The 231546-nt window shown below is 40.3% G+C and overlaps 15 protein-coding genes and 1 long non-coding RNA gene across 26 annotated transcripts; 10 read left to right on the top strand and 6 right to left on the bottom strand.

The window, feature by feature from the left end:
* Window positions 1-19672: 19672 nt before the first annotated feature.
* On the bottom strand, window positions 19673-23393 carry LOC112574300. The gene is made up of 3 exons (XR_003101402.1): window positions 23057-23393; window positions 21556-21668; window positions 19673-21460 (listed from the first exon to the last, which is right to left on the bottom strand). It is a non-coding gene; the product is annotated as an uncharacterized LOC112574300 (long non-coding RNA).
* Window positions 23394-24372: 979 nt separating this feature from the next.
* On the top strand, window positions 24373-40923 carry LOC112573793. Its single transcript, XM_025254392.1, has 4 exons — window positions 24373-24901; window positions 34087-34833; window positions 35041-35110; window positions 35373-40923. The coding sequence occupies exons 1-4, from the start codon at window positions 24447-24449 to the stop codon at window positions 35991-35993; spliced, it is 1893 nt and encodes a 630-aa protein (XP_025110177.1). The 5' UTR covers window positions 24373-24446; the 3' UTR covers window positions 35994-40923.
* A 28268-nt stretch (window positions 40924-69191) lies between these two features.
* On the top strand, window positions 69192-75073 carry LOC112574467. Its single transcript, XM_025255561.1, has 3 exons — window positions 69192-69555; window positions 70143-71163; window positions 72456-75073. The coding sequence occupies exons 2-3, from the start codon at window positions 70191-70193 to the stop codon at window positions 72866-72868; spliced, it is 1386 nt and encodes a 461-aa protein (XP_025111346.1). The 5' UTR covers window positions 69192-69555; window positions 70143-70190; the 3' UTR covers window positions 72869-75073.
* A 1110-nt stretch (window positions 75074-76183) lies between these two features.
* On the bottom strand, window positions 76184-87149 carry LOC112574386 (N-glycosidase YbiA-like). The gene is made up of 5 exons (XM_025255431.1): window positions 87138-87149; window positions 86687-86746; window positions 78187-78349; window positions 77587-77774; window positions 76184-77099 (listed from the first exon to the last, which is right to left on the bottom strand). Exons 2-5 carry the CDS (start codon window positions 86735-86737, stop codon window positions 76875-76877), a joined length of 627 nt encoding a protein of 208 aa, XP_025111216.1. The 5' UTR covers window positions 86738-86746; window positions 87138-87149; the 3' UTR covers window positions 76184-76874.
* A 78-nt stretch (window positions 87150-87227) lies between these two features.
* On the top strand, window positions 87228-88885 carry LOC112574387 (N-glycosidase Npun_R5314-like). Its single transcript, XM_025255432.1, has 4 exons — window positions 87228-87310; window positions 87438-87696; window positions 87886-88037; window positions 88342-88885. Exons 2-4 carry the CDS (start codon window positions 87510-87512, stop codon window positions 88555-88557), a joined length of 555 nt encoding a protein of 184 aa, XP_025111217.1. The 5' UTR covers window positions 87228-87310; window positions 87438-87509; the 3' UTR covers window positions 88558-88885.
* Window positions 88886-90486: 1601 nt separating this feature from the next.
* Window positions 90487-93644, top strand: LOC112574493 (alpha-ketoglutarate-dependent taurine dioxygenase-like). Of its 2 annotated transcripts, XM_025255619.1 has the most exons (4): window positions 90493-91316; window positions 92719-92855; window positions 93008-93163; window positions 93410-93644. In XM_025255619.1, exons 1-4 carry the CDS (start codon window positions 90947-90949, stop codon window positions 93569-93571), a joined length of 825 nt encoding a protein of 274 aa, XP_025111404.1. In that variant the 5' UTR covers window positions 90493-90946; the 3' UTR covers window positions 93572-93644. The 2 variants fall into 2 exon arrangements, with proteins under 2 accessions (XP_025111405.1, XP_025111404.1); XM_025255620.1 differs by lacking the exon at window positions 93008-93163 and having other exon boundaries at window positions 90487-91316.
* A 114-nt stretch (window positions 93645-93758) lies between these two features.
* Window positions 93759-104005, bottom strand: LOC112574491 (serine/threonine-protein kinase Nek8-like). The gene is given in 18 exon segments (XM_025255617.1): window positions 93759-94682; window positions 94875-95033; window positions 95438-95596; window positions 96572-96729; window positions 96899-97049; window positions 97770-97887; window positions 98079-98155; window positions 98550-98694; window positions 99153-99325; window positions 99588-99664; window positions 100220-100428; window positions 100920-101001; window positions 102061-102110; window positions 102377-102454; window positions 102456-102554; window positions 102813-102868; window positions 103165-103370; window positions 103848-104005. Coding segments are annotated over 18 exon segments (2076 nt in total). The 5' UTR covers window positions 103895-104005; the 3' UTR covers window positions 93759-94650.
* Window positions 104006-104091: 86 nt separating this feature from the next.
* Window positions 104092-114337, top strand: LOC112574494 (lipoamide acyltransferase component of branched-chain alpha-keto acid dehydrogenase complex, mitochondrial-like). The gene is given in 11 exon segments (XM_025255621.1): window positions 104092-104297; window positions 104972-105098; window positions 105959-106034; window positions 106482-106663; window positions 108295-108422; window positions 108818-108914; window positions 109594-109931; window positions 110410-110487; window positions 110682-110873; window positions 111629-111700; window positions 112381-114337. Coding segments are annotated over 11 exon segments (1518 nt in total). The 5' UTR covers window positions 104092-104237; the 3' UTR covers window positions 112549-114337.
* Window positions 114254-133696, bottom strand: LOC112574492 (L-threonine ammonia-lyase-like). Its single transcript, XM_025255618.1, has 13 exons — window positions 133553-133696; window positions 128649-128831; window positions 128040-128110; window positions 127408-127453; window positions 126756-126941; window positions 126498-126553; window positions 126033-126195; window positions 125607-125697; window positions 124287-124362; window positions 123711-123836; window positions 123121-123288; window positions 122334-122391; window positions 114254-117964 (listed from the first exon to the last, which is right to left on the bottom strand). The coding sequence occupies exons 1-13, from the start codon at window positions 133571-133573 to the stop codon at window positions 117842-117844; spliced, it is 1368 nt and encodes a 455-aa protein (XP_025111403.1). The 5' UTR covers window positions 133574-133696; the 3' UTR covers window positions 114254-117841.
* A 2-nt stretch (window positions 133697-133698) lies between these two features.
* Window positions 133699-169795, top strand: LOC112574489 (rho GTPase-activating protein 45-like). Of its 10 annotated transcripts, none has more exons than XM_025255610.1 (30): window positions 133699-133944; window positions 136652-136894; window positions 139016-139159; window positions 139582-139669; window positions 140227-140357; window positions 141100-141234; window positions 142000-142109; window positions 142537-142602; window positions 142896-142976; window positions 144327-144473; window positions 144709-144786; window positions 144956-145015; window positions 145422-145478; window positions 146081-146220; window positions 146947-147044; window positions 147247-147456; window positions 148542-148630; window positions 148892-149023; window positions 150378-150515; window positions 150690-150746; window positions 151057-151175; window positions 151978-152058; window positions 152387-152468; window positions 153539-153632; window positions 154130-154175; window positions 154321-154471; window positions 154713-154812; window positions 157448-157594; window positions 160690-160720; window positions 162373-162508. In XM_025255610.1, the coding sequence occupies exons 2-29, from the start codon at window positions 136711-136713 to the stop codon at window positions 160716-160718; spliced, it is 2994 nt and encodes a 997-aa protein (XP_025111395.1). In that variant the 5' UTR covers window positions 133699-133944; window positions 136652-136710; the 3' UTR covers window positions 160719-160720; window positions 162373-162508. The 10 variants fall into 10 exon arrangements, with proteins under 10 accessions (XP_025111395.1, XP_025111396.1, XP_025111394.1 ...); XM_025255611.1 differs by having other exon boundaries at window positions 160690-160733; window positions 162373-162489; XM_025255609.1 differs by having other exon boundaries at window positions 160690-162508.
* Window positions 163319-163777, top strand: LOC112573792 (uncharacterized serine-rich protein C215.13-like). Its single transcript, XM_025254391.1, has one exon. It carries the CDS (start codon window positions 163319-163321, stop codon window positions 163775-163777), a length of 459 nt encoding a protein of 152 aa, XP_025110176.1.
* A 2536-nt stretch (window positions 169796-172331) lies between the features above and the next one.
* Window positions 172332-173753, top strand: LOC112573348 (complement C1q-like protein 2). Its single transcript, XM_025253629.1, has 2 exons — window positions 172332-172650; window positions 172892-173753. Exons 1-2 carry the CDS (start codon window positions 172428-172430, stop codon window positions 173293-173295), a joined length of 627 nt encoding a protein of 208 aa, XP_025109414.1. The 5' UTR covers window positions 172332-172427; the 3' UTR covers window positions 173296-173753.
* A 1130-nt stretch (window positions 173754-174883) lies between these two features.
* Window positions 174884-214124, bottom strand: LOC112573344 (CAD protein-like). The gene is given in 48 exon segments (XM_025253626.1): window positions 174884-175713; window positions 176141-176235; window positions 176425-176526; window positions 176984-177139; window positions 177283-177408; window positions 177849-177919; window positions 178206-178347; window positions 178651-178728; window positions 179570-179784; window positions 181167-181205; window positions 182502-182531; window positions 183005-183263; window positions 183454-183669; window positions 184006-184025; window positions 184028-184120; window positions 184300-184501; window positions 184948-185079; window positions 185307-185471; window positions 197184-197350; window positions 197712-197793; window positions 198125-198367; window positions 199034-199138; window positions 199327-199509; window positions 199736-199903; window positions 200148-200366; window positions 200949-201131; window positions 201382-201504; window positions 202355-202456; window positions 202780-202878; window positions 203047-203293; window positions 203453-203535; window positions 203664-203831; window positions 204099-204236; window positions 204532-204765; window positions 204941-205129; window positions 205640-205861; window positions 206316-206549; window positions 207167-207298; window positions 207526-207679; window positions 207891-207992; window positions 208309-208494; window positions 208747-208918; window positions 209488-209629; window positions 209941-210024; window positions 210495-210553; window positions 210983-211252; window positions 211639-211741; window positions 213909-214124. Coding segments are annotated over 47 exon segments (6831 nt in total). The 5' UTR covers window positions 211736-211741; window positions 213909-214124; the 3' UTR covers window positions 174884-175610.
* Window positions 185919-188025, top strand: LOC112573345 (complement C1q-like protein 4). The gene is made up of 2 exons (XM_025253627.1): window positions 185919-186205; window positions 186928-188025. The coding sequence occupies exons 1-2, from the start codon at window positions 185956-185958 to the stop codon at window positions 187326-187328; spliced, it is 651 nt and encodes a 216-aa protein (XP_025109412.1). The 5' UTR covers window positions 185919-185955; the 3' UTR covers window positions 187329-188025.
* LOC112573346 (complement C1q-like protein 3) lies at window positions 188319-190324 on the top strand. Its single transcript, XM_025253628.1, has 2 exons — window positions 188319-188600; window positions 188833-190324. The coding sequence occupies exons 1-2, from the start codon at window positions 188369-188371 to the stop codon at window positions 189231-189233; spliced, it is 633 nt and encodes a 210-aa protein (XP_025109413.1). The 5' UTR covers window positions 188319-188368; the 3' UTR covers window positions 189234-190324.
* Window positions 214125-225264: 11140 nt separating the features above from the next.
* Window positions 225265-228432, bottom strand: LOC112573562. The gene is given in 4 exon segments (XM_025254042.1): window positions 225265-226050; window positions 226813-226878; window positions 226880-227050; window positions 228364-228432. Coding segments are annotated over 3 exon segments (546 nt in total). The 5' UTR covers window positions 226925-227050; window positions 228364-228432; the 3' UTR covers window positions 225265-225615.
* Window positions 228433-231546: the final 3114 nt, after the last annotated feature.

Below are 231546 nucleotides of genomic sequence, written 5' to 3'. Positions count from 1 at the left end.
CGCTTCATCTCGAATGGAGCCCCAGCCAGCTGGCAGTGTCACGACCTGTTGTGTCTTTCTAAAAAAAGAATAAGAATTTATTTTCCGTTGTGTTCATGTCAGTTCCGGTTCCTATCCACCATTTTCTCCTACAATAATCTTACACGATGACGACATCACACGTGCCTTCAGCTATTTATTATTATTTATTACGACGCTCTGAGCAACAAATATTCCATAATGGGACTTTTTTTTTTTAAGTTAAGGCCGTTTTTCCGGACGATCCTATTTGTAGCAAACTGTGAATAGCGGGAGTCAAGTGGGGAGAAAAATTCCAGCAGTGTGTGGAAGTGTGTCTAGGTCACAATCACAAGTAGTCATTGTGGTTTACTTTATAAACGGTTTACCAAATCGGACTGTGGTTGGTGCAGTTGTGCAACGCTTTGTTTTTCACATACGTGCCCACACAGGGGCCTAGAGAGGGAGAGAGAGACTATTCCATTACAAAACTTCTGTATTGTGAAGAACCTTGTCAGAGTTCAGAGGTCAAAGATAATATGTCACTAGACCATGGCTGTCGCGCACTGAGTCATGACTTTGTTGTTGTTTTGTTGTTGATCTCGTTCCCAGCCAACTAACTACGCCCTCAACTGAAAAAAAAAACAACCCTGCTGCATGACAGTTCCCGATGTTTTTAAAATACATTGTTACCAAAACATTAGACACAAATCATTCTAGTGACATCATATGATTCGTCACTATTTCTCCTCCTGCAACATCACGTGGCGAGTCGGTTCCTGTAGTGCCCTCGCCGCTCTCATCTCGAAGGTCGGGGAGCACAGATATGAGTTTCTTATCATTTTGTTGTCTGAAGGTTTATGACTGTGTTTGTCCCCGTTTTAAAGCTTAGTGAGACAAAGTTTGAATACGATAAGAGTTAACGTCCCTCGTTGATGAAGAGATAGAGGGGGTGGGATCGATTTCCGGCCGGGACCGTTGTCTGTTTACTTGTCTTCAACGGGTCTACGTGGGTTTTCTCCCATTTCCCCCACATGTGTGGGCCTTTATTTAAATGTTTGGTCACGTGTATGTGGGAAGTATGCCGTATGAACTTAATTTTTATTTGAGTGTCTATCAATGTAGTAACATTATCTATACCACGCAGTTTCCAAGAAAATGGTATGACATTATGTGAATACTTACTGTACTTAAAGAGTTCCGGTTACAGATCATAGCAGCTTATAGACTAGGTCATAGGTCTTCATCTTGTGCTGGTTTCCTATTATGAGAGGCGAGGAAAGGGGGGTGCAGGGGTATCAAAGAGGGTTACCCAGAGAAAAGGTTCGACTGCCTACCTGTATGAATAAGGTTTGCATTTATTCGTTCTCTCATTTATTGTCTACAAATGACGAGACAAACTCAACCAACATGAGTGCCCGCATCTTCACATTATCTAAAAGCTTCCTGAGTGTAAAAATGTCAAGATGCTGGAACACTTGAAGTGTAAACACTTGAGAAAATTTGTTGATAAGGACAGCGATACCACCGAGCACTCTTCCGTCAGGAAAAAAAGTTTCATTTCAGGTGTAGAAATATTAGCATGGCTGCGGAAGGTGGACTTCAAGACCTCTTCTTCAAGTGTTCTTGTCATCAGATAACATCGCCATGAGATTCTTGCATCAGGAAGAAACCGTTCACCAGTTTAATGGGAAAGTTCTGATGAAACACGAGACAAGAGAGATATAAATCATAAGTAATATCGTCTGGGTTTTTGTCTGACTGTTATTTCCAGTACGCCAGCACTTACAGCTCCATCTTCCGTTTCTTTAAATTTTAGATGGTTCTGGTTTGTTTGTTTGTTTGTTTGTTTGTTTGTTTGTTTGTTTTTGTTTTGGTTTTTTTGGTGTTGTTTTGGTTTTTGTTTTGTTTTTTGTTTGGTTTTTGTTGTTGTTGTTGGTTTTTTTTGCTGTCCTAATTGTTAAATGTAAATTTTTTTTAACTGTAAGCAGTTAAAAAATTTAAATTAATAAATTAAGTCCCACGATATCTATATTTCACCCACGATATCGTTAGATATTGTTCACTTACAAAAGGTTTTCTCATTCTATCTGGAACTCTTCATACCAAGGCTTGTTGACCCATTCGTTCGCATAATGGTTCACATGTAATAGTTTGACTAATATATATATAGAGCTCACAGTAGTATGTGTTAACGAGTATATCGATGACAACTGATTTAGAGAGGAGGAAAGGAAATAATTGGACAGATGGGTGGTGGTTGATGTTTGTCGAGGGAGGTGTGGGTGGGGCGCAGAAGTAAACTGTCCGGGCTCACCACGAGAAGATGCACTGACTGGTCCAAAGGGTGTTATTACGCCACAAATTAGCTCCAAGAAAAATAACTTCCATCCACCCATCCCCTTCTCCCCTCCACCCTTCCTACTGTGACCTGCCCCTTGTTACGTGTAGCCGGGTGCAGTCACAACGGCGTAAAATTACGATGTGGGGTGGCAGGGGCTGAGGTGGAGGTAGCAGGGTGGGATGTTGTTGAAGAGTCTGCGCGTGCGGGCAAAACATCAGCGGATTGCGCGCGCGTGTGGGCCACGCATGCAGTGTCGCAGATGGCCACGCTTGTTTATTTTTCCTGATTTGGCTCATCCTTCAGGTGCAAAAAGGACTTCTTGCGAGCCTCGCCTTGCCCTGACCTTACAGGTAATGACTAGATTCGGCGTAACATCGGGACCTTCACCTTGGCGCCCCTTCCCTCCAGCGACTCCTCCATCCCCTCCAACATGCGGAGGAGAGAGGGGAGGGGTCGTCTTTTGCGCGAGCTTTGATCGCGTGCTTAACCCCGACGATCGACTTAGAAATAAGAAAAAAATCATTCAGGTGAGACAACACGCAAACTGTGCCTATGAAAAATAAAATATCCATTACATCGAATTTTTTTTATTTATTTGTGTGTGTAAGGGATAAAAGTAAATAAACGAAGTCGATTAGTTTGTTTTGAAATGTTTTGTTAAACTTTCGTCTCCCGATCCTGTTTGATGAGACTTGTGTACAAACGCAGGCCCGGAGCTGAAAAAAACATTCCACGAATCTGGTGAGCGCGTGCGTCGCCATCACGTGCATCTCTATGATTATTGTGTTGTTATGTTGGCGTCCAACAATATGTTTACAACATTGCTCCTATCGCCCGGGTCAAGGCCGGTGTCAGAGGTCGTTCTTACAGCACACGATCATCTGCGTCGTAACGTGTCGGCGAGGGCTGGATGTGGTCTCTCCTGTCACCTCTCGTCTGTGAGGTCTGGGCAGCCAATCGCAGCAACCGCTGTTCTTCCCGTCCTCCTTAGAGAGCGATTAGTAAACAAATAACGCAGACAATTTATGCACGTGTGGACCGGCCAGCATCTGAATCTTTCCTTGAGTTACACGACTGTTGCTGTTGTTGTTTGACGGATGGTCCAGTTGTTAGCGACTATATTTATCTTCAGTAAGTTTTGCCACGCATGCGCAGACCGTCTTTTGTGTGTTCCTTTGTAGTAAACAATAAAAAGGCAATACACGAATTTCAAATAAATGAAATAGTGACTGATTTGGCTGAAACTGCTATATAGTTTAGTAGATATAGCGATTTTTTTTGTTTGTTTGTTTGGGAGAAGTCGGGGGGTTACTGCGAAGGTTACGCCTTGGATTTTGATTTTTTGTTTCTTCTTTCTTTTTGTGGAGAGCTTGTGTGTGTGTTTTGTTAATTTGACAAGTATGTATCTGAGCGGAGGAAACATTCAGTTGGAGTCAAGGTTTGACAGTCGGGAAACGCATTGGGTTGTTTGTGCATGTGTAGAACAGACCAGTGGCAGAACTTATTGAATTGAAAAAAATATAGTTGCATCCATTACGACTTTGTTTGAGGTTTGTGTTGTTGGTTTTTTTTTTTTGTTTTTTTTTGTTTGTTTTTTTTCGTCTGTGATGGTTTTTCCCACGTGTTTACATTCCTTATCATCTGTTTTCAGAGTGTCTTCTTCAAAATCTGCCTTCCCTCGGGTGTCCCAATAGCGCAGTGGTGCTTTCTTTTTAACGAAGACACTGAAGATCATGGGTTCAGATCTCACTTCCATCATGGATTTTCTCTCTCTCTCTGGACCTGGCATCTGTTTACAGGGCTTGGTATATCTTACCATGTCGTAGCTTCAGTTTCTTGTAAAATACCAAACCTGTCCTTTCTTTTTCCTCAGTAGACGACAATCCCAACCTCCAAAAAGCCTCGTTTTCAATGTGGTTGACCCACTCTTGACACCTACAGTCGTGTAGAATAAGCTCATGTCGTTTGCTTGGGAAACCTTCCTTACCATTTGAAGGACTAGGAATTAATGTCGTTGGTGATGAGGATGAAGTTGCTTGTCAGCTGTGTAGACCATTTCCTGTTATTTTGCATCCAGAACGATCCACGCTGTGCTCGGACATAAAGAAGGATCGTATAAAAATATTGGAGTGATTTATTATCTGCCCTCCTCGATACTGCAGCCATCAACTCAGTGTGTTGTCGCACGCTTTCTGTCGAGACAAAGACGAGGACAGCGAATGGAGCAACAACATAACCGGTATCCCGTGGACCCACGAAGGTGTGGCGAGTGTGAGAACCGCCTTTGAACGCCTTTTCGAGGTTCAGTGACAGGTGTGGTCTTGTTCATGTTCAAAACTTCAGGGAAACCCGTCCAGCCCCTATGAAAAAGAACAATAGAACAACAACAATAAAAGTTGCTTTTCTCTTTTTCTTCCGTCCTTCTCCTCGTTCTCTTTCTATGTGGGTATTTTAGAAAAAAAATTGTTTGCAGTCAAGGTGTTGGAAAGCGGGTTTTCCTGTTTTGCGACATCTGAAATGCCTGCACGTCGTGGCGTCATGCCCTCGCGCCGTAATGAGGTCACCAACGGTTGTTTACTGCGTAACGCTGACCTCTTTAGTGTGATCGGCAATGACCAGAGGTCCGACATGATGGTATTAATGAGCAACCTGCGTGAGGGAACTATAACGAGACAGAGGACACACCTGCCTCACCTTTGAATGGCGGACCGATCAGAGAGAGATTTGTGTTTGTGGTGATGATTGTGAGCCTGAATTTCTCTCACACATTGTGTAAAGCTGGGATAAATAATGTCATGTACACACGCACACTTTCAGTGCAGTAAGGGTAAAAGAATAAAGTACAATATATGCAATCCTGTAAACTTTAGTAAGAAGGTAGAAATGATGGGTAGGAATCTACCCCTAAGATCAGACGATAACATAATTGGCGGCAGCGACTTTAGGCGGAGCGCCGAACATTTTCATGTAGGTTTGTTTTTTTTTTTTGGTTTGTTTTGTTTTGTTTTTTTTTTTGAGAGGGAGAGGTGAGCTCACTTAGGTTGTTTTGGTTCTACATTATTCACACCTAGTGACAAGGAGCAAGCCCTAAAGCTCACTCGGGTGTGTGAGTCAGCCTCAAACAACCTCCCCAAACTGTGATGTTTTTATCAAGAGGCTTTGGCAGCATTCCACAACACTTCAAATAACAGCATATAACAGGGCCACAGGGGTAGGACCTTGTCTGTAATTATTTGAACCTTTTGTAAAACAATTATTTTTCTCAGGGATGAGTGGGATGGGTGGGGGATAATGTAAAATGGCACGTGACCCAGCTTGCTTGCGGCCTCTGAAGTTATTACAGTTATTAATAGAAAGCACTTCCACTTCCACCTGCCATTTACCTAAAAAGAAACAACGATTCGCCCCGAACATATGTCAGCAAGGTGTTAGAAATATGTAACAAAGAAACAAAAAATACATAGCTAAAACGCTGTTGATTTTGATTATGTTATAAGGTGGTTGACAAAACAAACTGGATTGATGCAAAGAAAGGCTTGAGTTAGTAGTGTTGATTGCACCATGCATGGTGGTAGTAATAAAATGCATTTTTGAAAACTGTTGGTTGTCAGATGAAAAGTTTTTTGCATGCTAAAAGGATTTTTTTTTTAAGAGAGAGAAGTCAACATGCCCAATAATAATGATCATATGCTGAGCTTTATATATCTTCTCATACATAAGTGTCCATTTATTACAATGGAAAGAACATGGCCAGTGTGATATAAAGAAAAAAAATGGTGCGAATGTTTTAAGTAAAGCATTGCAGGTCGGAAAACTCTATTCACAATGTGTGTAGCCTGAATGAATGCAGGAACTAGGGCCTGTCAAATGTGTCGCAGCACCAGTGTTGTGGGATCAGGCTGCTAATACCAGAATTTATATAATAAAACCATCCACTTTGGGGAATTCCATAAGCACCCGATCAGATTTCAGTACCTTTGCTCCTCCATGCTGTTTTCGATAATGGCTAAGAGAAGGCTTGATGGAGATTTTTGCAGTGCAATTAATTGTGCAAATGGCCAACAGAAAGAAACATGCAAAGAACTACATGTATCATTTTTCACATCTTTGTTTGACGAGGAAAGATGAGAAATATTTTATTTACATATTTCAACAATACAATAATTCAGTTTAATCGATTCAAATGTGACCATTAATGTGGATGAGATGATGGGGTGAAAACTCTAAAAACTGCCAAGGTGCTTTCTGTTGGTGACTACCACCTGTGTAGCAAACACTTTGAAGCTAGTCAGGTCAATGTCCCAATGTTCCTATTCTTTTTGATGTTACTCATCCACCACCTCTGCAGTTACCATAAAAATAAAGGACAGATCAGGTTCAAAAGTCCAACAAAGAAACTGTGCAGACAAGCTGATGCTGATATAGATACAGATACAGTGTAAAGCTATAGACTTCAGTGACATATACATGAGCTCATCACAGAAAAAAAGATTTTTTTCATTCTGAGCAGTTTCTTCCAGTAATCTTAATATTTATTTATACACAGGTTTTCTTGTGCACTTTTTTTTTTGTCAGTAAGTGGATTATTGAAATAGAGAAATGCAAATTTCAAAGAAATTGTTATTTGTCGAAAAGATAGAGCTGTGTAAAGATATTGAATTTTTGAAGAATGAATATATCATGGAATCTGCATTTTGTGTTCTGTGTTTGTATGTGTAGATAATTATACTCAAGTCCTTCGAGACATCTTTGATCATTTTGTACATGCACGGATTTTTATGTGTAATATTTGTATAATTTCAAACTGCTGGACATTTTTCCTTTTCTGTTTGACTGATACATTCATACCTCAGGAAATTCCTTTTTGTTTTCTGGTTTCCCTCTTATGTGTATGTTCTTACTAAGCTCACAGAACAAATGGAAAAATAAAAAAGGACAAATTTTAAAGTGTCTCAAGTCATTTTATTAAGTAAACCAGTAAAAAATGTGTAGAAATATATCAAAGTACCTGAAGCAACAAATGTACAGTCTCAAACAACAAAACAAATTCCACGATAGTAGAGTGTGAGATATGAAGGCCACTAACAGTAAATGTGCGACTCGAGCATGGACGAGCTAAGGGAAATAACCGCTTGCCAGACTGAATGTTTAATGAAAGAAATCGGCTGAGTGACAGATCCTTAAAATATATCATCTTTGCTTACCCGTCTCGACATCATTCTTACCTCTTCCTGTAGCCGGACCCAACATGGCGCGACAACAGCTGTATGCGTGTTATTATCTCCCCCTGATACTATGTTCCGTGTCAGCGATTCTTGTTGCCCCTGAAAGTTCTAGATGTTTCGATTAGATCATCCGATCATGTCCGGTCGAGGAGGGGCAAAGTGTGTTGGTGGATGGGTGATGGAGAGAAAGGCCACATCCGTCTCCACCCTCCCGATACTGATGTTTGCTGGCGGGTGAGAATGTGATCTTTCGTCGTGACTGGTAGAGTCGTTGTTGCTGCTGTTGTTGTTGTTTGGAGTTAGCTCTTCACCGATATTTCGTCTCCAATCTCTTCAACATCCGGGCTCGGGCGCACGCTCCTCTCATGTGAAGCATCTCGGAGACCGGAAGTGGCGTGTGCGATGTTTGTGATGCGAGAAGGGTCTGCCGGAATGAGCTAATTGGCGAAGGGTGCGGAGACTGCGTGTTGCATCCTGCTGTGTAATACTGCAATGGAAAGGGGCGGACTTCTCAGGAAAAGTGGTTGGGGAGAGGGGTAAGGTGAAGTAAGTGGTGGCGAGTGAAGGCGGGCATTGAACTGCTGCGTTGAACTTACCTCGACTGGAAGAGCAAAGTTCAGTTTCCTTGTTCCGCACTGTGGGCGTGCGTTGGTTTTTTTTCTTTAAAAAGTTGGAAGAATAAGGAGGGATGGGTCAGTGGAGATTAGAAACGGAGATTTCGCTTGGGTTGAAAAGATTGGGTGAACAGGTTGGATATTTGTGGATGACGAGGAGAGGGAGGTGACGACGTGTAACGAGGATAGGATTTCCGCTTACGTCGTCCGAGGGCTTGCGCTCTCTCGCTAGTTCATTCTTTGTGTGTGTGTGCACTAACAAATTCACGTGTGACGTGGCTGTTAGTCCACTTTAGTTTGCGGCTGATTTGCCAGTTTAAAAAAATAATAATTTTGAGCACTAGCGAGGTGGATATTTTTTATACAAGATAAACTATTGCAGACACAGTGTCTGTGATTAATCTGCTCATCTGTGGCCAACAGAACATACCCACGCACCCTGGAACAGGCAAGATCGTTAAACGAGATGAATTCAATATATTTATTCTAGGAGTGGGAGATGTTTTCCTGCTCTTGGTTAGGAACAGTTTGAAGATTGCACAACCCTGGGTGGATCGTAATCTCCTGACGTCACGAGGGCTTAATGGCGGCTGGAGGTGTGGGCTCGGTTCAGACACGAACTTGTATTAATGGAATACTGGCAGACGATTTTTTTCCAGTTAACTACTAAAACGAGGCACGAGACTACAAGCTTCCGGTTTAGTCACATTCTTTGTTTAGGCTCTCCGAGACTAACAGCGGAGAACTTCGCAAGCGTTGGTCTCGGCAGACAGCAATCCACCTACACACATCCATGGTTCAGAACAACAGGTACTCCTCGTTCCTCGCCAAACGATGTTCTCTCATCGCTTTCCCCCAAGGAGATATTTTTTTAAATGCTTTGAATCGTAGTCAGTTTGCGACAAAAGCCTACTATAGTATACTACCTTTAGTGTTTTCTCTCGAGTGTTTCGAGCTGTTTGTTTATGAGGCAGAAAATCTTGGGACCAGACCTGTCATGTTTAGTTTTACCCCCTTTTTTCCACGTGGGTTGTTCTCCTTGAATTCTGTAATACGAATCTGTATTTATCAGAATGCTTGAATCTGGTATTGCAGCCTGGCTTTTGTTGACTAGGATAGTTTACTTCTCTTTATTCTCAGCTTGACAAACGAAAGCCATTCTTTACATGATCTTGTGTTTTATTACAGAAATTGAAGCTGATACATTTCAAACTGCGGTATACAAGGATGATCTTCTACAGTGTTGATATCATTGAGACGGGTTGTCTCCTGTTGTTCTCTTTGTTGTCACGGATGTACATTATTCATGGATGACGAGTGTTCACTTCTCACTTCGGTTTGTTTTGTTGTTCTCCAGGGAAAGCAGTTGCACGCATTTCTTATTTATGAAACTGTTTTTATGTTCTCTCTTCTGTGCGATATTTTGTTTCCACACCATTAAGTTACAAATGGCTAATCGTTTCCCAGGTGTTGTTCCAAAACTGTTGTCGCACACGGATGTAGATGCCATTATCACACTCAACTGCACGAGGGTAAAATGTAAGCAATCTGCGGACCTGTTTTTAAATAAGGTTCGGTTATTTCAGGGGTCTGCAACTGCACATTGGATGAACACCTATGTCAGCAGATAATTAGAAGCCGTGCATCTTACTTAATTTCGTAAAACATATTAGCTGGACAAATATGGACAAACGTTTGCCCAAGTTTAGGCAAAGATTTTAGGGGACGATTGTATGAAAACTTTGCCAAGCTTGGTCAAACATTCGTCCATATTTGACCGGTTAAGAAAAGACTATTAGGGTGTGGCTTTAAAAAAAAATTGGGTAGAACTCAGTGCAAGGTACTTTCCTTCTTCCGTTCCTTGATCGGGGTGAATACCCCTCTTCACTCATGCCAGCAAACGTCACCTTGCATTCCTCTCTTCACTCATGCCAACAGACGCCACCTTGCAGAATTGTGTATTTTCTTTTGCGATGTCCTTGGCCAGGGGAGAGCTGGGAATATTATGCTAATCATTCATCCTGAAGTCGGAGGCCAAGTTTTTTCTGCAGCAAGGTTGACAAGGGCTTTTTTTTTTCCCAACGGTTTTGCACGCCTTACGTCGAGCTACGTTCTGAGCTCTTACGGGCCGTTACCACGCCGCCAGCTGAGGGCCTGCACCCAAGGTCAGCCAGTCATGGCCGGTTATTCACCCCCGACCTCGCGCTCTGGCTCCTCCCTTGGCGTTCTGACGTCATTGATTGCGTTGGTGGTCCTGATAAGGAAGCTGTTTATTATAGTGTGATTTTTCCCTGAAAGTGTGTGCGTGTGTGTGGATGTGTGAAAGGGAGAGAGAGAGCGTTTGCACGTGTATGCATAGTTTTGTAAATGTGAGTGCATGCGCGCGCGTGTGTGTGTGTGGATGTAGGAGCGTTTTTTGTATGTGTCAATGTGTTTATATCTAGGGTCATAGATATGTGGTGTGTATATGGGTTTGCATGCATTTGTATGAGTGCGTGTGTGTGAGAGAGAGAAAGATATCCAAGCAATAACTGGTTACAAACACCTCGTACGACGCTCGAGCAATAGCTGCTGTGGCGAAGTGTCGCAGTGAACGGTCGTCAACGACCTTTAGCAAGCTTTAATCACTCGACCATTCTAGGATGGCATTTTAATCATCACAGCCACTTGTCCTGTCACGTGAGTGCACTGTGTTCATCCCGGCCAACGACTGAGGTCGCCCTACTCCAACACAGGAGTTGAAAAAAGTGAGACGAACTCTCTTTGAGTGTTGTTCTTCGTTTCTCTCTCTCCCCCAGTCAGGTGAACTCTTCATCTAAGTACTACAACGTAGGTGTCTATGAACTAGTGTGAAGAAAGAGTTTCTGTGCCACTCTAGAGCATCATTAATAAGGTGTGACGTGACTCAACGTCACCGGACGTCACACACTTGGCCCACTGTGGCACCAGATAAGGGAGGCCACTGCCTACAACTCACGATACGAGAATGCCTGGCGCACGTGAGATATCTAATGTTTGAGGGAGAATAACAAAAACCTGTAGTTTGGACTTCCATGATTTTTAAGCTGAAAGGTACTGCTGGTAAGAGAAATCGTAAGTTTCTGTAAAAGAAAATAATGTCGAACGATATCAGTGTGAGAAGGGCGCGACCTGGAAAAAGAGAAAGGAGGAGAAAGAAATGAGAGAATGATTACAAATATACCCGACCTTATTTTACAATAACTGAAACCTAGACTACCTTGAGATATTTTTGTCAAACTGAAACCAAAAGACAAAAAAATATGAATAGGGAATAAGGGTACTAGCTAAACATGAAATTTGCCCGAAAGGGGAAAAAATGAGGGTGAAACTGAAACCGTTGGGGGGTGAACACACGTGTACATGACCTATGCTGCGGGGCAAATAAACTCGCACACACGAAGTGAGGGAGATAAAGGGAATGGGGTGTATGGTCAGGTGCCATCCTACCTCCAGTAGACAACAAGCTGATAGCGGCCTGACATGCGAAGACGTACGAAGGGAGAAAAGAATTCCGCGAAGAAGCAGGGGAGGGAATGTCTGAGAGAAGGGAGGGAAGCAGAACTGCCACAACATGTCTGAAAATGCGCGGCAATATGGAGTCGCCCGACAGTTGTTGTTTTGCGCTTGGATCCCTGGAAGCTTCATGTTTTCGAGTCTAGAATCTACTCGCTTGTGACCTCTTTGATCCGTCTGGGACAGCCAACGTCTATGTTCACGTGACACGTGACCCTGTGTTACGCGGTTTCACGTTACGATGGCATGTGACGTCACGTGTGGCGGCCCAGTTCACGTAGTGGAAAAATGTCTATTTGAAGGTGGCGACCAGATTGGATGTAGAACATGGTAATGTTACATTGTGCCTCATCACAAAATTTGAGAGTCACGTGACTTTCTCCTCTGTCCGCGATGTGAAAGTATTCTGCGTCGAGTATAATCAGAAACATCTCACAGAAGATAAAGACACCTGCCGCAAGGTAGGCAAGATGGAGAAGATTCTCAAAAACAATTGGTAGACAAAGAAGACTGTTGTATAAATTGAAACTACTACTACTAATAAAAGATTTTCTAAGATAAACGAAAAAAAAATCATATTTTTGTTAATTTCAAAATAATTCCTCTCTCCTCGCCGAGTTTGCGTACCTGGTAACAGATAACTCACAGCCGTTACCCAGAAGCTGTAAACCTGTCCAAAACTGATCGTGGACTACAAACTGCTAGTCTCCTTGCAGCTTGAAATCAGGGGGGAGGACGCGGGGCTTGGAGAGAGGCGTTCGTCGCTAGATCACCTGTGCTCACCTGTACTCACCTGTGCTCACCTGTTACCTGTCCCATGACTAGTATGGAATCCCTGGAAAATGAGTTTGATAATTTCCTCCCTGTGACAAAGGTCGCAACCCTTTAAAGATTACACGTAGGTTGCCATGCGAGACCTTGGCCTGTCCCCGTCGTGTACTGTGGTGGCGCCAGAGTCGCTGAAATGGTTTGTGACGTCTGCAGCGTAACCTGAGGTGCAGGGTATCGGGTTTCACCTTGATAACAGTCATTACAAACCCAGACCACTTGTGTAGTCTAGCCCTCCATGCTGCTATCAGGTGACTGGTACTTGTGTGGCATGATGGCGGCATTGTCGTGGTGTCAGTTTACGACATAGTCGCTCCGATTATTTCTTTGATTAGACAGCAACGCTTACGTCACACTGGAACCCGGGTTCTAGTACACGGAGTTGACACGTTAAACTTATTTTCTCGCGAGAATAGTCTTATTTGTACCGATATATGTACTCATGTCCCAACACGAACACTACCCTGGGTGACGTGTTGTCACACGTCACGGAAGCTTACAGTCTGGCTGACTCAAAGGGTCAGAGAGGTCAAAAGTATGTTTTCAGACTCGATGGCATGATGCTTGCCTGGGCGTCAAACTGAACAAAAAATGGCGGCTGAATATAGATTGCTCGCCATATTTTATACTCGCTGTGACTTGATATACTCATGTCACAGCTTGACATACGCGTGTGTGGGATGAATACCGCCGATACTTTTCTTCCCTCATTTCGCAATAGAAACAGTTTTGTCTGGGCTCAGACTTTTTTCTTCAGAGAAACTTTTCTCGCGGACATTTTCTCCTCCTCTCTGCGAGCGTGAATGAGCATGTCTCGTGTTTTCCTCAAGAGAAGACGGTTTAGACTCGCCTCACTCCTGTTTTATCAAAAGCTTTTTCAATTGCACCAGTTAGCTTACGACCTACTTTGATATGTTTTGCTCATTTCTCGTGGTCACACAAAGAAAAGAAATATAATGCCTGCTTTGACGGACTCGACACATTTTCGTTCACCTTTGCAAACAAGCAAACAGAAATACGTTTCTGTTTTGTTTGTCCCTCAGACCAACATAGTACCTTCATTCGGGTTGATTCACCTCAGAAACGGCGATTTCCTGTTGCATTGTGTGTGGGGTACATGCATCGGAACCAAAGAGGTGGAAGAGGAGGGTACAGTCAGCAGGCAGCTTTCATGCTTGGCGAAATTCATGGTCAAATGAATGGCGAACTTATTGTCTGGGATCCGCAGAGCGTGCCGACGCCACTCGGTCAACGTTCGTTAACGGTGCGTCGAACATGAATACAATGATGCCTTTGTACATGGAAAATGTTTGTGTGAGTGTGTGAGTGTGGAACAGGCAAGAGAGAGAGAGACAGATAAAGTGAGCATCCAAACTGACTTGATTGTTTTAACAGGGATGGATCGGTTTTCCAGGTGAGAAAGGAGTAAACAAGTGAAAACAGTTTTTAAAAAATATGTTAGAGATGACTCGACATTTAGCACACGTGACTATGACAAGGACAATAGACAACACGAGGAATGAGAAAAATGAGGAAATCTCTCAACAGCCGCACACACGTGATGACGTAGATTACGCCTTGGTGACGGCGCAGCTCGCCAGGTCATTGCCCTCCGTGTGCCACGTACGGAGCTGTGAGTTCGCCAGTGAGTCTGCAGCAGAGATGCGAGGGCTGAGTGCTGACGCTCGACGCCCAGCGTTACGGATATGACGCAGCTGCTGTAGCAAGCTGCCTCCACACGCACGTGCGCATGACGTTGACCTCTCGCGCAGTCTCGCTGCACGCTCTCGTACTGTCAATGCCTGTTTGGTGTTTGGTGTTCGCTTTTGTTTGTTTTAAATACTTTGTCTTTTTCGACACGAGCGCTCAACCAAATCACCTGCAAGATCGACTAGCAGACGAAAGGTTCCCATGGCACGGTGATGACCCCTGGCACTAGTGTACTTTTGTTTTTTGTTTGTTGTTTTTTTTTTAAATCTCGTCCTGAACGTTGTTCACGATTTGGTTTTGAACCAATCTGCACATCGCAGAATCTTTCTTCTAATCCTTAATCGATTTTGATCGCTAAGCCTCCTCAACCAGCTTCAGACCGGGACAGATCCCCCACCACCCCGTTTCTAATGTCTCGCTACTTCCCTCACTATCCCCAGTCCTGCAAATACCTGCTACCACTCCACTACCTGGAAGGGGGTGAGCTGGGTGGGGGAAGAGAGAATGGGGAAGAACCGAGGCTCATCGAGAATACTGTGCAGCCTAACTGGCGTCCAGGGACCCGAAAACGTCAGACTTGCTGACGACTTTTGTACGCGGACACGCGGTCATTTACCACCACCACTACCACCACCACCCCACACACACTTTCCCCTGGGTTCTACTACCATCCACCTTCTCTACCCTCGCGTGCACATGCTCCACAGCCGGCAACAACCGCGCGGCAACCTCTCCCCCTACCCCAACACCCTCCCAAACTACCTCCGCGGTGTGCCGCCGTTGCGCGCTGGGGCAAGGGTGAGGCAGGTGAGGTCATTCTCCTGCAGTGACCGGGAGAAGCCCTCGGCTCCGAGTTTTTACGCGCTGACCGCTTTGTTGCGTGTCGACAGCGCTGAATACATTTTTTTTTCAAGATTTGCATGCCTCCCTCTCCCTCTCTCCGTTACGGTCTCTGCGCATGCTTGGGAGGGGTTACGGAGGGCATAGAGGCAGGTAAACTTTCTCAGGTACTAATTTGTGAAGAGCGGCGGTGTGTGTGTGTGACGGGGCAGTTGACTGGTCGTGGGATTATTTATGCAAATGAAGTTGACTAAGTCTGTGCTGTGACCCACCGTCTAGCATTTCCAGGTGTGCCTCTGCGGGAGGGAGTTAGTGACTGGGTGGCGGGGAGAGAGGGAACGGAGGTATGGGTAGGAGAGCGGTTTTTTTTTTCACTAACACAATGCGTGCCAAGGACAGAGTAAGGTTTTCGCACGTGCACCATCACCACGCCCCTGCCCCTAAAAAAAAAAAGAGTCACACCTTCTTGCATCCATTCATTGGTGTTGTTTTTGTTGTTACGGTGAATGGCTACTGGCCGCTGTGCTATCATCCATGTCACACCTGGCGTGATGGTGACGGTAGCAGCAGCAGCAGCTGTGACGTGTTTTGCGCGGTTGGTGAAGCACCCAGTGCTGACTGTTCGTGCCAGGGACACAAACCCACGTTTTACGATGGCTGTTGTTCCTTCTTTTGTGTCCATGTTCGACTGCCTGGTACTTAGTCTCATTGCATGATGTGCGCACGACAAAAATGTCACGAGGAACCAGCTGGCATAGTTGATTTATATCTATATTTGCTGTGTTTCTTGCTCTGATTATGTCCTGACACCTCCGATCTCTACCCGGAAGGTAATCAGAGCTCCTACAGTTGAGTCTGCATCACATGACGCACCGAGGCCGTGATGTCACACACACCTGAGGTCTTCAGGTTGGGCATGCAAGTCGAGATTATAAGTCACGCGATGTCTTTTTTTTTTTAAGGTGACACTAGGAAGCACTGAGAGCATTGGCTAGGCACTGGCTAGGTAGTGACGTCACATCTCCTGTAGTCGTGTCTAGATGGCGTGACGTCACTACCTAGCCGCAATTGCGGTCCTCGCGTGTACAAATCTTGCCCTCGGAGGACCTGAGGCGCTGTTGCTGCAGAACTGGGGGGATGGGGAGGACAAGGGTAAGGGTGGTCTGAGAATGGTACAAGCAGTGCTAATCTGTGAGGTCGGTCTCGAGGCTGAAGCGAGAACCGTCCCCGTTCTGGCCTTGGTCACGCGTCACCAGCCCTCCCACCCACACCCGCTCTCACCCACCCGCCGACCCTCCCTTGCCACAGTGCGTGGTCAGTTTGCCCAGACTTGGCGTGGCGGGGATCAATACTGCTAAAACATGCGTCAGACGGGCTGCGGGGTGGTGTGGTGGTGGTGGTGGTGGTGTGTGTGGTGTGGACTGTCTTTCCTGCTGCTGATGCTGCTACCAGCTAGTGACCAGTCAATCTTGCGGCCAGCGAGATGGAAGAAAATCAATGGCATCGGCAGAAGACCCAAGGTCAGATGCGAGTGCCGAGCCAGTCCAACCCCCCAAAACTCTCCTCTTCTCTGATTTCAAATCTTTCCTACCTACATCATTTCTTCCTTCAGCTCGATCAGTCTGTTGGTTCTTTTATTCTTAACAATTTGTGTGACTTGACCTCAGGGCTTCGTGCACGACGAGGACTAAGCTTGCACGAGAGAATTAATGTGAGCTGCGTTACTGAATGAACTCTAGCTTCGGCAGCAGCGTAGTTAACGGGGATGGAGATGGTGTCCACTGGGTGAAACATCCAGGTGCTACTTTCAACCTTTCTGTTGCCTTTAGTTCATCTGATTCCTCCTCTTAAATTTTTGGAATTTAATCCACGAACTCTTAACCCCTTCCAACACACGTACACGTGTACACACCCCGTCTGGTATTCAAAGAACAGATTCACCAAAGTATTCTGCATGCAATATCAGGACCTGACTTAACACCTGTAGTTGGTTCTGATCGGACAGGTGCGGTTAGTCTACGAGGACAATATAATCGTCAACCCGGATGTTCATGAATCTTTCTCCACTGCCTTATTATGTGGGCTACATACTCTTAATTCACTCTAGTCTTAAAGCTAGGACATTTGGGGATTTACATGGGTGTTTTTTCCCCCTGTCGTGTTTTTGAAGCTTGACAATGAAAGACTTATTCTGTCTTTGTGATTTGTCATTGTGGTCTGCACCAAGAAGAGACAAGACAAAGAGAAGTGTTGTCGGTAAGAATTGAAACAATACTGTGTTGGAGGTTGCTGGTGTTAATGATGGTGGCGACAATTCTGCTGCTGCTGTCATTAGACCTCCCAGTCTATTCTGCTCTACATCATTCGATCTATTCCTGACTCCCAGGATGCAGTTACCGTCCTTGACTGGGGTAACGCTGCTGCGTGGGAAGACATCGAAACGGGTGTCACGTGCACTTTTTTTTTCATCTGTTGGAGTAGAATTTCTGTTGACTGGGCTCCACAATTACCAGAATACCTCCACAGGTGTTTCGCTGCCCCATTTTCACCATTGGCACCTCAGAGCGATATGTGGAGCATGTCGGTGTAGTTTTACCTGCACATCGCAAACTCGGTCAGTCCTCGTGGCGGAATAGCTTTCCCTTCTCCCTCCCTTATCCTCCCACTTCCTCTGAGACCAGCTGTGTGCCGGGTGTGTTGATGCGTGAAATCGGGACACGTGGATCTTTTTTTTTTTTCGCTGGGGTATGGGGGAAGGTATTATTTTTTTGTTTTCTCCACAGCCCTCATTATTGATAAAGCAAATTCTATCCTACAGCTGTCGCTCCATCCTCTAAAGTTTTAGAATACGAGACTGTAGAGCAGTACGCTTCAGTGCAGCTGTTCTACGGACAAAAAGGAAAAAAAGCAGCAACTGGAGTAAAATAATAATGAAGGTTGCATGATCGAACATTATTCACTATCTGGATAACAAATTTTTATAGGGGCATTTATTCCTAAAGTTCTCTTGTCCTTTCTTTTTTAGTGGTTTCGATTTTTTTTTTTTTCGCAGAAGTGGATAAAGCTTAACAAAATATTTGCACTGTTCACATAACATTTCAATCGATAATCAAGGATAGAATGGTAAAATCGATAAAGAAGCCAATATTACACAGAAGTCCTCAACTGGATTTGCAATACCTGAAAGTTTACGGGAAAGTCCACAACTAAATTTGAAACTAACGGTTAGTTTTGAAATCTGAACAGGACTGGAAGCAGTTATTGGGTACATAAACTACATCACACTGAAATGTTTAGTTAAGGGAGTGCCACATCAGCAAGGTGATTCTTGACCAGCAGTGATTTTCAGGGGGAATGAAGATGTGGACATGCGTGTTGAGCTGTTAAAGGAGCCGCGAATCATATCCGCCATTTTGTTTGTCTGTGCAAAGATTTCCTCTACCATCTCCTCTGTCTAGTGTATATTTTATATTCAGTCACAGAGTTACATTTCGAGCAGTCACCGACCACACCCTGCGACTATTTCGAGGCTTGAACCTGCGGTTAGTCTGCGGTCCGTTCCAGCATACCCGACTGAGAACCGTAGCAACGTTGATTTGCACGTGGTCCGTACGTGGCACAGCGCCGCCTTGTGGTAAGAGCTGGGTGTCGTCCCAAGCTGTTGCCCAGATCTCCCTACCACTAGGTGATTGTTGAAACAAGCATTCTTTGTCATCTGTGTACATTGTCCCCACTTTCAATAGCTCCTCAACCATCTCGGGTGCCCACCACACCCGACCCCGCCCTCCATCGTGGATAACGTGAACACAAAGTGCGACAGTTGGTCACAGTGCTAACTTTAGTATCAGCATTCAATTGTATTACTCGGGTAAACCATTTATGGCAAGGCGGATATTGAATTTATTTTTAAAGTTTGAAGAAACTCCACCCAAAACGAAAAACAAACAAATCTTGTTATTGATCCCAGAAATATATTTTCCATGCAGGTGGGTGGGTATGGTGAGAGTGTGTGGGTCGGTGCATGTTTGCCAGCAATCACGTGATTGTCAATGTAGATGAATGCAGGGTAACAAACACATTTGCATGCGGGTGTGTTCAAGATGGAGTTGTGGGAAAGCCAGACCGGGGTACAGACTACAAACATGTGACCACCAGAGGGAACCGGTATTTACTAAACGTGAACCCTGTGCCCTACACTGGAGGACTTCGTGTTGTAGACATAATCTAACCTGACCCCATTTATCTTTCGTTGGTGGGGGAGGGAAGGGGAAAACAGGTCACGACAGGTCGCTGACCTCCGCCAAGTGGCGTCATCAAGAAGTTGGTTGAGTGAAATGGATGTGTTCGCCAGAAAGTGTTTCTTGCTCAGCAGGACTGCTTGTGGTAGCTGTTTTTAGCTCTATATATGTCAAAATTCTTTCTTCTGTCACCCTCTGATGGGTATTAAAAATATATCCATAAATATTTACACACATTCCAATTTCTACAAATATCTCTCATTCACATACACACACTGGTCGGTTATGACAGCTAAAATAAATAAAGAAAAAAAAACAATTTTTTTGTATCATCCACTCACGGCATTTAGTTTATTTTATTTATTTATTTTAGTTTATAACGGCATTTGGTTTATTTCAGATAGAGAGTTCAGGTAGTTCTTGCGAAAGAATGATTCTTAAGCATTTCGCTCTAACTGCATAATCTACAGATGACACTTTTTTTCGGAGAGATTCGATACTCGCACTGTCACATGTTTCCGGGTGACCACATATCTAGCAGGCAAGTCATGCAGTGCCAAGTACCCCTGAGCTTACCCGTATCTCTAGAAGTGAATGTCCTGTTGTGCACATCACTCAGCTGCCCTCGTCAGCACGCACCTGATGGCCGCGTCGTCATCAAACATGTTTTCCAGTGTCATTTGTTCTTCACGCCCACCACCACCATCCACCATCCACCCCGCGGTATCTGCTTAGAAAGTAAGTCAGGGACGCTGACGTCCACCCACCAGCTGTACTCGCAGGTCGTGCGGTACACTCATTTCCCACCCTCATTCCATCCCCCACACCGACTGTGTGCGTGGGTGTGAGAGACAGACCGCCGGACATTGACCCCAGCTTATGCTCACGATAAGCGGATCTTACGTCACGTGTTCAGAACGAGGCTGATGTAGCGGAAGGAACGGGATGCTTTCCTTTGGTATCTGTTGCTTTAAGGGGGAGGGGAGAGGATAGTCGAGTACTTAGAGCGCTGAACTGAGAGACGCACCTGTTCGATACCCGATTAGCGCAACTTCTTCCAATCGACCCAGCGGGCAGGGATGGGTACCTGACTCCGAAGAGGGTTGAGGAAGGGAGGCAGCGAGGAAAGGAGATGAACACTACCCTCAAATAAAACTGGCCCCGAGAACAGTGAGGTCTCCGACACCTCACTCCCTAACGACCTCAAAAAGGTCATGGGACGACCTTTACCTTTACTATATTTAGACTTCTTATTGTATGCCTGGTAGTCATGCACCACGGAGCCTTATTCAATCGGGTAACGCGCCCCGGAGAGAAAAAAATATATACAAGAAAGACTACGAGAATATAATCACCGATAAACGATTGATAACGAAATATTTTGTTGTCCTGCACCGACTGCTCTCTGAAAATAACCGATTTCCGCTCACCTCCTCACCTTGAACCTCTTACTTTCCCAATCCTTCAAGAACCCTTTCCTTTCATCGTTCGCGTTGGCGGACAAAAAAGAAGTGGGGCAAACAAAAAATAAGTGGGGCAAACAAAAGAAGCCTCCCACTGCAGTTTAAGGGTGACTATTCTCTAAATACCGAGCAACACGAGGGTTTGCAATATGGCAGCCGCGGGTTTTGCTACTCGGCACGCCCCAGTTTTATGCGCCGGGGCACAGTTTTTAAACACCTTTTTTTCACCTACAAATATTTAACCCCTGGAATGTCTGTTCCGGATTACGTCCCTCCCCTTTTTTTGAAAATGTAGGATTTTCTGGGCTCTTGTGTTTCTCGTATTTCTCCTTGCGCAATCCGAAAAGACTGACACTCTGTGCCTGTGGGCTGGGGCTGCAATTTTATCCCCCTGTCACATTGTCTGAAATTGCTATCCATGCACCCCAACATCCTGAACTCCCCACTCGCCGCCATCTCGACATCCTGAATTACTGCTGTAATAAGGTCATACTCCATGTAGTGACTCACTTTGTCGATCCTTGAATATTGCCCGAAGTCCGAGATCATCGGCATCACCGATTACGAAAGTTGGTTGTCGAGTTTGCTTTCCATCCACCCACCCCGGACTTTGTTGTTAAATGTACTCTATTCTTGTTTAGAAGCTTGTGAGAAGGTAGTGCCTCCACTGTCAAGAAAGGAAAAAAGTTATTGTTTATACTTAGGTGTTATTCTCGCAATATTTAATGATGATATAAAGGTGTGTATATTGTGTATACTTACACACTGGGGAGGCTGGATTTACGTGTACTGACTGGTTTGAAATCCGTGTGACGTCAGGGTTGTACTTCTCCAACTTGACAAGTTGGCCCAGCTGTTGAATCCGTTCCTCAAGCCTTAGAAAATGTGAGAGAGATTTAAAATTGTCATTTCCTTGTTGTGATAAGTAAATGAAGTTTTTAAATTAAATTTTCCCCTTAAAGAGAGAGAGAGCGAGTATGCTTAATTACAAGACTGATGCAATGACAACAAAACATACAGGGGTTGTCAACAGGACTCTAGCCCTTAGTGTACAAACATGACGATGCTTCTGTTTACGTTCACGTGACAGTTACAACCACAACGTAGTAAGACCAGTATGACGTGTCAGGAAATACCAAGACTGTGTGTTATTTCTGTTTGTGTGCCACCATCCCTCTTATCGCTTCATCACAGAAACGGCAAATCTTTGATGACTCAACCTTTCCCCTGAGGGGACCTTGCTGAGCTAAACCGTCATATTCCAAAATAATTGGCGTCTTTCAGTATTTATGTCTCTTCTGACCTGTTGAACACAGGATACTTTCATTTATTTATATTGCTCTTGTTTCCTTTTGCTGATGTTTTGTAAACAAAAGCAAAAAAAAACAGCTAAAAACCGTGTCTTATAGGTAAGTACAGTACACAGTTTAAAGTTAAAGGGAAGTAAATCCACAAATTGTGACACTGGCTTTTAAAAACATATCTCTATAAACATATATATATCGTTACGTTTAAAGGGTCGCCTATCAGATGACAGGTAATGATCGAGTTCTGCTCTCATTTCCACGAAAAAAAACAAACCCAGATAGTGTACAGTTCGACGAAAAGAGATATTACATCATACATCATACACAACTTGTTTCCTCATGTCTGGGCCAAACGGCGGGGAAGTGACTGTTGGCAAAAATAATACCATCAGTTATCATTATTTATCATATATTATCATAATAAAACAATAAAGACAATCGCGTTCATTGTAATAAACCGTCTAATGGAAATTTTTGTATCGGGAGGAACTGGTTGGTGCCCTTAACAGAATAAAGTGGGGAAAACCCCGGAGGTATACGATGACTGGCCTGGAAATGAGGACACGAGATGAGAAACGCGCACGAGGGATGTGATGTGGATACGTGGCGAGTTCACAGAGTAAGATAGGAAGAAATGAGTTATCACAGTTGTAGTCGACCTTGTGGTTACCTCCTTTACGTAACTCGGTGACAATGCACGAGCAGGGCCACTGCGACGTCAGCAGCACATGACACCGCAGCGCGCGAGCGGTTGCAGGTGAATGCGTGCGTGCGCGCGCGCGCCTGGGAACATGCTTGCACAACGTCGAAGCGTGGGGTAGAGTGGTGGGGGTGCAGCAGGACGGGAATGTGTTCTCCATTGGTTTACCCCACTACCACCAACAACAACACCTCACAGACACTTACAACTTGACGATCGAGCGAACAAAAACAAGAGGGTTAAAAGTGCTGCAAACCTTGACTGACGAAGGTCGAACTTGCGTAAGCCCCTTCAGATGGCATGCATTCATTTTTTTTTTTCGCTCTCTCTCCACACGCTCACACATCGCCAGCCGATGCACAGCCGGCGACGGGGCGCGAGGTAAGGCCGCGGGTGTGCGCACACTTGATCTTACGCAACCCGGAGATTGCCGACCGCGTCACCGCTCGGCGTTTAAATCACGCGCAGCCCGCAGTGAGTGCCGACAGAAAGGGACCGACACAACGTCGGTTGGTATGTCTTGACCGCTTGGTGATAGGTTTACTTCTGTGTTTGCTTCCCCACACGACCACGCTGACAGGCATTACTGATGGGGTAAGTAAGCAAGTACGTGTGAGAACTGTTCGGGGTGGAGAGGTGGGTGCGTGGTTTATGAATGAAGGGTGAACTGAGGATAACATTCTTCAGGAATTAACATTTGGTCTTAATGGGTAATGTTTCTCCGTGTGTTCTAAAGTTAGTGAATCTTGTCAGTGTGTCCACACAAGCCCGAAGGTGAGGAGACATGACATCACTTGTCCCTATATACTAAATATATATATACCTGTATAAACAAAGAAATACGTGGCTTTTAATCAGAAACGCATTCTATGGTTCGAACATCCTCACCTGTTCAGGATGTTTGACCTGTCAACGTTTTATTACTGGAATAACACGTCATGTGAAAAACAAACTGGATTCTGGTTGTATTTGATTGTGTAATTTATTATGTAATTACATTCGTGTTTTGTAGGTTTTTAATTCGTTAACATGTGTGTTACGGTGGTAAAGGTTTCAGACGCTCAAACTTATTGGTAGTTACTTTTGCCTGAGCTTTACCTGCTATGAAGTAAGAAGTACATAATAAAGCCTTGAACAGCTGATCACAACATGGTGGTGATATGTTGGTATGTAATATGTTCCACTAATGGTAACAGACTACATTGATTACACTGGTGAACACTGAAATCATTACTGACTTAAAAAGGTCTTAATCTGTAACATCTTGGTGTGCTGAACACGAACATGACCATGAAAATATTTTATTGTCTCTCGCTTTGAGGATATTTGATATCCTCCATTGTGTATGTCTCACTCTGTACATGTATGACTGTGACAACATCCTAAAATAGCCTAGAATGACGTAATATTCCATCACATTGCATAACATCGTCATGCACACGTCATCCAGAGTTGATTGCATCATTTTCTGATCTAATGCAGTACTACTTGCCAGGCGGCTGCTGCAGTAAGCTGACGTCACAGTGTACTAAATATAGCCCAGTGAGGCTGAGCTTTTAAAATATTTTAGATTTCGTGGGATTCAGTGTAAGCGATGTTTCATCAACTGTTATTATTAATCCACAAAGTAACAATGCACAACATTAATGCCTCGAAAGTGCGTTAATACCGCGGACAATTTTCACTATTTTTGTGGGGATGTGACATTTGCCAGCCAGAAGAAAAGGATCACTTCTCAAGTGAAGAAGTCAAATCATCTTTGTTTCGGATACAACAATGGCGACCAGCACCAGCCGTGGGTCCAACATGTATGTTGTGTTACACGTGTAACACAGCTTTCACAGTGGTTGCATGGCGACAGACCATCAATGCCGTTGACAGTCCCCATAGTGTGGAGAAAGTCAAGCAACCACACAAGTGACAGTTACTTCTGCTTGGTTCCTCCTCTTTCCTGCGGGATAACGAAGCAGAAGTGGAGACTAGTCTACCCCAACATTCCGTCTGCATGGAGACCAGCTCCACATGGTGAGGGACTTCCTGTTCCAGAACCTCCAGCAAACCATTCTCTTGCTTTAGCTGATGATGACTTGATTGTTTACAGGTATTAACCATAGGTCAGTTACTAGTTAGCACGCATTTTGTGAAGTACACAATAATTATTGCGCATTACACAAAACTAGAGCCAGTTTTGCGCTTTGATTGTCATATTCGTGTTGAGCACAAAAAATGATAAGAAATGACTAATTTTATTTCATTAATATTACTTTTGTAAAAAAAAATTGTTGACCAGTGTTACACGACTGCTGGTACCGTTACGGTTCAAAACAAACTTTGCCTAGATACCTGGCTTCGCAGCTAAAACTCACCCTACCTGCCCGCGGTATCATTGATGTGTGTCGGCGTGATTGTGTGTGCGTGCGCGCTTCAGTGGGACTTCCATTTTTTATGTATCGGGTTTCGGTAATCCCACGTGTCTGACTGGAAAGTGAGGAACGAAGATGATATACAATGATGACGATTGAATACGGAAATTAACATTATTAATGGTTATTGTCCACGATGATTTAGACCAGGTGATGGGAGTGGGTGACAGGGGTAGGTAGGTACCGGAGTAATTACTGTTGGCACTCATCACTGCACTCCCTTGATCACTCCCAGCGGGAATCCCAGTAAGCCAGGGCCCTACCCGGTGGCGGCCTAGTTACGCAATCTGTTGTGCAATATGCTCGTCGCTATCGGAGACGAGATTTGTCATCGCTGACGAAGGGTAGGGGTGGGGTCGTAGGGAAAAAAGAAAGACAGACAGCTGGTGACAGCATCGAGAAACGCAACATGGCCAAGTGCAACGAGTGGCAAGTCGAAATATCTTCCCACCGGGAAAACAAAACAAAAAAACATATAAAATATATACAGCCGTACAGAGCAGGCCTTGTTTCCCCAGTTCCATCGGGTTTTTTTTTTTTTCTCGGGGTGCATGTTAACGAGGCTATTTTTTCCCCCTTCTCCTCCCACTGTCCCGAGCAACCCTCGGCCGCAGAGTTCACGCTGGCGTGCGTGGTGCCCTGGTGTTGGGGTCACGCACGCCACTCAAAGAACAGAATTGCGTAAGTCCTTGAGGGTGGTGGGGGTGGTTGTGTGTGTGATTACTTAGTGGGGGGTGGTTATGTGTGTGTGTGGGGGGGTGTAACCTTCTCTCCCGCTAGGAGGCGTTGGCTGTCAGTTTGCGCGCTGTGACCCCGATAAACAGGTCAAGACTCGGTTGTGCAATCAAAAAGAAAAATAAACCATTTCTGAAGCCATACACCTTTCGAAGGTCACGTAACCATGAACTACAATCAAAAACATTAATGAAGAGCGTGTCATGGCAGTTTGGATTCCAACGACATCACCTGATAGATGGTAAGCTTGCTTAGTTTTGGTATGTGGTGGTGGTGAGCATAGCACGTGACAGCTTGTCATGTCCGTGAGTAGACGGGTGACCGTTAGCGATGAGTTATTTTTGTTTTTTGGGAAGGGGCCACGTTCTAGAAATTTCTTTCATTGCTTGATCGCTTTTTTCATTTCTTTTATGTTTTTTTTTTTATACCTTTTACGTGTTTCTTTGTTTTCGAGCCTGCGAGTTTCCTCAAACACACAGAGAGAGTGTGTGTGCGCCGAAAATAACGGTGCAGAATTTCAGATGACATCAACAATCAACAAAGATGACCTAGCATCGTCTTCGCTCGAGTACAGCCCTCTCCCCAGTCCTGAGGTTGGGGAGAATGCTTTGCTGCTGTTGCGAGTTGTTGACTGGTAGAGGTGAGACTACAGAGACCGCCATGGGGGTCAGAGGTCAGCAGTCTCATTCACATCTTTGCCAGTGTCATTTCGTGTCATTGTGGTGGCCAAGACATCGAATCTACAGACCGTTGTTATGATGCTGCTGTATCTTACACAAATTCGCCAGTTTGGTTTGTTTTCATAATATCATTGTGTTTACACACACACAAATCATTTTTCTCAAATGAATTTTTTATGACATTTTCATGACCTTTCCATGAATGAATGAATGCGCCGTGCAGGAACTGAGATGTGACAGAAAACAGTTTTCGTCGATTGGTAACGAAAAGCCATCGTGACAAACAGGAGCTATAGTGATGTCATGCGCAGAGTATTGCGCCGCACCTTACAGGTGTGAGGGGAGGAGGCGGTCGTGAGGCTCCCCATCCACTTCCATCTGGCGGTGAGTGAGCGCCTGACTGGACCCGGTTCAATCCTTGATCTCCCTCCGTGTGTGTGTGAGAGAGAGAGACCTCATGATTGCGTCAGTCACAAGACGGGCTGAGCAACAAAGGGGTGGGAGGTTGCGGTAGTTAAGAGAAGGATCTCGCTGCATATAATATGTTTTTTTTTGGAGGGAGGGTAGCGGCAGGTGTGTTTACGTCGATCTATTACGCAGTTATGCAAAACAATTGAAGGACCTGAACTTTTCGAGCATTGTCGTTGCCTAGAGGGATGTTGTGGTGGGGTGTGGTGAGGAGGTGGCGGGGTAGGTAGGGTAAAAGTCAACAGGTCGCGGGGACGTTCCTTCCGTGATCTCTCAAAACTGAGCGGCTAGCAACAAGATAAACACTCTTGATAAACAACTCCAAACATGGAGGAGTGGAAAATCTATACGGGTGGGGAAGGGGGTGGGTAGGTCAGGGGGAGCATGTTTAGTCGAGGCGTGTTGGGCAGGAAAACAATGAAGCTCATTTTACAAGTGCCGTTTGTGAGCGCGCTGATGTGAACGAGATCGTGCTTGCTAATAATAAGTCCACAGGCACCTCAGGACCTGAAGTGTTTCTCTTAATTTGTTGCTCCGCCATCGATGCACGAATTAAAAGTGTAAAGGGGTGAGAGGTGCAAGCAGGGGCCGTGACCAGAGAGAACAACAGGGTAATGATGCTGCAGCACGGTATTAATGAGCGGGTGGAAATGGAATGGGGAGGACAGTAGATGGCTATTGTCTCTCATGTGTTTGTCCTTATTGTGTCTTGAGGGGAAAACAAACGGAGGTAGACAAATGCCTGTTGCTCGTCTAGACCTGTCTAGTGAAGCGATTTGTGTCGTGATAGATTTTGAGGTCAGTAGTCATCTTACTTATGCCCGAGTTGCACCTCCGCTCACAGAACAAGACGACATTTTATCGTATCATCATCAACCAACTTGCTTAATCTGCGAGGGTTTTTTTTGTTTCTTGAGTCACGTGACTTCTCGGCGTTTCAGTCCATAGGTAACGCTGAGTTTAGACGATGGGTAGGATGGACTAGCAGGCAGTTTTTAACCCAAAAATCTCGTAAACTTGAAAAAGGCGGTGTCGCAGGCTTTCCAAAGACAAAAGATATGTATGTCCGTTATTTTCGCTGACGTAATCTGCAGGTATCAGGCCTTTGTACTTCCTACCTGCCTGTTCTTGCTTTCATTGTTGTTCACCGATCACGAGGAGCTTACAAGTTTCTGAGTCAGCGTTTAAATTAACTTTTTTAAAGTGTCATGATTCATTTAGGGCTCGTTGGTTTGAAAGAGAGAGGTGATGAGGTTGGTTGGCGAGGGGAAAAGAAGGAAGGGGTGCTGGGGAAAATCCGACCTCAACAGCTGACGTCATTGCACAGTGTTCGCGTTGTGGATCATAATGAAACGTTTGTCCACAGAAATTATTGTTTTTGAATAAAACAAAAATAATGGACAGGAAACTGTCAATGAAAAGCTAAACCAAACAAAAAAATAAAAACCCCACAAGACCACCTTTCTGCTGCTTATTCAGGTTTATTTTTATGGCTGCGGTTGCTCAACTACTGTCATCATATGTGACGTTGAAAATAAGGATAACAATAATAGTAGCAGTGTTGTTGCCTGTTCTTTCTGGACCCAAGAAAAGGTTTTCACCTTTTTTTTTACACCTGTGAGAAAGATCGTTTAGTTGCACGCGCAGAATCAACAAGCCGAGTCGATTTCAGTGGACCGGAAGGCTCATTAGCGGGAATAAAGATGATCAATAGAGCTCGGCGAGACTGAGATGTGCTCCTGGGTCTGTAAGTCTCCTTCCCTCCCTCCTTTCTCCTCCCACCCACATCCCCCGCTAGGGGTAGACCGACTAACGAAGGAGATGGCAAGTGAGTGCCGACGACTACTCTGTGTGCGTGTGTGTGTTCGTTCGTGCGCATGCGCCTGGGATCGATGATGTGCGCCACGCGTTGCCGTCCTTGACTCCCCGGGCTGCGTGCGCCGAGCCATTGCGTCAACAAACTAACGACATCACGAACTGGCCAGCCGCTGCAACCTCCTCCTCCTCCCTCTTCTGCATTCCGTTGGCCACTCCCATCTCTTGGCGACCATGATGTGACACGTCATCGCGAATTGATGTCGGGATTCGAAAACCTTGTTGATCCCAGTCAGCTGACCTCAGTGGTAGAGGTGGCAAACAATAAATAAATAGACTTAAGAGAAAAATGTGATCACGTTATGTCTTCTGTATCCTGTTCCATCGGTTGCTGAAAAGGAGTAAAAGGGTAGACGATTATATGAGCAAGGATGGAATAGTTGTAGTGTACTTAAGAACCTTGTAGATACACATACATTCCCAGCTAGTGTTTCATATAGATATGTGAGTTTGCAAGCTGCGATCAGTTGCCGTAACTTGAGAAGCGAGTATTTTTTAATTAATTCGAAGAGTAATGATTTGTTTAAATATTAAGCCATCAATGCCGATGGAGTCACCATGGTAATATTGTACGAGTATACTTTGCTATTGGGATCGGTTTTAACAAGACACCTTTCTTCTAGTGTTTTAAAGTTAAAGAATTTTGTGTTTAATAAGAGAAATTACGCTGAACTCTTTCGTCTCTTTCGTCTTCCGATGACGTCAACTCGATGCCAGTGTCAGCTGATGACATGATGTGGTTGGACATTGATCATAGCCATCTTGTTATCACTAATATATATCACTAATCCAACTAACGACACACCACCGATCACTTGAGTTCAAATCCGACACTTCCTGTTCCTCGCTGACGTCACACAGCACGTCACAGCCTCATCACCGTCGTCAAGACCTTTACTACACCTTCAAAAGCTCTTGCTAGTCTGGCATAGCCAGGCCACAAAACATTTGGCACAACTAGACCTAAAGTATCTTGCCAGTCAGCACAGCCAGGCTAGAAAAGACTACTGTCACGTGACCATTTCATACCAGAATGTTTATGTAATGTTAACCTAAGTTTAAACAGCATTTTTTTCGCAATTTCCACTAGCGTCAGTCACTTCAGTGAGCTGATAGAAACCAGTTGTCGAAAACAAGTCTGGTGTTGCAAAGGGTTGGGAGAAATATCCTCGTTCGTCAAGTTTCGGCGAGGAAACCTTTCGTTTTGTACTGCCGTGATGGAATGTCTAGATAACACACCGGTAGCCGTGTTGTTGTTTTTTTTTTCTTTCTTACGACCGAATAATTCTTCAGAAGTCATGACCTGAATATCTATTTCTGGGGCCTCTATATACTTCATTGGTTCCTTTCTTCCCCTCACCCTACCGTCGGCAAATACCTCGAGTGGTTTAATAGAACGGTTTAATAACGCATTCAAAACTCACTAATATTAAACCGTAGTGTATTTTAAATCCAGAAACAAAATGTGGAATAAATGATTGCTAAATAAGTTATGTCATATTAAAAAAATCCCCTTCAGGGACCTTCTCAACAGTAGGCACGTGTGAATATATGAACATATATGTACGTCAGCGCGAGGAATGAGGCCATACCCCAGTAGGTATTACATCACATCCCTACCATAAACAGAGGCTATAATACGCAGTCGTGATGAAAGGAGAGACTAACACCTGGAGTCTGGTGAGGTAAGAGACTGACAGGTGAAGTAGGTCCAGAAATAGAAACCTCACAAAGCGAGGGCGCTATTACTTTTTATTTTTCAGAAGCCAACCGATCCTCATTTCCGGTCGCGTATATGATTTGGTCCTGAAAACACAAAATGGAAGTGTTTTCTAGTTATTTTGGGGTTTTCCCACTCGCCGCTAGAATTTCTGTTTTGCTTCGTTCTTTGAAAACTAGCGGCGACATTGTGTGTGTGACTGTGAGAATGTTCAGGTTACCTCATCAACTACGCAGGTGTTTTCGCCGTGAAGGTATTTCCTCCTGTGTGTGTGTTGGTGTGTGGTTTGTTGGGGGAGGGGGAGCACCACCGTTAAAACACGAGCCTATGACGTCAAACAGGACAGTGAAGCGGCTGGCCAAGTCATTCGCCAAGTTCTTCCGTCTCATCCCTGCGCCCACCTCGCTGAGTCATACTGCGCACGCCTCCCTCTCTCTCTCCCCCGCCATGTTGGCAGTCTGAAAACAGCTTTCTGGGGGAAACCAGTAGTTATTTTATCTTTTATACTCAAAGCCAGGACTTCTGCTGTTACTACTAGAAAAAAAAAAAAAAACCAGCAGATTCTTGCGTGTAGATGTGTGTGGATTGATGTTGATGGTGGGAGGAGATTAGAGAGAGCTTAGTGGGGAGGGGAAACGTTGTCAGGATTTTTAAAAAAATTAACGGAGGAATGTGTGTGCACAGCGGAGGAGGTGTGCTCAGCTGTTCATATAAGCAGACGATCGAATCACACTCACGCACGCAGGGACAACCAAGGCCAAGGAAAACACGCAGCTAACGATTTCCCTCCTCCCCCCACCTCCTCAAATTAGCCGAGGCTGTGACGTCACACGCGTTCTGCCGACCTTTCTTTTTATACCTGTGACGTTTGACCTCAGCTTGGAGGTTGCAGTTTGCTGCAGGGGGAGCATGAAGCAGAAGCCGGCGGGTAGGATCGAACGGTAAATTACGAAACGTGGGGGGATGGGTCCTGCGCGTGGGAGCGGAGGGAGTGGGTGTCGGTAGTAAATGGGAGGTTATTGCTCACGCTGGGTGAATGAGCCGAGAAGCTGTTTCATCTGTCTTGTAACACGTGCGTGGACCTGCGTCACGTGAAGCATAATATTACATGCTATTGCGAAACTGAACCCGAAGGCTGAATCGAAATGCTGTGAGAGTAGTTATGACTTCTGTCTCCCCGTGATGCAGTGAACACACCTGTATTCATAACCGCTCACACAAACGCACTCATACATCGACACAGGTACACAGGACCAACGATGTTTGTACTTGTAATAATCTACGCCAGGGAACTGTTAACCATGAAATAATACCGAGGTTCCTGGCGAGGTTCCTAGAGTGACTTCAGCTTTGTGTGCTATAAATAGCACAAGGTGTTACATAGCTCAGTATAGAGATTATTGTGTTTGTAGATTATGGACGACTATGATATCAGAAGTTAGTGAAGATCCCCTCATCTTCGTTGTCGTTTTTCATCATCCAACCTATGTAAGGGAGGTAATAAACCATTTACAATAATCCTTTATCCACAGGATCATATAAAGATGCAGATTTGTATACTTAACAAAGATTTGTATTTTTAGGCTGGATAAATGGCGGGAGATGATAAAGTATGGCAAGGGAGGAGTAAAACTGTCAGTTCCTTAATCAAAATTGCACCTTGTACCCCTGGGTAGATCTCATGACGTAACTGGACGCCGAGAGCCGTTGCTGCATGTGCGCGTGAAGTCCGCTCTCTGACATATGGTAATCAGTCTTTCTCTCTCTCTTCCCACGTGTAGTGCTTCCATTTCACTTGCTGTCATCGCCAGATGGACGGTTTGTCTTCGTATTTAGCGTGGAGCACAAGGTTCACGTGTAAAGTACGTGCATATAGAGTATGTGTGAGTGAGTGTGTGCGTGCTCACACTTGACTGTCGGAGCGTGCAATTGGAAAATCGTTGAATGTGTTGTTGTAAACCCTGAATGATCCTTTACCATCGCGCCTGCTGTGTTTACTTAGTTGAGGGCGAGGTGGAATCCTAACATAGCATTGCAACAGCACACGCGCACACACACACACTGACTCACTGCTACACTGAAGTTATTTTCTCTGCTCAGTAGTTCACGAAATACATGGAGAACACGAAAAGACGAAGGTACGAATGTTCCAGTAATTCCTGCTAACGGGGGATATAAGTAAAGACGAAACGGAATCATAGGTAGGTAGTAGAAAAAACAGCGGAGGTCAGAAGTGAGCAGGTACCTCGCATACCACTAACCCTCACCTCCATCCACACTCTCACTCTCTCACCTGCCCTGTCCTTGAACTCCTCGGTTGCTTGCCTTACAGCCCTGGCTGCCTTACCCAGGGTTTCCCCCACCTCACCCCACCCCCAAGTGCACTCAGCAGCTGGGGTGGGGGATGGGGATGAGGGAGGTGGTGAAAGGGGATAGAGGGGGAGGATGGGTAATAACTCCGAGCTCCAGGGCAGCAGCAAAACACAAGGTTACAGTAGCTCCGCGGTGGCGCAAAGGTGGCACACGATGCTTTTCCAGAAGAGCGAGGGTGCTGAGAGGTACTGGGAATCTCTCTAGCTGAAGAACTATTCGGCTCTCAAGAGCAGCGGTCTTCTTCTGCTGCTTTCTTGTGCTTAAATGGTTTTTCCTGCCGCACCCTCCCTCTACTTGACTTAGATACAAATCAGTATATCTCAGTGAATGACACGAGTGTCTGCAAGACTATTGCAAGGTCTGCTTTGTTCCCGCCGAGCGAGATTGACTAAAGATCATCTTGCCCTTATCGGAGCGGAGTAGGGGGTTCCTAAAAAAATGGTTGTCGTCACCAATACTTTATATTATTCAGCAGATAAAAAAAGGGTGAAGTATCGGAAATGTCAATAAACTAAGAAAAAGAGAAATGTTAAGTGGAAAACATTTTTTAAAAAGCCAGCTACATGAAACACGGAAAAGTCGTTTAAGGAAACTCCAGTCGATATTGCTTCAAACAATAGCCAGAGGGTTAAAAGAATGGCGGGAAATTTACTCAATCGAACGAGGGTGTATGGTTTTCTTTCGTATAAAAAAAAAACCGTAGAGGTGGGTGTTCTAGTCTCTCGGCGTCGCCTCCTCTTCCAAGGTTAAACTGAAGAACAGTTTTTGAGTGTCGTGTCTGGTCACATGGCTGAACCAGACCACTGTTGCGAGTAATGATTCCTGGTGTTCAACGAGGACGGCGACCGTGCACCCTATAAAGTCATTGGTTTGGCGTTTTTTATTAGACATTCGCAGATTCTAACCCTAACACCTAAGACACCTAGTATGGATGGGTGGGGTGTGTATGACATCCTGCGGACTGACTGACATTCTCTTTGCTGAACTTGACGTGTGTTTTCCTCTGTTGCAGACTGGGCTCTCTGCAAAGCGCGCGGTTCCTGGAACTGGGCTACATGATGTTGACGGAGGGTGAGCCGAATGAGAAGGTGCCGCGACTGTCCAGCACCCCGACTCTCCCTCCAGACGCCTCTGGCCACGAGGGCGCTGGGCACGGCAGCGGCGGCGACTCAACAGGAGGCGACGACCTTCTCCTCCCTGCCGACAACATGCCGGCCTTTCCGGATCGCGGCGGGCCTCCGCCTCTGACCACCCACCACCAACACGGGGGACAAGGAGGCTCGGACGCGGACCTTTGTGAGAGCCCTGATGGCTCCAACCTGAGCGGCGGTGAAGGTAAAGCCTATGGCAGCGACGGAGGAAAGTCTTATGGCGGCAGCTGCTCGCGAAAGCAGCGCGAATTCATTCCAGATAATCGCAAGGACGAGCAGTACTGGGAGAAGCGTCGGAAGAATAACGAGGCAGCGCGGCGTTCGCGCGAGAAGCGGCGACTGCACGACATGGTGCTTGAGAACCGCATCGTGGCCCTCGAGCAGGAGAATGGGCGCCTCCGTGGCGAGCTGGTGATGCTTAAAAAGCGCTTCGGGCTGCCCACGGATCGCCCCTTTACGGACGGCAGCGAGGCGGCCCCTCCTGGACTGGACGGTAGCCTCCCAGAGCGAGCACGCCGCTCTCCTTCTCCTGTCGCACACCACGTGAAGAACAGCAACAACAGCACGGGGGTGGGGTGGGTCCCTACTCCTCACCTCCACCTTTGCTAGCCGTGACCGGCATGTTGCCCATGGTCCTGCATCAAATGAACCTTACAGACGCCTTCCCTCCCCAGCCCTCCTCCGCTCACCGGCCTTACTACATGGGCGGGGCACCGGCAGCCCACGAGGCACTGCGTGATTCTAAGCTGGAGACCGGAAACGGTGGAGTCAAGCTGAACCACCACCAGAAGCCTTTTGACATGATCAAACGGGAGCCAGAGGAAGACACTTTCGGGGGGAACAAAGGAGACGGCTGTTACTCTGAAGAGCCGCTGCGGGACGGGGGTAGGGGAGGTGGAGCCCACAGTTCTATGTACCCACCCTTTGACCACGTCTCGCCGTCCGGAGTGACAGATCTTTCTGCCACGACCGCGCACTTCTCTGGCAGGAACACCTTCCCGCCGCGCCACTACGACTACCCCCCTCAGTCCTGGCACCAGCCGCACCAACAGCAGCAGCAGCATCAGCGCTCTCCCATCAGCAGCCACAGCAGCGACGAAGCGTCGGACGAGCCGCTGCAGCTGACGGTGCACAAACGCTCTAGTGAGGAGACTCCCGCGATGCCGACTCCGGGCGCGAGGGAGAGTACGGCGACCACGCCTACCCCGGGGACCGTAGCTCCGGGGACTCGAACCACGGCCGCTACAGCAACGAGTTGGGAAGTTCCCCGCAAGCATCACTTCCGGTCAAGCTGCGTCACAAACACCCTCTTGACGTGCATGGAGCATTCCCTCCAAACCTGGGAAACCACTCCGCTTCGTCCTACACTCCTCCTTCCCACTCCTTCGTCAGTGGTCTGGCGCAGCTGTCCGAGATTGCACTGGCCCAGGCCTCGCCGCTGTCACTGGTCAAGAAGGAGCCGCTGGATTGGGTGGGCCGTGGGGCGGGCAAGGACGGTCACAACCATGCTGGCGGCACCCGCACCCCAACAGACCTGAAACACCTGGATCCGAAGTACCTGGAGCGGCGGCGGCGCAACAACGAGGCAGCTCGTAAATGCCGAGAGAACCGAAAGAACCTGACGCGCATGCGCGAAGCCAAGTCAGATTACCTGGAGTCGGAGAACAACAAGTTGCGCACGGAACTGGAGTCGCTGCAGGAGGAAATGAAACAGCTGCGGGAGCTTGCTGGACAAGAAGCGACTGGAGCAAGGGCTGAACAAGGGTAGCGCTACGGCCGCACAGCAGGCATTCTCCGAACAGCATCAGAAGCAGTTGGAGCAGCTGAGGCAGCTAGAGGACGAGCACCGGCGCCTGGAGCGTGAGCAACGACACCAGCAGCAACGCCTCCTACAGCAGCAGAGGCAGCTCCAACAGCAGCAAGAGGACGGAGACGAACAGAACGAGTTTCTGGACGAGAACGACTGCGCGGATTGAGTGAGGGTCACCATTGGAGGACGAACTTTTTCTGTAAACTACATCGAGACCAGGAAAGGATGGAGGGGAGAGGAATAAGGATTTGGTGAGGAAGATGTCTCAGCAAGTGAAGACAAGACAGAAAGCAAGAGGAGAATAGGTTGTAAAGGTTTGGACTATTGGAAGACAAAAATGTTGAGGAGTAGAAGATAAAGTCTGTAGAGTTCCAGGTAGAACGAGTGTCTCTCCTAACGGGGACGTGTCAACACAAAATTCCATGGACCTGTTGCAAAGCAGGAGGCTTTTGGATCTCCCGTGTAGGGACTGGCCGCGCCACCTGGTGGGGGTTTGTTGACCGATGTCCTGGGCGCCTTGCAGCTCGCGGCATCGAACTTTGCAGAAGATCTGTTCTGAGAAACCTCGTCTTTGGACATTTTTCCCCTTCTTTTTTTATGAAGAACTCCACACTACCACTGCTAGTGGAGGCGCACGACGAACGAATGACTATTTTTGTACTGTCTGACATTTGATATCCTCATCATCATATCTAGCGTTCAGATACCACTGTTAGCTAGGAGTATGAATTCGAGCCACGTACCTCATGAAACAATCTGCTGCACCGTCAATGGTCCTTGCACTCAAGACTTGTTTTTTCTTCATTTTTTTTTTTTGTAACAAATTTTTCTGGGTTTTCCCGAAATGTGTTTTTTTTCATGCAAAGGAAGCAAACTTTTATTTACACATCCACGTTACCTTGTCCATTCACCTGCAACCTGTACATAATTGGGATGTTGTTGTCGTTGGAGAGAGTGGAAGGGACCTATGACCTCATCGAGTTGCTTGTCAGAATCGCAGAATCTTCTCATATGTTGTTTCCGAAATCCTGTTTTGTGGTCGAGTGTGTGTTAAAAAAAACAACAACCTCGTAACATCATTTTTTTTTTTTAGTCCTTTTCTTCCCAATGGCCGGAGGGCCGGAAGTAAGGGTACCAGATTCTGCTTTGCTTCAAAACACGTGACCTCAGAAATATGTTGGAAATGGTATATCATGTACCTATTTTGTTTTTCTTATTTGTGTTACTGTTGAAACATATTACTATTTACTCGTTTAATGGTATTTTTTGTGTAATTTTTTGACGCACACATATTTCGACATAATTTCATCTACTGCTCTCCCTTCCCATCTCGATGCACAAGCAACAGTCGGGTACATAGTCACATCTCACGCACCTGTAGATACATACATCTTTTGGAATGTTTGTTGAAAAGTTTATTTGATAGGCAAATGTCGTTCCAGGAAGCAGAATGTGTGGGAATCTCTGATGGGGTGACTTTTCCCTCCTCTTACCACCTCACCACCTCCGCAAATGTCACACCGTGCATGCATGCAGTCAGTTTTGCCACATTCGTATCTTCCCTGGACCAGCAGGTCGTGCTCTGATGAGTTCTCTTCTCTTGTGGCGGCCCCGTCAGGTATTTGTCACCGACACATCCTGGATAAAATGTCTTTGGTTCAGATCTCGTTTCGGATATGCTTCTTCTTTACTCCGTGCCCAAACCACTGGTCTCCCTCCTTCTGGTTTTTTAATGTCTTTTTTTTTAGCTTTGTAATTTTCCAACTTCTGTCTTTGACACTTTTCCATAGCTCCGAGGACTGGACGATCCCACCACCTTCTCTGATTAAGATGGACACAGGGGCCTGACTCCTTGTATTTCTCCGTCTGAAGGTTGCACGGTGAAGGGCGAGAAGTTTTCCCTCAATACTGAGTTATTCCACGCCTGACTTGTCTGAACTTTGACACATTTCTTGGCTGATACGACAGTCGAGACTTGCAAAGCAAGGTCTCTTGTAAAGCTACCTCCTCACTTTTTTCTCAACTCTCCTTGTTGTGAGGACGGCCGTGCGGTGTGAATGAACAACGGAACTCGCGGTACTTAGCTAAGTCAGGGCTCGCACTTCTGTGCGCGTGTGGTCAGGCGCTCGGTGATCGACTTTATTTGAATTTTTGCTTTTGGACTATTTATCATTGTGCCTAAAAACTGTGGTAGTGTGTTACTGTGAGATTGCCATAGAGGAAACATGCGATGACATTTTGCGACCTGCATGAAAGTTGTTTTGGCTCCTGTGGTCACGTGGTTGCCGTATGGTTTGGTACCTCCCCCCTTCTTTTATTTTTATCGTCTATTCTTCTATTTTCTGTATGACACTAATGCATTGTTGTTCCATGAAGCAGTCCTTTCTCCCAACTTTTCCCCTACTATTTTTTTTGACGGATGCTAGACTCTGATTCTTAAAAAAAACCCAAAAAACTTGAAAATTCAGTTTTGTGAAAGTAAACCGGATGCTTTTAAAGCTTTTTGATATTAGTTGTTCAATACGTGATGATTCTTTAAAACACTCCAGTCTTAACCATCCATCGCCCTCCAAACTGCCGTGTTCACTTGTAGGTGTTCACACTGTATCGCCATGCACCTCAATCATCGCTTTGGCGGAAGGGGAAATAATCTAACCCTTGGCTAAAGGAGTAAAGGGAGGATAACTTAAGCTGGGCGATAACAGCAGTTAAAGATTTGTTCTTTTTTTTCCTGATGTAGCTCGGGAAGCTGAGTCTTTGGAGGAATGATGATTTTGTGACAATCGTCAGCAACAGCAGCAACTCGTAGCAATGTCGTGGGAGGGGGCGGTGATGTAGGACTCCTAACAGTGTTTGATTTTTTTTTATAAAATAACAGTTTTTCTCTTTTTCTCGCTTGCTGTTAAAAGACACATTTTATCTCCCCACTGCCTCGGAGTGAAGAGTAAAAGCAACAAAACGGGTACTTAATAAATCCTGCACGTTCCTGACAGATGGGTGACGCGTTCCCGCTATACATATATAGATAATTATACGTATATACACATATATTTACAATGTAATTGTACTGTCGGCTCATCTCGCTCGTGTTGCCGTTAAATATGGACGACAGCTGCTGTACATCGCCTTCATACCTAGCGCAGTAGCAGTGTACAGGTGTGAACTGTGGGTGTCTGGTGCGTGTGCAGTGTAACAACACGTGACTTGGTTATTTTCTCCACCACCTACTCTGTTTTTGTTTAGCTTGAATGAGGGAAAGGGGTTGACATTAGAAATTGTGGTGTATGCCTGCTTTTATGACTAGGGGTAGACAGTGTTGCGGTGTGCAGCTGGATATGCTGGGATGTGCAGCTGGATAGCGTTAGGAGCTGTAACAAAATTACCGAAGTTGTAACGAATTTTTCATTGATGTCAGTGTTTGTGGCAAATGGTTCAAGACCAACTGTTTGTAGAGGTTATACCGACTGGGGAGAGGGGATTGTTGTGAGATGAAAACGTTACAACGGTCAGTGTGTATGTGTGTGTGTGAGAGAGAGAGACTACGGTTTATTTCCCTTTTTCTCTCATTCCGTCTGTTTGGAGCAGGGATCATTTGCTGTGTAAGAAGCGCGTGCAGGCATTTATTTATGTTTTGTTCGCCTCCAGTGAATAAGAAAAAAACAAAACAAGGAAAAGACCGAGAAATGCGGATATAAGTGTATGACGGGTACAGAAAACAAAAAGTAAATTTGATAAACAGAAAACGGATCCAGCATATCTCGCATTCAGCTGTTCGTGTGTACATCGTGTTTACAGGACAGCGACTGGGAAACATGGTTGTGTGCTTGTTCAGTACATCCGTCACTCATTTCAGACATGTACCTCGCTGTTCATCAGTCGCAGAGCCATTAGTATGTAGATATACCACCACAATGTATCTTGTTACATATCACGCTGTAGCACGTGCACGTACGTACACCACAGGCAGCACAGGCTGGGATTTGTGGGGTACGGGTGGCAGAAGCTACCCCAAGTGTAGTGGACTCCCTTTTGGGGGAAAGTGGTCCACTAGTGCGCGCAGGCAGGGGTCGCTAAGGTTGCCACGTCACCAACGCACCCAGCCTGTCATGTTTGTTCACGTTTGACCTTTGAACCTCATTCCTCTCACGACAAGGGATGGGTAGGGCTACCTCAGGTTTGTTCCGTCTCATGAACAGATGAAACAATTCAATTCCTCGCGATTAAGCTGTGTCTTCAACACGTAATACCTCCAAACCCTATTTTTCAAATATTTGTTTTTATGAAAATTTTTGTGAAAAAAAAAAACCGGGGGAAAACAGAAAATTTTGTGAATCATGTTGTTTTTTTGTCTTTTACTGGTATTTTTTTGTGGGTCCTCTTGCCATCGATTGTCCATTTCTTTTACTCCCAACCACCACCAACCCCGAGTCCTTTTTCCAAGTATTTCCGCGTCTTTGATATTTTTGTTGTTATGCGAGTCTGTCGTTCAGTCTCGTGATAACAACGACTTGCCATGACTGTGCTGACGAGGGATGATGGGAACATGTATTAACATTCATTACTGCGATGTGTAGCACCAGACTGCATGCATGGACATGTTTTGTTTGTCGTGTTGGCTGTCTGTTCAAGGTCATCCTAACGTTTGTCGGTTAAGGAAACGATGACGTCACGCCAGCCTGGCGTCGTCATCGTCTCACGGGAGTGAGGTCAGAACACTCTCAGGGACTGCGTCACCGATCTACCTCTAGTGTTGTGCAGGTGAAAACGTGTGGGGAGGTGGACACGTTAACGAGTTCAGCAACGTCCTCACTGTTAATAATCTACAGTAATGTTTTTTTCTGTTTTTTTTTCGGGGGGAAAATTAAACTATTTTTGTCTGCTCATAGCAGTTTGGTGTCCTGTTGGATTTTTTCTTACCTTATGGATATACCTGTGTGTGTGTGTGTGTGTGCGAATATAGACAATGAGAGAGTATATGCAGAGATAGAGTTGTGTGGAAATCTATGTGTGTGTGTGTGAACATTAAACTTGATGAAGGGGACAGTGTCTAGACAACGGGACAACATGATTTTATAAAGGCAGGAAGAAAGAAGAAATGAACATCCCCCTCACAGAAATCTGTCCCTAGAAAAGTGACATCTCAAGGGTTGAAAGGTCATGAGATAATTATTATTTATTTACGTAAACTGGAGATGTTAGCACAATGAGTCTACTGATCCGTATTATTATTATTAGCGAAGTTTCATAGTTGTACTTTTCTATAAACCGCCAGTCGCCACGATATTGCATTTGCTGCTTCTGACCGAAAATGTTACCCGCCCCATGGCGGTTCCTTCAGCATCACGTGATTAGATTGTGGCAGCAGACGGAGGGTTTGTCTTGCGGTGCGGAGATCGATTCTCGGCTGACGCTACCGCAAGTCTTTCCGTGCAATGAAAAATAAATCGCTTCCCCAGCAAATCTCTCTCCCTCCTTCACCCATCTTCTGAAAAAAAAAATCTTACATGTGATCGAAATAATCATAAATCATCGATATCGAAATTGACTAGCGTGGGAAGGAAAAGTCGGGGTAGGTTGACTAAAGGGAGTAAAAAGACTAAAACTGCTTGAGAGCGATAGGTATCGTATTAATCTCGCACATTTCAGTACTCATGTTACTAATACTATTAATAATAAATTTATATATCTAGCTTTATAAGCAATCTCATGGCTCATTTCAAGTCATAATCATTATAAAAATAATAATGGTAGAGAGAAACTAAAGAAACCAACCAAAACGACAGGAAAGAAAAGATCAAGCGTGGAGCTGGGACAAAAATGAGCTGCAATCTGATTAACTATTGACTAAACACTACTTTATTATGCAACATATCAAATCAAACTAAATGCTTAAATTATGGTAAAGAAGTCATGAAAACAGAATAAAACAGATGAGCGGAGTTGTCTGTGCATCCTGGTTACACGTTTCCCAGTCCAACATTTAGAGTTAAGACCTGCAACTGTTTATGTCATCGGGGAAGTCATTAACAAAAACAGACCAACAATGGTTAGGATAAGTTTTTCCGTTGGTCAAATCACTTATAGATGATTTCTGTGGGTTCTAGTCATCAAACAGATTTGCCATAGTGAACAAGTTTCTTCTCGCTGACGACGTCCACAAAGAAGAAGCTGGACTGAGCTGAAGATGGCGTCGTCAAAGACATGACTGTTAGCTGAAGCCGTTGAAGTGAAACAAAATGTCACCATAACGAAACAGTATAGCACAGGATCATAACAGATAAAGTAATGAAAAAAGAAGATTAACTTCTCTTTAATTAAACTTATTGAATAAGCTATTGACTTTCAATATTTTAGTTTAAAGAGTGCAAAATGAAAAGTAAATGTATTTTATTTCATCTCTAAATTTGTGCTAGCAAGCATACACCCGCACATCCACTCGTCAATTCAAACATCAGTTGTATTTAAGAGTTTGTAAAGTCTTCCCTAAGTACAACGATTTTAAAAACATAATATATTAACAGTATATGAAGGGATAATCGGGAGCACATGTCAGTATCTGTAATGTTTAACAGACTTAAAGGAAGAGAAGTAGGACATCGTGCTTGATAAGGTTTCACACTGAATGCCAAAGACATCTCGAGCATACTTTTAAGATGTAAAAAAAGTGTCAGGCAGGTGGATAGTCATGGTAGAAAATCAACAAAGACAATCAGGGGAACCAGGAAAAAGGAGCAAGCACGCTGGTAAAACCCACAGTCAGCAGACGAACTGTATTCACCTAGACAATGGCTCACACCACAGGACCACAGACATGGCAATGAAACAAGTCCAGACCTAATCCTAGAATTGTCACTAAAAACTAGTTGTCCTGTCTTTCTCAAAGTGCGAAGCAGAAAAATAGGGATCTGAGAGTGGTGGGTAGGGTAGGGGGCGGGGTTTCACGCATGGAGACTCTGTCAATTATTTTTTTTAAAAAAAAGCAAGTACGGAAACACTGACGAAAACCAATAATGAAACCGGATCTGTTGCGAGGGCCAAAAACAAACAAATGAGTGGTGGACTGTTAGAGGGAGGGGAGGGACCCCCATCGTGACATGCAACAAACATCCGGTTTTACCTGTTCTCTGACGCAACGTCCTTTTGCTTTGGGCCCCAACGATTTTTACCGGAGTGAAGTAAACGGAACAAACTTTTATTTCTGTTGACCTTAAAAAATATTGAATCATGACCTATTTGCGCTTCGCCTGGGAAAACCTCGAGGACACGTTTTCAAGGAAGGAACTCGTTGACTGTAAATAAATCTTTTTTTTAAAAAAAATGGGAAAAGACATAACAAAGAGACATACAAAAACGCAAACAATAAACAAGTGTTCTTGTATTTGAATGCTGTCAACGTATAGGGTATTTTTTTGTTTATTGTATTTTTCTTGCGAAGGTTTGTAAAGCCATCATTTGATGAAGCAAAGCTAAGTGAACATTGAACTAAGAGGGCTTTGGTAAAGTGAACTTTGAAAGACGATAGCCTTCGTTAATGTTTTGTAAAGTGAATTTTGAAAGTTTTGATAAGCATGATTCTCTCTTTTAATTATTCTGAAGTAATCAGCCGCCTTGCTGACAAACATAAATGGTTGTTCAGCATCAACCATTTTTATCGGGAGCTATTTGCAACAAAAATGTTTGAGACAATGTTGTATAGAGAAACAATAAATCCGGAAGCACGTGGCCGGTGAAGACCCCATGGTGAGGACATGCCACTGCATGATGTGTCAAAGTAATTACAAAAACAGTTTACTTTCACACAAATCACATCCTGTTTACCTTGCCATGAGTAAGGGCTTTTCAGCTGTTTCTTTGTATCGTAGTGAAGGAAGTAAATCTTTCCCTAGAGAACTTAATAAAGGCAACCCCACACTCACTTGTACGAGGCATTGGATGTAAACATTATTAACTCTGGTTTAATACACAGCTGCCAGTACTTTGTACACAGCTGACGTCATGTCCCTGACATAGCATTTTCAACCGTGACATAGCTGGAAAAAAGATTTTTTTTGCTGGTCAGGGGTTTGTTTAAAGCAGACTTGTACTTTGTCATGCAGACCCTGTTGCAAGGATCTTTACCTGCTCCCCATCCCTTAGAATAAAGGCCATCACATGACCTCCAGTCCCTAGAGCAGGGACCTTCACCGGATCTCCAACTCCTACAACAAGGACCTCTCTCCCCAGCCTCTACAATAAGGACCTTTATTTGATCTTCCAGTTCCTACAATAAAAATTTAATGACACTCCATCAATCATAAATTAAATAATTACTATTTTCAAGTAGTGATCATGTGGCAGGAAGGTATTCAAGACCTAAGTCCCCATAACCCAACTCCTACCATCCTCCAAGAACATTAAGCAGATGTATAGAAACGAGGTGCAACGACGATTGTTCTTATTTTGATGGCTATGCTTACATAGCCAATGACTAGCTTTCTTCCTGCAGTAATCCTGCTCTCCACCTCATTTCCTCCACCATCATGGTCAATGACGATTGGTCTTACCTTAAACCTCGGGGACAATTATGTCCAATAACCCCTTTTCTGCCCCCTATGACCATTGACAATCTCATTTCATGCATCCTGCACCTTTGACCGATGACGATAGTCTCGTTTTTAGACCAGCATCGACCTGGTGTACGTCCGATGCAAAACTTTCTTGCAGCAGACTTAATGCCGTCCTGTCCTTCTGTTAAACGTCCGCCAACACGAAGCTATTCTTGAACTTTTTCCGGTTGGTCTGAAGTGACTCCAGACATGACCTCCAAGGGTCATCGCAAGGAAAGCGATCGTTGGAACGGCGTCCAAACCGAGGTCAAAAGGAGTTCTGTGCAGAAATCCTTGGTTGGGAAGGGTGCTCGAGAGTCGCTCTCCCATCTGTCCCTCACCCACCCCCTACCTAGAGCTCCAGCCGCAAGACCAATTATGGTAATGGCGACTACGTCTGGCCGCATGACGTAAGCGACCAGCTTGGGATACAACTGTCGGAGGCTTGAGCGATAAATGTGTACTGGAGGGCACTCAGTTCAGCTCGGGAGTTCAGGACAGGCTACAACATTCTACATTGTTCACAAAGAGACCATCGCCAAGACTTTACATCTCTTTTTTTTCCCTTTTCTTCTTATAAAAGCCTTACCCTCTCCTCCCTCTCCTCCCCGGCCGCTCGATGGCTTTTCTCTCCCATTCACCCTAACTCTTCCTTTCTTGAGCAGCGAGTAATAACCTGCGACACAATGCCGGCACCAATAAAGTTTTTGACAAAGAGAACAAGAATAATTTTTTTTACAGGCTACAGGATCTGATTGCGGCGAACCATCGTAACAGAATGCCAGGGAGGACCAGGTGGCTGCCGGGAGGGCAGGAGAGGGCGAGATGTCATCAAGTGCTGACAACTTCTAGGGGCTTATGTTTCCCAGCCGTCTGAGACAACAAAAAGCCAACCGTTTAAAGATTATTAGCGCACACAGACAGACACCATGAAGAATTGCTCCGACATCGGCAGCCAATTGCCTCCTCATCTGTGTGTCAAGGACGGAAGGGAGAAAACATCGACAGATTTTTTTCCCGCGGTCTGATCTGGAGACTGGAACAAAAAAGCTCGACCATCGATGGTACTTCAGATATGTCTTGGCATTCAGCGAGGAGATCTTGTTGGGTTCTGTCTCCTGTTAACCTTGGCTGGTGTAGAAGTGGTCTTCAAGTTTGTCTGGATGTTCACATTGCTGCAAGAAATAAGCTAAAGCTAACAAGGAATGGTCATTCAAGGGTCTTCTTTAATATAGAAAAAGTTGTTGGTTGGTGGTGGTGGTGGTGGAGGAGGAGGAGGAGGAAAGACTCGTGTCCGTCACAGGTTAGGCGCACTGCATCATGGGAGTCTTTGCTTTAGCGCCACTAAGTAGCTTGTGGCCGCCATGATGTATCGCCCCTTTCACAGTTTCTCAGATCACAAACAGAATCAGAGGAAACCCTTGCGTGCAATCGATGGATGGTCAAGATGTGCTACTACACATTAGTGTGTGCGTGTGTGTGTGTGTGCGTGAGAGTGAAGGATCTCTCGCACATTTTTACCCCCGAGAAGGGTGACTGGACACACAACATAACATAACAAATTGCAGCAACTGTTGCAGAGACTGCTGCCTGTCTAGCCTCATTACCAACTCGCGCGCACTGCCACAACTGTTGTCGCAGAGTCTGCTGGGCTGTCTAGCCTCATTACCAGCTCTCGTCCTGCAAGACACGTTAGTCGCCGGTCCACTCCACGGTCAGGGCCCAGCGGCCCAAATTGGTCCTGTGGACGGACGGCAGCCCACCTCCACCTTCCTTGGTCTTCCTCCCTCCTACACCCCCTCTGGGTCGAGACGGGTTCTGCGTGTCTGCGCATGCTCCTTCAATCAGTGGCTGCCACTGTCCACCATCGCCTCCCCCTCCCTCTCCCCCCGATCTCCTGCTGCTGCCCAGCAACTTTCCGTCTCTGAAACGATTGTTGAAACGCGGGCACTCAACTAAATATGTGATTTGAAAGTGTAGTGCTGTAAAAGAGTTCATTTTTCTTATATTTTAATTTATTATTGTTATTTTAATTGCTGTTATTATTGTTGTGTTTTTCCTAGTGTTTTCTGTATATTTTCAAGTCAATAAAAATAATAAAAATTTTTCGTAACTTCACTTAAAACTGAAAAAATTCCAATCTTTAAAGACCATACCGTTTTTTTCCCAGAGATATCAAAAGATTTGGCAAACAGTATCTATTCTGTAGATTACAGCATCTTTCCCGCATCCATTTATCAAATATTCGGCGAAGTACACGCTTTGCAGCTGTTATGTCACCAGCTATTGTCCCTTAGAAAATCTTCATTTTCGTCTTCCATAATATACGTAGTAATAGCTTTTAGTGACAAACAGCAAACCTCTTTTCGAAGTCCTTAAACCACTAAACTATTAATGGAAAAAATATTTTGACATGTATCTTGAGATAGCGAAGCATCTCAAACGGGCAGACGATGCAAACAAAGTCACACCCGCGGATTACCAGAACAATACGGTATTGCATGTCACCAATAGAGTGAGGGTTTGGTGTCCTGGGTTCAGATCTTGTCTCCGACACTCTGTTCTTTCTCTGCTACTTTGCCATGATGTCGCTTCAGTTGCTGGTTCGGCGTGAAACACTTTTCCCTCTCCTCACGGACTACCTCGCGAGTCAAATGATGCAAGAGATGGTGCAGCTGATTAGATGATGAAACAATGCTCAATAGACAAGGAATAAGCATCTATTAATAGACTAGGAATAAGCATCTAATAAAAGACTAGGAATAAGCATCTATTAATAGACTAGGAATAAGCATCTAATAATAGACTAGGAATAAGCATCTATTAATAGACCACTAAGTCAAAAGAAATCGTTTTCCAAGCTGTATTTATGGATTATCAGTTTTACATGTAGTTGTTATTTGACTGTAAAGCAGGATGCAGCATTTATTATAGTGATGATGATGATGATGATGATGATGATGGTACCTGTACATCAATAAAAATGAATGCACTTTAAAGTGATCCTGTCATCTATTTTATTGTCTTCAACTGGCACCAATGATGTTTCCATGGTGTAACAATCTGTCCTACCTGTTGGCCACGACAGAGAAAACACTTCCACCAGAAGCTCTTTGTTGACTTGTTTGTATTTCGGTTATTTATGACCAGCCTTGCATGAGACACGACGACTCTGTTCTTTGTAAGGCTTGACAAGTCTGTTCCTTATACGTTCTGTAATCCTGTGAGAGAATTTAAACAAACTGTAAATAATTATTACCAACTGATCAATTTTCTTCAAAGTTGTGCGAAGATTTCATCTCGCCTTTGTGTTGGACAAAGCACTGATTTGAAATAAACATTTTTTCAATTAATTGTCTATTGACTTTGTGTCAAGAAGATTTGATTTCTTTTGCTACGAAGCAAAATTCACTTAATAAACGGAGGAAGAGATTAAAGCGAGTTCATCATGCACAAAAACTACTAAAATGTCACTTCCTGTCTCTCCTGGAGTATGAAAGGGATGAAGACTATCTAAAGCTTTTAGTACAGAGTGGGAAATCAGTGAAGACATCTGCTCGATGGCAAAAGTGGGGAAAAGAAGAGGACGACGACAATGAAGAGAAGGAATGTAACAAAGATAACAAAACTGTCATCTGGTCGCTTTCTCGCACTGACGATATTTGACGAGATTTGTGTCCTGTTCAAAGTTCTAATGTTGTTCACGACCTATAGTTAGGTTTTCAGCAGAGATTGGAATAGGGGATGGGGAAGCTGTAGGGACAGGAAGAAAGGAATGACTACAGACCGAGAGAAAGGGAGTGAGTTATTGTATAAAAGCGTTGACGACTGTCTTTGAGACGACGAGCAATATGTCTGTCCAGGCTCTTCTTCCTGTTGGATCAGATTAGTTCAGTGTTTTGATCGTCCATTTCCAGCTCCTCGTCACCCCGACTCCCACCCTTATCCACCACTCACTTTCTTCTCCTTTTTGACCATTCCCAAGCACGTGTGCTTTGCCAAACGGAACAAAGCAGAAGTCTCCATCGCCATCGCCATCGCCATCGCCCTCAGACTTGCAGTGACGTCACACGGTCTGGCGGCACTGATTGCTGTTTCCAGACGGTTCGCAACACTTTTCCGTCTGGACCCTTTAGGGAAGAGGGCTTGGGGTGGGATGGGGTGGGGTATAGACGGGGTGGGTGGGTGGTTGGGTGGGGTGGACCTCGGAGACGACAACAGAAGAAGGCGGCACGGACCACAAGACCACGTGACCACAAGGTTATTAGCTGATGGGGTGTGCGGAAGGAGGGTGAAAGGACAGAGGGGGTCAGGACTGAGTGGAGGTGATCGGGGAAGGGGCGGGTGGGTTGAGAGAGCAGACGACGGCCGACTTAGGAATATGGAGGGCGTTAAGGTGTATGGACGTGAATGGAGAAGTTAGGAAATGGAATTGTGTCTGTTAAACAACTAAAAAAGTTGCTTTTTATCGGGTAAACAAATCCCACACACCCAAAGTAAGACCCTCAAAACAAAAAAAAAAACAATCTACGCCGACAATCCACAACAGATTATGATAAGATAGATGAATCATGGACAGTTCATGAAAGACACAGTGGGGTAAGAAATATGAAGCATGAACCCAGCATGAAGGTCAAAATAAAATAACAAAAAGATAAAAACAAGATCAAGCTTTCATTGAGCATTACCAGGTCAAAGGTGAATAAGATACAGGCATTCAGAGCTTGTGTTGCATAGTGAGCAAGTTAAAGCAAGAGAAGCTGTTAAAGTAACTTCATGGCAATTTAGTTGTAACAGTTTGGGTTCGGGTTACTGAGGGTTAGAGTCTGGGTTAGTGCTCGGGTTTGCGCATGCGTCACCCAGATCCGGTGAGAAATCAAAGTCGTCCCCGGGAGTAAGCTGAATCATGTCTTTGCTGCCCTCTTGAGTTGTTCATCTCCTCATCTCGATCATCTACATCGTTATCCGCAGGGCAGCCTCTACATCACCCACCGGATGACATCGTTGGATGAGGAGGAACAGAAACCTGTCCCTTCCCCTTGCATCCCCCCTCCCGGGGGTAAAACGGTCAGTCAACTCCGTGATTGGCCAGTTTAGCCCTGCACAATTCCTGCAGGCGAATTTTTAATTGCCAGTTTGGCGGTCAGCTCGCAGGACAGTCTGATGGAATGCCCACGCATGCCTTTGGCTACGGTCTGCATGGAAGGTCTACCAATCGCCATCCAGCTGGACGGCCGGACAGCACTCGCGGCGTGACAGGAACGAAGGCTTTTTCGAGATCTAAATGTCAATTAAATTTCGGTTCAGTGGAGGGGGAAAAAAACGATTCTGAGGGTGGAAACGATGTACAGGCCGGTCTAACGAGGTTGTCAAAGAACGCAATCTGGGTCGAGCCACACAGGGCTTCTGCGTCCTAGTTAAAGCGGTTAAGCCTTGTTCATGAGGGGAGAGGCCGAACTGCCAATTAACGAGAATTTACGAGAACTCCGTCTCTTCCCCTGGAGTCATGGGCTTTCGAAACTGGGGACCTCTCCTCAGGCTGAGCCATGACACGGAGGCGTATTCTTGCACTGAGGTCCGCGACTACCATCGAGATGGACCATGGTCCTGGCAATGAGGGGCATCTGTGTGTCGGTCTACACAGCACCACTGAGGTCGGTGTGCGACAAAATGACAAAGCGACTGCCGGGCACACACACACACACGCAAGATTATCCATGGAGCATACATTAGAAATGATAGTTTCGAGAAAGGACGAGAAGACAACAAACTAATTCTCCTATGAGTTCCGATGTTTCATATCAAATGTGATTTTTGATTAGGCAGGATGGGAAGGGCGAGGAAACTTTGTTTGTTTGTTTGTTTGTTTGTTTGTTTGTTTGTTTGTTTGTTTGTTTGTTTGTTTGTTTGTTTGTTTACGGCACGAAACATAAGCTGGACACCAACCCCTGAATAGTAAATGTTTGAGCATACTTCAGCTTGTGCTGGATGAAACCTTAACTGTGATGTAACATTTTGTCAGACACTTTCTAAAATCATAATTAATTCTAAATGTGTAACACTCGGCAGACACAATCACTGTTTTTACACCTCCCTCTGCTCATCATCTCCTTACTATCAACGAGACAGTGATTGTGGCTTCAGGCAGTCCAGAGAGATTAGCCAGAGACTGATTGACTGACCAGCAATATTTCACAGCCCTAACATCTCTCTTTCCACTACAAGGATCACTGCACAGCCACCAGAGTAACCATGAGCAACGTCTTCTCAGGATAGCTAGGGACCGGAAGCTTTGCTGGAGCAAACAGAGATTGATGGATGAGCAATGGTCCAGAGATACACTTTCCCACCTGTGTAGGTCCGTATCTATGAACACATTGGGCTGAAGCTGTTAGGTACTATGTAAACCTGAAGTAAACCCTGAAGTACCATTTCACTTATAGTTCATATACACGGTCCCTGGACTGCAAAACCAAAGACGTAGAAGTTCGTTATAATCATCTTTTAATACATATCCGTAATTATGCTACAAAGAACTACGGTGTATAGAAATGACATTTGAAAATAGTTCATGACTCCTGGATTGGAGCCTTTATTATTGTCTTTGAAAAAAGATAAAATGATGTTGAGACCAGGAAAATTAAACATGAAAACTACTGATGTACAATCCGCTGTTCTTCTCTCCTTAAAGTCAGCATTTCCTGGCGATAAAAGAAGGATGAATCCCCTAGATACGTGCTCGATATATTTGTTTAGTTGCTTCTAGTGCTGAAAAAGAATGGTGCAATGTGTATTACATCACTTCCCTCAACTGATGGTTGATGTCCCTTTCACAGACGTCCTCCTTACACTCTACAAAATCAAAAGTCTTTCTCCACATTCACGAATTTTCCCATCTTCTTGTCCTGAAACACAATTTAGAGCTTGATTGGAGGTGTGAGACTCAAGCCACTTGCGACTTGCACCTCCAGCCCCTAATGTTATCATAAAAAAACTGGCTTTTCTCTTCATTCATCTCATTTTTTTTTTTTTTTTTTTTTTTTTTTTTTTTGGTGACAATCTGGAGCGGTAGTTTCATGAATCGAAATGGAGAACTCGAGGACAAACATCTTGTTTCCCAAAATTATAAACTGTTCAGACTCTGTGGATGTTGTTTTATCCGTGGAGGGTAGTTATAAAGCGGTGGGCAAAGATAAAGGGTAAGGAAGCATGAGGTAGTGTCCGCGGGGTCTGGACACCACTTTATAACTTCCCAAACAAGACGCTTCCCCTTGAGTTCCCCATTGCCCTCCGGGGCAACGACTTAATCTCGCTTCATAACCACGGCCCCTGAAATGTCTGGAAACGCGGAGTCACGTGAGTCTCCAGCAAAAAAGCTGTTTATTTTGCAAGCTGAAGGCATGCGACTGGTTTTATCCCTTTACCTATTGAAGGAATAAAAGAAATGACAAAAGAGAAGCATCAAGAAGTCTGCACACAGCAGCGAAGTGAGCAAACCGGAAAATGCTGAAAATGTTATGAAGGTACCTCAATGGTAACCATGGCAGACATCCCAACGGAAAGACTGAAAGGAGACAGGTAATGTCTGGAGGACAAATTTTGCAAGCTCGGGATTGCAGAAGACGAATAAGAAATGCGGCAGAAGAGTGGAGGGAGGGGAAGAAGCACGTGCCAGTAGATGGAGGATGAAGGGACGTGGAGGCCTCGGAGCTGAGAGACGAGGTGAATGTCGAGAGAGTGGGACCGCAAGTGGGACTACAAGTGGGCGAGGCCGAGTCTTGTTAGTCGTCCAGACGCCTTTCGATCGATGAGACCTCGGGTGGTGACTGAAATGTTGCGCAGACGAGCGGTCGGTTGGGGAAAAGGGAGGGAGGACAAGGTGGAGGGTGGGTGAGGGGAGAGGTTAGGAAGGTTGGGAGGAGGAATTGGGAAGAAGATGGAAGAAAATGGCAACTTAAGAAGTGAATGGAAGGTGGAGATCGACGATGACCCAAAATTTGATGATGATGATGATGATGATGATGATGATGATGATGATGATGATGATGATCCCTGGTTAATTAGCTTTGACGAAAGGAAAACAAACATTTAACTTTGAAAAATTCTGATACTCTAAAACAAGTGTCGCATGGCGCCAAGTCACGTGATTCAGAACAGCAACACCTACGGAAGTTGTCTATATTCCTGTGTATCCAGCAAAAAAGTAAATACGTGGCGGTGGGAGCGAGGTTCGAACCGAAGGGTTCAGCACTTGTCCCGCTACAGTCAGGATTGTACTCCCCTGAGTTCACATCTCTCTCGGCGGCTTCTCTGATTTCGTTCTCTTCTGCCCTTAAAAAAATGCCACATCAGCTCTAAGTAAAAATACAAAACAACTTTACTAAAATGTAAAAAAGCTGATGCCGACACTGAAAAAATTACATGCTTCAAAGAATACTCGTCGACCGATATTTTTACTGGACATCAGTTGGAGTTATAGAAACTGTGACATCTCTGACCCTAATCCTACCTCTGTCTGTATCAATAATCTCTAAATTCTAACAATAAACCTTGTCTCATTCATTTTTGTGTCGCCGTCGGAAATGTGTTACTGCGCATGTGCTTTGAGTCATGTGACTTCCGCCAGGCTGCAAACCCTTTCTCCCCTGCAATAAAGTTCGTCCGGAGAAGTATTCTTACCAAACAAAATTTCAAACGAACAAATAAACAAAAATACCAACCACCCCAGCCAGCCACCTTTCAAACTTTAGTGTGTGTGCTTATGTTTGCAAGTGTTTACCTATGTATAAATGTTTGTTTAAAAACCCAAATCTCTTATTGTTTATTTGCGCATGAATCCCGGACTATATTCAGTGGTTGTGTCTGCCGACTATCTCTCTTCATACGAACTTTGCTCTTTGCCCGTTGACCCGCAGCGGTCAGTATTTTTGTAGCGAATACCCCGGGTGCAGACAGCATTATCATCCTTCCAACTACAACTCCAACAGTTAGTCATTAAAAACATAAATAAATAAAATGTATGATACGCCTTCAACAGCAGCTGTACTCTTCTTGAAATTTGCGACACAGAAAACGAATAACACTCAAATCTGTGTTTTCCCAACAGCCGTTAATTTTTGTGCCTTCTTTCCTGCACTCTGTCCTTTCCCGCCTTGTTTATTTTCAACTTGTTTTTGTGTTTGTTGGCTTTCGCACTTTTAGGCGCAGGCTTCATTCCTCTATTTATAGCTGTAATGTTTGTACAGTTACATCGCTGATTGTGAATGGTAATCTGTTTTCGCTCGATTGTTTATTTCGTAGACCCTCTCCCTGTTGGTGTATTCTTATATCATCTCCCTTCCCCCTCTCCACCCAACCTCTCCCCTTGCTTATTTTTCTGACCCAGTTTCGCGAGCTTTTACCGGTCGAACTGTGATTTGTTTTTGTTTTTGTCTGTAGAACATAGTTTGTTTACCTCACATTACTCAACATTTGGAGTGTTCCTTGTTGACTCGTTTTGAAACTATTGATAAAATGTCTGCTTTGAAACTGCTTTAGAGTCTGTAAACACGGAAAACAGATAACGGAGCGATGTTTGTTATCGTCCACTGGGTTTGAAAACAGCATCTCCAATGGCGAGGACTCGTGCTCCACCGACACCCGCCTGCACAGGGGTGGGGATGAGGGGGTCATGGTTCCTCCGTGTGTTTGCATCGTCCTTCATCTGATTACACTTCTGCTCGATGTGTTTACTTTGGTAAAGCTCCCATCTAGCAAAGAAATATTTAGCTTTCTGTGAAACAACGAGGCTGAAATGATGTTATTTTCTAAAAGTTGTCGCACGACATTCCTGAAAAAATTTTGGTGTTATCATGAAATTTTATTCTACACGGATATTAAGCTCAAAACAACTTGTGAATTATTTATTTTGTTTCGAAAATATTTAGAGATTCATCCATAGAAGGAATAAACTAGCATTGAGCATCGATGTTGTTTTTCATCGCTGTTTCTGAAACCAATCGATGTTTCGGGAAAATGCAGAAAACTGAAATATCGATCAGCTGTGTATATCGAACTTCGATTAGACACTTACAGTAAAGATCAGTCAGTACTTACAGTGGATCGTGGGAGTCCTGGGGGGAGCTTTTTATTCGGTTTGTACGGTTTGTCTATCTTGAAGGTTTATTTGCCCTCTTGAGTGCTTCGATCTGACTTGCACTTCACATCCTTTCCTTCTGTTTGCTGGCAGAGACTTTTGTTTGTTTCAGTTTATTTGCTCGAGGTGCTTGGATTACGGGGAATAATGCCTCGTGGCTTTTTGTTCCCCAAATCGTTCTTTACTTATTTTTTTTTAAGTCACTTGTTCTAGATTTTGCGCCGCGTGCACACACGCATTTTCTCGAAATATGAATTAAACATTTTTAAAAAACACAACAAACCAGTTTACATCACAAGCAAGTTTTGTACTTCTCTTTATTTGCGGCTTAACCTCGGCAGCCATTACGAAGCAAGCGATGCGCGGCAAATAAAAGTGTTTCTGTCGGGTATCGAACCAGCAAACCTAGTTTACCTCCCTTCCTGTCAAAGTCTGAAGCTCGTTCAGTCGGTTGTCGTTATGCAGCTCCTGATTAATTCTTCTTCTTTTAACGACCTTTTATCTCCTCTTATTTCCGAGAGCCTCTCCTAGTCGGCGCTGCACTCTGCAGGCAACGGTTCCCGCGCGATGGAGGGTCACGTGACTCGTGGAGTCTGTCTGCGCAGCCGCAGGCCAACGGCTGCCTTTGACCAGCCAGGAGAAAACAAATCGTTCTTCCCTGTGTGCACCTCGAAATGAAAATTGCAGGCTTCGGTCCGGCGACCCCTGCAGGCCAAGCAATTAGTCTCGTACAGCAGACACTTTTTTTAGGGGAGCGAGGGTGTGGACGACTGGATGGTCAGGCTTTGGCGAGCGGCGGTTTGAGTCTTTTTTCGTCGTGTTGATCAATTAAATTATATGGACTGTTGAAGATATATATCTGGTACCTACACCCGTTCAGGCAATGCTTGAGGGTACATAGATCTACATGTATAATATCGAGTTAACCTTTTTCGGGTTTAGACCTACCTTTGCATGTCTACATCTGTTTGGGTATAGACGTGTTTGTGGATATATATAGCATATATCTATCTACTTATAATTAGATAAATGCATACACATATATTCGTGTGTTTAAATCTTTATCTGTTTGCAAATAGATATAAATATCTTTATTTATTTATGTGAGTGTCAGCTTACATTCCTATTAACAGATATTTGAATGTATGCATCTCTTTAGCAACATCTCTCTCTCTCCATCTCTGCGTGTGTGCTGGGGAGGGGTATAAATATTATGTATTTATAAATCTTTCAGTATATAAATATATGTGTGCTCATAGATCTGTATGTACATGTGTTCAGAGCTACATCTGTGAAAATTTCTCTATTTTTATCGTGTCTAATTTTACTTTGTATGTATCTGCTTCTACATCTCATCCACGTTAACCACACACATTTACTGCTGCCTACCGACCACTTCTAAGGCTCACCAGTACCATTCTGAGGTCATGAAGGTCACTTCCTTGATGACTGTCTCACAAACAGGTTCCTGTAACTATTCTCCAGAAAAGCAGTCACATCTCCTGCTGAAGCCTTTGTCGATTTCTCACATAATCTCACCACTCAGAGCTGGGCGGTGCGACTGTTACTCTGTCATCGTTCAGTAGCAGGTTCTTGACCTCCTACACAAGACAAATGTGGACAATATATATGCATGGAGGTCTGCCCTCGGGAGGAAAGCCCAAAGTTCAGACACATGGCCATGGTCTTCTTCCGGTTAAAACATTGCCTTGTGTTCAAGCACGAGTAAGATACCAACTTCTTTTTCCCAAAGACGCTTTGGCAAGGGAATGGTTTTAGGATTCGGAATCTCTCCTGTAAAGACCGTTAGTTGTATATATTTCCGGTCTAGCTCAATATTGGACTTGGTTCTTCCTGTGGTGTGGGACCAGACCGTGTTTTGTGTTTACTCGAGCAGGTAACAGGACTTTGCACGCCAGCAGTTCATCACTATGTCGGCAAGACTATATACTATAAACAGTTTCTGCATCTGGCTTCTGTACAAAGGAGAGAAACTGATATTTTAAAGTGTGATGTTAGACATAAATGTTAAAAGGTTGGGGATGGCTTTGGGGAACATCTGGTGATTTCCAGCAATGGGCTATTTTAGCAACTTATTTATAGTTAGAAAAATAGAACATAAACAAGAGCTCCACATAATTGTTTTCGTTCAGAGACCTTTCTTTCAGGTCCAGCTTGTTGAGGTCAGTCCCCTCCTTTATGGTGGCCAGCCAGTTATTTCTCTGTCCCCCTCGACTTCTACCTCTCATACGGGTGGACTCTCATAGAGGTTGAACCTGGTACAATACCTCCGTCTTACTACTGCCAAAAGGGGTTCTTGGCAAACATCACCATGCTCCGAATATATTTGTTTGTCCATTATTCCAGTAGGAAATTCTGAGCTGAGAAATTCATCACCTTCATTGGCATCAGTTAACTAAGGGTTATGCTGGTCGGCCAGTTCTGTCGAAAGGGGGTCGACCGGGTCGACAGCCTTTTCAAGATCATATTCACTGGTGCATTGTTCTAAGAAGTTTCCTCAGGCATTTATTCATTTATTTATCCCTTGATAGCTCAGGAACGGTCGCGCTAGTCTGATCGTCAGGGGGGAACAACTGTATGGAACTAGAAAGTTCCTCAGACACTTGGTCTCGAATGTGAGAGTCGCGCAAGAATGATACACATGGGCTGCGGCATGTCACAGCTGTGAACAAAGTGTTGGTTGCCGTTAGGACAGCAGGTGGTCACGTGGTGTGCCTGGAGACTCCGTATTCCTGAATTCTGAATGTTAACCTGATTTAGATGCTGCTCGCTGGTGGCGTCCCTTTGTGGCCCGGATGTGTATTCTCAGCTGTCCACACAGACGCTGCGGAGCGTGGAATGAAGATTGATGAAACACGAGCACCAGTCGGGACCTCCCATACAGGCCTGCATTTTCTCTCTATGTTGCCAGAGACAGAAATTCATCCCCACCCCCGCCTCCAACTGACATTTCTCTCTCTCTCTCTTTTCTGTTTTTCTTACCCCCTTATGTCCAAAACTTTCATACGATACTCCTGACATAAGCTGTTACTTAACTATTTCATGACTTTCTATAAATATTTGAGTAAATACTTAACACCTTTCCATTTTTCCAATTTATATATATATAATTATGTTTTTTTTTAATTGTTGCATGTTGGCCTACATTTCCTTCTTTAGGCTAGGGTTAGATGGGTGGGTGGGGAAGAACCTGCACTGTTTTGTTTGTCCTGTCCACCTCCGAAAGATTTGCCGCTGTTGTTCTCTCTCTCTGCATATTTAATGTGTACATGCAGTCTAATGTCACTTATTTTAGCTTAAACCCGCACAGAACATATTTGGAAGCATTTCCATATGACATAAAACATCTTGAAATAATAATAATAACAATAATAATAATCGTCATCATCATCTATTGAGGACAAACTGATGCTAGACTGACGGGTGGTGGACAAATTGGATTAGGTTTGATTTGATTTAATATTGGCTTTGGAATTAAGTGATGGCAGTTTCAACCCCAAACTGAGTGATTTCATATTCAAAGCATGTTAGGGGCAGGATCCTTGCCGATAGATGTCAGATGATGGGTGGTTGTTTGACATGGGGCTACAAATAAGGAGGGAGGGACATGGGGGCGAGGAGGTGAGGGGCGAGAATGGGCTTGACGGCGCCAGAAGAGAAACAGATTATAGCCCATCACAAAGGTCAGATAATCGTTTGAGGCCAGAAATATCCACCCTGTCATAACCCTAGTTATTCTTCCAGAAGCGATGAGGGCCTGTCGTAAAGGACAAGCGGACGATCACGAGAGCGTCTGGCTAAAAATAGCCGCACTTTCAAGTCCAGTCTTCCTCCCAGGCGCCACGAGCTGGCATCCAGTGCCCCCAGATATGGAGGCCGGCACCCGAGCTGAAGTTTAATTGCCGAGGATTAGACATAAAATAATCTTGTGAACTTAGCAGCCTTCAGTGCTTCCTATGTTAGAAAGAGCTCTGAAATTTTTCTGGGACTCGATTCCAATGAATGTTAGACAGAGTCGGTAGCAGTAGACACACTGTGAACAAAGTGATTTTGGTCTGTAGCAGGAAAAACACTGTGAACAAGGTGATTTTGCTTTCATGTTGTCATGTTGCTCAGCGAATCTTTATAGCTAGATGAGAAAAAAATGAGAAACAAGGAATACGTATGCATGTGTCGTGGTGTGTGTGTGTGAAGGCTAGAGGGACCAGTGAGGACTGCAGGACACAAAGCCAGTTAATAAGAGCGAGGTACCAACAGGACCGTCAACGTGTTTCGTGTACTTTAGTGTTGGAGTCCATAACTGGAGCGTTTTCATTGTCGATCTAGAAGGACAGCGTATCACTAACACTGGTTGAAGCGATGGACCCACCCTTTACATTCTTACTACAGTGTAGTATTTTGCTTGAGAGCCGTTTTATTTGTCAGATTTACTCTTAAAGAAGTTTGTATTACATAATTTTCATTATATGTTGAAGATTAACTTTTTGGACCAACTTTACATTAACGTTGCAAGCCCTTAGATATGTTAGTTCTTGGTGAACTGTCTTCCGTCTCACAATTAATGCGTTGAACGAAGAATGAGGACGGGTTGGCATGTATGATTATGGATAAATGACATGAACAAATATGTACGTGCATGACTTTGGAGTTAACCGAGACAGACAGGACAGGGTAACGAAAACGCTTCACGACTGCCGGGCATCCTCAAGACACGGCTGGCACTGTGCAATGGCTTGCAGTAAGAGACGAGGCCGCAAAGGTCACGCCCTCGCAATGTTGCTGCAATAAGCTGGGGAGGCCACTCTATTGCCCACAATCCGGGCAACTCTGACCATCTCCGACCATACCCTCCCCTTCCCTTTCTCTTTCCCGCTCCCAAGATGGCGGGGGGAGGAGAGAGAGGGGGGCTACTTGGATGACCGGTAATAGCCACTGGGCTTGCAGCGTTGACCGGACTGATTCGATTCTCGGACGTGGCCAAGTCTGGCTGGACGATGGACCGGACGAAAGTCATCAAGACGAGGCCTTTATTTTAGGCTAGCAGCAGATGACTGCTAACAGGCCTCAAGGACTGTCCGCTGTGTTGGAAAATAAGAAGTGGGTAATGTGAGTCTGTGATGTTCGGGAGGTGTATGTATGCTGGTTGTGTGTTTGAGATGAAAAAAGGGGAGGGAATGGATTTCTTGTAGGCTTCCTGAGATCCAGTAATACACGTATTGAACAAAATGAACACGGAGAAAGGGAGAGCACTCCATCACGATGGCTATCAGAGAGGAAAATTCGTTGCTGATGTGCACAGATCGATGATGAGGCAGAGAAGGAAGATTTCGATGTAGGTTCGTGCCAATGACTCAAGGGAGGTAAACACAGTAGACAACACAGTAACAACTCATTGAGAAACAGTTCAACGAGTGTGGTAGGTGCTCTGTAAAACTTCGTTCTGCATACTGCTGTATATGCAGTCCAAAGACCTGTAGAGCAATTTTGTTAGTCAACCAGTCACCCAGTTCAACCAGTCAGACACAAACACCCCCTCCTCTGAAAATATCTCTATCACTGGGTAAATTAATGACACAATACATGGTTTCACTCCCATCTGTTCACTCTGCTCAATTGGATGATACCCAATACCTCTGTCTGATCATGTCATTTCCATAACTCAACATTTCTGTAGTGTCATTTACATATCACACAAATCACACGCGCAATGAGCACGCGCAAAAGACATCAGACAACAGCAACAACCAACGGTCTCGTCCCTTCAGGTGAACATAACACATTACAGACCATACTACGAACTCCCTTTTACTGTAGCAGCTTTATCTTCGCCAAGAGCAGACGACTTTCTATTATTCGAAAACAACAACAACAAAACAACAACAGCAAAACAAGTAAACAAAATAATAAAACCCACCACTGGACAGGAAAGATCACGTACCTGCGCAATACAAACTTCACTCATTTCAACATACCCCACCTTCAATACTGTTACCACGGTGTAGGCCGAATGCGCCTTATGCTGCTGCTTTCTGATACCCCTCCTCCCCCACATTATCAATATCAAACTGAACCAACCGAGTTGTAATTCAACCGTTCACTATCGGGAAAAAATGGAAAAACGGTAATGACTTTGTCATACAATATTTTACATGAAATATCTAAATTCTTGTACTTTCTCGACACCATTTTTTTACACTTTCAGACACACTCGGCAAATTTTCTTTACGTGATTCATCGATATTGTGCAGAATATCAGTCCTAGTGTCTCGATGTCTGAAGTGTACACCTTGGTATTCACAGAACCCTGTCAAACTCCGTGACATGGAGCAAACCTGGGCAAGCTGAGTATGTTTGGTGGAAGACTGGACACCACCAATGTTTCCTCCCAAGATCTCGAACATTCGATCATACCTATACTCGACCTCGGCGCCAGACATCTCTTATGATGTTCTCCCGAGATGCTCTCTTACCGAGCTTCGACCAGTCTCGAGGCTGATGTAATGGCGATCATTCTCTGAGCCAAGCCAGCAACTTGCCAATGCTCACAAACCTTTTCATATAATGCTTTGATGTTTTATTTGTTATCATAAATATTTTCCATGTCTGTTTTTCAACAGATGTTTCTCCATCTTTCTTTAAAAACGCTCTGGTGAGGTCCTTTCGTTAGAAGCCTCCATTGGACATCAGTGTGGTAAACAACTCTCCCACTTTCAATCTTGCCTCCTCTCTGTAATATACTGGAGAAAGTCGTTTTGACACAGCTCTGGGATTACTTACAAGACCACCATCCCATCCATCAGGCTCAGTCGGCATACAAACCACTTCACAGTACTGAAACTACTCTCTTCAGAGTAACCTCGGACAAGTTATCTGCGCCTGACGGTGGTGATGCTTGTGTCTTAAGTCTGCTTGACCTGTCTGCCACGTTCGACCACTCTCTGCTCCTTCAAAGACTTCGCATCCTCTACGGAATTTCTGGACCCGCACTAGCATGGTTCAACTCCTACCTAACTGATAGGACCCAGACTGTCAAACATCCCGCCCTGCTTCCCTTTCTTGTGAGGTCCCTCAAGGCTCAGTACTTGGCAAAACCACTTTCATCATGCATATCATTAGGTTTCTCATCAATCATATGCTGATGACACACAGTTGCAATGCTCCACACTGCTATCAATACCACGGAAGCCTGTTTAGTGAAGCTAAAGATTGAAAAACAAACTTAAACTGAACGATGATAAAACGGACGCCCTCTTCCGCTTGAGGCGAAGAAATCCATCATCGTTCATCAGTCCTCGGAAGTATGTCAAGGTGGATGACACCAACATCACCTTCATGTTGTCAGTCGAAATCTCGGATTCATCGTAACTGTAGACATAACCTTAGACAAATTACAGATGTATCAGTCTGTCTGTTTTGAGCTATGCATGATCAGCGCCATCAGTCACATTCTACATGCACTCTTGTCTGTGAGTTTGTTCTATCTCGGTTTGATTGCTGTAACCCTGTCCTGCATTCCTTCTTCGTTAACTCCAAAAAGAACAGAACTCCTAAAAACAATATGCAAATATTGAAATCACATGTTTGTTATTGTTTATTATTATTATTGATTGGAAACGTATTTATCTGTATGCCCTCTCACACCTCTTGCATTGCTAGCGTCTACCCGACTGTGTGGAGTAAGGGAGGTAACTACGTTTGACAGATTGTGCTTGGTATGAGTTGCATCCCTTGCCTTGTCCGATTTGCATGATTACCTCCCTCATCCGTACTAAGAGCTTCAATTCTTTATACTTTGCAGCTGTAAGAGACTACACCGATTGACTCTTAGTACGGAAGCTAAGTTCCATGAAAGAAAAAATAACATTGATGGCGTCGCTTACTGGCTGGTAGGAAATAAACTTTGCTTGAACAATAATAGATTCCCTCCCCCTAACTTCCACATACACACAGTGGGAAATCCGGTGGAAGGACTTTTTTCCTTTCAAACTCAACAAAATCTCATCACTTATTGAATGGACAAACAACTTTTTATTGTTGCATATTCATGTCGGGGTAATTGATTCCTCTATAGAATGTATGATCACCTTAGAAATAATTAAGTAATGGATCAGAAACTTTTGTTACATGCACCAATGATCCGATAATGGTTTGGTATTATTTTACTTATAAGGTTATCGCATCATCAAATATTGATAGCTAAAAGCTGTTTCCTTGATAATCTTCCTTGCTTCATCGAGAATGACTTTGCGTTTATCTCTTTGTTTACTTTATTATTTTATTGGCTTGTTTGTTTGTTGCTTACGTTCCTTAAAGAAATCATTTGCAACAATAGGAATCTGTTAAATGTAGTCTACAAATTAAACATGTAGAGCTAACTCAAAGAGATTTGACTTATGATTTACATAATACTCTTATAAATACGTTCATCAATATGTTCGAGGTTTTTTTTACTCTGTCTGGAGTCTCTATCTTTGAGTATACCACATTCACTTTGTCTCCCACCTGTCCCAAACACCACCCGCTACCATATCACGGATCAGGTTGCTTTCTGTAGGCAGGACTCTCTGTCGATTTGTTTTCGATTTTCGACCGGAGGATGACACGCAACTCGACAAAGATCGAATGCAATGATTGTCTGTGAACCATGAAGGTGAGAAAGGCGTCAACACATGTTTTGTTGTTGGTGTCAACAACTCCCGAGCCTTCCTTCCTTTTTTTACTTTGCCAGAAACTCTTTTGTGGGCAAAGTCTGTCAGACAAAACTGATTTACAGCTTTCTCGGCTGACAAAAGCGTTGTGATCAAGAACAACAAGGGTGTGCGGCAGCATTCAACGGTTGACAACTCGACCCACCGTTGAGTAACTCGAGCTGTCGGGAGACCCTGCCGCTAAGAGTTTCTCGTGTTCTGCTCTCTCTCTCTTATATTTCCTCTGAAAAACCGGCCGAGGAGAATGTGATGATGACTTGGAGATAAGACGACGTGATGCATGGTGTCACTCTAAATTTGTTGTCTTTGATATATAATCGACAGTATGTGATGGACAGAGAATTCTGTTACATTCAGCTGGCATCAGCTTCATCACCTCATCGTCTCAGGATCATCACGGGTGGACCAGGTCAAGTGAGTGTAACCCAATCTCCTGGCTGCTCGGCCATCTTCCCTAGTGCACTTCTACCTGCAGCCACGCCATGTTTAACGGTTATTGTTCAAGCTGTTGACGAACTAAGCTGACAGAAGTCAATGCACAGGGTGGAGAGGTGCAGGGGTTGGGTGGGGAAGACAGCTTGAATGTCGACGGCGCCCATTCTGAGTCGAGTGAGGTGGAGGTCATTACTTTCGCCGCCAATGCAGGTGAATTATACTCAAGAACTTTTTTCTTACCCGGTACATAGGTGTTGGGTACGGTGAGAGGCAACGACAGCAAACTGAAGGGTTATTTTGTTGGGAGGGCGGCCGCACACCTGTAAGATGACGAGTACAGACCTGTTTGCCGCAAGGCCGATTATGATTCATTCCGCCTCCATTCACGCGTAGGCTATCGTTTCGACATTAATGTAACAGTTGATCTGAACGGTTTTAGCGCCGTCAGTTGCGTGTGTCGCCATTGCGATCAGAAGGCTGAGTTGGAACACTCCCGCTTCCACAAAGTCACAAGATGGTTGACTGTCAGCGCGGTTTTCAAGCATCTGGCTGGCCTTTGAGAAAATTTTGTAAAATTTTGTAAAATTTATTAAAATGTTCGCAGATTTCGAAAGTATTTACCACCACCACCACCACCACCACCACCACCACCACCACCACCACCACACCACCGACAGGTAGCCCACCATCCCCTCAGTCGTTTTGTTCTCTTGCGGACCTGTAGCTATAATGGTATAATGAACATAAAAACAAAGCTCGCTTGCCAGATGGTCACAGTAGGTCTGCTTTACCAAGCCAATAGTCTCTTCTACATGAATACCAGTCATGAATGATAAATTACAAAAATAAACACAAATAAAACTCCATGTCCTATTTATGTCGTCAAGAGGAGGCCACTCTCTTTGCTCAAGATATCCATAATGGTTTGCAAACAGCTGAAGGACCAGCGCCTACATCGGCTTCTACCTTCCGTAGACAATGATGATCAGAGAAGGAGTGATGACTGTGTAGTGTGACTGTGTTTAGCAACACTAGAATGTTCGTCGAGTTCCACACGAAACTTGCGGAGGAACAGTCGCAGGTCCCCTAAGCTACTTCGGTATTTCTGTCGCTTTGAGGACCTGTGATTCGACTCTCCCCACAGTGGCTTACATCAAGTGTGGTCGAGGAGTGACAGCTGCTCACCTTCTATTGTGTTTATAATGGTCTTGGCTAAGTCCGCTTGAATGTATTTGTGTCTCTTAAAGTCCCAGATAATCAAGTAAGACAGGGACTTGTTTGTGACCTTCAATACTACCAAGTATGATTATCGAGACACGTGTAATATTTCTTCCAAATCATTCCAAATACGACAATTTTCTGGACAGATGACCAAAGATCTTGGTATTGTAAATAAACAGCAGATGTGACTGTTTCGCTAGTGAACAGGAGCACAGGTGAGTGGCATGTAGACATCAGGGTTCGTAACTTTCATCCTCTTCCATATCTCACTTTTCTCTCGTTCTCTCAGAAAACACACATACATAACTTGAAAGTACTTACATATTAAAAGACATGAATATGTCTACACACGGGTATGTGTATGTGCACATGCGTGCATGTTGTTGTTACTCAGTACGGGATACAAACATCACCCTACCTGTGTTAGCGGCTTATATCTGATCAGGGGCCTTAATTAAGGCATAAAATTAACATCAAAAGAGTGTAGCCGACACGCAAAGTGCAGAGAATGAACAAGGCGTGCAGTGCTCACATCATGAAAGGAGAGAGAGAGAGCAACAGATCGATGTTGTAGATTATTAGACTTATCCGTGTAACAAGCCATCAAGGACAAGGTGAGCTTGTAGAGAAGGGAGTTCGTTTCCAGATGAGGAGGCTGGATCGATGTGTTGCATTAAACATTCTCTCAGTCGCCGTACACTGAACATCGATCCGGCCAGCTATCAGTTTCGGCAGTTAACGAGGATGAGGTGGGTGTCCCCGTACTGCACGTCTGCTAGTGTCCACCTGCCCACCTGCCCACCTGCCCACCTGCCCACCTGATTTGTTTCTCTCCTGCTTTATATTTGTATTTATCCTCATTTACTCAGATGAACATCTCCCTCCCTCTCTCTCTCTCTCTCTCTCTCTCTCACGCACGTATATAATATTATTATGTATGAATTCCTCTGCAGTCTTTGCGGTTGTACAATTGTACTTGTGTCAATAAAATATCAGAAAACCCCCCACAAAAACACCACCAAGGGGAATACAGCCACACAGCTGACTCCCAATGAGAAATGTCCACGGGAGAATGAATATAAACAAGACGGCACAATGCAATTTCCTAGAAGCAGACCTTCAGATGAATCTGATTATGAGCGGGAAAGATCAGTTCAGGCCGATGAGTTCAACCCTAACATCAAACCTGTCTTTTGTTTTGCAGAATCTTCATAGCAGAAGTCCAAGTTCTTTCAGTCCGGTTCAATACGTCCTTTGAAGAATTCATTGAGGACTTTCTGAACCGGAAAATATCGAAGGTTTGATGAAGTTTGACAAAGGTGTGTGTGTGTGGAGGTCACAGGACACAAACAGTTCTGGGGTGAACGTTCGGGACATTGAACAACTTTCTGAGCAAAGTCCAAACGTGTCTTCCAAAACATTTTGTTAATAGAATGGGACTTGGCGCTTCGACACTTTGCTTGATTAAGAACAATCTTTAATGAAGGCATGCTATCGAATATGTGACTATGTGTACACGACAGTCACATACAACTTTGTACACGACAATCACATACAACATTGCCTGTCTTGTTAGGTTCCTCTAGCAAGGAACGTGGAAGGAGGATCTGATCGCTTCTGAGGGCCTGAGCACTCACTCTTTGTGATGTCAGACTGAGTGGAAACATGGACTGAGTTTATTTATTGGAAACCACAGTTCCTGCTCCACCGTACCAAGTGCCCCTCGCGGCTGCACGTGCAGTAAACACTGCATCTGATGAAGGAGATATAATGGTTTGGTCTGTTTGGCTTTGTTTGTTTTTGTTTGGGGTTTTCTAGGTTTATTTACACAAATCTTAGTTCATTCCGTTCTTGTGTGCAACCAGCCATTCTGATGCTATTCAGCTGCTTGCCAGGCTTCCACTCTGCTAAGTCCCTGACCGATGCGAACAACAGAACATTTTTTTATCCACGTTCTCGATCTCTCTCTCCCTCTATTTTCCCTCTCCCCGCCTCACTCCTAATCTTCCTTCTTCATTCATTATTTGTTGCCCGCCTTCCACTTACTTTGTTTCATCAAATTACATTATGTGTCAATAAATCCTTTTCCATCTTCATGGACTGCGCTGAATCCTAATAATTCATTTATTTGTCTCAATCCTTATAAGCATGTTTTCTTTCATGTTTGTGTGGTGTTGGATGGAGATATGCTATATTCTTCATATAAATAAGCTTTGAAAACTTCCTCGATTATCTCTATCTTTAATTCAACGAGCGTTGTCAGGTGTCTTGGCGGCCGGTTCAGTGTCTCCGAGGAAGACATACGTTGTACTGACCTTTCAACTTTGCGTGACACGTAACCCTTTACTAAGTCAGGTTACGGGTAAAAGGGACAGCTCATTTTTCTTTTTCTTTTCTAGTTTACCGCGGGTGCAGTGCTTGGATGACACACTCCGGTCATGAAGGCTAACCTGATTCTGAGAAGAAAAGAAATCAGAAACGAATCAGAACTATTTGAGCTGGCAATAGCAACAGGGTGAGTGGAGATGGGTTGAGAGGGAAAGGGACAAACAAAAATCAAGTCTGCTGGCAAGAAACCAAAACTACATTTTCAAGACAATCCTGAGCGGTCTCTTTCTGTCTACCACTGTTTTAGAAGATAGAATTTGGAACCTGATATCTATTGGTGTAGTCTCTTGCTGAAAGACAAAACAAGACATACTTCCCCACCCCTAACTCCACCCAAAACAAATGAATCCGCATTTTCTGAGAAGGAAACCAGAATCTGAGCTTCAAGGTGTTGCTTACACACGTCCTCGTCACAATAATAATCCCGGGTGCATTATGTGTTTGAGGATGTGAGCAACTGCCATGCACTGTCAATAGTCCTGAGAATTTCAAAAACATTTACTGCACAGGTCGACAGCACGTGCTATGACTGTCGAGGAGGATTGGCACTCAAGCAATCAGGACCGTCAGGGTGGAAGTGGCCTTTAATAAGAAAACGGGTCGCCTGGAGTGTACCACCTTTAATTTGCATCATGAGTGCCTTCAAAGGCGCCGGTTCTTTTCTTCTCAAATCTTTCCCTTCTTTCTTTGCTCTACGTGCTCGGACCTCTGTGTGAAAGCGAGTACGATGTCATTGAAACCAAAACACGGGAAGAAGACTTGGGGCGATTCCGTTTTGAAAAGGAATGCCCTGTTTGCTTTACTGTTTTCATTGGCAGCCCCCCTTTTATGAAATTTATTCCACTTAATTAAATGTATTTATTGCACCATGCTCAGCACACTGTATATGCTGAATCCAAACATGTTTTTGTTAGAATCTAGTTGATCAATGAGTGTTTTGTCAGGAAGCTCGTGTTGGAGAGTTTTTCACGAAGTTGGTTAGGATTGGTAGTGTTGATGAATTATTGGTATTCTGTTTCTGTGCAAATGGACCACTTAAATCTTTTAATGGATGCGCGTCTGATGTTCTCACTGTCCTTCACGCCTGAAATGTTTAATGGAATTTTGTTGGGGGCACGAGGAGGAGAATGGTGCGGAGGAGTGGGAGTGAATTTGGGTGATTTTTATTTTAGTATAGGAGCATGTGGAATATGCGACTGACCAGGTAATGGCAGGTGCGAATGAGAAGCTGTGTCAACTGCCTTTCGATACATCTTCCCCTGTTTGTGAGTTCTTGATCAGATCATGGATGTGTATACGTGGACTGCTGTCTGTCTGCCAAGACCAACGCTTAGCTCTTGCGAAGTTCTCCGCTGTTAGTCTCGGCGAGCCTAAACAATGAATGCGACTAAACCGGAAGTTTTGTAGTCTCGTGCCTCGTTTTAGTAGTTAACTGGAAAAAAAATCCTATGCTAGCAGTCCAGTAATACAAGTTCGTGATCAGATGATTGAGCGAATTGTGCGGCAAGCCTCAGATCCTTTCGCACTTTTCCCCGCCCCCACCCCAAACTGAACTCACCCCTTCCCTGACCCCAGTCAACGTAACTTCTCCCTTTCTCTCTTCCACCCAGTGTTACCCTCCACACTTCCACAGCTCCCACCCACCCATCACCACCACCGCCACCGCACCGACAGCCAGAAATGCGGCGACAACAAAGTGGACCGGCCAGCTGCCGCAGTGCGCATGCGTCTGTCGTCTGCTTCTTGCAGTTACGGACAATCGGATTATTATTATTCGTGCGCTGGCTTCTGGCCTGCTTTCAGAGTTGTTCTAAACAGCAGCGAACTGAGCGTCGTGCCGGGGGAAAATGTAAAAAGAGACAGTGTGCAAAGTCTGATCCTGTCTGCCACGAAATTTTTTTTTTAATTCGACAGACATTCTGCTCTACGTTCAGTGCGACACAGACACACGAGCAGACGACTCTTGGACAATTTGGTCGGCGGAGAACACCACTGGCAAGAAGGAGGTCGAATACTTCAATGTCGAGGTAGCTTCTCTCGTTTCTTCTCTTTCCCTCACACTTTTTATCTCTCTACTTACAGTTTACTCACTTACCTGGTTTGATGCTAATTAGCTATAATAATAATAACCACCAATGAGGGAGTCTTTCATACAATCTTTTCACACCTTTGTGAGAGAAAATCGATCATTAACGGTTGATGCCCGAAATCAATTTCCGTCAGCTTGGACATGAAATATCGTGATTTTCTCACAGAGAATACAAAAGTGCAGCGAGTTTCTTGCTGCCATTAACGGTTTTCTGTTGTTACTGCTTTTCCAAAAAACAGTATTCCTCTGTGACAGTGTTAGGGACAGAAGGGAGTGTTTTCTAATGGTGTATCAATGGCAAGAAATGTTATCAGTTTATCAATAAGAATCCCATGTCCTACAAAATTCTTGTCAGATGAAATGAAAGGAAGAAAGAACAAATAAATGCAAAAATGAATGATAGGAAGAAAATGCTGGCACTTAAGGCTCTCACCACTGGGTGGCATTTTAATATTAGGAATAAGAAAATTTATCGCTGATTTACATTTTAACATGTTTGCATTTTTTTTTTTTATTTTCCGTCAGTCGTCAGCAACAGCGGCACCTTACATAGACTGTAGAACCGGCATCCTTATGGCCAGCACAGAAGTTCGTAACCAACCTGTGGCATCGGCCTTGCAGACTAGCCGTCTGGCACTGTCGAAGAAAAATGTGAAACCTCTTTCTCTCCAACCTGAGCCCTCGTCATCGCAGACGAACCACGTGCCAATGTCGTCCCCGAAGAGCATCTCCAATCCCCAACTCAGCCGAATCATGTCGCGAAAGCTCAGCACAGTGGAGCAGCCATGGCTGATGACAGAGGACGCCACAGAAGGAGAACTAGAGAGTTCTAGAAGGACATGGGCAGACAGAAATGGAAACAGACCTTTCACCAGCAGCGTAGATGAAGGGGTCTGGAGTCGAAAAGGGCAGCAACTCCCAAGACGAGCGCTCTCGATGGTGGAAGACGGGAAAACAGAAATCCCGCAGCACGCGAATGGTGGAGGAAGTGACAATGGAATGAGACCAGGAGTGGACAAGCTCGGCATCTCCTTATCGACGAAAAATTCCGAAGAAGGCGGTTCGCAGACTACTCCGGAGATAACCAGCCAAAGCCCGATTCAGTCGCCTTCATCCACCTCCTCCTTCACCGCGCATGCGTGGGACATGTTCGAGGAGCACGTGCGGGGCATCGCAGGGAAGTCGGAATCCTTTGGCCGACGCCAGTCTGCCTCCTTCTCCGCCAGCGACACCTTCCATCAGACCATGGTGCAGCTGTTCGGGTCCCCGGACTACGGCACCCCACCACCACCACCAACACCCAGTCCTGCCAAGGTGCGGTCCTTGACGACCTCCACCACCAAGTTTCTCAGCCTCCGGAAGCAATCTTCCATGTTGGAGGAGACCCCCAGAGGCAGCAACAGCCACCAAGAGGTCAATCTGCAAACGGTGGGGAATGCCAAGCGGGGTTGGCGCATTCTCAAGCAGCATGTCCTGGAAACATCCGCCAACAAAAGGACCAGCCAGGCGGCGCTGTGCTGGGGCATGCTGCGACAGACGCTCAAAGGTAGACCGAGTTCCTTCTTGTCTACCTGTTTACTTTTTGTTTACTCGTCTTAGTCTCTCTCTGTCATCACTTCAAACTAGAAAGTTCAAGTACGAAATGTATACCTCTCACAAGTGTCACTATTTAATCAGTCCCTCCCTCTTCCCTCACCTTTATATCTCTTTCATTCTCTCTCTTGTCTAGGGCATGCTGTTCTCTTTGTGTGGATCCCACAGAGATTTCATTCACTAATATTTAAAACTTCAGAGTAGACACAAAAGCAAAGCAGGAAGAAAACAATTTCGATGACATTGACTGATACCTGGTGTTGTTATCACTCGATTACGGGTATATTAGGTAACTCTGTGAGTCTATACGATTTCATCGCTGGCACTAAGCTATGTTGACAATAAGTAATCCAGCAGGTAGTCTATGACCGATACAATTTCAGAGCTAGTCTTTGACAAAAGAAAAACAACTAGAAAGGGTAAGCCTTCCAACTGAAAACCTCCAATAGGCGTTGCCACAGGTGATTTGTTTACCAACACGTTCACGCATGTTTGCTGCATGTGCATACCTGAGTGTTCCTATGTGCTTTCGTTCGTGTGTACATTTTTACACGTGGTTGAATGTTTTTAAGAGTACACCATGTGTTCTTTTGTACCTGCCAGTCTCCAACGTGTCAGCTTGTGTTGTCATAATAAACCACACTCATTATCAGTGGCACGGGCGTTTCCACACGCTTCATTAACCGAAACAATCAACCAGCACCCGGATGTAATTTGATCGTAATGCGACTACCACGTGTTTATAGTTCCTCGACCAACTATTTCCCCTCGCCTCGGTACCCTAAGCCCTTGACACGCTTCATGGAGCAGAAAATAAAATATTTCGCTAGAGATTTTCTTGTTCCTTATCCAATAAATCAGCTTCACGCAAATACCTGTTCTTAGAAATGCTGGAGATATATCTAAAAACTTGTTGAAATTATAAACTGATGGTTTCTAATATTTCGTAAAGAGTCAAGCGAAACTGCATTAATGGATAGGTTGGGCGGATTGTGTTAAGAGGTCGCACCCCACCCACCCATCTCTCTCACACACACATATACACGCGCGCGCCCACCCACAAAGAGAGTGAAGAGAAAGATGGGGCAAGGAAGATACTGTATATATACACATCATAGTGTGATTGATTGAGTTGTGTAATATGTAACTGACTGATAAATATATATAGTGTGTGCTAGTTTGCATTGTGTATTATGTACAGCTGTGTACATGCGTTCATGGATGATGTTCCTGTAATCCAATCAGGTATGACGGACCGAGAGCGGACACGGTGGGACCTGTACCGGCGGTATGGTGTGGTGCCGAGCCTTGACGAGGACGGCAAGGTGGTGATGGAGAACACAATGCTCAGCGAGAGAGCGAGAAAAGCCTTAGCCAACGGCTCCCGACACCCACTGCTGGCCCACACCTCCAGCAGCGGCAGCACCACCACCACCACTCAGACTTTATTCGAGGCTCCAGCATCTTCCACGACAACCACTTCGACTCCCAGCAACGGTGCAGGACGATCGGAGCGACAGCGAGCCAAGAGTTCCCCACTGAGACACTACCCTTCGGCCACCAGCAACCGTGGACGAGAACCGCAGTCGAGGACTTCACGGCAAAGAAGAGCTTCTGAAGTTCCCTCCAGGTCCCAATTCCGCACAGAAACCCCCTAAATGGGAGGTACCAGCATCAAGAATGTGGTGGTGTTGCAGAAAAGAGGCGGACTTTTCAGGACTTTGAATTCAGTGGACCTGTGTGGATATATGTCATATATATATATATATATGTATTGTTCATACAACAATAACTCGTGTCAGAAGAAAGAATTCATTTTCCTGCCTGTCGGGTAACAAGATAACAAGTGAAAGTGGAGGACTTCAATCAACAAAGAAATCTTTATCAGAGCTAAGCTCTGGCTGATTTGAAGAGTTCGTTTTGATGCTGCCTGTTTATCACAAACACGTATTTGTTATTTCAGTCAGTGAGAGGTCTCCAACTACAGCTTATCACCGCAAACTGGTCAATCGAGGTGTCTGGTTGTCTTGTTGAAAACTGTGGTCCTCATCTCAGACTTGTCGTCTGTAGTAGTAGAAGATTTGCTGTTGTGTCGGTTCTGTGCAACTGTAGTTCTTTCACTTTGAGCACCTGTGTGGTTGTTTTTGTCGTGAAGGTGGGGAAGAACAGTTCTATTTCCTGTTTGAGTTAGAGAAATAAGATTATTGACTTTATCCGAGAATGAAATACTCTGAAATCAAACGACGACTTTCTCCGGTTCGAAAGTTCAAAGGTTCCAATTCAGCTATCGCATATTCACTTGCGCGAATGTAAAACGCATTTCCTGTTTACAAAATGCGCATGCGTGACTCAATTGTCTCTCTAAAGACGGCATTCCAAGAAATGAAAAATCCATAATACGAAACTGATATTCCAGAAAACATTAAATCTGTGATAGAACAAATACGTATGTGTGTGAGAACCCTGGACTGTGTGTGATTAGATGTACATGATGTGCGTGTAAATATTTCACGAGTAGATAATTTATTTCACCTGTGTAAAGAGGTATTTTTTCACTTTCGGTATAGTATACACAAGTATTCCTAAAATGTCATAAAACCTAAGATTACTAGGCCTCCTTGTTGGCTCAGTCTGCTGTCGGTTTTTCGTGAGATTGGGTGAGCATAGTAAAACTGCAAAACAGAATATTTATTGGAATAACTGAAATAATTTAGGGTTTAATTTTGTATAATACACACAATTTAAAGATGCAAACCCAAAAATAGTTGAAACTGACTGCTGAGCCCGGGGAAGACATTGTAGAATTCGAATATTTTACAACAATTTATTCTTCATCGAAGTTATCAATATTTTTTATGCGCTCGTTAAGACTTTAAATGAAGGAATTTTTTTCGACGTGTCAGCTGTTCCACGAAGATGCTGCTGATGATGAAGAACAAGATGGCGGTGGTGGCTCGGCAAGTCAGCCTGGTGCTAAGAAAGATGAAAAAAGATCATTCTATAAATATTTGAAGAAAACCTTTCCCCTTCGATCTTCAGTCGGTCTTTCGGCCGTTGAGACCTAAGCTGAGATTTTTAAAATGTTAAGAGGTTAGGAAAGGACGATGAAAAGAATGTTTTTTTTTTAATACAAAGCAAGTATTTATAGGATTATGAATAACATTTTAAGAATGATTTTTTTTTCTTGGATCGATTTTGTGTGCGCTGCTATTAGAGAATGTTCTAGAAACGACTGTATTGTTCTCTCGTCAACATCCATGCTATTGTTAGACTAAAACGATAAGAAGGATGCGAAGGGAAGCAGAATAAGGAATAAAACAGTAAAGGGATGTGTATCTGTGTATCTGGATACTGATGTGTATCTGTGTACCTGTGAATCTGTGTGTGTGTTGGTATACGCGTGCGCGCGTGTGTAAGCTTAAAAATTGACAATTACAATTATTATTCTGCGATAACAGAAAACAAGATGTTCGTTTCTATGTTCAACTCATAAAACAAAGGGCATTGTGTTCAACTAAGAGACTTCTTCAATTACCAAATAGACGATTACGAAAAATTGTGCTGACGGGACCAAAAGTTTGGCTTAAACAGTTTATATCTTGTTTAAAACAATTTTTTGTAAGTTCTGAAATTGTTATGCACTGTGCTTCTATAAAACTGATTACCTCAACAGATTCAAGGTTCACAAGTGTTTAAATAACTGAATGATTGAAGAAATGTGCAACTGGCCCCTGATACCTGCACTTGCATGCCTAATGAACTGTTATTTCTTGAAAGGCACGGCTGATTTCACGGATTTCCCACAATGGATTGTTGGCACACACAGAAAGAAAACATCCTGTTTACTCCTAAGCCAGTTCGTCTCGGACTGCATCTTTGTTTCTGAATGCGCTGCTGTCTTAGGTGGGATGGGAGGACGGGAAACAAATTAGAACTAAATTGCATCTCACTTGTATTTTACAGAAATGTAGCTTCAAAGTTTCTTAATGTGATGGCATAAGCATCGTCACTACTGCGAATGTGACAAAACCGGAAGCTTTGTATACACTAGCCTCGTTCTAGTAGTTAAGCCAAAACGTGGCTAAACCGGAAGTTTTGTATACACCAGCCTAAGTTTTAGTAGTTTAACTAGGAACAAAAAATTGTCTGCAAGTAGTCCAGTAGTGCAAGTTCGTGAAGCGATCAACAGCGACTGAGATCAATGTAAGCTGGATTTCAAGAAGAAGAAAAAAAATAATTCTTTTTGCACTTCATGCATTACCAGAACCTTTTCAAATCCCAAGCTGGGCGAGCTGGAAAAAAATGTTACCTTTTGTCTGCTCCTGTACTGAAGATTTTGAAATAATCATTTTCGACGGCTTGTCACAATAACCTCTCGCCGTACCCGGGGTGCATGTAAACCCCGCACAAGAGAACAGCACGAAGGGTGGTAAGGGAGGTACCTCTTTATGAAAGGGTGTCTTTATATAATAGCACCCGAGGAATTATGTCGATCCTATATGCTCTTGTCGTATGCCTCATGTCATGATGTGGCTTTTCACAGAAATGTCACATTGTGCGTGGGTAATGAGAAAGGACTTGGCACTTGAGCTTCCAGAAAGGAGAAATGGTTTTCAACAAAGAATGGCACAAATAGCATTTAGTAGAGAAAGAGAAGTCAGTGGAACTTTATGAGGAGGTGTGATAGAATAGTGGCAGAGAAAATGCAACAGGAAGAATAATAAATGTGGTTGTGTGCGTGAGTGTGTGTGTGTGTGCCTACCTGCACTTGATGGTGAGGGGATACGCAGTCATCACTAGATTGATTGATGTTGTTATTGCCATTTTCTTTTCTCGTGTTTTCTACTTCTATGCAGATCATCTGGTGTGTGTATATATATACAAACGTACATACAGAAACACAATATCTATAATAATATCACAAAGTGTATATAGACACAAAATTAACACAGCATAAATACAAACATGGACCATTTATTTCTATATTGTACACCGATTAAGGTAAACGTAGCGTGTAGCATGGTGACTAGGTCTCATAGAAGAAAAACAAGATGTATCTTTAGACATAGTTTTTCCTCTCTGATTTTATTTAGAAATATGTGTGTGTGTGAGAGAGAGAGAAAGAGACTCTCATGTCAGATCGCTTGTTGTACCAGAAAAAAAAAAGCAGTAAGAGGAATCGATCGGTTTTTCTTGATAGTGAAAATCTTAACTTCCTAAGTAGCCTTGTCGTTTACTGAGGTCATTAATTTAATCTGCATGGATGAGCAACAGGTGACACCTCTCTCACACACACAAACACACAATGCGCGACTGCGCTCATTAAACTAAAAATTAAAAAATGAGAAAAGTTCTGATGTAAAGCTCAAATACATAACCAAAATTGTGATACATTTTATCTTAGTAATATTTTTAGCCCCATCTACTTATTTTTCCTCATACCAGTGTATTGCACCTTGAATTTTTATAAATATATTTTAAATAGTACACAATTTAAAAAAAATAGAAGCTAATTAAAAGTAGGTTTTGTACATGCATGTCCACTAACAAGCAGTTGCTCTTGTCAAAGGAACAAGTATAAACAATATTATAGCACCAGTTACATTTAAAGGGCGATAGCCACAATCCGATTCGTGTGTCGAAGAAAAGGATTAACTTCGTCCCTTAGGTTTTCTCATTGTCTTCCTCTTCTTCCTTCATTAGTTCCTCCCTCACTTCTGTGAGGATGTGGCCCAGCAGGTTTTTGCCTCTCCACTGCCTGCGGTCCTTCGCCTTGGGGTTCGATGCTTCCAGCCTGATGCCCCACAAGCGGTCACGTGGACTCGCCTCAGCCAGAGTGTTGGGACAAGTGCTCAGCAGCTGCTGAAGAAGGTGTTTGTTTTGAGAGAACTGCAACAGACAACAGAGAATACGAGCAATCATTCCTGTTTAGAAAAAAAATCAACAATAGCCCAGAAGTTATATATTGCAAGCATTGCATTTAAAATTAACTTCATCATCTTTATTATTATCAGTAGTAGTACATGAAAATCCCTGAAATACAGAGTAAGTAACAAAAAAAAAAAAAAATGAGAATCACGAGAGAATGGCTTCGTTCGGGACATCCCGCATTTCCCAAGAAGATTTCAAAATTATATGCTAGGGACAGGAGCACAAAAATCATGAACTGTGCTCAGCAGGAAATAACGACCACAACTAAAAAAGAAAAAAAACAAAGTAAGCATATGCTGCCACGGATGTACATTAGAAATGTAAGTCCGTGTACACTGTTGCTGAGGAAAAAAATGACATGCTGCTTCTGATGATGATGTGATGATGATGATGTGGAGGAAGACGATAATGACACATGATGTAGCGGATATATCCCAAGTCACACCTGAAATGTAAAGCTTTTCTGAAGAAGTACACAGACCTTGGCATTGTTGGCTCGCTTGACCACCCCAGGAGCCTTTACAGCCCAGACCTCTTTGTCAAAGTTTCGCACCTTGCGCCCGAACCTCTTCTGTTCCGCTGGATTCTTGGTTCCCATGATTTTCTGGGCCATTTCTCTGTCTCTGAACATTACTGCAACATCCTCGTCTATGTTTAACAAGGTTTCCTTTGAAAAGTAAGCTCAGTTAAGATATAATTAGTTCAGCCACCGCCTAACTATCCTAGCAATACAATACTCAATTTAATAAGCATAATGATAAACTATATAAATAAAATAAAATATTCGTTGAAGTGGGGATAGTGGTGGTGGTGGGTGGTGAGGGGTAGGAGCAGTAGGAGGATGCTTTTTAAAATTATTTTAAACATAAAAACAATCAGCAGATTCGTTTATCCTCGTGCACATTTCAAACATGTTTACAAACTCAAAATAAAATTAAGATAGTTTCAGACTGTCCCTTTTCCCATTTTCCATGATATATGTCGCGTGTCATGCTTTCTTCTAGGCATGACACGCGACAATATAGAAGTCCCGAGTACAGCATACCTGCTTTCTGATGCATCATGTACTGTTCAGCACAGTTGTAAGTGATCCCATCAATTTCAAAATCCACTGCAAAATGCTGGCTGAAGGGAGAGTTCTTACCATAGAAGAAGACAAACTTTTCTTCCTGCGCTTGACTGTCTTGTGAAGTTTCTCCCTGTTTGCCAGCGGCGGCGTTAGGGGGTGGCAAATGGGGCGGCCGCCCCAGGCCCCGCTCTTGAAGGGGCCCCGCGCTTCAGCCCCGAGGCTTTCTTTATGAGTTTGTCAACTTAAAATATATTCTGTGTTAAATGGAAAAATGCTGAGAAGGGCTCTTTAAATTAGATTTCTTTAAAGTCAAATTCGCCTATCTAACTGTATATAAATCAGTACTTCCGGCCAGGCCCGTTCTTAGCCCCCGCGGGGCCCGAGGCAAAGGGCATGTGCGGGGCCCTCACGCCACGATCACACGGTTTTAGTTGGGATCTAAAGTCACTTTTTTCCTCAGGGATATCTCGTCTTTTATCATTGACAGCACGCTGCATACACATTACAACATAAGCCTACGATTAATTTATTTGTAACACTTTCATATGCCTAGTTACCATATCAATCAAAAGCGCGGGGCCCTAGGCAGATGCCTCGTCCGCCTGCCCCTATGCACGGCCCTGATTGTCACTAAATATAAAATATAAAAGTGTATATAAGTAAATAGTAAAACTATGTATAACAAAGTAATCGTGTAAAGACAAATAGGATGCATTCTGTTAGGGTAAGTAGAGTATGGTCGTTTGTTATGTGAGGGTGAGTAGAGCATAGTCACGTGTTCTGTGAACCACAGCACGACAATGTCTTCTGTAAAGCACATCCACAGACGACATCGTGCACGTGTGTAACCCAAACTACAAGTAAACGATTCACTTTACGCCTGGTGAACTGTGATCTTTGTCAAACCCTCGGTAGTCAGTTTGTTCCATGAAAACATGATTTCTCAATTTGCGTTAGTAAGACCTCACCACTACAATGGCGTAGGAAGATGTTCGGCGTTGGGATCACTCACTCAAAAAAGGATCACTCACTCACTCACTCACTCACTCACTCACTCACTAGGCTCACTACTCACTCACTCACTACTCACTCACTCACTCACACTCAACTCACTCAAGCTCACCACTATCAACCACTCCACTCCCACTCCACTTCATCACTCACTCACTCACTCACTTCACTCGACTCACTCACTCACTCACTCACTCCACTCACTCACTCACCTCACTCACTTCACACCACACCTCTCACCGTCACATCACTCACTCACTCACCACTCACTCACTCACTCACTCACTCACTCAACCTCTCACTCATCACTCACTCACTCACTCACTCACTCACTCACTCACTCACTCACTCACTCACTCACTCACTCACTCACTCACTCACTCACTCACTCACTCACTCACTCACTCACTCGTCCCACTCACTCACTCACTCACGTCACTCACTCACTCACTCACTCACTCATACTCACTCCACTCACTCACTCACTCCCACTCACTCCCCCTCACTCACTCACTCCCACTCCACTCACCTCACTCCACTCACACTCACACTCACTCCACATCACTCACTCACTCACTCACTCCCTCCACTCACTCACCACTCACTCACTCACTCACTCACTGCACCTCCTCACTCACTCACTGCACTCCTCACTCACTCGACCCACTCACTCACCACAACTCACTCACTCACTCACTCACTCACTCACTCACTCACCTCACTCACTCACTCAACTCACTCACTCACTCACTCACTCACGTCCACTCACTCACATCACTGTCACCACTCACTCACTCACCACTCACTCACTCACTCACTCCTCACTCCACTCACTCACTCACTCACTCACTCCTCACTCTCACTCACTCACCTCACTCACTCACTCACTCACTCACTCCTCACTCAACACTCCCGGTCACTCACTCACTCACTCACACTCACTCACCTCACTCACTCACTCCACATCTCACTTCCACGTCCACTCCACTCACTCAACTCCTCACATCACTCACTCACTCACCTCACTCACTCACTCACTCATCACTCACTCACTCAACCCACTCACTCACTCACTCACACTCACTCCTCCGCTCCCTCCGTCCCTCCTTCACCCCCTCACTCACTCCACCCCACTCACTCACTCAATCACCTCATCACTCTCACTCACTCACCTCACCCCTCACTCACTCACTCACTCCCTCCACTCACTCACTCACTCACTCACGATCACCCCAACCTCACTCAGCTCACCTCACACTCACTCACTCACTCCACTCACTCACTCACCCCCACTTCACTCAACCTCAGGCTCACCTCACTCACTCACTCACTCACTCACTCACTCCACCCGCTCACTCACTCCTCACTCACTCCCTCACTCACTCACTCACTCACTTCCACTCACTCACTCACTCACCTCACGTCGCTCACTCACTCACTCACTAAACTCACTCACATCTCACTCAGTCCCTCACTCACTCACTCACTCACTCACTCACTCACCACTCACTCACTCACTCCACCTCACTCACTCACTCACTCCACTCACACGTCCCTCCACTCCTCACCTCACACTCACTCCCTCACTCACTCACTCACTCACTCACTCACTCACTCACTCACTCACTCACTCACTCCCTCGACTACTCACTCATCCCTCCACTCACTCTCTCACTCACTCACTCACTCACTCACTCACTCACACTCACTCACTCCCACTCACTCATCCCTCACTCACTCACTCACTCCTCACTCACCTCACTCCACTCACCACTCACTCATCACTCACTCACTACTCACTCACTCACTCACTTCACTCACTCCCCTCCTCACTCACCTCACTCAGCCTCACTCACTCTCATCACTCACTCACTCACCACTCACTACTCACTCATCACTCACTCACTCCTCCCTCCCTCCCTCACTCACTCACTCACTCACTCACTCCTCACTCACTCACACACTTCCCTCACTCACCACCTCCCTCCCTCACTCCTCACTCACTCCCTCACTCACTCACTCATCACTCACTCACTACTCCCTCACTCACTCACCTCACTCACTCACTCCACTCACTTCACTCCCTACTCACTCACTCACTCACTTCACTCACACTCACTCACTCCCTCACTCTCACTCACTCACTCATCCCACCACCAACTCACTCTCACTCACTCCTCCCTCTCTCCCTTCACTCACTCACTCACTCACTCAACTCCCTCACTCACTCACTCACTCACTCACTCACTCACTCACTCACTCACTTCTCACTCAACTCACTACACTCACTCATCCCTCCACTCACCTCACTCACTCCCCACTCCACTCACTCCCCCACTCGACCTCCCACTCACTCCCTCCTCACTCACTCACTCCCACCTCAACTCCAGCTCATCCAGACTCACCTGCCGCACTCACTCCCTCACTCCTCACTCACTCACTCACTCCTCACTCACTCACTCACCTCACACTCACTCACTCACTCACTCACTCACTCACTCACTCCCCACTCACTCACATCACTCGACTCCTCTCAGCTCACTCCCTCACTCACTCAGCTCACTCTCACTCACTCACTCTCACTCACCTCTCTCCTCACTCACTCACTCACTCACTCACTCACTCACGTATCACATCTCACCTCACTCACCTCACTCACTCACTCACTCACTCACTCACTCACTCACTCCTCACTCCCTCACACTCACTCAAACTCACTCACTCACTCACTCACTCACTCACTCTCACTCGCTCACTCCTCCTCACTCACTCACTCACTCACTCGTCACTCCTCACTCACTCACTCCCGCTCACTCACTCACCACTCACTCACTCACCCTCACTCCCTCACTCCCATCACTCCTCTCCATCACTCACACTCATCCCTCACTCACTCCACTCACTCACTCACTCACTCATCACTCACTACTCACTCACTCACTTCCTCACTCCCTCACTACACTCACTCACTCACTCCCTCACCTCACTCACTTCCTCACTCACTCACTCACTCACTCACTCACTCACTCACTCACTCACACTCACTCTCACCTCACTCACTCACTCACTCACTCACACTCACTCACTCACTCACTCACTCCCTCCCTCCTCTCACATCCACTCACTCACTCACTCACTCACTCACTCACTCACTCACTCACTCACTCCCCTCACTCACTCACTCACTCACTCACTCCCTCACTCACTCACCACTCTCACTTCACTCACTCACTCACTCACTCACTCATCCCTCACTCACTCACTCACTCACTCCCTCACTCACTCACTCACTCACTCACTCACTCACTCCCTCACTCACTCACTCACTCACTCCTCAACTCACTCACCTCACTCACTCCCACTCACTCATCACTCACTCACTCCCTCACTCCCTCACTCACTCACTCACTCCCTCACCTCACTCACTCACTCACTCACTCACTCACTCACTCACTCACTCACTCACTCCTCACTCACTCACTCACTCACTCACTCACTCACTCACTCACTCACTCCCTCACTCCCTCACTCACTCACTCACTCACTCACTCCCTCACTCCCTCACTCACTCACTCACTCACTCACTCACTCACTCACTCACTCACTCACTCCTCACTCACTCACTTCACTCCCTCACTCACTCACTCACTCACTCACTCCTCACCACTCACTCCCTCCCTCACTCACTCATCACTCACTCACTCACTCAGTCACTCACTCACTCACTCACTCACTCACTCACTCACTCACTTCCTCACTCACTCACTCACTCACTCACTCATCACTCCCTCACTCACTTCACTCACACTTCACTCACTCACTCACTCACTCACTCACTCACTCACTTCACGTCACTCACTCTCATCACTCACTCACTCACTCACCTCACTCACTCACTCACCTCCCCTCACTCACTCACTCACTCCCTCTCACTCACTCACTCACTCACTCACGCACTCCCTCCCTCACTCACTCTCACTCACTCACTCCCCTCACTCACTTCACTCACTCACTCTCACTCCCACTCCCTCACTCACTCACTCACTCACTCACTCACTCACTCACTCACTCACTCACTCACTACTCACTCCTCACTCACTCACCTCACTCACCGCTCACTCACTCCTCACTCACTCACTCCACTCAACTCACCTCACTCACTCACTCACTCCCTCACTCCCTCACTCACTCACTCACGCTCACTCACTCCACTCACTAGCACTCACTCACCTCACTCACTCCCTCACTCACTCACTCACTCACTCACTCCTCACTCACTCACTCCCTCACTCCCTCCCTCACTCACTCCTCACTCACTCCTCCCTCCCTCACTCACTCACTCACTCACTCACTCCTCTCACTCACTCACTCACTCACTCGACTCACTCCCTCCCTCACTCACTCCCTCCCTCACTACCTCACTCACTCCCTCACTCACTCACTCCCTACTCACTCACTCACTCACTCCCTCACTCACCACTCACTCACTCACTCACTCACTCACTCACTCACTCACTCACTCACCTCACTCACTCACTTCCCTCACTCACTCACTCCTCCCTCCCTCAACTCACTCACTCACTCACTCACTCCACTTCACTCACTCACTCACTCTACTTCACTCACTCACTCCCTCACTCACTCACTCCCTCACTCACTCCTCACTCACTCACTCACTCACTCACTTCACTCACTCACCTCACTCACTCACTCACTCACTCACTCACTCACTCACTCACTCACTCACTCACTCACTCACTCACTCACTCACTCACTCACTCACTCAGCACTCACTCGTTCACTCACTCCCTCACTCACTCACTCACTCACTCCTCTCACTCACTCACTCCCTCACTCACTCACTCACTCACTCACTCACTCACTCACTCACTCCCTCACTCACTCACTCACTCACTCACTCACTCACTCACTCACTTCACTCACTCACTCACTCACTCACTCACTCACTCACTCACTCACTCACTCACTCACTCACTCACTCACTCACTCCACTCACTCACTCACTCACTCACTCACTCACTCACTCACTCACTCTCACTCACTCACTCACTCACTCACTCACTCACTCACTCACTCACTCACTCATCACTCACTCACTCACTCACTCACTCACTCACTCACTCACTCACTCACTTCACTCACTCACTCACTCACTCACTACTCACTCAACTCACTCCACTCACTCACTCACTCACTCACTCACTCACTCACTCACTCACTCACTCACTCACTCACTCACTCACTCACTCACTCACTCACTCACTCACTCACTCACTCACTCACTCACTCACTCACTCACTCACTCACTCACTCACTCACACTCACTCACTCACTCACTCACTCACTCACTCACTCACTCACTCACTCACTCACTCACTCATCACTCACTCACTCACTCACTCACTCACTCACTCACTCACTCACTCACTCACTCACTCACTCACTCACTCACTCACTCACTCACTCACTCACTCACTCACTCACTCACTCAACTCACTCACTCACTCACTCACTCACTCACTCACTTCACTCACTACTCACTCATACTCACTCATCACTCACTCACTCACTCACTCACTCACTCACTCACCACTCACTCACTCACCCTCACTCACTCACTCAGCTCAATCACTCACTCACTCACTCACTCACTTCACTCACTCACTCACTCACTCACTCACTCACTCACTCACTCACTCACTCACCTCAACTCACTCACTCACTCACTCACTCACTCACTCACACTCAACACACGTCACTCACTCACTCACTCAGATCACCTCAGACCTATTCAACCACCCACCACCTCAGTCTCTAGCCACCAGGCTAACAGCCGTTACCAACTAACGTGTCTAAACTTCGTGAAGAAGTCAACTTCGCCGTTTACAACAATGAACAAATCCGCTGAACCGAGACGCACACGCCCCAGAACCGGTGACGTCATCGACAACGAGGCTGCTGTTAACGAAGATGACTAGTGCACGACGGACATCATTGTACGCGTGGTCAGAGTTGCCTGCCCAGTCAATGGAGGACATCGAAAACGGACAACAGTACCCTACAAAGAACACCAACAAGAAATAAGTGACAAGATGGCCGGTCCTCGACAGTTCATGACAATTGCTATCCCATAATGTCGAGGGACTTTGTGTGGACGGCAAGACACAAGGGAGAGAATAAGTTTCACTGACCCAGTGACTACGCGACACTAGGCCGCGACACGAGGTGTCCGTGCTAACGGTCACCAGGACACAGCACGGACTCACCCCGTGAAAATATTTCACATCTTCAACTGCGACATCGAAGGTTTTGCTCGTGAAAACACACTATCCTGGCTTTGTACAAAGCATTAACGTGTTTGTTATTAGTCTTACAGACATTGCTTGACGTCAGCAGTACACTGCAATGTTTCTCTGACTTCCAACGATACTTCAGTCCTGCTTCTAACACTTACATCGCAAGGAAGAGCTGCCGGCCGATATCCTTGTTTTTAGTAAAAAATGTATTTAATAAGTTTTTGCATAGACTGCAGTGTACGGTTGACAATTTGATTTTATTGCAATTTGACACCGAGTTTAACGAGACAAGTTCTGGACTTAAACCCAAGATGAAACGCAGGGTTCGGAGACAGACAAGGAGGAGATCGATCCTCGGCCAGAACCGGATCCGCTGGGGTGGTATGGTTGCGGCACTAGGAGGACAAAGAAGACTAAAAAGATAAGTGGGTTTGTGTGTGTGTGTGTGCTGCTTCCACCATTTTGTAAGTCTATGATCATGTTGAAAGCACAGTTACATCTGGACTTACAGGTCTACCACAGAGACGTTAATATTCGAATACCACTTCTACCTACCGCAGCGTTCTCATGGCAACCTACTATTTCTACCTACGCATCTGGTTTTGTAACATCATTTCTCATCTCCATCTCTTCCCCAGAAGCACATTTTCCCGAGTTCCTCGACCATCTCACCCGAACATGGAGATGAAGCTGAAAATGAGCTTCTACAACAGTTTTTTCAGGGCTGTTCAAATGGTTTTTAAACTTGGGAATCCTCCAACCGTAGACAGGACCATCAAGTGTGTATTTCGGAAGCTGGTGAGATCCCCTCAAGCTGTGTCTATCAACATGGGAATAGTTTGTGTGAGCTGCACACCTTGTCCCAGGGCAGTTTCTTAGCCCCCGCGGGCCGAGGCAAAGGCATGTGCGGGGCCCTCACGCCACGATCACACGGTTTTAGTTGGGATCTAAAGTCACATATCAATCAAAAGCGCGGGGCCCCTTGAAGCGCGGGGCCCTAGGCAGATGCCTCGTCCGCCTGCCCCTAAGCACGGCCCTGCTTCCGGCATCATATCAATATATAGATACACGTACTCCATTACCCCGGCCCCGCGCGGATGGTCGGCCCCAGGCCCCGCGTAGTCCTAACGCCGCTTCTGCTGTTTGCCTTTAATTACTTTCTGGTTAGAAGACTGCAATTTCTCATTACGGGATGCCATCTTCACATGCTGTTGTATACCAAAAATGTTTCTTAACCGTTGAGTCACTAGATTATAATCGTTGCATGTATGTTATTTCACCACCCTCCAGACACTCCATCGTATCTTTAATACACACACGTACACGTATATAATTATATATATGGTCACTCTCAGACTAAAGAGCATATCGGCCAGTTAATATTATCTTCTTTCAGAAAGACGGATAAATACACATGCTTTCTTAATTCAAACATACCCTACCTGCTCTACACAGCTAACACAACACTACAAATGAGATAACAGAATTATGAGCAAGTTCGACAGTTGCTATTTATAGATATATGTATAGTCTCAGTTACTATTTTTAGAATTGGGGTTTCCCTCTCTTCGTAGTTTGCATTTTAATTAAATCACTCACCCATTCCTGCTGGTCAGCACATAATAAATTTACGTGCTTTCTCAAATGAAATTTTTTCTGAATACCTTTTTTTTTTTTTTTTAAGTAGATTGATTAGTTGGCAGAGAAGGTCGTTCGAGCTGTGACAGCGATTACTGCGCCTTGTGTCACTCCATTGCCTGCTGTTGCGAAATGTTGGTCGAGTCCATTTCGTGCTTTACAGATTTTAGTTTATGTCAGAACCACATTGAAGCAGTGATCCAAGGTTCCTAGGGTAGGCTAGTCTTTGATTATACTCTATAATTCTTTAATTAATTTTAGATTCCAAACATTATCTTGCATACCTCCCGCCGGCGGAAGGAGACCGTCTGGATTCCGATCCGAATTTTTAGTATGGCCCAAGCAGACGACGCGTCTTGCCCTGCGGAGAGTAAAGGTTCGAGTCTAGAGCAAGCGAAGAAAAACTTCGAGTTCTTCTGGCGCAAAGATTCTCCTTTCAGTCAGTGGCACAAAGCAAAATTTTCAGTGGACGGGCAGTTGTATAACTGTGCAGAGCAGTTCATGATGCATCAAAAAGCAGGTAGGTGACTGATAAATTTATGACCGGAGAATGTAATGAACGATACTTGAAGTTCTTCACTTTATTACGCCAGGACTTGCATACATGTATGTCCAGCAAGTTGTAATTGTTAATTGAATATATTATGAGAAAGTAGTATGAACTAAAAATTACTAACCATATGATGTAAATTCGTCTGCTCTTTTTCAGTTTTATTCGGGGACCACGCTGTAGCCGAGAAAATACTGACAAGCAAGGATCCAAGAGCTCAAAAATCTTTGGGGCGAAAAGTGAAGAACTTCGACGAAGCAGCTTGGACAGGGGAGTGTTTCAACATCGTGAAAAGAGGAAACAGAGCAAAGGTGATCACTGAAAAAATAAGCGTTAAAACAAAATTAATTCTGGGGGTCTAATAAAAGATATTGTCTTTACCTTCTTCATTCCTCCTTTTCTGTCTTCCTCTCGTCGATCTGTGCTTTCAGTTTAGAAAATAATTCCCTACCCCAGGCTGAAAAAGGCACAAAAAAGAAATCCTGCTTTCATCATCTCGTTCTAATTCCGTTTTCTTGTCATCCTTCTGTCTGCTCTATCGCCATTATGAGCATCATTGAATTAACTGCATGTTATCTAAGATCAGGACGAACACTACACGGCTGTCTTTTGCAGTTCTCACAAAATGACTCCCTGAAGTCCATTTTGTTCGCCACTCACCCACGGACTTTGGTTGAGGCCAGTCCAGTCGACACGATCTGGGGAATAGGTTTGTCGGAGGACAACCCACTTGCATGGGACCGGTCGACATGGCAAGGGAAAAACCTGTTGGGCCTCGCGCTCACCGAGGTGAGAGACGAACTGATGGGAGAGGAACAGCTTCAAGTATGACAGTGAAGATAAATCCGATGCGTTCACTCATAACACGCTCTGGTCTCAAGATGGATGACGATGATGCTGAGGGACGCCGGGAGACTCGAGTGAGGGGTTATCAGAGAAAAGAGACATAATTATAGAAAAGCTCATGAAATTTTTTATATACAAAGTACGTCTTCAAAGGTAATTATTTTGCGAAAGGTTTCAGTAAAGTTCTATAAAATGGCATGATAAATAAAAAAACTGTTGTAAATTGTTTATTTTAATTTATAATTTTTTTATCTTTATTAAGATGCATCCTGAAGAAACGTTTAGCTTACAAATAAATCACACTGGAAAAAGACGCATGCACGAGTTGACTTTTTCTGTTCATTTATTCTTCCTAATCTTTCCGTTTCCATTCTGATGCTTTTATGTTAAATGATGAAGTTATGTTTACACATATGCAATAATATCATTCATCATAATAATTTATATTTTCGATATCGAGTCGGTTATTAGCAATGATTGTGTGAAGGATAACCGTCAATGACAACACTGTTCCCTAGTTATAATTCACACACATACCCACGCGTGCGCACACGGAACAAATAAAAAGACAGAAACGGGAAACAAACTCACGGTTTAAATAGACATGAACAGATTTTGTTTCGCTAATATCTTTATGAGAATCACAGCATTATAATTTTCGCTCAATGGAAAACAAAAGCGAAATCGGGTTGTTTTAAAAGTCCTTTATTTTACAAGACATAAATGAATATTGTATCAAATAAAAATGAGTTCATTGTAAGACATAAACTCACTGTTGTTACATGCTGCCAATAGGTCTATAGTAACTTTTCTACGGCTTCAGCAGACATGTAAGTACATTCACTTCACCTCCTTGGGCTTCCACAAAGTTCGCGTGTTTCAGTCTCACCGCGAGGGTGGCGAGGAGGTCCTCTCAAGGCACCTCCACAACACAACCTGTGAAGGCGACTGACACAAAGAAACCGTCATTTTTATTTTTGTTTAATTTTTTTTTCCAAAGCGCGCTTTTATGTTGTCTGAAATATTGTCATCTGACATCAAAGCACTATAAGACTCTTCCAAGACCTCCAGGCAGACCTGATCAAACCAATTATGATTAAACAAACTTTGTCTATAAGTTTAAGTAAAAAAGAAAAAAAATAATGGAAGAAAATATACTATTTTCCTAACTCTAAGCTATATTTTTATCCAGGTATGAAATGTCACTAAACGATTTGCCGTCATGTACATATTTATTTCACGGGAATTAGACCCAGAAATATTAGAGATAGAGGAAGAAACATCCAATTTTTGAGTTGAGTCAACGCTGTCCCACTGCTCGCTCCTAGAGTTGGCTGTCCCTGTTCTTTATAGTCTCTGGTCCTTGTTATTTGTAGTCTCTGGTCCTTGTTCTTTATAGTCTCTGGTCCTTGTTCATTTATCGTCTCTGGTCCTTGTTCTTTATAGTCTGTGGTCCTTGTTCTTTATCGTCTCTGGTCCTAGTGATACTACCCCCTACCCTACCCAATCCCCTAGAGCAGCGGTTCTCAACCTTTTAGTTGTGACGCCCCTCTGACGAACAAAGGTACGTACGTCCGCGCTACCCCTCTTAGCCAGCAATATAAGCTAATTTCACTAATACCGGTATAAGAAGCTTTTAAAAAATGACTACCTCTGAGAACCGCGCGCGGCCCTAGAGTCACGCGTCTATAAAAAACAAAACAATAATAACGTATCGATCGGAACTCAAATGCGCAAGCAGCAAAGCACACTGATATGTTCAGTACACTTGAACATTGTCGGACAGCTACAGGAAAGTTAGATTATATTTTTTTAATTGTCGTTTTTCCTAATTTTATTTCGGCAGTGACAATTAAAGGCTTCACATTTTCGCAACTGATTCGATTTTTATAATAATTTATTCTCATAAAATCACGTTCCTGAATTGTCTGAAACAAATGCTGTCTGCTCTAGTCGTAACGTTTAATTCCTGTTTGCAAAAGTTGTTTGAAAATTTCAAGCATCAGTACTTTTGAAATATGAACACTGGTGCAATGTAAGAATATTTCAGATAATTATTTTAAACAAACGTATAAATGCATCACTCATTTGTCTTCGGATCTAGAAAACAACGTATAAGAAAATTTCGGCTTGTCTACCTCGAGTTGCGGCTTATGCTTCACACTGTTTTATGATCTAATTTAAATACGCTTTTCATGTTGTTTACGAAATGCTTGCGCGCCATTAATGCATTGAACTTCACTTTTAAAACAAAACATTTTTGGCCTGTGATATTTACATATCAAAGTTTTCAAAACACCAGTCCAAACAGCATAATAGTCCCCCCTGTCGGAAATTTAGTCTTTCAAGCAGAAGTTGGCAGTTTGCAGGCAGTATGCAATACAATCCAGCACCAATTGGAGTCGAAGTCCGAGGGATAGATTTAAAGCAGCATGTTCCTGATCAAATCATTCAGCAGATAAAGAAGGATGTTCACAAACACCGACTACTTATCTTCAAAAATCAAGGTATCATTAGTGCAGACAGGCATGTGGAAATTTCACGGTGGTTTGGGGAGCTGGAGTCGACGTTCTACAAGCACCCCAAATCGCCACACCCAGATGTTTTCCGAGTGTCAAATTGCGAAGAAGAAGGCTGTACGAACGTAGGTCGCACAGGATGGCATATTGATGGAAGCTTCATGGAGAAACCTTTTAGCTATGCTCTCTATCATATGGTTGCAGTTCCAAAGAATGGGAATACAGGTAAAAATAAATAAATAAAAAATTATCTCTGAAACTCACTTAGATATCTTGGACTGGCACTGTATATTCATATTAGTGGCAGACTAGTAAAAACAAGACAGGATTGCAAGATTTTGTTTTTGAAAATATATATTTTCAACACTATTATGAACACCAATGATCATCAACAGCAGGATATCATGGTTATTTTCACTTCTCCTCTAACAGATTCTTCTTTGTGCTACTCTTTCCTTACTCAACTCTCCCAACCCTTCTCGGTTGATAATGTATTTATATCTATATATAGAGAGAGAAACACCTACATGTTAAATTAGTGATTATATAGAACATGAATTATTATGTGTTATTAAATTGTGTGAGCTAGAGCAGTGGTTCTCAAAGTGTGGTCCACGGGCATAAGTCAGGTGGTCAGCAGCTGACAGTCGTCATATGTTAGCAAAGTGATGTTTAAAGTGATGCATTCCTCGCATTAACATTTTAATTACAAAGAACAAGGTACATACCCAGCCTGCAAAACTAGTGGGGTAGTAGTGGGCCCTACTACAGGTTGCCCACCTACAGGTGGGCTGTGGGCTGTCCCATCACTTGCTACACTATGCGCCTACCAGTTTTGCACCATAGTTTTATGTCAACTTATTACTATACTACTGTCACAAAAGGACATTTAGTTTTGAATTGTAATGAAACAAATGCAGCAATTTAAATTTGAAATTCATAGTACAGAGTGATTTTTAGGCCTTGATGGTCCGCCATATTTTTTACTTAAGTAAAGTTGTCCGCAGTCCGAAATACTTTGAGAACCACCGAGCTAGAGCACCTGAAGCTTAATTATCAACAAAAATAGACTAACAATTGACATCGCATCACCTTTCAATTTATATTTCTGTAAAATGAGACAAGAACTTTGGTTGTGGAAAAAAGAAATTTGAATACACTGAGTGTTAAAGTAACTAGTAATATCCATGGATTCTGTAGATCCTAGTGCTAAATGCAAGTCAGTTAAAGGTGAAGGCATCCTCTAACCTTTTGGTCATTTGGTGGCAAAGGTGTTAGAGATCACACTTTTTATGTGGCCAATTTTAATTTCTTAAGGTGGTGCCCATCTCTTGATCTTCCCTTACTGTCCCCTACCCTCTCTGGATTCCGGTACCCAGTTACTGATAGCTGGGTCAACTGGTGGAGGTTTGCTATGCCAAATCGGTACAGCCATGAGTTCGGTTGCCAGTGTTCTAACCACTTGGCTATCTACACTTATACTACATTCTGTCTGCTATTACAGTTACTAGACTTTTTCTAAATGGTGTGGAAATTTTAATCATATATATTTTGGACATAGAGTTATGTAAATTATTTAAGATATTAACACAGCAGCAAGTACTATCATTTTCATTATTGTTTCCAGCATTTGTCCCCTTGAAGGAGCTAGTGGAAAGTTTGTCAGAAGAGACACGTGTTCAATGGGAAAGGTTGTGGCGTACCGATCATCACTATCAAGTGATCCATCCTTTGATTTACCAACATCCTGTCACTGGAGACCCGGTAACAAAGCTTAAGTTTGAATAAATTGCAGTTCTGTTTTTACCTTTAATCATCTATAAAGTCCTGGTGATCTTAAGATGGTAGTAAACAAAATCTTAGTACTGAACAGATAACTTTATATCAATCAGAGGGTCTTTTTTTTTCTTTTTCAGACCCTTTGTTTCCATCTTGGCATGACCGGGTGTTTTATATTGGACTATGACACAAAGAACGCAAAGCGAACGAACAGGAGAGAAACACATCAAATCTTGCAGGAAATGTTTGAGGAAATCACTAAAAACAATAATCGACTTGTTTATTCACACAAGGTAAAATGGATGAGTTGCCACATACTTTCAGAAGTGTTTTCAAAGTTACTATTAGCAGAACAAAATAAGAGAATGAGAGAGAGACGTTTAGGTAAATGGGGTCATGAGAGGTGTGTGTACCTTTGCATGTATTTCAATGCAAGCATAATATGTAGGTCCATATGTACAGGAAACATTCATACATGCCAAAAGTGTAGGATTTCTATACATTTATTGATGCAAAAGGTTCTTTTCCATTCCATATAGTGGGAAGTTGGAGATTTCATCATCTCAGATAACTTAGCCGTCGGCCATGAGGCCACACCCGAAACCCAGCTGTCTGTGGAGGAGGTGGGGTTGAGAGTGCTGCACAGGACGACAGTGGCAGGCAAGTGGACTCCAGTCAAGTCCAGAAAGACAGAACAGTGAATTCTGGGATGTGTGAACTCTATTTCTTGTAGGCAGAAATCAACGCATAGAAAATAAAACAGACCACCTGCTCTTCAGGATTTAGATCATTGTCCATATGAGCTGACACTTGGCCCCTGAGACTGTGTGCCTTCCGATTTTCACAATCTTCATTTGAACAAATAATCTCTTTAGTCACATTAGGACATAAAATGAATGAATACATTTTTGATTGGTCAACATGTGGATAGACTTTCACTTATATAGTTTAACTTGGAAGCATTTCAAAGTCCATGAGTTCTCTCCCTAAAGGCTGCTTGCATCTCCAGTAAAAAAATAAAAATAAAAAATCCCCATAATATAATGATGAAAAAAATGTTCAAATTTACAAGTAAACAACTCAGAACATTTAATACCTTTTTACAACCTGTTCCAGAACACAATACTGCAGTGGTTTCTATGGAGACAGGAGACATTATTTCTCCCTTGTGTCTAATCAAATGAATTTACATAAAAAGCTGTAAAACTCTGCATAAACACATACAAAAAAATCCCCCTTCATAAAACAACCTTCATATATGTTGGACGGAAGTGAGCTGATCAGAAATTCAAATATAACTAATTTTGTTTAGGTGCTCTCCTACATAATAAAAAATACAAATCACTAAAAAGTTTTACAATTGCCTTGGACAAAAAGAGTCCATCAACATCAGTAAATAACAAAATTATAGGACTAGTACATTTGTCAACAAACAGCAGCAGTAATTTCCAAAATGTTTAAGGCTTAAAGCATTAGTGAGTGTATTTAAAATCATGTTTTTAGCATTATGCGTGCATATAAAGCAGAATCACAGAAATGCTGTAAGGACCTCTTTCACATCCAGTGGTATCTGGTTGAAAACAGATGGTATAATCATACCATGAACTCACACTTGACAGCTCATCTTTATGCTATCACTTGAGCTCTCTTCTGTTATATATGGTTTCAACTCCCTTCAAGTTTTAAGTTCATCAAACCTGTCCATTACTTGGACAACTGTGCCATTCAGATGAAGTGACAATTAATGTTAGAAAAGAGTTCTTTTTTTTAAATTAGTAATCTATTCAATAGGGCTGCCAGATCGAAGTATTGCTGAAACATAGGGAAAAAGTAAACTTTACTGATATAAAATGTGGTGTATTAAAAATATTGAAAGCATCCAGAAAAAAATACATTTTTCCTTAAATTAAAACCTCTAAATAATACCTTTGATCAGGAAGCAGAAAGATTTACTATAGAATAAAAGGTTGCAACTGTATCATGATCACCTGCAAATCAACTTACGTCTGATTGCCACTAGTGTGTTACCATGACTGCAAGAAATGGACACAATGCTGAAGGGATCTTCACCATTGATGGCAACTTTTTTAGGGACTCCAGGCTCATCATCTAGACGCCCAAGCCTTCCTCGAGCACTTTTACCCCACGAAAAAATATCCCCAGCTGCAAATGATATTTTCTCCCTTTGAATGAAAATAATCTCCATTTAAAGTATAGCTTACTTCCTAAACCTACACATCTATGACAGTCATTTATTTGAAAGTAGTACAAATATCAAGTAAAAGATTTTAAAAACGTACCTTCCTCTTTATATAAATGAAATTGTAGATAGATGGAAGAAGGGAAAAAATGTTTAACTGTGAGCATGAAAGTACTAACAAGCAAAAGAAATGAGAATAATTGTAAATCATCATGTTAAAAACTGTTTAAGAATTTATAAAGTAAACAAATATTCATAAAAATGCAATTTTTAAAAGGTTCCAAAAAGAGCCTAGCGCCATGATAAACCATGACTATTTGTAAGCCATTTTGTGAATCATAAAACTCAAAATCCCTTGAATGCATACCATCTGTCACAGCCACTGTAAAAGTATCCCCACATGCAACAGTAGTGATACTGTAGGAAGTAAGGGCTCGCAACAGCCCAGGCCTGCGGTCCTGTGGCTCCTTGTCAAAACCCAGCTGTCTGAACTGGTTGGAGCCAAAGGTATAGCACTTGCCTTCTGCTGCAACACCACAATGACACATGCTGAACTAACACCAACAGACAAGAAGCATGCCTAAATCACAAGCAGGTGCACAGCAAGTCCCACATGATTATTGAATAAGTTGCTTTCTTCTCCCATGAATATGCAGTTATAGTAAGAATTTTAGATGCCTTCAAATCCATGCGTAAACTGTCGGATTCTATTGTGTTGAGTGATATGACAATATTTAAAGTTAACACCAGGAAGCATTTAGATAAGTCTCAAAGTTATTATCATAATAATAAATTTGTAAATGTTTCCCAGTATGGGTGTGAGCTCAATGTGCTGCACACAAAAAAACTACAACCAACCAGCAATCAACCATAAAAAAAAAAAACACAAGAGCAAACAAATCAAATCATGGCAAACATGAACTAAGTGCATGAGTGCAAATGAAAAACTAAGGAGTGAGAAGAATATCATATTTGCTTATTCAAGATATTTCATGTATTTTTAGCTGGATTTGAAGGCTTTGAACATAGTAACTTAAAGAAAAAGGGGCAGAGAATTCTAAACAGTGGGTTCTACGAAGGTGAAGGTGCTCTGCTGAATTTCTTCCATCTGATGAGTGACACAGAAAGGAGGGTAGCACAAGCAGACTTAAGAGACTATATCAAAGGTAAGGCATTGGTATCTCAGGCAGGTTTGTTGGGAAAAGGCCATGAAGACAATGGTAGCACAGTGTGGTGATCTTGTAATCAATTATATTGCTCGGCCTGGTTGTTGCTACTTTTTGAATGGTTTACAGTATTCTATACTTAAGTTGTTTTGTTTAATCTTCTTCTTGTCAGAGTATTGTTCAGAATTTTAACTTGCTTTAACATCTTGCATTTAACTTTTGCTTTTTTGCACAATGCATTATTATTATTAAAGATTCTTCAACTGTTCAAATACCATAAAAATCGCATAGGTTTTAAGTAATTATGCCTGTTTACGCAAAATTGTGTATCTCACCATTAACAACAGCAGTGTGGGATGTACCCACAGCTACAACTTGCACCTGCATGTTGCTGATGGGGGCTGAAGCAACAGGAGTCAAGACATGCACCTCCTCCACTAGCCGCTCTAGCACACCTTCTGCAGTAATCTGGTCCAGAGCAAGCTTGTTATTCCTGACAGATATGCACAAAGTCATAATTTAATGAAAACCAGAAGTTTAAAGACAATGAATTGCAAATGTGCAATTAGGTTAATGACTGTTAGGCCTTTGAAGTTTGCTAGAGACACATATTTAACTTCTTTTAACAAGGTATGAAAGAAAGTCATGGATTCGGGACAAACCGATTGCTTCCACAACATAGCAGTGCTCCATCTAGTGTTCTGATGACTGAGCAATCAACTCCACAATGGACAGAGCAAGGGCGCACGTCATCTGGAACTGCCACTGGTTGTGGGGCTGGTGAAGATTCTTCGTTACCAAGTCCAAGACGACCTGCTCAGTCATCCATGAATATGAAGCATTAGTTCAGCCCTCTACCCCTCTAGAAAGTCTCACAAATAAAGGGAATTCTGTTTAACATATTGTATAAAGAAACAGGTAAAAGCTATCATATTTCATCTTTTCCCAAAGGTTTATTCTTTTTTAAACTTCTCAGTATTATAATTAAAGCTGTTCATAGTTTTAAAAATATGTATCAGTCTTAACCATGTTTTGACATGCTTCTCAGTAAGGTGACTAGATATCCCGATTTAGGTGGGACAGTTCCACCTTTGACCACATGTCCCGCTTGCTCATAAAATGTCCCTGCAGGATGCCCAATGTTCCGCTTTCATCTAAAAAGCCGATCAATGTCCCACTTGTATTTAGAAATCTGATTACCATACATTGATTCACATCCATGCCTATGGCTTTTGCCTATTGCCGTTTGATTAATAATTTCAAATTTGTCTCCTAGTTTACCTCCTTTCAGCTTCCTTGTCTGAAGAAATCCCCTCCTACCCCCCACTACCATTTTTCCCTTTTTTCTGAGCTCTTTGTGAAGACACTATGATCAGCATGCATCCTGCTTTCACTCCCGAAATGTCTGGTCACGTTATTCTCAGAGTTTGCAACATTCTGAAGAATGAACAGGAATAGAATATGACTATTTGGCTAATAAATTTAATATTTGGTGGGGGAAAAAAATCCCTGACAGCAGTCAAAATTACTTACCATTATCTCCACGTCCCCAAGCAAATATTTCATGCTCATTTGTGACAGCCAGCACATGAGAGGCTCCACAGGACACTTGTACCACTTCATAGCCAAGGAGTGCTTCTACAATCTTAGCCTGCACATGACATAAAATTTGGCTTACATTTCTAAACTGTTTACTAATTTGCCCATCTCTTTTATTTAAACTTTAAGCATCTATCAACAAATAAAGACGTAATTAAAATTTTTTTTAATGAAAGTAAAATAACTTATGTCACGATAACAAAGCAGCTAATCAAAGAGGAAGGAACCATTGTATCTGAATACCTGTGTCACATCACTGTAATTTCCATGCCCAAGACATCCATGTACCCCACTGCCATAAGTCATTAAGATGCCCCTGTCTAAGAGCAGATTAAAAAAAAAAAAGAAAAAATAAATGTAAGGAGCATTTGGTCTGCTGGTTCTAATGTACAGGAAGAGCAGTTGTCATATAACATGTACTAAATACCTATTGCCTATTGTACAATGTCGTATACAAAGGAACACTGCTGTAGGAAGCCATATTCCAACGGATGACTATGCAAAAGAGTAACATTTGGAAAGAAACATCAACTATTGTTTCAATCAGAGATTGTTGCATATATGGCATCTCCCCTTTTTGAAAAACTCAAACTAAATCCATCTCAAACCTGTGGAAGTGGAAATAATATGAAACACTAAAATTAACCAACTTAGGGAAGTCTTGTGTGGCAGTTACAAAGAATATCTGTTGAGATGAGGTGTTTGAGGTTTTACCTGTCAGGCAAGCAGTGAACAAGTCTCCACACGCCACATGCTGTATGGTGACTGCTGCCTGGCCCTCCAGATACCGTGGAATTAAGGCTGAGTGACCACTGTCCAGAGCTCCAGGCAATGCAATCTCTCCTCCCATGCCAACTGGCTTTTAATATATATCACATTTTTTTCTAATTTGGGTGGAGCATTTTCTCTGGTTTCTCATTTCAATAAAAGTTTAAATTTAAAATCTTAAAATGATGAATGTATTCAACATAATTCAGCAAGAAAAGCTTCTAAAGTTTAAATTAAAAAATCTTAGTATGATACAAGAACGTAGTTCAACAGGAAAAGCTTCTAATATAAAGCAACATCAATAAAATACATGGCAGAAACAGAAATCAGTTTCTTCATGAGTCTTCTGATAAGTCAAGTACTGAGTGACCTTAACATTGCCACAGAAGTTGAGGGGGGAGGGGGAATCTGTCAAGTTTAAGTGATTTTCTGCATTGTGAAAGATTTTTCTTTTTGTAACTAGCCTCAAAAATTATAGCCTCTTGCCTCCTTTCTAATTCATAAGACAATTTGATGAAAATCTTGAGCTGGATTTTACATGCATCTTACCTCCCAAACAAAAAGACGACCATGCTTTGTAACAGCAGCCCTCTGAGTGCGACCTGCTGCAACCTGGACCACTTGCGTGTCAGGAGAAGGTAGAGGCAGACGTGTAGGTTGTGTCAGACCTCCACCCCAGCACAACACAGAACTGAGAGCTCGAGGCTTACCAACCATTCCATCTGTCATAAAATAATATGTAGTGAAACTGGGAAATTTGATGGGTCTCTTTACTAAACCACAAGCGAATGCTGCATATTTTCAGAATGTTAGTTTTAAGCACATTAAGTGAACTAAGTAAAGCTGAAAGTTTTGCAGGCAAGAACTATATTTTTTTCAGATCACCACATTTACATGCAATCACATTTTTTTACTAAGCAACACTAAAAATAGAATACTATTACTTTAACCTTTTCAAAGATCATGACAGAAAAAGACTCTTACCACGAGCCAGGCCTACACCACGCACTGAGGTTCTGCTTCTGCTGCTTCCAGGCAAGTTTGAAAGAGGCCGGTGTACTCTGAAAACATGACATTCTTTTCCTTCCCTGATTTTGTATTTGAAAGTCTCATGAAATTAGTACAGTGGTTTATTATATGCAAGGTTTATCACTGTCTAAAGCCATTAAGATGTGTACATTGTAATCAACCCCAAAGATTTTCACAAAGACAGATTACTAAAAGAAAGAAACAGAAGGAAGAAAGAAGTGCTATGATATTTAATTTCAAATCTCAATTGTGGTGGATTGCTGAAAATGAACAAAACTACAAATTTATTCTGCACACATAAAACTGCACCTCTTTTTTTTGTTGTTTGGGGTTTTAAGTTTTTTTGGGTTTTTTTTTAAGAAATGAAGGAATATCCTGAACTCATTTGAGTATGTAGGACAATGATAAAGGGAACAGTTAAAGGGACAGAGATGAGAGTAATTTACACTGACATGCATTTTCAGATTTACACTTGACTATCATTTCAGAAAGCACACACGACATTATGATATTATGCCCTATGGAAGCCTTTATTTTTATCTCATGATGTAACTACAGATCAGGAATACCAAACTGTAGATCCTCACCTCACACATGCGACCTTGCCTGTGTCTGTGTGAAGATTAATGAGAGCATTGATAATTATAGGACAGGCCATGATCTGGTTGATGTGAGGTCGACGTGCAGGGTCTAAGTGCAGCATGCTTAAGATCAGTGAACGAAGCTCCTCACTGTATTGGTCTGAGATTGGTGAGAATGTCCCACGCATAATCTTTAAAATCAAGGCTGGTAAGTTCTGAAAGCATAGTCTAATACTACTGTTTACAGGAAGGCAACTTGAAAAATGTCCTTATATGATTTGCAACAGCACGGTTAAGAGATTATCTTGAAACTATATCTTATGAAACCAATACACAACAACAATTCAGTCTCAACAAATTTTAAAAATAAGGCTGATATTAATTAATTTTAAAAATGAGAACTTTGTACATCTAAAAAATATATTGGAAGCAATGGAAAGTACAAAATATCCTATTAAATATTTTTATAAAACTTCAAAACATAGTACACATTAATATTTAAAAAATACAAATTAAGTGGACGTGAAAATGTTAACTGAAGAAAACCTTTTCATGGGTTTTCAAAATAAATATTGTTGAACAAAAAGAAGGAAGAAAGCAGGAGAGCAGATAAATAAGTCTAGATGTCACATGTCATTATAAAGAGGTATGGCAGCAGCCAAATGATGAGCAGAATTGAAAATGACAAGGATCCTAAAAAACTCACTGCTGCCTCAAATGCTCTTTTCAGACTGGCCAGCTCATATAAGACACAGCCAAGGGCCCATATGTCACTTTTCTGGTTGTAGCTAATCATAGTTAAGGAAAATATTCTGACTACTTATTAATGATAGTTAAGGAATCCTAACTACTAACATCATCACTGCAGAGTATGCAACACACAAATGTATTTTGTTGAATTCCAAATTTTAAGGCACAAATAAATTGCATATTTGTGAAGATAAATATTTTTTATATAATCCTATTTGCTGTGGGCAGATGGCATGCAATTTGCATGGGAGTTCATGGGTGCTTGTGCATGAGTGTAAATGTCTCTTTGATCTAAAAGTGTCATTGAAAGGCTCCACTAATATAAACTGTGAAGACAAAAGCTGAGGAAAGGAGTGATTTTTGCTGCTGTTTTTAATTCTAGGGTACTCTTCCCATGCCTTAACCACATAGGCCCAACTGACGGGGGATGGCCAAAACCGGGACTGGCAAGGTGTTGTGGCGGCCCTATGCTCCTGAAGAAGTAACAAGGACTAAACTAACTAAACTTCCCATGCCTTGACTGGGTTTGGAAATTTGGTGGTGTTCCTCTGTGAAGCATTGTTAAATCCTGACTTGTTAAAAAAAATTTATTTATTCACTAGAAAATCTGTCCATTTTGTTTTTGAATATTTTTGAGTCTGTAAGTTTTGGTTTGTTTAGGTTTTTTTTTTTTTGACTGAATGCAGATTACTAACTGAGAAATATTTTATTTCTGTCAAGGTTTTTGTGTTGCTTTTAACTAAGCTTTTTCAAGTATTGGTACTCCAGATCTCAGTGGGCTTTGAAAGGAGCAACAACTGGGAACAGATTGTTGTGTTCTTTTCATGCTGGAGCTCAAGCCTGATGGCAGAGGCTTTAGAAAGGACTTACTACAATACAGTACAGTATAGTAGTTATTTTTAAAGGAAAATTATGATTTTAAATGTGTGTTAAGTATGTCTGTAAAATATAGTAATCATTTGTTTGTTGAATATTATGGACATTTATTTTTATTTCTTAAATTCAGATATTTGTTGGTCTTTTCTATCTTGTCCAAAAGTAACTATACAGTTGTTGCATGCCACAGAACAACAAAGCTAGCAATTGCAGAAAGATACGGTTTTCCCTCACAGAGTTCAGGAGAAATATAGCAAGGTGTGCCCACAACCTGTAACACAAAATGTTCAAGCAATTAAAACATAATTTAATACATGAGGTGAAATGCGTGCTCAGAACTACCTGATAAATTAATGCAACCCTTAACATGATTACCATAAAAATAGCCTGGATCTCTTTGGAAGTCAAAGCATTCGCAAAAATATAGTTTCTAGCCACCAAATAAACTCAAAGTAAGGGGAACTAACCATGCATGTACACCACAAAAGAGCAGAAGTCACCACATAGCTGCAGTATTTACTCATCAGGGGAACTAACCGTGTATGCCTTGCTCTTGCTGCTGAGGACCTTTGAAATGCCAAAGTCTCCAATCTTAACAATCTCCTTCTTTTTATCGAAGCAGTATGTTCTGAGTCTTTAGGTCACGATGCAGAATCTGCTTAGAATGTACATGTTGCAAGGATAACAACATCTGTGCAAAGAACTTTAGAATCTCCTGGAAAACAAATGCACCAGAATTTGTATCAATGGGTTTTAAAATACATCATTATAAAACAATTTGTTTAATTTGTTTATTTGAAAAAGACAAAAAGAAATACATCTAGTAATAATTGTGTAACAATATTCAAGAGTTCTAAAATAAATTTTGGGTTTGCTAAATTAATGCCATAATAAGAGCAGACAGATTCAGAAAAAGAATGGAAAATGAATGAAATAAGTTGTAAATAATATTAAGCCCACAAAAAAGACCCACTTCTTCTTCAAGCAAGTTTTCATTTCGACTTTGCAAATACTCCAAGAGTGTGCCACCTAAAATATAAAAAAAACAAACAAAAACACACTTATTTTGTGCAAAACATCTTCAAGAAAGCCAAGCACTTAACATTGTGATCTTAAGTTAAAAATTATCTTTCAGATTAAATGTGAAAACCAACTGTTGATTATATCATACAAACTTCTAATCCTCAACATTACTAGGACAAACGTGCTTACAAATTTACAAATGACACAACTACCTTTATGATTATCATACATCTGAAAAAAAACAGCTCTTCTAAAAATACTGTTACCATGCTTCTCAACTCAATCTACAGCTAATCACATACCTTGTGCATATTCCATTACAATCATGAGGGCCTTGTCTTCCAGAAAATTTTCATAGTATTCTATGATGTTAGGATGGTGCAACATTGATAACACTTTCACTTCATTCAGTGCTGCCTGTCTTTCTTCTTTTGTCATCTGCTCTACTGGAATCTGTTTGATGATTACCAGCTTCCTGTCACTAAGTCTGCAGCACAGGTGAACTGTACTGCAAGGACAGATATACACACAGACAAAAGTTGATGAATGGTCATAAGGTTTATGGATACAATATGTACTACAGATTGAGCCAGGCTATCAAACCCGATGAAACACAACTTGTGGAGAATGTAGATCATATTGTAAATAAAAATGCGGCAGAATATAAATACACATAAAAAGGCATCAGTACATATTGATGTATATGTTTTATTAGCTAGACTACTGGAGATGTGACTTCATAAAATCCTTACTATTTACAGATTTTAACAATTTTTTTCCCACTTTCATCGATTTTGATGTGCAAGTCTTATTATACTTCAATCATCACCACTACTAGTAAAATATATTACTGACACCGGCACAGAGCGTATCTTTTTGCCTTGTATGACTACCACTAAAAGCAGACGACTTCAATTTTTTTTTTCTTTTTACCAAGTCAATAAATTTTGAACAAAGAAATAAATCCAGGAATTAAAGTACTAACCCGTAAGCACCACGCCCAACTACTCTTATTTTTTCGTACTTTTCCATTTCACAAAGACAAACACTTCATCTGAGAACACACAGTCCAATAACTTCATACCACAGAGTAAACTTCTGCCATTCCCAGATGGCTGTGCGCCATACTTGTATAAACTGAAACAAGACAACAGAATTTTCAGGAATTCTTTATTTCAGAAATATTTTTTATTTTATACTTATACAGGTAAACGGCGTTCTTGTCAAAACAATTCTGCCTCAGTAATAATTCTATAAATGTAATTTTTTAAAAAGCTATATCGCACTATTTGCACGATTTCGTGGAGCTAAGCAATGCAATCTCTAAAATGCACATGGTCGTGTAGAGAGGAACAGCAACATCACATCGCGAGCAATGGCTACGTTCTTTACACGTAGGGCTGTGCCAATTTTAGTCAAGCGCATTCGGAGCACGGTACGTGTGGTTTCTTTCATAATTAGTGGTAAAAATTACGTGGAAAGATCACTTTACATTTGATGCGAACCGATTTCATAGAAGTTAGGTGCATTGTTTTCTTACATGATCCTTGTCGTCCTGTCGGAGGTCTATGAGGGCGACAGGGTTTAAATCGCTAGAGCATGTCGTACCTGACACATAAGAAAGAAGTGTCATTTTTATCGACATCGTGAGGGTAATCCTTCACTGCTTGTTCAAAATGAAAATTAGCAGCTTGTAAGAAATCTTCGAATTAGAAGACAACGAAGTGGCAGAAGGAAAAGACCATGGCCTACAAATTTGTGACCAATCCGATTCGCGAATCGTGACACGCCTCCACCTTTTATATAGAGCTAGAGATAATAATGAACAAGAAGTGTCTTTGGGAAAAGTGGGGTGACACATTTAAAAACCAGTGGAATTGAATTAGATTAGAATTACATTTGTAAACCTGATAAACATGCTGAATGGCTCCAAATATGAAAGTACGGGGTGGGGGTGGGGGTATGCCATATCATGTATGCCATGTGCCAAATAGTTCACTTTTTTGTCTTTTTTTTTTTTTTTTTGCAGAAAACTTAGGCAGTAGTATTTTTAAAATAAAGAAATGAGTACAAAGCATAATAATATGAAAATATTTTCTGTTTCTGCAGGTACCCACTTATGGGTGCACAACAAAATATCCAGTTTTGTGCTGCCGTTGCTTGATAACATCACTGAATCAACATTCTTCGAAAGATGTCCCCTGTCAACAGAGGAGAACTTTCTACACTTTCTCAGGTAAATGCAACATAAATCTGCACATACACATTCTTCCTTTGGAGTTGAACCTTGCTGACATGAGTCGTGGGGAAACTGGTTGCCATGCTATTAGTGCTCTTGCACCCTCTGGTGTCATCAGTCATCAGTACATCAGTCATCACTCCTTGTGTGTGATCATGGTCAGGGTCTTCATGCCCAGACTAGCTGATAGTCAGTTCTTCATTTCCTGGGCTGCCTGAGCTGATTTCCCTCTCTCGTATAGGGTTCTGATGTTCCAAGTCCCTATCCTGGTTTTTGCCTTGGCCGTGAGAAGATGGGTCGGCAAGCTGATTTCCCGAGGGCCTTTGCCAATACACATCATAGGCCTTTCTGAAGAGGGATCTTCCCGTCCAGGCTCTTGTTCTTGTGTTGCATTAGCGGTTTCTGTAGTCTGTAGCATGGTTGTTGTATAGGGTGGGGTTGTTAGCCCCATGCCCAACCCTCCTCCTTCATCCGGGCTTGGGACTGGAAGGTTTCCAGACGAAGTTTTGCAAACATACGTTTGACACCTGTATGTTTCCCTGACAGAAATTGAAAGCTGAAAATTGTAAATTATACCTTGTAGGTGTTTAAAACCCCTCTTAATGCAAAAAAGAAATTATTGTTTACATTGTAGGGTTTTTTCTTACTTTTTTAACTTTTACTATCAGGCCCTCATTATAATTATCATTTTAATCATTATCAGTCTCTTCATAGAGGACTAAAGTACAAAGATCTGCTGTAAATGTTGTTGATGTGACAAAGATCAACTTTCTTACTTTTATAAATCTTTATGGTGGTAAATGTGATTTTTAAGCATTCTATTGAAAAATAGACATCATGTCTCCTTTATGTCGCAGGTTTAAACAAAGAAGTAGTTCCATTTAATTTGTCTGACATTGGAGAAGGGATCCAGGAAGTGGTCATCAAAGAGTGGTAAGAGTTCTCTCATCTTGATAATTAACAAAAAGCAAGATGATCCTCTAACCTATTTTTGGTCACTGGGAAAGTTACATGTTTGAGATACTTTTCTTGGGGCTAGCTTTTTGCAGGGTAATGCCCCATCTCCTCTCCCTTGCTGCCTTACCTTCCCCAGACAACTCAGGTACCCATCCCAACAGCTGGGTTTACTGGGATAAGTTCGCTATGTCACTTAGGTATTGAACTGTCCACCTCCATATTTGGACCTCAATCTTCTAACCCTTTGGCTATCTGGTTTTCTTCTTATATTGATAGAATATGTTCTTAGATTTTTTTATTTTAAGAACAGGCTTTCAAGTTAGCATTAAAATTTTATATCTACCACTTTGTTTATTTGTAGAAGAGAGAAGAAACTCAAACATACAAATTTTAAAGCGTATTGCATGAATTTCCTGTTAATAGGTATGTTCAAGTTGGTGACAGAATCAGTCAGTTTGATCCTATCTGTGAAGTCCAAAGTGATAAGGCTACGGTTAAAATCACAAGTCGCTTTGATGGGGTTGTCAGACATGTCTACTATGATGTTGAAGCTGTTGCTTTGGTTGGTAAACCTCTCATTGACATCGAGAAGGAATCTTCAACTGGTATGTTTCATGGAATTAGGTATATTGAGCACACAGACAAACATAACCTCTCTCATTTATATATGCACATTCATTTTTATTGAAAGGAGAGGGCTATATTTGTATCAGTCACTGCCTTCAAGCACCTCAGTTCCCAGAGGTTCTCAATCCAATAAAGAAATTCCTCAAAATACTATATCAATTTTCAGTCTCCCCACAAAACCTATTTTAGTTCACCAGTTGGTATTGTTTATTCCTAACTTTTGAAGTCCCTAACCTCACCCCCTCACTATACTACGTGAAAGCCAGACCCTAACTAGCCAAGATCTGTCCTCCACACAAAACTCTAAAACTTAGCCAGATCCTAATTCTCCAGTTCCCTGTAAATACATGAACACAAACTTTGTGCATATACATACACCACACACACACACTTTTTATTTCTGTTAAGAGAAGAAAATGAAAATACAATTAATATTATAAATGGTATATAAAATTACTGTATATGTTTTTTATTATTAAATTGTTTAGCCATCCTTTCCATCACCTCTTTTTCAGCATTTGTTTCTTAAATGATGACTGCAGTCTTAATCTCATATATTTTGATAATAGACATTTTTATTGTATTTATCGTCATTCTACACCAGTACTTCATGAACTGTGCTGGTTGTGTCAAATACCAAGTGGCCATGCTGTGCTGTTGTTGCATTCATGGTCTGACCACAGGATACCTGACTGAGATGATGAAACCCTACTAGCCCATCTGGTTGCTATGGTCTGCTCACACAAATCTGCTGCTTGTGCTTTACATCAGATGAGATAACTTTGGGCACTACTTTTTCTTCTCTGGGTCCAGTGTCTGAAATGCCTTGCCCTTATCATTTTGCTTAGTGACCATCTTTAAAGCTTTCAATGCTGGTCTTAAGTTAGTTTTAGTTTATTCCTTGTTGCTTCTCGAGGAGCATAGGGCCACAACATCTTGCCAGTGGACCCTGTTTTGGGCAGCCCCCATCAGTTGGGCCCATGTGGTTCCGACGTCTTTTGCCTCACTCTCTACTGTTCTTTTCCAAGTCTGCTTTGGTCTCCTATCTCTCCTGTTCCCCAGAGGGTTCCAGTCAAGTGCCTGCTTGGCAATGGTGTCAGCTGGTTTGCGCAGGGTGTGTCCTATCCAGCCCTATTTGCATTTTTTGATGTCTTGATTAGTGGCATTCTGATTAGTTCTTTTCCACAGGTTGCTGTTGGAGATCTTTTCAGGCCATCTTATTCCCAGAATATGGTGTAGGCATCAGTTGGTAAAGGTCTGGAGCTTGATGTTTATGGTGTTTGTCACTCTCCAGGTTTCAGAACCATACAGTAGGACAGCTTTTATATTTGTGTTGAAGATGCACATCTTACTGTGGAAGAATTGCTGGTCTACATTTTTTGTGGATCCCTTCAGAAGCTGGTTGCTCTCCTCTTTTTTTTCCACCTTCTTTCCTTCCTCCTTTCTCTTTTAATTTGTGTGGGTTGCAGCTGTACTACTCTTTTTTTCATACTTCTCTTTTGTTTAAGTGCATTAGGCTCACTGCCAAGTGGGGATATGCACAAGCTGAGTACCTTATTATAATTGTTGTTGCTGTCATGCATAGTGACAATGAGCACTTGCACCACAGAGAAGCAAGAAGATGTGCTGGAGGAGACAGTCTCTGGAGAGCAGTTTGATTCCATGCTGATGCAGACGGTTCGTGGCAGAAAAGTTCTGGCTACACCTGCAGTTAGAAGACTGGCAATGGAAAACAAGGTGATCAGTTTTATCTTCACAGGTAGGCTGTTTACTATGACAGTGACCTCATAGCTGATCACTAATAGATTATACGGTATACAACTCTGTGTCAGATGGAAGCAAAATATCACAAATGTACACATCATCATTATGGTAATCCAGAAATACACTAAATAACTAAAGGTCAATCAGGATTACAAGCAGACATAACAAGTGTCATTATGATTTACTTTGCAGAACTAGGTGCCTTAGTTTTCCAACATTGACTGTTGAATGTTGTTTGATGCTAATCTTTTGTGTTGGTAATATTAGGATGCTGATGGGGAGAGGTGCACTTAAACAAAAACGATAATATATGATTTCCTACATGCGTTATTACTGTGCTTTGAACAAACTGTTTACTCATATGCCAGATTAATCTAAGTGAAGTACAAGGCACAGGAAAGGACGAGCGAATTCTGAAAGAAGATATTCTTCGGTACTTAGAGGAGAGAAAGTTAGGAATACAAGGTAATATTTATAATGATACAATTTCTATAGTTGTCTCAAAACCATTTATAGAAGAAGTCCTTTTTACCAAACTGTGAGTAAGCAACATTTACATTTTGGTGTGAGTGTATGATAAAGTTTTGAGTCTTTTTTCAGTGAAAAAGAAATTTGATAGTAACTCTTTTAGTTTTCTCTCTCCCTATCATAAAGCATGCTTTGATCCTGTTTTTTTTTTGATTGAATTTTCTTCTATATAAAGTAAAATGAGCAAGAGGAAAAAAAATACAGGCAGTCCTCCACTTATGACGTTCGTTCCTACGTCATGTCATAAACCGAATTTCGCTGTAAGTTGGAACATACATACTGTAAGTAAATAACATACTGTAAGCACTTACCCTATCTTAACAGTAATTATCTAAAAACACATATAAAATGCGTTTAATAATGAAGTGAAACATGAACTTCGCGTTACAACGTTTCTGACTCAAAACCACTTTAGTCGAAACAAGGCTTTATACAGTAAATGGGAGATGTGTCATAACCACGAAACATTGTAACTCGTGGCTGACGTAACCCGAGGACTGCCTGTATGTAACTCTGCTTTTCACATACAAGTTAGCATTTATTCGTCTGTAACTTGTGTTTCCAAGGTTTAGAACAATTTTATTTTTCATTTCTTCATTTGTTTTTCTTCATGAAGAGGTGACATCGCCTCCACCTTCACAACTAGAGAGAATGCCACGACCAACGGCTGCAGTACCACCATCATCATCAACCTCCAGCCCAGTGTTGCAGGAATTAGCTCCCAAAGTAAAAGCACCCATAGGAGCAGATCGGAGTGAACCTATAAAGGGTATCAGAAAAGCCATGGTGAAAACCATGACAGCTTCACTGCAGATTCCTCCATTTGGTTACTATGACGAGGTGGATATGACACAACTTGTCCAGCTGCGGACCAAACTGAAATCCGTTGCTGAAAAACGAGGTGTTCGCCTCTCGTACATGCCTATTTTTTGAAGGTAATCTTTTTTTCAAAAGGCTGTCTTGCAGGATTAGAGTTTGTTACATTTAAGCGTATTTAAGTGGCATGATATAATGCAGGCACCCATTTATCATGCAGATTTAGTTACTCAAATAGTTTTGGCGTATTTCTACAAGTTTGGAGGGGCTAGGACACCCGTATGCTTTTAAAGCAAAATAAGTAAATGAATGAAATAAGAACAATTTATTGGTTCAAGGAATTGAAGCTTTTATATTCTCCCTGTGAATACTCTTTAGCCCATCCTTTGGTAATCACATCCATTAATTTTGTTATTTCACTAGCTCTTCTGGTTTCCGATAGTCACCATGTAAATATTGGAAGTTTCATTTTTAAAAGAGACTGTAGCAGAAATGGAGAATATTTCATTGTTCACATTTTTCCAAGTGTAATATTTCCTAAGATAAGTTTCATTGACATGGTAAAAGCTATGCATTGCTTGGAACCCAAATTACTTTAAAGGCAATTTTTGTGTAGGCTGCATCACTTGCACTGTTGGAGTACCCTATTCTGAATTCCAGTCTAGATGAAAAATGTGAAAATATCATTTACAAGGTAAGAATTTGTTTACAAGTTTGATGTTTTTTAAGTTTTAAATTTTATTTTATATTATTTATAATTTTATAGTATAATTGCATACAAAGTTGGTCATTGTCGTTGTCATTCAGGATTCAATTTTGTTCTTGTCTCCTGTTGGCTCTTTTAGTTTTTCTTATACTATTAGGGTTTTTAATCTGAACCTGTTGCAGGCATCCCATAATATAGGACTTGCTATGGACACCCCTGCTGGACTCTTAGTGCCAAATGTAAAGAATGTGCAGCAGCTAAGTATCTTTGAGGTGGCAGCAGAGCTGAATAGACTACAGGTACTTGGTGAGACTGGAAAGCTGGGCACAGAGGATCTGAGTGGTGGCACCTTTAGCCTGTCCAACATTGGCACAGTAAGCAGATTTGTATTTTTCTTTAAATCATAGTTTGTCCACATCTGAGTCACACAAAAATTAAAAAAGATTAATAAGTTAGATGCTGTAACATTCTCATTATTATTCTTGATCTTTTATGGTCATTTTGTTACTTTTTTGCAACATACTTTTGCATGAATTTTATTAGTTAAATGTATTCATTTATACTTAATTTCTTTCATTTTCATTAGCTGTGTATTCTTTAACCTGTGGCTTAGTGGCCATGTTTTGTGTATTATGGCATGTTGTTGTTAGCTAGTGTTCTTAATTTTATTTCTTTACTATGTTGTTGGTCAATCCAGAGTGTGAAGTCTGCTTTGGTTCTGATGCTGGCATAAAAGTGCTCTGTTATTATAAAAGCTTGTTGGCTGCCTTGAGTGAAGTAGGTTAATAACAGATGTTTAAAAAAGAATTAAGGTGACATCTGCTTAAAATTTTTAAGGTGGTCATGTGCTTCCACTCATTATTTAAATGATGATAAGCATACACACAAACTAATATATTCACTAATAAACTTTTGTACATTATTGGAAGATCTGGAGTGAATCTCTGAATATTTAGCTTTGATGAGTTTGTCATCACTTATCCATCTTATCACTGTGATGTTCCGTAATAAGCAATCTTTCTCCTAGCTGGTGATGTACCACTGGTATAATGTTCAAGAAAGACATCACCACTCTGTCTCATCTAAATGATTTATTCTCATCTCCTCTGTATGATTTATTTGCTCTTAGATTGGTGGCACTTATGCTCGACCAGTAATCATGCCGCCAGAGGTGGCAATTGGAGCACTGGGAAAAATTCAGGTAAATGAACAACAGGTTGTTGCGTTTTTTTTAACTGCTTGTGTTTGTGTGTGTGTATGTATACGCATGTATATGTACAAATATTCAAACATGTAAAAAATATGGGTGATATCAGTGATGTTTATTAACCATTTTATGTTTTGATTTTGATCGTCAATGAGTCTCTTTTAATGTGATAGACCTGTTTTTTTTTGAGGCAATATCAAATACAATTTCAGTTCCTTGACCTGGGCTCACTACTGTATTCCTGTAATTTCGCTTCTTGAATGTTGAGAGTGGGGACAGTATGGGTTAGATGTCAACAGGTTTGCCATGATAATCATGTGACAGTATCATCAGTACCCTTTTGCTAAGCTTATGGAATCCAATCTTTCCACATTTGTGCACTCCACACACACACACTAGCTCTCCACATGTGGACATGGCATTAACTTCATCTTCTTTGATTTGAAGAACTGGATCTCCAGCCTGTGCTGAATGTTTTATGTGATTAACATTAGTTCATCAGCTCTGCACTCTGAAGTACTGCTGAACAGGAAAGTGTCCCCAGCTTATTGATTTTTTATCCTACTTATCTTCATTCACTTTATCTGTGAATTTACATGAAGTTCACAATTCTTCTTTATGTATTCCTTTTGTGCTGTCCTCTACCCTTTTGAATTTTCATGACCTTGTTGCAGATCCTTCCACGATTTGATGAAAAGGGGAATGTTGTAAAGGCTCATATAATGAATGTTAGCTGGACAGCTGACCATCGAGTGATCGATGGAGCTACCATGGCACGCTTCTCAAACCGATGGAAATTTTACCTGGAAGATCCTAGCACTTTGATTATGGATTTGAAATAGCAGTTTAGGTGTAAATGAAAAATAGGCACATACAATAACTGCTCACTGGGATAGGAAAGAATTGTTTTGCTTGCAGCAGGTGGTGAAATTGATCGGTTTGGTATGCCTGAAAGGATGAATCTTTCTGAGCTGGCTGTCAGACTGAGTGATGAAGTATGAAAGTACACACATTTTGAGATAATGCTCTATATTTCATAAAGAGAGCAAAATTATGTCCTGTCAGCCTATGTTTAGAGTTTTACTTTTTGCTGTTTTTTTTTTTTTTTTTAACAATGACACTCCTATTTTTCTTCAACACAGTTGATAAGTTTCAGGGCAGCAAAATCAATGAAAATATTGTGGATCTGACACTGTAGTTGAAGACAAACCTCTTTAACTTCTTCTGAAATGTCTGTTACAGCCATCAGTACTGGTACTTTTTTGAAATGGCATGTCTACTTTCACAGTTTAATCTGTAGTTTTATGTTGAATATATTGTGTAGTTTGCTTCCTTGTCTGTATACCAATTGGGAATATTTCTTTAAAAAAATGATATGAGTATGTTTTTTTCCCCAAGTAAAATCAGGTAGGTTGAAAAAAAATCAAATGAGTGTCTAAAATACAGACTTTTCATAGAATTAACCATGTAAATTTCAGGACAGTAAGGTACAGCAGAAATGCAATTTATCTCTTGCTGTTATATGTAGTGTTTTATATATATGTGTGAAAGAAATATTTTGCATCCCTTTTTATTAATTTTATTAAAAGCCACTGTTGTTAGAGGCAGACCTTCATGCAATATTCTATGATATAAATAGCAGTATCTATTACCTACCAGTGGCACAGACCGAAGTTGGCATTGTATTTTATTAATGCTAAACATTATACATAGCTTTGAGATGTTTTTTTTTTTTTTAAATCATCATTGCATCAATGAAATATAATGTACTGCTGGTCAGAATTTTCTTTCCCTAGATCATTTTATTGCTTTGTGAGAAGACCAGTATTGATATACTTTTACCTTTTTTTTGTTTACTCAAAATGATCTTTAATTTAAAGAGGTTGTATTGTGGTAGGTTGAATGTCTTTTTGAAAGATTCATGTTTAAAGCTTCACTTTTTTTTTTTTATTTATGAAAAGGAAGTAATGGCCTTAGGTCACCATTGCTGCAGAGCAATACTTATGCAGCTGCTGTTGTCTTGCAGCTAGCTGTACCACAGCCCTCTTTATTCAAACCTAGATAATGCACAATTTTGGCCAGCATGTTTGATATACAATTGTTTTAAGTCAGCCCAGCTGCTGCAGTCAACAAATGTTATTGCTTCTCTGTCGTCAGAGATGAATCAGACAAGCCCACTTCTCTTGCTTATTCTTATGTGATACTAACTTGATGCATATTTTGTTTTGGGAGCTGTGTACGTATAGTGTTCTTGATGCTTGCATGTTATATGTCAGACTTGTAAGTCATACAAAGATAAGTGCTTTCAGTTGCTATAAATCTTTCAACTGTTGTTGAGTTCTACGAATTACATCCACCAATCAACTAAGCTTTGGTTGGCATTCTTATGTAGGGTAAAACATATTTTCTGTGGCCTATACATGCCAAGATTGCAGTTATTGGAGAGTGTTCTGTGAATGTGTAATATTTTTGCTTAATTGATTTTTAAGAGTTTAAGCAAGTAGAAATATGGTTAAAGGAAAAAGTGTAAAGCATTCATAAGCATACAAATTAATATTCTTTATTCCTCTGAGATCAAGATTTTGTACATGTGGATTTCATAGGTAAATTAAAAAATAAAACTTTGAAAGATATTCTCTGTATTTTGTCCTTTCTGAATACATTAATCTCTAACCCATCATCTGCCGTAAGCATACATCATTCATACTTTTTTTTAAAAGTCATTAAACCATCAAATAATCTGTTCCAACAAGGAAAGGTTGATTGTGTAATTTCAACTTATCAATTTTTATAAAAACCCAAAGTATTAAAAGCATATGGATACAAAAATCTTTGAGACTGTCACTTTACAAAAAACTTACTTTTACAACTTTGTGTTGTTTGACTGCAGACGACCAAAGTTCATGCATTTTCCAAATATGAAAAATTATGGCTGAACTTGTTTTTTCTGGATTTGATAAGTTTGTATATCATTTGCAAGACATGCTCAGCTACAAGCACTCAAGTGTACTCTCATCTAGATAATTTGTGTTTTAACAGAACAAAATCATCCAGCTGGTAGGCATCTTATCATTTAATTGCTGAAGAAGGCATGTGGAGATATGTCAAAAGCTCCAGTGAGTGCTACTTTTTCCTTGAGTGTAAAGGCTTGGTATTCCTTCTACCTTCACAAGTGTTCACAACAAAATTTTCAGCAAATACATTTCAAAAGTGGCATACCTATACATGTACGACAAACAAAATGGCCGTTAAATGTTCTTGTATTCAAATTCGTGAATTTGTTTTTAAGTTGACTGAACTTTGCAAAACAAAATTTTGTACTGAATGTCCCTTCTCCTCAAATGTCTATCCTATGACAAGAGAGCTTGCAGGACTTTACAAAACCATCTAGCTGGTAGCCGTCAATTTCTTCAAGTTTATCAGATAACATGGCCAACACAGAAAACTCAAAACTTTTAATAAACCTCTCTTCAGCTATTGAATTCCCACCTTTATTAGCCATGAACACTCAAAAAAAGCCAGCAGTGATACATGCACTCATTGTTTTTGTGACCCCTCCAAAGTACTCATTACCTAAACTACGATAACCTTTCATTCAGCCTAATTAAAATTTTCTTATATGGGTGCTTTGCACTTGGTTGTATTCTGCATTTTTTATTTGTTTTATCTTTGTACACTGTTTCATCATATTTAAGATGACGTTTGCTTCTAGTAGTAGAGCTCACAGTGCAGATTTTCTCCCGTCCTAAAATTACAGATGAAAAGAACATCAGGTGACAGGGCTTTATATGGTAATCATAGCAACTACCTGGAGGTCTCTGGTTTTAAATCCCCCTTAAATCTGTATTTTAGGCAATGGCTTTGCAGGGAAATTATAGTCACAAAATGAGACTTTCCTATTTATATATATACACACACACATATGAAATTAACCAGTTCCACTGATATTTAAGATGGAGTGCATAACACTTTGTAATCACCTCTCTCCAATAAAAATTAAACACTGTCAGCTAGTTATACTCCACAGTCAATCTCAATGTTCAACTATCCATTTGTGGTTCAAAACAAATTTTTCTTAACACGTGAAACCTCAGCACTCCTAACATATCTTGCTAACTTCCACCCATTTTGTATCTTACCTCTTGAATGAAAGTAAAATTATCATCCATCTTATACTTTGCCAAAAGAAGGAAATAAAATATTAATGACAGCAGACCCATACAGCTCAAGAATATTCTTTTATCTTTTCTGTATGTGCTGTGGAAATGAACATTCAACAAATAAACTCTAGAGTATGCAAAACACTTTTTTCCATATACACTGTAATGTGGCATTGCTACTTATAGGTGGAATGTATAATTTTACAACAAAGTCTTCATGAAATTCATAAAACAAAAATGTGCATTGTTTCTTATCATGTACAACTGCCTGCGCAGCATCTTTAACAATAATGCAAAATTTCTGTCTTCAGAAAGCTGAGATGAGTGAGAACTTCTGTTCAAAGAGTTTAGTTTAAATATTTGCCCAATGTGTGCAGACAGACAGCCAAGTGAGAAAAGAAGTTAAAGATACAAACTTTTATCTAACATGCATGCCATAGTCTTGAGATTCAATTTGAGAAAACATCATTACAGTCTGATATGCTGTTGCTTAGTAACTGAAAATGTAAAATAATCCTAACAATGAAGCTGAGATTAAGTGTTCTCAAAACACACCTGTTGCATCAAACATGTGAAATTCAATTTAATAAAAAGCAAACTTGTTAGGTTTTGCAGAATTTGCGTATTTAAACAATAATCATAGTTTTTGTATCATACAACTAGAAAAAGATAAATATTTCCCAGAATAGTTTTATGTATCTTGTCTATATGTATTTTCCCCAAAACTAAATGCCAACAGAAATTTGCCTTATTTTGGTGGACAATGGGCACACATCTGCATACATTTTCCAATTCAATATTTGGATTAACATGTCATGTTAAATGTTATGATACAATAAAATAATTGTAAACAATCCTGAATCCAAATATTGTTGAAAATCTGAGTTATATCAATGCAAACCAGATCAGCATAAATAACCCTTAAAAACATAAACCATCCACGATTTAATCCTCTCTATGTGAAGCTTTTTGAAAGGAACATGATGAGGATGTGCTTCAAAATCAGTGGTCATTTCCATTTGGTTTAAGAATATAAAAAGCCTAAATGATATTTAAAGTAACTGCAGCAGCAATGCTGTCAGTCTTATCAAAAAAACAACCAAGAAAATAACACATGAAAGGAAAATGGAAAATCTCAATTAGAAAATACCATTTTTAAAACACAAAGACTGTTCAAAGCTCTTTTTTTTCAAAAAAGGGTCACAAAAATTTGCAAGTGATATAACTGTAAGTACAATTTTGTTTGTAGATTTTCTTTGTCAATTCAGCATTTTTTGTCAATTTATAGCCATTTATTCATTGTCATGGATTATCACCATATAAACATAAAAATTAGCCTTTTGAATTTCAGAAGTATCTTGTTCTGTGATCATACGTTTTACTTACACGCTAAATATATGTAGGTATAAAAATGACATCCATTTTGAAATAATATAGAATCACTGTCCGTAAAAATATTTGTAATATTTGTTCTACAAGAAGAACCCCACAGGCTCAGAGATTCCACGTGCATTTATATGCCAATGCCTTATAGTTTTAAACTAAAAGGCGCAATGAACTTTCATGATGTATATATTATTCAAATTTGAATTCTGAAAGTTTTATTTTATTCTCCCTAGGATTATTTTACTTTCTTTTGAATAAGCCCATTACAAAAATGTGATAGTAATTATGCACCAACAAAAATACTTAAGGTGGAGACGAGAGGGAAGACCAAATATTAAAGTAAAAAAACTCTATGTGTGCTTGCACATCACTTGATGTATATAACCACACACACACATATCCATGCACACACGCAGAGGGGCTCATTCATAGACATTTAAACATTTTCGTGAGGGTTTTTTTTTTTTAGCCCTTCATGATCTCACTAAATTTAGAAATTCATGTCATATACTTGTATAGCTTGTACAAATACATACTGATAATGTCTTAATGTCATTATTTCTGTGCTTGCTAATGGTGCCATTTCACATCACTCTACATCAATGACACCACAGTGTTCTGGCCCCCATATGACATGAGTGTAGATCTCACGTAAGCGCTTCTCCAGCCGCCTGCTGTGCTCAATGTCTGTGGTTTCAACTACACATTTCACCTGCACATCACGTAGCACAAATTATTTTGTCATTGTTATCTCTTTTTAAATCTACAGACAGCAGAAAAGATATTGATTGCATCAAATTCATTGATTGTACTATTTCTGAGCCTTCTTATCCGAGTGAAGAAACTACAAAAACCTTTTGTAATGGGAGATGTACACCACTGGTGACAACAATGCTGTTTATAAAATATGCTGGTCGGAATGGAAAATGTTGGTTCTTTCAATGCAACACTCATGCAGGCTTTCTTATGGTTCAACTTTAAAGATGTGATTACGAGACATTAATCCTCATTTTACTGATCTCCAACAGAACAAGCAGCATGCCTTATGCTAGTAGTTAATAACTCTGGAAATCACTGCACACACCTACAGTTCTGAATTCACATCATCCCAGTCTTGTAATTCCTTTCAGGTGTAGAACTGATCAAGATACATAGCATAAGTTTATGTGATTTATGTTGGTCAACAGGTACCTCTTAGGGAAAAGGCAGTATATGATTCCTTATGTTGGCCAAGGAAAGATAAAGGAAAGAAAGTGAGGGTAGTAAGTGTAAATGGTTTACCATGTCTCTGTATTGCATGAGGCAAGTGAGCCCTTCCCTCTCTTTCTGCCATCCTTACCTCCCCTGATACACCCAATGCGATTTCTGATAGCAGCCATTTCACACTAACCTTCAGCTCCACTGCCAATCACAACTACCAAGCTACAGCAACTCTTCAGATTTATAATTTACTCCAAAGTAAACCTACCCCCCCCCAAAAAAAAAGAAAATTAATGTATCAATATCTTTCTGAGAAAAATGCTGGAACTGTTTAAATTAATGGTTGGACAATCTTTTTTTATTTGGAATGCTGACACAAACATAAATTTAATCTGAGGATGTTGCATGCTTTTCCAAAAATCTAGAATAAAAATATCAATTTGTTTTCTTAAAAGTCCAGATTTTGATACATATTGTTGATTGCCCCCCCTGTGGGACCCCGGGGTATGCTTGCCTAGCAAGCATTGCAAGAATAGGGTCCCTGCCATCCAGCCAGGCATGTCGTAAGAGGCGACTAAGGTGGACACCTCACCTAGAGGTAAAATAGGTTGTGGTAGGGCTAACAACCCCCATGTAAAAAAAATCCTGTTACAGAAGACTAAAAACCAGAGAACTCGTCACAAGATGGCGAAGGTAATGAAGCACACCAGAGACTGGACTAATGACACGACAGCCAAACCCGAAAAAGGAGCTGGCGCCCCGACAGCGGATTTACTGAAGCCGAGGACAGGAAGTTGAGGGTGGGTGCTGAACGTCCAGACCTTGTACCAGACTGGCAGGATGCTCATTAGTCAAGGAGTTTGACAACTACAACTTGGACATCCTGGAGTCAGTGAGGTCAGATGGACCGCACGGGAAAGAGGAGGACTAGCGTCAGGACATACCATCTTGTTCTCAGGAAGATCAGAACGCTCAGCACTCTGAAGGAGTAGCTCTCCTCAACAAGAAAACGGAAAAGCACTGCTGGAATGGAAGCCTTATGGACCAGGCTTTTGAGAGCAAGATTCCATTCCAAGTACACCAAGCTGACAGTGCTAGCCTGCTATGCACCAACAAATGACTCTGAGCAGAAGACAAGGATGGCTTTTTACGATCAGCTCCAGGCAGCCTCAGAAAGCGTTCCAGCCCACGACATGTTGCTCATCATCGGCAATCTCAATGCCAAGGTGGGAAGTGACAACACCTGCAGGGAGCATGTCATGGGCAACATGGAATCGGAAGCATCAATGACAACGGAGAGAGACTGGCAGACTTTTGTGAAGAAAAAACCTACTGATTGGAGCACACTCTTCCCACACAAAGACATCCACAAGGCAACATGGACATCACCAGATGGGATCACAAAGAACCAGATAGACCATGTCATCATCAACCGAAAATGGAGGAGCTCACTTCAAGATGTTAGAGCCTACAGAGGAGCAGACATTGCCAGTGACCACACTCTTGTGATAGCCACAGTTTCTCTGAAGCTGTGTCGATCACGAGGAAAACAGGCACGTCAGCAGAGAGTGGACTCCGGCAAACTAAAAAATCCAGCCACGAAAGGGCCTTTGCTATGGAAGTAAAGAACAGGTTCCAGGCACTAGGAGACCAACAAGAGATGACCTTAGACGACTTCAATCGAGTCTTACAGGAATCAGGAGAGAAAATACTGGGCTTCCACGGAAAAAGAAAGACAGTGGATCAGAGAGAGACATGGAAGAAGATAGAAGAGAGAAAGTCAGTCAAACAAAGAATCAACAGCACGAGATCTGAACGCCTGAAGAACAACACAGACAAAGATATGCAAAACTGAACAAAGAGGTAAAGAGGATGACAAGAACCGACAAAGATATCACATAGAGAAACTGGCAGATGAAGCAGAAATGCAGCAAGTAAAAATGACCTGAAGACACTGTACAAGATAAACAAACAGCTAAACAACGGGTTTAAGAACAGTGATGTGCCAGTGAAAGACGTGAATGGTAATGTCGTCGAGGGAGAGGCAGGAAAACTACAGCGCTGGAGGAGCATTTTGAGTCAGTTCTGAACAGACCAATCCCCTCAGCTTGCAGACATCCAGCCAGCAGCTATAGGACCTTGACATCTGCACAGACCCACCAAGCCTGAAGAAGTGACAGCAGCAGTCAAGACAATGAAGAGCGGCAAAGCACCAGGGGCAGATGGAATAACAGCAGAGATGTTGAAAGCAGACGTGAATGTACAGCTCCCAAGCTGACTGAAATCTTCAGGCAAATTTGGGAATCAGGGCAGGTCCCTGTTGCGTGGAAGACAGGGCTCATCTTCAAGTTACCCAAGAAAGGAATCTTGGAGACTGCAATAATTGGAGGGCATAACACTTCTTTCCCTCACCAGCAAGGTCTTCAGCAGATTGTTTTGTCAAGACTGACGGCAACTCTGAGAAAGACCTCCGACACAGCAGCAGGATTTCGCCCTGGGCGATCCTGCTCCGAACACATCTTCATTCTGCGACAGATTCTGGAGCAGAGCAACGAATGGAACACACCGCTGTACATCAATTTCATCGACCTGGAGAAGGCTTTTGACAGCATCCACCACGAGTCTTATGGAAGATCCTGAGGCATTACGGAGTCCTGCAAAACTTGTTCAGGTCATTGCAATGCTGTACAGCGATTTCAAATCCCAGGTTGTCTGTGACACGGAGCTCACAGACCCCTTCAACGTCAGTACCGGGGTGAAGCAGGGCTGCATTCTGTCGCCGTTCCTCTTCATCCTGGCCATGGACTGGATCATGAAGACTTCCACCGACAGCGAGAGGAGAGGGCTCAGATGGACCATGACTATGACAGCAACAACAGCACTGGAAGACTTGGACTTTGCTGATGACATTGCCCTGCTGTCACACCGCCACAAGACATGCAGGAAAAAACAAGGCCTTCTCAGAAACAGCTGGAACCTTGGCTTGAAGGTCAGCACAAAAAAGACTAACAGTATGAGAGTGAACGCCAGAGTCCAAGACAGCATCAAACTAAATGGAGAAGAGATTGAGGAAGTTGACAGTTTCACCTATCTTGGGTCCAAAATGTCAAACACTGGGGATGCGGAGGTGGAGATTCGAGCCCGACTGGCAAAAGCCAGTCAGGCCTTTGCCTCACTCAGGAGCACATGGAAGGCAAAAAAACATCAGCCAGAAGATCAAGCTGAGAATCTTCAAGTCAAATGTGATCAGCACCCTCCTTTACGGATCAGAATCTTGGAAGATGACCAAAACCATCAGTAACAAGCTTGACGTCTTCCAAAACAGATGCCTCAGGCGCATACTTAACATCTTTTGGCCAAACACCATCACCACGAAGAACTCCCACCGAAGAAGTGAACCGAGTCCATCACCACGCAGGTTCAACGAAGGCGTTGGCGATGGATTGGACATGTGTGCTCCGCCAGCAGACAGCAGACCTTTCCAGAGTCGCCCTACGATGGACTCCAGACGGCCGAAGAAAACGAGGCCGCCCAAAGGAAACTTGGAGAAGAACAGTGGAAAGGGAGATGAAAGGAAAGGGCTGGACATGGGGTCACCTAGAGCGTGTTTCAGCCGATCGACATCGGTGGCGGACTCTGGTTGAGGCCTTATGTGCAACCTGATGCACAAAGAGGAATAGATAGATAGATAGTTGATTGCCCATTTAACACACGAAGAGAAAACTTTATTTCAGTTTTTGATATATTTTGTTGATTGCCTATTTAATGCACTAAGAGAAAACTTACTACCTAGGTTATTGTTTTCTCCCTTAATTATTGAAAGAAAAAGAATTATAGCCTTATTGATTGCTCTTTCATGTATGTGAGGAAAGCCTGGTTACCTGAACAGAGAAGACATCAGACTTTAGCCATGCACGTTCATGGAGGATGTCTTTAATGCTGAAATAAAAAGGATAAAGAGCATTCTAGTGGGTATACAATAAAACAACATCTGCAATATGGTTTTGTGTCAAACATGTACCAATATAACATTCTTAACTGTCATCCCAACTTTCCGCTACAGAGTGCCACATGCACGGAAAACTGCCTACCAGAGGTCTTTCATGCTAGCAGTAATCACCATCCTGAATAAAAGGCACAGGGACTCATGGGCCTATCATATGAACTTTTTCAGAGAAATTACATAATCTAGTTCAGGAAACTTTCTTCGCAGTGAAGCCACAAACATTCATGGTTCACTATCATCACCACTCACATGTTTGAAAGATTGACAGAAGTTGAGGCTTTGGATAAAGTTCATATGTGTGAGAGGGTATAGGTATGTGTGTGTGACTGTGTTTAATGTTGTATATGGTGTGTATAAGTTTATTATATATATATATTATGTTCACATTTTAAAATTATTTTGTGAGTAAAAGACAAATTTCTGTCCTAGATTATACCTGGTACAAACAGTAAAGATTGACTGATTGATTGATCATTATTTTAATCTCTTACTATTCATCTTGAAATAAACCAAATACCAAAAGGCATCCTAAACTCTAAAGATATACACAAAAAGAATAAATCCACACATGTACCCAGTCTAAGTGAAACCCCTTACATGAAGTGATAAATTCACTGATGAGCAAATGACCAGAAATTTATAAACCCTCAAGTATTGTATACCTGACACCAAGGTCTGCAATGATTTTTGTCAGTTCTGCAATCCCACCTGGGCGGTCGCTCACAGTGACCACAAATCGGACAAGCCTGCCCTCAGTTGCAAGTCCTCTTTCCAAGACCCTGCCTAAAGCAGTGGTGTCAATGTTTCCACCACAAAGCAGAGCCACCACCCTGTGATTGAGCAAAGATTCAAATGCAGATGAGGTGTATTAGGTTTGTCCACACACCAAGAAGCCAAGTGTGTTATTACTACAAATTACACATTTACCTTCACTGGTAGGACTAACTGATGAAGATAGCCAAAGAAAGAGAGGAAAAATAGTGTGGGAATGAAGATAAGGGGAAAAGATTGTAAAGAGCCATTTGAGTGATAAAGAAAAATTAAAGGCAAAATGAAAAAAGCAAGGGGGAAGATTAAAAATGCAGTTTTAAAAAATATTTACAACATGCAATGACATTAATAGACTAAATTCACTTTATACTATGCTATTTAAAGTGCTGCTTGAAACTTTTGGCAAGCACTTTTCACATTCAGCGTTAATAATACTACTCTACAAACAAGTCATTCATACAACAATCTAGTCAAAACGAACTTTTTGCCTTTCAGTTCTGGCACCAATCCCTGGATGATAGCTGCTAACCCTGCAGCACCAGCCCCTTCCACCACTGCTTTTTCTTGTTCTATGAGTCGCAGGATAGCCAATGCAATGAATGCCTCTCTGTGTGGAAAAATAAGAGAATAAGAATGATAAGCTAGAAGTCTCATTAGTGGTAACAATGGAAAAACAGGCAAGAATATTTTGGATGGTTTATTAGTCATGACTGAATACCAGACAAGAATATTTCAAATCTTTCTTGATTAGAACTAAATAACACAAGAACATTTTTGATGGTTTATTAGTCACAACCAAACAACACAAGAAAATTTCAGTTGGTTTATTGGTCAAGACTCCTGCTTCCATCCAATCGTAGGACAAAGTTTTTAAAGTACATGTACTGATAAGTTAGAGCTACTGTGCATGAGATCAATTACCTCTCAAAATGAGTTTGAGACCAAAATTTTTTTAATACAAACTTTCATTATCATGATATTTAAAAACACATTTATTCATAAATATTAGAAACTACTTTTGTAGAATTAATTAAAAAAACATGCAAATTTTACTCACTTGACAATAAGCATTTTGTCTATAAGTGTTTTTGAAGTGTGGAATGCATTAACACCTATTGTTGGTACTGCCAGACCTGTAAACAACAATGTAATGAAGGGTATGCAAACATTATATGCATATACAAATATAAATACACATATCAGAATATGTAACCTATGCATTAAATCAGAATATATATTTATATATCAATCAATATATACTATCACAATGAACAACACTGATACTGCTATATCATTTATTAATACACACACACACAATCACACAAAAAGCACTTGTGTGAATAGAAACAAGACACAGAGACATGCAGATGTTTTACCAACAGCTCAACAAAGTTACCAAGACAGCACTCAAAAAGAATATCCTCATTGCCAAAGACATCCACTGTCACTGGAATTCCAAGGTCAGCCCAGATGCTTACCAGCAATGGGCAGGAACAGAGGGTATATTTGGCCTTGGAAAAACCAATGACAGAGCCCTCAGACTCAACTTGGCCAATAGCCTACATTCTCACAAAAAACAACGAACAAAAAAAAAAAATTGAGGACAGCAACTAGGCACTTGCCAGAAAGATTGGTCCATAACCAGACTTCATCTCACTGCCTAGATGCATCAACTAGGCCAAGACAAGGACATTTTCAAATACTAGGCAGCAATCATAACCTTGCCTTAATGAGCCTGAAGTTGAAGCTGAGGACGAAGTACCACTTAAACATCCCCCAAATTAGCTTTGATTTGGAGAAGCTGCAAGATCAAAGCATTGTGGAAATCTTCAAAGCCAAAGTTGGAGATAAATTTGCTGCAGTGAACTTGGTGGACTGTAATATAGATACCCTTGCTGGAAATATCGCGGTGCTGCTGTCAACAGTCCAGGAAGTGCTAGTCATCACAAGAAGCAAAACCCTGGGTCACAAATGACATCTTAAGCCTCTGTGACAAAGTAGGGCCTTGAAGAAATAAAGAAAAAGCAAACCCAAAGCAGCTTCCAAGAACAAAGAAGTGAATTATGCTATTAGGAAAGGGATGAAGACACCCAAGAAGAATTGGCTTGGGGACCAGTGACAGACCATACTGGAGGGAATAATATGGGGTGACAACAAAAAGGCCTACTAACTACTGAAGATGTTCCCCAAGACAGGTCAACACAAGACCTCAGTCATCAAAGAAAGCAATGTCTGCCTTCTCACAGAAAGCTTTTCTCCATGTGTATCTCCCCAGCGACCGGTATCAGTCAAGGGAAAAACAAATGAATGAGACGTGAACAAATATTTAATGAGGCATACAAAATCACAGACAGTCTAAAAATAGGAACAAACCTACCATCAGCTAAGGTGGAACAGCTTTTAGTGTAAACAGGCTTTCCTGCCTTAAGCGCTGCAGAGAAACTGGCACATCTCTCAGATTCCACCCCCTGCAACAGCAGAATCAGCATCAATGCAGTAAAAATAAAAAAATACAAGTTGCACATGCACGCATGCATATAAGCGTACACATACACCCAGACCCACCCTATAAACATGTAAGTCAGCGGTTCTCAACCTGTGGGGTGCATCCCCCTGGCGGGGCGCGACATGCTTACAAGGGGGGCGCGAAGGTGGTCATTTTTTTTAAAGTTTCTTATATCGGTATTAGTGAAATTAGCTTACATCGCCTGCTAAGGGGGGTGCGCGGACATATCTTTGTTCATCAGGGGTCGTCAGAAGTAAAAGGTTGAGAACCGCTGATGTAAGCTATGTATAAACTTACAATGATTTTGACATTAGGGTTTAGGGTCTTTATTGCTACGGCTATCCCAGCAATAAGCCCCCCTCCCCCTACAGGCACAATGCAAGCATCAATGTCAGGTACTTGTGACAGGATCTCCAGTCCTATGGTTCCCTGGCCTGCTAGGATGTGAGGATGATCATACCTACAAAAGAAGCAGAGGTTTCATTCCCTGCGCAGCAATTTTTGCATTTTATAACAGCATAGTTAGGGTAACAGCTTCGACTAGGTTGATTTTTGCTGGTAACTTTTTCAGATTTTGTTGTCAACTATCACTTTATCGGTCAAGCTTATTCATACACGACATCAGAGTAGCAAAATAGCAAGGGTGATCAAGTGGATACAATTTTATAATTGAATAGTTTTAAAAGTGCCATGGCATCATGACAATGGAAGTGGAAACAATATGGCATATAATACACTGCAAAATAAAGACATTATTCATACCCGTTGATATATACAAGGCCTTTCTTCTTAGCAAGACACATTGCATACTTCTTGGACTGTAAAAATAAATAACATATGTCAAAGATACTACAGCCCACAAGCTCAGAAATCTTACTTTTTAAATTAACGTTTTTGGTAGAGTTAAAACATAAACAATATAAGTAAATTTGCATGTCATAAATGCAATGTAATAGAGTTAGAAACCTCAGAATTTATCAAAAATATAAAAAGTAAATGCCAGATTCCAACTGGTCTGACCTCTCCAATATCATCCCCTTTGACAATGACATTTGCTCCAAACTGACGACAGGCTGATAGCTTCATTATTGGAGCCACTATAGGCATGACCACTGTTACAGGAATTCCAAGGGAGTGTCCATGATAAGACAGGGCTAGTGCATGATTGCCAGCGCTGGCAGCCACTACACCTGCTTCTTGCTGTTCCTGACAACCAATAAATCATCATAAAGAATTCAGGATGCCAGACCACACAAAAGAGACACATTCCTATCAAATAAATTTGAGAGGAAGCAAAAACGTATCACCAATCACAATGCTGGAAGAGTCATCTTGCTAGATATGTGATGCAGCTGAATGCAGTCAGTGGTAAAGATCTCTTAGCCTAAATGTCAACAAAGTGATTCTCCTTTTGAAAAAAATATGGCAAACAATTTTATCACTCTATCCCCAACCATTCTCCCTCTTCCTCCCCACCCAGTCTGTCAATCTCAAGTTTGACACTTCTCTTTTAGCAGTAATTTATTGTTAACTCTGTTGCAGTTGCTGTATTTTCCAGAGGAAGTGGCTACATACTGTTAAGAATATTTGGAGAGCTGGCAACAAAGATGTACCTCTGCTACAGCCTCTGAAATATAATAGTTACACAAAAAAGAATCTACAGTATGCTTACTGGGCTAAGTTGCAAGAGAGTGAACCGTGCTCCTCTCTCCTTGAAACTGAAAAAAAAGGGAAAAAAAGTAAGGAAGGTAGAAAAATTATTCCCTTTAAGACCAGCATAAATGATAACTGAAAACTGCTAAGCTACAAACTTGAACAAAACTTTTGATTTGTTTATGGTCATCTAAAGGACCTTAATTTTGCCACCATCTGTAAACTTACTTTTGTCAGTTGTTGAAAAGTTAATGTGATATTGAGCTTCAGAAAGAGAAAAAAATCTACAAAAACTTTATGCTACTCAGTAGCATAGGAATTAGGGGACAGATATTGAGGGGACAAGAATGTGAACATTGTTCACCATGAGCATGGAGTTTTCCCCCCTTCCCCTATGGTCCAGCATCTTCCTACGCCACTGCTACTATATTTTAACAGCAGACCTGAACCCTTGCCTTTTCTTGCCTTAGCATTTTTCTTATTCAGAAGATTTTGCTACAAACCTTAAGATTTATTATCATCATCATTCTTAATTTGAAACATGTTTTTTCCCAGTGGGGATGAGATAAACTTATTTTTCTGCTGGCTGGTCAGATGCCTCTGTTGAAATGCTTTAGTTATAGTCATGTACTGTAATCCAAAAAAAGTTACCTCCCAGTGAACTGTAGAAATTCTTTTTTAAAATACAGTTCCATGCCAAGACTTTGAGACATCTGTGACTTCTGTAAGTATATGAAGAAGAAAATTTCTTCAGAGGTTACAAAAGAATAACATTTGAACATGCTTTACAAGGTTCACAAGCAACTGAACAGATGTGCCTATTCATTTAATACATCACATGTGGAAGAAACTTATAGCAAATCAAAACTGTCTAGATCAGGGGTGCCCAACCTACAGCCCACAAGCCATATCTGGCCCACTCACAATTTCATTTTAAGGGCATGATTCTGGCAAAACCACCATGTTCTGTCCCACGAGATTTTAGATCATGCCCAGTGCAGCCCTCAGGCAAGAAAAGGTTGGGCACCACTGGTCTACATCACATCATAACATTATTATTTTACATAGTTGTACATTGTACAATAACATAAAGCAGTCTGCTAAGAGATTGGATTAAAATATGCATGATGTTTGTAGGGGTGAAAAAACTTTCCACTCCAGCTATATTTAACTAATATTAAAATGAGGAACAGTAGGTATTAACACTGGGTTCAGAAAAGAAAAGGAACTAGCTGAAATTGCTAGTGCAAAAGGCCATACCGTACATGGTGTTTGCTGAATACCATCGCGGATTTTGTAAGCAGCTGTGCTTATCTCATAAAAGTGTAAACACAAAGGATTTTCTGGGTCGCAATATTCATCTTTCAGATCTTCATCACAGACATCATATTCTGCATCATCATTGTCCCTGGTGCTCGATGAACATGAGCCATTTAGCAGATGCTGGCAAGACCAAAGTGAGAACTGTCAGCAACAGTGGCACATTATCTCTACTCCGCTTCTTACTCTGAGGGTCACATGTGATTTTAATGTCTACAAGAATTGTTTAAGTGTCAGAATGTTAATGAGGCAATGATCAATGAGCTGTGGATTAACCAGATGGAGTTCGCCTGTTTTTGTGTAGTGACCTTTTTCGTAAGAAAGTATGGGTGTGTGTATATGCGTGTACCTATCTGTATGTGACAGATATTGTCGATGGCCAAGTACACTAATTGTGCTGTAAGTAGAGAATGTTTTATCAGTATTGTGTACTACCTTATATCTTGTATATTATGTAAGTCTTGATATTAACATGTGCATGCACACAAACATGCTCTTTAATTTTTCTTTCTCTCTCTCATACACAGAAATCCATGCATGAACAGTAGATTGCCAATACTGAGATACTTAATTATTATCTTTACTCTGTAAGAAACGAAATATAAGCTGTTTACAGTTGCAAGGAAATTTCTCAACCCTAGCTTTCTAATGTTTTGGTGTGACCAGACTGTGGTATTATATTTCTCATTAGTATATAAACCCTCTAAAGTCAGATCTGACTTCATTATATTTCTGTTTTGCTTCAAACCGACACTCGTTGTTGTCAGGGATGGGGAGTAGCTGTAGCCGAGCTACAGCTACTGTAGCTGGCTACAAATTTTGTAGCTTGTAGCTTAGCCGGCTACAAATTTTAAAAAAGTAGCTTGTAGCCGTAGCTACATTTTAGAAAGTAGCCGTAGCTTGGCTACATGTTGGCTACTTTCACGACCATTCGTCGACAGCGTGTCAGCAAGACGACGACAGCCACTGCTCTCACTGCTCGGTGTTTGTGACAGCCAGACACCCACGTTTCTCGAACGCTCAGTAACCGGAAGTACTGTGTCGTCCAAGTGGCGGGAGCGGTATTTTGTTTCATTTGAAAAACGAAGATGGACGTACCCATCAATTTCCAGCCTTATTTGAATTTTTTTACATTTTGCGAAGCCACAAAATGTGGGTATAGTTTCAAATGCAAGAATTGTTGAGAGATTGTTCAGTCTGGCAGACTTATCATGACAAAAGCTGCGCACTAGGTGACAGACAGCAACTTCGAGCCAAAGTTCTGGTCAAATTCAATTCCATGAAGGACTAAAAGAATGTACATTTGTTTTAAGGTTACCGGTACACTCCAAAAATTAAAATCCATATTATAAATATCTTTAGGGGTTTTTAAATATAGAGTAACAAAATAACATAAATATAGCACTTTAAAACTGTTTTTGAGTACCTAAAGTGAAAATTGTGACTTTAATCAACGTTTTTGTTTCAAAACGTACAAGCATTTTAAAAACAAATTTACACAATACCATAAGTCATATACCAAGGTTTTGAGTTTTTTTTGTAAACTAGAGGCACTGATAAGAAAACTGATGCATAAGGCGTTTTGATATCTCAAGATTTCTAGGAGATATAAGAAATCAGACATGGTACCCCCCGACTCAGTGTGAATGTGGCAATTAAATATTTAGAAAATATTTAGAAAAATGTTAATTTTATCAAAGTAATGTTTATACCATATTTCTCAAATGCATCACTTTGTAGCTTATGCATTTCTAAACAAAATTGCAAAATTTTACTGCTGTAGCACAAGCCAATCTTGAGAAATATGTTTTTATAGTTTAGGACTGGATGTCAAAAACGACAAACAGAGAAATTCAAGCTTAAAGATTTAAAATAAATATATCTTGTATCAGATCATTTTTGAAAAATATATTTCAGTGTTTATATGCTACATTTGACATCCTACTATATAATTAAAGCCTATTCTAGTATGCCAGGACTATACTTTTCACCCTATCAGCTTTTGGAAACAATTAGTTTGTGTTCTTTCTTTGTTTTTCAGTGTCAGTGTTAGAAAAAAAATGCCTTATGATCTGCTTGCCTAAATTAGATTAAGCAGTGTTTTACTTATATTCCATGCAAACTCATTTATTTCAATGGTCTGTTGTTCATTGTCACAGTATTGATAAGAGGTTGACATTTTTCATCACACACATAACCTAACTTATTGAAAATTCCACCAGGTACCTGATACTTAAGCATCTGTTTAGTTTTCATTTCTAAGTAATAGGGAACAAATAGTTATAGAAACAAATGTTTATCGGAAAAACTTATATATTTCTTTTTGTCACTAAAACAGGATGAGGAAAAAGATCCAGAAATGTTTAATATAATCGTAAAATATGTGTACTTATTGTGTGAAAAAGGCCGGGGAGGAAGGGTGCAAGGAATGAAAGCATTTATGGATTCACTAAATAAAATTGTCGGTATATCGCAGTTCTCCGTTTCATTATTATAATAAAAACTTTGTAAAGCAAGTAATAGTGTTTTGTGTGTATGTTTGATGTTTGTGTATGTTGCTACAGCTAACTTGTTATAACATCAGCTTTTAAAAGTAGCCAAAAGAAGCTGGCTACATTTTAAAAGTAGCCCAAAGTAGCTGGCTACTTTTTGGAAAATTGTAGCTGTAGTGTAGCCGGCTACATTTTGAAAAAAAGTAGCTGTAGCTTAGCCGGCTACAAATTAAAAGTAGCTTGCCCATCCCTGGTTGTTGTATAATGGTATTTGCGTCTGTACAAACATGAAGATAAAACTTCACTAAAGCCACAGACATAAATTTTCATGTCCTGTCCTGGACACGTTATATTGTATTGTCCTAGTATTAGATTGCGCAAATACACTGGCGCTGAAAGAGTATCTTAAGTTGGTTTCAGAAATGGGTTGCTACCTGCTATACTTTATGTAAGTCGGTCAAGAATGTAACAGGGCTTAGGACTCCACACGTGTGTGCGTGTGTGCGCGCGCTTTCGTATATTGTACATGCATGTACGTGTGTAGCATGCGTGCTCAGCAGATGCTTATATCTGCTAATAATATAACAAAAAATTTCAAAGACTTTAAAATCAAGCTGTTAAGTGATTTTGATGCAACATAACTCAATCGATGTGACATCAGTTTGTTAATATTTTCGATGGTTGTTTTGAAAACACGTACAGCTCTTCTGTTCAGTTTCAACATGATCGATGTGTGTGTGTATATATATATATAGGTAATACAAGTTCATGGTTTTAATCACGCTGCAAAAACTGCACAGGAATGTGAAGTGCATCGTAAACGACAATCAAAAGTGTAGTATAGTAGTTGGGACTGGCTATTATTTTCTTTCGCCTCGATCGTGGCTTTTTTTAACGTCCCCTCTTAACCTCGCTAGAACATTGTCCGGGTCTGAGTTTTAAGCAGATTCAATATTATATGTTATATTACAATAATATAGTATGTTAGCCATCAAAACTGTAAAATAGGTTTACAAACTCTGGACTGTTATCTTAGAGTTCTTGAGCTGTTCAAATTTGGTGCGTGTTAAAGTATTAAAAAGTTTCAATTCGCAGCAACTCTGTGAAAAGTAAAATTTACGTTTTAATTGCGTTTTGTAACGTAACAACATATGACGAATACTTAATTTCTATTTGAATTTTAAGTAATATTGTGTGTTAGTAAGAAAATAGATGTCATCGCATCTGAGAAAAATCTTGACATTTGAATAATCGATTATAAATTGATGGGTCGTCCCTCGATCGATCCACCCACGAAACTTTCCCTGTGGAGTAGATCGATCGAGTCTTGAGTACTTTAGTCTATCAGTTTAAGATATATCTTCACATTCTAAAAGTAATTTAATTAGTGGCACGTCTTTAATTGTACTCTTTCTACTTGCACAGTTTGCTTCATTTACTAATATACGTACTGATCATGGCATCTTAAAATTTAAGATCGTACTCCATTGACATATATATTCCTAATATGTGGACGCACAAGTGTTTATAATTTGTACAATTAAAAAAATATCTTTCTATTCAAATAATTTAAAATCATCCCAATAATAATTCCAACCATTTGATTTGTCTTACTTATAACCACTCTTTGAACATATATATATAGGTATCAAAAGATAACTCACAGTCAAATATATAATACTTGCACCTCATCGCTCCTTTTTATTTTATATGTGAATCTTGGATTATTTTTACCTACATGCATAACCCCACACTTTTATCTACTGATGTATAATTTTCACTTTTTTTTTTTAGTAGCAAGTACTAGCAGTACTAATTAATGTATCCTTGTGGGGTGAAGGTCGTTTTTGGAGGTGTGTCCTTCCAATCCAATCGGATTGAATTTCCATAGTTACCTTGCCGCACGTTGCGGCCTTGACGAATGTTTAGCTAAAGAGTGAATGGTTGACAAATAGATATGTAACACAAGTGACAATAACGAACTATCTGCCAACCACAATAATTTCAAATCCCGAAAAATCCAATATATATATAGTTACTTAAACTTATAGTTTAAAATAATTCTGACAAAAAGCAGGGTATGCAAGCTCATTGAATAAAATGATTAATTAACGATATTTGTATAATACATGATAAAAGTAATTGAGGATAAACCGATCTGCGTCAAAATTGCAACCGTGTAGTTCGCATAATATTTGATAAAAGTAATTGAGCATAAACCGATCTAGCTGTGTCAAACCTATGTATGTATAGTTAGAAACTGATTTTCCCGCAGATATTCGTAAAGTTTACTACATTACAAGTGTTGAAGTATTGTACCTCACAAAAATGTAAACTTAAGAAAAAACATACCTGAACGTTTTTTCCTTCCATGCGGCCTGTCTTGTACTGGACAAGCAATGAAAACAGCTGTTGAAAGCACAACTGTGTCTGAGGATTCAGCCTTCTAGATGCCGAAACTGTGGGTGCATGCAATGACGTACCCGTCACGTGACAGGGTTGTTTCTGGGAAGATGGCGGAAAGTAGGCCGATTGGAGCCAAGCTTACACACTAACTTTTGAACAAGTTTTAAACTTTTGATTTGCCAGTGTAGATGTTTTGCACACCATTCTGAAATGAAATGCGAATCAGATAAGGCTAAAGAATGTCGTCCAAGGGACGCAAAATCGCAAAACATATTGGAAAATCACTTCGGAAAAAGTTTGACTTGGACGCGCTGTCAGAGAATGACGATCTGCAACAGGTCGGTAAACCAATACCCTGGAATCTAAAGAATTTCCACTTAGGAAAGACTTTTCAGTCTGTCATAGCGCATAGTTACATGATTTGTTATAATATAAATTTTGGCGCGCGAGAATTCTATATAAGTAAGCTCTGCAGTGGGATCAGCCAGTGCCGACATCAAAATAATGATTAGTTATACATACGCCTTAATGCTGTACAGTATACATCCTTGAAGGAATCGATATAATCGATCTGTCATTTGTTTTGTCTTATATTTTGTGTTCTTTTATGTTTTATAAAATGTATTTCTACGGTTGATATTTTTATATAATTCCTGTATAATTAAAGGGGTTGGATAATACGTGAATCATCGAATGGCTAAGCAATAACGCACACCTTTAATACTTTGTCAGAAAATAGTAAATACTTATGAATAGTATGTTAAATATGCACATCTCGCAGAACATCAGAATTTTTTTTACAACGTCTGTTGAATAAAAGCTGTTGAGAGTAGATCTTTTCAGAGGACAAGAAAAAGGTGATGTTTCGATAGCCACACCCACTATATCATCATCAGCACAAGGCATGAACACATAAAAGCAAGAAATGTATGCTTGCACATAGTGTTTAAAAAAAAGAAAATCGTTGCTTGTGAAAATGCATGTGCACACACATACACAGAACAAAAAGAAAGGAAATGGTAAACAACATATTTACAAGATACAGGAGATAATAGGACAGAGGGATGAGTTTGGTCCATGTGGACAAAGTCTGATGTGATAAGAAAAGCAAAAACAGTGAAAGTTTCTAGTTCATATATTTAAATAATCTGATAAGTGAATTGGAAATACTTCTGAAAAACTGATATGATGGGGTTAAGTTTTTGGAGCAAAGATAAGATGATACTGAGAATCTGTTAATCGGGGTACTTTATCCTAAGTTATAATTGCCCTTTGGGATAAATAAAATTGGTCATTTGTCAAGTACATATGCATCTAATTATGATTTGAGGTCACATTTTGGAAGAGGAGATATGTCACATTAAAATAGAGTTTCTAGACTCTTTCTCTCTATGAAATAGTTCTGGCAATCTACTGAAATGCATATGACAAAATCTCACTACCTTCCATAACTGTAGTGGTTTAATGTCCAGAGAAGAGATCTCTCAATCATTACTTCTAAAATTATTTCTGAGGATTCCTGAAGGCCTTCGTAGGTGGTATCTTTTCAAACAGATTTTCATCCTGTATCTGCACTGTTTGTCTGTTAGAGTTCATCCCCACAGTTATGTAGTGAGGGTAAGTTGTTGCCTTGAGGCAACATAGTACACTCAATTACAAGCATCTTTTTTCCGAAGTTATAAAGTGGTATCTGGACAAGCAGATGCTGTTTTACCCATAGAGTATAACTACTGCAGTGGCAAAGGTGTTTTGGGGCAAAGAAACATGAAATAGTCACCACAGGCTCTGGACACCGCTTTATAACTTTGGAACCGGCATAAACCCCTTTTTTATATGTACTTAATCTATGCACACATCATTATGATATGAAACAACAGCAAAATGTTTGTAGAGTAGTGTCTTATTTTCTACCTAAAAATAACATTTATCCTCTGTTTATATCCTTTTTAATTGAAGATTTGTAGGAAGTAAGATTGTGCTAAACTATTAAGTCTTCATCACTTTTTTCTGTGGTGTCATCTGTTCGCTGTTGTTTATATTTCTTGTACATTTGACTGTTGGTTTATTTATAGTCTTTCGTATGCAGCACATTGAGCTCACATCCACATAAAGACACATACTTTACAAATTTAGCTATTAGTTTTCTGCTCCTTTAGCTCATGATAATTTATAAAGTGAGCCATTTTTTCTTTCTTCAGTCTGTTGTAAAATGAATATTACAACTACAGTAATTTCTGTATTCATTAATAATGTTTGACTGGTTACTATGGTGAGAAAGTGCTTCCACCTAGATGTGATTTTGCACTATGAGGGGAGAGGGATGGGGGAGTACCCAGAGAAAACCTTTGACTGCCAGCCCTTCCAACAGTTATTGCATACAGAGAGTGTCCTAAGACGATCTTAATTCAGGGTCTCTCTACTGTAGTTGCAAATGAGGGTTGTAACCACTACAGGGCACCTTGGCTTTTCATTGGTACTTTAAATGAACTTCTCTTCATGCCATTTTGTGTGTGGAGGGGAGGGGCACATGGCCTATCCTTTACCTTGGGTGACATAACCAGAATGTGTCCTCCACTGTACCATTTAGAGGCACAAGTAATAGTGATATTTCATGTCACAAAAAAAAAAAGATCAGCATTGATTGTAGTTACCAAATGAGCACACCTTTTAGAATCATCATGCCATCTTTGTTTTTCACAACACTGTTTTTCTCTTTTTTTTTGGAGTTGGGGGAAGGGGACAACAAGCATCATTTGTTTTTTTAATGTATTGTGGCTGTCATGTTCGCTTCTTCAGTGCTCCATTCTCAACTGTGTTAACCTAAAACTTCAAATTAAGTGTTCCAATGAATTTTTCTTTTTACTGGCCTACACTTGAAATTCAAGACATAGCTTAAACCAATCCTTGCTTTGCAAAGATCAACTTCAAAGTCCAGTGTTGGTGAGAAGATTTGCTAGTTACATTGGGTTTATTAAATGTAATTTTTGTTTGATAATACAGCATGGATGAATGTACTTAACATTTGTAAACACAACTTTTTTTCAGAGGCTGACAGATCTTGGTTCTTCAGAGAACTCTCCCACTCTCATGGCCCATACTTTGACATGAAGTCCAGCAGTGCCCAACCTGTGATTCAAAGTATGGGCAAGAGCACATCACTAAGTACTGTCAACGAAGCTGGAGATGCTGCCCAAGCTGACTACAAAGAGATTGCTGCTCTTGCCCATGATATGAAGAACTTTGCAGATAATCTTACCAAGCTTAAGATTCTCTTCATTGAAGGCTTACGTAAGTTTTGTGTTTGTAAGTTCTTAAGGACAGATAGCAGTAGTTACCAGTCTCAGCAACTATCATCCTGAAGCTATAGTTTTGAATCAGAGGCACATTCATAGCCCTCTTGTTTGCTTTATCATCACTCAGTGTCTACCACCCTGGAAAGCTCTTCATAACTATAGTTGTGGGCCCTACACAAAGTGGAGACTTTCGCTTGATCTTCTAGGTCTGTGCCTGCGTCCAATCACAGGACCATGCAGAACCTAAAGGCCAGAGCTAACCCAGAGGTGACCTTGGCTGTGCTTCATCACTGTTGCTCCAATCTATGTCTTCAGCATGCTCCATTTCTTTTGTTTGTTTGGTTTTGGTCTCCAAATAAGGACATGGTCACTTTTCTAGCTGAACATTTTTATTATTAAGTGCAGTTGGTCACAGCACTATACACAGACAGCAAAATTCTATTCCCACAGCAAAGCAAAGATCTGCCATGGGCTTTCCCTTAAAATTTATGCTGGCCAAAAAGTAAACTTTTTTAATTTACAGTGGGTTAAACCACCAGTTCCATACTTAGAAAGGGTTGTCAAAATACAATGCAATTTTTATACCAGACGGTCAATGAAAGCAGCATTGTTTCAGTTAAAAGGTGACAGACCCTAAACACAAAAATACATAGGTAACTCTCCAGTAGACACTGGACACACTTAGGCCTGCCTTACTAAGAAGTCAAGAGGTGTCAAGCAGGTTTATTGTTGTTGGGTCTCTAGACACTGGTCCATGAGTAAGAGAGGTAATCTATCCAGAGGTAGATGTTATATGTATTTATTCCAATCTGCACACAGAATCTTTGTCACTCTCCACAAACATGTAGGTGGGGTTCCCACACTGAATATAATCCATGAGTAGATATCTGACAGCGGTGAATGGGATGAACTTGTAACTGGTGTCTAAGAAAACAGATGATCCTAGTGCAGAGATTCTCAACCTTTTTCGCGACTGTATCCTGAAAGGGTGAAAGTATGTCCGTGGGTACCCCTTGCATGTAAGTTTGTGCATAAAAGTACTTATTTTCATAATGGCATGCTTATTTATGTTGCTATGTACCCCTGCATAACCCTTGCCGTACTCCTAGGGGTATGCATACCACCGGTTGAGAACCACAGTCCTAGAGGTCTCCTTTCCAGTTGAATGTTCCTGTTTGACCACAAGCAGTGTACATTTGGGTCATGCGTAGAACAATGCTAACTCATGCCCAGCACAGAGTAGGTCACTGACCCCAGAATTTTAGCTTGAAGACTGAGACAGGCAAACAGGCTATCTGGGTAGAATACTTAAACATTTCTTTAAATATCTAATTTACACAAAAATAAAAAATATGTGCATTTTCTAAATAAAGGATGCTTAGTATGTTGCTTGTATAAGTGGTGATCAGGATACAAAAATGGATGCAAATTGAATCAAAAGTTTACCTTGTCTAGGCAAGGATTATTGTTCCATAAATGATAACCTTCAGTATAAATGTCAACATCTTCAGTAGATAGAAAGGGAATAAGATCACAATGTTCCCTAAAAAAAAAAGCTTTTTTAAAAAAAAAAGTAAATATCAATATAAGTGCTGTCAGAAACTGCTTTTTGTATCTCCTAAGTGGCAGTTGTGTATGATAGTGTAATAAACATATACTGAGAATGTTGTGCCTTTGCTAATCTGCTGAACTTGAGCAGAGGGCACATTCTAGAAAACTGAAGCTCACCATTTTTACAGTTTTGAAAAACTGCCATCTGTCTGATTTGAAGATTTTATTGTATTAGGTTATTTTTTCCTTGGTATGTCTTATGTCTTCCAAATCAAGCATTAGCTGTCCTAGTGAAGTTTGATTGCGCATACTGTTTCCACTCTTCTTAGGTGGATTAGAGAACTGTACAAAAAAATTAGAATCATTCAAATACTAGCAACTTTTTTTTATTGTAAGGAAGTATAATACAGTAGTACTAGAACAATAAACTTTACTTAAAATGTGTTGGTAAATCTCCAGCCCAAATGTTTGTGTACATACCATATGTAAGTAGTACACCTGTAACCAGTAAACTTGTAAGCAGCTGAAGTTGGATGTTAATGTAAACTTTTAATATTTGATGCAGAGCTTGGTGATGAAGCCCGTGTAGTGTCACAGGAATCACTGGAGGAGGTTCTGAGTGTTTTGAAATCCACTCTGCAGCGTTACTCAGCACTACAGTCTCCAGAGATTTTCGCAGCTGCAAGGGCACTTATTAGCAAAATAAAATGTAGGGCATTTTGCTGTAACATAATATTTGCATTATTCAGCTCTTGCTTGTAAATCTGGGCAGTGAAAGTGTTTCAGCATGTTTGTTTGTAATGTGTATACATATGTTTTTATGTATGAGTGAGCTCATACATGATAATTTAAAAAAAAAATGTAATTATTACTTCAAAAATTATGTTCAACCAGATTAAGTGGTGTATTATGCTGCTTTAATTATGTCTCATTTAGAACATTCATACTTTACTGTTAAATTACTATTCACTATCAATAATAGCTTTTGAGGGGGAACCAGAAATGGGAAATATCACATATTTGTTGGCAAATCAAAACTTTAAAAATATTGCTATTTGTGGCCAGCATGAGTTCTAGTCAGTATGCTGATCCTGTTTAGTATGGTAACGGTGTCCTGTGTATTTTGAGCAGCTCATAACTACGAGGAGGAGCTGGATGAGGAGGAGCTGCAGACTCTGCTGGAGGCCATTGAGGGACTGGCTATCACCTTTAGCACCAGGTAAGGGGACAGCACAAGGTGTGTGACATTTAGTTATTTCCTGGATCAAGGGGATTTTCTGGCTTGTTCATCTTTGTTCTACTTTTCTCATGAATATCTCCATATCCAGTTTTATCATGTATTCAGCATCTTTGATGGATTTTGCTTTCAATCATTTTAATCCTTGATGGAAGTATGACAAGCAGCTGTCAGGGGATGACTAGAATAGATGGCCTGATGCTTGATCAGACTAAGTGGTGGAGGGTTTTTCAAATTCATTATCTAACATAGATAGATTTTGGGATACACGTCATCACTAGGTGGAATCAAAGAGTATTAAACATTCTTCCATAATAATTGTTAGGTGCCATGCAGAATGTCTTTACAAAAGACAAGAAAAGACTACAAACTACTCAGCTTCATTTTTTTCATTGGCAATTTTCTTCAAATGTATTTTTGCATGACATATTCTTTGCAACTTTTGTCATAAATTTTATTTTAAAAAAAATTCTGTAATTAGAGTATTATTTCAAACTCAAAGACAGTGCTGCATATTTGTTGTTTTTGATGTGGTACAGTGTATCCAAGTACCTCATGGTGGACTTTGGCAGAGAAAAAGCAGCTACTTCAGAGACAAAAACAAAGTCGTGCGAAAACTTGGTTAAGGGTAAAGAGGAAGAGGCTGGCAGTGCTAAGCAAGATCAGAAATGTAGGTGTTTTTTTTTAAGTAGATTTTACTAAAATGTTGAAGAACATGCTTTCATACTTTTACGTAGTTACGTCTTCTTCAGATGTTTGTTTTCAATAAAATATGCAATTTGAGTACTTTTATGTTTTGGCAATAACTGAATCATGTTGACATGTCCTGCATGTCATTTTCTTTTATTTCTTTTGCCTCTTGTATTATGTCCTCTTGACAAAACCATTTAGAACACGAGCAGTATACATTTTACTGATACCCTCTGAAATAGCGAGGGATAGTGGTGGGTGAGGAATGGGAGGAGAGATGAGAATTGGAACTACATGCGCTGTTTTATTCTGTACACATTAAGGAATAGTGACAATATTGAATGAGGCTACAGAATAGTAAAAAGTTATAGCAGTTATTAAATAGCGATAACATAACATAGTATGAAATAAAACTGCAGAAGTAATTTTTTTGTGATAAGGGATACAAAAAGTTTAGTGTACTGAAATCAGTAGCAGATGATATGCAAAATTTTTAATACAGCAAAGAGGCAAATGATCTTTAGTTGATTTTCTCAGCAAAAGTAGTGTTCATTGTCTCCTTGCATGCTGTACTATGTTTTGGGTGGGCTCAGCTCAAAGGCAGCATAAGTTCCAAGGCTACATTTTCTTGGACTCATTAGTTCATTTTGAGACATTGGTGTTAGAATACAATTTTCAGGAGACGGTTTTTTGTGAATCAAACAATTTCTTACCTGATACAGCCATGACAGCAGATGAGCAAGATGCAGCAATGGCAAGATTGGATGCGGGCCTTGACTTGGCATTAGCACGGGCAAAAGTGTGGTCTCGTTATACTCGGGGCATCATCACCTATATTGAAAAGAAGTCACAGCTTGGTGAGCACATTGCTTGTGACACTTGACTGAGACAAAAGAAAACACCCTTCTTTCCAACACACTATACCCAACCAGGTTGATGAGTTATGCTAAGGCCAACTGGCATGCAGGAGTGAAACATGCTTTAAAGATTTGTCATAGCATTAAGGCCTCATACTCATAATCGCAAAAGGAACAATTATTTTTGATAAAAACTAATAATCCACTTTTGCTTACATGCTGAACATTTTCCACAGTCAAAATACCAGGAGTTATGTCTGTCACTTTCTCTGTTTAAACCCCAAAGATAATACAATTATTACATCAGAATGCCCCTTGAGGCTTCCTCCTTTTATTCCCCACCCCCTGCATTGTCAATTTTTTGTGATCTTTATCAGTTGTTCATGAATTGTATTTTGCTTTTTAAAAAGGTTAATATTTAGTTAATGTCTACAGCAGGGGTCTCAAACTCATATTAGCACCACAGCACCACCACCACCACCCCACCCTCCCGGAAAAGAAAGAAATGCAGTTTTGAATTTTGAAAAGCTTAGTGATGACAAATGAAATTCAGTGTAATTTTTTTTTTTTTAAATACTGTGTAATGGTGTGAAGTCTTTCATTCTGCTGTGTGGTATGGTAACAGTCATGAATGGACAGAATTTTCCCATTTCAATTTTTTTAAAGGATTTACCACATTTGTATAATTTGGTGTAGCACATGCTAGGCCAGTGTGTAAATGTTTTATTAATTTCTTACATTTTTATGCTTTGAATGTCATTTCAGAAGTTGAATATGCAAAGAACTTAGCCCGCATCACAAACAGCATGCAAAACAGCTTTGCTGGGGAAGATTATCTGCCTCTTCAATCTGTTTTCTGTGCTGCCTTAAATCAGGTAGGGAAGAGGGGGTGTGTATGCATATGTGCATGTGTGATCACATATGTGCATAATCCCAGACATGCTCAGGCATGTACTTATTCATTTTTAAATTGATTCTGTATTGCAGTTTTAATTTCATTGCAAATACAAAGCAATTCAATTTTATTACAAATATAAAACACTTTTAGCAGGTATGCAGAAAAAAAATGTAGCTTTCAGTCTCATATACTTTGTCCATCAGATACCACAGAATGGTTCAGATGAGGTTGTTCAAGTGAGAGATTTAGTTTCTTTGAACAATGCTTTCTTTATGCTGTTTGAATGGTTGAAGAATAACATTTTAGGCTATTTGCTGAGAATATAAATGTCTTTTTGGAGAAGGGAGCAGATGCTTACTTTATTGTTATGTGTCTTTTATATGTGCTTGTGACTTTCTGTGAAGGATGCTGAATTTGCTGCCAATTTACAAGCTACCCAAGCGGTGCTGCATACATCTAAATTTGTGGAGGTTAGATTCCTAATTCATCACTAATATTGTTTTTAATTCCATTGTTTTAGTGTCTTTATTTTAAGAATTGTTTTTTCATTCATATGAAATACTTGTTAGGCTTTGGGGGAACTAGTCATCAGATAAATCTTATGTGACCACTCTAAAAAAAAAAAGTCTTTCCCTGATCTATGCTCTCCAGATCACACTGACACAAATTTAAGAGAATTAACGCAAACTTCAGCTGTCTCCTTATTTGCTTTGAGACCCATTGTAGATGTTCAGTTGATAAAGGTAAAGATTTTTATTCATAGCTTTTGCTTACAAGACGCAACGAACATGACAGAATGAGGAAATCTGTCAAAGAAGCTTGGGACAAAGAGGTTAGGAAAATGGTAAGTATTTTATACAGCATTTCTGTTTGCACTTTATTTTATATGTTCCTCTGCCTACTTTTTCTTTTTCCATTGCTAGCTGATCACGATATACTAAATACAAGTTTTTCTGTAAAGGTCTTAGGGCTTGTAATCCTCCACCTTTCTGTGGATTTTGGCCTTTAAGAAAAAAATTGTTCACTCGGTCAAAAAAGAGAAATGTCGTGAGCAGTGTCTGTAAACCTACCTCTAAGGGGAGATGCAGTATCTCAAGGAAAAAGAAAAATTTCTTTGCAATGGCCCAGAAGGTAAAGGTCATGAACCCTTTTTTAGGTCATCGTGAGTTGTTATGGGCCGCCTTATGTGAGTGGATGCCCATGCCCTCTCCCTTGCAGCTTTACCTTCCCCACCCTGTGTAGAGTTAGGTACCCATTACTGCCAGCTGGGTTGACTATGGGAAGTGAGCTGTGTGACATGGGTATCAAACCAGAGCGCGGGTCAATTTGTTGCACCAGTGCTCTGATCACTCGGCTATCCAGTTCCCCAACAGAATGAGCTAAGAAAGCAATAATGAAGATACGCAGTGCAGAATGTGTTAATCAAAGTTACTCTAATAAAGTTTAATAATGTGGTGGTGAGAGAAATTACAACAGTTTCAATATGTAAAAGAACAGCAGACAGTCTGTCCAATCCTACAATGTGAAAACAAACATTTGTAAATTCAACAGACTGCAATACAGGACATAATAAATTATCTGTTCATCAGAGCTAAAATACTTCAGAGTAAATTTCAAAAATGTCATGGTTAACCAAGGATAAATGGAAGGAGACTTAAACCAAAAGTTAGTAGTTTGGCAAATTTACATTTAAATGCCAAGTTTTTTTTTAAATCTACACATCCAATTTCTTTCAGATTATCAAAGTGTTTTGTATAATGATAATCTCTCATCCAGTATCATGTAGAACTTGAATTGGTAAGTGCCAGCATCTCTGTATACATTTATTGAACTTATTTTACAATTTTATTTTTTTGTCAGTATGTGTTATGTGAATCTGTGTTCAGTTCTAAGTGATTTAAATTTGTGGATGCCTAATCCATAATGATCTGATTTCTTTTTTTTTTTTTTTTTTTTTTTTTTAGGCTGGACCATTACAAACCCTAAAAAATACTGTCTTACCGACACATTTTCTGTAAAGGTGCTATTGTACTGCTATAAATATTTTACACATACATATACATAAAGATACACACATCTTTACATTTATGACCTATTTTTGTGTAATTTAACTTTGTCACAGCATACTTAACGTCTTCTATTCTGTCTTTTCGTTAGTTGCTCATAACTGGTCTATACTGAAATGTTTGTGCAGCATGAGACAGTCAGTAACCTCAGAAAGGCACAAGCTATGTATATAAGCCGTCAGCAGGAGTTTGAAAGGGCCAGAGAAGCCGTCTTGAAATCTGACAGTGAGAAGCTTGATAAACGCAAAAAGCTGGAGGAAGAGACCATGCATAAAGTATGCTGTTTTGCTGTATGACTTCATTTTTTTTTTTTTTAATTAAAAATTTTTTAAAAAGAAAAAGCTTCTTGTTTAATTTCACTTTTTTATATGTGATTATATTTATGCGTGTGCAAATGGACGGGCACAAAAACATTTTCAAATTTAACACACTTGTGTTCGTGTGCTCACACAGTTTGCTTGTAACAATTTTATATGGAATTCTAAGAGGTTGTTCATTGTTTCTGTCCAGGCTGCTGAAGCAGAAACAACTTACAAGGCATGTGTTGCTGAAGCAAATTTGAGACAAAGGGCTCTTGAGAAAACAAAGGTATGATAACTGAAATGTATGTTTTGTCAGGCACATCCTTGTCCATGATAATATTTAACTGTAAATTCTAGAAGCTATTTGTGTGCGAGTGTAGTGCTATCTGTGTTTCATGTGTCTGCGTGTCACAGAAGTTTTGTGCATATGCCACCTAATGGCCTTTCTTTCTTAGGGTGAGCTGTTGGCAACACTTAGAGAACAGATGCTTCTGTGTGACAAAGACATTAGAACTGTAAGTTTGGGGGGCTTTTGTTTCTACTAGCATGAAATGGTATATGTCGTTGTTTATAAAGCATATAAATTACTTTTTGAACATAATAAAGTTTTACTGCATTTAAAAACCTATGTCATAGTTTTACAAGTCTAACTATATAAAATCTCAGTGAACATGCCGATGATAATTGCCATTTTAATCAAGAATAGCATGATTTTTCTAAATAGATATTGTTGGTATTTGCAAGGAAATAGATAAAATGAGCTAGCTGAGCAATCACTTGTTTAAAAAAGAAAATGATTGTGGTTATCATATGGCATACTGTCATAGGAAAAAGACTTGTGTACAAATGAAGACAGCACTTTATGTTTGTAATAATAAAGCAACTTTCTGATATTAATTGCATTGGTTGATGTTCTTCCAGGTAGCTGTGGAATATTTTGACCTGCTGCACACTGTATGGTCACCTTTACCTATTCAGGTCAGCTTATGTAAATTAGTAACTGTATATATTTTTTTTTTTTGGATAATAGCCTTTTTCATATGCATATAGGTGTATATATAAAGAACCATCACCTTGCATAATGAATGCATTTGTATTTTGCAAGTCCCGTCGCATTCACTACCGTTTACTGACCGTCACTATATCTTTTTTTTAAAATTTTTTTTAAAGTGCAACTATTTAAAATTTATCAGCCACTTATTAGTCAGCATGCAAAACCTTGAAAGCAGAAAGGAGGTAGAAGAGTAAAGGAGTATTTGTCCAAGTTTTTACACCTTCCAATACCATTTACACATTTATTCTCTTTGTATTAAAGGCCGAAGTCGTCCCTCCTGAGTGAAGTGAGTGGTATCGCCCGTGCGAGGGAAGGTAGCAGTACATGCGGTGCGGAATGCTAGTGGCCAGTCATCTTCAATTACACCACCGGGTACTCCTACCTTCCCTCGCACGGGCGAAACCATTTCAAAACACGCCCACTTCGACTTCGGCCTTTAACTCCCTCAAAAAGGCTTGGTTCAAACAGCTTCAAAAAGTGCTTGTAGCAATCTTGTGTCACATGATATTTTTGCTTGTATTCACAGTATCAGATGCTCAGTGACAGCAGTAAAGAGTATGAGCCTGGAAGCCAATATGCCGAGTTCATCATGCGACTGCCTGCTGGTACTTCCCGCCCTCACAAAACAGAAGAGTTCATGTTTGAACCGTATGTTCCTGGACAAAAGTAAGTGCTATATTTACATATTTTTCCAGTTAAATTTTCCCAAGACAGTGAAAATGGTTCACACAAGACATTGTCAAGAGAACTATGAGGTTGTAGAGTTGCTTTAGATTATATGGCTTCTCACCAAGTGTGATACCCAAGTCCCCTGTAGCATTCAGGAGGTGGCTAAATGACAAACACTGTCAGAATGGTCAGTCTTCATGAAAAATCAGAATAAAAAAACAGGCTTAAGTGGTTAAAGGAATGAAAGGATTAAAGGTCTGTTTGGTGCAAATTTGTTCTAATGACTTGACAAAACTTAGCATACTATACTATTTCCCCAAATATGGGTTATCCCCCACTTTTGTTCTAGATATGCCTACCAAGATCACCAACAGTTAAAATTTGTGATGTAAAGCAGATATGCCTAATTAGTATTTTGCCCCAGCTCCTTCATTGGCTGTACTCTTGTCAATGTAAAAATATCCGTGTATAATCCTGATATCTGTGCTGTTGACTTCTTTGTGTGCATGGTGTGATGTTATATCTTGAGAACAGAAATGCAATATTGGGAAGTAATATTTTGTATCAAGATAAATACTGTCAGTGGAACCCCACTAGTTGTGTATCTGTGGAGAAAAATGTCAGTCTGATTACAGAAGTGTAGTAATTACAATCCCAGGTTGTCAACAAAGTAGTTGTTTAGTCATCATTTGTTTGTTTTGTCTTTTTTAAAATGTTTCACAGAGCTGGTGAAGGAAGAAAGACTAGTGTGCATTCTAATGGATCTTCTGGTGAACACATGCATTCAAATGAGGGCTCACCTGTGTCCTCACCTCGTAGAGGTAGGTTGTATTGCTTTTTAGCTTTTCTAAAACGCTGTCTCTACCTCAGATACTCTTCTATAGACAAAGTTATAGATTCAGAGTCAATTTTGCAGATGTATACTTAAAGCTTATGTAATTAAAGTATACAGGGGGTCTTTTGCTTGAAGGGTTAAGACTACATGATTAATGAATGCAATGAAAGTTTTTTTTATTTGCATAGACAAGTACAGAAGTCCAGTTCGGGCATGGTCCCAGACAGCCACACACACTGTTCAGCAAACAGGTGGCAGTGACACTGACAGTGCCAGTGGCAGCAGTAAGTCCCGGGACTCGTCACCAAGCAGTAGCCCTCATGATTTGCTATGCCGCAAGATTGTCTCTTCGCAGTCCCTTGATGAATTGACAGAGGAAGATGGTGAAAAAATCCATGGTAACACTCTGGTTTTTATATAAATTTTGACATGTTTTTTATGTGTAATAGTTGAGTGAAGCAGTCTGTCGATGTTTTATTTTATAAAATGCATGAATATGGGCGTATGCCAATTTCTCATAATAGTTAAAATCATATGTAATTTGTATTTTTAATACAAGAGGATATAAGAGGATATAATTTGCTCATATTAAAATTGTCTCGTTTGAATCTCGTATACTTGAGAAGCTTGGAGCACTGCACATTCATTCTACTTAATGTCAAGAATGATGACAAGGTGGAGTGAGATGAAGAGGAGGGGGGGATAAAAAATATTAAGCAACTTTTGTTGGCGGTATATACACAATATAATGTTTGTGTAGGTAAATATAGATTACTATTTGATTTTTCAAGATAACTGACATCAGAGGATGTTTTATGCTAATGCAACAGAAAGTGTCCAGATGTTTGCTAGTCAGAGTGTCTATAAGATTCACAGACTAAAAATATTGGATATATATATATAACCTTGACATTCACATTAAGTGAGCAGAAATAAACTGTTCCTACCTCAGCCTATTGTGAAACAGCACTTGTAAATCTAAAGCAAATCAAACTTTATTGTCTGTCCAGGGAAGTCTAAGACAGAAATTTTTCTTTTGCTCACAAGCCCAACAACATATACAAACATAATACGAGCATAATAAACATAATATGAGCATTACACAACAAAATTGCCAGACATACCCATACAAGACATTCAACACACATGCATACCTACACCTTCTCTCACATGTGAAACCTCCTAAGGAGGATGTCATGTAGTATGGCAGCCCTATGAGTCCTTCTGCCTCTTATTTAGGATGGTGATGGCTGCTGGCACGAAGGACCTCTGATTGGCAGTTTTTTGCACATGTGGCACTTTGTAGCACCTGCCTGAGAGCAACAGCTGAAATTTGGGATGGAGAGGGTGTGTTTGGTCTTACATGATGTTATGTCCCACCTTTCTAACTGCATGAAGATAAAGTCAGAAAGTGGCAGCTGATGATTGTGATGCTGGGTCAGACTACTTGTTTTTGTGCTGTAATAGTTCTGCTGTTTTGCAGTTCAACATGTACAAGAGAGGAGGGCTCAGATGCGGCGGAACATGACTGTGGCTGGAGAAGAGGCCCTTGATTTACCTGGGCTGCTGGCGGTATGTTGGTGCTTTGTGGATTCTGCATGGTCTTTCTTGTTTTTTTTCTGAAATATCCCAGTATTTGCTTTTTAAGTCAGCTATGAAACTTTCAAGCAGCAACTATGTTATTTAACTATTTTTACACAAATATTGTCTTAACTGCAGGCTGTATGCTCTAATGTGAGCATGAATCATCTATATACATGTCTTCACAACAACATCATCATCATTATCATTATCATAAATGCTTGCAGTACCTTGCTTTTTCTCCTTTTTGAGCATCAGCAGGGACGCCGTAACACCACATTTGGTGTGGACTTTCAGGAGCAGGTGGAGCGGTATAAATCACAGGTTCCTCCAATCATGACCAAATGCTTGGCTGAAATAGAACGCCGGGGAGTTATGATCAGAGTAAGAAAGTTATCTTTCCTGTCTAGCTTGTGCCATTGTCTTGTCTGTTTGGTACTTGACTCAGGCACACTGTTCTTTTTCTACATGTGGCATTCGTTTACATGGCTAGCTGCTTTGCCATGACATAGCCTTGGTAGCTGGCTTTGCATAAAACTTCAATTTCTGGTGCTCTCTTGTCTGGTAGCTCTCACAACAACCTGTCCGCAACATGCAGACAGTATGTGATCGCACGTTTTTGACAAAACATAAAGATCTGCCTGTGGGCTTATTATTTTTTCTCTGCCCAAAACAACAATACTTATAAGTTTACCAAGGATGGATATCAAGTTGCCAGTGGATGGCTAAGGGTAATAATCCATGCTGGGACAGATGATACACTAGCACTTAATCCAGCTATACAGAAGCTTCATGATTTTTACAAATAAACAAATTTGGGAAGTCAACACATATATTCCTCTGAGTGGTTGCCTTGTACTGGCGGAATCAAGGTATGTGCTCACAACTAGCGCTCGAGAAACAAAGGATGCTTGGGTCTCTTTTTTTTTTTTAGTCAGTTGCACAGGCTCAACCATAGACATGGCACATCCAGGCATTTCACCTAATGCTAGTAGGCTGAAGGTTCCAGGACTCTTATCTTGGAGAGTGAGACAAGCAGTTGTGACCTCCAGGTATAATGCTATAATGCTTTAGTGTTACTTTAAATTTCTAATTTACAAAAGTATACAAAAACATACAATTTTCCATACCAGAAAATACCAAACCACTTAGTACTTTAGTGTTCGAAACGACACGAAAATGAACATAAAGTTTATCAAAATGTTACCTAGTCTAGGAAAGGATTATTAAACAAAACATTCCTTCTTCCACACACAGTACAAATGTCTAGCCACTCCGACAGTCACACCTGGGAATGCAAGTACATTGTTCACAGAAGACCAGTATGTGGTGACCTGTGAATTTCCATTTATCAGCATGTGCTGCTCACATAACATTCAACGGCTTAGCAAATGAACAATGCTACACGATTGCTTTCACATACAAAGTCTGCAGAGGGTTGCTATGTCCAGCAATAGTTTCTGATATAGCTGACTTGTTGTGATTATTGTACTGCATGTGTAACTCTCTTTCAAGGTGCAGATGGGTATTGTTTTTATAGCGTCAATTTGTATCAGATGTTTTTATAGCATTCTAATAGTAATTTGTATCACAGATGTTTTCAGTTGGGAGGAAGGAGGGACTGGATAAAGGTTTGAATGTTTGGGCCCTGGAGGAAATTATATGTGAAGTGCTGCATTTTGGGTGTGTTGTACAAATTTAATACATTATGAATGAATACGGTACATTTATCATGCAGGGTATATACAGAGTTTCTGGTGTGAAAAGCAAAGTGGAGAGTCTCTGTCAGCGTTTTGACATCAATCCAGAACTAGTGGATTTAGAAGAGGTGCACCCAAATATCATCTCTAATGTTCTCAAGCTTTACCTTAGACAGGTCAGTTCAATGTGGTTTTCATGTGCATTACATCTTTTAAAGCTGTTATATGTGTACAATCTAATTTTCTTCTTATGTTTTCCACAGGATCTTTACTGATGCTTAATCAAATTTATTTCATTGAGCTTGATTAGGTAGAATGTGGCATCTGATTTTTTTTTTCTCTTATCCCAGCTTCCTGAGCCACTGCTGACTTTCAGGCTTTATTCTGACTTTATCCACTTGGCAAAGGTAAGTAAGTCATTGTTTTAAGCTTTATTGTCTTTTGACATGACTAGAGTATCTAGATTAGTTTTAGCAGTTGAATGACTTTTCAGCCTTGAGCATTTATTATGTGCAAATGTTTATCCATTTGTTTGGCAACTGTATTTGCTTTTTTTGCAGGACTAAGTCGTACTTACTTGTAATAATCAGCTAACATTGATGGTAAAAAGAACCTCTAAGAGCTGGTGGCGTTGACTACCAGAAATTCTTGGCTATCTATGCAGTATGCAACTATCATTAAGGTTTTCATCTATTGTTTGTGGCTTAATATGTGCAGGAGAGTATGTCTGGGAGTTTACAGGGGGACAAGCTGGTAGAATCTTTGAGTGCAATAGTCCACCGTCTACCTTTGTCCAACTTTAAGACGTGTGCTGTACTCATGCATCATCTGCACAGGTAAATGGTTGCCACAATTAAACAGTGGAATATACAGCATAGCTTAATAAAGCTCACATGCACAAGATGTAGTTGTATATAATATGCTTATGTGCATTTTTATTTTTTATTTGTATAGCTCTCTTGACCTTTTGTATCAAAAGATGTGATGAGGAAACTTTAAATCACTAAGAATCCTCTGTATATTAAAGCTTCATTGTAATGATTTTAAGTGGATAAATTTTGTGATCATGGTTTTTTTTTTTTAAAGTGATGTTAAAAGTAGTTTGGTGGTTCTATTGTAAACTTGGTTAAAACAGATAAAAAAATTGCAGAAGTCATGCAGTTGCACAAAATTGACACCCTACTATGCCCAAAGACATGAAGCGAACATCATCAGCAAGAAGAAGAATTTGTGAACTAAATACTGTGCAACAACATTAACTTCTCATTGTTTTGTTTTCAATTCATATAAAAAATTGACAAATATATTGAGAAACGACTAAGGAAATCTTCACATTTTAAATTTATGACACAGACTGAGGAAATTACAACTGACCACTTAAATCAAAGGCCTTGTATTCTGCCTTGTATCAGTTGCATTTTTCCTGATGAGTAAGCAACATAATATCATCAGCCTGAAAGTCAATTTTTGGTTGTAATTCATTATGTTAACAGCTGGCTCGATACTTTATGACTAAACTACGAAACTACCTTTAGTGTACAAGTACAGGGTCACAAGCAGAGTGTACATGTATGTGTGTTTGTATGTGTGCATGTGTGGTGCTTATGTAATGTGTGTACACTTTTCATGCCTCCACAGAGTTGCAACGCACAGTGATGAAAATCAGATGAGCTCTAGCAATTTGGGTATTGTCTTTGGACCAACACTTCTCCGTCCACTGTAAGAATATGCCTTATCTTTTGATGCATCTTTTCACTTTGAAAATCAAACAGAAAGGTTTGAAGTTCTTTAAATGTGGTGAGACTTTGAAAAAAGAATAAGTTTTCCTTGTGTGTTCAAACATGTTTTGGGCATAGCATTGTTAGCTTTTCTAGGCAGTCCTAGCTTGCTGTCACCCTCCTCCAGCCTGTAGTAATTATAGTTTTTGCTGTATAGCTCTTGTTGGGAAAAAAGCAAGAAAATGGGCTTCACACATCATTGTCTGGCTTTCTTTTGATTGCGAAATGTTTGTAACTTTGAAGTTAAACAGCCGAATGTGTGATAACAGGGAAGGAACAGCATCCCTTGCTTCCCTTGTTGATACGCCTCATCAGACTCGTGCAGTTGAGCTGCTTATCACTAATGCAGAGGTATGTATCTTTCCTCACGTTTTATTTGTGATATTTGTTTAATCATATGTATTTGGTTGTTCTGGTTTAAGTGTTGTTTTTTTTTTGTTTTTTGTTTTTTTTTGTTTAACTTATTGAGGAATTTGCATGTTCCATGGCATGTAATTCTCTGCGATATCGGAGGGGAGAGGGGACCTGTTTCTCATAATTTTATAATTTTTTGCCCAGAAATTTAAAAAATCAAAACAAAATTATGTTATGAACGGGGTCTGTAAAAGTACTGCTTACTGAGCAGTCTGTTAAAAGTCCTCTCTCCCACCCCAAGCAAGATCAAATGCTGATGAACAGAAGGCTCAAAGCTGACAGATTAGTTTGCTAGTAGAGTGTTGTCCAGGGGAGAGGACATGGGGCCTCTCTGGGAAAGGTGAAATGAAGGCTACATTTGAGACAGCCACCATGTCTCATAGCAAAGCAGATCACAGCAGTCTCTACAATCTCACAATATTAACAAAAACCAAACAGGCTGAGATATTATAAAGCATTTCCTATCAGAGCTCAATAAAAGTAAAAAACATTTTTCAGAGAATTGGCCTGGCTAGTCAAGGACAAAAGACTAAACCAAAAATGAATAGGCTGGTAAGCTTATCTTTAGATATAAAGTTAAACATCACCGGTGAAGATTCGTAGCAAGGAAAACATAATTTCATAGACAAAGAAAAATCTGTTTGATTTTTTTTTAATCTACATCTTCAATTTCTTGGAGATTATTAAAACTTCTGTATAATGGTAATCTCTCATTCAATATGTTGTGTTTGTATTGGTAAGTTCTATGGTCTCTGTTAATGTTTAGAAATTCATACTGATTAAATTCATTTTACAGATGATTTTTATTGCCTGTTTGTTTGATGTAAATCTGTGTTCACTTCTGAAGAATTTGATGCTTGTTTCTTACTGATTAAATTTCCTCTGATTTTTTTAGGTTGGACCATAGCAAGTCCAGATTTTTTTCTTTCAGAAATCTTGATAACTGCTTGAAGAGGTAGTTTTTTCCCTTGACTAGTTGCCTCACATTATTGCTAACTTTATCTCAGGCTTTGTTTGGACCTGGCGACAACTTTCAGCTGTTCCCTGACCAGACACCTGTGGAAGCCATGGAGGACTCGGCTGATGGTCTTACAATCAGTGGTGTGCATTCCCTTTAAGCTTGAAAGATTTATTAGTGGTGGGCACTGTTTGAGGGAGGAGAGAATACCAGTAAAGAGGTCATGTTTGTTTAGTGAGGGGGCTGGCAGGTCACAGGCATTGTTAGTGTGTTTATATTGTGTACAAAATGCTGGAATGCTGTAAAGAGATATTTCTTTTGGGGATTTTCATTCTGCACCAAGAGACTTAGATTACTAATCTATATTAGCTGCTAAACTATTTTTCTGCCATCCATTTAATAGGAGCTGTTTTTAGCAAAATGTCTGTGGCAAAATGTTATGCATATGAGATTTTGGCTCTCACTGCATTGTCTCCCTTGCTGTGATATAGCATTAGTTGTTGGCATGGCATAAAGCTCAAATGACCAAGGATTGCCTCCCACACCCATGATAAGAATGGTCTTATGCATTTTGTACTTTTTTGGCTGGACACTTTTAAAAAGTATTTGCACTCATGTTTGTGCAATATTGTTTTTGCAGTGCCATCCAGTTCAACCGAGCCAAGTCCTGAAAAATCTCCAGCTAAGTGCGTATTTCTGTAAGATATGTAATTTACTCATTTGTTATTTGCTCACTGAATTATTAACTTTATTTCATTCCTTAAATAATCTTGTTCATTCTTAAACTCAGCTGACTCAGCATGTCAAGAATTTTACTTCATACTTCTTCAGAGAGTCCACTGGAACAGCCGCTGCTTCAGGTTTCTCTCCCACATCCATGCCCTCATATACCCATGCTGCAGGTGATGCCCCTCCCTCCTCACTTCTGCCAGAAGACAAAATACTGTTTGTGTCGGAGGATGAACCTTCCTCCATGCTAGAGGTAAAAGAAAGTGCACTTTGCTGTCTGTAGTATGTCAACAAATATTTATTTTTTTTAAGTCTTCTTAAAAAGCCACGTGGTTGGTTTTTTTTTTTTTTGTACATAAGTGTTTTTCTTGCACCCATCATTTCATGTTATGTCGCTGCTGTGGCACAAGTCTTGTACATAGACCACTGTTGTTAGCAGGTCACATGAATGCTGCATGTTGTACATACATCTTCTGGCTTTGCTGGTCTTCCAGCCTTCTGCTGCAGACTTCTCTTTGCCAGGAAGCACCACTGCCAGTCAGGAAGGTGATGATGCTGTGTTTGCAGATCCTGCTAGTGGAACGGCACCCCTGGGTAAACATGTGTTTCATCTGCATGCTCTGTGTGCCTGAATTCTTATCTGTAGATGTTCTATAGGTGCCAGCTACATGCTAATTGTCCTGCTGTGTCTCGCTTGCTTAGTGATTGTGAATGATGTACAAACTTTCATGGCACTATCTTGCACAAAATGACTTATTTTCTTATCTTGAATGTCAGTTTTGCCCTTTTTGCAAAAACTATCACCTCCACTATCTCATTTTTGCCTGTATGTCTATTACTGTTTTGTCACTTGCTATTAAACTCTCCTGATTTGTTGATCTTTTATAAGAGTTTATATACCACATTTCCATACTTACCAAAAACCTCAACACACTTTACAAGAAAAAACAGATGCAAATTCACTTAATGCACATAGAGACAAAGACTAAGCATTTCAGAAATACACATGAACAGCCATAACACGACAGAAAATTCTGCTCACTGGGCATGTTAGGGTACCTCAGCATGAGAAGGTTTGGCAGACAGTGCAGGCTGAAAAGGGTGAGTTTGAAATATACTATATAGCAGTTGTAGTATGCCCTCCAGATTCCAAGCAGTAATGTGTGATCCAGTGGTGACAGGTTCATAAGAATACATAGCAAATGCTTGTCAGTACCTTTATTTCTCCATCTGTTCTTTCTTTAATGAAGAGCTTGTTGCAAGCATGCGATGTTAAGAGGTAGTTTATGCTTGACATGTAGACATTTAACTATTCACCTTAATCTGATTTAATGTTGTTCAATTATTACCAGTGCATTTGATGAAACTTCATCCCTTTGTGAGCTGTTCAGTCAGTAAATGCTTTATGTCACAAACTTATCATTACATTTGTTTACAGCATGACCGGCATTGTAAATCTTTTATCTGGTAAATACCTTACTGTGCATCATATTCTAACGTCGTCTGAATATTTGTTTTTGATGTGCAAAATGATGGGAGGTACACTGGTATATGCAGTTAAGTTTAGAGATGGATGTATTCCTCTCTGCTTTACATTAAACAATCTAAGGAAAGAGCAGCTAGATGGATTGTATTCTTGTCACATCATTCATTACCAAGTTGATAATACTAAATGTAACGGATAGATCAGTGGTTCTCAAAGTATTTCAGACCACGGACCACTTTACTAAAGTAAAAAATACAGCGGACCATCAAGGCCTAAAATCACTATGTACCGTGAATTTCACATTTAAATTGCTGCATTTGCTTCATTACAATTCAAAACTAAATATACTTTTGTAATAGTAGTATAGTAATAAGTTGACATAAAATTACATACTCCTCAAAGTACACATAACAATTAAAAATAAAGAAGTGCACTGCATTACTAAGGAGCAATGGATGATGTGGTTAAATGACAAAATGTTTGTGTTGTGAAATAAAGACTTAGTTGGTAAGTGAGCGCTTTATGTGAACGAGCAATAGGTATCGATAAAATTAAAACTCATGTGAAATCGATACCGAACTAATTAGGGTATCTGGTGATTTAAACATCTCTTTGCTGACGTATGATGACTGTCAGCCTCAGGTCACCTGACTTATGCATGCGGCCCAAAAGTGGTCTGCAGAGCACACTTTGAGAACCACTGGATAGGTGGATGTACGCTGTATCAAGCTAACCCTGAAGTGAATTTGACATGATAATTAGAATCATCAGCAGCACAAGAATGTTAGCTGGATATTCAATGCCTAGCAGTCACATTAAAAAATGTATTTTAGCTTTGTTTCTGTTTGCAATGACCCATCATAAGTTTTACTATAGTGTGAAAGCCTAGACGTCATCACTTACCTGGCTTACTTGAGTGGGATTTTTTCCATGAATTGTTTTCTCAAGATTGAGACAAGGTTCATGCCATGGCTCTACTCCTGCCTACAATATTTAGGCAAATTGCTGGTGGTTATACTTCAATAAACTCAATATTTTTTCAGCTGTTTTTGTACTTGTAAACGCTGGCACGGCATAAAACTCAACCAGCTTGTAGACATTATTGACAAGCAAAGAGATAAACACTGTATAAACTGGATTATAAAACATTTATAAACAATTACAAGTATAAATCACTCATACAAGCTTTTGCTCCTACTTTTACCATTTACAAACTTTTTCTTTTTTTGTGTGTGGATAGAACTTTTTATGTTTTACTATTCTTATTACTATGTTTCAACAGAACTGCTTCATAAGAAGTCAGTGTAACTCTTAACAGTTTAGGGGCTACTGTTCTGCCATTGAGTGGATTTGGTTTTTAAGATGTACACATTTATCTGAAGTGTTGAATATCAAAATAACTTTTAATCTATTAACCTTTTTCATACCTAGCATGCTTGTTTATTTCTCTTGTGTCTCACCATTGCTGTGTATTCTGGAGGATGTAGCTTTGATACAGGATATACAGAGTGTACACAAAAGAAGCAGTGTATGTGTGTAACCAGAAGGGCAATGGCATTTTCAGCATCAGAAGCTTTCTTCCATCACCTTAGCTTGGTGTCTTCCTCGTGGTGATGGGTTTAAAGCATGAAGACATGACACTTTCTGGAGTAGTTTTTCATGGTGGAGGCTTGGATATCTTGTGTTCCCCTGTCCCCCAAGCCTTTTCCTGCCATCTTTCTTGAGGCTGAAGTCTTGTTGCAGGCCAGGGGCCAGACACTGACGCAGATGACAGCAGCATGTCTGATCTGGATGATGATGATGGTCTTCCAGATTCTCTGCTCCCAGACAAGTCTCGTGGCCCTCTCTCACAATCCCATGCTCGCTTTCTCACACCACACTGTATTGCAGGTACAGTTTTTACAATCAGGGACATTTCTTCTTGACATGGTCCTGAGATTTTTCCAGCTCTGCAGCTACTTGGGACTGAAGACACAAAATCCATTATGTCTAAGGCCATTTAAAGTAATAGTAATTATAGCAGTCATTTGTATAGCACTTTTTTCAACATACAAGAGAACTTGTAGCAACGTACAATATGGTGCAAACTGAGAGATACTACAATATACAATACACTTTTACCAAAAACAGGCATACCTCTGCCAAAGGTATCTTATATTGTCTACTCCCATCAAGAAGAGTTACTGTGATCAGACTGCATTCTGTGTTAATATGACAAGGACATGTCAACAGTACTTGCAGTAATTTTAAAACTCGTTCTGCATTAGATTACAGGAAAATGCAAAGCTGCTAATAGGTATTAGGCATTATAATAGGATTAGCTTGCATTGTGTTGTATAGATGTCATTTATAGTGCAGAATACACAACCATAGCATGATCTGTAAACAATCTTTCTTACAAGGCTTTGTTGTAAACACCTGCAATTATGGTTTCTTCATAAATCAAACATTCTAGACAACGTATTTTTTTTTAACTTGCAAAAATATTCATCAGAGTTATGGTCTTCTGACAAGAACTTCCTTCCAGATGCAGATTTATTCTTTTTCTACTCTGCATTGAGATGCTATACGTGTGTTCTGTCACTGATGCAAAGAAGCACAGTAAAGGCTTCTCCTCTCAAACACCAATCAGCTGATCAACGCTGATGAACATTAAGAGACTGCACCCAAAAATATTATGAGAAGTTATTTTCTCCATAGTTCCTCGTTGGTCTTGATGAAGAAGAGCTGGCCTTGTCACAAAGATCACACATGAATCCTTGACCTGAGGCAGGTGGAACATGAGTTAGGCACAAACAAAATGTGACAATGTCTAGATGTTGGGAATAGGTAGGTGACTGAGCAAGGCACAGGCCCGTATTGACCAGACATGGTGTGGCAAGGAGAATGATGAGAGAGCAAGTGCCTTGTTCTTCTAAACTTGAAAAATGCTGAGATGAGCAAGAGAAAGAAAACTCGGTTTACCTTTGGAGGCTGAATTGGCCTAAAAGGAATTTCGACTTCTGACAGGTTCATCCCTCAAGACTTGCTCCTGCCATTTTTCCAACCAGCTAACACAGCGAGTTGAGTTGCAGAGCATGCTGCAGTGGTTGCTGTTTGCCAGATCTTGGCCTGACCCCATTTGGGGGTGAAATGATCCATGACCAGAAGAAACAGGCTCAAACTCGGAAGCACTTAACTACCATGAACACGTAGGTAACTATATTAAAAGACTGATGTCAAAGGAGGTAACCCCCTAAGTTGCAGCACCACTAGCAGGCTGGCAGCTTACAATCAAGGGAGAAAATTTCACATGGTTAAAGGGCATGGTTTGGTGTGAGGAACCATTCTAGTCTTGCATGCAGTTTGTAGTGCATGTCCTCACTGTGGTGTTATTGTGGGCTTTTTTTGATGACCTGCCAGAGACCAATAGATCTGCAGCCCTCTGCATTAATGTTTTCCTGCCACTTAAGAATTGTTGTAGAGCTTCACTATCATTTTGCATTTTAATCTCCACTGAATGTGCAAAATTATGAACATAAGGTTTTTGTTAGACAAATTAAGTAATAGAAGTGGCAGTATGGCAGTTATAGACTAGTTGCAGAAGCTGAGAATCGAACACAAATTTAAACATGACGTATGCAGTAACTCCAAGAGAATGACAGAGAAATATTATTTGCCAGGGATGACAAAACCTTGCAGTGCCTGAACCATCTGCATTTTCGGCTTTGAGGTTTTCTCACATAGTACTTGTTCACAAGATAACATTTCTTGATACATTTCTTCCAGCAGTTAACTGAAATGTTGTATTCATGGTAAATGGGCTCTGGGTCACATTAACATGCAGAAAAGACCCCAGCTCTACTGAAGTGCTGTAACAGTCTGTACTCTTCCTGCATTTCTGGACTATTGTAATTTCTCATTATTAATTTTATGTTTGTTTACATGCAGTATAAACATCTTTTTTTCGAACTGCTACAGTCCATTGTGAAATATTATGGACTATATCTAGTTTTCTTGAAAAATACATTCAGATCTTTTTGACATGATTTATCAATGTATGATACTGTTTAAAAATATTAGTTATTCTTATACTGAAATAAACAGATTATTATATCAGCAGACATAAAAATTTACACATAATTTCACCATGAAACAGGATGTAATGCAAAACAAAAGATTAGTTTGAACATGGTGCTCTAACAAACTATGCACAAAGAAAGGACATGGTAATTTTGTTTCCCAAGAATGTTTTCTCTGACTGGACCATTTGGAAGTGTATTTGGGGTCAAGCAAAATTGGCCAATCAAATTACAGGGTTTTCTTTTCTCAGCTTAGTTTCTTTCATTGGATTTGTTGAACAGATTTAATACGTCTGAATACTTAGTATTAATCTTCAGCTCTAACTAAATGGCCTTTCTCTGCCCCCCTCCCCATCCCCCAGGTCTTAAAATGTAACATTTGGGAACGACAGAAGTTGTATAATCAAGTGCTGGTACCCAGGAAAAGAGGGGAAATTGTGCATTCTCTTTAGGCAGCATTTGCAGCCTGCCATTTTTTGGAATACTGTAACAGATTTTTCAGATATTGTCCTGTTTTGGGGTAATTTAGAATTACTACATTGATGTATAGTCATAATTAGTATAATTCTTACATTTTGTCTTTCTCCACCTACCCTCCAAAAATCCGTCCATGCTGTGGTGTATTTTCTATATGAGCATACACACACATATATAGATATGCACGTAAACTAAACTGGTAGAGAAGTGAAAAAGTTATGGATGAATGAGTAACTTTTTAATGCTCAGACCATCAATAGTCTTTTGGTTTTTTGTTGTATATGCCCTTTTAAAAGCAGTCTGACAGGGTGAGTTGTCAATATAGGAAACCAGGTTATTTAACAAAGTTTGCTTCATGCTTTTAATGGAGAATATTTCAAAATTGATCCTATACACACTGTGCTTATTAGTTCTCATGCATGCTATTTTATGTTTTTGCATTTGCAGCACTGAAGTTTCCAAACTTTCCATATTGAAGGTATACTGTGTTGGTGAGACTGATTTCTTCGCAGTAAACCATGCTGGTTAGGCAGAGTTGTGGGCTGGTAGCATAATATTGGTGTGATGTTTCTCTCATTCTTGTGTGGTTTTTATCCCTCCTTATTCATTATGAAGGCCACAAATAACTGTCATTGTTGTGCTGGTAGCAAGTGTTGTATTTTAAGTTTGCACATCTTTAACAGAGATAGTGTGTAGCTGTTGTTTGTGTTGTGATTCTTCCGTTTTGTTTGAGGAACTTATATGGTGCGTTCTCACTTGGCTACTGCAATAATGCTAGAGGATACAAGCCAGTCAGCAGAAAAGTGGTGGTGGTGCAAGGGGGAAAAAAATCAATTCTAGATGTAAGAGTATTGCTGCAATGTACCAAATATTTGCATTTTAGCAGTGCTGTAATTTGCTAAAAATGTGCATTTGACAGATGCTGCAAATCATCACTTTTCCTTGAGACTTGCTTTGGGCATTTCTTATTTTTGTGGATCACATGATGCATTTAAAATTTTGTTTGTTCAGGGGCTTTTTGGTACAGGCTTTATGCATGTTTGATATGCTATTTTATTATTATATTTATTTCTCCTGTAATGCAGCATATTACTCAGTTTGACAGAGCTTTTCATCATTTCACTATGAACTCATCCCGTTGATCAATCAAGTTTCGATCTCTGCCAGAGGGTTTGCAAAGTAAATAAACAGAAATGGAAAACTGTAACTAAAGTTGATAAATTTTTATCATAAACTGACTCCTGAAATAGGAGGGAGGGAAGAAGGAATTACTGTTTTCTTAATCAGTAGAGCCCATCCTGTTATTTTCTGATGACCATTATATATTAGAGCCCATCCTGTTATTTTCTGATGACCATTATACACTAGAGCCCATCTTGATATTTTCTGATGAGCATTATACATTAGAGCCCATCCTGATATAGTTGGATGACCATTGGCTTTCATGCAATGCATGCAGATGGTTTGGCTTTTTCCTCGTTGCTTAGAAATATTTATCATCAACTGCGAACTCGAACATTAGGTATGATTGACCATTTTGTCATCCTTTACAAAGTCTATGTACTTCCCATGGAAAACCAGTTAACACAGTTATGATGCTCATGCTTTACTTCCATTTGTTTTTAAAATTGAGATGGACATTATGGTGAACTGGTTATGAGGTCTTTGTTGGTGAGAATTTATTTGCAATTACAGTCATAAAGTTAATGCATTTCTTTTTTTGTGTGTAGATGTTCAACTGCAAAACATTTTAATGAAACCACCATAGACAAAATCTCTGTTTTCATTCAAAATATCTTTAAGTTTTTTTTAATTAGTATTTGAGTAGTGGTTGAAGGAATTTCATTTAATTTGGATAAAATTAAACGACAAAACTTTCAAAAATGTGCACAAGATAAATGATAATTTTTTTGTTCTCACAGGCATTTAGAAATAGCTGGTGAATAGTATTTTGTGTCAAATGATTTTAAATACATTCCACTCTTTCAACCTGGCTGCCACCTTTGTTTGCTCATACTTCTGATTAAAACTATTTTTATGTGTGCTTGCTTGTGTAATTATTAAAAAAACAAGTGTTCATGCTGCACTTACAGTAAACTATGTTTAACCTCAAAGTGCATTTGATTTCAGGAAATAACATTGCTGTTGCTAAGATGGTCCCAAGATACGCTGTAGCCACTGCGCCACTGTCATCATTAGCATGTACGCAGCCTGCAGCACCTCCCTCAGCAACTACACTGGCACCACTATCAAAACCTGTTCCCCTAACAATGAAATCACCTGGACAACCGACTGAAGGTTCGCAGACATCTGTTCCAGTGGCACCATCCACAACAGCTGAAGCATCAAAGCCAGAAACCATTCCCTTATTGCAAACTGTGAGCACAGTTCAGCAGCCATTCCCAGCAGTGCAGCCATCATCTGCACCTCTGGCTGAGGCCGAAACAGATGCTGCCTTCTCTGTGGTGGACAGCTCCACTTGGCCAGGGCCAGCCAGCCGGATATCAGGGAGTTATCCCCTGAGCATAGCTTTCAAGGGTCATCCGTCAACTGCCTCCACCACTTCCCTGTCTTCAGTTTCTGATGGCAACACCAGTCCTGGCCGAGATAGCCGAGCAGATCGCTTCAAACTAGAACAGAGGAAACTCTTGTCAGCCATCAAGTCAGACCCTAAATTAGGTATCATGCTGTCAGGTGAGAGTGGCAGTGTTATAAAAGATGTAACAATGCCATCAGTGGATAGTAAAGTCAAAGCGAGTTCAGAGAACCAAGATGATGGTGCCATGAAAACTATCATTGAAGATGAAAACAAGGAAAGCAGTCCTAGAGATGACAAACAAAGAAAGCAGTTGGTTAAATCATTTAGCTTAGATGTCGATGAAGATATTTGTAGTGCAGAGATCAAAGATAAAGAAGAGTTACAAAGGTCAGTCACAGGCAGGGATGATGAAAAAGGGAAAGTGGTCAACAGCCTGAAAAAACTGAGGCCAGCCAGACATCGTTACAGACAGAGTCACCTCCCCGCGGAGGTACCAAGTTGGGAACAAGCTTAATTTCCAGGTCAGACTTATCAGCTATGCGATCCTCGTCTTCCATCACTAGCAAGCCTGCAACAGCCTCTTCCACAAAGATCCGCACTGCAACGACCAGTGCTGGTCAGCGTCGGGCAAACATCTTGGGCCTAAGTAGTACCACTTCAGCTGGTGGGGTGGCTGGAAGCTCAGGCGTAAGCAGTGGTCGGCCTGTCTTGACACGATACTCCTCCAGTACAAACAGTGGCGTGTCTGCTTCATCTCCTCGACGTCCATCTGGCTCACAAGCCACAGGTTCCACTTCACTTAGTCGCTCATCGTCGGGACCATCCAGCAGCTCAGGCCACAAGCACAGTGGCACAGTCTCCACATCCATCAATACCAGCTCCATGCGTCATAGCTTCGAGTCATCTCTTAGATCTTACAGTGCCTCTTCATCATCTTCCACTTCTTCAGCCACAACAGACACAGCTTCTGCCTTCGTAAGGGTGGATCTTCTGTAACAAGGATCGGAGCATCTGGAGTGAAAACAAGCAGCAGCTCTGTGGGGCCACCTAAATCCATTGCACCCTCCAGGACATCTGTCAGTGGCAAGTCTGCAGAGGCAGGGACTAACAGCACCAATAGAAACACAGTAGCTTCGGTTCCCACAGCACCCTCATCCTCTTCCAATCCAAGTCGAAAGTTTCATGAAAAGTGCCATGACCCAAAGGCTGGAGAGACAAGCTGCCAGACTTCTGCTTCCGGTGTTATGGCCAAGGGACTGAGCCAGGACCGCACGCCACGCTTTGTGTAGACCAAACTATTGCATGTCATGTTTTGTCAAGTGTCTTATTTTTGGACCATGTTCTCTAGTGTCTGGGGGAGTGCTTCTGTAACATGAATAAGGAAAGACAATAGCAAGAATGACTAAATGTCTTGTGAGTGGACCTCAAAAACTGGTTTTTAAACTTAAATGACAGATTTCATGCATATTTTGCAAATTTTGTATCTAACAAATTATTAATTTTGTGTCTTTAGGCAAGATTCATTTTTTTTTCCCACTTTACAGTTTTTATCAGTTTATTTTGTAGCAACAAGATTTTTTTTGAGGATGCAAAACAGTAAGTTGTGAAAAAATTTATAAAGTAGTGTATGTGCACACACTTATTGGTGCATACTTATATGTGTGCATGCATGTTTGTGTAGGTGCATTCACATGTCGAGGTGAGATTGGGAGGGAATTTGCATGCATTTATGCTTGTGTCAGCATGTGCATATATTTCCACCCTAGTATAAAGGTAGATCCATTTACATGATTGATCTGTTGTGAAGAAAGAATATAGAAAGGTACCTTGACATGCAGATTGAGATTTTGTACTTTCCACACCTGCTTATAGTATGTTCAGAGTATATTAAAGTCCTGGACACACCAGCAGCAAGAAAATATGGATTTAAAAAAAAATTTAAAGGTAAGAAGAGCTCATGTGATGTTTTGGGATAGTTCTTGGCTTTCATATTTTTATACAAATATGACTTTGTATTGACATACTGTTTTTATTTAGCTTTGCTACAGCTATAAAGCTGGCAGGGTTATAGCAGCTGTTTTTTTTTAAATGTGTATTGTATAAAGTTTATTTGAGAGTTCAACTGAACTAGGAATATTGTAGTCTAAAAAGACATGTTTTCCATTACTTTTTAACACACTGTTTAATACACTTTTAAAATCCCTTCACAAAATGTATTCAATATCTGTTCCCAAGCTGTTTTTCTCCGTTTGCTTCATTACAGTAAAAAAATCCTTATGGCAGATTTGTACACTTCCAGGCTGGAGAACAAAGTAGCCAGTTTTAAAATGTGAAATTTGCATCATTTCACATGTAATTCCCTGCATTTTTTTTTTTTTTTTTTTTTTTAGAACAGATATCAGAAGCTGTGAGATAAATTTATTTACACTGTGTCCACAGTTTATTGTTTTGCAGCATTTAGACCACTTTAATGCCAAGGCACCAACATAACATGTCGGCAAGAACTTTAGATGTGGCATATGTCTTGAGCTTTGGGCATCACCAGGGCAGGTGCCTTTGTCTTGACCTTTTTGCTGGATCAGGACATTGCTTTCTAGATTCTGGACTGGTTAATAACTGGTATTATCTTCTTTACCCATAGATAGTGTCTGTGCTCTAGGATCTTGAAATATACATGACACTGTAATACTTGCACACCTTTAACGAGATCAGAGAGGATGTAAACTTCATTTATCTACAAGCTGAGTACACTGTAGTATGTGTACACCTTAAGTGATCAGAGATGTGATCTTGACCTGTCTTTAATCCCAGAACCAAGAGCGTGTGGAAACCTGTTAGCTTGGCTAGAGTTAGTCTTGTTTCTTATGCTTGGACTTTTGTTCTATAGATGCAGTCTGTTTATCTTGTTGTTTATGCCTGCATTTGCTTAAGTGATGTGAGGAGACGTTTACACGTACATTTGTTTCAATGATGATGACAGGATGCATATTGCTTTTTACATCGACTAAATCATCTCATAATTTGATGTGATGCAGTGATGTTCTGCTGTCTAGTCCTCAACTTTCTATTATGGACTCCTGAAACCACACCCTTTTTTTCCTGCAGTCATCTAGAAAATTCAAGGATTGAATCTCTCTTCGCAATCCTTGTAAACATCCTTACTGAGTTTGTGCTGAGCAATGTTTGCTACATGTATGGCTTATTGTCATGTCACACCTCTGTGGCAACTTGAAGACTCCTAGTTGTTGCAAATCATAATACCACACCAAAGTGCTAAGGTGATTTGATTAGACCATGTGCATCATTTCTGTGGGAACTGCAAACTTTCCTCAGACAGTAAATCAAACAAGGCCCTTTGGCAGAGAACTGTGCTGTCAGGTGACTTCTGTTCACGGTGTTCTTTGCATCAGGTTTCATTAGCTTGCCTCGCCCATATCTTGCTTATGAAGACTGATATTCAGGCCTGCATGGGTGGAAGTATCTGTTTCATGCCAGCCTATGTATTGAATGAGCTATTATCACAGGGTGTTTGGGACTGCATCTCAGGACTTGATGCTTCTTGCTGAATTCTTAGTCATCTTAAAGCATGCACTGTGATACAAGGTGTGCAAGCGAACTACACATAAACTTTATAATTCTATGTTGGTCTTGTTTGCCCCCTTCATTTCTTATTTTAGGACTTCTTCACAACATATTATTCTACTAATACATCTTGGAGACATTGTAATTAAGGTGAGATCTGTCAAGGGAGTTGTAAATTTTGTCCTTTGCTGATGGACTATACATAATGTGAAAAGCCTCTGCTTGAGTAGATACATATTTATCACGGACCATCATCAGTAAAGGTCCGTGACATGCATTTTTTATTAATTTTTTTTTTTTTTTGTCTTTAAATTGTATCCATAGAAAAACTGGTGAATACTTTTTTTTTTGGTTAATTTTTGTAGTGTGTAGTGTGCTGTCTCAAAAACTGCAATATTTTCATGTTTTCAGAGTTTTGTCTTTTATCGCAACCTCAATAGAAATCCATATTTGTGAAGGTTTGGGGCACTATTTAGGGTAAATTTGCCTTTAATCTACTGGAATAATATGCCATTTCAGCCACTTGGTAAAGTGTATAGAAAAATGTTTGTCAGTTGGCTGAAACAATTTTGTACTTTCATTTAAGAATGGTCTTTAGGTTTGGTTTTGTTTGGTTTTTTAGGTAGATTGCTTTTTATTATTAAAAAATATTTTTTCCATATTTTTACAAGTAAAAATAACCAGGGTAAATTTCAGTGAGTGAATGAGCTATGTAAGGAATGAAGCTCTTTGCTTCATAATTTCTTTTGTAAGAAATGTTGAGGGTCAGTGCAAAGTTTGTGTCCACCCTTGATCATTATTTTGACTGGTTCACAAATTTCACTCAATGACTTGATAGGAATCAGGAACACCCACTTCTAGTCTTGGGGAGAAAACAATGTTTGGGAGATGTCTTTTTCTATGGGCCTATGTTATTGGTAACGAGTAGAAGATGAACCCAGATGTTTCATGAAAATAAAATAGTTAATTTCTGCATTAATGGCTCAACACCATCTAGACAGTTTAAAAACAATTAATTGTTATTTCTTGAATTCCGTTACTGTGTGTGTATGCATGCAATCGCACATTTTTGGCATCAGCTATATTAACGTTTATGCTGGCCTGGTGTTTTCATAATTCAAGTGACTTCTTCAAGTTGTTTTGTTGAAAAATTAATTCTTAGAAAACCAATGCATTGCCATAGAAGCTGTGACATGGTGCTAGTATTAAATCTAGTGTAGGATAAAGGTCTGGGGATATTGTGACACTAATCAGAATTTTACTGATACCATTACATTTCCTAAATATTACAGATTGTTATGGGACAGTGACAGCTTTATATTGTTCAGATGTGATGAGATTTGAAGAGGTGTAATATTATTGGTATAGATACAAGCTGTGAGCTATTACTGTACACTGTATGTGTGTCCATTATAAAATGGTAAGTATGATATTTGGTGCCTTGTTCTATCGGATGTTGTGACCCAGAGGTCTAACATGGATATTATTGTGAGCTGTTCATGATACATCTAAAGATCTGACACATGTGACACTAGATTTATTTTGTTGCAGTGGTATTTTTAGATTTAAGATATTACTACTGACTGATTAATGACCATGACATTTTAGGTCCATGAGGTATATTACTCTATACAAGTCTAACAAATTGTCTGTTTAAACTGCCCACCGGGAAAAATAAAGTTGATCATTGTCAGTGACAGGAATGATATTGTGGAATACTCTAGAAAACAGTCCAGGGAGAGAGATGAACAAATTTGATATTATTCTAAGCAATTATTTGACAGCATTCGTAGATCTTATAGTTGTGATATTACTGTTATATTACTCTATGATATTACTCTGTTATATACATGTGACAGTTGTGATATTACTGCATATTGCATCTTGGTTATACCATGTGTAGATCAAAGATGCGCTCGCTATTTGAAATCATGTCACTCTTAGACATAGACAACCATCTTTAGAGTTGTGTCCATCTATGATCATCAGTTAAGCCCTGTCTCTGTGGGTGAGTGTGTGTGTGAGAGAAGTGAGAGACTTAGGCAGACCAAGGATTTTCTTCCACCACCACCTCTTTCATCCATTTGATCATTAACTTGTGAGGTGTACGTTATAGGAGCTTTCCATGTTTCTGATCATCTTCATTGTCCAGGTCCTGTATAACTTTTACATTTCTTGCATGCAAACATGACCTACTGGTATCTCAGGATCTTTTGGTATTCAGAATGGTATATGCACCTTTAGACAATTAAAACCTGAGCATAAATTCCCGTTTTAATAACTTGGACAATCATACAAACAAAGTATTTCAGAGCTTGGGAAACAAATCCAGTTTTATAGTTTGAAGTATCTGATTTTGCTGTTGCATGTACCAGACTTTGATGATTCTATCATTATATTTAATACCAAATGATACATTTTTAAAATAGACTTAAGAGCTACAACAGGAAAAAAAAGAAAGACTTAAGTGCAGGCGTTACAAAATGTAAATAATTCTGTTTGCTTTTTGCTTTACATCTGTTTATAAAACTGCTGGTGATCTTTTTTTTTTTAAGATTATACAATTTCTTTTCATGCCTGGTAATTCTGTCTCCGTTAAGGTCCCAGAAAAAAACAGGTATGTTTCCAAAGTATTGAGCATAAAATTTACTGTAGCACTAACGAAATTGTGTGTACTATAAAGCTAAAATCTGATTTTGAAGTGATACAATTATTTTGTTTTACTGGATTTTGATACACTGACTTTTGATTATTTACTGTAGTTGGCAAGCAGGCATTGGTGTCTGCCTACTGACACAGTAGCAGTCAGTGTTATACAGCATACCCCATATTGCAGCATGTTAAGATGATTAATGTGTGATTACATGCACGAGGGGAAATGGACAGACAGTCCATCTTACATATAAGCCTTTTAAAATTTTGGCAAATCTTTTTAAAGTTATTTACTTTTTTTTTTTAAATTTCGCTCCATATTCACTGCTTAGCATTTATCCATACATACACCATCTCAAGATTCATGGAATACAGTTTTCCCCAAAGCTGAATGAAAGTTAAGGACCTTGTTTGGCAAGCCACAATCAAATAATTAAAAATGAAGACCAAGCCATAGCTGTGCATCCAATTTTATACTCAGCTATCAGCTATGCTGAAGCAGTTTGTGTTTAACTATGTCCAGTGTTTAGTAAATGTACTCAGCACACCTGTATACTCTGTATAATGTATACTAGTCAATTAGGGGACAATACTGTATTTAGCTGTGGTTACTTTTGTTTGGTCACACTCATTGTCTACTCAGAGATTTTTATCCATGTCAGACTGCCTGGTGAGTAAAGACCTATGCTGAGGTAACTCTCCCAGTCCACAACATTTCTTAATCTCTGCTGTTGTACAATGGTCTTTTTTACTGGTACATAATAAAATGATTTATTTCGAGCTGCTATTGTCTGTTCTGTATTGTGTGCTATTGTTTGAAATCTTCAAAACATTAGGATAGAGAGTTCTTGAAGTGATTAGATTATAAGCAGAAAAAGAGTCCTAGAAGATATGAGCATTTTGCCAGCAAGGTGGTTCCATGGCTGGGTCAACTGAAGAAAGTTTGCATGGGTGTGAAATTGGTATCTGAATCTGGAGATGAATTATTTTTACACCCATGTTATGCAGCAAACTTTTCCCAGTTGATCCAGGTGTTGAATGGATACCGGACTCCGTAGAGGGTCGCGAGAGGCAAGGCAGTGAGAGAGAAGATGGCCACTGTCCTAACAACAAGCTGGTCTTGACCAAAGAGTGGTCTCACTTCACAACAGCCAAAAGGTCACAAATAGCTCTACCTCTAGCTTGACCAGTTTTGGCACCTTGCAGTAAGTGAATCAAGAGTTTGTCTACCAAGTCTTAAGAATGCTAGAAAATAAAAAGAAAATGCCTGCAACAGTTATTCAGTGAAAATTATTCTTTAAATGTTAAACAGAAAAAGCAAAGTTGAAACTACATATCTTGTTTCATAAAACTGTGTAAAGTAACGTTTCTTTGCTTCATTTTCAGGAGTGTAAACAGATTTATTTATTATCTAGAACACATACTGAAGGAAAAATCATCACCTTCATGTTCTTATTCAATTTCAAGTTTTTAGGACTATAATTACAGTGTATCACCTAAATATATCTGTGCTTTGTAATATTTCCCATGTATATCATTAAACATTTTTCATGTATCCGTATATGATAATATGATAGGTCAATAATAGAATCCCTAAAACTTGTATTTTGTTGGCGAGACTAAATCAGCAGGATCTCCTGTAAGGGAAGTAAGATTTTGACTAGCAAGTCTTGCATGTTGCATTCTTGCTGTCACCTTGTGTCATTCCTTTATCTACATGTTACAGGGTTGTTCTGCAATCCAGCTCTCCTTAGCTTTCTAGCTGACTGTAGAACTTTCAACTTTGTCATCTTCACATGAAGACTTTCAGGTGTAAACTTGGACTGTTTCCTCAGTGCCTGGCCATCTGACCTTTGCCAGTCCTATGATGTCCTACTAGCATCCTTGTAGCTCATGGGCAAGTTTTCTCAACTTGCTTAACCTACGTGCAAATGATTCATGTTTCAATGGAAGTTCCTTCTTTTGACAGTATTGACTCCAGTACCATACTTTCTGCTGTCCCCTACCAGAATGGGACATGTAGTCTTTGTTATCTGGGCCTCAACTGACCTGGAATGATATTTTGTTTGCATTGTTTGTAGTCTTTCTCTGGGCTTCTGTTCATTTGGTTGTGCCCATCTCAACTTCACTTCCTCTCCAAGTGAGAACACAGCCAATACTTTTCAATATGTGGGTCTTGGTGGTGCAGTTATCATGGAAAAGCCTTCACCCAGTGATGCTGTTAGAATGTCAATTTGCTTTGGGAGTTAACTCCCTTAGCCTTTATCTTTCTCAACATTATTTACCAGGCACTGGTGTCATTTACCCATAGATGGTTGCACAGGAGATGGGGTGGAGGTCACACTTGCTAGCTACACTCACCAGGTATGGCCTGCCTGTTGAAGAAGGGTGTAACCACTGTCTTATATTAACAGCTTGGCAACATTGGTGTGAGTTAGGTGAGAGATGAGACTAAAGCTGCCATGAGAATGATGCTATCTCCCACAGGAGAGATGCTGCCCTTACCTGTCCACCTCCATATCCCCCTCCCCATGATGGTGATTACCCAGCCTAGTGCTTGAAGCATTTCTGTGGTCAGATACTGACAACACAGTAGAAACCCCTGATAATATCAAAGTTATCATTTTACCATTATTTTCAATAGCATTCTGCAAAAGGCACTGCTCCAAGCATTCCCTTCAATATTTCTTTTTAAAAATGTATGCATATGTAATTTATTTGTGAGCCAGTAAACTATCATAAAATCTTACCTGCGGAAGGTGCAAGGTTACTGCTGCATGTATCCTCTTTCTCCCTGGATTCTCTTCGTGTTACTCTGCAGCCATGAGGTCCTTTTGAAGTATTTCATGCTAGTAATACAAATGTTACAAGGAATATTTAAAAACAGTACTTGTGTTGATGAAACATAAAGTCTGCATGGCTGAGCGAGAAACCATGAACTACAAGGAGTTAATGAAGGAAGAATTTTTTCCTTTCTTCGCTTCTTAAAAAATCATTAAATTTTTTCCACTTTTTATAATTTGACATCAGAAGCTGTATATGAGAAGAATATTTTCTTATGCTCATCATCCTGGCATCAGTGACCCTCAGGTTTTATAATTTGCACATTCTCTTTTTAAGCACCCATAATAAAATCTTGCAAGCACAGTGTCAGAGTACTCAGCTATATGCAAATTTTGTGCCCCAAGGCTGCAAAGCCCACCTGTTACTAAGGAGCATTATTGCAACCCCCTCCACCTTCATTTTTCTGTTACCAAACACGGGCTGTCACCCAAAAAACACAGGTATGATTTCCTACAAAAATCTGGACCACAGAGGAGTATAAATCAAGGTGTACTATTTTTAGACCTAACCACAGAGGAGTATAAATAAAGGTTAACTATTCTGAGACCCAAGCACAAGTATTGTGATCATGATGAAGCTGCTACTGCTTGTGGTTATTTTCATGCTGGTTGGTAGTAATGAAGGAGATACGAGGATCAGACAGAAAAGGTCTGATGACACAAGTACCACTGCACTGGAAAATGTGGTACAGCAACAAGGAGCACTGATTCAGCAGCTGGGCACACAGGTACAAACACTGTCAGCCAAACTGATAGCCCTTGAAAAACGGCTGCCATCTACTTTTACCCCAGGTATGTGACTCTCATGTCTACTATTTCGATTTTTTTTTCTCACCCTTCTTATACCTTTAGTTATGGTTAATGATCAGTGATGACCAAAGCAGCCTTTACCTCCAGAGTCGAAAACAATGAAATAGATCAATGGAACTGTGTGTTCCATCTCTCATTATTACAGATGAAAATTTTCAAATAATTTTCCCTTTCTACTCCTTGCATTTTAAGTGGCTGAACATAGTTTGGATATTTCTTTCAGTGGCTTTCACTGTGCATTTTTCCCACGATGATGGAAATAACGGAATTGCACTGGGACCACATCAAGTACTGAAATTTGACAGTGTGGTGACCAACATTGGAGCTGGTTACAGTGTGCAGACAGGTATTTTCACTGCCCCAGTCTCTGGTGTCTACAGCTTCTTCCTGACCATCATGTCAACAAATGCACACGGGAATGTACATGTAGCACTGGTCAGGGACGGGACTGCCTTAGATGTAGTTTTTGCTGAAGGCCAGTCTGACGTATATGATCAAGGTTCCACTCAAGTGACCACCCACCTACGGTCAGGTCAGCAGGTGTGGGCTAGACAAAACAATGGTGATGCTGTCAGAGGTGGCTGGTGGACAATTTTTACTGGCTACATGATGCAAGCTGACGTGTGACCCATTTAAGAGTAACTGTTTGAATAAAGCAAATGTTAGGGACAAATAAATATAGCAATTCACCCAGTTTAACAGAACACCCAAGTAGCGCAGAAGCAACTCTCAACTCATGCAGCATTCCTCACCAAGGAAAAGAAAGCAAAGTTTGTCCCCCAAAGAAGTTTTTTATTAAAAAGAAAAATAAATTAGAAAAAATTTCATAGGCGGATTGCAGGCAGCAAAAAAAAAAAAAAAATGGAAGACCTAGAACAAGACATAAAATTTAAAGAATTGTAAAAAAAAAAGGTTTACTTAAGGCACCATTGGCGAAAATCATCTTTTTGCACACCCAGCAATTTTCTATCCAAAAGTCCACTAAAAATGCCCATAGTGAAAAGTCAGTATATAACATCTCTGGAATAATTTGTATAAGGGACTTTGTTCTGAATAAACAGATATTTTTCTAATGAAAAAATGTCTGAGATTCGTTTGACTTTGGCACTGTAAGTTTTGCTCATATGAATTTGTCATAGTACTATAAATGGATAATATATGAAAAACTCCTTCACTTTTAGAAAAACAGCAGGTTAAGTGCTGCTTTATTTCTTATTTTTGGTTGCAAGAAACTCTTACAGCTGGACAAGCAAATCTCAATGCCTTTATCAACAGAGAGCCCTTGCTCAACAGCTGATGACAGTGCTTGATGTTCTTTAAAATGTAGCATTCATTTAATGAGATTAACAGGAGACAAAAATATGCTAAAATAATTAGCGGATCTTATGAAATGCAAGAACAAAAAGCAAATAGGCCATAAAAGTGAAAACAGTCCAGCAAAATGCATACGTGTTGTGAATCACACTTTTGTAAAAAAAAACAAAAACAAACAAACAAAAAAAAAACCTGCTGTTTTAAGCATTACTTCTCCCTTGAATGCCACAAAAATATGCCACACAGCTTGCTATATTTCATCCAATCTTTTACTATGTGTGTATTTGCATAAATTTATCCAAAAGTTTATTTCTCACTAAAGACACAATGGAAAATTTCTTGTTTGTTCTTTTATGTAATAAGAATGAAAATACTAACTTAGTTTTATCAGATTTTAATGTACTGCTCAAAACTTTTGTTGTGTACATATACTGTGAACACTTTTGGCAAAATGCACTGTGATGCTCACCATGTAACAAAATACTATTCTAATTACTAGTGAATTCACCAACAGTACTCATGCATGCAAACATTTCAGAATGTGATAGTATATAAAATAAAATTTTCCAGAAGTATCATTTTTGTGCTTTGCTTAATAGTTCTCAGAAATGCCTAATCATTTATAGTCGCTTTCTATAACACATACCATACATTCAGCAAAATAATTTGTTTATAAATCTCTAGAAAAAAGTCACAAGAAAAAGAAGCAAAAACAATTGTAAACAAGTCAAATATCTTTGGGATTTACAATAGATGGTGATAGCTCAAAAAAACAAACAAAAAAAAACCCCAACAAATTCTCATTCAAATACCATCAACCCTAAGAAAAGGAGCATGTCATGAGCACTAATAATTGATGAGATCACAAGTTGGTCATCATTTGACTTCCACATCTTTGTACTGTCATCCATTTCAACCCACAGCTCCAGCCACGAGGCCAGGAAAGTAATCATCTCATTTGCTCAACCAAAGACACCAATGTCAGAAGCTATGTGGATGGAATTCACAATGTCACCCTCCAGTCTACCTTCACCCAGGCATAACTTACCCTTTATTCTTTCATTGTTTCTCATTCTCTACCTTGTACATGTACCTAAAATATTCACCCAACATTTTTTTCAGGCAACCAATCGCTTATCATACTCTTCATTTACCCGGCACCCAGGCATCTTACTCCATGAATATCTTTCAAACATATCATAAAGCTTCATGCTTTATTTCAAGCAATCAGTATTTGATTCCCAAGTCCAGAAACATTTTGTCTGTGCTTAAGTTTCAGACAAAAGGCAAGAAAACAGGCCTCACAAAATCCCTCACAACCTTCTGTTTTTGACTTTTTGTTGCTCATAACAAATTTTTGCACGTTTACAGTTATGCTAAAAACGGCAAAAATTCAGTCTTCCCTGAAGAACCAAATGACCAACTATAAACTGTGTAGCAGGCATTCTACTGTACACTTTATACCAAATCAAAAAGCATTCCGTCATATTTCCACTTCGCTCAAAACATAAAATATATAAAGACAACAAATATGTATCAGAAGGGATTACTGTCAACAGTACAACAACAAAAGAGAAAAAAAAAGGTTTGTTCAGATGTCTGTTTCTTGGCTGATGTCCGTTTCATCTTCAGCACTTGCCTAGCACCAAAGCCAGGAGTGCCATTCGCACATACATCCCATTCTCAGCTTGTCGGAAATAGGCCGCGCGTGGATCAGTATCAAAGGTGGTGCTGTGAAGACAGAAGTGAAGCACTACTTGATCAGCAACTGAATACATTGCTTTTGTAATAATAAACAATAACCTCAAACTTGGAAAGATCGTCATTAAATTACAAATCAACAGCATTGGCCTAACAGATAAACATGGGCCTAGTCAAATGGCAGCAACAAAAACTAATTATCAATTATCAGTTTCAGTGGCACTGCCTCATAGAAACAGCACATGTACAAATGTCCATTTGCTTTACAGAGTCAATGTCAGCGTCAGCATGGCTTGTCTTCTTTAGGTCAAAGTGTGCAAAAATATAACTGATGTTACTCTTTGGATAAATGAAGATAACGAATAAGCGCCTATCATTGCAAAGACTGCATTTCTGCTCAGAAAGGTATCAGAGAACATCTGCCTATAATCCATGTGGGCTGAACTATGTTACTGACCTGATCTCATCAACACGAGGCAATGGGTGCATGACAACCATTCGACGCTTGGCAACGGTCATCAGTTCTGGGGTCACGATATAGTGTCCACACATCTGGAGAGCATAAGTGTGGACAGTCTTAGGCTCTCTTGAAAAATATTTTCAACCCTACTTGAAATGCATTCAGTCAACAATTTACCCATTGTGTTTTTCATGTGCTCCTACATTTTTAAAGGACTTTCATCAAGCTGCTTCAAAAACAACATATTTGTGACTGTTCTAGAAGTCAGATTACACTCTTACTTTGTTGTACTCTTCAAGAGATGAAAAGCGTTCCTTCTGGATTCTTGTCATGTACAACACATCTGTGTCTGGTAAGGCATCCTCCAACTTATCAAATGTCTCCTGTGATTATGTAAAAAAAAAAAAAAAAAAAAAAAATCAGCTCTCATATCTTCAGTCTTTTTTAATTTTATGAGGTAATGGGCTCTTTAAAATGTCCAAATAATACATAGACAAGCAAGATTCGGTTTTGAAAATTTCACTAGATTCTTGCTGTAGCAGGTTGTACATGAAGTAGAAATGAATTGTACGCTGGGAGCAGATTCTGGCTGTTTATCTTTTATCTTATGACATTCTGTTTGTTGAGTGCATCTATGTAAGTCTGTGTGTCTGTATGAGCCCGACATAGGACTGGGATACAACACTAGGTAAGTTTACTGCTTTAGTAGTAGTAGAATTAAAACTGTAGGCTAGAGGGACATTGAGTGTCAAAGAGAAGAAACCAGTTGTAACTGAGCAAATCAGGACTAACTACTATCTAAAGGCACAAAGAGAAAGAACAGACAAAGCCTGCACACACCTGTGGAATTTTCTGTGACCGCAGATAGTTCTGAATGTCTCGTGGCATTTGCAGCTCAGCAGGGGCTACATAGCGGATGCTGACGCGATACAGGGCAAGCAAGCGGGCAAGGGAGTGAACTGTTCGCCCATTCTTGAGGTCGCCAACCATTGTAATCTGGATGGAATCAGAAAGCAAGTCTTGATGCAAAATTTCATAACAACATCAACAGCAGAAATAACATTAAAATAAAGATATAGACAACAATGGAGAAATAAGAGAACAGAAGGTAAGAAAACTTTTGCTGTACAAGAACATACCGTCAGCTCGTTGACAGTACCAATCTCTTCACGGATGGTAAAGATGTCCAGGAGGGCCTGTGTTGGATGTTCCCCTGTCCCATCCCCAGCATTGATAACAGGCTTGCGACTCACTTTTGCGGCTTTCTAAAATACAGTGATCAGAATGCAATATTTACACGTATCCTCCTTTGTAAAGATACTGTACTAAGAAATGGATTTTGAAAAAAATTATTATACTAGAGGGAAAGCTTGCAAAAGAAATTGTAACTTTACACAACAGCATTACCCTAACAGAGCAATTGCTTATTTTGGTGGGAAAATGAATAATAAAAACAAGTGCTACATATGTAAAGATCACTGGCAGAGCAATGTGTAAGGCGAACAACTGTTCATTTCATGATGAATTCTTTAACAATCTTTACACCATTACAAAAAGAAAAAAATTGTATGAACATTACATTGAATTAAATCAGATGATGTTGTTTCAATGGAGACTTAAACGGCGACTGCCAGCAGATGAAATGATGAGATATGATGGTGAAAAAAAGTATGCAAAAATAAAGAAAAAAATTGTAAAGACTCACTTGAACTGAATCTGCAATAGGGTGACGCACCACCAGTACATCGCAGTACCCAGCCATCATTACCACTGTGTCTGCAACACAAAGTAGCTGATTCATTTAAATCTTTTTCAGCCACTTTTAACTAGGGTGATCAACTCTACATGCCTGCTTGCAGTAGGTCTCTGGTGTTCTGTAAAGTTTTCCGTGAACTTATTGTGAGATTATGCTAAGCCCCACACTACATTTTTAACCTCTCTACTGTCATCAATACTTCGTCTTTAAATGAACAATGACTAACTTGTTGCACAAATACAAATGATGCCAATGACTAGGCAAATGTTTGTAAATTTAGGAGTTAACAAATGAAAAGCACTGCACCTTCCAATGTCTCCCCCTTCTTGGCTGAGGAGGTGGCTTCATTGAAGGGGATAACCCTGCCGCCAAGTCGCTCCATAGCAGCTGTGAATGAGCAGCTGGTACGAGTGCTGGCTTCATAAAACATCGATGCTAAGACCTTCCCCTGTTGCAAGAGTGGGGAAAAACATTTTAAGCTCCATGCAAAACAGACAACAGCAAATATGAATGAAGTTTGTGCTAAGGTGGTAAGTTTCAAAGCTACAACTAATTTTCGAATCCCTAGATCCTTGATCATGGAATATTCTTTACTAATTTTCCTTTCAGAATATGAAACCTGTGTGAGGGCCAGACTCCTTGTGTTTTTGAAGCTCTATTTAAAAAACAAAACCCAAACAAAACTAGCTTTAAGATACCTCAAACCGCCCCCCTACCAAAAAAAAACCACAAAGAAGTTAAAGCCACTTACTTTTAGCACATGATCTAGAGGTCGATCCTTCATTACAGCCACTCGGTAATTGTGAGCAAGGTTAAAGATATGCGACAACTGCAAACAACAACAAACATTTCAATTGTGCATTGTGCGTTTATTAGTTAAACACAGGTTTATAAGAAACAAATTCAAGCAGTATTTACAAAACCACTATTGAGGCATAAAGATGACCCCATAGTGTTAAAAAAAAAAAAGTGTATTACCCTCTTATGACTGTAAAATGCATTTGTCATAAATATTAAAATATAAAAACCTAAACATCTCTAAATACACACCTCATGTTCAATGAAACCATCTTCTCATGCTTTCATACACAAGTGTGCTGTCACTTTCTCTCAAGCACTCTCTGGTCATTTGTGTACACTATTTATGTGTACAGCTAAGTCTATACAAATCTGTTTTATCTGTAAATTGAAGTATGTGCTGTATACTAAAGTGCTGCTACATTTAAGTAATGTAAATTTTCATTTATTAACGAAAAAAGATTTATTGGAAGAGTTAACAAGTGACATAAATATACGTGTAGACAGTGTCTATATCAGCTGCAACTTATTTAACACAGGTGTATCAATACAATTCTGCTATAGCTTTCATGACATTTGAATTCGTGGGTGCAAAACTGTATAGCAAGAGTTAAGCTTTGCAAGGGAATATGTCAGATTGTAGAATTGTAAATGCTTTTCTGAGCCTCGTGGTAATAGGTAAAATAATTCCTGGAACTGATGATCATTTTCTGTTCTTCTTGACACATTCTGTTTTCTTTTTGGAAAACTATGTTTCATCCTCATGACCACGAATCCCTCCCATACTTGTCCAAAGGCATGAGTCATAGTCCCACACACAACAAGTCTGAGTCTTTCCCTTTCTTTATGTTTTTCTTTGAGGCCTGGCTTACCTGGTCCTTATTGAATATGCTGACTGACAGGATGTGATGGTTGGTGATGCCAGGGATGTATTGGGGCAAGCTGACCTGCTGCAAGTGATGTGGCACATGTGATGCTGGTTCTGAAAGTGGCATTGACACTGAAGGATGGCCAACGATGGGGCCACCCAACTGAGACATCAGGTCACGCTTTAAGTCGGGGTGAGATACATGGATATCTCGTAAATCTGCACGAAGATACTATGTTTAGTAAAGTGGAGAATATACACAAAACATTTATATGCATATCATATCCATAAATTATTTCAATTTCTTAGATACAAAATATTTTATTCTTTCCAACATTCTCAGCTTCATTCAATCAGTTTTCTCTATTTACACACAGATAACATCGATGTAAAATGCAAATGACACTTTTTTCTCCATCCTGCACAATACATATTTCCATGTGACAAACAGAGATTACAGTTGTCGTGTCACAGGCCTCCTGTGTTTTCCGGAATGTTTAACCTTTTTGTGGCTCACAGACTAACAGTTTATGTCGAATGTATGGTTGAATATATGAAAACATTAGATAGCAAAGGGTGACAGAAAGTGTTTAGTGAACGCAGTTCACCATTAGGTTTTGGCCAGAAAGAGGTGTGAAATTTTACTCAGGTCTGGGATACCAAGAGAAGAAGACGTGCCTGAGTCAGGAGTGTACATCTCCTGAGTTGAGATTTTGTGTAGCAGAGGGTAGTGTCGATTGACAAAGGATACAGCACGGTACTCACCCGTTGTTGGATTAACCTCATCTAGACGAGATATGACATCTTTTTATAAATTACTTAAGGAAATGTATTAATGACATGTGATTAATGTACTCAATGACTTGCTATAGCACTGATAAGCTAGATAATAAAACTGGAACTTTGTTGATGAACTGGAGAGAGTGTGAGGATTGTAATCCTTATAATTTGAGCTATTTGACTAAGTTGTGATTGATTGGGGAAGTGCCTCGGAGGTAAACATTGTATCAATCACTAGACGTTTGTTGCCTATACAGTATTGTGTTGAGGCGAGTTGTCATTTATGCAGAAGTGTTTTGGGCAGCCTCAGGCAAGAAAGCGCATTTGTCTGGTGCGAGTGTGTTGTTGAGCAACACGTGCCGTGACACGTCATAAGTCTGATGAGTTCACAGATTGTAGTTGTCATATAACATGTCTGATGAGCTGGCACATGAAGACAAGAGACTGCTTCCTTATCACAAAGATGCACATAAAATGTCGCCAACTTCATTCTTACTCTTCTGTTCAGTAGTGCTGGGAAGATTTATCTGAAAATCCTGCACATACAAACTCTCTCTTTCTCTGTCTCACAATGCATGCATACACATTGCAATGTCAACAGCACACAAACACTCTCGTTACACACATCCTACCTCCTGCGCCAAAGAGAAAGCAACAAAGATTAAAAATTAACAAATCAACATACTCTCAAAAATCTAACATGTCAACTTACTCTCAAACTGACAACCATGCTACACCATGTTTATTGCTAACATCTTGGGAGAGGGTAAGAATCACCGCAAGCCAGCAAAGAAGGGATAAAGAAAAGCAGATTTACTTACCTCTCGTTTCCCTGTAAAGAGATTCAGGTGATTCACTCACTGCAAAACCAACCAAAGCATGCTAGTTAGAACAAGCTACAGCTCCTCATTACTGCTGAATTGGCTGAAGTGTTTGAGATTCGTATGGTGAGCGCAGAGTGAACCCACTGGGAGGGTTCCCAATAGAGGTTACATTTGAGAAGTGCAGTGATGAAAGATTGGGAGTAAGACTGGGGTTAAGAGGGGGAGGTGAGGGGAATGGGTGAGCTTGTGTCCTGTTCATATTAGCAAGCTGTTAACAGACTCTACAAGCAACTCAACAGTGATGAACTTTAAAGTGGATGATTCTACTTTTAATCAGCTATCCTATCTGGGTGATAATTTCAAACACAATCACATCTAGTGCTGCAGTTTTAAGTCATTGCACACAAAACTGTCAAGCTTGCATTCAATGGCCAAAAAAAAAAAAAAAAAAAAAAAGCAATATGCCAATAACATTGGCATATCTATCTTGCACACAGCCAAGTATATGAAAAAAATTTCTTAAGCAAATATTGCAGGAAGCTGAACTGAACAGAAAAGTTTTGTTTCCTCTTCTGACACTGCATGAGTAACAGCTTCATTAGAAATTAAAAACAAAAGTAGGTATGTCTCAAAAATTCACAAAAAAGTGAAAATGGCAAGGCAGAAAGTCTACTTTTACAAAAACAGTACACCTCCATCTCTACATAAAAACAGTTGACTTGTTTGACAAGTTGAGGAATAACTCTTTACCGTTCAGTCGATTATTTATAGTCAATAAACCTACGTCTACTCTGTGACTGAGGAATAAACTCTAACTATAAGGAGTTCAGCAATATAACAGTGTGGGTAAGGTTTTCCAAATAAGCAAGTCCCTCAAACAAAGAGAAAAAAGCTGAAGGGAATAAACAACTTCAGAGGTGGACAAGATTTACACAACAAAGACAAAAGCACTAAGTATGCCAGCAAAAAAGTTTACCACACAACTTCTCCTTGTACATACTTGCACTTGTATTCTACGATATGTTTAGACCCATGGTTGATTCTGATCAGTTAACTTTAAATACAATTTTGAATGGATAGTTTACTAAGTACTTTAGCATTTATTTTAATGACAGTGTCATTATGCAAGCACATACATTTCTGAAACAGAAATGGTTTTTTTCCTGTAAGAATCATGCCAATTATTTAATTATTTTGTGTTGAAAAAAAGCTAAAATACAGTACAAGTATTGCAAGAGAGTGTGGTATTTACAAGCCTGTAATAAAAGCCTCTAACTGAGCATAAGCAACACAAATAAGTCGCGTTACGTTAAAGAGAAAAACCTCCAGTACCAATGAAACGATGCAAATCCCTGCCATCATCTGCAATGCAAACAGTTTTTAAGCGTGATTCTAAACACTGCACCTGCATTTAGTGCAGTGTGACAGCGACAAGCTGAAATGGAGCTTTGTTTTCAGATAAAGGAATAATGTTTCACCCTAAAGACCACAGAAGGTCACAAATGTGTGTATGCCTATTTTCAAATCCTCATTCAAGACACAATTTTTTTAGCTATTTAGTTCCTATTTTTTGGTTCAGCTTCATTTGTTTACCGACTTTTCCTCATGTGTCTGTGCATACCTTGGTCCTTAGGTTAGGTCATTACTATTATTATTAAACACAAGATGTCAAATCAGCCTAAACATGCAATCAAGCCAGCAGCACTTCCACCACATTCACACACTTCATCATCCCCAAGCAGAAAGCACTTCACACAAACTAAAAGCCATGTTACTTCTCAAACCCCATGATGCAGAAAAAAAAAGAATAGCGGTAAGGTCAACTCAAGACTTACGCAGCATGGCTGCCCTGCCAGACCCGCTCTTGTCTGGGATGGATGGAGGTACAGGGGGAATGTGAGACGGCACAACAGACAATTGAATACTTTGGAGCGGCATAGGGATAATCTTGCGTGGACTGTTTGGTTCTGACACATTCTGTGACACCATGCCAGATGGAATCTGGATTGTAAGTGGCTGGTCAGGAGCTGCTGGCAGCACTGGAGGAGCTGGTAAAGTCCGGACATCCTGCCCAAATCCTGGCTGTGTCAGCACCTGCAACAGATCAAATATTCTATTTCAGAGAGGTCTCATTTCTCAAATACACTACATGCACCAAGAACTAGCACCAAAAGAGCTCAATAAATTCTACTGTTCAGGTTGTTGAAAAATTTTTCAAAATAAACTATTGTCTGTGGTACATCCCTGTTATCCATTCGAAAGTCCTTTGTGTATGTCTGATTACCTGCCCATCGATGAAGGCAGTCTCTCCCCTCAGCACCACGCGTCGCACCATGCCAGTCACCTGGTGGCCAGCAAACGGAGTCCAATGAGACTTGGTGTAGGTCATGGCGTCTGGAATGGTCCAAGTGGTCTCAATATCAACCTCAACATATGTGTCAGGCTGTTCTGGTAAGTTGAAGATCCGGCGAGGGTTGGTGTGAAGCTTAGCAATGATGTCCTGTGTATGAACAAAACATTTTGAACAAGCTCTGCTGCAAATAAATGTGAATATGTATGTGTATGTATGCATGCATTTGTAAGGGTACGAATGGGCATCTATACACTCTCTCTCATTGTGTACACATACAAGCTTGACTTCATCCATCTGCATGTGAGATTAAAAAGCAATCAAGATAAAAAACTGTCTTGAAGTATATCTAACAAACTGGAGTTAGAACAAATTGAGATCAGGAAAGTTTGGGAATTTTTTTTTTTTACACTCATCAAATAAGTATTTACAGCAACTTGTGACAATTACTTCATCCACTCCAAAAGAATAAAATGTCAAACTTACCTCAATCGTCAATCTCCCTCAGCCACAGCTGTTAACAAAAGCGGCAGCATTGTCTCGAGACCAGGAAACCCAGGTGGTGGCTTCTGGCTGTCCTTCTCTTCCACAGAGTGCGGTGCTGCAGAATGCAAGCAGTTTTTTTTAAAATCAATAAATATCATCATCACTTTCTACTGCTCTTCACTATTTCAAAAACAATTCTCAGGCATATGTGCACACACATACACAGGCGAATGCTTGTAAGAGCAAACAGAAAAACTCCAACACAAAACATGCCAAAATGATGTCACTACTTACCATGGTCAGTGGCAAAGCAGTCGATGATGTCCATGTTATCCCACAGGGCCTGCTGGTCCTCTTGAGACACCAGGGATGGACAAACCTTTCCTCGACCACCCCCTAGGCGTTCAGCATCAGCAGCTGTAAGGAAAAGGTGATGTGGGGTCACCTCACATGTGACTGGCAGTCCCTTCTCTTTAGCTGCTCGCACCACCAAAATCTGCCAAAACAGCATCATCATCATAACAAATTGTGCAGGTCAGCTCCAAGAGAAAATTCAATTAAAATATTTTCATAACCTTTTTGTAAAAGGCAAACAAACATTCATCTGGGACATCTAACAAGAAGTACAGTGTGTGTAAGTGTTAACAGATTAAAAGACAAGACTAACAAGCTTAAAAATCCTTAGAAACGGGTAATAACAAATTCTTCTTAACATCTAAGAACATCTTAATCTTAAAATGTGTAAGAAAGCAAGTGCCTCTAAAGCTTGAGACAGGAGTGGCGCAGGAGAGGAAGAGACAAAAACCCATTTCACTGAAACTTGAAACACATTTCACTGAACAAGCCTATTTCACTAAAACTAAGACTGATACACACTTCAGCTTTTTAGCAACCCACCATCATTTTAATTATCTCTTGCTACCCACACTTCAGCCTACCTACCTCAGCTTTTCTAGCCACATGGCAGATGTGAACTGGGCGTTGGAAGAGATCTGCTATGAACAGGATGGCCGCAGTAGTAGCACCTTCAGCATGGGCACAGATTGGGATGTTGCGAGGCCAGTGTTCAAAATGCTGAAATCAGAGAAAATCACAAATGGATGCACATGAGTACTTGTGCATGCAATCACTCATTCTTAGAGAACATGGCAAGAAAAAAAGAACTTGCGATACAGTCAAATACCAAAATTAGCACTCAAATTTAAGGTCACCTTCCTAAGACCAATAAAGAATCATTGATAAAAAAAAATAAAATATGTGCAGTAAACAGAAGTAAAACTGGTAATCTTTCAAGTGTCTACCTTGATCCAGACACAGATATCATCCAGTCTCAGTGTGGTGAAGGTCTCATTCAGGTACATCTTGAGGGCCACGGCTTGTGATGCCAAGTTAGGCGCTGTTGTGAAGTTTTGGTTACTGGCACCAATGTACAAGCCATAGTCACAGTAAGCACTCTGCCGGGCAAGCTGGGAAAAAGAACAGAGATAAATCCAAGTATTAACAAACAGAATTAAAAAATAAGTGTCACCCCATACAACAACCACTTCATCTTATACCCATTTGCATGCATTAAAACAGTGAGCATGCCATTTCTCAGCATAAATATCACAGACTTGTATTACATATCTGTGATAAATACCTTGCATCAATTTGCATCCCTTTCACAACCTTTTCCTATGATAAACACTGTTGCATTAAAAGTCCCTTGTCAGTGTTATTTCAACTCTTGGTTCATCAAGACCTGTGACATGACCCTGTAAGCGGTTATCACTAAGCGCAGCACCGATGTTTCATTCCATTCCCATGTTGCCAAACTCCAATCCAAACATCTGTTGTTTGCTGTCTGCTTCTCACTGCACATAGGAACGCCTTTCTTAAAAATCGTGTGACTATAAGATGAAAGCCGATTAGAACTCAAGATTTACTCTGCCAAAAGACCTCTGTTAAAACATGCTGCCTAAGATGAAGCTGCTACTGCTGGCAATTTTGTTTAACTTAGTACGCAGCAGCAACGGACTTGCAGTCTTCCGACAGAAAAGATCAGACGACACAAACCTGTCTGTACTGGAGACTGTGGTACAGCAGCAAGGAGCAAAGATAGAGCAGCAGGAAGCAAAGCTCCAGCAACAGGAAGCACAGATTCAGACACTGCAGGCAAAGCTGATCACATTCGAAAATTCTCATGCTTCAACTCCCCCAGGTAAATTTGTTTTTTAATGAAGGAAAAATCCTTGAAATGCCTTAAATCCTATATTTTTTCCCAAGAGCCTTTCTACCCACAGATTCTGTTATGCTTGTATTTTGATCAGAATCTTTCTGCCCAAAGATTCCGTGACAGTTTGACCTTGCTCAGCACTTTAGCTATCACCACAGCCATATTGTACCATGTTAGCTCACTATAGCCACTCACTATTCCTGCATCTCCTATCAGCTTTGTATGAGCTGGTTTATCTGTGAACTTTTAAGAAATTGTTTGGCAACATAGAGGGTTAGGAAAAATTGTTAACATTAATACGGAGTGTGGTATCATCTGTTTCCCACAAAATGTGTGTCCAGTCCTTAAATCCTTAAAGTTGGTCAATAGGTTTTTCTGTGTTGAACATGATGGTGAACAGGTGGAAACTATCCTTTAGATCTCCTTGCGCATGATTTTTTGTGAATAAATTGTTTCTACCATTTCAATGTTAACATAATCTTGAATAACTGAAATACTTATTCAGAGTGCAAAGAGACTAACCCTTCCCAAGTTTAAATTGCCCACTGGGACAAACAAAGTTGGTCCCTGTCATACCTTCAGCCACAAAAAGATATCTTAAGTAACAGTTAATACACAAGTCAACATTATTCTATCCTGTAAAAAACTTCAAGCTTAAAATTTCCTTTACATGGTTGGAATCCTGCTCAGTTTGGTATCTCTTGCAGTGGCTTTCACAGTCCATTTCACCAACGATGCTGCCGACAATGGTGTAGCACTAGGACCCCAGCAAGTACTGAAATTTGACAATGTGCTGACCAACATCGGTGGTGGCTACAATGCACAGACGGGTATTTTCACGGCCCCATTCTCTGGTGTCTACTGCTTCTTTCTCTCCGTCATGTCGACAAATACACATACAAGTGTATATATTGCTGTTGTGAAGGATGGATCTATTTTGGATGTCGTCTTTGCTGAAGGCCAGTCAGATTTTCAGGATCAAGGTTCCACTCAAGTGACCACCCATCTGGATTCAGGTCATCAGGTGTGGGCTCGACAAGCTGGTGGTGATGCAGTGAGAGGTGGCTCATGGACTATCTTCACTGGTTACATGATAAAGGCCGACTGATCATGCCACAGGAGATACTTGACATGTCCTCATGGACCATCTTCACTGGTTACATGATAAAGGCTGACTGATCATGCCACAGGAATGAGTAGTACCTGACATGTCCTCATGGACCATCTTCACTGGTTACACAATAGGGGCCAACTGATCGTGCCACAAACACGAGTAGTACCTGACATGTCCTCATGGTTCTTTGCTTTCTTCAACAGGGCACATACTGTTGAATGTGACTATGTTTGGCAAACTTTTATCATGGTCATATTAAATTTGCCATATACAGTCATTGGCTTATTCACCATGATTTTATTTATACTGTGCTTATTACATTGTCTCCAGTACAGTCAATTAACCATAGTGCATAAAAGATATTTCCTAATCTTCCATAATAATGTCATCTCTAGGCCAATGTCACCTAGAAGAGGTGAATCATAACAGTTATTGTGTTATCACAATTATGCTGCAGTGTTAAAAACATATTTACAATATTCTTGTTGACTAGTCATACCTGCTGGCTGGCAAATAATGCATTTCTTTTAGTGCTTTCTAGTATGGTGTCACTATGATTGTTATGTTTATTATTTATACAAGTTCTAACTGAGTCACTATGTCTACTAGCTGGCAAATCATGAATTTGTTTTTGTACTTTCTACAACAGAAATTTATCGGTCAATTGAGAGAAAAACTGAATAAAGACAATTTTATATTCCTTATTAGTATGCATGTGTGTTAATGAGAACCCATTCTATGATCAGATGCTTACACTGTTCAATTAAAACTAACTTGATTAAGAGGAAAACACCATCAGCTTCATTCTTACACCAACAGTTGTTATTGTTTGTCCATAATCCATTCACTCATATTTCAGCACATATCAAACTTTGCCATGACCATCAACTAAACCATATCACAATGATAAATGTTATCATTTACTAAATGCAAGTCCAAAGGTCTGATGTGCGCTGTTCGCCACTTGCAGCTCACTAATCATTTCTTACTAAACCTGAAACAGGACTGTACCCAACTAAGAACAAACGTCTGCTATGTCGAAAGAAATCCGCACGACTATGACCAACATGAAGATGTTACTGCTGGTAGTTATGTCCTGTTGTGTAGGTAGCAGCACAGGAAGTACAAATTTCCGAGAGAAAAGATCTGATGATACAACCATAGCAGCACTGGAGGCTATTGTGCAGCAACAAGGAGCACAGATTCAGACACTGCAGGCAAAGCTGACTGCCCTTGAATACCGGTTACCATCAACCTTTACCCCAGGTACACTTTTGTGTTAAAAAACACTTTATGTCCTACAAGCAAGAATATGCATGCAGTTTTGTGTCCCATTCGGAATTGAGAATGAAGATTTGTTTCGCTTTTTTACAAAAAAATTGCAACTGCTAGCAAACGTTTAAGTTTCTGTTTTATGTGTCAAAAAACTGTTGTTATACTCACTGTCCATAATAGGAAATCTGAGCATCCCTGAAGATGATGTGACTATCTCTTACAGTGGCCTTTACAGTCGGGTTCTCTCATGATGATCAGGATAAAGGAATTGCAATGGGACCACTGCAAATACTGAAATTTGACAATGTGCTGACCAACATGGGTGCAGGTTATGATGAGACGACAGGTATTTTCACAGCCCCAGTCTCTGGTACCTATGGGTTCTACCTGTCCGTCATGGCACCCAATGCACATGGATATACACGCATATCAATTGTCAAAGCTGGGTCTATCTTGAACGGTGTCTTTGGTGAAGGCAAGACTGATATATACGACCAAGGTTCAACCCAAGTGACAACCCACCTGCAATCAGGTCAGAAGGTGTGGGTTCAACAATATGAAGGTGATGCCGTGAGAGGTAGCTGGTATACAATTTTCACAGGCTTCATGATACAGGCTGACTGATTGTGCCATCTGACTGATTGTTTTTTTATATTATCATCTTAACTAGTAACCAAATGAATAAGACGAAAGTGTGCAGCTGTACGAAAGTCTGCTCAGACTTTTTCTCATACCCCCACCACAACCACTCCCGCAACACAAAAAATAAAATGAAATGCGAACTTACGAAAATAAGGCCGAAATGTTCCCAAAGTCAAGAATGGTAAAGTATTGCTATCCTGAATGACATGGTTTACTTAATGTGATCATTTCTGTTTACCATGCACATATATGCATGTGCATGTACATAAACACATATCAAGATTTCTTTTTTACCACATTTTACCCAGAAAAACTGTGCCTGAAACTGGTGCATTACTTTCCTATAATACAAATCATTTTCATTAGCTCAGTAGTTATGAAACTTCTTATTAGACACTGCACTATAGAGAATTTTTGTAATATTTAGCATTGGTATGATTCACACATAGGTAAAATGGTTCCTCCTGCTCACTTTCAAATTCTTTTCCCCCTTTAAAAGTCAGAATAAAGAAAATTTTTTGCAAGAGACATAAGATGGAAATATTTTATCAGTATTGTCGATGTTTATTTTGCAGGTAAAAAAATACACAATGCAATGTTTTATGAGGAAGTAAATGTACATGGTAGGATATACAAAGATCAGTTTTATCTTTGCTGAAGGTCCGTCTGACCTTCAGGAGTGAGGATCCACTCAGGTGGGTCCCACAACACGAACTGATAAGAGTCCCCAGTACCTTAACAGATGCAGGTGATATCATCCTGCAGTGTTTATTCCTTGTTATTCCTTGTTCCTAACCCTCTTGAGGGGCATAGGGCCACAAAGCCTGCAGTGTACCAGACCAAATCTTTCCTAGTAATTTCTTACTTCTCCAATTTCACCTAAAATTTGTGCACCAGATAGCATTACCCAGACTGAGTTATCACAGTTATGCTGCAATGTTAGAAAATATTTACATTCTTATTGGATAATCATGCCTATTGGCAAATCATGTTTGTTGTGCTTTGCATTATGGGGTAATATGAGCTAAATTGTGAGAAAAACTGAATAAAGACTTTTTATGTCGTATATCTGTGATGAGAACATTTCTGCAGTTACATGTTCATATTATTAAAAGAAAGTTTATGGTTTCAATACAGCAAATCAGAATCAGAACAATACTATCTCTTAATTCATTTTTCAGACACCTATGTTACCTGTTTAAATAAAATCCAATTTTTTAATATTTCTTAAGACAGAGGTATGTCTCTCCACTACATCGAGTTATCGCAACGGGAAACCACTTTTCATTCCTCTGTTGCCAGAGACAGGTCTAAACATTAGTGTTTGCTGTTTGTCACTCAAAGCACACTGCTGTGTGTAAACCTGCTGACTAACCAAGACCAAAGGTCTGCTTTGTCAAGAGAAATCAGTGAAGGAGAGACCACCATGAAGCTGCTGTTGTTAGTAGTTATTTCCACTTTTGTAGGTAGCAGTAAACAAAGAGCAATTTTCCGACAAAAAAGATCTGATGATACAAATACTGCAGCACTTGAGGCTGTTGTACAGCAACAAGGAGCACAGATTCAGACACTGCAAGCAAAGCTGACTGCCCTTGAAAACAGATTACCATCAACGTTTACTCCAGGTATGAATTTTTGAAAAAGGAAACAGTTGTGCAGAAATTTTCAGTCCAACAAGAAGGAATATGAATGCAGTTCTGTGTACATTCAGCCCCAACTCTGCAGTTATACACAGTCTTGTGTTTCACAAAATGATATATCTAAGACAATCTGAACTTGTTTTCCATGTTATTACTTAGTCAAACAGTTGTCAAATGTACCTAAATATTTCATTTTGAATATTTTAAATACCACTGAAAGTGGCATGCCTATTTCTTGCAGTGGCCTTCACAGTCCACTTCTCTCAAGATGATGGAAACAATGGAATTGACTTGGGATCACAGCAAATATTAAAATTCGACAATGTGTTGACCAATGTGGGTGCTGGTTACAATGCCCAGACGGGTATTTTCACTGCCCCGGTCTCTGGTGTTTACAGCTTCTTCCTGTCCATCATGTCACCAAATGCACATGGAAGGTATATTTATAGCGGTAGTCAAAGATGGGTCTGAACTGGACATTGTTTATGCTGAAGGCCAGCCTGACATGAATGATCAGGGTTCAACTCAGGTGACAACCCACCTGCAGTCAGGCCAGCAAGTGTGGGCAAGACAACAAAGCGGGGATGCTGTTAGAGGAAGCTGGTGGACTGTCTTTACTGGCTACATGATACAGGCTGACTGATTGTGCCATCTTACTACCCTGTATATTCAGCATAAGACAGGCTTTATAATTAAGCAGATAAATAAACAGAAAGTGTACAACTATTCGCCCTCATGAAAATTATTTTCATCATTCTCACAGGCTTGAATACATTCTCTTACTCCATACAATTTTAGTCATGAACTGTTTGGAACAATTTACCTATACTTTAGCCAAGATACATGAAGTGCTGCCATTATGAATGGAATTTTTTGAATCAGGATAATTTTGTTTGGGTTTCAGGGTTGATATACAATGGGGTAAGTGCAGGAATATATAAAGTTTTCAGGTTTTTTTAAAAGTAATGGATAGTGTACATTGTACCATTAGGAAGAAACAGTCATTTTCAAGCAGCTTCCCATAACTTGTTAAAGGGACCCATAGCCTATATGTATTGGGAGCAGTAAATGTTTTACAAGTGTCAAGGATATGTCAACTCTGTCCTGCCAATTTTATCTTCCCCGATAAATTGGTTCATGTATATAGGCTGGACAGGAGTTTTGCAGTTACAGGCCCAGGAAAGGCTCCCTTCACTATTCGTTCATTTATTTATATACTTAAAACACCATAATAAAAGAAGTGATTTAGATCGTGAAAATATGTCATTAAAAAACTCTCAAAATACTTGAAAAAATGTCAGATCTGTGATTGTTCAAATATAATTATCGCTTGCAACAAAATGACATTCTGTAAGAAGCTATTAACACTCCCTTCAGCATTTCTAAGCCTCTTGTATTTCTTCCCCACCCAATCCCCATGTCTACACATGTGTAATGTTTTAATTATGTTTCAATGTTTAATGCTTTAATGAGCCAGCAGACTATTAAAAATCTTTTTGTTTACAGACCCATCAAACTTTATGTGTGATGAATGACATGAAATTAAATTACCTCTTCACAACACCTGCATTGGAAGAATAATTTTGTATATTCAGCATTCTGCCCACTCCCAATCCCTCAAAAATGACATTCTTAAATTCTCTGATAAGCATAATCACATTAAGAAGAAATCAACTCCATCCATTCTTTTGTTGCCAAACACGCAGACGTAATGTTTGGAGCTTGTTGCATACAGGTATGAGTTCCCAGAGAATGTGCAACAAAACCATTGCTGATTATTAACAGTCATGTTATCACAACAAAGACAAACTGAACTCTCATTCCTCTGCTGCTAAATATGGATCCAAACTTGCAGCATTTGGCATCTGCTACTCAACCACACAGAAATGTAATTTTTTGGTACACAATGTTGCTATGAAAAATGGTTGGCAGGTTGTCATGCAGAATGCTGTGTCTATGCTATTATATAAGGTCACATTTGCCAAGAGAAATCGAAGCAAGGACGATAATCAACATGAAGCTGCTATTGCTAGTAGTTATTTCGTGTTTATTAACTAGCAGCAGCAGCAGCAGCGAATCCACAAATTTCCGAGAGAAAAGATCTGATGATGCAACAATAGCAGCACTGGAGGCTGTTGTGCAGCAACAAGGAGCACAGATTCAGACACTGCAGGCAAAGCTGACTGCCATTGAAAACCGGTTACCATCAACTTTTACTCCAGGTAGGCATTATTTTATAAACAGTTGTGCAAAGTTGTTCCAAAAAGCAAGAACACTATGCAGTTTTGCATGACATTTAGCCCTTCAACTATAGCTCTATTCGTATAAAGGATAATTTGATCTGTTTCCAAACTCACTTGCCTCAAAATTAAATGTTTTAAATACACAACATAACAAGATTTGTCCATTTTTTTACAGTGGCTTTTACAGTCCACTTTTCTAATGATGACAAAGATAATGGGAATTGCGCTGGGACCACAGCAAGTACTGAAATTTGACAACGTGCTGACCAACATGGGTGCTGGCTACAATGTGCAGACAGGTATTTTCACTGCCCCAGTCTCTGGTGTCTACAGCTTCTTCCTGACCATCATGTCAACAAACGCACATGCAGGCATTTTCTGTCGCCATAGTCAAAGATGGGTCTATTTTGGACTATGTCTGGGCTGAAGGCAGCACCGATTTTTATGACCAAGCTTCAACCCAAGTGACCACCCACCTGCAGTCAGGTCAGCAAGTTTGGGCTCGACAAGAAGACGGTGATGCAGTGAGAGGTGGCTGGTGGACCATCTTCACTGGCTACATGATACAGGCTGACTGAATATGCCTTCTACCTACTGCTTATGTTTAACATATAGATTTTGTAAGGATCTGAGTTACATGATACAGTACAACTACTGCTTTAAATTGTATATTTTCATTCTCACATGCAAGTCTACATGTGCAGAACCACCAGCCAAATACCACCAAATGCACCTTCTAGCAGTCTTCCCAAACTAGGTAATAGGGCACAATGTACCGAGTGGTTCACTTAATCTAGTTCGGGCATGGAGGAGTCAAAGGCCACCTTTCTCCTTTTCCTGCTTTACACTTTCCATGTTAAATCAGTTTCTCCACATTTCAGTCAAAACTGGCAGTGTTGCCATCATAAATTACATATTTATTATATTACATATTAAAAATAGAAATTATTTTGCTAACAACTAAAATATAGATACAATATAAATCATGGGCTAGCTACACAGTATGTCATGGTCTCCAGTTCATAAGAAAAGTACTATACTAAATGCTTCACAAAGGAACTACTATTGTCAGCAGCCTTACCATACTAGATAAATGGAACTTATACAGTAGTAACAATAAGGGCCTTGAAAAGTTGTTCACTGTCTAACCTAACCTACTCCTGCCACCTTTTATTTTCCCTCATAAATCAAGTAGCCATATGGGGAGGCCATAAGAGTTTTCCAAGTCACAGGTCCAGGGGTGCTTCAACTTGCAACCTTTTGCTCACAACTAACCTCCAGTGTATGTACACACCTCTCCCCATCCCTAGCTATGAGCACACATATCAATACAATTGCTAGATGCAATTCTATGATCAGATCCTGAAAATGTGTTGTACTGGCTGACATTCAGAGGACAATGTCTTCTCACGCTTAACCCTAATTTCATTACATAATAAAGCTGCCCTAGTTTTTTAAGTGACATTCTATGAGGTACCAGCAATAAACACTTCCTACATTATGTTTGAATTGATTAAGCAAACTTAATGCATATGTAATGTTTTGACAAGCAATAAATTATTAGTAAAGCGTCTCTTTGTCTTCAGACTCTAAGCATGTCTAAGCATGTCTAAGCATGGTTAATGCACTCAATTTTTTATATCCCTCAGTCTATTCTCCTTGTATTAATCTTTCTTTTTTGAAAGATCAGACATATCTAAAGCTTTCTTTTGAGACAACTAACCCTTGAGTACCTGAAACTGTAGACTGTACTTTTGGCCTTGGACTCTGGTGCTCATGCCAGAGGTCATCAGCTAAATTCTCTAGAATTTCACTTATTTTTCAAATCACAATGTCAGTAATTACCATTAAACAGTCTCCAGTACTTTAAAAGTCAACAGCATACACTGCAGTGAAAAAGAGATCAAATCCTTCATAATGATTTTCTTACTTATTCCCTGTGGGATATTCCACCTAAAAGTGGTGCATCATATAGTAGAATGGCAATGCGTTGTTAATGCTACTCCATTGGGTTATCTCTTTTTGTACATTAATTTTTTTTTTTTTTTGTCTTTGAAGACTAAAATGAAACAGCAGATTTGATTCTATTTCGACAAATCTGCTTTAAAAGTTTAAACTTTCTCTTTTAAATAATCATTTAAAAAATTTTTAAGCTTATCTGGAAAATGCAATTACTGAGCATGAAGCATTGAATGTAAAGGATTTGGGGAATCCTTAAATTCCACAAAATTAACAGCAAGCACATTTTGTTTAATATTACACTTACATAATATATGAGCTCGTAACACATGACACAGAAGCTGTTTACTAGAATGAATATCAGCATCTGATTCCTATCCACTTCAGCATGTTGTAATTTGCACTCTTCCTTTTAAAACCATTCCTAAATTCTGAAATAATTTTATTCCTCTTTAGAATCTCATTACTGATATAAGAAATAGGTTGCTTAAACATATTAGCTATCTATTAAGCCCAAATGTGATAAACATTTCTCCAAACATGACAATCCTTTATGAATAAATGCATGTCAGTAACATTAAGCGTCCCTTATAAAACCTTAAAAAGTATCTAAAAATTCTCTTAACATAATGCCCATATCTCTGCATCCTAGACTCTAAACCAACATTCCCCTAAAACGAATGTTGACAACAGTTTTAAGTTTTGCAGTTTTGAGAAACCACCCTTTAATTCCTCTGTTGCCAAGCATGGGTCCAAACATACTCTGTTTGGATTTCAAAGCACACAGATAAGAATTTCTACATGACAACCAACAGAAGCATAGCTGAGCAATAAAAGGTTTACTATTCTGAGACCTGAGCAGAAGCAGCATGATCACCATGAAGCTGCTACTGCTCGTGGTAATGTTCCCATTGGTAGTTGGTGATGGAAATATAAGCATCAGACAGAAAAGGTCTGATGATATAAGTACAGCAGCTCTGGAAATCATAATGCAACAACAAGCTGCACTTGATCCAGCAACAAGGAGCACTGATTCAGCAGCTGGGCACAAAAGTAGAAACATTGCAGGCCAAACTGACTGCCCTTGAAAATCGACTGCCATCGACTTTTGCTCCAGGTATGTAGATCTTACACCTAGCAACATGAATTTTTTTTCTTGTAGTAGTGGTTAATGATTAGTGATGACCAATGCTGCCACTTATTCAAAACAACTGTGCACTTCCTCTCTCACTATTCCAACTGCAATTTTTAATTTTCCCCTTCTACTCTTTCAGTTTAACTGGCTGAACATGGTATGGGTATTTTTTTCAGTGGCTTTTACAGTCCACTTCTCCCATGATGATGGAAATGATGGAATTGCACTAGGACCTGAACAGATTCTGAAATTTGACAATGTGTTGACCAACATGGGAGCTGGTTACAATGTGCAGACAGGTATTTTCACTGCCCCAGTCTCTGGTGTCTACAGCTTCTTCTTGTCCATCATGTCAACAAATGCACACGGGAATGTAGCTGTAGCACTGGTCAGGGATGGGGCTGCCTTAGATCTAATTTTTGCTGAAGGCCAGTCTGACGTATACGATCAGGGTTCCACTCAAGTGACCACCCACCTGCAGTCAGGTCAGCAGGTGTGGGCTAGACAATACAGTGGTGATGCTGTCAGAGGCAGTTGGTGGACAATTTTTACTGGCTACATAATGCAAGCTGATGTGTAATAGTAGCATGGTCTTGTGACGTGTGACGTGACATTACACAGCCACAGGGCTTGTGTTGTTCTAAGAAATGTGGTATCTTTAGTCCAAAATTAAAAATAAAAGCAGTATATGATACAAAGTTCATTGCTTCGAGTTACCAGACTGACATTAAAATCAAATATAACCATAGAATTGTTGCACCCTTTCTCTCTCTCTCTCTCTCACACACACATACAAGTGCACATACATGAATACATGCATGGACACATCCTTAACCATGTGCAGGCAGATACACCTGTATTCAAACAAAGAGATTCTAAGGGGGAAAAAAAAAGAATAAAAAGTGAAAAATGTGGCCTTTGGCCTGTTAGAGAAATCAACATAAACAGACTCTACCTTCTGGGTGAGAGCAAGGGCAGAGGAATCCACTGTGGGTGGAGTGGTGTTAGGCATGGCTAGAATCATGGTCACACCTCCAGCCAATGCCGCCTTAGTGGCTGATGCCCAGTCCTCCTTGTGAGTAGCTCCTGGTTCTCGTACATGGACATGGACGTCTATCAGGCCTGTCACAACAGCAAGCAAACATATGAGCAGTAGCACAAATAGAGACATCCTGCAAAAGTCCAGCAACTATAAATTCAGGTAATTTGAAAAATAAAGTCACATCCCTCACCATTGCTGGCATCCAAAAATGTCTTAAGAAAGAAAGAAATAATATATAAAAGAAAAAGATGATAAAGTTCATATCACTAAAGTATTTTTGTTCTTACACACTTGTAGTGCAATTAAAAAAAAGCAAAGAATTTATATAAACCACATTAAATATAATTACAAAATAATTAAATTTGAGAAGATAAGTAAACAGCAAGAAATTTATTTTATTATTTATAGAAAAATAAGGATTTAGTTACAACTTCTACATACCAGGCAATCGTATGATGCGTTTGGATGAGATGCAGTCAATGTGGGTTTTTAAAGGTGGTATCCCTTTTACTCGACGCAAAGCCTTGCAAGGGAAAAGATGATTGCCAGTTTATACCGACAGTTCAAAATGATTCTTTTCCTCCCATATTTAAGTAACCATTAAATGACTACACCTTTTAACTGCACAATTATAAATACTAGAAGAGTAAATGATGAGATTTCTTACTTGGCAAATAATTTTACTGAATGCTGTTTTTGAGAAAGTAGCAATTTTAACATTTAAAAGTAACATTCACAAATTTAAGAATTATATCAACCTTTCTTTGTATTAAAGAGCGATATATTTTGCTTTTTCTTCACTGTTCTAACACTACGAGCACAATAATGCCAGGTGGTGTAATTTTATAGCTCACCTCCACAAACATCTTTGTACATTTGACATCAGTGAACAAAGGGACACAATAATCAATGGCCATTCGCCGTGTCTTGTAGCCCTGAGTCACGAAGGAGGAGGCACGATAGGACCCACCATTTCTTAGTGGGAGATTGATGACCAGATCCACCATGTGTTCAGAGAGGTAGTCAGCAATGGTGCGCTGCTCCCCATTGGCACTGTCTTCCCCAGTGTCTTCATATGGCCAGTCAACTGCCGTCACCTGTTTTAGGACATCCAATCATGCTGGCTATTTCATCTTTTGAAGTCATCTACATAATTAGTTCAAATTGAAAGAAAATGAATAACAGTATCAATTACTTTAGTGCTAGGAGTGAGTGGGTGGGTGGGGGAAATTGATGTTTTACACTGAGCTAGCAACTAAGCTATATCACCGCAAGGAAGCCAGCCCTGTAAACAGATGCCACATGCAGAGAAAGAACAGCTTGACCAAGAAAAGAGATGAACCCAGGACAGCCAACCTTTACTGTAATGGTGGCAGGTGCTAACCACCGTGCCATTGGACTGCCCCTTTAGTGTTAGAAAGGTTCAAATATGATGCAAAAAGAAAAAAAAAAACAACCAATTAAAAATATTTTACAAGAAAACAAAAATCTCTAAAGCAGACTTGGAGAAAGCAAGGCAAAGGACATCGGAACCACATGGGCTCAACTGAAGGAGGCTGGCCAAAACTGGGTCTGCTGGCAAGATGTTGTGGCCCTATGCCCCTCAAGGAGTAACAAGGACTAAACTAAACTAAACTAAAAAACAAAAATCTTGAAAAAGCATTAACTTTTCAAGGAAAACATGCTGGAAATCAGTATTATTAGGCAGCAACAGTGACAAAAATAAAGATTATAGAAGTAGCAGTCTTTTGTAAAAGTCTTACTTTAAAACCATGTTCATTGTAGAAGTCAGCTGTCCCCAAACTGGCAAACAAATTGTAGCCCATTTCAATCAGTGATCGCACGGTGGGTATCAGTTCCATTTTGCTCTGCAAGTGTTGGGAAAAGACGCATAGTGACACAGTAGTTCCAATGGTGCAAAGACAGATTTCAAACTGTCTTTTCATAAGCAGTCTAATGAACAAGAAAATAAAGCTGTACAATGACACACACAAGTCATATAAAGGGAAAAGTTTTACAAGTGACCACTCAAGACCTCCATGGTTACAAATCTTACCTTGAAGCTGCCAATGGAAAGTAGAATGTTTTTGCGAGGAATCTGGAAGCCAGTGCTGATCTGAGCCTTGAGGTAAGCTTCATACCTGTCTTCTCCAAAGCAGGCCACCTCTCCTGTGCTTGCCATCTCCACCCCTAACAACACATCGGCCCCTTGAAGTCGAGAAAATGAAAATACAGGAACCTGGAAGCCAAAGGAGAAAAGAGTAAATCCAGGCTCAAGAAATGGTCTCTCAAAATATCTCCTATTAGTTATTACAGACTGTTTTAGGTGCTGAAATGAGCAAAAGCAAAGTATTGATAATTCTTCATGGCCACAGCAACACTGAAAAGAGAAACAGTGCAATCAGAAAAAAATCAAGATGATCTTCATTGTAATTCTGAAAAGGAAATAACCACATTACTCTCACCTTGACAGCGACACGCCCACAGCCATATAACACATTAACAGGTTCTACTGTCTCTCCCATGATGACACGTGTTGCAGTAGCAATGAAATCATGGTCCAAGGCTTTGGATACAAAAGGGAAGGAGCGGGATACTCGCACGTTACATTCAATCACTTTCAGCTGGTTATCCTGAAAGTCAAATAACAAATTAAATTGTAATTAATGAACGACATGCTTCTGATATAAAAAATTCAGAAATTAACAATTCATTTTATTTTTATTTTGCTTTTCCTTTGATTCTATTTTTATCATAAACAAAGTTGAAAAAGACATGGCACAAGCAATAAGAAAGTTTAAAAATGAAGTGCAAGAGTATTTTTGAGATAAAGATATATACCAAGCATAAGCAAATACTAAAACCTGCAAGTCACACCTTGGCAATAAGCTGAATGTTGAAGGGTCCAGTCACTCCCAGTGCACCACCAATGGCAAGGCAGATTGCCTTGATCTTTGCCAGCGTCTCTTCATTTAAATCCTGAGGTGGTGTGACCAAAGTGGCATCACCAGAGTGAACGCCAGCATTCTCCACGTGTTCTGACACTGCCATGCACACAACCTTTCCATCACTGGCCACAGCATCAACATCAATCTCCTGGAGATAAAAATAATCTGGGTAAGAACTATGTGAGAGACCCTAAATTTTAGATGAATTTCACAAGCAACCAAATGTCACACATTCAAGTATTTATGACATAAGTAGGGAGAATAAGCACTGTGAATATTTAAACTTAAACAACTAGAGACAAAGTTCACTGCTACTGGGTGATGGTTAGTTACAATCTTGGAAAATAAGGCCATTGATTATTGAAATAACCAGAAGATCAAATAGACTAAACTATTTTGCTTTTGCTGTTTTCCATTTTTGTTGTCCCCATGGTACTCATTTATAACACACACACATAAAATGGGTGACACACTGACATAATGTGGTGGGAAAATAAGGCTGAATGATACTTTGCTTAGTAAAAAGTTTCTCAGTCAAAGTAAATTTCTTGTATGCCAGACTCTTCAAGAAAAACAAAAAAACACACACACACAGGTGAGGGTACGATAAAGTGAGATTTAGGTGGGTCTTGGTGTCAACTTTCAATCTGTTTCCTGCTCAGTTCTAGAAAATTGCGAATCCAGTGAGCAAAGCTTGTATATCAATAACAGAGTTCAAGTCATCACCGACCTTGGCCTCCAGAATGAACTTGGAGGTGACAACAGGATGTTCTTTAGACACTGCAGAAGCCTGGGTCAAGTAGTTTTCCAAGTCAACTACTGAATGTGCAACATTCATTGCAGCACCACTCAGAACGTAAGATGGTCTCACCAGACAAGGAAATCCCACTTCTTTGCAGAATGCAATGGCCGACTGTAACATAAGATTAAACCTTCTTTCTAAAATCAAGTTTTATGGGGAAAAGCCATTGTTACACATTTTCTACAAAGATGCAATGTTTGCAGAAAAAGTTTTTTAGTACCACATATTTCTGTTCTGCATTTGCAATCTTTAAATATGAAACTTAAAGATACAACAAAAGAAAAAACTTCAAAATGCAAAGACAAAAGTACATCCATGTAATTTTTGTTAAAAGCACAATATTAAGCCAGATATGCTTCACCTCTGTAGTGGAGAGCTCTTTCCACTGTGGCTGACTGATGCCTACAGTGTCCAACATGCGAGAGAACTTGAAGCGATTTTCAGCATTGTCAATGCTTTCAGCTGAGGTTCCCAGTATTTTTACCTACACAAATAGGTTAACAGACAAAAAGCCACAAGAAAGAACATTTAAAACAGTAGTGATGGCACAAAATGTAATGCGTTCCAATATTTACACCCATTAACCTACAGTACAGGCAACCATCATTGACACACCATTTCAAAGAACATTTTTTCCACATTTAAGTGATGTGATTTACAAGAAATATAGTTCTTGTTTGCTGGCACTAAATATCAAATGAAAGATGGTAACTGCATGTCACAGACATCTCCTGTGATGAAAGTAGGTTACAAGGCACAATTTTTTTTTTAAAGCGCCAAACAATGAAATAATTTATTAGAATAGACATTAGACTTCAAATATGACATAACCTTGTCATTTGTGGCTGTAGAAATCATGTCAAATTGAGCAACTGACATTCGTCTCAAGCACAGCTCTTAACCAACCGACTTATTGCCTACTTTCAAATATAACAAATTAGCTGATTGATCAACTATTTTCTCTTCATTAAGGGAAGTAATGCATATTAAATTAATCCCCAAACAAGCCAGCAGTTTCTTCCCATTATATGTTCATTTATTTTTGCACAGTGTGATGTGTTTTGTGACACACTGTAGCTGTGAATACATTTGCTTCTGTGGCAGAGCAGCGTGTAGAAAGAGGTAAATTAAGACTACCAACAGCTGTTCTCTTTTTTTTAAAAATTTATTTCATTATCATTATTGGAAAGCAAATGTTCATTTTTATCTGTCTAAAAGAAGTAACTCTATAATTATACATTTTTAAAAAGGAAAAAAAACTACAGAAAATGTCTATCCCTTAATCCCAAAAGTTCTGTATTCTCCTACCACAGTTTCCACCAAGGGTAGCTTACTTGTTGTCTATGAAGATCCATGGCAATGTTGTTGGGCAGCTGACCTCCCATGGACAGGATGACACCTTCAGGGTTCTCCACTGAGTATATATCCATGACCACCTATACCGTAGAGGAAACATCAAACATTTAGTGCCAACTTATTTCTTCACTAAAATGTCTTTCATTTTACAGTTTCACTAGAACTGCAACTGTTCACTCACTAGAACTGCAACTGTTCACTTTTACAATGTATTGTCTTCTACTGACCTCATAATTTTAGAAATTATATTTATGGTTATCAGGAAACATGTTCATATGAAAAAATTTTAAAATAATTTTTTTTAAAGAATCTTTTAATTCAGTCAGCAGTTTAGACTTCCCCTTAAAAAAAAAAAAACCCCACAAAAACATTGTTAGCTTGTAATGAACTAAATCTGACTTACCTCAAATGAAATTTCATCAAAATAAAGGCGATCACACATATCATAATCAGTGCTAACTGTCTCTGGGTTGTAGTTGATCATGATTGTCTTGTAGCCCATCTAGGAATTAAAGTAATTAAATTAAGTTACATCCAATCTTATTAAATGAGGAAACAAGCCAATTAGCATATCAGGATAAGCCTATAAAAACCCACAAAACAAGAAAAATTGCTTTTAAATTAAAGACTAAAAAATAGACTCAACTCTGCAACAGCCATGCTGCCATACCTTTCTCAATTGTCTGATACAGTTGACAGCACACCAGTCAAACTCCACACTGCTGCCAATGCGATAAACACCAGAACCAACAACAATGACGTAACCCCCAGGAAAGAGAAGGTCATGCTGAGCTGCATTGTAGGTGAGGTACAGATAATTTGTACTGGCAGGCCATTCAGCTGCTACTGTGTCGATCTGGCGCACCCATGGAACCACACCTTGCAAGTTACGGGCCATTCGCACTGCCAGCTCGGTCCTGCAAGAAATTACCATGCAGATTTAGATTTATCTATTTGTATTTCTGCTAAAGCAGACTGTAAATAAGAGCTTTTGTTTTTTTTTTTTAAATCTTTAGTTTTTTTTAGAAAAAAAAAGGAGTGTGACTCTAAAATGGAGAAAAGAAGCAAATGTTCACCTTGCTACTGCTTTAGCTATCTGCTTGTCACTGAATCCCATCTGCTTTGCCTGTAGCATGATATCTGTTGGCAGCTCCTTGCTCTGATAATGATAAGTCAAAAATGCTGTGACTGATTAAGTGCCATGTGCATTCTTAAAATTCATGCACATAGTTCAGACAGTCATGACTTCTAAATGAGATTTCATTACTTGGATTTTATTTGGCTTACCTTTCCTCTGTAGTTTTCCATCAGGTGATAGTGATCTGTGATTTTCTTAAACTTGTGGAGGAACCATCGGTCGATGTTGGTCAGCTCATAAAGCCGATCAATAGAGTAGCCTGCAGCCAGAGCTGCACCCAGGACAAAAATGCGCTTGTCCGTTGGGTCGCTGAGTTCCTGGTGAAGAATCGAACAAAGCTTCTGTTAATATCTGAACTGTCATATATATATACATAGTATTGTCTTCATGATTGAACTTTCTTACAAATTTATTTGTGCAACAGACTAGGCATTTGTGTGTTTAAAATAATATCTTTTCAAAGTCCTCTTTTTAAATTAAGCATCTGTGCTTGAATGATGGCCATTTTATGCTTTTTTATCTGCACAAAGATACACCTGTCAAAAAGAGCATCCTACAGATTTAATAATAGGGTAATAAATTACTTTTTCTGATGCCTCCTCTGTATTGGGATAGAAGCCCATGACTGATTCATCCATCATGCGCAAGGCCTTTTGAAAGGCTTCTTCAAACTTGCAACCGATGGCCATAACTTCACCAACGCTTTTCATGGAGCTCCCAATCTAAAATGAAAAAAACATGTTCACCGGACATTCCAAGTGAGTAGCTGCTGCATAGGGACGAAGCAGAGGGATAGTTTTCTACACACAAAGTTGTTGTGAATTTCTAAGCTCGAGATGCAAAGAAGCATGTCAAACAGAGTTGGCCTCAACAGTTTTTTTAGGGAGACTCAGATGATGTTGTCATTTCTTTCTCTTTTCCATTTACTTCAAACTTTTTTGTTTTAGTCCAAAATACATCCACATATTTTCTTGTTTAAATAAATAGAAAGGAAATAATAGAAATTAAATTGTGTACCTTGTTGGAGACCCGGGAAAACTTGCGTAGATCCCAGCGAGGCACTTTCACCACACAGTAGTCCAGGCTAGGTTCAAAGCAGGCAGTGGTGGAGCCAGTGACAGAGTTTCGAAGTTGAGGCAGTGGTATGCCCAGTGCCAGCTTAGCTGCCACATATGCCAGTGGGTAACCAGTAGCCTTGCTGGCCAGTGCAGAGCTACGGGAAAGCCGTGCATTCACTTCTATGATATAGTACTAGAAAAGAAGAAACACAAGAAGAAACCAAACTGAAATCAATTTCTAAACTTATGACAGTTACTCCCCTGAAGAGTTACGAGTAAAACAACTATGGCCAAGTGAGTGAACCAGATACCATAAAGACTGTAAAACTTACATTACTATGCTTAAAGCTGAGCCTCTACTCACTCACCTGCTGAGAAAAGGGGCTAAGGGCATACTGGATGTTGCACTCTCCTACAATGCCCAGATGTCGGATGACCTTTAGTGCAGTGGTGCGCAAAAGATTGTATTCCATGTTTGTAAGTGTCTGACTGGGGGCCACCACAATTGACTCCCCAGTGTGAATTCCAAGTGGATCTACGTTTTCCATGTTACACACCTACCACAAAAGTCAATCACATGTTCATTTAATACCTTGTCTTGTCCCCCATTATTGTGACTACAACAAACCAAATTATTCCACACAACACTGACTGCCAGGCAGTTATACATTCATATTTGCAGCACTTAAATCTTGTATTCTGACGATGGCTCACCAGACAGACTGAGCCCATGCTTTGAGGTAAATATTCTCTTCACTCCCACCTTCACTGTAAACTTGTGCAGAAAGGACATTTGCAGCAAAACAGGAATTGTGATATTGCAAATCAGAGATTATGTTTAAGAAATTAAGTGAACCCAATACATTTTGAAAAGAATCCTGTTTATTTATATTGCTGGATATTTGGTCCATTTTCAGGTTTGCAACAACATGCTCATCCTTCTTTAACTAGAAACATGCAAAACAGCTGGTCAGCCAGAAAACTCTCCAAAGTTACATTCTTAAGTTAAGAATTTCAAGATAATGAAAAATAATTTAGCGCATTGAAGCTTAAAAGTTAATACTGACTGTGATGCAGTTATCGTAGGCATCACGCACGACTTCATACTCCACTTCCTTCCAGCCTTTGAGGGACTTGTCCACAAGCACCTGGGAAGTGTGGGCAAATGCAGAGGTCACCAGAGCGATAAGTTCTTCTCGGTTGGATGCAAATCCTGAGCCAAGACCACCCAGTGCAAAGGCAGCTCGAACTAAAACAGGATAGCCCAGTGTTTCTGCTGCTTGTACTGCCTGCAACACAGCCATAACAAAATACTTGGCCACCTCAACTACCCAAAGGACAATAATCATGATTAGCATTCATAATTTTAATGGCAATAAAAACATCAAGTTACAAAATTTGTAACTTTACACTTTCTCTTAAGTAAAAGTAACCCAAAATGTGGTATAATATGTACAGCTTCTACTCCTGATTTCGTAAAAGAAGTAAAATTTTATGAAAAATCTTGAGATTATTCCTATTTTGAATGATATGAATCCTTTCCTAGAACAGCAGATACTCAATTAGAAAATTTTTGAAATAAATGCAAGTCCTGCTAGTTGTCAGCAGCAAATGCTGTCACCCTACAGAAACTGACAGAGCTGTGTGTCAGGAATGAGTTAGCGTCACATTTATAAGGAACAGTTTAATATGCTGCAATCAATAAAGCTGTACTAAGCCTAAGATGGGAAATAGTGTACTCACCTGCTCCACAGAATAAGCAGCTTCACTAGGAGCCACAGCCTCATTGATCTCGGCCATCTTATCTGCAAATACTTTACGATCTTCTGTCCACTCGATGGATGAGACCTGGGTGCCAAGCACCTTAACCTCATTACGTTCTAGAACACCAGTGCGAGTAAGCTGAATGCCACAATTCAGAGCTGTTTGTCCACCAAATGTCAACAATATGCCATCTGGCTTTTCACATTTTATCACCTGAAACCAAGGGAACAAAATTCCTCTGCTGTCAAATTAATAGCAATGAATGCAGAGGCAGGAATTTCTGTAGTTAAATGCCCACATATCTCTTCATGGTCTACACTACAAACAATAACATTGTGTTCTGGTTCTCATGCACATCCATACATTTTTAGAAGTGGTTATAACACATAACTGGCAAGCCTTCATAGTTTGAAACCCTATTATATAAATAAAGCACATATTCAAAACAGCTTTGAGTTGTATTAGAGTGTACTGTAAGATAAATATACATGTATATATAAGAGAGATGGAGAGAGTAACAGAATAGTTTTTCAAAAAGGAAATCATATTATGGCACATAACATCGTCCTTTCACACAAAGTAGACAGAGGGTACATACAGATAATGGTGATCAGACCCCTCACACTGTTTTTTTTTTTATACTACAAATTCCTGGTCAAAAATATAAATAAATAAAAAAGGATAAATGTTTTAACTAGTAACTGGCTCTCAATCTTTGTCTTTTGCTTGTTGTAATAAGTCAATGTTACTTCTCAGCCTAAGGAAGAATGATGGCTGATATGGTTGCTATATCATGTCACAAAAAATGTCTAGAGCAGTGACCGGCTGACCTGTGTGACATAATCTGGGGTGATGGGCAAGAAGTAGACTTTGTCTGCCAAACCTTGCGAAGTCTGCACTGTGGCAATGTTGGGGTTGATGAGAACAGTCTGCACACCTTCCTCTTTTAAAGCTTTGATGGCCTGTCGTAGTACATCATCAGTAGTTATATTTTGAAATGACAGAAAAACCATTTACTTAATAATGACATTTATAAATTTTAACATAGAAGTTTGAACAAAACTTAAAATTTAAAAAGTATAAAAGGAGCCAAACAAACTATGGCATTCATTCTGTTGATTAAAGAAGTAAGGAACAAGACATGCACACCTTTACTTCCAGTTGATTATATTTCAAAACATTAATTTACCTGAGAACCAGAGTAATCAAACTCTCCAGCCTGGCCAATAGAAAGGCCTCCTGACCCCAAGACAAGGACCTTCTTAGGATGAGGTGTTTTTAAGGGATATAATGGCACATCTTTAAGATGTACTGCCTGGCGAAGCCGTTCTTTTACCGTTGGACTGGCCACATAAAGACGTAAGAAGTTAGTTTTCAAACCATTCCATTTTTATCAAAATTTCATGGTAACACTGTATAAGATTTCCATAATGTACACTAGCTTTTTTCAAGATATGCTTATATTACCAGGATAGAGTGGGTTTTAAAGAATTGTTTTGTTGTTGTTCTTGAGTTATGAAAACTTTTTTTCAAATTAGAATTAGAACAACTTACCTGACACATCCCTTCTTGTTTGATTTCACAGTATCTAAAAAGACATCAAACAAGAATTCCAAATCTTGAGGGCCAGCCATGTTCTCTGGATGAAACTGCACACTAAAAGAAGAACAAAGTGTTAGCACATGATCACTTGCACAAATAACAAACAGCATTCTTATTTACATCTGACATCCAATCTGAACTTTGTTCATGTTGGGATTGTCTTTTTCAAACCTTTAAAAGGAAATTACCCTGCGACTTGTGTACCTCCATAATTATTAATATTAGCTGATAATTACCAGATTCTCCAGAAATATAAAACCTAACCTAGGCACGTGAAGACATTTTTTAAAGTCACAATATATCATATAAAGACTATATCCAAACCCGTCAAATTTCAGTGACAAAAAATTTACAAAGACAGAAGCGTTACCTGAAAAATGGTTTTGTTTCATGGATTATTCCTTCATTGGTCAGATCATTGGCATTTGTAAAGAGAGGTAACCATCCTTTAGGTAAAGACTGAGTGTCCACTGCAAAGCCATGGTTCTGGGTTGTAATGTAGCATCGAATGGTGTCTTCATACAGACAAGGCTGGTTGTGCCCACGGTTTCCATACCTAATGGTGAACCACAAAAAAAAAAAACGACATTTGTTCAGGATCATTTCAAATACTCCGATTGTGAACAAATACTCTCCAACACATTTTCACACAAATGCACAGAAGAGATCTTGATTTATTATCATTAAATGTGCTTAAAGATTTTTATAAACAATTTGTTTAAATATTACATGACATGAAACTGATAATGTCAACAGATTCTAAAAAAAATCCCGAATCAGCAAATGTCATGTTGATTACATCACTCACTTCATCTTGTATGTTCTTGCACCTATCGCCAGAGACAGCAGCTGGTGTCCCAGGCAAATACCAAAAATTGGTTTGTAGTCTTCTCTGTTTAGAAGGTTCTGTACAGAATTGATAGTTGCTTGACACATTGTAGGATCACCAGGACCATTGCTAAGGAAGATGCCGTCAAATTCTGAAATTCATTTTTAAAAAATGATAAAGATGAAACATTGCACACCTAAAACACCCCATGAACCAAGTTCCCTTCCATAACAAACATTATAAAAAACTATTTAACGACTATTAAGTACAAGTTATATTTTGAAGAAATTTCCTAAAAATTACACACCCTTTCTCCCTCCACAAACACACACAATAATACTACAAAACATTCTTTTATTTCGTGTGCACTTCTAGCCACTTGGTTCCACCATTCACCATCTCACATGTTTGCTAATAATACACAGCTGCTAGCATCTGGCCTGCTTCCCTGCTTCAGCGAGGACTGCACCAAGAGTAATGTTCCACTAACTTCTCTGTTCTTTATCCAGCGCTTAGTTCCTGCTTTTTTCATGGTATCATCTGTTTACTGACAATTTTGTTTCTTTTATGGCTGACTGTCAATTTGTAGTCTTTTGTGTGTGACACCTTAAGTTTGCACCCCATGGATTAAGGTGCTTTACAAATTCATTATTATTACTATTGTAAGAACTCCTGAACACAGGCTTTTTTGTAACAGCAAAGACTATTAATCAACTATACCCAGCCCAGTTAATGGATGGTTCCAGGGCACAACTGTGACAGCTGCCCCACGCTCACAGAGACATCTGATCTGGTGGAATTTCATGCCACAATCAACAGCCACAATCTGTACCTCGCCTGAAGGATTGTAGGTTACTGGGCTCTGAAAATTGATGAAATCTACAATACAGGTATTGTACATGAATTAAAAACCTAACTCATCTCTGCCACTGAACACAGAGTTATTCATAAAAACTGAATTTTTTTTTTTATGAGAACAGTTATCCCATTCAATGACTGATTTTTCATTTTATACTATTAGCAGTAAAGGTTCAAACAAGGGCCAGCCCTATATTAGGAACATTCTCATGTGCATGCACAAAAGGACATACTTGAAATGCCAAAAACTCAGAACGAGCATTCAACAGCAACATATAAATTCAGAGTCACTGTCAGAAGACAAAAATTAATTACCTTGAGAGAAACTTCCTCTACAAGATTAAGTACATTTGGATCCTCCATGGCAATGGAATTTGGATCATCACCATGCACTATAATCTGCAACATTTAAGAAGCGGTATTTAACACTTCATCTTTATAACTAAATAAAAATTATACATGTTTTGCCTTACAGTAAAATACTTTTAAACAGATTACTTTGGCTCTTAATTACTAAAGCAGCATATATATATATAATTTTATGCAAAAAAGAAATCTACAATGTTTCTGTTTTTTCATAATAATAGAGATGACGTGCACAGCACATTCCCCAGGGTCACACACACACACACATGGTACACTGAAACTGACAATATTAGCCAATTATGTTAAAATTTTCACAACCTTCTCCTTCAAGCTATTACTGAGGAAAAAAACATTGCTTTTTAGTTCAAGCTTGCAACAGACAGATCTATCTCATCTGCAGCTTACTTAGAAAGAGATTTGTAATAATATATTATGAATCTAAAGCAATGAAGAGAAAGAGTTAGATAGTAAGTGTGTGCACGTGTACAGCAGCATTAACTCACCTTTCCCAGTAAGCTTCCTTTTTCACGAATTTTCTTTGTCAAAGCTCTTGTATCAACTCCTGTGACATGAGCAGTTTAAAGCTTTAATTATTTTTATGCTGCAATACTTACAAATTAGCTAGGGAAAAAAAGACTGGTAGAAGAATATAAACATGCAGCCCTTCGCAAAAGATTATCTCAGTCATGCAATCTACATACCAAATATGAATCTTTTTCTAATCTTTAAGGGAAAAAAGTTTAAATTTTGTACCTTAAGGCAAACACATCATCATTTTCATTGAAAAATACAAAGACAAGCCCAAGTGCACAAAGAGATAATGCCTAAAAATTAAAATTATGACAAAGCAATGCCTTCCCTCTAAGAGAGACCAAGCAGTGGCATATAAGATGTAACTACAGTCAACAAGACTGTGCACACCTTTTTGTACACATACCCAGGAGCATGTGCATATACATATCATTAATTGTAAGAATTCTTCACCACTCACCATATAACCCAGGTATGTTATGCTCAGCCAGCCACTGTGATAAAGATTTTGATGCACTCCAGTGGCTGTAGTTATCTGTCACATCAGCCACAACCAGTGCTGCAGCATGGATTGTGTTGGACTCAAACCATCTTTTAAGGCCAAATTTATCCAGTTCATCGCTAGCTATTCCATAGTTGCCTATCAGGGGGTATGTCAGAATTAGGATCTGCCGCTTATATGATGGGTCTGTAAGAGACTCGGGGTACCCAACCATGCCTGTCTGAAACACTAACAAACAAGACAAACATTAACAGCATCCAAAGAACATAGAATTCTATTTGCACAACATCTACATAATTGAGATTTAATAGACACGATGAATTTGAATGCATTATTTTTTTTTTCCTTTTGGGGTAATGCTGTCCCATGCAGTCTTACCAGCAATATCTTTCACTTCTTTCCTTGTATGCTTAATCACCAAGGTATACAGACATTTTTCTGTATTAAATCTTTCTTTGTCTTCTTAACCACCAAAGCATACAGACACTCTGCTATGTTAAGCATCTGCTTATACTATAGATCAAGAAAATGGTGTTTGTATGCCTATCTCTCAATTTCTGAGCTTTCAGGCAACATGCAAAGTCATGGACCACAAAGTTTCATTATGTTCTTACCCACTTCTCCTGAAGTACTAACAGCAGCCCCAAAGAGATTCGCTTCATAGCATGACCCATCTTCCAAGTATAATGTTGCACTCTTTACTCTTGTCATTATTCTCTGCAAGAAACAAACAAAGTGTGCTCGACTTTCTAACTAGATGCTGGATTAGGAAACTATTTAGACACCCTTCTCAAATCATCCTTGGAGACTGGTTGCCTTTTTAATAACTGTAAGTAACAAGTTTACCTCTTATTATGCTTGGAAAGGACAACAGTTTACATAAGGGGCACAATCACTTGAGGACTAACTACTCTCCCAACAACTTACCCAATGTCTTTAATTAATGCTGCAACATCAACACTGAAATACAGAATTTTGTAACTGAAAGCAATATTTATGAACACTTTTAAAGCTACTTCTAGCACTTCACTATTCCTTCTGTGACAAAACATGCATCAGACATGCTGCCTTGATAAGCTGATGAACACAAAGACTGTAGATTCCTTGATAAATCATGGGTTCAATGTTGATGAGGTGTGGACTAGAATGGAGAGTAAGAGATGGGAGCTTGCTTAGCAGCAGTGCATTCAGCAATCATGCTGTTTCTTTCACCCCCTGTACTTCAGACTTAGGACCTCAACTATGAACATATAGCAATACTACTTGGGGATTTTTTTTTTTTTTTTTTTTGATCCTGTGGATTTCTCTTTAGCAAATGTAAGGTTCAAAATCAACATTTATAAATGTAAAAATTATTCTTAAAACAAGATGATTCCCAGCTTCTTTTTTTTGACGATCACAAAATTGTAATTTTGTACATTCATACTGAAAGCAGATGGATTATATATTGTAATCTTGTGGCCACCTTTTTTGAGTACAACTAGAAACAAAACACATGAAATCGCTAACAAACACCATTTTTGGGCGATTGATATATGTACTTCATTTCTACAACTTTCAAACTGTCCTGTTCATCTACACTGTTTAATTTAATTTTTATTATTAACTCTCACTTTCAGTATACACTCCATTATGTCACTATGTGGCACACTTTTCAAATGGTACCATGCCTCATCTGTTCTGCCATGGACCAATCATGGTTACTAATAATGTCTCTTGATCTCTCATAATGACCTTTACCTAAATTATACACATACTCAAGTTGTTGGTTATAATTATGCAATAAAGTATACAACTGGAAAAATAATACATTATGATCACATGTGCCTACAGAGTCACTTCTGAAATAAATTTATCCTCATTTACCATTACCCAATTATCCAGCATCTTCTAATAGTTTTTTTTTTTTTCATCATTTGAACTAAGAGTAAGAACACATTTCACTATTTTTTTTATTTTTTTTTATCAGACCATATATCAAACCAACGAACAGCAGTGTGGTTAAAATCACCAAGAATACAAATCTTTTTCATTTTAACACAAGCTGACCAATAATTGAAACAGCTTCTGGTCATTCACTTTGGTAGGTGCACACATTCTATCAACACCCTTGATGTTAGATTTTATATCCAAATACCCCTTCGGCATCCATCCAATTCATAACTGACAGCTTTGTCCACATCCTTCCCGCAATATAAACACAATTGATGTTGCGTTAATCTCGGGTAAATCAACAACCAAGATTGAGACATATGTATACCAAAAGCGCTTGATGATGATGAGCGAAGTTTGGGTATATTGAGTATTATACAGAAACCTTTCCAAAGTCAAGAAGATTACAAATTCAAAGTAAATTAGAAAGCGAGACAGCAAGACTCACCCAACACACCGCACGTGGAAGGCAAAAGGCTGAATGTCAGTGAGAGTGACTTGCCCTTCCTGGGGATAAACAAACTCGAGGGCCGAGTGTTTTTTATTATTTAAAATTTGTTTTCGCAAGACAGTTTCGTCAAAAATACGTGGTCCGTATTCTGCGAAACGATCTACATAAAGTGATGTTTTTGTTTTGCTGGCTAATAAATGCACACAACTTACTAAAAGTCATATATAGTGTCACGATATAGTTGTAGTCTGTATTTACTGCATGACAGACATTGACGACAGATAATACCTTCAGAATGCATTCTTTCAAAATATTGATCGCATACATCAACTCTGTGTGATTATTACATGATGCCGCAAAAGTTTATTAGGCATCATTCGCTCAGTCCATGAACATTTTAATAATTAAAAGGCAGCTCCTTTAATTTTGTCGAGTTTCTTGACATACAAATTTAAAAATGAATTTAATTAGAAAGAAGAAAACATAACAGGAACTACTTACAGAATGCAGTACCCACAAATCTGGTAATTTATAAAAGATAGACTATTGTTAATAGAATCAACTGTTACTGCAACCTCTACTATGCAAAAGGCCACGACTACCGCTCTGTCCTAGGCCACACACACAATCAGATCACGTGACCCCCTAAACATCATCTAACTTGATGCGTGACCCTATCGAACTTTGACTACAGTGACCACATCCCCCTGCACTATACTTAAGATACCTATGACCTTTCTATCGTTCCTCTTTCTCACAGTCGGCCAGACCAACCTCCGACTGTCGCGACACGTGTACCGTCTATATATAGCTCCCCCCTACTCAGGGATGGGCAAGCTACTTTTAATTTGTAGCCGGCTAGGCTACAGCTACTTTTGTTCAAAATGTAGCCGGCTACACTACAGCTACAATTTTGCAAAAAGTAGCCAGCTACTTTGGGCTACTTTTAAAATGTAGCCAGCTTCTTTTGGCTACTTTTAAAAGCGTGATGTTATAACAAGTTAGCTGTAGCCAGCTGGCTGTAGCAACATACACAAACATCAAACATACACACAAAACACTATTACTTGCTTTACAAAGTTTTTATTATAATAATGAAACGGAGAACTGCGATATACCGACAATTTTATTTAGTGAATCCATAAATGCTTTCATTCTTTCCTTGCCCCCTTCCTCCCCCGGCCTTTTTCACACAATAAGTACACGTATTTTACGATTATATTAAACATTTCTGGATATTTTTCCTCATCCTTTTTTAGTGACAAAAGAAATTATATACGTTTTCCGATAAACATTTGTTTTCTATAACTATTTGTTCCCTATTACTTAGAAATGAAAACTAAACAGATGCTTAAGTATCAGGTACCTGGTGGAATTTTCAATAAGTTAGGTTATGTGGTGATGAAAAATGTCAACCTCTTATCAATACTGTGACAATGAACAACAGACCATTGAAATAAATGAGTTTGCATGGAATATAAGTAAAACACTGCTTAATCTAATTTAGGCAAGCAGATCATAAGGCATTTTTTTCTAACACTGACACTGAAAACAAAGAAAGGAACACAAACTAATTGTTTCCAAAAGCTGATAGGGTGAAAAGTATAGTCCTGGCATACTAGAATAGGCTTTAATTATATAGTAGGATGTCAAATGTAGCATATAAACACTGAAATATATTTTTCAAAAATGATCTGATACAAGATATATTTATTTTAAATCTTTAAGCTTGAATTTCTCTGTTTGTCGTTTTTGACATCCAGTCCTAAACTATAAAAACATATTTCTCAAGACTGGCTTGTGCTACAGCAGTACAATTTTTGCAATTTTGTTTAGAAATGCATAAGCTACAAAGTGATGCATTTGAGAATATGGTATAAACATTACTTTTGATAAAATTAACATTTTTCTAAATATTTTCTAAATATTTAATTGCCACATTCACACTGAGTCGGGGGGTACCATGTCTGATTTTTTATATCTCCTAGAAATCTTGAGATATCAAAACGCCGTATGCATAAGTTTTCTTATCGGTGCCTCTAGTTTACAAAAAACCCAAAACCTTTGGTATATGACTTATGGTATTGTGTAAATTTGTTTTTTAAATGCTTGTACGTTTTGAAACAAAATCGTTGATTAAAGTCACAATTTTCACTTTAGGTACTCAAAAACAGTTTTAAAGTGCTATATTTATGTTATTTTGTTACTCTATATTTAAAAACCCCTAAAGATATTTAAAATATGGATTTTAATTTTTGGAGTGTACCGGTAACCTTAAAACAAATCTACATTCTTTTAGTCCTTCATGGAATTGAATTTGACCAGAACTTTGGCCTCGAAGTTGCTGTCTGTCCCCCTAGTGTCAGCTTTGTCATGATAAGTCCTGCCAGACTGAACAATCTCTCAACAATTCTTGCATTTGAAACTATACCCACATTTTGTGGCTTCGCAAAATGTAAAAAATTTCAAATAAGGCTGGAAATTGATGGGTACGTCCATCTTCGTTTTTCAAATGAAACAAAATACCGCTCCCGCCACTTGGACGACACAGTACTTCCGGTTACTGAGCGTTCGAGAAACGTGGGTGTCTGGCTGTCAAGACACCGAGCAGTGAGAGCAGTGTACGTCTGTCGTCGTCTTGCTGACACGCTGTCGACGAATGGTCGTGAAAGTAGCCAACATGTAGCCAAGCTACAGCTACTTTCTAAAATGTAGCTACGGCTACAAGCTACTTTTTTTAAATTTGTAGCCGGCTAAGCTACAAGCTACAAAATTTGTAGCCAGCTACAGTAGCTGTAGCCTAGCTACAGCTACTCCCCATCCCTGCCCCTACTATACATGTATAGCTTTGGTCCTGTCTAAAGACACATTTTATGTTGACAGTTTTAATAATGTGTCTGATCTATCTGTGTTCACATTAAAAACACGAGGCACTTTGACATGCGCAAGGGTCTCGCTGTTTTAGACTGGAATGAACATGTTGATAGAGATTCTACTTCAAATTACAACAACGCAAGTGTTCAGCACAGCTGGAGACAACTTGGACAGTGCACTTCTCCGGTCTACATGCATATGGGGCCAGCTCTGGAGCAAAGTGGATAAGAGACTGTAGCATATGAGCTGCTGCTCTGTCAGTAAAAAAAATAAATACAAGTGACAAACAAAATGGAATATCTATGTGTATCGAATATCTGTATCTGTAATATTATTTGTGCACGTGCACGAGGAAGAGTACACTGAAAGTCATAAGAGTGCTATGTAAAATCAGGCTGTACAAAGCTTTGCAGAGGTAACCCTAAAATTAAATTTAACCTACTAGTTTGCAGATAAGCAAGCAAACTGCACAGAAAACTCAACATTGATGACCTTTTTATACTTTTAAAACTCTCCTTGAACTCTGTGCAGTACATCATTATCTCAAGCCACAACAAGCTTTTCATTCAGCAGCTGTAGTTTAAAATATTCAAAATAACTGAAAAACACATATTACACTCCCAGACATATAAACAAAATTTTAAGCTTATGAATTTACAGATAAATGCCGGCTTTTGCAACTTTGGAGAAGTAAAGGAAATGGAGGGAACATCTTTGAAAATAAGGCGAACTGGTAAGTATAGGGGGCAGTCAATGGGGGTTCGTCGAGAGATTGAATGTTTGTTTGAATGTTTAGGTTGACCTTTTTTTTCAGGTCCAAAGAAGAGATCGGAAGTGCGAGAGCGTGCATGTTGTCTTGCTTCTCATGTCGTGTCACTGTTTATGCATGACATGTTGCTGTGAACATTTTTATGATACCATTGTGTACATTTATGTATTTTATAACTCGAATTTATGCTAACTTGTTTGATGACTGGAAGGTATTATTGCCGTCTACAATATAATAATTGCTGATTGGGCCACGATGAAAACCGCGATTTTTACCATTGTAAACAGTAGAAAGGACATCGAATTCACGAGAAGGACACTGTCAACTGTCATTTTCCAGATTCAGATTGTAAGAAACAAAGTCTACATAACAACTGGAAAATAAAATAATAATTAATACTACAGTGTGAACACTATAGCGTACACGTCGCACTCAAAACTTGGGTGGAATGCATAGGCGGAATGCACGGACTACAAGCCGAATATTGATATCCTCGCTGATAGGGAAAAAACAAAGAGATAAGGAGAAAGACAAAAAAGCAATAAAAATGAAGTTTGAAAATTCAGTTGTTTTTATGTTTGTGTCATTTGCGCTGTTCAGTCTTCTCTCCTTTATATATTGTAGTTTTGTTTGTTTGTGGAGAATACATTCAGTCCTAACCCCGACAGTATGTTCAGTTGGAAACCGTTTCACGTCAGTTTTGTAAACGCCAACAGCAAGTACCCGGCTGAGAAAGACGTTTTTTAGTGCCTGTGACGGTATGTTCAGATAGAAGTCGTTTCGCCTCAGCGCTCAGACCCTACAGCAAGTACTGGTCGGGTGAGGAAGACGTTTTATTGCCAGGCTAGTCGGCGGTGCCTGTGATGTCCACCCCGCCTTTTGGCCGGGTAGCTATAGCAGTCCGCACCGCGTGAACTCCTACCTTCCCTCCCACGGGCGATACCATTCGCCTCCGTCCGGACGTAAACATCGAGCACGAAGTTCGTGGATCGACCACAGATGCACGACCACTCCTCTTGATGTTAGACATGCTTTCTCTCCTTCTTCTCGTTTCTTCATTATTTTCATGCACTTTTGCCATAAAAACAATTTTATTAAAGCTATTATAAAAAATTCTTGAAATCACTGCATCGTTCTGCTCGATGGCACTTGAGACGAGGCTAGCTTTGCCTGATGACACTTCCGCCTGGAATGGGAAATTACGCAGCGTAGCGAAACGAGGTGGAGTGAAATGGATTCAATTTTGAGAAGACTTTACTGAACACGGGATATCATCGAAAAAATGTATTGCTTACAGTGGCTTATTCCTGTTCTCCTCATGCCTAAACCGATGAACCCGGCTTTTATCTACAACCATGCTATGTTTATCATTTTGTATTTGACTGGATTCTTTCTTGTGCGTAAACCCTGCACGATTTGCAGCGTTGTGTTCCTTGCTGCTGTGTTTCTGATATGTTACAACTGTGTCGGCAACTGCATCTTATGGCATTGTACAGAAGAAGAGTGTGAAGGTGCGGACTGTGACGTCGGTTAAAATGTTCCTTTATAAGGTGCGAAACTTTCCATTGCTGACTTTGGGTGGACACTGCATGATTTTCCTGTGTAAAAACTAATTCCTTGCGTCCGAAAATGCCACTTGAGTCGCCTGGTTTGTCTTGCGTTTTCCAATCCTACATAATTGTGTGTTTACACAGTTGAAGGAGAGAAGAAAATCGAAAGTACTGTGATAGTTGAACATGGAAAACAAGTTAGAAGACCACATCCATTTCAGGTTATCGGGGAAGCGGAATGACGATGTGATCAAGACTGATAATGTGTGATTTATCAATATATGTAGATGTGCGTTTGTAGTTTGAGTGGGCACTCATGCAGTCACTCCTGTAAGCACAAAACCATGTAAAGACTTTCACTGCCAATGTTGGTTCTCCTTTGTCCTTTGAAGCCGATGACAACATTGTGAAAACTGACATCGAAATGAAATATATTGTGATACCCAGTGTTTACTATTATTTTCTTGCTATACTACCACTAGTCCAGTCACATCCATGCAGTTGTATTTTTTAAAAAAAGTATGTTTTTGTGTGCATGCTCATAAAAGTATGCATTCTTGGTTGGTTTGGAAGGGGACTGATGCAAGTGTGAATGATTGTTATGGCATTGTATTTTTATTTTGGGTGGAGAAAAAAGCACTCGTCTGTAAAGCACTCAGGTCCAATGCAATTGATGATGTATATTATAAAGAGGTATAACTTAATGGAAGGGACTTATTATGGTGACAAATATTTATATTGTACCATAGGAGCTATTGTTGCAACCACATGCTCCTCGCGGAGTAAAAATGGCTAAACTAAATTAATAGCCACTGTGGTATTTTAGAGTGAAAAATAATAAGCAGAACAAGTATTTGTCGAACCTTAAATAAAGATTAAAAACTATAGTTTTATTAAAAATAGTTTATGATATTACTGAACCAAGAACAAACTCATTTAGAAGTAAATTTAGGTTTTGAACTGTTCAATTAAAAACATGTTTTGGCACAGTACAGATATTATGATATATCTGTGTAGAATGACAGCATTGAGGAAAAGATGTAAGCTAGAATTTACTGCTTGATTTGTTTAGAGATTTGTATATTGATTTTATGTCACCCCATTTAAAGCTATGCCGTCAGGCTGCAATTTTCTGGTCATGAATGGTGTGTGCGTGCGCACGCGCGAGAACTCATGAGAAAGAGAGAGAGGAGAAAAAAAAAGAGGTGAAGGGAGAAGTGGAAGTTTTTACCTTCTATTTCAGTAGTTCTGAACACTTTGTAACACCATCAATTGCACCCCTTCCTTTGCAGCAAGGTGCCACATTTTGTACCATATGCACAAAAATTTAATTTCCTTGCAATCAGTATCTTCAGTTTTCATTTTCCTAGATATTTATCTCAACAGAACCACCACTGTCTCTACCTCGTCTTTGCAGTCCAGTTTTTTTCAGCTTCTGCAACACCATTTTTTTGATGTTACAAAAACCATTGGCACTCATATTGGCCAGATTACCAAAAGAAACTAAACTTTAAAGTTACATGGTATGTGATGTCTGGGCTGTCGGATGAACATGTTAGTGACAGTTTGAGGAATGTTTGTAAGTTGTAATATACCAATCTGTTTAAGTGTGTATATATTTGTTTATATGCTGTGTACTTAATATGTAATTTGTGTTTTAATGCACTTATCAACATGAGAGGCTGTGTTCTGCTTTGGTGATGGAAGATGGTTCTTGTGTTTCAATATTGATTTAAAAAATAATGAAAATATCATTTGACTAGTATGTTTTTAATCAAATGCTGAAAATGTGCACTCAAACAGTTGTTCTTAGATATGATGCTGACAAATTATGTACACTGGAGAAAAAACCCACTGAACTCAATACTGTTCACTTGAACAAGTATTGAAAATCACATTGTGTGGCAGCTGAGCAAGAGATCATGAACTTGAAAGACCCATATGCTTGCCCACTCCAGATTTACAAATAGCCTCTACCTTTTCAGTTTGTGTTATCTCCATAGCAAAAACTTTGAAATTTAGCATAATCAAAGTGATTTAATAGTTGAGGGCCTGATTTCTAAGATCTTAAAGACTTAAAATTACTTGACGATACAAGACTTACTTATTCTTTCGGTTCTTTTCTTTTTTATAATTTTATCCACAACTAACCATTTTAATCGGAGATTTTTATTTTGGCAACATCAGTGCAGTGCACATTAAGGAAAATGGCATTAGCTTTTATTTGGCTTAAATGTGACTGGTTTAAAATAGTTTATCACATGCAATTGTTAAAAGGTATAGTGTGAAAGGACAAGGTCTGTATGATGATTGTTTCTTATATAAGCAGCCCTGGCAGTTTTTATGCATGTTTTTTTTGGTCAAGAAAGATGGTTGCCATCTCATTCCACCATTATACAGAAAATTTGTACAATAGGGAGATATAAAATGAATAAGATGTCCACCCTCTTTGTAAATGGTTAAAGTTGCCTTCACTTTTCCAAAATTCAAAATGATTGATTAGCAGTAGATCCCTTCCTGGCTGACTTGCTGAAAAGTGCCAAAGATACCAACAGAAGTCACCAAAGTTGCCAGAGGTTGAGATAGGAACTGGGGAACTATTTCAGTAGACTGTGTACTTGTGTTGTCTTTCAAAGGATTTTATAAAAGTAATATTCATTCATTCCAGTTTCTGTATTGTCTGTAAATGTAAGATTTGTGATAACATTTGTTGCTGGAACATGGTCTCTTATTTTCAGTTATAATAGTCATATCTGTTGTGAAAAATGCAGGTGGTAAATGCTACAGAAAATCCAAGTGAAAATTATCAAATGAGTGGGCTTATTTTAAAGTAACAGTATCACACATCTGACTAAAAAAATTCCATTTACAAGATACACAGTTCTGATTTCAAGAGGCTAAGACCTAATTTTCCAAGAGATGTCAAAAGTAGACTGTATTTGCATATGCTTGATGCTCTAACATTAGTGATGTCTGTACTATGTGTGTTAGAAGTTAGGCTAATTTATGTTTTGCTTTTTCTTACCCTAAAATACCTTGTGTTCTGTTATCTTCCCAGTAACTGAGCTTGGTTTCATGTGTAACTTCTCTTAGCCTTAAATGGGTTTATGGTTGATGCATGAAGCAAAATGTCAAATTGAGATCCACTTCCTCAGTATGCATATGCTGTTAATTCATTGATCGCCAAAATTGATCCATACTTTTAGCTAAAAGAAACACAGATTTCAAGGGATGTCACTCTGTAGAGAAGTTCAATGTACCTAACGAGCAGTTCCTTCCCTTGAACGATCCTAGTGTTCTGTTTTAAAATGCCTTTAACTCCAGTGCTGAAAAGCCGCAAACGTTGCCATTCTAAAATTTAACATTTCAGGATAGTAGGAATAAAATCTGCGAAATAAAAGAGTGCTACATAGGCATTCCATTTTAAGGCATATTAGGATCGATTTTTGTTGTTACTATTTGAATGATGTCTAGTACTTATGTGAATTAGATCTATCTTAAAATAAATGGCATAAGGATAGGCGACACCTACAAGCCTCAAGTATTTCCTGTGTTTGTATTTTTTTCATACAGTTGACTTCATGTCAGAACGAACATAACAATGTAGATTTGTTGTCTATATTTATGGGTAAGTGTATGTCTAGGCTGTCTAAAATCTTTAAAGGTTAATTGGAGGGTGATGTCTTCCTTGTACCATATTCTCCTCATCTTCTTTACTGAAATGTATTTTCTTAAATTATGTTTGCTTGAAATTGATTTGATTTCCTCCTGCAGTGGCAACATAGGGCAAGTTTTATAAGGCTTCAGCACATCTGTACGCATTCAGAATCTTTGGTTGTAGATAATTTTTTTTAAAAACCCACAAACTTTAAAGCTTTGATCACTTCCTTTTGTTATTTCATATATGCACATGATTCAGTATTTTGCTGCCTCTTTCTCCCAAACTTTCCCATGTATGGGCAGTTGATTTTGGATGCTGTGTAATACATAGTCTTGTTTATTTTGCCAGAAGTATCTGCACTTGTTAATATTTTCTGCAGCATGTTTATATACTTGCCAAGGTATGAAAATTCTGCTTGTGTAGTAAATAATATCAAAGCACAAAATGATTGCTCTTTTTTGGGGGGGTGGGATCTGTTGGAGATATTCATTGCACACCTTATTATGATACATAATTTATCAGATAAAAAACATTGAAAGTGGTGCTTTTTTGAGAAAGTTAACAATGTCACTGGCCACAAATTGTATTGCTGTATGAAAAGAAAAGAGAATTTACACTGCTCAAAATATTTTGAGTTGATTGGAGTATCTCTTTGTATTTTTAAACTTTTTGTCTCATAACACACAGGTTTTTTGTTGATAAAATATGGCAGTATACTACATGTTGCCACTGAAATGTAATTTCTTTTCATTAATAGACTCTCACCAGGAGATGGAGTACATGTATATTGCAAGAATGCTCTTCTGAGTGCAGTGATCTCTGGGTGACCATCAGTCCTTGAGTAAACAAAAATGTATGAAAATTATTAGAAAATGAGAGTGGAAATTTTATTGTGATGGTAATGGATCTTTAATAGGTGAGAAACAGTGAACCCTTCTATTTACACACTTTTTCTTTCAACGTTTTTAATAGTGTAAATTATTTGTTAAAACAAAATGTTTGTCAAAGTCCTTGATTATGTTAAGCAGATGTGCTGTGCATGTGGATGCTTGGGAAGTGTGCCTGTTATCTCATTAATTACACAACATGTGCGCGCGCGCGTGGTGTGTGGTGGTGCTGCTGCTGCTGGTAATGAATGTGTTTTGAGGTGAATAATCGATTATGAACAGGTGCTTTGGATATGACTTTTATTGAGACTCCTTGTGGTCACAGCATATGCTACTTTGAAACTAGGTAGTAATGACAGCATACGACATCGGGTTCAGTTTTCCATAATATAGGAACGTTCTGGTCAAGTGCGTATTCGACTATCCTCATTGCGTAGGCCAGATTCCTAACTTCTAAAGTTCTTACAAGTCAAGGTAGTATCAGGACGGCGGATTCAAAATGACTGCAGCAATTCCCCATCGTCTCAGTTGTCAACAAACAAACTTAAACTCCTCAACTCGTGTACATCAGTGTACTATGGTGTAGATTCTGACAGGAAACAACTCACTTCCGTTGACAAAATGCAGCCAATCGCTTAACGTGCAGGAGGGGGATCCATGACGCCATATTGCATCGCGGCGAAAAACCTACGTCATCAAGGCTACATCCAATCGGAGCACGTGTTGAAAAGGTGATCGGGAAAATCGTCGCTTGAAGACCGAACACTTGAAACGGGATTAGTCTTTTTCATTTAAAAAAAAAAAAAAATTAAGACAGTCATTTGCGAGGACTTAGTTGTACTCATCCTTTCGGTGGTTTCCAGTCTGATCCAGCATCATTGGTAAACTTGTTTTTCTTGTTGTTTGTCTCTCCCCGTCAATCTCTCGGGAGGTCCGGTGGCGCAATGGTTAGTGCCTGTCATCAATACTGTGAGGACTGACTGTCCACAGTCCACATCTCATTTCTGGCTTGCTGTTTTCTTCATAAAGGTAAGCACTTGCTTACAGGACCGGCTCATTCGCCGTGATATAGCCTTTAGTTGCTAAATCGGTGTAAAATAATACCTCGAGGTCCTTTCCTTCTCTCCAACCTCTCTGTCTCTGTGTGTGTAGGCGCGCGCGCTCTTTAATTTTCTGTAAAACGATGAGGATTACCATCATGATAATGAATATTTATATATCGTTTTTCCAAGAATATGCTCCGAGTGCTGTACATAAATTATATACTAAACACAACAACCAACAGCCATGCACCGATATTCGCATATAACAGACACAACTACTCGTACACCAAGCAGACACATTATGCACGCTAACATAATCAAAAACAATAAAAGCACATTCGAAAGTTTGACACGAACGACCTGTACGGTATAAAATAACAGCTTAATAAAGCAGACCTTTGTGCGAACTGTTCCATCCGCGCCCGCGATAACCATCGGCATGTGGCGAGTGACATTAGAAATGCCATTTCCATAGTTTGGTGTACCGAGATGACGTGTTAATCATAAGCAATCATGTCAACTGCTGATAAAATGTCAACAGGAAACGCACAAACCAACTGAGTCAACATACCTCTTAAAAGAATTTGTTTTATAGGAGCCAGTGTAAACGAATAGAGACTATGTGGCGATACACGTGTATTTTCTACAACATAAAGATAATGAACATTCCTGCAACATTTCCCTGCCTTCATGTAAACATTTAAACCTGTTGTGTTTCAAGTCTTTATTTTATTTAGGCATGCATGTTTATGAGTATTTACAAGAATCCGCTCATGTATTAAATGCAAACACCGACAATTTATGCAGAAAACAAATGTTAGTAAATTTGTAACAAGACAAGTATATTTGTAGGTAAGGACATAAATCAAAATCTTAGAATAGGCGAATGAGAAATATTGCAGCGACACGACGCAAAAAAGTGACATTATGGGATTAAATGCATCCCGATACCACCTGCCCCACAGGTGCGTATATTATACTCTAATCTCAGTGCATACCGTGATGATTTTTTGTCCTTTTAAGAGAAAACATTTTTATATTTGAAGGGCAACAAAATGTGAAAGGATCACACATGGGTAAAAAGTTCACTGGCAACATGAACATAAATGATTGTGACCTGGGTTATTTTTTTTTTTAACTTTAAGGGGAATGCAGATGGACGAGGAAGGTTGAACGGTTCAAACAATCTAGAGTCTTGACCAAAGGGTGCGTTTATCATTTTGTTTGTTTTGTCAAGACAACCTTGCTAGAGTTTCGCAACAAAAACACTGAATTAGAAAAGTTTCTTCATGCTTCCTATTACAAACAGGGATTTTTGGGTTTTGTTTTGGGTTTCATCTACTGTTGTTGTTTTTGTTTCTTTGTTTCTTTGTTTGCTTGTTTTTAGAACACGGCGAGACGCTGAAACTCGGCGGGTTTTTCTACTAACAGAATTTTGAGTTATTTTTCGTCAGTTTTCCAATGAAATTAAAACCTGTTCTTTGACTGACAGACGGGTACGGCGCAACGTCGGCAGAATCTGGCAATAACTGTTCTTGACTGTTTGTCCATTGATGGGAAGGCTGCTGCTGCTGCTGTTGCTGTGGCGCCATCTGCGCTTGTGAACGTTCCAGCAAATTCTTCTGCAACTCGAAAAGAAAGGAACCGTGACTCCCCGCGTCGCCCATGACTAATATCAGCGCTTCCTCCGTGCGTCGTGCCACCATCACTCGACCTTTGTTACTCCTCGCAGTGCCAACCACAGCATCACTGGTGCCTTGGAAGCAGCGGAAGTCCGCGCCGTCGATGTGCACGGAAGCAAGACTGGGGAAGTGATCCTCCAGGCAGCGGAGCAATGCCTTACCGTCAGCCTCTGTTACCTGAAAGTAGTATCAGTGATTATCACCATTTGAACATTTTTAGATGATGGGTCAACATTTACCTTTGTTTCAATTTATTAGTTACCGGGGAGCTACACCAAAATATTACCATAGATTCAAAATCCACAATAAGTGTTTTTTTTTTTTTTTAAAGGAAAATGGATTTCTAACTTCCTAGGAAATAAACCTTGGAGCAGTGAGAACTGACCGTAGGTATGAAAACTTCAAGGCAAAGCTAATACAAAGGCTGTAGTTACGAAGCAGTGGCTAGGTTAATGGAGTGAGAATAAGTCGTCTCCATCGTTATCGTGTCTTGTGTTTGGCCCTTACCTATAGCCTCACAGGGTTTACACTGGGCTGTAGGTATTGAGCGAAGGTAAAACAAACACCGGGGAACTGATGTAACTAATTTATAACTAAGGCCACATCAGGGACAATCAATTTTGACTATTTTTTTTTTTAATCATCAAGGCATAAAAAAACACAACCAACGTGTTAAGCGATCAGATGTGTTTCGTTTACATTTTAAAACAACAGAATAGGAAAGCATACGTCCTTATCTCTCGGGGTTTTTTTTTTTCCTTGGTGAGCATAACAAAAGGAAGGGAAACAATATCAATGCATATGGACGGGTGCGAGCGCTCAAGTAAACTTGAAGCGTATGTTACACACTTGAAGGGGTAGTGTGGGGTGTATGCGATTGTAAGCTCCTCCTAGTTGCACGACGATGTCAAACAAGACCCGTCACAGGTGTCGACCAACCTGAAGGTCCTGTGTGGTGGCGATGGGCTGCCCCGCAAGTTAAACACAGCCGCGCTTGTCTATCTTGTGTTGTAGTCTGAAGCAGGTGACTTAAAAACTCCAGCCATGTCATTTTTACTCGTTGTCTGCTGCGCTCTTGTCACGTCGCTCCAGGGAGGGTTTAGTCACCTCAGGGAGTCTCCAAAGAAACGTTGTTTCAGCAAGTTTGTTGTTGTTTGTTGTTAAGCCGGTTTGCTCCCTGTACATGTGTTTCAGAATCTTTTATTCTCAGAGGTTTGAACAGCAAGTCTTCAATAGTTTGTACAGCAACAACAAGTCTGAAAGGACACGAGAAACCTGCGTCAATGTGAAATTTTGTTTTTCTGGCGTCATTGAGTTATTATGACGTCATTAATGGTGTCAAAGTTACGTCAATTTTTAACACGCGCGCACACACACAGACATATTGACACATACACTTACACACAGAACTACCCATTTACAGACATACACATATATATATATAGACATATAAATATGTATACAGACATATTGAAACACACACACATATATATACACACACAGACCTACCCACATACCGACATACACACAATATATATATACAACACACGAGCATATTGCTACACTTATACACACAGACCTACCCATATACAGGCATACACACACATATATATATATAGACATATAAATACATACAGAAATTGACACACATATCTATATACACAGAGCTACTCATATACAGACACACACACATATATATATATAGACATATAAACACATACAGAGATTGACACACATATCTATATACACAGAGCTACTCATATCGACCCCATTATATATATATGAAGACATATAACACAGCAAATTGGCCAATACCATACGATATTCTAGAGCTACTCATATACAGAAACAATATATATAGACGATAATAAAACCTACAAATTGACAACATATCTATAATGACGAGCTCTCATCTCGACATACACACTCACACCAACACACAGCTATATATATAGACATATAAACACATACACATACAGACATATTGACACACATATATATATATACAGACCTACCCAAATACAGACATACACACATATGTATAGATAAATAAAGATAGTCATATTGACACATACACTTACACACAGACCTACCCATATACATGCACACACATATATAGATAAAGACATATAAACACGTACACAGACGTACAACTACAGACACATACACATAGGCACACACATACCTATTAAAAAACAACAATTAACCACACACACAGAAAATCAGCAGAGCATGTACAGAACACAGACGTTTCTCAGCGGGTTTTTCAAGCTTCTTACGTGCTTCATATTCAAAGTGTGTAACTTCGTGGGGTGTGTAGGAAACCTTGAACTAATGTTCTTTCATTTAAAATGCTGATGATTTGAGGTCACGTTTAACAATAATAATAAAAATCTACGTAGAAACTGTGCAACAAGTGGACTACGGAACAGTCTCTATGAGTGGATTACACATCTGAGTTAATTAAGTTCTGGATGCTTAATTACTCACCGAGCGTCCTGTTAACCCGTGTGGGCCTACAGGCATCTTTATAACAGTCGTCACTGTGTCACTTGGAGCCAGATAACACAGGTGGCTGCTTACTAGCGAGGCTCTCCAATGCGGTGTCAGCCGAGATGAACGAACACCTCGTCGCGCTCCAGTTCAGACTGACACCCCGCAATGTGTGCGCACACACACCCCCTACACTGAACAGCGCGAACAACAGCAACACCAGCTCAGACCCACGACTGTAGGCGAAGCGGTTCCATCAGGCGTAAAAGCTGAAGGTACTAGAAATGCTCGGCTAAACTTTTTGGGCCAGACACTTGTTTACTTCGAAACCACGGCTGATTTGCAGTTCACGCTGACCTCCCGTTCGAGCAAACTCACCAGCTCTCACCACAGCAAATCTGTCCGTGTTCTTTTACAGATACAGGTCATACCTTGTGCTAATATATGCAGGCTGTGTTCAGGCCCTGGAGACCTAAAAGGAAGGAGTGATATGGAGGTGTGTGTGTGGTGGTGGTGAAGTTGTACCTTTTGTCGGAAATACCTGGCAGCAGGTAAAACAGAGAGAGAGAGCAATGAGCTATGCACGGTGGCAGTTTTGGTGAGTCAACAAGCGGGGTGCTCTGACGTCACAATTGGCGGTTAGAGTGTGTGTGTGAAGAAAATTGGAGAGAATTCAAATAGCGAGAAGGTGTCGCTCGGCTTTACTGTTCCCACCGTGTTAGAAAACTTTTATATGGATAACTATATAAATAGCTTAACTGTTGTGAAGCACTAATTAATCTGTAACCAATGGAGATACTATAGCTGGCTCTGGGTAAAGCGGGCTCATAAAGTGATACTCTCAGTCACAAAGTGTACATGGACCTTTACGTACCTGGGTACATGGAGGATATGAGGGTACGTTTGTAGTTGGAGGCTGTTCCGGCTTATGTACAGTCCTTGCCGACAGCCTGGCTGAGGCACAAACAGCGCACACCTCCTCCGCAAACAGACGTTTACTGACTGTTCTGAATAGTTCGTTCATAAAGGTGGAGTCATAGGCCTGACGAGAGGGATGGGGCAGGAGGGCAGATTATCCGGGCCCGTGGCTGTGATGGTGGTCCAGCCTTGGTCAGTGGATTTTTTTCCTTCTTTTTTTTCCCCTTGTAAGTAAACGTCGACGGAATATTCTTCACACTGGGGATTTTTTTTTCTATGGTATACTACAAGTGTGATCCTTTACCGTCATTTTTCCTCCTTTACTAACAACTAACCACACAAGATCTAGCATATTAATTGTTTCTGAGTAAATTTTGAGAAAAATTGTGGTTATTTCTGTTAAGTCAGGTCACACCTGCTGAAATGTACGTTTATTGGATTTAATGTTGGTTAATGGGGGAGTGGATAGGAGAAGGAGGAGGAGGAGGAGGAGGAGGTAAGCATCACATGACAAATGTCTGATTTTCCCCTTTTGTTTACCCAGTGCTGTTAAACAGTTTAATTTCATTAGTCTCACAGCTTAATAAAAATGACAGCTGAATTAATCTTTCTGATACTTTGGTTTTGACCCTGGAACGCATTTTACCTTTTTTTAAAAAAAAACTTTTTCTCATCATTTTGATTAAACATATATTGTATATAGTCAATATATCGTACTTTGAAAATACCTATGACATTTAAAAGAACATTCATTGTTTCTTCAAGCTCTTTCTTTAGTTTTGGGGTTTTTTAAAAACCAAACTGGTAGCTTAAAAAAAAAAAAAAAAAAATGCCGACAACAAATATCGGCAACAGCTACTGTAACGATTGCGTTACAATCTCCTGTGAAACAGTACTTCTCAATAATTCATTCATACAGTCAAACTGGACGCGCTCTATTATCCTCATCAAGACTTGAGTTCGCAAGCCCGAACTTTAAGAATGCACACCAGTTGTAGTCACATGATCATTCAATAATAGAAGATAAGTTCTGCGCATTGACATTTTGAATAATAAAGAGTCTGAAAGCGAAAATCAATCTTAATGGCGACGAAGCTAGAAACTGAGACGGCCATCGTCTGCAGCAGTTTTTTGTTTTTTAAAGTCAACATTTTCATTTGCTCTGTTTACTCTGAAAACTCACGAGTTTGGGCATTTGATACAAATATAGTTGAAAGACGTTTGTTAAAAATGTTTCAACATATTTGTTTTCATATTAAGCACAGACCGTGGTTGAGATACTGCACACAGCAATGAGTTGATATCAAAACCGGAAGAGGTCAGACTGACACTTGGGGTAAAGTTCATATGCACGTGCGTTTGCCATCTTTAATGGGTTCCTCTGTTACAATACTTTCACGTTTTTCAGAAACTGTCCACGCTGCATTTTCCTTTTTTTTTTTTTTTTTGGGGGTAGGGGGAGAGTCTCTTGAAATGCTTGCTTTGAGTTCAAAATCTGTTCTTGTTCGATACTGGTTTATACGACATTGAATAGTTAGATGGTTGCGTACATGGCTTCAGTAAGTTCTGTTACAGAACGCACATCATATCTCTCTAGCAGTTTTACATAGTATTGTGAAAACAGTTACACAGTTACGTAAACAGTTCCTTTTGGTCTAAATATGTCTTTATATTTTGCTTGTTTGTTGTAGATTCCACTAGTATTATATATTATATTAGTACAAATAAAGTTACTAATACCGTCAGGGTTTGGGTACCAGACTGATCGCAACATATAAAAACCACACAAACCATGGGTAATGATCTTTGGTAAAGACGAAATAAGAAAGAGCATGAACCTTCGTCGCCCACCCTGATGGGAAAAAGTCCCTAGCCTCCTTCCCTTTCCCCTTTACCAAACCCTTCCACAGGAAGCAGATGAAACAATGATTTTTATTTTTTGGTGAGTAAATGTGTCTTTTTTATGTTTTAAAAATTGTCACCTGTTTCCGTTTTCACTGTTCTCATCTAATCTTAGCATCAGTTAGTCATTCGTCTCTTGACTGGCATCGGTCGTTGTGGGTGGGTGGCTTGCATGCATGCATGGTCATATGGCAAGACAGGACTCGTTCTCGAATGCCGGGATTCTTCTCTCCGTATCGGCAAGTGGAGTCCACGTTTTACTTTCGTAAGGTAGGATCAGTACTGCGATCGGTGACTCATCCAGATTGTCCACTAAAGCTGATACCATGGCTGGCGTGAACGGGTATCTGACTCTTCAGA

The sequence above is a fragment of the Pomacea canaliculata genome, linkage group LG10, assembly GCF_003073045.1.
Source record: "Pomacea canaliculata isolate SZHN2017 linkage group LG10, ASM307304v1, whole genome shotgun sequence".
NCBI lineage: Eukaryota > Metazoa > Mollusca > Gastropoda > Architaenioglossa > Ampullariidae > Pomacea > Pomacea canaliculata.
This window is presented reverse-complemented; position numbering and strand designations above follow the sequence as displayed.

Excerpts from the sequence above, each read along its gene's own strand:
- LOC112573348 (XM_025253629.1), top strand. The coding sequence starts at position 172,428 with ATGATGAAGCTGCTACTGCTTGTGGTTATTTTCATGCTGGTTGGTAGT. Across the intron at positions 172,651-172,891 it reads GCCATCTACTTTTACCCCAG|TGGCTTTCACTGTGCATTTT; the intron begins GTATGTGACTCT and ends TATTTCTTTCAG.
- LOC112574467 (XM_025255561.1), top strand. The coding sequence starts at position 70,191 with ATGGCCAGCACAGAAGTTCGTAACCAACCTGTGGCATCGGCCTTGCAG. Across the intron at positions 71,164-72,455 it reads GCTGCGACAGACGCTCAAAG|GTATGACGGACCGAGAGCGG; the intron begins GTAGACCGAGTT and ends TAATCCAATCAG.
- LOC112574493 (XM_025255619.1), top strand. The coding sequence starts at position 90,947 with ATGCAATACAATCCAGCACCAATTGGAGTCGAAGTCCGAGGGATAGAT. Across the intron at positions 91,317-92,718 it reads TCCAAAGAATGGGAATACAG|CATTTGTCCCCTTGAAGGAG; the intron begins GTAAAAATAAAT and ends TATTGTTTCCAG. Across the intron at positions 92,856-93,007 it reads ATCCTGTCACTGGAGACCCG|ACCCTTTGTTTCCATCTTGG; the intron begins GTAACAAAGCTT and ends TTTCTTTTTCAG.
- LOC112574387 (XM_025255432.1), top strand. The coding sequence starts at position 87,510 with ATGGCCCAAGCAGACGACGCGTCTTGCCCTGCGGAGAGTAAAGGTTCG. Across the intron at positions 87,697-87,885 it reads CATGATGCATCAAAAAGCAG|TTTTATTCGGGGACCACGCT; the intron begins GTAGGTGACTGA and ends GCTCTTTTTCAG. Across the intron at positions 88,038-88,341 it reads AAAGAGGAAACAGAGCAAAG|TTCTCACAAAATGACTCCCT; the intron begins GTGATCACTGAA and ends TGTCTTTTGCAG.
- LOC112574492 (XM_025255618.1), bottom strand. The coding sequence starts at position 133,573 with ATGGAAGGAAAAAACGTTCAG. Across the intron at positions 125,698-126,032 it reads ACCCTAATGTCAAAATCATT|GGGGTGGAATCTGAGAGATG; the intron begins GTAAGTTTATAC and ends CTGCTGTTGCAG. Across the intron at positions 123,837-124,286 it reads GACAAAATGCTTATTGTCAA|AGAGGCATTCATTGCATTGG; the intron begins GTGAGTAAAATT and ends TTTTCCACACAG.
- LOC112574489 (XM_025255606.1), top strand. The coding sequence starts at position 136,711 with ATGAAGTCCAGCAGTGCCCAACCTGTGATTCAAAGTATGGGCAAGAGC. Across the intron at positions 139,160-139,581 it reads ACTTATTAGCAAAATAAAAT|CTCATAACTACGAGGAGGAG; the intron begins GTAGGGCATTTT and ends TATTTTGAGCAG. Across the intron at positions 157,595-162,372 it reads CACACCACACTGTATTGCAG|GAAATAACATTGCTGTTGCT; the intron begins GTACAGTTTTTA and ends ATTTGATTTCAG.
- LOC112573793 (XM_025254392.1), top strand. The coding sequence starts at position 24,447 with ATGCCTCGAAAGTGCGTTAATACCGCGGACAATTTTCACTATTTTTGT. Across the intron at positions 34,834-35,040 it reads CCTCACCTCCACCTTTGCTA|CCAGAGGAAGACACTTTCGG; the intron begins GCCGTGACCGGC and ends ATCAAACGGGAG. Across the intron at positions 35,111-35,372 it reads AGAGCCGCTGCGGGACGGGG|GGAGACTCCCGCGATGCCGA; the intron begins GTAGGGGAGGTG and ends ACGCTCTAGTGA.
- LOC112573345 (XM_025253627.1), top strand. The coding sequence starts at position 185,956 with ATGCTGCCTAAGATGAAGCTGCTACTGCTGGCAATTTTGTTTAACTTA. Across the intron at positions 186,206-186,927 it reads TCATGCTTCAACTCCCCCAG|TGGCTTTCACAGTCCATTTC; the intron begins GTAAATTTGTTT and ends TATCTCTTGCAG.
- LOC112573346 (XM_025253628.1), top strand. The coding sequence starts at position 188,369 with ATGTCGAAAGAAATCCGCACGACTATGACCAACATGAAGATGTTACTG. Across the intron at positions 188,601-188,832 it reads ACCATCAACCTTTACCCCAG|TGGCCTTTACAGTCGGGTTC; the intron begins GTACACTTTTGT and ends TATCTCTTACAG.
- LOC112573792 (XM_025254391.1), top strand. The coding sequence starts at position 163,319 with ATGCGATCCTCGTCTTCCATCACTAGCAAGCCTGCAACAGCCTCTTCC.
- LOC112574386 (XM_025255431.1), bottom strand. The coding sequence starts at position 86,737 with ATGGCATCCCGTAATGAGAAATTGCAGTCTTCTAACCAGAAAGTAATT. Across the intron at positions 77,775-78,186 it reads CATGATGCATCAGAAAGCAG|TAATGTTCAGAGACAGAGAA; the intron begins GTATGCTGTACT and ends AGGATGTTGCAG. Across the intron at positions 77,100-77,586 it reads AGAAAAGCTTTACATTTCAG|TTCTCTCAAAACAAACACCT; the intron begins GTGTGACTTGGG and ends TGTCTGTTGCAG.